This window comes from Mustela erminea, chromosome 1, assembly GCF_009829155.1.
Source record: "Mustela erminea isolate mMusErm1 chromosome 1, mMusErm1.Pri, whole genome shotgun sequence".
NCBI classification, from domain to species: Eukaryota; Metazoa; Chordata; class Mammalia; order Carnivora; family Mustelidae; genus Mustela; species Mustela erminea.
In genome coordinates, this window is record NC_045614.1 from 90,564,492 (window position 1) to 90,852,849 (window position 288,358).

Genomic DNA, 288,358 nt, shown 5'->3' on the forward strand with positions numbered 1-288,358 from the left:
TCTGGAAAACAGCATGGAGGTTCCTCAAAATGTTGAAAATAGAACTGCCCTATGACCCAGCAATTGCACTATTGGGTATTTACCCTAAGGATACAAACGTAGTGATCCAAAGGGGCACGTGCACCCGAATGTTTATAGCAGCAATGTCCACAATAGCCAAACTATGGAAAGAACCTAGATGTCCATCAACAGATGAATGGATCAAGAAGATGTGGTATATATACACAATGGAATACTATGCAACCATCAAAAGAAATGAAATCTTGCCATTTGCGACAAAATGGATGGAACTAGAGCGTATCATGCTTAGCGAAATAAGTCAAGCAGAGAAAGACAACTATCATATGATCTCCTTGATATGAGGAAGTGGTGATGCAACATGGGGGCTTAAGTGGGTAGGAGAAGAATAAATGAAACAAGATGGGATTGGGAGGGAGACAAACCATAAGTGACTTTTAATCTCACAAAACAAACTGAGGGTTGCTGGGGGGAGGGGGTTTGGGAGAAGGGGGTGGGATTATGGACATTGGGGAGGGTATGTGCTTTGGTGAGTGCTGTGAAGTGTGTAAACCTGGTGATTCACAGACCTGTACCCCTGGGGATAGAGTATTATGCCTCCATCAGAAAGGACGAATACCCAACTTTTGTAGCAACATGGACGGGACTGGAAGAGATTATGCTGAGTGAAATAAGTCAAGCAGAGAGAGTCAATTATCATATGGTTTCACTTATTTGTGGAGCATAACAAATAGCATGGAGGGCATGGGGACTTAGAGTGGAGAAGGGAGTTGGGGGAAATTGGAAGGGGAGGTGAACCATGAGAGACTATGGACTCTGAAAAACAATCTGAGGGTTTTGAAGGGACGGGGGGTGGGAGGTTGGGGTACCAGGTGGTGGGTATTATAGAGGGCACGGATTGCATGGAGCACGGGGTGTGGTGCAAAAATAATGAATACTGTTATGCTGGAAATGGAAATAAAAAAAAAAAAAAAAAAAAAGAGAAAGGAAAGGAGACTGTCATGTCCCTATTTTGGGGAAGGTCAAAGAATGGTAAGAGCTTGACTTACTGCATTAATAACTTCAGATTATGCGGATACATATAACACAGCAGAACAATGTAGAGAGAGTGGAAAGCAGAGGGCTTAGCCCAGTGTGCTCTTGGAAAAGGTAGAATTTTTAAAAATGTAGCAGAGACAACTGTTACTAGTTCATTTCACAGAAAACAGTTCAAACCTTCCATAAACATTATCCCTTTATTCCTTGAAACTTTTCTTTGAGGTAGAGATTTGGGCCAGGCTACCGCTGAAAAGCACAACCAGGAATGGTGCGGCCAACATAGCTCTTGAGAGATGGAAGAATTATGGAACTGAACTCCTTGTTTTCATAGCTATGCCAGGTCTTGTTGAACAGAGAACAACCACTCTTCATGATCAGTTTCATCATTTTAGGGTTCTAATGTGTCCATATCCATGGATATAAAAAATTAGAAAGTTAATTCTTTTAAGCAGCTAATATACAATCATGACTCAAACTTCAATGTAGTCTTATGCAATTTCACTCAAATATCAGTTAAGTCACACAAACTCAAAATTCTTTAAATTCTTATCTTCCAAATGTTTCTTAATTATTTAATCCTAACGTGCATTTACAATGAATTGTAATTGCTATTACCTCTGTCCTTGAAGGAAAACATTAGGAGAATGGGTTGTTTTTAAGCTAAATGTGTCTCCACTTGAGGAGGGTCGGGAAGGAGCTTTTCCACCCAAAAGTGACGTTTCTGCTTCTTTTATTTCCATTGCCCTTTTGTATAGTTCAGCAGCTTTTTCAAAATCCCCTTCTTCATAGCTTTGAGAGAAAAAAATAATTAAAATGAGAATATACCCTCTTAAATGGGAATGACCTTATAGGGGGGCGCCTAAGTGGCTCCGTGGGTTAAAGCCTCTGCCTCCGGCTCAGGTCATGATCTCAGGGTCCTGGGATTGAGTCCCACATCGGGCTCTCTGCTCAGCGGGGAGCCTGCTTCCCACCCCCGCCTGTCTCTGCCTACTTGTGATCTCTGTCTGTCAAATTAAAAAAAAAAAAAAAAAAAAAACCTTATAGGATACAGAATAACAAGTTGTGGATAATTCCCCATTTTCTCCTATTTCCAGTGTGTGTATTCACTCAGGCAGACCTGTAAAACAGAATTCCCAGACTCTTCTCTCTGAACTGCTAACATGTATCTTAGTGCCTCATACATATACCACTAAGAACATGTTGTAATGGATGCAATGGATTGCTAATGGGAAGTCTCTGCATCCGGATATGCACAAACACAGACAAAGCAAAATCAATATGCACTTTTTTTAGAGAGAGAGAAAAGTGTGTACATGGGGTGTGTACATGGGGTAGGAGCAGAGGGGAAGAGAGAGAATCTTGAGCAGGCTCCAGGCCCAGTGTGGAGCCCAGTACAGGGTTTGACCAGGGCGCAGTCTCACAGCCCTGAGATCATGACCTGAGCCAAAACCAAGAATCAGATGCATAACTACTGAGCTACCTAAGCACCCCCAAGTCAACATTCACTTAATGGTAAATTAATTTTTGAGGACAGTACATTGCCCATATTACCCCCAGAACCAGTTAGCTGCAAATGTAAATCATCTTTCACTATTTACATGATACATTCTTCTACAGAACAGATTATGCAACATTGATTTCACTTCCGGATACCACTTTAGTATCTTGAAGTAAGTCAACACAAAACAACCCCTTCCCCTCTTCCAAGAAAAAACAATTAGCATTAAATATTGTGTTCTGTGATAAGTCAAATTAAAGCTGTTCTAAAATGGGGTTTGGCTGTTATTAGGAAGCTGAAAAAATTCTTACCTAAGCACGGCTAAATTTTTTAATGTTTCTCCAACTCGAGGATGCATCCGACCCAGGCTGTCTTCATAAATCTTTAATGCTCTTTCATATAATGGCAAGGCTTCCATGTGTTTTTTCTTATTAAAAAAAGCAGTAATATTCACTTGAACACACTGAGCTGCTGAAATTACTATTAACATTCTTAGACTAAGCTGATCTACTGGGGTAAGTCCCTTTAAAAAGTTAATATCCTCCTACAGATAAAAAATTTATTACTGATCATCATGGTAGAAGCATATAATAGAAAGTCAGAAACCTAAGTTTTAGACCCAGCTTGGTGACTACTGACCTGAATCCAATAATATAAGCAAAAACCTGTTTCCTTATTGCTCAGTGGGTATATGTGCTTTTCACCTATCATGGGCAAATGCCACAGCTTAAAGATAGTATTAGACATAGAGAGGTACGAGTCTCCAGGATTAAAATTGAAACTTATGCAATGAACTAAATAAAAAATACTCAGTTGGTGTTTTACACTAACCATCTTACAAATCTATCTTCAATAATTTCTCAAATAGGAAAGGAAGCATTAGTAATCTTAAATTTTCTTCAGTTACTTTTACTGTGCCACATCTATTTCATGTTTATATTTCATACCTTAAAATCATTCATAAAGAGTTATTAATATGTGGGAACTTACCATTTGGCTATAGAGAACAGCTAAGTTCACCAGGGCAGTAGCTACACTGGGGTGCTTTGGGCCAAAGGATTTCTGCCGAATTTCAACAGCCAGCTCATACAAAGGTACAGCTTTGTCAAGTTTCCCCTAAAAAACAAAAGTGAAATCTAACAAAAATATTAAAATAATAAATACTATCTGATCAAATCTTTTCCCATAAATAAAATTTTCTATTAGTAATTTTGAGGAAAAAATTTCAGAAATAATCTTCTCACACTTTAATGGTTCAGTTTATAGATAACTGAAATCTAATGGGATATGTATAAAGCTACATTGAATGTAAAAATACTTTCTTTGATAATTCAGAAAGCCCTTTCATAAAGCTTGCCCAGTATCACTCAGTTCCCAGTGAAGTAAAAATATGCCAGTAGAATGTTTGCTACTGTATATAATTTAGATACCACATCAAAAATAAAATCTCATTTCCCACCAAATCCCTTCAAGATTCTTTAATTTTTTAAAAAGATTTTATTTATTAGAGAGAGAGATGCTGAATCAACTGAGCCACCACGGTCGTCCTCTAATTATTTCTTTTTCACTTGAAAGTTGGGCAAAAGGATGCCTGGGTGGCTCAGTTGGCTGCCTTTGGCTCAGGTCACAATCCCAGGGTTCTGGGATCAAGTCCTGCATTGGGAGGTCCTTGCTCAGCAGGGAGCTGCTTCTCTCTCTCCCTCTGCCTGCCACTCTGCCTGCTTGCTCTCTCTCTGACGAATAAATAAATAAATAAATAAAAATCTTAAAAAAAAAAATTGGGCAGAAATAGCAACAATGCATTGTTCTTACTAAAGCATTAACTTCAGGGCCAGGTTGACCAGCAAGGGTCTCACAAAGTCTAAAGATATTTTAGTCTATGTAGCTCTCTAACTGCATTAAATGAAATGAAATCAGACTTCGCTGGCATTTTTTTTTTTTTTTTTAAGAACAGCTACAAAAATTCCAAAAATCACTTAAGCTAGAACCCTAGGGAAAAGAATGGTTACATTTCATTATAGGGAAAGAAAAGAAACCATGAAATTTATTTATTTTTAAAGATTTTATTTATTTGACAGAGATCTCAAGTAGACAGAGAGGCAGGCAGAGAGAGGAGGAAGCAGGCTCCCTACAGAGGAGAGAGCCCAATGCCGGTCTCAATTCCAGGACCCTGGGATCATGACCTGAGCCGAAGGCAGAGATTTTAACCCACTGAGCCACCCAAGTGCCCTGAAACTGTGAAATTTAAATGCTCATTTATTCACCTACAGAGATTCCTCCTTCACCTTTGACAGCTAGGTGATTTGCTGTGTTTATGGCTGCTTAACTCATAAAACTTAATAGTGGTTGAATTTTAGAACTTCTGAAATAATAAGTTCCAATTAGAATGTTGATGAATGCATTTGTATTTGGAATATATTTTAATAAAATTACACCAGTACCTTATTTAAGTCTGATATAATTTTTTTTAATGTTCTACTCAGCTATTTGTTAAAAAATTTAATCATCATGATTGAGAAGTTCATAAAAAATAATCTGTCCATCAGAAGACAAATTTTTTTGTGTGTGTGAATTTTTAAAAAAAATTTTTATTTATTTATTTGACAGAGACACAGCAAGAGAGGGAATACAAGCAGTAAAGGGAAAGGGAGAAGCAGGTTTCCCACCATAAAGGGAGCCCGATGAGGGGCTTGATCCCAGGACCCTGGGATCATGACCTGAGCTGAAGGCAGACACTTAACTGACTGAGCCACCCACACACCCCAAGACAAATTATTTTGCTGACAGTAATTATGACTTAAAATACATGTAAGCATGCCACAGATTACTTACCATTTTCTTATACAAGATTGCAAGATGCTTCACTGTGTAGGCCAAAGAAGGGTGATCAGGAGCTAGTGCTCGTCTCCGAATGTCTAAAGCTCTTTCATAAAGTTCTTCTGCTTTATCATACTGTTTCTTTTCATTGCATAGAGCTGCCAGATTATTTAAAGACTGGGCACAGTCAGGGTGATCTGGTCCTAGGACTCGCTCTCTCATTTCTAAGGACCGCTTCAGAAACTGGTCAGCAGTTCTATGAACAAAACCCCAAAATGGTTTAAATAATTTATTCTCTAAAGACTCCTTGGCCCTAGTTAGGTAGAGAACTGAAGCATTTTTATTCTTTTTTTTTTTTTTAATTTTTATTTTATTTTATTTTTAAAGATTTTATTTATTTATTTGACAGAGAGAAATCACAAGTAGATGGAGAGGCAGGCAGAGAGAGAGAGAGAGGGAAGCAGGCTCCCTGCTGAGCAGAGAGCCCGATGTGGGACTCGATCCCAGGACCCTGAGATCATGGCCTGGGCTGAAGGCAGCGGCTTAACCCACTGAGCCACCCAGGCACCCCAGCATTTTTATTCTTAAATCCAAGACAGTTGATATGAGGGATTTGGCTCAAAGTCCTTTCTCTCCCTCTTTCCTAGTCCATATCCCTCCCTGCTCTTTTCCAAAAAATAAAAATGATAGTGTGAGGGCCTAAAGTAGCTAGATGATTGCCTCAGTTCTCCACTTCGACTTTTCCTAAAAGACAAACCCATATTTTCCAAAACAAACTTTTGATACCTTTAAATAAAATAAAAAGACCTAATTCAAAAGATTTTGGTATTCATTGTTTTCCCCTTTGAAGTAGCTAATATATAAATTTTTTAAAATTTCTTTTCAGCATAACAGTATTCATTATTTTTGCACCACACCCAGTGCTCCATGCAATACGTGCCCTCCCCAATACCCACCACCTGGTTCCCCGAATCTCCCACCCCCCGCACCCACCGCTCCTTCAAAACCCTCAGGTTGTTTTTAATTGAAGTATCCCTTCCGAAGCCAGATAAGTATTTGTTACGTTTTTCTGACATCCAGAGTATCAAATGTGTTAGTTTTCTGAAATCCAAAGAAGCCCAAAACCACTTTTTTAGAGTATAAATATTAACATCTTTTATAATAAATATAAATATTAACAAATATTAACATCTTATAAGTCCAAATGAACTGAAGACCCAAACTAGCAGCCATCTACATTCTATCCTTTATTCTCCCTTGGTGCCAAGTTTTTTCTGTGAATTCTCATCTATGCAAAACACTTTTTGTAATCATATAAAACATACTAGGGATGCTACAGAATAACTTTTTTAGCTAATAAAAGAAACAATGTGACAAGAAACCATGAAAAAATGCCATGGCCTTTGTTAAGCGTAGCTGTATGTTCAACTCACCACACGTGAAATCTGGCATGGTTTCTGTCAATTTTTTCTAGCTTGACTTGATAGAAATGGAAAGTAGCTTTCCACGTGAGAGACACAATGGACACTTATTTTTATTATTAGCACCATGGTACTCACTCCAGGTTATTCTGAAGGTAGTAGAGAACGCCCAGCTCATTGAGGGTCCGAGCATTGTCAGGTGTGTCCTTTCCTAACGTGAGCTCTTCTAACTGCAGGGCTCGTCTACGTAAAAGGGCAAATCCATACTGAAGCAAACACAAATGGAGAATAGGTACCAAGTTAAGGGCAGTCTTTGATTCTGAAACACTACACTGGAGCTCTATGAAATCCTTTCTCCTTTTGCTCCCTTTAAAGTAGGTAACAATTAGTTTAAGTATCACACTGAATTAATCCAGTGGATATTGCAAGTGCATATACTTCCACCTGACATCACATTCTAAAATTCAGTAAAACCTGTTTTGAGAAAGTGATGATAAGCTATTTTAGCAAAGTGAACTGAGTCCCAAGGGCTTTGAAAAGATCAGGACACAGAATTAACCTGCAGATATTTACCAATCCCATGGCTTTAAGTGTTTAACTTAAAAAAATCAGGTACTTAAAACTGCACCCAGCACTTGAAAAATAGTAGACAAATAAATCATAGAGATCAAACGCACAGTATAGTGAATGTAGACAATACTGTATTACAATCATCAAACTTGCTAAAAGATTAGATCTTAACTATTCCCACCACAAAAAAGAAAGAATTATGTGATGTGACAGAGGTGCTGTCACTACGATGGCCATTATATTACAATATAGAATGTATCAAATTAGCATGCTATACATCTTAAATTTATACAACGTTGTGTGTCAGATATTATTCAATTTAAAAAACGTACATAGCATTTGAAATTAAAACAGGCTATATTTAGATTTTATCAGCAGCTTGGAAAAATGAAAACAATTTTATGTGTGTGTGCTCAAAGGTAAGAATTTCCTTGCATTTGAGTCTAACATATTAAAATTTTTAATTTGCCTTTCCTTTACAGATTGAAGCAGCTTTTAAGTTCATCTTCCAAAGTCTAACCTTCAAATGAACCTTATAGTCCCACTTTAAAAAAAGCAAAAAAAAAAAAAAAATTTCCCATGTTTACTGAGATATAATTGCCATAAAACATTGTGTAAGTTTAAGGTGTACAACATAATGATTTCACATATGTATATACTGCAAAATAACCATAGTATATTGTTTTATATACTTTTTAAAAGTCTGCAAAGTTGTATTTCTCAGTAACACTAATACTTAAACATGTATTATATATATATGACAATGTTAGTATTTTTATAGAAATCACTTTAATATCTCAAGTTCTTAAACATGTGAGGTATACACAGCTATATTATGATACTCAGAGATGCTCTTTTCCTCTAGTTTAAAACCACAACACAAAAGAAATCTCTCATTACCAGGTTGCCTTTTCTCCTTGTAGCCTTCTGACGAATTTTAAAGGATTTTTTCCTAAAATGTTCAGCTTGTTCATATCTTAAAAAAATAACAATAAAGTCAAACAAAAGAAACATGTCCAAAGTATCATATTTCAGTGAGATGAAAGCACCGTAAAGCTCTTTTGGGCCCTTAAATGTAGCATAATTTCTAAAAATGATAGTCACATGTAATTAAAAATCTTTAACAAAAACGCTCATAAAACAAAATCTAACAAAACATCTAATCCTCCAAGTAGCTGACATTTAACAGATTTTTAACTGATTTAACTCATTCTGAATCTCTAAAGGATATCCTAACTAAACAAAAATCTAAACTTTTAGTTTACTCCAACACCTTCTTCTGTACATGCTAATTTCTGGTGAAATATAAATGAGAAATTCACACAAAATTTGTGTGAAACAATACCTCTAGAAATTAAAAGAAAAAAATCCAATCTGTATCATTAACGATACATGATTTCTGATAGAGGAAAAGATGCATTCAGTGCGTGTCTAATAGATTTTTTTATTACACCAGGGATTGGCAAACTTTTTCTGGAATGGGCTACATAGTAAATATTTTATGCTTTGTGAGCCACATGGTCTCTACCTCAACTATGGAACACTGTTGCATCACGGAAGGAACCACAGATAATATGTACATGAAAAAATGTGACTATGTTCCAATACAACCTTATTTACAAAACAAGGGGCCTAGTGGACTTGGCCTATGGGCAATGGTTTGCAGCCCTCTATTAGCAGTGCACTTAATATTACAAAGCTAGTTAGTGAAGGAGCCCAACTTCAAACCCGACTATATGACTCCAAAGTCCATGTTCTATCATCCATTCATCTTCAAATGGAGATGAATCTTGTAGTTCTAATTTTCTGTTTACTCCACAAAGACCCGCCACCAAGAATAATCTTTGAACACGGTAGATTCAAAAGATATCGGATAAAAAATTGCACAGCCACAAAACAAAGCTTACCCCATAAGGACATTAAGAACTGTGACACCCCACCATAAAACCAGAGTATTACTGATCTAAGTCTTACTTATTTTGTTTCTGGTACAAAGTTGCCAGTGCCTCAAGTTCACGAGCAATATGGGGATGTTCCACACCATAAGCATTTTCGGAGATTTCTAAGGCCTGTTTATACAGCTGTTCCGCATTGCCAAACTTCTTCCACTGCACGTACACACTTGCTAGTTGGTGGAGGGACTGAGCTACTCTTGGGTGATCTGGATCTAAAGCTGTTTCTCGAATTTCTAGAGACCTCTGCAAAGGCACCACAGCCTATGGGGGAAAGAAAAGGTTAAAGGCCAGTACTAGTAAGTGAGATGCTATAGGATCTGCAGTCGCGTTAGCACAACAAATGAAGGCGACACTAACTCCTAGCAAGGAGAGAAAAGCCAACCAGGAAAAACCTACCCCTGCCTCCGACTCCCTGCTGGAGTTACCTGACTGAGGAGGCCTAGATCCTTGAGAAATCGCCCCAGGGTTTCATAAAGGTCAGCCAAGCAAATCATGTTCTCCTCGCCTTCGCAGCTTTTCTCATACTGCTTCAATGAATCAAAGTATTCCGCTGCCATTGCGCTTTTGTCTTTGCCAACAAACTGCCAGTAACTCAGCAACTCCGCAAAATGTCCTCTGTTTCAACCAAAAAATGTAATTTAATGAAAAACAAGCTTTAAAACCCACTACTGAATGAAAATGCCAGAATTCACGTTGGGCTGCTGATTCTTCATTAGCAGGCAGGTACAGCATAGAGGGAGATAAGACTGTACTCTGACTCTGTGTACATCCTCTGTGTCCATCCCTTCCTAGCTGCGGGGTGCTGAGCAGGTGGTGTGACCTCTTACACCTCATCATCCTTATCTGCAGAAGTGGGGGTCACCAACCCGATCTGCCTCAGGTGCTACTATAAGCAGATGACAGCAGATAGCAAGTACTCCATAATGCTGGCTGCTGTCACTACTCTTACTAAAAACATCCCATTCTGAGTGGGAGACCTCACACTGCCTTCTTTCCCAATTAGCTAAATGCTACAGCTGAATCTAATTCCATCTGTCCTTCCTGGCCCACTTAGATGTCCCTCTTTGCCAGCTGCTTTCTGCTCTAAATCTCATTTTTATTATAGCATTATGGGGGTGGTTTGGTAATTTATTTATTTTATGAGACATAATTGACATCCAAATTTATTAGCTTCAGGTGTACAACTCATGATTTGATATTTGTATATACAGTAGTCTGCCTTTGCCCCGGCTTCCCTTTCTCCAGTTTCAGTTAGTGGCCATCAACCACGGTCTGGGAGCAGATGCTCCTCCTTTGACGTAAGGTCAGAAGATCAATAGGAGCCCGTGGCTCCAGCACAATGCTTACTCCATTCACCTCACTTCATCTCATCACTGGGGCATTTATCATCTCACATCACCACGAGAAGAAGGATCAGTCCAGTAAGATATTTTGAGAGACAGACCACATTCATATAACCTTTATTATAGTATATTGTTACAATTATTCTATCTCATTATTAGTTATTGCTGTTAATGTCTTATTATGCCCAATTCACAAATTAAACTTTATCACAGGTACGTATGTACAGGGAAAGACAATATATATAGGGCTCAGTATTATCTGTGGTTTCAGACACCCACTGAGGGTCTTGGAAAGTATCCCTCCATGGGAAGGGGAAACTACTGTATGGCAAAATGATCACCAGAGTAAGTCTAATTAATGTCTGTCCCTGTACATAATTGTAATCCCTGTTAAAGGATTTTTTTTTCTTGTGATGAGAACTTTTAAGACCTACCTTCTTAGCAGCTTTAAGATATGCAATACAGAATTATCAACTGTAGTCTCCATGCTGTACACCACATCCCCAAGACTTATTTATGACTGGAAGTTGTTACCTTTCTATTCCTTTTACCCACTTTGCCCACTCTGACAATTACTAATCTCTTCTCTGCACCAAGGGCATGTTGACTTTTGTTTTTGTTTTTTAGATTCCAGGTATAAGTGAGATCATATAGTATTTGTCTTTCTCTAGCTTATTTCACTTAGCGTAATGTCCTAAGGATCCATCCATGTTATTGCAAATGCCAAGATTTTGTACTTTTTATGGCTGAATAATATTCCATTGTTTGTATGTAATGTGCACATTTATACACACACACACGCACATCTTCTTTATCAATTCATCTATCAAGGGACACTTAGGTTGTTTCCTATTTTGACTATTGTAAATAATGCTATAATGAACATGGGGGTGCATATATCTTCTCAAATTATTGTATTTGTTTTCTTGAGATAAACAGCAAGAAGTGAAATTGCTGGGTCATATTGCAGTTCTAGTTTAAATTTTTTAAGGAACCTCATACTGTTTTCCACAGTCACTGTCCCAAATTACATTCCTACCAATAGTACATGATCCCTTTTCTCTACATCCTTGCCAGCATTTGTTATCTCTTGTTTTCTTGGTGATAGTAATTCCAACAGGTGTGTGATGATATCTCATTTTAATTTTTAATTTGTATTTCCCTGATGACTAGTGATGTTGAACATCTTTTCATGTATCTGTTGGCCATCTGAATGTCTTTTTAGAAAAATATTCAGATCCTCTGCCCATTTTTTTTTTTTAAAGATTTTATTTATTTATTTGACAGAGAGAGATCACAAGTAGGCAGAGAGGCAGGCAGAGAGAGAGGAGGAAGCAGGCTCCCTGCTGAGCAGAGAGCCCGATGCGGGACTCGATCCCAGGACCCTGAGATCATGACCTGAGCCGAAGGCAGCGGCTTAACCCACTGAGCCACCCAGGCGCCCCCCTCTGCCCATTTTTAAATCAGATTCTTGTTATTGATTTGTAGTTCTTTATATATTTTAGATGTTAACCCCTTTGCAGATATACGATTTGCAAATATTTTCTCTCATTCAGTCGGCTACCTTTCCATTTTGTTTATGGTTTCCTTTGCTGTGCAGAAGCTTTCTTAGTTTGATGTGATTCCACTTGTTTATTTTGCTTTTGTTGCCTTTGCTTTTTGTATCAGATACAAGAAATCATCAGCAAGACTGATGTCAAGCAGTTTACTGCCTATGTTTTCTGGGAGTTCTATGGCTTCAGGTCTTATATTAAAGCTAAATTTAAAATGCCATTTTTCTTTGTTATACCAAATAACCACTTAACTCTGTTTATTTTTTTTGCAGAAGGTGTTCTACAAATAAGTTTCTTACCTTTTATAAAGATTTTGAGACACAAAGAGATTGAGAAGGCAATCATGCAACTTCTGTTTACTTCCCTGCTGCTGAAAAAGCCAAGGGAGCTCATCTGCACTTCTCCAAGTCACTCGGTCCTGACTGTCAGAATGGACAGGACAACACTCAGTAATACCTGCCAACAAGGAAATTACCTCCAAAGTCTTCAGACAAATGTTGAAGGGAGAAAAATGTGTTTGGCATCTATCTCCAACTCTTTAAATATAATCAATACTGAGAAAATTAGGTCAAAATCAGAAACTCTAAGAAATAATCTAAGAAAATAAATACAGTGATATCAGGACCACTCATCAAATTCTCAAGGTGTTTTCCTAAATTTGAGCTTTTGAAAAAAAAATCAACGCAAATATATAAACACGGTATACAGACACACACATATTTTTGAACGATTAAACTGGAATAAATAATAAAATGATCTTATATTGATTTCATGTAAGTTTAAATCTTTAGCATGATATTAAAAGACTTACATAATAATCTCTTGTTCTTTTGACATTAACAGGGAAGATGAATAAATCTTTTCTATAATAATTAAATTTTTATACATTAAGTTATAAGCAAAGGAAGAGAGAAGTAAAGACAGGGGTAAAACATGTTGCAGAAGAATAATATGGACATTCATAATACCTTAGCTGCATGGTGAAATAGTTGATTAGCTTTTGTCTACATGAAGAAACAATGGCTGGATCATCCATGTATTCCAGTCTTACTGTTTCCCAAGCCTGGGAAGAAAAAGAAAAAATATTGCAGTTTATTTTCTGTAAGTCCCCATATATCTAACAATTAATTTATAAACAAGAATTTGTAATTTAATTTTACAGATGTATAATAGAGATGGCAAAAGACTTTTAAAATTCAGGATATGTTTATGTGATAAACTGATAAAGAATAAAAATCTCCTGGAAGCACTTAAAACACAATTTAATTTAAACTTCTAGTTACTGCAGTAAAAATTATCAGAAATGTAGACTGAAAAAGTACTGGAAAGACTATATTTAAGCAATACACAATAGAGAAAGACAAGCCTGTGAAATTACAAACATAGTACACCTGCAAATATAACGCAGCATACTCCCATGAAAGACTTCATTCACATTTGTATACATATAAGTCAACCACGGCATTGCAGATGGATAAGAATTATACCATTTGATAGTATTTACTACTATATACTAGACGTCATGCCTAGGACCTTACTAGGATCAAGAATCTGTCGATTCACTTCACAACCTCTGTAGTAGGCTAGAAAAATCTGCCCAAGGCTTACAGAATTTACCCAAGGTTACAGAGCTGTTAGCTGTGAAGAGCCAAATTGTGAACTAAGGCATGCTCACTTGATGAGCCCAAGCTCTTAAAACATAAATAATGACACCAGCAATCAATAATACATACAATTGAAAAAAATATTTTTTCCTCTTTCAGAAAGAAACTGCTTTTTAAAGAATTTTAAGTCCCTCTTTATCCCCAGTTTCAGTTTCTGCAGCCTTAGCTGCCCATGGGCAACTGGGATTTGAAGGGAGATGATCCTCCTTTGATATTATAGTCAGAAGGTCCATATGATGTAATGCTAGATCACAGTGCCCACATCATTCGCCTCACTTCACCTCATCAGGTAGGCATTTTACCGGTAATCTCACATCATTACAAGAAGGGTGAGTACACTATAATAAGATATTTTGAGAGAGACCACATTCACATAACTTGGGAGTACAGTATATTGTTACAACTGTTCTGTTTTATTATTATGTTTGTTAATCTCTTACTACCCCTAAATTGAAAATTTAACTTTATCATGAGTATGTACTTAAAGAAAAAACATAGTGTATATGGGGCCTGGTACTATCCCGGTTTCAGGCATTAACTGGGGGTCTCAGAAGGTGTCTGCTGGGGATAAGAGGGCACTGCTATAATAGTCATTTCATAAAGGTACTTCATAAAAATGTTAGCCCAATTTTACATTTAATCTAAAATCACTGCAAAAAATTTGGTAATGCCAAATTTCAGATTTCAATTTTGTCTTATAGTTGAAACATTTAAAATAGCATGATGTATGATGGCTTTTCAAAATTTTTTTACTTTTTAATTTAAATTCAACTAATTAATATATAATGTATTATTAGCTTCAGAGGTAGAGGTCAGTGATTCTTCAGTCTTTTTTTTTTAATGTTATATTAGCCACCACACAGGACATCATTAGTTTTTTATGTAGTTTTCCATGATTCATTGTTTGCATATAACACCCAGCGCTCCATGCAACACATGCCCTCCTTAATACCCATCACCGGGCTAACCACCCCCTGCCCCAGCAAAACCTTCAGCTTGTTTCCCGAAGTCCATAGTCTCTCAAGGCTTGTCTCCTCCTCCAAATTTCTCCACTTCATTTTTCCCTCCCTTCTCCTAATGTCCTCCATGCTATTCCTTATGTTCTACAAATAAGTGAAACCATATGATAACTGACTTTGCTTATTTCACTTAGCATAATCTCCTCCAGTTCTATCCATGTTGATGCAAATGTTGGGTATTCATCCTTTCTTGGCTGAGTAATATTTCATTGTATATATAAACCACGTCTTCTTTATCCATTTGTCTGTTGAAGGGCATCTCGGCTCCTTCCACAGTCTGGCAATTATGCACATTGCTGCTATGAACATTGGGGTGCATGTGGCCCTTCTTTTCACTACATCTATATTTTGGGGGTAAATACCCAGTAGTGCAATTGCTGGGTCATATGGTAGCTCTATTTTTAACTTATTCTGGAACCCCTACACTGTTTTCCAAGGTGGCCATACCAACTTGCATTCCCACCAACAGTGTAGGAAGGTTCCCCTTTCTCCATAACCTCTCTAACATTTATTGTTTCTTGCCTTGTCAATTTTTGCCACTATAATTGGGGTAAGGTGGTATCTTAATGTGGTTTTGATTTGGATTTCCCTGATTGTTAATAATGATGAACATTTTTTCATGTGTCTGTTAGCCATTTTATATCTTCTTTGGAGAAGTGTCTGTTCATGTATTCTGTTTCAGTCTTGGTAGTTTGTAGGTTTCTAAGAAGGCATCCATTTCTTCCAGGTTGCTTAATTTACTGGCATATAGCTGTTGATAATTATTTCTGATGATTGTTTCTATTTCCTTGGTGTTAGTCAACATCTCTCCCTTTTCATTCATAATTTTATTAATTTGGGTCCTTCTCTTCTCTTTTGGGTAAGTCTGGCCAGTGGTTTATTGATCTTATTAATTCTTTCCAAGAACCAACTTCATTGATTTGCTCTACTGTATTTCTGGTTTCTAATTCATTGATCTCTACCCTAATTTTAATTACTTCTCTTCTCATGCGTGGCTAAGGCTTTATTTTTGTTCTTTCTCTTTTCTCCAGTTCTTTAAGGTATCAACTAAATTTGTGTATTTGGGATTTTTCTTTTTTCTTTTCTTTCTTTCTTTTTTTTTTTTTTTTGAGTGAGGCTTGGATGGCTATGTATTTCCCCCTTACAACTGTCTTTGCAGTATTCCATATGTTTTGCACTGACATGTTTTCGTTCTCAACGGTTTCCAAAAATTGTAGAAGTTCTTTTTTGATTTCCTGATGACCCAAACATTCTTAAGCAGATGGTCTTTAGCTTCCAAGTGTTTGAATTTCTTCCAATTTTTTTCTTGTGACTAAGCTCCAGTTTCAAAGCATTATGGTCTGAGAATATGCAGGGAATAATCTCAATCTTTTGGTATCAGTTGAGACCTGATTTGTGACCCAGTCTGTGGTCTATTCTGTAGAGTTTTATGTGCATTCAAGATGAATGAGTATTCTGCTATTTTAGGGTGGAATGTTCTGTATATATCTAAGAGGTCCAGTTGGTCCTGTGTATCATTCAAAGCTCTCATATCTTTGTTGATTTTCTGCTTAGATGATCTGTATATTGCTGAGAGTGGAGTTTTGAGGTCTCCTACTATATTATTATCAATATGTCTCTTTATTTTGGTTAACAGCTAGCTTATGTAGTTGGCTATTCCCCTGCTGGGGGTATAGATGTTCCCCAATTTTAGATCTTCTTGTTGGATAGACCCTTTAAGAGTGATATAGCGTCCTTCTGTATCTCTAACTACAGTTTCTAGCTTAAAATTTAATTTGTCTGATATGAGAATTGCTACCCCAGCTTTCTCTTGAGGTCCACTGGCATGAAAAATGGTTCTCCATTGCTTCACTTTCAGTTTGGAAGTATCTTTAGGTGCAAAGAGTCTCTTGTAGACAGCATATGGATGGGTCATGTCTTTTTATCCAATCTGCAACCCTGCACTGTTTCATGGGAACATTTAGGTAATACACTTTGAGAGTGATTATTGAAAGATAATATTTTATTGTCATCATGTTGCCTGTGAAGTCCTTGTTTCTATAGATCATCTCTGTAAATTTCTGTTCTGTCACTCTTGGGGTCTTTCTCCTTTTATAGGACTCCTTTAATATTTCTTTCAGGGCCAGCTGGGTGGTCACATATTCTTTCAGTTTGTACCGGTCTTGGAAGCTCCTTGTCTCTCCAGCCATTCTGAATGACAGCGTGTCTGGATAAAGTATCCTTGGCAGCATATTCCTCTCACTCAGTACCCTGAACATGTCTTGCCAACCCTTTCTTGCTTACCAGGTCTCTCTAGACAGGTCTGACATTCTTCTGATGTTCCTCCCTTTGTATCTAAGAAATTGCTTCCCCCTCACTGCTTTCAAGATTATTTCCTTGGATCTAAGATTTGTAAATTGTACTATTATATGTTGTGGCATTGATCTGTTCTCATTGATCTTGGGAGGGGCCCTCTCTGCCCCTTAGACACGAATGCTTCTTTCCTTCCCCAGATTAGGGAAGTTCTCAGCTACAATTTGCTGAAATAGATCTTCTAGACCTCTCTCTCTTTTCACCCATTCAGAGATCCCAATAATTCTGATATGGAATCTTTCATTGAGCCACTATTCTCTCTCAGTTCAATACCCTGGTTTTATTTTATTTATTTATTTATTTATTTGACAAACAGAGATCACAAGTAGGCAGAGAAGCAGGCAGAGAGGGAGAGAGGAGGAAGCAGGCTCCCTGCTGAGCAAAGAGTCTGATGCAGGGCTCAATCCCAGGACCCTGGGATCATGACCTAAGCCGAAGGCAGAGGTTTTAACCCATTGAGCCACTCAGGCGCCCCTCGATACCCTGGTTTTAATTTGTTTTTCCCATGCCACCTCAGTTACCTTCTTTTCTATCATCTTATCCTCTGGCTCACTAATTTGTTCTTCTGTTTCATTTACCCTGGCAGAGTATCCAGTTTAGAGTACATTTCATTCATGGCATTTCTAAATTTTACCTGATTAGATATAATTTCTGCCCTTACAGATTATATATTGTCATTAATATTTTTCTCAAGCCTAGATATCACCTAGATAATTGTTACTCTGAAGTCAATTTCTGACATCTTGGTTATATCCATATGCATTAGTTCTGTGGCAGAGGCCTCAATCTCTGAATCTTTCCTGTGTTGGGGGTTCCTCCTCTTAGTCATTTTGTTGAGGGGTGGTTAGGGGAATGTACAGAGTCCAAATTATTGACCACAACCCAAGCAAGATGTACCTGTTTTACAGGGACCTTAAAGTTGTCCCCTCTTGTTCTTCTAGTCTGTCTTTTGGGGAGGGCCCTGCTGCGCTGTTACTCAGGCAACCCTATTTGGACAGAGTTGCCTTGCCCCCTGTGGGGGAGTGATAGGCTCAGTGAAAACCCGTTTTGGGGGGCTTTTGCTCTGTAGTGGCTTTCCGCATCTCTTCCAAGAGTCAGAGAAGAAGGGTCCATATCTCTCTGTCTCGGAACAGAGAGATCACAGAGAGATCACAGTCTGCTCTCCACTGAGCTCTCCAGGCCACACTGTCTCCCTCTCGGTCTGTGCTGCTAAATACCACAGCGTCCTGGGTTGTGTGCCCCACAGCAGCACTCCCAGCCCTCGCTCCCAGGGCCAGGCACATCTCTGTTCTTTGTGCTTCTAAAACCATAAGCCACCCCCATTTGCAAGTACGCCCCAGTAGCTTCAGATTTTAGTCTGGGGGGCTGCCCTAAAGTCCTTTCCCTGACACTACCAGTTTGGGAGTCTGAGCTCAGTCCCCAGTGTGGGAAGCTTTTGTGCTCTGGCACAAGTTCCCGGAGGCTCCCTCTCCTTCATCTTTCAATATCGCCCACAGAATCATGGCTCCCCACTTCATACCTCAAGACCAACTGCCAGAGATATTCTGTTTGTAGAGACCCAGATATATCTTCTTACATCTCAGGCTGATTTCATGGGTGTTCAGAACGGTCTGAGAGATATCTAGCTCAATTCAGGGAACCAGCTGAAATAGGATCCCCTACTCCTCCACCACCTTTTTTCTTGATTCTTCAGTCTTATATAATAATGAGGGCTCAATACATCATGTGCCCTCCTTAATGTCCATCACCCACTTACCCCATCCCCCCATCCTCTCCCCTCCAGCAAACCTGTTTGTTTCCTACGATTAAGATCTCTTGGGACGCCTGGGTGGCTCAGTTGGTTAAGCAGCTGCCTTCGGCTCGGGTCGTGATCCCAGCGTCCTGGGATCGAGTCCCACGTCGGGCTCCTTGCTCTGCAGGGAGCCTGCTTCTCCCTCTGCCTCTGCCTTCCACTCTGTCTGCCTGTGCTTGCTCTCACTCTCTCTCTCTCTCTCTGACAAATAAATAAATAAAAAAATCTTTAAAAAAAAAAAAAAAAGATCTCTTATGGTTTGTCTACATCTCTGATATTGTCTTGTTGTATTTTTCCTCTCTTCTCCACTGATCCTCTGCTTTGTTTCTTAAATTCCACATATGAGTGATATTATGCAGTAACTGTCTTTCTCTGATCGATTTACTTCACTCAGCATAATATCCTCTGGTTCCATCCACGTCATTGCAAATGGCAACATTTTATCTTTTTGATGGCTGAACAGTTTTCCATCACACACACACACACACACACACACACACACACACACACACACAAACACTCCACATCTTCTTTATCCATTTATCTGTCAATGGACACCTGGACTCTTTTCGGAGTTGGGCTATTGTGGACATTACTGCTGTAAACATTTGGGTGCACGTGCCCCTTCGGATCACTACATTTCTATCTTTGAGGTAAATACCTAATAGTGCAATTTCTGGGTCATAGAGTAGCTCTGTTTTCAACTTTTTGAGGAAAATCCATACTGTTTTCCAGAGTGGCTGCACCTGCTCACATTCCCACCAACAGTGTAAGAGGGTTCCCCTTTCTCGGCATCCTTGCCAACATCGGTCATTCCTTGATTTCTTAATTTTAGCCATTCTGACTGGTGTGAGGTGGTATCTCAATGTGTGGTTTTTTGTTTGTTTGTTTGTTTTAGATTTTATTCATTTATTTGTCACAGAGAGCGCACAAGCAGAGGGAGTGGGAGGCAGAGGGATAAACAGGTTCCCCAATAAGAAAGGAGCCCGATATGGGACTTGAAGTGCAGGACCCTGGGATCATGACTGGAGCCGAAGGTAGACACTTAACCCACTGAGTCACCCAGTCACCCAAAACCACCCATGTGCTTTTGATTTGTATTTCCCTGATACTGAGTGATGTGGAGCATTTTTTCATGTGTCTGTTGGCAATTTGTATGTCTTCTTTGCAGTCAATGCTCTACCCTTGAGCTATACCCCCATGTATGTCTTCTTTGGAGAAAAGTCTGTTTATATTTTCTGTCCATTTCTTGACAGGATTATTTGTTCTTTGGGTGTTAAGTTTGGTAAATTCTTTACAGACTTTGGATACAAATTATTTATTTGATAAGACATTTGCAAATAACTTCTTCCATTTTGTCAGTCATATTTCAGTTTTGTCAACTGTTTCCTTTGCTGTGAAAAGCTTTTTAACATCATGAAGTCCAACAGTTCATTTTTACTTTTGTTTTTCTTGCCTTTTAGAGATATCTCTAAAAAGAAATTGCTTTGGCTGAGGTCACAGAGATTGCAGCCTATATTCTCTTACATTAAGGTCTTTCATCCATTCTGAGTCTATTTTTGTGTATGGTGTAAGAAAATGGTCCAGTTTCATTCTTCTGCATGTGGATGTCCAATTTTCCAACACCATCTGTTGAAGAGACTGTCTTTTCCATTGGATATTCTTTCCCGCTTTGTCAAAAGATTAGTTGACCACAGAGTGAGGGTCCACTTCTGGGGTCTCTATTCTGTTCCATTGATATGTGTCTGTTTTTGTTCCAGAAGCATACCATCGTCCCGATTACATCTTTGTAATAGAGCTTCAAGTCTAGGATCGTGATGTCACTAGCTTTAGTTCTCTTTTTTAAATTTCTCTGGCTGTTCAGGGTCTTTTCAGATTCCATACAAATTTTAGAATTATTTGTTCCATGAAAAAAGTGGATGGTATTTTGATAGGGATTGCAATGAATGGGTAGATTGCTTTGGGTAGCATAGACATTTTCACAATTTTTGTTCTCCAATCCATGAGGAAAGAATGTTTTCCCATTCCTTTGTGTCATCCTCAATTTCTTTCATGAGTGTTCTATAGTTTCTAGAGTACAGATCCTTTACCTCTTTGATTAGATTTATTCCAATGTATCTTATGGTTTTGGGTGTAATTGTACATGGGACTGACTCCTTAATTTCTTTTTTTCTGTCTCATTGTTATTGTATAGAAATGCAACTGATTTCTGTGCATTAATTTTATATCCTGCCACTTTGCTGAATTCCTGTATGAGTTCTAGCCATTTGGGGTGGAGTCTTTTGGTTTTTCCACATATTTCAGCATATCTTGTCATTTGTGAAGACTGAGAGTTTGACTACTTCTCTGCTGATTCAGATGCCTTTTATTTCTTTTTGTTGTCTAATTGCTGAGGCTAGGACTTCTAGTAGTATGTTGAACAGCAGTGGTAATAGTGGACATCTCTTTCATGTTCCTGACCTTAGGGGAAAAGCTCAGTTTTTCCCCCACTGAGAATGAGTTTTGCTGTGGCCTTTTCCTACATGGCTTTTATGATCTTGAGGTATCTTCCCTCCACCACTACACTGTGAAATGTTTTAATCAAGAAAGGATGGTGTACTTTGTCAAATGCTTTTTCTGCATCTATTGAGAGGAGCATATGTTTCTTATCCTTTATTAATGTAGTGTGTCATGCTGATTGATTTACAGATATCGAACCACCCTTGTGGCCCCAGACTAAATCCCACTTGGTGATGGTGAATAATCCTTTTAATGTACTGTTGGATCCTATTGGCTAGTATCTTGGTGAGAATTTTGGCATCCATATTCCTCAGGGATAGTGGTCTGTAATTCACCTTTTGGTGGGGTCTTTGTCTCGTTTTGAGATCAAGGTAATGATGGCCTCATAAAGAGAGTTTGGAAGTTTTTCTTCCATTTCGATTTTTTGAAACGTCTTCAGAAGAACAGGTATTCTCTAAATGTTTGGTAGAATTCCCCTGGGAAGCTGTCTGGTCCTGGACTCTTGTCTGTTGTGAGATTTTTGATTACTGCTTCTATTTCCTTACTGGTTATGAGTCTGTTCAGGTTTTCTATTTCTTCCTGTTTTAGTTTTAGTAGTGTATAAGTTTCCAGAAATGCATCCATTACTTCCAGATTTTCTAATTTTTTTTAAAAAAATATTTTCTTTATTTATTGAGAGGGAGAGAATGAGTGGTAGGGAGAGACAGAGGGAGAAAGAGGGAGAAGCAGACTCCCCACTGAGCAGGGAGCCTGATGTGGGACTCGATCCCAGGACCCAGAGATCATGACCTATTTTTATTGATTTGAGGTGTTGACCTATTTTTACTGATTTGAGGGGAGTTTTCTGTGCCTCCTGGATTTGAATGCATGCTTCCTTCCCCAGACTACGGAAGCTGTCCACTATAATTTGCTTCAATATACCTTCTGCCCCACTCTTTCCTCTTCTGAGATCCCAATTATTTTAATATTGTTTAACTTTATGGTATGACTAATCTCTTGAATTTCTCCCCTTGTGGTCCAGTAGTTGTTTATCCATCATTTTGTCTTCTATATCACTAATTCTCTCTTCTGCCACATTTATTAAAGCTTCCATTTTATATTGCATCTCATTAATAGCCTTTTTAATTTCAATTTGATTATAATCTAGTTCTTTTATTTCTCTAGAAATGGATTCTCTAGTGTCTTCTATGTTTTTTCAAGCCTAGCTAGCTATCTTTATAATCATTATTCTGAATTCTAGTTCTGACATCTTACTTATATCCATACTGATTAGGTTCCTGGCAGTTAGTACAGCCTCTTGTTCTCTTTTTTGAGGTATGAGTTTTTCCATCTTGTCATTCTTACAGAAAGTGATTGCTTTTCTATTTGTAGACTTGCAGCTATTCTTTTCTTTGCTCTCCAGTTGAGTTCCTAGGTGTTTAGAATGATTTGATAGCTATCTAGCTGAGTTCCTGGGACCAGACAAAACTAAGATCTCCTACTCCTCTGCCATCCTGGACTATGTCCCGGTATGTTGACATTTAAAAGTAAAAAACCTAATTAAAAAAACCACTTACCTGTAGATGTTGAAACTTGAGCAAGCCACAACCATAAGTCAATAAGCACATTTTGTGTAAACTGTGAATAAGGGAGGTCAAGACAGCCCAGGAAAGCTCAGGGTAGAGTTCCATCAGTTCTGATTCACTCACACCATTGTGACTAACATTTATGAGGCAGAGAATCTAGGTAAAGAAATGAATTAAGAATGATCATAAGCCACCTCTATAAGTAAGAAAAAGCCATTAAAATTTCCATAACTCTTTTAAGGTTATTAACTTCTTATTCAAACTTATTCAAATGATTTAATAAAGCAAGAAACATATTTTTTAGAATAAAACACACTTTCCAAAAGACAATAAGCAGAAATAAGATAGTGTATACATCAAATCTAGCATGTGAAAGACAACACATAGAAAAAAGTTTGATGAAAATTAAAACCTCTGTGGGCACCTGGTGACTCAGTTAAGTATCTACCTTCAGCTCAGGTCACGATGGGGCCCTGGGTCAGGCTCCCTGCTCAGTGGGGAATCTGCCTCTCCCTGGGGAGTCTGCCTCTCCCTCTGCCCTCTGTCCCTCCCTTTCTCTTTGCTTGTGCTCTCTCTCAAACAAACAAATAAAATCTTTTTAAAAAAGAAAAAAAAATTGGAACCTCAGGAAATAGATTAAAACTAATGACAAAGTTCCAATTTGGGGAAGATGGTAGAAGAAAATGGTTCTTCTACTATAAATGCCTGTTAACATAAGACAACATATAACAAAATACCTTTAAAAGCACAAGTAAGCCTGCAAAAGGGAAAGGGAAATCCCCCAGGTGCCAAAAATGAACAGGAAAGCAAACATCGGAGGGCTAAGTGCTGGAGCTACTGTCCCTGGGGGAAGTGAGGGTACCGGCTAGGCAGCAATCTCAGTAATTTAAGGGCTTGGGTTTTCACACCCACAGTGGGGATGGAAGGTATGCCCTTAAACCTGGTAAGGTGAGTAGCTGGAACTAGAAAGCTTGCTAACACCAGAAATAAGCAACGAATAAGCAACGAATAAGCAAAACTGGAACAGAAGAGGTCAGAAAACAAACTCATGTTAATTTGTTGAGTGTGATATCCAAATCAGCAGAAATGATGTGCTATTTAGTAAAATGAAATTAGCTGGCCATATGATAAAAGATTAAAAAGCAAATTCCTTCTTCACATAATAAACAAAAATAAGTTCTTAAGGACTCACACAGGAAGAACGAAAGTGTAAAACATTTTAAAGGGAAAAATACATATGCGAGCATTTTTGTGATAACAAAATATTTTTGGATAATAGAAGATTTTTAAAATAAGATACAACAGGCAAAAACCATGAAAGAAACTATTGATAAATCTGACTTCAACAAAATAAAACTCTGTATAATGAATGATACTAAAAAGTTAAGTCAATAAACAAACTGGAAAAAGATAATTATCTGCAAACTCTGTAACAGAATTTGTATTCAGTATGCACAATGTCGAAGAGCTCCTAGAGATCAATAAGAAAGACAACTCAATTAAAACTCATGTAAGAAAACCTGAATCAGCAATTCACATAAGAGGAAACAAGACTAGCCAATACACATGAACAGATGAAAAATTTCAATGGTAATCAGGAAAATGCAAATTTCTTGAGCTATCACTTCTGGCTATAGGTACACTATGGCAGCCAGCCTTCATGTATATGCTTGAAATATACTTAAGCAAAGATTTAAAAATAATTACTATTTTCTTCAATTCACACATAAATGCAAACTTTTATGAGGTTTTTTTTTTTTTTAAGATTTTATTTATTCATTTGACAGAGATCACAAGTAGGCAGAGAGGCAGGCAGAGAGAGAGAGAGGGAAGCTGGCTCCCTGCCGAGCAGAGAGCCCGATGCGGGACTCGATCCCAGGACCCTGAGATCATGGCCTGGGCTGAAGGCAGAGGCTCAACCCACTGAGCCAACCAGGCGCCCCCAAACTTTTATGAGTTTTATAAGTTTATTATCCTTTACCTGTTTCATTAGTTCTTTATCCATATCATTTGCCATGGACTCCTGGATAGATCGCAGAGCAAGTCTATATAATGAAACAGTATCTTGACACTGGAAACACTGATGAAGGATTTTATCTAAATTGCCTGCTCTTCCAGCACTGTTGGAATTGAGAATAGATTTAATTTCTTACAGACAGCCAACATCTGTGAAAAATTTGGGGTAGATAAAAACAATGTGGTCTCTATTTTTTATACTTCAAATGAAAACAGAAATTCAATAAAACATGATATAGGAATATGACACTTGTATGGGGCTGCTTGAGTCATCAGTTTTATTTTAGTATACTAGTTAGCTCAATTCAGTGAACACATGATGGGAACCTACTATGTGTCAAGCAATTACTGCACATTATAGAACACAGAAATGAGTAAGTCATGGTTCTAATCATCTAGAAACATGCTACCTACATACAGGAAGCAGGAAAATAATTATAAATGTTATTAGTTAACCATGCAAGTTAAATTTATTTCGAGTCAGGATTTAGGAGCCATCAAGCTAAAGACAATCAGTAAAAAGGGTAGTTTGTTTTAAAATATTACACATTATTCACTAATAGCTTCTTTTTTAAATATGAAGATACATAGAGAAGAAAAAATAAGTAAAAGGTCTATAGGCCCTGTCTATAGGCCTAATAAAATTTCTAAGGGCCTAATATATATAGGAAGCCATTTCAGATTTCTTTCTAAATCGGCATTACTGTACATCAATTTTATTTAAACCAAAAGTCTCATTTATGGCCCAGCAGGCACATTGTACATCTGCCTTGTAAATGAGCAGCCTAAAGGAAAACCATCTGTCTGTAAGATATGGACCAATGGTTCTACCGTCTGCATTTTTTAATGTTAAAAAACATGATTTATCATCTTTCAAGCTTTTACAAGACATAAAAAAGGTATATAACCCATAAGAACTGTCCATTCTCCAGAGCACTTTCTTCCCCATGAAGATTGTGTTTCCCAGGCAGCTGTCCTAACTTGGGCTTGAATAAAACTCTCTTTCTTACTTTTACAGGCTCTGAAAGTTTGTTCATTTTGTGTCAACACTCTTAAAATAGCTAAATTCAATAAATATTATGGAATGTGTGGAAAGGGACTCCTGCTCTTGGAGTGGACTCAGGCCAGCTTCTGATGTTCACAGAGGCCAGATGCACTGGAGACAGTGGAAGAAGATTGTGAGAATATCACAGGCAAGTAAAAATTGTAGAAGATGTTTTCATTTCAAATCTAGTTCTTAAGATGAGAATGTGGAATTAAGAGCCAAGAGTATGAGATTCACGGTCTAGAATAGGAGTCGGGAGTACAATTACTGTCCATTGCAATGATACCAAAACCATATTCATCTTTTTTGGTCTCTGGTTGTGAAGAGACAAAGTAAGGTGAGGTATTGAAGAAGAAACATAGTTACACTTTGTAAGGCTTATCTAAAGGCAAATGACTAAAGGGTATTTAGGACAGAAAAACCTAAGATGAAAGATTTATCAGGATATAAGAATAGAGACAATGAAAAATTCCTATATACCTACCTACTAATAATATTCAAGGTCACCCCAAAACAGCATGTGTTTGCCTCAGTTGTCCCTCACTTTCTCAAAGCTAGGGGGCTCAAGCAGGTGACAAGGAGCACCCATGGGCCCCATGGAGGGCAAAGATGGCCTTCACTGGCAACCCCCAACAGGGAAACAGTGTGATGCAAATGAGACAACTATATCCAATATGTCCTTGTAATGCATGGGCTATCACCTATCTGCAGTCATGAGTCCCATTCTCCCAGATGTTAGTATCACTGTTAGAACCCACAGAATCTGATGTGAGTGGCTCAGAGAGACTGCCGCAATGATTGCTCTCAGTTTCACAAGGTGAGGAAGCAGTCTGCAGCAAACACAAAACATGCAGATCATGTAAAATCGCCACCACTTACCATGAGATCATTTTGCCGAAAATGGTGACATAAAGGGCATTGCAGGTCGTAGCAGAACGACAGTGTCGTTCTAACTTCTTCTCCTGCATCAGTTTACCAGAACACAAAACAAACACAAAAACACAAAACCACCCTGAAATGAAATTGACTTTACTATAGAGTCTTCAACAAATATCCCTGGCAGAAATGACACGGTTCCTGCCACCTGAATAGTGACATCACTGCCACGCAGTGGTGAACCGCAGATGTTTTGCTTTTAAATATTCCTGCTTAATATAATATAATAAAGTAAAACTTAAGCCCCAAATGTTTTTTGTTGCTTTTTCTACATTTGTTAGTAGTTTAAGAGCCCATGTATTTAACAATCAGGAAACTTCAATTTCCCTTAAGACAACAGAGAGTTCCTATATTGAATTTTAAGTCTCATATAAGGTGTTTTATAGGAAAGCTGATAGTAAAAGAGCAACAAATTAAAAATACTTACCTGCTCTTTATTCAATTTAATGTCCACAGAGTGGCATTCTGCAATTATAAGAGATTTTGCATCTTTTGGATTTAAAGGATCAAGATGAAGTGTAGGCCATAACCTTTTATTCAAAGAAAAGAAAATGAAATTCTCTTCTAAGAAGACAATAAAGGCTGTAATCCACGCAAACACAAGTCAAAATCCACTACAAGAGTTAATTTTTTACATTGCTTTTATAAAGTAAACAAAACTAATCTCTGTTAATCTTACTAGGTAAAGTTATTTAATTCTTTTTAACATGTATATCATTACTTTTAGGAATCAATCCCAACAAAGACTTTTAAATAGCATAGGCAGTAAAGGTGGTAGAAGTAAAGTGGTAAAACACTTCCAGTTCCATGTTCCATACTAATAATAAAACTAAACATATTAGTACCTATGAAGAATAGTACAAGGTAGTGTTTGCCCACAAATTACTTGTAATCCAATTGGAATGTAATCACCCTGTAACATCCATTCTCAACAGGGTATTGAAAATTGTTTCAGGGTGGGGAAATGAATATTACTCTTTTTATTATAAAGTGCAAATATACACACATATCTGTTTATATACATAAATTGATATATAGCATATGGATGGTATTAAAATTTCTTGGGGTGAGGGAGGTGATTAGGAAGAAAATGTCTAAAAAGGCTCCTAAGGGGAACAAAAATAGGTTAAGAAACACTGCCCTACAGAATTCAACCACTGTCTTCCTTTTTTGAGGACTGCCAAAGTAAGCACATGTTTGAGGTTAACAGGTGTCTAGTCTCATAGCCCAGTCCTCTCCCTATTCTTCTCATCTGTAAATGTCATTGCCTGCTAGCCATCACTAGCCGGAGGTACAACCGGCAACTCAGGCTAACCATGTCCAAAACAAAACTTACACCCTTTCCTCCACAAACCTGCCCATCCTCTGTGTTCCCTATTTCAGTTCATGGAACCATAATTCACTTAATTTCGCAAGCCAGAAACTTGGGGGCCATCTAGCCCACCCCACCTTGACATCCCAGCTCTAACCTCCCACCAAAGCCTATAGAGTATATCTTTCTCCTGAATTTATCCAATTCTCCCCACCTTCCTCCCTGCCACTTACATGAAAAGCATGAAAACACAAACACACATGCAAAAACCTTTTCTGATTTGTACTTAACACATTCCATGTAATGTGAAAGAACTGGAGTGAGCATCGTACCTCCAGGCTGGAGGGCATGTTTCTACATTCACAGAAACAATTACTCTTACATTCACTGGCAGTGGATCGATCAGCCATTTCATGTGTTTTTCAACTTGCTTAAAAATATAAAAACAAAATTCATTCTATTAATTCAAAATATTTCAAAATAATCTGGTAATAGCTCCTCAAGTAAAATGAAATTGTCATTAAGTTTCCCATTATTATTAAGGATATACTCTTGTTTTGGGATGATAAATTTAATCTCAGGATATTAAAAGAACAAGTGGCAAAATACTATTATAGCTGATAGGAATTCTGGACACTTAAGGAAATGTGAAGGCCCTAGAAATAAGTCAAAATTAACATTTTTTGCTAATTGGTTCATTCAATTGGTCTTTCCCAATAAGATACTAGTGTGTATTCGCATACAGTACATTTTTTATGCACGTCCTTCCTCCCTAGAAACTGAACAGATATACTAGAAATAACACCAACATTTTCTTCTCATAAACATATTTAAATGCCTGCTATAGCCATTACTGATAATTTTGTTTCTTTCTGAGAGTACCAGTAGGTTACAAAGTGAAAACAGTACCTGAACTTGATCTATGGAATCAATAATGATGATGATGCTGCCTTGATGACGGGCAGAGAGTTTTTCCAGCCAGCGTGGAAATTCTTCCAGAAGCTTGGCTGGATCCAGTGTTAGAGCAGATACCGACCAAGAGTGTTGCATCAACTGTAAGAATTCAAGCAGTTACACTTCATCACAGCTGGTGGGAAACATTTTTATCCTGACTTTTTAAACCCAAATTGAGTGATCAAGAGGAACCAACTGCATCAAGTATTTTTAACCTTATACAAATCTAAAACAAATGGGTAATGTTGAAAATTGAAAATTATTGGGTACTCAGCCCTAACAGCTTCTGATTTGAAATAAAAATTCTGATAGTCCCAAAACATGGCATTTTATACCTTTAGAGTTAGTCGTTTAATAATCAAGGAGGACTCAGAGCTGGTTGACATGGGCCTTCCCACAAAATGAGAAAGAATTAGCGTGTTAGGGGAATTCTTCTGTTGTAACTGAATCCTGAAAGAAAAAGACCTTTTAGAATAGTGATGAAACTCACTTATTATCAACAAAAAAAGAATTCACAATGCAATTAAACATTAAGTGCTACCCAACTGTCAGCAATCACATGGTCAATCACTTCTGAATAAACATGGGACATTCCATTTTCAGTCCACTTTTAGATCCTTTTAAAATAAGCATTTAAAAATTAAAGAATCATTTTAATTACAAGTTGATATTAACTAATGGAAACCAATATAATATACATTTGAGGTTAATGTATTAGTGAAATGAGCATTACCCTTTAATAAGCAGAGGAAAAAAGAAACTTCTTTGCTAAGTACAAAAATATTATTTTCCAACAAACTAATATTTTCCACTAAATAAAAGAGTAGTAAAAAGGAAGAAACACATGCTAACTCTTCAATGTAAATCATAATTATGAAAGAAAATATTCTTACGAATTGTTTTTAAATAATAGAAATAAAAATGAAAGTAAAAAAGAGTTTATCGGCTTCTATAAACCTTAGTCCCCAATCTGAGGAACCACTCTGCATTCACAATACAGGTCATCCTTTATTTTGATGTTCTTTACGACTTATCTCACTCTAAACAGTCTGTCTTTGCCTTCTTTCAAATATTTAAAATCTCAATGAAACTTTGAAGATGAAGCCGGTAATTGAAAACACAGGTACATCCCCTGTATATCTAGTTCACCTAATTCCATTCCACAAGGACCACTCCCCTACATAGCACGGCTTAGCTCTAACCTTTGTAATTAGTATACACAATCACAAATGGCCCTATTTTCTATTCCTTTCTCATCCTGTATCCTAATATTCAAATTGTATATAGCTCAGGGCATGACTCTATTATTTTATATCTTTATTGCTTTCTCAATGTTTAGTACAGGCCGTGCAGGAAGGCAGACAGGCAATAACATATTTTGTCGAATATGGTCAATGAGTCAAATGATGACAACTTAATTGCACTGTGTCATACCACTTTGATAAGAGAAGGGACTTTCCGGAACCTGGTCCTCCAGATACAAGAAGGGGTGGAATTGGTGCTGGTGCCGCCACTAGATCGTTAAGGCGCTGGTAATACTAGAAAGAAAAATGAATTTTTAAAATTCATTTAATTAAATAAATTAAATTGTGAGGAAGCACACGCCTCGAAGAATTCTAGAGTCAATTTCTGACTACCCTCTGAAAGCATTAGCGAAAAGCTGTATGAGAAAATGAAATCTACTTTTAGTCAACAGCCTCCTCATGATTGCTTTTTTTTTAATGGCTGGTTAAATGTGCCCAAAGTGGTAAACTAAGAGTGAGCCCCAATTTCTTCTACATATAGCCCTGCTGTAAATTAATGATTGAGAGACAACACTTGAGATCCCCCTTGGGTTTTACAACATTCGGATTTTGTAGAATGCTACAGGGAGGCCACTGTATTCCCCTGCATCCCCTAAACCACAGAAAGTACAGTAGAAGGCTTTGAGGGTGCCGGCAGGCAGCCTCATTCTCCTGGGCAGAAGAGTACTTGTCCTGGACACCACCTCACTTTCCAGGGATTTCTGAGAATCAGTCCAAACAAGAACCGGTTTTGTCTGGGCGCTTTATCTCAACCTGAGGTCTCTGCCTCAACCTGAGGCAGAGAATCAGCTTAGGACCGGCTCCCTGAGAGCTTTCTGAAATTGAGTTCTCAGGCTTTCCCCAGACATTAAGAAACTGGCTTAGAGATGAAAAGAACACACTCAGGAAAGCAAAATACCTCAGTACTTATTAGGGAGTTGGCAAAGTTATCTTGGGGCTTGAGATGTTCATTAAGTATGCCAGGGGTCTAAATGACAGCTAATAAGGAATTTAAAGAACTTGTAATAAGTACTTTGTGCCTAGCGTTAGGGTAGCAGAAATTTCCAATAGCTACAATAAATAATTATTTGGTATAGTTTTTCAATTAAATTTTCTGTTTGCCAATATATACATAGAATATATTCCTCAGGAACTCAAATTATTCTGATAGCAATGGTGTTTCTCAGAAAGCAAAGGACTTTATGGATTTAGGAATTTATAAATTCATGGTCCCACATAAAGCCCATTTATAGACCCAAGGTTCCTGAGTTAAGACCATTTGCCACAGAAGAAAGACATAGGATTAAGAGTCAGAAGACCTAGGTTTAAATCCCAGATCTGTAATCTACTCCATGTGTGCTTTTAGGTTCTTTATTTATGAAACAATGATAACAATGCCTCTCTTACAAAATAGAAACAATTTACATTTATCATGTGCTGGGTGCTGTGCTAAGGGGTTGATGTGTTTTATTTGCTTTAGTTCTCCCAACAACCCTGCCAGGTGGGTAAAGTAGTCAATCTCATTTTATAGACAAGGAAGTCAAAGTTCAGAGCTAAGTAATGGTCAAAATCCAGAGTTAGCAAATGGTAGAACCAGGATATAAACAGAGACAACCTAAATTATAAAATTTCCATGAAATTACTGTTACTGACAGCTATGATAATCTTCTTTAAAACACTTGTTGTTGGAGCACCTGGATGGCTCAGTCAGTTAAGCATCTGCCTTTGGCTTAGGTTATAATCTTGGGGTCCTGGGATCAAGCCCCGCATTGGGCTCCCGGCTCCCTGCTCTGTGGGGAGTCTGCTTCTTCCTTTCCCTCCACCTCTGCCCCCCCATTCATGTTGCTCACTCTCTCTCAAAATAAACAAACAAAATCTTAAAAAATAAAAAAAAATTTGTTCTTAATTTTTAAATATTAATCATTCTTTGAACTTTGACACAGATTCTTTGTGCACTTTAAATTCTGTTAATTTGTTTAGATATTTAAGGATGCTGATGAACTGATCAGCCTATTGCATTAATTACTGTGGTATTTTCTGAATGTTTGACATTTTGAGTCCTCCAAGCTCTGGAAGAATAGATAGTCTCATGATTTTTATCAAATTTCTTAGTTACCCTAATGTTGGTTTGGTGAACTGCAGGTGATAGAGAACATGTGGTTAATATATCCTAATCTTAACTACAAATGTTTGATGTTCAAAAATGTAATTGAATCTCACTTATCTTTCATATGATACAAAGTTAAGCACATGTCTCAACATGAATAATCACACCATGAGGACAAACACTAATACACTTATTAACCTTGACTATGTTTAGGTAAAACCATAATCACAAAACAGCCTTAAGTGGCGACTGACGTTTGTCGGAACGATAACTCCAAATGCTTACTTTCTCGAATCCCAGCTCATGGGCTGAATTTGTAGCCTGTTGGAAAGTTTCCAATTGCTCTTGTTCATCATGTATGTCCCACAGAACATCACCAAAATCATCTTCTTCTGGAACAGAATCTTCACTGCCCAAATCCTTAGTCTCCGGGTCTGTGTTCTCAAAGCCCAGGATGTCCTGAACACCAAGAGCAAGCACACAACAATGAATAAAGAGTGGAAACACCTCGTAGCAGTGTGAGCACACAGGCCTCAGGTGGGTTTCACCTATGCTGGAGGGCAAGTCCAAACCGATGACCTTTGTATGGGACCTACATGAATGATTTTATTTATTAATTTTTTATTATTAACAGTTAGCCAACATATAGTACATCATTAGTTGGCACGTGCTGTGATGAACACAGGGTGTTATACGTAACTAATGAATTGTTGAACATAACACCAAGAATACATTTATTTATTTATTTATTTATTTATTTATTTATTTTAAGATTTAATTTATTCATTTGACACAGAGAGATCACAAGTAGGCAGAGAGGCAGGCAGAGAGAGAGGAGGAAGCAGGCTCCCCGCGGAGCAGAGAACCCGATGCGGGACTCGATCCCAGGACCCTGAGATCATGACCCGAGCCGAAGGCAGCGGCTTAACCCACTGAGCCACCCAGGCGCCCTCAAGAATACATTTAAAACTATAAAAAACACCAGTTTAGAAATAAGTATTAAAATGACAAACACGAAAAAACCCCCAAACTCTTAATAAAAAACTTTCATTAAAAATAGAGGTTCATGGGGCGCCTCGGTGGCTCAATGGGGTAAAGCCTCTACCTTCAGCTCTGGTCATGATCTCAGGATCATGGGATGGAGCCCCGCATTGGGCTCTCTGCTCCGTGGGGAGCCTGGTTCCCCCTCTCTCTCTGCCTGCCTCTCTGCCTACTTGTAATCTCTCTCTGTGTCAAATAAATAAATAAAATCTTAAAAACAAAACAAAACAAAACAGAGGTGCGATTAGGGCACCTGGCTGGCTTAGTCAGTAGAGTATGTGACTCTTGATCTTGGCATCCTAGGTTCAAGCCTTATGCTGGGCATAGGGCTTACATTAAAACAAACAAACAAAAACAACTGTAAGATAAAAACAGAGGGGCATTTGACTCTTGGGGATCTGTTTTCTGAAAAATGTTACACAATGTATTTGCTTATATCTGGTTGGAGAATAATTTTAAAGACTGTGCTAATACCTAAGAAATATGCTGCATTATATTTTTATAAGATTTTAATTACTAAGATGGAGTTTCTTGATATAAAATATTTGTGTCATGATATCTAGTCTTTATATCACTGAAAATACATTGTTCTTCAAGCAGTAAAGACAGCAAATATGTCCACTCTCACTTGCTACCATTTATTCTGCTCAATTAATTCTATTTACTAGTATCCTAAAATTCACAACTTATTTAGAAGATCAAAACTCATATCAATTTTTATATTAAAAATTGAATTTTATATTAAAAATTAAAAAACACTATACAAAATGTGTTGCCCAGAAGTCATATCATTATGTTTTGGGGCTCATTCTTTTTCTCTGATAACAAATCTCATACTTGTAATACACCTTAATTAGAAAAAGCAATCTAATCCCTAACTCAAGTAGAATCCCTGGCACCCTGGAGGATGGGTCAGCAGGCGCAGGCAACGGCAGGCTAACTGTGGTACCTCTTGCCACTGTGCCCATTTTACTTTTAAGGTAGGGGCGGGTTCTTTTTCTTATCATTATTAGAATTTGATAGTATATAATTTAAAATGATTTTTTACATTAAGCACAAGTATAACATTAAGTAGAATATATAACTCACATAAATTTACAAGATAATACATGAGATGTTGTAGAAACTTGCAGCTTGAGATACTGTCTATGACCTATAACCTCTGACCCATTGAGGTATGCTTTCACCCTCTCTATTATAAGAATGGTGTAGTAGATAAATTTGAAAAGGATTTTTTTTTTTTTTTTTGAGAGAGACTGTGCATGTGAAAAGGGCTGGGTGGGGTGTGGGTTGGGGAGGAGGGGCAGAGGGAGAGGGAGAGAGAGAATCTTAAGCAGGCTCCACGCCCAGCAGAGCCCTACGTGGGGCTCAGTCTCATGACCCTGAGATCATGACCTGAGCTGAAATGGATGCTCAACCAACTAAGACACCCAGACACCCCTGAAAAGGTATTTTTGTTTTTTTATAAAGATTTCATTTATTTATTTGACAGAGAGAGAGTGAGAGAGAACAAGCAGAGGGAACAACAGAAGGAGAGGGAGAAGCAGACAATCCACTGAGCAGGGAGCCCAAAATGGATCCCAGGACCCTGGGATCATGACCTGAACCAAAGGCAGATGCTCAACTACTGAGCCACCCAGGCGCCCCAGGGATTTTTCTACTTTACAAAAATTCAAGGTGCATAGAAAACCTGAGGAAACTCTATTAATAAGATAAACATTTTCCCTCAAATACTTACACCTTTTATCTAGCACTTTTGTAATCTATTTTACATTTAACCTGGTGGTGAGGCATCAAATAGCTTTGTGAGATATATGACAGATAAAGAGATATGGTACTACTAATACTACTAATATCACAGGATAGACAACCACCAGAAACAATGGCACTCTCTCCCCGAGTATTGTTTTAAAAAAAACTAGGAAGTTGTTTTTACTGGAACACCCAACTTGATGGATAAGAGTTTTAGAATTCTTTTTTTTAAGTCGGTTCTATGCCCAACATGGGGCTTGAACTCACGACCAAGATTGAGGATTTCGTGCTCTACCGACTGAGCCAGCCAGGCGCCCCCTTAGAGTATATCAGATGAAATCTTATAAAGAATGTATATTTACCTGCTTAATAATCTTTTCCACATAAATATAAGTTTTATATACTCCTTCTGTAGCATCTCCAGAGTGATCAATGATCTGGAAAAAGAAAGAAGTTTGACAAAAACATGAAGAAAACAATAGTAACAGGAGGGGGTAAATACTTCTACAGAATTTATGTATCAGGGATTATTCTAAGTGCTTTACACTATTGGCTCATCTGTCCTCACAACAAGCCTATGAGGGAGACACTATTATTATTATTATTATTATTATCCATTTCACAGAGAAGGAAACAGAAGCACGTTATGTAACTTGTTTGAGGTATCAGGAGGGATTTATCATGAACAATGAGAACAATGTCACAATAAAACAAAAAGTATACTTTTTTCTTATGGTATCCAAATTGTCTTATGTACTTCCATGCCACTCAATATATATAATCTTCAAAATACATCAAAATCAATTTTTATGAAAGGCTATAATTCTACAAAACAAAAGAGCAAAATGGTACTTGGTTACATAAAACAGTAATCTTCTGGGGCTCCTGGGTGGCTCAGTGTGTTGGGCCTCTGCTTTCGGCTTGGGTCATGATCTCGGTGTCCTGGGATCAAGCCCTGCATCAGGCTCTCTGCTCTGCAGGGAGCCTGCTTCCCCCTCCCCGTCTGCCTGCTTGTGATCTCTCCCTCTCTCTCTTGTCAAATACATTAAAAAAAAAAAAAAGTCTTTAAAAAGAAAAAAACCAGTAATCTACGTTTGCTGAAAGAAGAATGTCCTACGTGTAGAGAACATGTACATTGCTAGTAAGTGATTAGTATTTGATAGAGTAAGGCAATGGTTTTATGAAGCACATCAAGTGAACCAGAATAAGTTCATCCTGCATTTACATTTGTAATCATGATAGATCTTATTTTACTCGTATTTCTATAAAATAAATTCATCCTTCTAGTGTTTTAATTTTTAAAAGACATTTATAAATAGAATAAAGATCAGAAAAGAGAATCAGTTTCTTTCCTCTTGGGGTCTATGGACTAGGCTCATACTAAAACAATTAAAGCAAAGAATTGATGGTTCTGGAGATTATAAAAAGGGTATACTTTTTTGTGTTAGGTTTTTTAAAGTTATACTGGTCTTAAACTTTTCAATACTAAATGATGTATTAAAAATGTTTGTATTCATATCTGATCTTATTTCTTAAATGAGCACAGAGAAATAAAAACAATGTCAAAATCTGAGTTATTTTCAACTGTATTTTTTTTTTAAGATTTTATTTTTAAGTAGTCTCTTCACCCAACATGGGGCTTGAACTCACAATCCTGAGATCAAGAGTTGCATGCTCTTCTGACTGAGCCAGCCAGGTGCTTCTCAACTGTATTCTTAACATTAACAGTAAGCATTTTCAAGTAATCTCAGTGTGCAGTAAGGCAAAGACTACAACTCTGTTCTAAAAATTATGCTACCATGCATCAAGGAATGATCCAATCTCTCACATTCATCATTACAGTTTTGTTTTTCCCCATGCTCTTAGCAAAGGTTACTATAAAAAGGTTCTTCCTTACATTGATCCTTGGTCAACAGTAGACAGAAGAACTCCATACTTAGGGAAGAAAAGGAACAGAAAAAAATCTGATTTGTCCACTCACATCATATCCTTTGTAGCTGTGTATTATTATTCCTCTCTTTTTCTCACAGTCCGCAACTAAGTCTATTGGCTCTGCTGTCAAAATTTATCCAGATTTCCTGTTTTTCACCACTTCCTCTACCACCACCCTGACCTAAGCCACCAGCATCTCCTACCTCCTACCTCCTACCTCCCTCCAAACCAATCAATTCTCAACACAGCAGCATAAGAACTCCTTGTCAGCCCCTGGGGCTAATAATACATTATATGTTAATTTAAAAAAAAAAGAACTCCTTCTCAGAATGGCATTTCTTCTGTTGCTGCTTAACATTTTCCAATGACTCAAGTTAAAAAAAAAAAACTCCAAGTAAAAAAACCATCTCACTCCAAGTAAAAAAACCAAGTAAAAAAACCCATCTCATTCCAAAAAAAACAAAACAAAACAAAACCAAAAAACAACCAAAAAAAAAACCAAAAAAAACCCCACCAAGATTTCTAAAATGGTCTCCAGGGTTCTTTACCCTTGGCTCCCAGTTAACTATCCTATTTATCTCCCCTCACTCACTCCTACCTCATGGCCTTTATTCTAATACTTCCCTTAGCCAATCAAGTTCTTAAAAAAAATAACCTTAGGAATTTTACCTTGGCTTTGTTGGTCTTGTTCAGGCTAGAAACTTGATCAATCAATTGCTGGACGGAGTCGGAACTGACTTTCCCATCCTCCAAGCGATGATAAATTAATCGTGGTTTGCCTTCAGGGTTTTTCAGAAAAGCTTCTTCACAGTCTTCCAGTAAAAGGCTAGATCGGAAATCAGTATTTCTTGTGCTACACTGCACTAGGGCAGCAAACTGTCAGTCAACCTAAGTGTCAATAATGGGACTTTACAGGGATAACAAGGGGCCAGAAGCAGTCCAGGGACTGAACAAGAGCAGCTTTCCAAAAGTGAATGTCTCATAGCTCTGTTCCAGCTTAGTCACAAAAATATGATGTGTTTATTACTACATAGTGAGAATGGGTACAATAAGTTCTGCATTAAATCGAGTTTTAAAGCATACAGAACTTTAAGTTTTTATATCTAGCAACAAGAAGAAAACTCTCAAAAATATTGTAAACATGGCTCAAAGTAATGGACCAGACATATGAGACTATGATTAAATGGAAACCTAATTCCACTTACAAATATATAATTTCTAAATTAAGATACAAATATTGTGAACCCCAATGCTTCAAGATTTTTCTCTTCTCTAGTCCTTTAGCCTTTCTCATCCAATAAATGACTTAAATGACCTGAATCTTTTTTTTTTTTTACGATTTTATTTATTTATTTGACAGATAGAGATCACAAGTAGGCAGAGAGGCAGGCAGAGAGAGAGGGGAGGAAGCAGGCTCCCTGCAGAGCAGAGAGCCCGATGTGGGGCTCGATCCCAGGACCCTGAGATCATGGCCTGAGCTGAAGGCAGAGGCTTTAACCCACTGAGCCACTAAGGCGCCCCAGACCTGAATCTTTATACTCAAGATACAGTATGAGAAAGATCCAGAAGCAGATGGGGGAGGTCAGATGGCTAGTAAAAATCTTAACTGAGGTACAAGGTTAAAAAAAATTCTAACTTTTGGGGCACCAGGGTGGTTCAGTTGGTGAAGTCTCTGCCTTCGGCTCAGATCATGACCCTAGGATCAAGTCCCACGTTGGGTTCCTAGCTCTGTGGGGAGTCTGCTTCTCCCTCTCCCTCTGTCTCTCCCTCCTGCTTGTGGTCTCTCTCTCTTTGTCTCAAGTAAATAAAAAATCTTAAAAAAAATTTCTAACTTTGCTACAGGCCACCATAACAACAGTTTTCAGCATAATTTAAATTCTGGAATAATCTTGGAAGAATCTGCCAGTGTTTTCTACACTGCAAGGAAAATTGCAACCAATTCCTCTAAAAGGCATTAAATGATGTCTGTCTAGATACACAAATTGGTGTGTGTATGCAGAGGAGAGCTATGACATGATTCAGAATTTACATAATATATTAAAATACAGACCCAATACAAAACAGCATAATATTCTATTATATAACTCTGTGCCAATCCAATCAATCCAAGCCACAGATTTTTTTCCCTTGTTACAATTCATTCTGACCATGCTCTATATAATTTTTGTATTTTAACAGTTCTTTTGTTATTGCTTTGGGAGAGAAGTTTGTGGCCATATGAATACCAAAGAATGGGCATCTGTTTGGGCACAAGTTCCTATTTTAAAATGACTCCCTACAGAATTGACTTGTGGAGCTCAGATGAAATCTGAGATTATGTGGAATTTGGTTCAAAGTCTTTGGTGGGAGAGAAGTAGATAGGACTACTGTGTACTGCTCAGGGGACATGTTCCTAGATTCATCTTTTGAGAAGAACAGGGAAATCATCCTGAGAGATGAAGGAACAACCTGAGAGAAATAAAAGCTCTAGCAGCCTCTGTTTATGGTGTGAAGCCCACCATTACTGCCATGCTTCTTGACAGCCAGTTAATAAACGTTATGGAAACAAAATAATCAGCAAATGGGATAAGAAAAATTAAAGCAAAATAAAGGCAAAGTAGAGGTGAAGAAATAGTTAAAATTTTAGAAATTAATTTTTTTAAAAAATTTATTTATTTATTGGAGAGAGAGAGACAGAGAGAGCAGGTACAGAGGGAGAGGGAGAGTCTTAAGGAGATTCCATTCTAAGCATGGAGCCCTGCACGGGGCTGGATCCCAGGACCTTGAGATCATGACCTGAGCCAAAACCAAGAGTCAGACCTTTAACTGTGTCACCCAGGCAACCCGAGAAATTAAAATTCTTACTCTTTAAGAAGAGTAAAGTTTTAAAAATATAAAATAAATATAATTTTAGGTGAAGAAGACAAATTGAAATCTGCCCAGTAAAGTAATTAAATATGAAAGAAATGGCAGATAAAAGATTAAGAGGAATTTAAGATGAGGAAAATAAATGTTAAAAGTTTAAAAATAATGTACAATATTTTATTAACTAAATATGGATAAAAGATAAAAAACAAGACGGTTTTAAGGATTAAAGAATTAATGAGGAAAACAACAAATGACATCTATTACCACCTGAGATAAAACACTACCCAGACATTAAATAAAACAGAATATCTCCTTGATAAATATAAAAGAAAAAAGAAGAAAAGAAAAGAGGTAAGGGAGGAAAAGAACTCCAACTAAAGGCAACCAAGTGGAAAAAATCCTAAACTTGGTTTTGGGTTAAGGTTCATTGACCAGGTGGTTCCCTGGCCCCCAGGTAGTCTCAAGGATTGATGATGGATTACACTGCAGGGTCTCTGGTAAAGCCTAGGGCTCCACGTACTTCTGTACACAGGCGAGGTCAGAGCTGGTCCTCAATAAAGACAAAAATGCCTTGGAAGGGTTAAAGCCAATCAGACAGTAAATGAAGAAAGAAAACTTAACCTCTTATTAAATGTATTTTGTCTTCTATCTATGTATCTAGTTGGTTAAAAAAAAAACTTTATTTGCAGACTAGACTCAGTGGCATAATTATATCCACATTATAAGAAAATTGCTCACTTTACTGGAATTACCAGTAAGCTCCTCAGAGAATTAAAAATTTGGATTTAACATTTTTACAAGTGTTCAAGTAGCTCTCAATTTGTATTTGAAGAAAGCAAATAATGAAGGTGAATGCTGATTATTGAAAACAGGAGTTGCCAACTTGTTCTGTTATGGCCAGAGAACATATAGGCTTTGTGGGCCACACACAGTCTCTGTTGTAACTACAGTATTTAATTCTATTGTCGTGGTATGAAAGCAGCTGTAGAAATACATAAATAAATGAATATAGCTATAGTCTAATAAAATTTTATTTATAAAAGCAGATTCTGACTGGATTTGGCCTGAGGGCCATAGTTTGTTATCCTTGATTAAAATGATCTTTACTTTAATAATGTTAACTTTAGGGATGCCTGGGTGGCTCAGTTGGTTAAGCAGCTGCCTTCGGCTCAGGTCATGATCCCGGTGTCCTGGGATCGAGTCCCACATCGGGCTCCTTGCTCCGCGGGGAGCCTGCTTCTCCCTCTGACTCTGCCTGCCACTCTCTCTGCCTGTGCTTGCGCACTCTCTCTCTCTCTGACAAATAAATAAAATCTTTAAAAAAAAAATAATGTTAACTTTATGACCTATTAAATAACTCAAACAGTGTAAAAATTTTAATTCTTTAAGTATGAAAACTCAAAAAGTTTACTGAATTTTGTGGATGTTTTTGATTAAAAGAATGCAATTATGACTTCTCTTTGAAGTTCATTTCGTAATCTCAATTCTATTTATAACTCTCCTAATAAGTGGCAATTTTCAGCTTACCTTGGTAAAGTTAAATGAATAAATAAAATAACTAATGAACTCTTCTCAATTTCCCATTTTCTTACAGCATGGTATTGATTTTCAATATCTATTGGAAAATATATAGCATGGAAAAAATATCCCATTGTCTCACACATTCTTTTAAGTTTAGGTGAATAGTCCTAAAAAGAAATTAAAACAAAACAAAAGAAATGAAAACATAATAAAAGGCCAGCTTATTTAACTAAAGGTCAAGTCGGCTTCATACTACTTAAGAAAGCATGTTTTAGAATAGCTTATGTTGTGTATTTTTTAATTTAAAATTAAAAAAAATATAATCATATTTTACGAAAATCTTTAAGGGAAAGGCAAGGTTCCTTTAAAACAAAAATAAGAGCATAGTAACTTGGCTGTTTTCTAGTTCAGAAAATGATTTATTTCATAATAAAACCTAAACCAGTGAAGAAAAGTATTGGGCTATTTTCCTTTGGTATTTATTATTATAATAAATGATTTCTGCTTTATTGTTACAAAGAGTATCCATGAATCTACATAGTAAACTGCCAACCATGATATATTAGATCATTAAAGCATAAATGAAAACTATTTGGTCTATAACAAATTAGCTTACTAAGTAATGATGACTTATTATTATGCAAAGTATGAGGAATTCCCTTACCATCAGTTTGCAGTTTGGTAATAACCGGTATTCAGTTAGTGAGTAGAAACTTTGGTTTTCAAAATATTTTATCTTTTTACCAAAACTGAATAATATCAAAAAGGAGCACTAAATGAGTTCCTTACTCAATACTCTGGTGAATGTTAATATAGCAGGTATCGCATGTGACATGCATATGTATTTCAAATGCAGTTAGAACGGTAGTTGGCAAACTTTTTCTGTAGAAGGCAAATATTCTTACAATTTAGTAACAGTTGAACAACTTGGATGTTTTCGCAGAGGTCTCTGCTGCAATTTATTCTGCCCTTGTAGTGTGAAGCAGCCATAGACAGTATGTAAATGATAAGCCTACTTGTATTCTAATAAAACTTTATTTACAGACACAAAAATTTGAATTTAATACAATTTTCACACGTCATAAACATTCTTCTTTGGATTTTTTCCCAACCACTTGAAAAGGTAAAAAGCAATTTTAGCTCTGGGTCATGCAAAAATCAGCTGCAGGCCAGGCCTGGCCCACAGGCTGTTGTATGCCAACGTCTGCCTCAGGTTAACTCCAATGGCTGCTTTGAAAAATTAAAAACCATGATAAGGATTAAATTTTGCTATAACCTGAAACAGATTCAATCCTAGAGCTGGCAGATATTAACTAAAGCAGGCACTATCAACATGTGTCTTAAACACTGTGAAGAACAAGTAATAAAGCATTCAAAAGCATAGCATTCGAAGGACTTAATTTGAATACACTGGTAACACTGAGCAAGATTTTCTCTAAAGAAAAGCTCTAAGTTACTCCGGTTCTTTAAGACATATCATCTGGTAGGTAGTAAACTACGTGGTTTAGATGTAATAGTATCATAAATAGGACACAATACTGACTTATATTTTAAATCAGTGAACTCAGAATTTATAAACATCCTCACCTTAAGGAAAAGGTCCATTTCAGGCTGGGTTTCATCTGTATAAATGAGGTAACATCTGACAGCGTTACTCCAGAGAGAGTGTGAAAACAAGGGAGTAACTTGTAATAAACTAGCTACAGCAACATCCCAGTCATCTGAAAATAAAATTAATCTTAAGTTCATGAAAAAAAAAATTACTAGAAAAACATTTGACAAGATGATTTTTTTTTTTTTAAACTCTGAAAAAACACAACAGACAAGGTAGAATGGAATCTGATCTCACTCATGAATACTGACAGTTTCTGGAATGACATATTAGAAGGCAAACAGTTCTCTAACCTCAAATTCTATCCTTGGGAATAAAGCAATGAATGTTGCCAGTGGTCCCTCCTGGGGTACCACTGGTTCCAGTCAGATAACAGGAACCTATGTTACATGAGCTGTTCAATGAGTTTGCAACTTTGGGAGAGCCTACATTCCCAGGCTGGCCTGTAGTTTTACCTACTTATTATTCTTGAGATATATAAAGTCAAAAAGAAACTTTAAGAACGGCATAAAATGTAATGCTATTTAGTGAGAAAGAACATTTTAAGACATACCTGGCTAATTCAAAAGGCATAATTAAAAATTATTTTCATGTCGTTAACAGACAATTTTGTAGTTTTAAGAAAAAAGAGTGGAGCTACTTATAACACACAGATCTGCACTGGTATTGAAATTCTGAATAGACCTTACTACTGTTTTGGACACCAAATTACATAAAAATAATAAAAATATTCCTTTGACTAAGGATACTACAATGCATAACTGAGGTTTTATATTCCATTCTGCAACCTTCTCCCACCTTTAACAGCATCAAAGACATGGAGGAAAAGACCAAAAACTACTGCTTTTCAGTTAATCTACATTAGATTCTCACAGATCAACTGCAACACCTGGAATTCAGACCAGAAGCTAAGTTTCTGGAACATGGTGGGCCAGTCTGGCTGTGGAGCACCATGTGATCCTGATGGGAATCATATAAGTTAATCAGCCCTGGTCAGTGACAACACCAGTACATGCTGGTTTGGCAGTGGAAGACACCCAGAATAAAAATCTGCCCTGCTGATGGGTCTTTCTGCCAGCACACACAAGATTATAGGACCTGAACAGTCACTACCATGGTAATTGGCAAATGGCATGTGTTACCTCTGTTGACATTTGCAAAGGGTCCCTCCACATCTATGGAACTATGGGCAAACTCAGGGCCCCTGAAGGACTGCTGAAGCTGGATCATACTCCCTATGGAAGGTTCACTTCCCAAGGCTCCTCCAGTCCAGTATTCACACTGGGTTCCAGCAGCTATAAATCCAAGAGATTTCATTGTGTGAAAAGCAAATTACTGAATGTTCAAAAAGTTATCACACATACTAAACAGGATTTCTAATTAAAAAAAAATTCTATAATATTATAAATACAACAAATATTCAATCTTTAATAATTTTGAAAGTACTCTGTCACCAACTTCTCGCAAGTTCTAAGGTACTGGGTAACATAATTCTGGTTAGCATCTCCAAGTCAAAGAGAGGATTAAAAAGAGAAAGAGGAAATGAATAAAGAATATAATAATCATAATAATCAAAGTAATTGTAACAACAGAGTCAGTTAAAAATGTCCCTATACAAAAATTTTAAACAACATTTCTAACATTATGGTTTAGGTGTCAGTATAAAATTGGAAGGAGAGAATTTCAAAGGAAGACCAGTTCTCGCACACCTGTAATTAAGATTAGTAATTCATTAGGATGTAGGCTAAGGATGTAAAAAGTACATCTTCCTTAACCTCCGAGAGTAACAAAATTAATGTATTAATCAATAGGTACTTTTGAACATCTTGATTTTTTAAAAAAAGGTTTATTATTTATTTATTTGAGTGCGAGAGAGAGAGAGAGAGAGAGAGAGAGAGAGAAGCAGACTCCCTGCTGAGCACGGAGCCCTACATGGCGCTTGATCCCAGGACCCTGAGATAATGACCTGAGCTGAAATCAAGTCAGATGCTTAACAGACTGAGACACCCAGGAGCTCTTTGATTTTTTTTTCTTTTAAATAAATTACATTTGACAGAATATCTACATGGCATTCTTGACTAAATATGAGTTATACTAGTAATGAGCTCAATATTTGGCAAAAATAAGATTATTATTTGCAGGTCTCTGAATGTGAAATGAGTGATGGATATTCCCTTAAGCATTCTTTCGTCAGGTTTAAATCAAAATATGAAGAAAGACCTAGGAGGAAGTATTAATTTGTTCTTATTAACTTGCCAAGTCAATTACAATATAATAGTTTTGAAACACTGTACATTTTAACATATGTCAGCCCTGAAATAACCATTACTAATGGTTAATGTGGGGGCAGAACGGCATCGTCAAAGCCAGTAAGAATCACTTCATTTTTTTTCCCCTTAAAAGTTAGTAATAAAAGTGCTTGGATGCTGGTCAGATCCCAGTGGCTCTAAAATGCATATTAAGAGGCAATTATCAGTTGCCATATTTTAGTCCAAAATCAGTTTATAAGATAAAATGCATGGGGCGCCTGGGTGGCTCAGTCTGTTAAGCACTGGACTCCTGATTTTGGCTTAGATCATCACCTTAGGGTCATGAGATGGAGCCTTGAGTTGGGCTCCCTGCTGAGCATGGTGCTTGCTTAAGATTCTCTCTCTCTCATCTACACATAACTCCCCTTCTCCCCCCCAAGCCCACTCACATGTCTCTCAAAAATAAATAAATAAAATAAAACGCAGTTTCCCATAAATGAGAGAGCAACTGCATTTTTCCATTGCATTTATAATAGAAATTTTTTCATTTTTTCAATATCAATCACAGTTTATTATTATTTTCTTGGAACATGGTAGACCCTTTCGTTTCAGGACTCCAGGCTTTTCTTTATTTCTAGAAAAAACATATTTTACATGTTTAATTATAAAATAAAAACTTTTTGAGTCGCTTACAAAACTACCAGAAGCCACTCAGTGGAATATCATGCAGATATTCTAGTGGATGGTTGCAAAGAATATATCAATATGTGGAAAAACAAGGTGACAGAGATGATGAACTGTTCTCTAATACCCATCCTTCCCTTCTTCTTTTAGTAGCAGAATTTTAAACTTTAGGTGGATACATCATTCTCCTACTAATGTTTACACTTTCCAATCTTCCTACTTGTCGTTGGCCAATGGGGTTTGGGGATTAATCTGTATACCTTTCGTATTGTGCTTTCAGGGAGAAGAACGAATTCCCTTCCCTCTTCCCTTAGCTAAAATGTAGATGTCGTGGTGAGACCTGGAGGAGCTGTCTTGCACCAGAAAGAGAAAAGCTATGGGGTGAGTTTGGCAGAGTAGCAAGAAAGAAGGAAACCTAGCACCCTAACAATGTCATGGACTTTAGGGAAAATTACTGTTACAACAGCTGAGAAAGAGTTAGTGCAACTCTATTTGTAAGAGCAACCAGTTTAACTTATAAAAAGATTCAGAGTTGGCTGTATGATATCATTATACCTGAAGGCTCAAAATATTATACAATGAAGTAAATATACCAGTAACATCTGTACAGTTGTCATCTGAATCAGATTCTCCAGGATCAAATACTTGGATCCCCTGAGCCTGGAGCCTCTGAAGTTTGCTTTCCAACTCTCGCTTAGCTCTCAGTAAGTCCTGAATTTCATTTTCCTTGGTCTCCCTAAAAATCTTTAAAAGACAAAGATCAATTTTGAAACCTTTTCCATCATCAAAAGGTGTCATCAACTTAACAGAAAAGTGTTTCACTCATAAAACCAATATTCATGTGATCCTGATCTTTTTTGTAACTGGAACCCACTGGAATTTGGGCAGGAGTCCTCTCTGTGGTGTGGGGCTCTCCTGTGCACTGCTAATATTTAGCAAATTTGTCCCCTTCCCACTAGATGCCAGTAATGCCTTCCCATACAAAATACCTCCAACTATTTCCAAATGCCTTTCCCCCCATATGGAAATACTTTCCTTTTCCCCCAAAATTCCATTTGTAATGCTCATTTCTTTTTTTACTTTTTCTTGAAGTGATCTCAAGTTTACCAGGTCCACTCAAAAATGCTCTACTCTGGTTCTTAGAATCTTCAGGATGCCTACATCATTCACTTGTATTTACTTACACAGCATCATATAAACTTTTAAAATGTGCTGTTTTTATTCTATGTCACTTTGGGGGTAAAAATGTAAGGACTTTACCTTGAATTGCCTTTTCACTTTGTCTCTGTCATGTTCAAATGTCGCTGCCCTCTCCATCGCTTGGTATTTTGCTTCTAAAGCACTTTCCTTTTCCCGAAGTATTTTTTGGTAAGTTTTTTGAAGGGCCTGAAATAATTGACCTTGTTACTTCTAACAAAAACAGTATTCCTCCCAAATTTCACATTATCCTACCTTCATACTATATACATACCAGAACTTTAACAATCTAATTACTATTTTACATTATCAAGAACTACATATTGCCATTTTATTCAAACATGGAATAAAAAAATGCAAATATACTTGAACTGTAGTAAATAATGATATTTCAACAATGAACTTTTAATGGAAATCAGTACTTTTTCTTTGAAATACTGTGCCAAATTCTTAATCTTCCTATGCCTCAGTTTTCTGATCTGTAACAGAACAAAAAGTATAATTTACAGGGCTTAACTTGAAGGATGATTAATTCTGCATGACCATGCAGTCCTTGGCTCCATGCCTTTTTCATTTTGCTATCCCCAGAGACCTGTTGGTACCAGATAAATTGAAGGCCTCCGTTAAATGACCAAATGGGTTAAATACATTCAGAAGAGTTTTTTAAATGTCTAGTATGTGAGAAAAGAATCAAAAGGGCTACATAAAAAAAGGGGTAAGTTAGTTAAGAAATCAATTTAGGCCCCAAGAGAGTATGTCCCCTTAAATTAAAATGCAATGAGGTTTTCACTTAACTTTCAAAACTACTACATAAGGCAACAGGCGGAACCCGATATTGTGACATTTTTCAGCCCTTAACTGCTCTCAGCCCTGGTTGATTCAGCCTTCTTTTCTATCCCCATAAAGTGCAGTGACTGCTGGATAATGGCTTGGGTGCATGAAATCAGGTACCTGAAATGCAAAAGGTCCATTTTACACATGCAAATGCATCAAGACTGACCAGTAAGAAAACTGGTTAAGACAAAAGGTAGACTACTGATAAGTTCTTCCCAGATAACAGTGCTAATAATACAACAGCTAGTGGGGAAGGGGGTGACTAGAATGCCCAGTCTAGAAGGAAGAAGGCTCTTCCTATCAGAAAAATCAGTCTGAGATATTTATTCATTTCCTACTGTGATGAGCCCAGGAACACCTGGAGTGTCTCTTCCACAGTTTAAAAAAACAAAACAGTAAAATCACAACCCTTGGAGAGGCCCAAAACTGATGGCACAAAGTCTTACAAGTCATAGAAAAGCAATCTTTTGCTTTATATACTATTTTGATGAGTCAAAATACATCTACTACAGGGAGCCCACGCAATACTTGTTTTTTGAGTAAATTAATCAAATGGATTAAGGGAATTTGATTTCGGCTAGGGAATGTTTTCAACCACAGCTTGTTAAAATGGTGAAAATCAGGCTTCCATAAAAATTCACTTCAAGACCATTAAAACTCAAAAGCTTCACGCAAAGAAACTGAGAGGTCTGTAAAATTTAAGAGGGGGGAGGGCGCGGGAAGTGGAGTTAAAAACTCCTAGGGAGGGACGCCTGAGTGGCTCAGTTGGTTGGACAACTGCCTTCAGCTCAGGTCATGATCCCGGAGTCCCGGGATCGAGTCCCGCATCAGGCTCCCAGCTCCACGGGGAGTCTGCTTCTCCCTCTGACCTTCTCCTCGCTCAAGCTCTCTCTCACTGTCTTTCTCTCAAATAAATAAATAAAATATTTAAAACAAAACAAAACAACTCCTAGGGAAAGTCGACATATGTCACCACAGTCTTTGTGCGTCCGTGTGCTCTGGGTTGACCTACTTCCCTGGAGTCCCCTGCAGATTGGCATGTGCTACTTCAGGGCACTTTCAGGCCAATTGCTTCAAGGTGTGTGAATGAATCAACCAGAAATAGAAGAGAGGCGGGGTTAGTCAAGGAATCAGTTTAGACACCAAGAGTATGTCCCCTCAAATTAAAGTGCAGAGCGGTTTCTATTCAACTTTCCAAAACTACTTGGTTTGGAGAGGGGACAGGATGGACGAAGGACTGAGTCAGGCGTCCAGAGTCCAGCCCGGCAGTGCGCGGGTGTGCGCTGGCCTTTCCGACTCTCAGCTTCTCCACGTCTCGGCTGCCCCAGCCGCACACCCAGGCCCGGCGTTACCTGCAGCTCGGCCCGCAGCCGCTTGTTCTCCGTGTCCAGCTTGGCCTCGCGGCGGCCCATGGACAACAACTCTTGATTCTTGCTGACCCGGAAGATCTCGTATTCCTTCTTCAGCCGCTCGTACTCAGCCGCTGCGTATTCCAGCTCCGGCACCGACGAGCCGGTAGACTTAAAGCTAGCCCCCAGCAGCCCGCCGCCACCCGCCCCGCGGGGCAGGGACCCGGGCCCTCCCCCCGCCGCCGCCGCTGCAGCGCCACGGCGGAACGAGCTGCGCAGCAGGCGGGCCTTGGGCTTCACCTCCACCGGAATCTCGCAGGCCTCGCCGCCGCCCGCCCCGTAAGTGTCCTCGATCACCTCCCCGCCCGCGGGGCTCACGAGCGACGAGGCGGTCCCCATTACGCCGGTGACCGCCACTTCTAGCCAGCGGGGTACCGGGAGGGGGCGGACCGCTACAAATGAGACGGGGCGGGGCAGCAAGAAGGGGCGGAGCGTGGTGGGCGGGCGGGGCGAGCGGGATGATTTGAAGCTGCAGGACCGGGCAGGGCGGTACGCCGGGCGGGGCGGCAGGAAGGGGCGGGACAGAGCGCAAGGTGGGCGGGGTTGGATGGATGGGGCGGGGCAGCAAGACGGGGAGGGACAGAATACAAGGTAGGCGGGGCGGGACAGAGCGCGAGGAAGGCGGGGTGTGGTCCCACAGTACCACAGCGTGGTACTGTGGGACCAATATTACGCCGTGGGGGGGCGGAGCGCAAGGTGGGCGGGGCGAGCGGCAAGAGACGCAGAGCTCAGGGTGGGAGGGGCGGGATGGACCCGGCGAGGTGGGGCCGAGCGAGCAAGAGGCGGTCGCGTGTGTGGGGCGGCTGCTCTACGTTCTGGGGAAGGGGCCACCGTGCGCGCGGATTTTCTCAGCCGGTTCTATCCAGCCAGAGGCCCCCTCACGGGCACGTTCTTCGCAGTGAGCGCCGGCCTGGGTCCCGGCTTGCTCCACCTTGGCGTTTTTTATGTCTGTCCTGCTGCTACCCCTGACCCACAGCTCTTTTCCGAGGGCAGTTGAGAAAGCTGAGAAACACATAGAGCGCTTGGTGTGTGCCTCCCGCTAGGTGTCTCCCAGTTTGCAAGTAGTTGGAATGACCATTAAGACCTAATACCAGATAAGAAAAAGCTTTTAGACTCTACAGCCTGAGACCACCAGGGACACTCTTTAGACAAGGTGAGGTTTTTTGACTTTTTGTGACAGTGGACTCCGGAGGCCACACATCAGGGGAACTGTGGGACATCTCACCAAATAAAGGGAAAGAGTATTACAGTTATTTGGGGTAAGGATGGGCTTTAGGTGATATGAAAACATTTAAAAGATGGGGAAACTGTTTTAGACTTTAAAGTCAGAAGAGTAGCATTGACATCTTCTCTTACCATTCATTTCCTACCATTCATTTCCTACCTATCATCTTGTGTTCTTGGGCCTGCAACCGGCTAATTTGGGCTACCAGGCTCTCCAGGTTTGGAGGCCTGGGAGAGGGGACCGGAAGGGCTTTATTTGATTGACACTCCTGTGAGCTGGGTGTTGGTGCTCTTTGGACTTGGTAAACTGCTATAGTTGGCCTTTTTTTCTCCCCAGAGGTACTTTTCTAAGTTCTCCAAAGACCCTTCTTCCTCTCATAATTGAAGACCCTTGATCTTCATTTCCCTTGACCCAGGCTGGTGCGGCTCTATTCAAGCTGTTGATCCTTCCCGCCTCAGGGGTAAGGAATCCAGTGATACATTAACCATTCTCTCTGCTCATGTGTGTTCAGGTTCAAGAAAATCCACTAGCTCACTTGCCCATGAGACCTACATCTGATCCACAGTTATTACAGTTCAGGTTCCCTGGGAAGATGGAGATGGAGATAACCATGCAAGATGTTTATTAGGGAGTGCCCTTGGGATCAACACCTGTGGGAAAGAAAAGAAGCACGTTTGTATAGCAGCAGAAGTTGAGCTTTGCTGCAGTCTCAGTGGAGGCCTCAGTCAATCTTCAGGAGTTTTGAAGCTGGGATGATGCTGCAGAGTTGTCCTAAATTGGGGTGTAGGGCTGGGGCTTTTTACCCTCATTCCAGCAAGTCATCAGCTAGCTCTCTTCAGCCAAAGCAGTCCCCATGGAGGCTTGACAGTTGAGGGCTGTTTGCTGACATCACTTCCAGTGGCTGGAGGGACAAATCTTTCAGTCATCACAACATCTAACAGTCTTTGCTTTGAAGAACTCTGGGAATGCAGGCCAATCTCCATCATCCTTTCTCTTACCCTTTAGATTTTCGTCAAGAGGGAATCAGACATCAAGCCCTTACATTCTTCAAACTCCAGGAGACATAGATTAAGTCTTCAGGTTGTCTCCTGAGATTAAGGAAAACATTCCCACCGTCACAGTATCTCAGGAACTCTCTCTCTTTTAAAGTCCCTTCTGGGGGCACCTGGGTGGCTCAGTCAGTTAAGTGCCCAACTCTTGATTTTTGCTCAGGTCATGATTTCAGGGTCCTGAGATGGAGCCCCTGGTCACGTTTCTCACTTAGGGGGGGTCTGCTTATTTCCCTCTCTCTCTGCCCCTCCCCTGCGCACTTGCACACAGGTATACTCTCTCTAAAAATATATAAATCTTTAAAAAAAATAAAACCTCCCGATTTCTTCCAATTCTTGTACCCTCAATGTGGATCAGTGCTTTAAGGATTATCCACCAGGCTTCTGACCACCTCCTTTGCAAAATTCTCCATTTTAATCTTTTTTTTTTAAGATTCTATTTATTTATTTGACAGAGAGAGAGAGAGAGAGAGAGAGCGCACACAAATAGGAGGAGTATCAGGAAGAGGAAGAGGGAGAAGCAGGCTCCCTGCAGAATAGGGGAAGTCTGATATGGGACTGGATCCCAGGAACCCAGGGTCATGACCTGAGCTGAAGGTAGTCGCTTAACCAACTGAGCGACTCAGGCACCCTGCATCTTAATCTTACACCTCCTTTAGAATGTGTCTCAGCTAAAGACTTCCGTTATTATGCTTGCATAATAAAATAAAAAGCCATCACCCATTCCCTCTAAACCAGTAACGAAGTAAACTTCCCACACTTTGTGGAGTAAATTCAGATACTGCAACCTGGTACTGAGGGCCCCAAAGCAATGAGTCTCTCTTTTCCCCACTTCTCATCTACTCAGACATCCCTCTACTCATGTTACTCCATTCTAGTCAAGCTGTTTTTCTCCTCATTCCAATATAGTTTCTATTTCCTTTCAGTACTGCCTGTCAACCCACATCTCTTTCAACATCTACCTTTTTTATCTAAGAAATTTTCCCTGGATAATTAGACCTGTTGCGTTTATCACATCAGTAGTTTCAATTCAATAATCCTTGCTTCCTATTTGCAAAATACTGTACTTAACTGTTTTCCTGATCTTGTCCTCCATTATTGTTCTATCAATCCTGTTTTTTGGTAGTTTTTGTTATTGTTATTATGCTACTTGTTGCTTAGACTCATCCCAGCTACTCTTATTGAACTCCTGCTGAAAATATGTTTCAAAAAACGAATGACTGATGACCCAAAGAGATACTAAATACAGCCCAGTTCTCAAGAAGCATGTGAATTGTCACCGCCTTCTGTAATAACCGTTATTTTTTTAAAAAAGATTTTTTATTTATTTGTCAGAGAGAGAGAGAGGGATAGAGTGTGTGAGCACACTGCACGTAGAGGGAGAAGCAGGTTCCCTGCTAAGTAAGGAGCCCAATGCATGATGTGATCCCAGGACCCTGGGATCATGACCTGAGCTGAAGGCAGATGCTAACCTGACTGAGCCCCTTAGTAAACTTTAACTAGTTGTTTCAGTTGCCCCAAAACACAAATCCAGGTTTGCTGAGATCGTGGAGGGTTTTCCCTACATAGTGATTACTAACTGCCTTTCCATCAGGAACACTATGTGTAAGTTCACCTTGCATACTAACCTTGAATAACTGTTGGTTCATGGTTAAGTGACCCAACTGGGTGAGCCCAGAGGTGATCCAATCTAGAGTGCTGGCAGTTACTCAGGATAATGGTGTGGTTGGTTTTCAACGTATTTCCTAATCCTAAACATCACAGAATTTAGTCTAATGTTTAGTCTAATTTCCAACCTAATAATTTGTTTCCCTTCTTTATGCTGAATTTAATGCACCTACCACAAGCTGCATTTTGAAAGGATAGCTTTGAATACAGAAGTATGGTGAGGAATAAAGTCTCTGGCAGATAGGTTGTGGCTAATTAAGAATGGCTACAATTTTTTTTTAACACTACTTTAAATGAAAGGTGAAATTTATGACGAGGATGGGATATACAATTTGTGGGATCTAGTGTAAAATGAAAATGTAGTGTACTTTATTTTTTTGTTGTTTTTGTTGTTGATCCCAATACTTGGGATCGTGACTTGAGCCACAGGCAGAGGCTTTAACCCCCTGATCCACCCAGACACCTCTGTAGTGCACTTTATTAAAAAATGATAGAGAATTTCAAGATGGCAACAAAATTAAACAAAGTCTGGGGTCCTTTTGTGTTGAGCCCTTGCGGTTCTTCAAGTGTCGCACATCCATGACTAGAGCCTGTTTATGACTCCTCCCCTTGAATCTGGTTGGGCTCAGTGACTGCTTTAACCAGTAGACTATGGCAGAAATGACACCGTGTCGGGTTCTGAGCCCAGGACTTGAGAGAATGGCAGTTTCCTCTTCCTGTGTCTTGGAACACTCTCTCTTGGATCCTTGAGTTGCTGTATAAGGAGACCTACCTCACCTAACTTACCTGAGATTACCAGACTGGAGAGGTTATGTGTGGACATTCTAGGCAACAGTCCCAGTAGGACTCAGCCTTCCAGCCAGGGCACGTGAAGTGAAGCCATCTTGGTTGTACTCTCCATACTAGAGAGTGACTCCGGTTAGTGACAGGGAGAGCAGGTGAATTATTCCAATGATCTCTACTCAAATTCCTGATCCACAAAATCATGAGATATAATAAAGTTGTTAGTTTAAGCCACTGAATTTGGGAGTAATTTCTTACACTTGGAAGAAGAGAAAAATGTCCCCACATTTGGCTATTAAAGTAGTTCTTGAAATTAATGCCGCCTTTAAAAAATGTGATTTGTAGGGGTGCCTGGGTGGCTCAGTGGGTTAAAGCCTCTGCCTTCAGCTCGGGTCATGATCCCAGGGTCCTGGGATAGAGCCCCACATCTGGCTCCCTGCTCAGCGGGGAGGCTGCTTCCCCACCTCTCTCTCTGCCTGCCTCTCTGCCTACTTGTGATCTCTGTCTGTCAAATAAATAAATAAAATCTTTTAAAAAATGTGATTTGTAGAATAAATAGCATTTTTGGCAGTTGGTGTATACTTGGTTCTTAGACTATGAATCTCAGAATGACTTGAAACACTTGTTAAAAACTAAGATCCACTGAATTTTAATTTCAGACTAGAGCTTGCAAGTTTGCATGTTTCATTAGCTCCCAGGTGACACTTATATACGTAATGATCTTAGAACCAGTGAAACTGCATAAAAATTGTGGCTGGGGATGATCTGATTCCTTGCTACTGAACGTGTGTTGTATGGGCAGCAACATCGGCATCACCTTAAAGCTTGGCAGGAGTCAGATTCTCAGGTGCTATCACAGATGGACTGAGTCACAATGCTCAGATTAAGAAGACTCCCCAGGAAGGGTGCCTGGGTGGCTCAGCCGGTTAAGCATCTGTCTTCAGGTTGGGTCAATGTGGCTCCTTGCTTAGCAGGGAGACTGCTTCTCCCTCTCCTTCTGCCTGCTTCTCCCCCTACTTGTGTTCTCTCTTACTCTCAAATAAATAAATAAATAAATAAAATTAAATAAAAAAAAATTCCCCGTGTGGTTTGAATATACCTTAAAATGTGAGAAACACTGCTATAGAATAATGATCCTTAACCTTGGTTACACATTACAATCACTTGGAGAACTTAAAAAAAGAAAAAAATACTGCTGCCTGGGCCTCTCCCTAGAACAATTAGATCAAAATCTCCAGGGGTGGGGATCTGGCCATCATTATTTTTTAAAAGCTCCTCAGAGGATTTTAATCAGTAGTCAAGGGGGAAAACTAGTGGTTTCATCCTCTGCTGTCTCATTATTGCCTACATGTGTGCAGTCACCCTTGGTAACCATCTTGGCATATGTTTGCATACATCTAGATTCCTATCAAAGCTTTCTTTCCTTTCATCCCAGTTCATCATAGTGAGTGCGCATGTGATTTTGAACGTATTGATAGTATTGTGCTTCACTTTTAGAGGTAGACGTGGCTTCATAAATGGCTAATATGTCCCTCCCACAAAAACAATTTGAAATGCTATGTGGAGTAATAACGTTTGGAGAGAAAGCAACTTTACAGAAGGAAGGGATTCTAATTCTCATTAAAACTGCCAACCTTCTCGCAGGCCATTTAGCCTTCTGGTTCCTGAAGTCCCTTGCTGTACAGATGACTCTGATTTCAGGAATTAATTAACAATGGGGAACATCTAATCTGATTAAGCATCTGTGATTTAACATTTCTGCCATTAGGGGGCAGTATAATGCAGGAAAAATTAATTTGGTTGGTCATTTGTATATATAAAAAAGTCTTCTTTCTCATATGAAAATAAAATTTTTAAAGAATTCAGTCCAGGTGTTGTTGTTCTCAGCAGTGATCATCTACATTGCCTTACTTATTTCCTGTTACAAGTAATAACATCACTCTGGAAATTAGTCCTGAAACAAAACAAGAGCAGAGGTTGGCAAAGTTTTTCTGTAAAGGACCAGACACTAAAGAGTTGACTCTTTATGGGCCATTCGATCCCTGTCTTAATTATTCAACTCTGCCATTATAGCTCAAGAACAGCCATACACAGACATAAATGAATGGGCATGCCTGCATTCCAATTAAACTTGATTTACAAAAACAGATGGCAGGGCAGGTTTGGCTTGAGGGCTGTAGTTTGCTGACCTCTGAATTAGAGGGGTAATTTTCAAACCTGGATCATTTACAGAAGTATCTGGGGAGCTTGTTAAAAAATGTAGAGTCCTGAACCCTACCTCAAATCTACCAAATCAAATGATCTGTGGATGAGGCCCAGGCATCTCATTTTTTTAAGTGCGTACATGACTCTGAAGCAAATACTAATCTAGTAACCATTATGCCAAAATAAAGTTAACTGCCTTTTTTTTTTTAAGGAATTTTAAGTTCCTCCATGGCATTTTATAAAATTTTCAATATCTGAAAAACTACCTGTGTTGTAAAAGATATAAAGGTAGAGTTTTGGCTTAGATTATCCTGTCCTTAGATGTGCTTACAATCAAAGCACATCAGTGAAGTTCTCATTTCTACATAAATGTTTGTATTAAACCACTGGTTTGGTGGTGGTTTTGTACCAAAGCACATTTTAGCCCATCCTGATTGATAGAGGGGCATACTGAATTAGGTCGAACAGGGAAGACGGGAGATTGAAGAAAATGGAAAAAGGAGAAAGAAGAGTTTAGAGAGGTGGTGGAATGTTGTGCAGTATCTCCCCCAAATGTCTCAAATCTTTAAGAAATTTACAACTTCACAAAAAGTTTGCTGTGATTGAATATTTGATTTTTTTTTTTTTTTTAGGAATTGGTGGAGGGAGGAGTTTAAAGCCTGGATGAGTACAAAGGTGAAACAAGAAACGAGCACAGATGCTCTGGGCAGGGACGTTGGGTAAGAATATTTTAAATACAAAGTGTCCATTCTTCATGATGTATGTTCTCTGAAGATAGAGTAGCCCTGGCCTTCTTACCTTGAACTAAATAACTACATAGATATATAGAAAGACTTGCTTTAAAAAGAGTTGTAATGGGTTTTCTTAAGAATATGATCACAAATGTCATAAGTGATAACCACGTACTAGAAGATCCTAAAGAAGACTACACGTTTTAGATATTTATTTAACAAGTGAAGTGGTTCTATTTTTCTGGAGCAGCTTTGGGGGTACAGGAAGCCAACTATTTTTTGCTTGCTGGAAAATGTCCCTTTGTTTCTGAAGTTCAGGGTTGTTCTTCCCTCTCCCCTTCCATCTTCAAATTCAGCTCTGAAGGTGAGTATAACCTTAATTTTTTTTTTTTATGGAAATACCCATTTTGAATCTGACAGCCTGTGTCCACTTCAGGCTGTCATTAGTGACTATCACTTTTTAGCCACGCTCACGACCCACATGCCAGGAAGCAGGCAAGGAGCAAGATTTAATCAGCCCCCATGAAGGAGAAATGCAGTCTTTACTGTACAAATTTGAAAAGAACATACCTTTTCTGACGTAAGTGAGACATTGAGAAAAGTCAGCTGAGATTTAGAGTTGTAAGAAAAAAACTTAATTTCTTCACAAGTTATTATGGATAAAAATGGTAAGTTTTAACTTTCAGAGTTTAAAATATAGGAGAGTTTATCTTTTAGATAAGATTTATTCATGATTATAAAATTTTACTAACTCTTAATAATACTAATGGGAGTTTTTATATTTGAGTTATATCCTCAATCTGTAAGTGAGTTGAGTTCCAGTGATTAATCTAATAATCTGATATTTAGTATTTCAAGCATATTTTCTCAAGAAACAATGTTAGACAAGGTGGTTATTGTTTCAGCTCAGCACACAGAATATTATTATGCTAAATGCAGAATAAATATAATTCAGGTGTCATTGTAACATGTATCCTATGGAATCATGCTTTCAGCATTTAAGTCAGATTATCTAGGACACATTCATCCTTGGGTTGTGAAATCTTAGATATCAGTCCTGCTCATATTTGTGACCTGTTAGATGCAATGAAGAAGATATCTACAGAAGGAAATAATAATAGAGTAGAAATACATGAAATAGAGATTGGAAAAACAGTAGAAAATATCAACAAAGATGAATGGTTGGTTTTTGAAAAGATAAACAGCATTGATAAACTTTTCATTAGACTAAGAGAAAAGGAGACTCAAAGAAAACAGAGAAGAAGCTCCTTGATGTTGGTCTTGGGCAATGATTTTTTTGGATATGATGCCAAAATCATAAGCAAGAATGCAAAAATAAACAAGTGGGATTACATCAAATCAAAAAACTTCTATACGGTGGTGCCTGGGTGACTCAGTCAGTTGAGCAACTGACTGTTGGTTTCAGTTCAGGTCATGATCTCAGGGTCATGACATTGAGCCCAGGCTCCATGTTCAGTGAGGAGACTGCTTAAGATTCTCCTTCTCCCTCTCCCTTTCCCTCTGTCCCTTCCCCTGCTTGTACTTGTTCTCTCTCAAATAAATAAATAAATAAATAAATAAATAACTCTTTTTTTTTTTTTTAAAGAAGCTTCAGTACAGCAAAAACAAAACAACCCTCCCCCCAAAAAAAGCAGCTCAACAAAATGAAAAGCCAACCTAAGGAATGAGAGAAAATATTTACAAACCTTATAACTGATAAGGGGTTAGTATCTAAAATATATAAGGAACTAAAATATAAAAATATACAAAATATTTATAACTTATATGACTCAATATCAAAACCATCAAATTTTAAAATGGGCAAAAGACCTGAACAGATGATTTTCCAAAGAAGTCATACAGTTGGTCAGCAGGTACATGAAAGGTGTTCAATACCACTAATCATAGAGAAATGCCAATCAAAACCACAATGAGATATCACCTCCCTCTTGTTTGGCTGTTCTCAAAAAGGCAAGAGGTACTAGGTATTGGCAAAGGTATGGAGAAAAGGGAACTCATTTGCCCCACTGTTGGTGTCATTATGGAAACCATATGGAGTTTCCTCAAAAAATTAATAGAACTACCAGCAATCCAACTTCTGGGTATATATCTGAATGAAATGGAATCTCAAAGAGAGAATCCTCACCTTGTGTTCATCACGACCTTACTCATAATAGCCACCATATGGAAATAACCTAAATGGATGAATACTGATGGATGAAAGAATAAAGAAACTGTGGTACACATACACAGTGGAATAGTATTCAGCCTTAAAGAAGGAAGTGCTGCCACAGATGAACTCTGAGGGCATTAAACTAAGGGTAAGAATCCAGACACAGAAAGACAAATATTGTATGATCTCACTTATATGTGGAATCTAAAAGAGTTGAATTCATTAGAGGCAGAAAGTAAAATGGTGGTTACCAGGGGTGGGGAGGTAAAGGAAATGGGTTGGTCAAAGGATATAAACTTTGCATTATAAGGTAAATAAGTTCTGGGGACTTAATATACAACATGGTGACTATGGTTAAGAATATTGTATACTTGAAATTTGCTAAGAGAGTAGATTTAAATGTTCTTACCATACACACAAAAATGGTAACTATATAAGGTGTTGGGTGTGTTAACTAACTTTATTGTGGTAGTTGTGTCACGCTATATATGTATATCAAATCAATACATTGTATATATTAAACTTACACAATGTTATTTTTCAGTTACATCTCAGTAAAGCTGGAAGAAACCCAAGATTCTGCTATATACTCATCCAAATAGCTAAAATAAAAAGAAAAAAAGGGCAATTCTAAGTGTCACAAGGACAAAAATTTGGAGTAACTGCAACTCTCCTCCAGTGTCTGGGGGAGTATAAATTGACACAAACCCTTTGAAAAATTGTTGGCCAGTATCTCTTAAAGCTGCATATCCTGCCTATCCTAGTTGTAGGCATAATCCTTACGGAAAAGCACCAAAAGAATGTGCAGAGTAATGTTAGTCCCTGCCCAGGAAGGTAAAGAGTAGTATTACTCATAACTACGCAAGTTCCCATCAATAGTAAAATAGAGGACTATATGGTGGTATATGGTCACAATAATAAAATGCATAAATTATGTCAATAAGAAGTAACACAGTTACATTTCACAGATGTTTGACAAAAGACACAGACACAATAAAGTTCATGTTTCATGATGTCATTAATAGTATATTCCAAAGCAGGCAAATGTAATGTATGATGGTCAAGGTCATAGAAATAATTTCCTTTGGCAATAGGGAGAAGGTCTGGGGGCTTCTAGGGTGCTTCTCCCTTTGATCTCTTCTGTAATCTGGAAGGTAGTAACATGAGTTGTTCACTTTATAAAAACTAGCTGAGATTTACACTTATGATTTGTGCACTTTTCTACATGTCTGCTAAATTTTGATAAAGAAAAATCTCTCTTAGATAAATGAGGACACCTATAGCCACAGGTCAAAGTGGGCACATTCCATTGGTCTGACACAGAGGCTTCAGCAGGGAGGGGATCTGGAAGAAGGGAGACGGAATAAGTTGTTATATAGTTTCCATTGTTTAGATTCTAGCAAGATCTTGTGCAAATTATTTGACTTTTTGCACTTTAGTTTTCTCATTTGAAAATGAAGACAATAGTGAGTCACTTCAAAGCAGCTTTAGACAGCCAAATGAGTAGTCTAACCTGTTAAAATTCATTTTATCTTGTTCCTCAGGGATTCAGAAACACACTACCTAATTGAGCTTAAATCTCTAAGTAACTTAGTAGGGTGACTCTAAAGAAAATTTGACAAGCCTGACAGATATATTTCATTCTCTGAAGGCTATTTGGACTGACAGACCAAGACTTAGTCTTCCTATGACAAAGAAAACACTGGCATATCTGCATCCTTAAGCACACATCACCACTATCCTAAAATCAGTGTCTCTTGACTGCTTTTGTGGCTGTTTCATGTTGAGAGTGATATTTGAAAGATACGATTTTATTGTCATCATGATGCCTGTGATGTCTTTGTTTCTATAGATTGTCTCTGTAAATTTCTGTTCTATAGCACTCTTGGGGTCTTTCTCCTTTTATAGAAACCTCCCTTAATATTTCTTGTAGGGCCAGCTTAGTGGTCACATGTTCTTTCAATTTCTGCCAGGCTTGGAAGCTCTTTATCTCTCCATCCTTTCTGAATGACAGTCTTGCCAGATAAAGTATTGCTGGCTGCATGTTCCTCTCATTTAGTACCCTGAATATATCTTACCAGCCCTTTCTGGCTTGTCAGGTCTCTGTGAGCAGGTCTGACGTTATTCTGATGTTCCTCCCTCTGTACCTAAGGAATCTCTTCCCCCTAACTGCCCTTAAGATGGTTTCTGTGGTTCCAAGATTTGTGAATTTTACTATTACATGCCAGGGCATTGATATATTCTCTTTGATTTTGGGAGGGGTCCTTTTTGTCTCTAGGACAAGAATGCTTGTTTCCTTCCCCAGATTAGGGAGGTTCTCAGCTACAATTTGCTCAAATATATCTTCTAGTCCTCTCTCTCTCTCTTTTTACCCACTCAGGGATCCTAGTGATTCTGACACTGGAATGTTTCATGGCATCGTTTATTTCTCTAATTCTGTTTTCATGGATTTTAAGGTGTTTGTTCCAGGCCTCCTCCTGTTCCTTCCTTTCTATCAGTGTATCTTCTAGATCACTAATTCATTCTTCTGCCTCCTTTACCCTAGCTGTTAGAGTATCTAACTTAGATTGGATCTCAGTTATAGCAGTTTTAAGTTTAGCCTGATTAGCTCTCATTTCTGCCCTTTAAGGTCAGAAAGTAGGTCTGCAAGAGAGGCCATTGTCTCTGGTTCTTTCCTTTGTTTGGAGTTCCTCCTCCTAGCATTCTGTTGATGGGTGGTTGAGGGAACGAACAGAGTTGAAAATAAATCAACCACAATCCTTGCAAGGTGCACTGTGGGAAAGTTTGAAGTGATTGGAAGCCACTGCCAAGAAAAACTCAGCCAAAATGAAATCCAAGAATGTGATTTATAAAGTTAAAAAGAAATAAAATAAAAAATAAAAAAGGGAAAAGAGGGGGTGGCGAGGTAAGGGGGGGCTTTAATCTCTTAATGTGGGTGAGGTAGGGTTTTCAGTTCTCTCTTTTTTAAAAAGATTTTATTTGACACAGAGAGAGATCACAAGTAGGCAGAGAGGCAGGCAGAGAGAGAGAGGGGGAAGCAGGCTCCCTGCTGAGCAGATAGCCCCATGCAGGGCTCAATCCCAGGACTCTGGGATCATGACCTGAGCTGAAGGCAGAGGCTTTAACCCACTGAGCCATTTTGTTCTCCTTGTTAGAGAACACTACTTCCCAGAGTTATAGAGAAAGTAAAACTGGTGTGTGTGTGTATGTGTGTGTATAACTGAATACGAAAAGAAGGACTACATTGAAGCTTATATATGTATCTATATCTGTATATATATAAAAGAAAAAGAAAAAAGTGTATGTATGAAACACTAGAATTTAAAAAGTTACTATGGAATATGTTGTATTAAACATCTTGTTGAAATGCTAAGTGAGTACAAAGAAAAAAGAACAAAGAAGAAACATGAACAAGAATAGAAAAAGTTGTGTCTAAGAAATACACAGGTCGTGAGGCAACACAAGGAATTCAGTATACTCTTTTCCCCTGGTGCTGGGGTTTTACAGTTTTGTGGGGACCTTCAGGTTGTCATCCTCTTGTTCTTCCAGCTTGTCTCTTGGGGGAGAGGCCTGCCATACTGTTTTTCAGTCAGTCCTACTTGGGCAATGTTGCCCTTCTCTGTGTCAAGGGGATGGGCTCCATGGAAACTGGTTTTGGGGCTTTTGTTCTCTGGTAGTTTTTTGTGCCTTTTCGAAGCATCAGGGCAAAGGAAAAAGTCTGCACCCAGACCTCTGCCCCAGAGGAGAGAGCCACAGTCTGCTTCTCTCAGAACCCTCCAGAACGGTCTCCCTCTGTGAACACCACAGCTTCCCACAGGCAGTGCACACCCCTAGTAATCCCAGGCCCCCACTTGTCCCTGCCCCCCTGTGGTACGGAAACCATGAGTGATCCCATTCTGGGTGTGTATGGACAGTGGTGACAATGGCTGTAGCAGCGGCCAGACCCCCAAGTGTACAGGCACAGGTCTGCACAAGTGACCACCCTGGTCCCTGCATTTGTCCCTAAGCTCTCAGATTCTGTTGGAGTGCTGTTATCAGGTGCTTCCGGTCCCCCCACCTCCAACCCTCTCTAAGCTATCGCTGGTCTCCAGGCATGGGACGCTTTTGCCCTGGGGTATTATTTTACTTTCTAGTGTGTAGCTTCTGGTGGCCTGCTCCTCTTTTGGTTTATCCTGGGATATCTGTCTATGCAACCACAACCCCCTCCTTTGTAACTCTGGACTAAAGATCTGCCCCCATAGAGATCCAAACATATAATCTTACATGTCAGGCTGATTTCGTGGGTGTTCAGACTGGCTTGGTAGATATCCTGCTAAATTCAGGGGACTGGTTGAAATGGAGTCTCCCACTCTTCTGCCATCTTACCCCTCCTCCTGTCAGACTTCTTTTGAGCAGCACCTGAGTTGTCTTCCATACGACAGTTTTTCAGATGACAACAGATTCACAAATCAAATTGAACCAAACCAAACAAAAAGCCACACACACAAAAAAATTACCCCGCAAATGGAGGAAATGGTTATTTTTCATGGTGCAGGAAAGAGAACCATTTTAGTCTGAACAAATCATTACTTGGCAGCACAAAACTACAGGGTATAGCAAATAGGGAATAGTTTGCCTAATCACTTTTTATTACATAATTAATGTTTTCTCCATTCCTGTATTATGCAGGGGGTCTTCCCCAAACTGTGTCTTTGGCTTTTCTCCCAGTTTGTTTGGGTTTTGAGTAGCCCCAACTTCAGCCACAAGGTTAGTGGCAGTCTGTGTACAAGTGACATTTAAATCTACCCTCCTACCCTTGAACTTCTCCTTTTTGTCCATTTTTGCGTTGTGTTTTGTCAAGTGTACTTCCACTGGATGCTCATTTGCAATTCAAATTATATCTGGGGAAAGCTCATCTTTTAATCTTTTCCATAGAAGGATAAGCCACAGTCTTTTTTCTCATACTACTTAATCTTCAAATCAGGCAATTAAGTAACATTCATGACCTACCAATAGGGTCTCTCCACCTTCACAAAGCCAGTTATGCAAATTTACATGATTCTGTCACTAGGAGGTTTCCAGAGATTCAGGTTCACTGCCCTTGCCTTGCCCTATGCCTCCTACAGGTTAATTTTGATCCTTGGTGATTATCCATAATTTCCCTTTAGAGTAGTTTAAAAATACCACCTAAAAAGAAACTTCAGATTCACTTAAAATCCACTCCTGTCTTTCTCCAGTATATACTATTTGTTACTTGGGATTATTAACTTTCTCACTAGAGGATTTTAGATTTTTATGTCATCTTTTTCATCTTTGTGGTTTTAGAACCGCAATAATATTGCCAAGAATAATGGAGCTATATTTCCACCATAGCACACTCTCCAGCATTGGTCCTTTCCAGTTAATCCCTGAAGCTTTCTAAAATTTTGGCATAATAGAAGGAATAAAAAGCAGTGAGCTATACCAGTCTTTGAATCCCAGGTTTGCCATTTTCTAGCAGTGTGACTTTTGATAAGTTACTTTACCTCTCTGAACCTTTTTTCTGTTAGTCTTTTCTGTTAGTTTCTTTCTTTCTTTCTTTCTTTTTTCCTTAATAGTAAAATGCAGTAGCCTCATAGACTGCCTTTTTTTTTTTTTCAATATACCATATCCTGGTGATTTTAGTGTGTGTGTGTGTGTGTGTGTGTATGCCTATTTATTTATTTATTTTTCAATATTAGTCTTTTTTTTAAATTATATTTTATTTTTTCAGTGTTCCAAGATTCATTGTTTGTGCACCACACCCAGTGTTCCACGCAATACGTGCCCTCCTTAATACCCACCACAGGCTCTCCTGTCCCCAACCTTAAATTTGGGGGAGTACCTGAGGCTCATTTGTTAAGTGTCTGCTTTTGGCTCAGGTCATGATCCCCAGGGTCCTGGGATCCAGCCCTGCATCAGGTTCCTGCTTGGCAGGAAGCCTTCTTCTCCCTTTCCCGCTCCCCTTGCTTGTGTTCCCTCTCTCACTGTCTCTCTCTCTGTCAAATAAATAAATAAAATCTTAAAAAAAATTAAATTTGATTTCAGTGGTGACTGAGCTTTATTTAGCATGATCCCTTCCCATTCACTTTTCTCTCCCTTCCCCTCTGATCCTCTGTGCTCTTTCTTATGTTCCACAAATAAGTGAAATCATATAATTGTCTTTCTCCGCTTGACTTAGCATAATCCCCTCCAGTTCCATCTATGTCACTGTAAATGGTAGGTATTCATCTTTTCTGATGACTGAGTAATATTTCATTGTATATATGAACCACATCTTCTTTATCCATTCATCTGTTGAAGGACATCCCATCTCCTTCCACAGTTTTGCTAATGTGAACATTGCTGCTATAAACATTGGGGTGCATGTGGCCCTTCTTTTCATGACATCTGTATCTTTGGGGTAAATACCTAATAGTGTAATTGCTGGGTTGTAGGATAGCTCTATTTTTAACTTCTTGAGGAAACTCCATACTGTTTTCCAGAGTAGCTATCCTACCTTGCATTCCCACCAACAGTGTAAGAGGGTTTCCTTTCTCCACATCTTCACCAACTTTTGTTGTTTCCTATTTTGTTAATTTTGGCCACTCTAACTGGTGTAAGGTGGTATCTTCTTGTGGTTTTGATTTGTATTTTCCTGATGGCAAGTGATGTGAGGCATTTTTCCATGTGTCTGTTAGCCATTTGTATGTCTTCTTTGGAGAAGTGTCTGTTCATGCCTTCTGCCCATTTCTTGACTGGATTTTTTGGTTTTGGGGTGTTAAGGTTGATAAGTTCTTTATACATCTTGGATAACAGCCCTTTATCCATTATTTCATTTGCAAATATCTTCTCCCATTCCATGGGTTGCCTTTTAGTTTTACTGACAGTTTTCTTGCCATGCAGAAGATTTTATCTTGATGAAGTCCCAATAGTTCATTTTTGCTTTTGTTTCTCTTGCCTTTAGAGACATGTCTTGCAAGAAGTTGCTGTGGCTGAGGTTGAAAAGGTTACTACCTATGTTCTCTTCTAGGATTTTGATGGATTCCTGTCTCACATTGAGGTCTTTCATCCATTTTTAGTTTATCTTTGTGTATGATGTTAGAAAATGGTCCAGTTTCATTCTTCTGCATGTAGCTGCCCAGTTTTCCCAGCACCATTTGTTGAAGAGACTGTCTTTTTTCTACTGTATATTCTTTCCTTCTTTGGCAAAGGTTAGTTGATGATAGAGTGGAGGTTCCATTTCTGGGCTCTCTATTCTGTTTCATTGATCTACAGGTCTGTTTTTGCACTGGTATTATGCTGTCTTGGTGATCATAGCTTTGTAATATAGCTTGGAATCAAGCAACATGATGCCCCCCAGGTTTGTTTTTCTTTTTCAACATTTCCTTGGTGATTTGGGACTTTTCTGGTTCCATACACATTTTAGGATTTTTTGTTCTCAGCTCTGTGAAAAATGTCGATGGTATTTTGATAGGGATTGCATTGAATGGTAGATTGTTCTGGTTCTTTATTCTAGAAACTACATAACACATATGAAAGAAATTGAGAAAGACACAAAGAGATGGGAAAAATTCAATGCTCATGGATTGGAAGAATAAACATTGTTAAAATGTCAATGTAATAGGTTTTTAAAAAAAATTCTATGCTAAGTAGTTAGTATGTTTTCTTAAAACAGATGGTGGCCCTTCATCAAGAAATTTCGATTATCTTGAAATCTTTTTCATGTTATAATAATACCAATATTTTCTTTTCTTTTTTTTTTAACTTACATTTTATTTTAAATAACTGTATTCATGTAATACAAGGAACGTACAATTTGAGAGTTCTACTGACATGTGTTTACTGCTCCACTCTCTCTGAAATTATTTTTTTTGTGAGATTTTCATTCTTTGGTTGGTGGAAAGATTTAAACATTATTTGTTTACACAGGCAAAAATCATAGACCCTCATTTTAAGATTTCTTGGGGGTGTTTATGAAGAATTTCTTGAGTTGTCTCCCTATTTAGATTGGTGTCCTGTTGGTATTGTGTGGAGAAATATTAGGGAGATCAGCATCTTACAAAAATGACAAATTTTCTGATATTCCCCCCATCTCAAAGTATTCTCTTTGTGCATGTAGACAGTGGTTTATTATGAAAGGATATAATCCAGATGAAAGAGATGCATAAGGCAAGGTATGTGGGAAGCGATGTAGAGTTTCCATGCCTTTGCCAGGCATGCCACTCTCCCCAAATCGCCACATGTTCACCAACCCTGAAACTCCCAATTATCTTGAAATTTTATATGTGGAACATCTGTGATGTCAATTACTTCTACTCATCTTTCTCTGTGTGTGTGTGTGTGTGTGTGTGTGTGTGTGTGTGTGTATGTGTACCTACAAACACATGATTCTCTTTAAAAGATTTTGTTATAAAGTAATATATTCATGTGAGGTAATCTCTGAGCTACTTTGGGAGATGCAGTTACTAAGAGTACAAAAATTCTTAATTCTAGTATGGTTTCACAGAATATTGCTGTGGTAAAGTTTCAGAGGACAAAACCACATCTATCAAATCCTATTTTCTTGGATTATGAACAAACATTCTTTGAGTAAATTAGATCCTTCTTCAATAAAATTTCAGGTTTCCCATCATCTAAAAAGTGATTTTTGCCATTCTTCCCTCTGCATTAAATTATGCTGAATACTTCAGCCTCTTAGAGTAAATTGGCTTCCCCAGAACTACCTGTGTTTTTGAAATTACTTTTCTTTCTGTAGAAGTAATTTCTATACATTATTGAACTCTATCAAAAAGTTTCTATCCTGGGTAATTTTTCTTTATCCTGGGTAACTTCATAGATTTAAATATAATAGTTTCACAAGCTGTATATAAATTGACAGTTTTTTTGGTAAGTACTCATGAGTTAGTTAAAAAATATTTTTCCTCTTTGTTTTTTTTTTAATCAAAATAAACTGAAGACCTATATCTAGCAGATGCTGCAGTTCTACTTCTATTTAAAAGGGAAAATATGTACCTACCTTACCTTCATTTAGATCAGTCAAGTATTTTAAACTTGTTCCATCTTTACGTATGAACTTGTTAAGTGTACATTTATATATTAATCTTTTAGTGGTTCTCTCTAAACATTTCAACACATACGCTTGGTTTATTAGAGTTTATCATAAATTAGGACTTTTAACACTTCTCAGATAATGAAAGTATTTAAAAACTTGAACTTCATTTATTCCCCTTTGACTTTTATGTTTTTGTTATGCATTTTATCTTTATATATATTTAAAATCCTATGACAATTTTTTTATATAGTGGATATTCATTCATATTTATGCCACTTTTACCTTTTCTTTTGCAATTACTACATTCTCTGCTTCCCTCTGGGGTCATTTTTATTCACTTGAAAAACTCGCTTTTGTATTTTCTTTTAGGGAAAGTCTGCTGATGACAATTTTTCTCCATTTTTATTTTTCTTAAAACACCTTTATTTCATTTTCTTTTTCAAAGGATATGTTTATTGAGTTTATATTTTATACAGTTTATTGAGTATATTATATTTATAGAAAGTATTGTAGGCTGGCAGCTTCTTCTTTCAGCATCTTAAAATGTGTTATTCCATTGATTTCTACTTTCATTGTGTATGTTTGATAGTCAACTATAAGCCTCATTGCTGAGCCCTTAAAGATAATGTCCATCCTGTGTCTGCCCCATCTGGCTGATTTTTGATTTTCTCTTTATTTTTCATTTTCAGCAGTTTGGCTCTCATTTTTTAAAAAAGATTTATTTATCTATTTGAAAAAGGGAGAGAGAGCAAGCATGAGCAGGAGGGGCAGAAAAAGAGGGAGAGAGAATCTTAAACCTGATACAGGAATTGATCTCACCACTGTGTTATCACAACCTGAACCAAAACTAAGAGCCAGATGTTTAACTGACTGAGCCACCCAGATGCCCCTGGTTATGACTTTTTGTTGTTGTTGTTGCATACTGTTGGGATTTTAGAGTTTCTTCAGCCTAAATCTTGATATTGATCATCTTTATAAATTCTCAACCAATCATTCTTTGATTCAAATATTGTTTAAAAAACAAAACCAAACCAAAAAACCCACAATTTTTTTTAAACCAGATCTCTCTCTCTTGTTATTCTGACTCTTTGATTAAATCTATATTTGATGGGGCGCCTGGGTGGCTCAGTTGGTTGAGTGACTGCCTTCGGCTCAGGTCATGATCCCGGACTTCTGGGATCGAGTCCCCCATCAGGCTCCCAGCTCCTTGGGGAGTCTGCGTCTCCCTTTGACCTTCTGCTCTCTCATGCTCTCTCTCACTCATTCTCTCGCAAATAAATAAATAAAATCTTTTTTTTTAAAAAAGTATATTTAACTTTTGACCTTATCTGATAAGCTTCTTATCTGTTTTCTGCAGTTTCCATTTTTTTAAGGTTTTATTTATTTGACAGATAGAGATCACAAGTAGGCAGAGAGGCAGGCAGAGAGAGGAGAAAGCAGGCTCCCTGCTGAGTAGAGAGCCTGAATGTGGGACTTGATCCCAGGACCCTGGGATCATGACCTGAGCCAAAGGCAGAGGCTTTAACCCACTGAGCCACCCAGGCGCCCTTGCAGTTTCTGTTTTTTAAATTCTCCCTGTGCTTCAGTCTGGATATTTTATACTGAACTAATCTCTTTCACTAATCTTCACATATACTGAATTTAATCTGCCTTTAGAATCATGGTTAATTTTCATAATTATTCATTTATTTATTTGTGCTTATTTATGCTAGAATTTTAATTCCTTCAAGTAGAGTCCAATCCTTTCATAAAAGTCCCCATATTGTCATCTATTTTCTTGAACATATTAGTTTCCTAGAATACTCACTGGACCAAATGACTTTAGTGGAAAATAAGTCTGCTGAAAGATGGCTGCTGCCCTGGCCTATTGAATCTCATTTCTACAAGTGGGAACACTAAACACAAGATATAAAGGTTAGAAGTAATGAGAATTATATATAGCAAAAGAAAGGATGACCTGTATTTATAACATAAAATGGTTATAGAATTTAAATGCTGAATAACACTTTAGTGATAATGTCAGCTAAACCCACCACAGTGCCTGATGTCTTACACCTAGTGAATGCTCAGGATGAATGCTCAGGAAGTCTATATAATGAATGCATACTCTAGATGAGTAAATCAAGCCTGGATGACCTGCCCAAGAAACATTCTGAAAGCAAACCCAAAATGGAGCTCAGTTCAGGAGATTGTCACAGAATTGTCATCTCTATAAAGATCTTCCATTGACACATGTCATTTTCCTTCATTTATTAGTTTTTTTTAAAAAAGATTTTATTTATTTATTTGACAGACAGAGATCACAAGTAGGCAGAGAGGCAGGCAGAGAGAGAGAGGAGGAAGCAGGCTCCCTGCTGAGCAGAGAGCTCGATGTGGGGCTCGATCCCAGGACCCTGAGATCATGACCTGAGCCAAAGGCCCACTGAGCCCCCCAGGTGCGCCTAATAGAATTTTTTATTATAAAAATTTAAAACATATACAAAGTAAAGAGAATGATTTACATATGCAGGGTAATGAAGCCCATGAACCTATCACCAAAGTTCAAAATTGTTCAACATTCTAATTATTATTTTTCTGTAATTGTTGTTTTATTGATTCCTTTACCCACTCACCAACCCTCAGTTTATAATTTTTTTAACAAAATTTTTGAGGGAGAATTTACAAACATTGAAAAGAGAAATCTATCTATTAGTACAATATTGGCAAGTAGATCTACTCATGGAACTGCACTATTATGGAGTGAATTGTGTCTCCTTAAAATTCAGTTTGAAGCCCTAACCCCCAATGTAATTGTTTTTGGAGATAGGGCCTCTAAAGAGATAATAAAGATTAAGTGAGATCATCAAGCTGGGATGTTGATCTGGTGGGACAGGTGTCCTTATAATAAGCAGAAGAGACACCAGACATCGATCTCTGCACACAGAAAGGAAGGGTCATGTGAACACATAGCCAGATGGTGGCCTCCTACAGGGCAGGAGAAGAGGCCTTAGAATGAAACCAAACTGGTCAGCACTTTGATCTTGGAATTCCAGTCCTCAGTTTACATACCCTGGTGATTAATGATGTAGAACTTTTTTTTTTATGTGCTCATTGGCCATTTGCATATTTTCCTTTGTGAAATATCTGCTGTGTGTTTGCCTATTTTAAATCATTTACTATTATTATTATATTCATTGTATGTTCCAAATAAAAATTCTTTTTTTTTAAATTTAAAGATTTTATTTATTTATTTGAAAAAAAGTGAAAGAGATCACAGAGGGAGAGGGAGAACCAGATTCTCCACTGAAAGGAGAGCCCAGGTGGGACTTGATCCCAGGACTCTGGGATTATGACCTGAGCCAAAGGCAGTCCTTAACCGAATGAGCCCCCCAGGTGCCCCTCCAAATTTAAGCTCTTTATCAACCATATGACTTGTAGATATTTTCTATAAGTCTGTGGCTTTTTCTTAATTCTGTCTTTTGATGAGCACAAGTTTTAAATTTTGACAAAGTCTAATTTATCAAAATTTACTGCTATGGTTATCACTTTTTGCATTCTGCCTAAGAAATCTTTGTCTACTCTCAGGTTATGAAAATATTCTCCTATGTTTCTTTGAAAGGCTTATGGTTTTATTTGTATGTTGTAGTCTGTGATTTGTCTTAAATATTAACAAGCTTGAGGTCACATTGTGACCCTTTCAACTTGCCCCCACAGTATTTCATCAGTCTTTTCATATGTCACTGAAAATACCTCATGAATTCTATTAGGGGCCATATAAATTTCTCTACTGTGGGTATGCCATAATTTATTTAATAATTTATTTATTTATTTATTCATGATTTATTTTTGGACCATTAAGTTGTTTTCTCTCTTTTTTCTGTTATAAATACTATTTGTAATGAAATGGGCTTTTTTTTTTTTTTTGGCGTAAATGTGCATTTTGGGTAATCTTTTCTTGGATGCTTCCTAGAAGGGGAATTACTGGGCCCTAGAGGATGGAACATCTTTAAGACCCTTAATACACGTTATATTCCCAAATTGCCTTCCAGGAAGGAATGTGACGACTTAGATCCCCTCCAGCAGCATATGAGAATAGGTACCTCACCATATCCTCTGATTGAGTATTAGCCCTCTGTAAATCTTTTCCTTTGACATATTAAGAACAGTAGTTCTTGCAGTGTCAATTTGTATTTCTTTCATTATTAGTGAGTTAGAACTTTAAAAAAAATTTTAAATTTTAATTCCAGTATAGTTAACCTGGTGTTAGTTTCACTATACAATATAGTGATTCTTCCAATTCTATACATTACTTAGTGCTCATTGTGTTAAGTGTGCTCTTTAAATGAGTTTGGACTTTTAAAATAGAATTTTTAAGCTTGCTTTCCTTATTTTTGAATAGCCAATTCATATTCTATGCTCACTTACTCATGACTTATTTGTAGAGCTCCTACCTTTATTTCCTATTGGTTTGTTTCAGAAATGTATGTATTAAAGATATTAGTCTCATTTTATTTTATTGTATGCTTATACAATTGTTAGTGTTTGCTTGTGATTTTTGCTTATGATTTTTGATTTTGTTAGTGATTGTAGCCAAAATTTTTGTCAGTACTATAAAGATATTTGGGAATATACCAATTAAAAAATTTTAGAGCCAGAGGAAAGTAGTAGAGCCAGTAGTGGTGAGTAAAGCATGATGGCTTTCACTGGGAAGGCAGAGTAAGGACTTTTGTATTTGACATGTCCAGAGATTACTCTGTATTCATGAGCAGGTCCCATGGTTATCCTCTGTTTGTTTCCCCATGTATAAAATACAACTAACACTATATACCTACAGCTTAATACTAAAAGTTTATGTGAGTTCTGGATGATAGTATAGGATAATTAAATACAAAGTATTATGCCTATAAGCTATTTTAGCTTACATAGTGTGTGCTGACCCATTTTTCTTTCTTTTCGTATATTTGTAAGAGATAAAAATGTCATACAAATGCATGTATCATTTCACTTTTATGACAAAAGTAAATTTATTATATTTAAGATAAACAGTTCCCTAAAAGGAAAGATGTGTTAGTGAAAGCAGATTCAATTGCCATTGTGTGTAGTACCTTAGGAAAATTGAGGAAGAAAGAAAAGTCTTAATAATTAAGAGGGTGATTTCTAAAGAGACGCTTTGCGTCAAACACAGTTCTGCTTTCTAAAATCTTACCATGAGCAGCTACTCCCCTTTGTAGGTAATACCAGAAATCACTAATATTTATTATGGACTCAAACCATCTTATGTATATCCAATTGCCTCCTTTAGATTATAAAATCATAGTCTCATGGAGTTGTAGACCTCGAAGATTGGAAGACTATCTTGTCTAGTTTTATTGTTGTGAGAACTGAGGCCCAAGGAGTTTTAGTATTTTTCTCAAGAACTAGTATTTCCTAAAAATTAATGCCAGAGCCCAGAAGACACCTAAAATCTTTTGCTTCTACTGTGAAGTTTTCTTATAGCTTTATGCTGAGTAAAGGAAGTTAGTAAGTAAAATTTAAAAAGCAATGCTACCTCGTTTAAAAAAAAAATACCTCAAAATTTGTACTTTTTAGGCTAAGATCCATTTGTCTAAGAGCCACTTTCTTGTTCTAAAGCAAGGACTTTATTATGTTCTAATATAATAGGATAGAAACTACCAAACCCTAGCAAGTGGAAAATTGTGTGTTTAAAAAGGGATGCAGAGGGGTTCCTCATTCGTTCAGTTGGTAAGAGCATGCAGCTCTTAATCTTTGGGGTCACAAGTTCAAGTCCCACATTGGGTGTAGAGCCAACTTAAAAAAAAAAAGAGATGCAAATTATGACTTTCAGAGAGTTTGCCATTTTCTTATAGAATGGATTCTGCTTTACAAGGCTTTCTCCCAGATGTCAGAAAGCAACATTTTTGGAAGTATTTTCCATTTGCTACTTAAGAAAAATGTATACATCTGAAAACTTCTTTTTAAATTTACTTTAGAGGAAAAAAATATCTGCTGCAAGACTCTTCTGCTTATTTGTGAAAAATGAATCGTCATTTCATTTTAGAATGAGGTAAACAAAGCCATAATAAAGCCTTGCTCAGAACTGTCAGAGAGGCATACAGCTTTTAAATCAGAAGGAAAGCTCAATGCTTTTTTATGGCAAACTAAGTAGTTGAAATGATGAATTAAAAAAATAAACATTCTAGTGTTACAGTGATAAACATGCTATCTAGACTCTTGTTAACTACTGCAGAGCGTGACGAATGGAACTGGTCCACTGACCTTTGTAGAATGAAACCCTTTCTGTAGGCTTTGTGGAAAGCCTGTTATTATCTAGATTTATTTTAAGTTAGATGGACTGTTGTTTGGACAAAATGTAGTTCTAGTAGCTATCTAAAAAATGGACCCAACTAGATGCTATTAATTTAGTCACTTCCCCTTGCAAACATATTTCATGTGCACATGAGTGTCTATGTAGAGATACTGGAAGATAAGCAAGTCTGAAGCTTTGGGGGAATCTTTCTGAAAATTAATCAGGAAGTAAGATATTGAATACAGGATTTTTAAAGTTAGTCAATATATTTAACTCAGTGAGCCAGCTTAGCAGAGTTGCCCATTTTTTCCTGTCATACTCTTCTACAGAACATTAAAGTATTCTAATTAGATTCTCCCGGAATAAACTACAGTACCAATACTGGCAGTTACTTTCCCCGGTTTATTGAATTAAGTGTCTATTGTTTGTGTTTTGAAAACTTGGACTAGTGACTATGCAGCTGATATAAATGAATTGGTGCAGGCTTTTTCACTGTGAGTCCACTTCAGAGGTGAATAAGCTTGGCTCTGGAGGGAGAGGGTTGAGCTTCTTAGCAGGCTGCAAGGGCTCATGGCAGAGTGCTGGTTGTCTAGAATTCTTTTTCTGGTGCCAGATCCCTAGATATACCTTTCTGCTCTAATACTAAGAAAGAATTCATCTGTAGAAGCACTGGGCAAAGGTAAAGCTTGGTGCTTTCATTGTGTCACATTTTTCTTAATGAAAATGGAAATAGAGATGTTATTAAATAACTGCATTGACCAAACAGTTATTTTCTGGGGATTTAACTCAGCAGGGAATCTATTATAGTTTCCCCTTCCTAGGTCAAAAGAAATATTCCAACAGTGCTTAGGAGATTTTGAAGTACACTCCACAACTCCCAAAAGAGAATTATAAAATCATAAATAGGATCACTTAACTAATGTTTAGAGTGAAGAAATGCAGATCCTATTCTAACAAGCTTTGATATTAACTTGACATGTGTCTCACTCAGGTCAGAATTATTTTTTGGCAATATGCTTTGTGACGCTTAAAGAAAAGATTGATGACTGTGTCAGGAGCAGCATCAAAGGGTCCTGCTGGCATAGAGCAGCAGAGTGAAATGAGGACACATATATTCTACAGGGAGAAAGATGGTCCATGACAAATATTAAAATAATGTGACCACTACATGGTAACTACTTTGCAATTTTTGCCCCTGAATGGAGCTTCTTGTTAAGCAAGAAAAGACAAAATATCCAAATGTGAGACTGTTTAAGAATTTAAATAAAAGTCCAGAAAGAAATAGAAAGACAAGCAAGATGACAATGGTCATTCAGAGGCGTGACTGTCACCTAATTTCCTGATGATTATGTTATTTTATTATTGATTATATTATTGGTCTTTTAAAAAAAATCCTTTCAGCCACTTTATGTCTTTTGTTCAGAGACTTAAGTCCATTTACATTTAAAATAATTATTAGAGGTATTAAGATGGCAGAGGAGTAGGGGGATCCTAAGTTTGTCCTTCGAATACAACTAGGTAGTTATCAAATCATTTTGAACACCTGAGAAATCAATTGGGTTCTGAGAAAACAAATACTATAAGTCTACAAGTAGAAAAGTGACCATCTTTTGGAAAGTAAGAGGTGCAGAGACTCAGATCTGGTGTGATATAGCTGTGGATATGGTGGCAGGGAAGGAGTCTGCTAATGAGGGTTCTGCAAAGGATTACAAGCAGTGGAGCACAAAATCAGAACTTCTGGAAGTCTGTTACACTAGGATCATGCCTGGCTGAAAGGTGCTCCGGTGGCAAAATGGGGCAGAATCCCAAGTGTGACACTGTGATCTGAGGATCCCCTGGATTGCAAGAAGAACTGATGACACCTAAGTGCAGCCCTGTTCCCAGGCATAGGAATGTGGAAGCTGGCTGAGAACACTGAGTCTAGGTGCTGACTTTCTGCTGTGTTGCAATAAACTCTGAACTGCTGTATGGTCCTGTGACCACTTTCCTGGTATGGGTTGGCAAAAGGGAGAGGAGTCTGATGGAAACTGGGAGACAAGAATGATTTATTGCTCTTCTTTGAGGACTCACTGAAGAGTGGAGGGCACGGATTTTCAGCAGTGGCGCTAGAGAGTTGGGGCTCTGCCATATTCATCTCACCCATTAGTGCTGAAAGCCTTCAGGGAGCAAAACAGCTCCACCTAGTGGAGTCTGGTGCTGCTTACATCAAATCCTGTGCGGTGCTGTGGAGGTGCCTTTCCACTAGGGCAAGTCCTCCTGAGAATAAGCACAACAGACCCCTTCCCCAGAGGACTAGCACAAGCAACTCACTGGCACCAATTACTGATACAGAGGGCTGCAAAGCTTCAGCTCTGGGGGAAAATAGTATCCTTTGTACTTCTAGTCTTTGTTTTTAAATTATTATTTCAGTTATTTTCTTACTTTTTCAATTCTTTTTCTCTTTTTAATTGTAATTTTATATATCCTATATATATGTTTCCTTTCATTGTATTATATATATAATATATATTTATATATAATATATATATTTCATATATATGTATATGAAATACAATGAAAGAGAACATCTTTCTTTCTTTCTTTCTTTCTTTTTTCTTTCTTATTTTGGGATCTAGATTCTTTTAACAAACACACCAGCACACATCCAGGATCTAATTTGTTTTGTATTGTTTTTATTGTTGTTTTTGTTTTTTCTTTTTCTTTCTTTTCTTTTCTGGAAAAAATGACAAGAAGGAGAAATTCACCCCATAAGAAAGAACAGGAGGTAATACTCAGAGACAAGAATTTAATTTAGATAGAAATAAGATGTCTGAACTAGAATTAAAACATTGCTTATAAGGATATTATCTGGGCTTGGAAAAAGCAAAGAATACACTAGAGAATCCCTTACTGTGGAGATAAAAGAACTAAAATCTAGTCAGGCTGAAATTAAAATTGCTTTAACCAAATTGCAGTCTCAAGAGGAGGCCATAAAAGGGAGGATGAATGAATCAGAAGAATGAATCAAGATGTAGAAGGTAAAATTAGGAAAAAGGAAGCTGAAAAGAAGAGGGAAAGAAAACTATTAGATCATGAAGGTAGATTTAGGGAACTCAGCAGTTCCATAAAGAAAAGTAATATCCATATTATAGGGATCCCAGAAGAAGAAGAGCAAGGAAGAAAGGAGCAGAAGGTAAATTTGAACAAATTATAGCTGAGAACTTCTCTAATCTGGGGAAAGAAACAGAAATTCAAGTCTAGGAGGCACAGAGAACTTTCCACAAAATCAACAAAAAATAGGTCAACACCATGACATATTATAGTGAAACTTGCAAATCACAAAGATAAAGAGAAAATTCTGAAAGCAGCTGGGGAGAAGAACTCCTTAACCTATAAGGATAGACACAAGGCTGACAGCAGACATGTCCAGAGACCTGGCAGGCCAGAAAGGACTGGCATGATATATTCAATGTGCTAAATGAGAAAAATATACAGCCAAGAATACTTTCCAGCAAGGCTGTCATTCAGAATGGAAGGAGACAAAAAGAGCTTCCAGGACAAACAGAAATCAAAAGAATTTGTGACCACTAAACTAGCCCTGCAAGAAATATTAAAGGGGACCCTTTGGGTGGAAAGAGAGACCAAAAGTAACAAAGAGTAGAAAGGAACAGAAATAGTTTACAAGAACAGTGACGTTACAGGTAATACAGACACAAAATTCATATCTGTCAATAGTTGCCCTGAATATAAATGGGCCAAATGCCCCAGTCAAAAGACACAAAGTATCAGATTGGATAAAAAAGCAATATAATTCATGTGCTGTCTGCAAGAAACTCATTTTAGACCGAAAGTCACCTCCAGATTAAATGGTGGACACCATTTATCATGCTAATGGACATCAAAAGAAAGCTGGAGTAACCATCTTTATATCAGACAAACTAGATTGTAAACCGAAAACTGTAATAAGAGATGAAAAAGGACAGTATATCATAATAAAGGGATCTATTCAACAAGAAGACAATTGTAAATACTTATGCCCCTAACTTGGGAGCACCCAAACATATAAATCAATTAGTAACAAACTTAAATAGGGGACTTTAACACTTCACTCATTGCAATGGACAGATCATCTAAGCAGAGGATCAACAAGGAAATAGGGGCTTTGAATAACACATTGGACCAGGTGGACTTCAACAGATATATTTAGAGCATTTCATCCTAAAGCAACAGCATAAACATTCTTCTTGAGTACACATAGAACATTCTCTATAATAGATCACATACTTGGTTACAAATCAGGTCTCAACTGGTACCAAAAGACTGAGATTATATCATGCATATTTTCAGGTCACAATGCTTTAAAACTTGAACTTAGTCACAAGAGAAAATTTGGAAGGAAAACAAATACATGGAGGTTAAAAATCATCTTACTAAAGAAGGAATGGGTCAACCAGAAAATTAAAGAAGAATTAAAAAAAATACAAGCAAATGAAAATGAACAACCATTCAAAATCTCTAGGATGCAGCAAAAGTGGTCCTAAGAGGGAAATATATAGCAATACAGGCCCTCCTAAAGAAGCTAGAAAAATCTCAAATACACAACCTAACCTTATACCTAAAAAAGCTGCAAATAGAATAGCAAATAAAGCCTAGATTTAGCAGGAAAAGAAAAAATAATAAATATTAGAGCAGAAACCAATGGTATAGAAATAGAAAAAAAAAAAAAAGAACAGATCAATGAAACTAGGAGCTTGTTGTTTGAAAGAATTAACAAGTTTGATAAACCCCTAGCCAGACTTACCAAAAAGAAAATAGAAAGGACTGAAATAAATAAAATCATGAAAGAAGAGAGATCACTATCAACACTGAAGAAATACAAATAATTATATGAGAATATTATGAGTAATTATAAGCCAACTGTAAAGTTTTTCCGGTGAGATAAACACAACACCAGGCAAAGTGGGTGCAAGGCAAGATTTATTAAAAACACTCTCCGGCAAAGTTTCAAGGCTCAGGAGAAGGGGAGCCAGGAAAGTTGCGCCAGGAGGAGGTGGGCACCCTTGCGCGAGGTTCCATGACTCTGGAAAGCAGAGTGGCGGAAGTCGTGCCCAAGGCAGGGAGAAGGGGGCTTTTAAGGGGCTTCGAGGGAGTTCAGGGGTCTTTTGGCAAGTTTCCCTTTTTTGGATATTTCGCCTGCTCGTCAGGGTCTCATTGGTCCACGGGAGCCCGGGGTGGGAAGGTCTCAGATTCCCGCTTGTCAGGGTCCCATTGGTGCATGGGAGCCTGGGTCGAGAGGGTTTTCAGATTCCTGCTTGGGTCTTTGTTCTCCTGTCCGAGCTCAGGTTTTGTGGCGGGGACTTTCGCCATCTTAAGTAGCCCTTTCTTTCTGCCAGCCCAACACCAACAAATTAAGCAACCAGGAAAAAATGGATTCTTTCCTAGAAACATATAAACTACCAAAACTAAAACAGGAAGAAATAGAAAGCCTGAAGAGATGCATAACCAGGAAGGAAATTGAAATAATCAGAAATATCCTAACAAATAAGAGTCTAGGACCAAATGTCTTCCTGGGGAAATTAATACCTATTCTTCTGAAACTGTTCCAAAAAATAGAAATGGAAGGAAAACTTCCAAACTCATTCTTTGAGGCCAGCATTACCTTGATCCCAAAACCAGCCAAAGGCACCAATAAAAAGGAGACTTAGAAACCAATATCTCTGATGAACATGGATGCAAAAATTCTCAACAAGATACTAGTTAATCAGATCCAACAGTACATTAAAAGTAGTATTCACCACAACCAAGGGGGATTTATTCCTGGGCTGCAGGCCTGGTTCAACATCAACAAATCAATGAATGTGACACACACACATTAATAAAGGATAAGATCATATGATTGATCTCAATAGATGCAGAAAAAGCATTTGACAAAAATTAATGCCTTTCTTGATAAAAACCCTCCACAACATAGAGATAGAAGGAACATACTTCAATATCATAAAGACCATATATGAAAGACCCACTGCTGATATCCTCAGTGGGGAAAAAAAACTGAGAGCTTTCCCCTTAAGGTGAGGAATACCACAGGGATGTCCACTCTCATCACTGTTGTTTAGTGTAGTACTAGAAGTCCTAGATTTAGCAATCAGACAAAAAAAAAAGAAAGAAAGAAATGAAAGGCATTCAAATCAGCAAAGAAGAAGTCAAACGCTCACTCTTTGCAGACAACATGATACTCTGTAGAAAACCTGAAAGAATCCATCAAAAAATTGCCAGAGTTGATACAGGAATTCAGCAAAGTCACAGGATATAAAAGCAATAGACAGAAGTCTGTTGCATTTCTATACACTAACAGTGAAACAGCAGAAAGGGAAATCAAGAAATTGATCCTGTTTACAGTTAGCACCAAATGGCACCAAAAATCACAAGGTGCCTGGAAATAAACCTAGTGAAGAGGTAAAAGATCTGTACTCTGAAAACTATGGACTACCTATGAAAGAAATTGAGGAGGACACAAAGAAATGGAAAAACTTTCCATGCCCATGGACTGGGAGAACAAATTTATTAAAATGTCTATGCTACCCAAAGCAATCTACACATTCAGTGCAATCCCTATCAAAATACCACCAGCATTTTTCACAGAGCTAGAACAAACAATTCTAAAATTTGTATGGAACTGGAAAAGACCTCAAGTAGCCAAAGGAATGTTGAAAAAGAAAACCAAAGCTGGAGGCATCACAATTATGGACTTCAAACTATATTACAATGCTGTAATCATCCAAATCATTATGCCATTGTCACAAAAACAGACATATAGATCAATGGAACAGAATAGAGAACCCGGAAATGGACCCTCAACTGTATGATCAACTAATCTACAGCAAGCAGGAAAGAATAGCCAATGGGGAAAAAAAAAAAAAAAAGACTCTTCAACAATTGGTGTTGGGAAAACTGGACAGCCACATGCAGAAGAATGAACTGGACCACTTTCTTACACCATACACAAAAATAAATTAAAAAATGGTTGAAAGACCTAAATGTGAGACAGGAATTCATCAAAGTCCTAGAGGAGAACATAGGCAGCAACCTTTGGGATAAAAACCTAGTAGTGCAATTGCTGGGCCATAGGGTAATTCTATTTTTAACCTTTTGAGAAACCTTCATACTGTTTCCCAGAGTGGCTACACCAGTTTGCTTTCCCACCAACAGTGTAAGAGGGTTCTCCATTCTCAACCTCACCCATATCTGTTGTTTATTGACTTGTTAATTTTAGCCATTCTGACTGGTATGAAGTGGAATCTCATTGTGGATTTGATTTGTATTTCTCAGATACTGAGTGATGGTGAGCATTTTTTCAGGTTATCCCAAAGATATGAAATAGTGATCCAAAGGGACACCTGCACCCTTATGTTCATAGTAGCAATGTCCACAATAGCCAAAATATGGAACAAGCTCAGATGTCCATCAATAGATGAATAGATACGGGAAATGTGGTATATATGCACAATAGATTACTCAGCCATCAAAAAGAATGAAATCTTGCCATTTGCAATGACATAGATGGAGCGGGTGTGAGGATGGGTTAATTGGGTGATCGGCACTTGAAGGAATGAGCACTGGGTGTTATATGCAACTGATAAATCACTAAATTCTACCCCTGAAACTAGTAGTACACTATATGTTAGCTAAGTTAAATTTAAATAAAAATAAATAAATGAAATAATTATTGGTAGGTATGTGCTTACTTTCATTTTGTTAGTTATTTTCTGGCTATTCGTGTATTTTCTCTCTGTTCCTTTCTTATTTTCTTACCCTTTTCTTTTATAGTTTGATGACTTTCTTTAGTGATGTGCTTTTATGCCTTTCTCTTTAGGTTTTGTATATTTACCATAGGTGTTTGCTTTGTGGTTACTGAGTGGCTTACCTATAGCAACTTATTTAGACAGTCTGTCTTTGGTTGATAACGATTTGTTTGATTCCTTCTAAAACTCAACATTTCTACTTCTCCCAATGTTTTCTGTTTTTGATGTCACATTTTAGGTATTTTTATCTTGTGTATCCCTTAAATAATCATAGTTATAGTTAACTATAGTTTACATAGTTTACTACTTTTGTCTTTTAACCTTCCTACTAGCTTTATAAGTGACCTGAGACCTCCGAGTCTCAGGAAAGGTTTAGAGTCAGCCCATAGATGTGTGTTTAATTAGAAGCTACCCCTCATACTGCAGCTATGATGAGCTACTTGGCTTCTTCCATGGAAAAATTGAGCTTCTGAGTTGTCTCTTGCTGTGCCCTGGGATGGTAACTGTTACAAGTTCCTTCCTCATTGGTTATAGTACTGTGGGACCCATGAGTATAATCTCTGTGGGGCCCAGAAATGCAAGCCCTCTGGCCTCCAGAACCAGACAATCAAGGGATGTCCCCTGAGTGGCAGCTGCAAAAACTGGGTCACCAGATATAAAAAACAGGGACCCAGTTTTGTATATAATCTCCCTTCTGGGAGATACTGGCACTTTGGAATATGGCAGAAAGAGTACAAATATGGCACCTGCCTAAAAAAAGTGGGGGAAAGGAAAAGAAAAAAATTGGATAAAATAAAAAGAAAGAAAAAGGGAAAGAAAAAGAAAAGAATATGATGCCGCTTGGCTTTAACAAGGCAGAAGAAGAGCATGCAGACCCACCAGAGGGAGCATAAAAATGGAAAGCGGAAAAAAAGATGATGTCTGTCAACTTTAGCAAGGCAGAGGGCAGGCAGCAAGATAGTCTGCATGTGGACCCTGTAAGAGACATTCCTCAGTTCATCACAGTCCTGTGCGTCTCAAGGAACCAAAGCCCTATTGGTCTTCCAAGTCAGATGTTTGGAGGTTCATCTTTCAGGTGCCAGTATTAAAAGTTGGGGTGCCCTATGTGAGGTACAAACCCTTCATTCCTCAGGTTTTGAGTTCCCTTTGGGTTGTGGGTGGCCACACCAGAGGTAGGGTTTATGGCGAGATTGTGTCTCAACTTCTACCTGTTTTAATGTGGTTTTCATCTCATTCACCCATGTGAAGGGGTTGTTCACCAGTTTTTAGAGGTTTTTTTGGAGGAAATTTTTCTGTATATAGCTGTAGATTTGGTGTGTCAATAGGAAGAGGTGCGTTCAAGATCTTGGTCTATCAACAACTTGAACCAGAGCCTTGATAATTGTTTTTAAGAAAATATTTTTCCATTGTCCTAGGTTTCACAATTTCTCTACACATCTCAAATATGACCTGATATTAAAATTACACATACGTTATAGGTAAAACAAATTCTTTATTTTATCAACAAGACTTAAATATGTTGGCTTGACAGTGCCCAAAGCCTTATTTCTTGATGGAATTATAACCAAGGACCTCATCCTGCTACAGTCAAATCTTCACTCACCAAGGAGTTTTGGGCTAGGGGAGCAATTTGTAACAAAATATGCTTAGTTTTAGAATTATTCTTGATCACACATAAAGGAGACCAGAAGCAGGAAGATGTATGCTCAGATGGTCTCTGGTTCTTTTTCGCTTCCATTTATGTGTCATTCATTCATTTGATCTACAGTAATGCTTTACCTCTTTGCTATTTCCTGGGAGCTCAAGATGCAGTGTTATGAAAAAACCAGTCCCTTACCTTGTACTCTGGAAATTTAGAGCCTAGGGAGAATACTAGTAGTAATAAAACAAATTGTGTGAGCCAATGTAAAATTGTAGGTGTGGAAAGTTACATGAGAAGGATTCCTAGTAAACAAGAACCCAGTCAAGGAGCCTTAACCTGGCCAGGGAAGTCAGGAAAGCTTTCCGGGAAGAAGCCATTTGAGCTAAAGTCTGAAAGAATGAGATGGAATTCCAAGATGAAAAGACCCTTTGGTAAAATGGATTTGAAAGAAGAAAGCAATGGCCAGATTGCTGGAAAAGTGGGCAGGAGCCAGAGCATTCTGGGCTTTTTAGACTGCATTAAAGGGTGTCCTGGGGTGCCGGGGTGGTTCAGTTCGTTAAGCATCTGACTTCAGCTCACATCATGATCTTAGGATCTTAAGTCCCTCGTTGGGCTTCCCACTCAGCAGAGAGTCTGCTTGTCCTGCCTCCCCTCCTGCTCCTTCCCTTGCTTGAGGGCTCTCTCTCTCAAATAAATAAATAAAATCTTAAAAAAAAAAAGTGTCTCTCTTTATCTCCAAAGCAGTGAGAAGCTTTTAAAGGGTTTTTACTAGGGTGCATGGGTGGCTTAGTTGGTTAAGCTACAGCCTTTGGCTCAGGTCATGATCCGGGAGTCCCAATATTGAGTCCCACATAGGGCTTTTTGCTCAGCAGGAAATCTGCTTCTCTCTCTGACCCTCACCTTTCTTGTGCTCTCTCTCTCACTTACTTTCTCTCTCTCTCTCTCAAAAAAAAAAAAAAAAAATAAAGGGTTCTGACTAGTGGTATGACATATCAGATTTGCATTTTGAAAAGATGCCCATTCTGTAGGACGCCTGGGTGGCTCAATGGGTTAAAGCCTCTGCCTTCGGCTCAGGTCATGATCCCGGGTTCTTGGGATTGAGCCCCGCATCGGGCTCTCTGCTCAGCGGGGAGCCTGCTTCCTCCTCTCTCTCTGCCTGCCTCTCTGCCTACTTGTGATCTCTCTCTCTCTGTGTCAAATAAATAAATAAAATATTTTTTAAAAAGTTTAAAAAAATTAAAAGAAAAAAAAGAAAAGATGCCCATTCTGGCTACAGGTAGAGAATGGATTATAGGGGACAGACATGGTTCAGGGGATAGTCTTTAGGAGGCTACTTCTAAATCCACGCAAAAAATGAGAGTGGCTTGAACTACATCATAAAGAATATGGAGAGAAATGGCCAGGTTTAAGAGGACTTGGATGTGGAGGGTGGGGGTAAGAGAGGCCTGGCTTTCTGAGCTAGGAGTCTGTAGGGATGGGTATGCTATTTAATGAATTAGGGAGGGAAATGATCATGAGGTTTTGTGTATGATGAGTTTGAAGTTTATTTGAGGGTGCTGGAAGGAGATCTCAAGTAAGCTTTTGGTGTTAGTATCTATCCAAGGCTTCCCCAATGGGGCTACCACAGTGTCTGGCCTCTTGGGGGCACATTTTAACTCCCCTAATAAACTTTAGTAGGAACCTGCCTTGAATTTAGACCCTGGCATTGCATTCTCTGGCACTGGCCTCTTTGAAGTTGCACCGGCCCCTGTGAGTCCTGTAGCAACAGGCCTTACCCCTCCCCCCCACACAGAATGGCCTTGTGCCTCAGCCCAGTAGTGTAGTAGTATCTCTTTCCTCTGCTTGAGCTACCGGTGGAGGTGACTCACCTGTGGTCCATTTCTTTCCATTCTGTCCAGCCTAGCCTGTATGAACTATATTCACCAGCAGGCTGTTAGGTCTGATTCTATTTATCTATTCACCTTTGGGTGGGAACCTGTTTGAGGGGACTTTAGTGATGACCCCTATTCCAAGGGACCTTTCAGTTACTGGTTGCCTCTTAGCTGCCTCCAGCACAGACTTCTTGTCTCATTCTGTTTTAGCTGGAGCAACTTACTACCTCAGGTAAATTTCCGGTTTCTTGTCAGAAATTTCTGTACTTCTCAGCTTATGGATAGAACTAAGAATACTGATAAGTCTTAAGCTTGCTTACATCCACAAGTTCTGTTTGACAACTTGGCCCCCAATAACTACTTCAGAATGACTGTCTAGAATCTGGTCACTTCAATTTTATTTTATTTTTAAAAAGATTTTATTTATTTATTTGACAGAGAGAGAGAGGTCACAAGTAGGCAGAGGCAGGCAGAGAGAGAGAGTGGGAAGCAGGTTCCCTGCTGAACAGAGAGCCTGATGTGGGCCTCAATCCCAGGACCCTGGGATTATGACCTGAGCTGAAAGCAGAGGCTTAACCCACTGAGCCACCCAGGTGCCCCGGTCACTTCAATTTTAGAACAGAAAAATACTTGACAAATATAATAATAATTACAGATCATCCTTTTGCAAAAAAGCAGGATCATCTTCAGTGTATAAATGTCTATTTTTAATGATTGATTGATATATTGATTCATTTATTTGACAAAGATTTCCTGGGCCTGTTCTTAGGATTTGAATTAGGCAGAAGAATTCCTTGTACATCTTTCATTTATGAATTGACCGAAGAAATCTTTGTTTTCCAATTAACACAGGGAAAATAAATGGTTCAGATGTTCCTGGCAGCAGTAGAGTTAATTAATTTTGACCCAATTTTTCAAAAACTTAATTCTAAAAAAAAAAAAAAAGCACAAAACCGCAAACCCAACACTTACTCGCTTGCTAGAAGCACTTGACAGATTTATTTCTCAGCATCCCACTCCTGGTCATTAAAAATGCTGACTAAAATGTTTAAAAAACTGTAAGCTTCATTCACAATTCTGTGTGAATCTACCTTGTCATAAGATTTTATTTTTATCTACCTTAAGTTTAGGCTGCAGAGATAAGTTGGCTTACTGTGTTAACTTTTAATTATCATAGATATAAGTTTCCTTGACATATAATTTATCCGTATTTTATCTCAAATATACATACAATAAAAAATGAGATACTTCTCAAAGGTTTCCAACTATCACTCTGTGAATTATATAAGAAATGAAGAGCATTGTTTTCTTTTTGCTGTATGAGGAAACTGAGTCCTATAACAATGGAATAACAACTAAAAGTCATCCAGTGTTTGTGGTTGCAGAAACTAATACATTCTCTGGTAGGAAATAAAATGGCTCAAATGGTTACAGCTACCTCCACTCATCTCCATGATTTCTTCCATGATGATTCATTCCATAATACTTTTTCCTCATTTTGAGTTCTCTTAACATACTAAAAATCATTACATATTTTTATCATGTATAATTTTTATCATTTTTATATGTATTCTATACTACATACTAAAAATCATTACATATTTTTATCATGTATAATTTTTATCATTTTTATATGTATTCTATACTACATACTAAAAATCATTACATATTTTATAATTACATGTAATTATTATAATTATTTCATATTATTTATTTTTATTCAAATTTTGTTTATAATTATTTAAAATTGCTTTTCATCTATGTGTGGTTTTGATATATTGTGGCTGCTAGAGAACAAAGACCACACTTTTATTTATTTTTTAAATCTCCTTTGTGTATAGGGTACAGAGATTATTGTATAATCAGGGGTCAGGGGATTTTTGTTGATTTTCTATCCAGTTCTGTGTTTTCCATATTGTATTGTTTTTTTTTAAGATTTTTTATTTTATTTTATTTGTTTATTTGACAGAGAGAGAGAGAGATCACAAGTAGGCAGAGCAGCAGGCAGAGAGAGAGGGGAAAGCTCAGCTCCCTGCTGAGCAGAGAGCCCGATGCAGGGCTTGATCCCAGTACCCTGAGATGATGACCTGAGCTGAAGGCAGAGGCTTAACCCACTGAGCCGCCCAGGCGCCCCAACATATTGTATTGTTTTGACTGAAAAGTTTCTGAAGTTTCTGAAAAAACTCTGCTGATTGTTGGTCAGTGAAGTAACCCAGACCAAAGCGGTTTCCTTCTTGGGTCTTATATCCTGCCCTATCCAGGGGCAGATACTGTGAAGAGAAGAAAACAGTTTTAGTCTGAGCACTTGAAAATTTACCATGTAAAGGTTTTGCCAATGTGTGAGAAGTTAATGCTGGTCTTTTTTTTTTTTCTTTCATTTTTTTTATTGTGTTATGTTAGTTACCATAAAATACATCATTAGTTTTGGAGGCAGTGTTCCAAGATTCATTGTTTATGTACAACACCCAGTGCTCCATGCAGTACATGCCCTCCTTAATACCCACGACCAGGGGGTCTTCTGACTTCAAATCCCGCACTTTATCTACCTCTTTATTTACTCCTTAGAAAGCACAGACTGGGCATTTTGGATACTGGGTCAAATTTCCTCCAGGTATGGGAATGTGTACAGAGACATTTCCTAATATTTCCTAAACATTTCCTAATGCGGGAAGCAAATATTTCTCACCCAACTAATAATATGCTTTCATGTTAATCCATAAACTTACAAAGACAACTGAATGTTGAGAAAATCCAATAATATATCTAAGAAAAAAGAATCCAAAACCTTGACTTAATTCTTGCCAGTGTGGGAATGTTCTATTTTTGTTTCTGCACATAAGTATTTCAGTTTATGTTCCAGTTTATGGGCAGTCAGTTGTTGAAATATTAGTCCCAAGTCAAGGTCAAACACCTCATACAAAGAATGGAATTTCTCTAAGGTACAGTATTCCTGTGAAGTTGAAGTACACTTCTCATAAGCAGAACTCATTGATCTGATCCTATCATGCTCACGAAACTTGGGCTCCTGTTGAAGTGATCCACTTCTTTACACATTGCCTCATTTGGTCCTCATAATAGCTCTTATTAGTTGGGTAGAAGAGTTGTGATGATTATTAACATGCACATTTGAAACCAGGGATCTCAAAGCCATGGTCAAACAAGTTATTGTCCAAGGCACAAGCTGCTATGTAGTGGTGGGGAGACGCATTTAATTAAGTACTTATCATGTATTGGAATGACCAACAGACATTAAATTTTTAAATTTGATTATGTGATATGGAGTAAATAGGTAGGTCAAGAACATGAGTTCTAGGTTCAAATCCTAGTTTTATCACTTACTAATTCTATGATATTAGGCAAATATAACCTTTCTCAGTATCAAAATCTTAGAAGTAGAGAAAACACTATCTTCTGTTTCCTAAAAAATTAAATGAGTTAAGGGATCTAGAGCTCTTAGCATTATTATCTGGCACATATGAAGAATTCAATAAATATAACTCTTAGTATTAATCCAGTTAAACCTTACACACACACACACATGCACACACACATGCACACACACACACACACTACCAACAACTCTATGAATGGAACACATTTTACATATTCTTTATTTATAATCACTCTTTGGATGATCTCATCCAGTTTTATGGCTCTGAAAATTATTAATTCATTGATGACTTCCAAATGTGTCTTTCCAATCTGTACCTCTTTCCTGAATTTGTATATCCAACTACCAACTTGAGATATCTTGGATGTCTAATAGCATCTAAAATGTAATATACCTCAAAGTGAGCTCATCCATATCTCTTGCAATTTTCCCCATCACGGTAAGGGTTCTTCACCAGTTCTTCACCAGTTCTTCACCAGTTGCTCAGGCAACAAATCCTGGTGTCCTTCTTCACTTCTTCTTATATTTCTTAATTATTTCTGATACTGCACATTGGGTCCAGAAGTAAATTATATTGCTTCTACCTTCAAAATATGCCCAGAATCCTATTGTTTTCCATTGCTCCCTGCTTAGCACTACATAACATGTTATACATTATACAATTTCATCTTGTTTATTGTCTGTTTCCCCTGTTAGAAGGAAAGCTTCATGAGGGCAAATTTTTTTTTTTCATTTTATATATAAATTCTCTGTGGTTAAGACAGTCCCTGGCCTATATACTCAGTAAATAATCTGATGAATGAATGAAGGAATAAGTGATTGAATACTTATTTAATAGATGAAGAAACTGAGTTTCAAAGAAGCTTATTAACTTTCTGAGAACAGGAGTGGGCACCAAGGTTCATGTGGCTCTAAAGCCCACATTTATAAATACTAGACATTTTGTCAGGGTTTATTTCTGGATATTGGTCATAACCTAGATGTGTCTGTATGCACATGTTGTAGTGATGTCTTAGTATGTCTTTGGGAATTAAAAATCCCTAATAGCAAAATCATCCAGTTTTTTTTTTTTTTCTATTCTTTTTTTTTTTAATTTAATTTTTTTTTTATTTCCAGCATAACAGTATTCATTATTTTTGCACCACACCCCGTGCTCCATGCAATCCGTGCCCTCTATAATACCCACCACCTGGTACCCCAACCTCCCACCCCCGTCCCTTTAAAATGCTTTTCAAAGGTAAGTGCTTCCTGGCCTGAGCACAGAGAGGGAAGGTAGGCTTGGGAAGACTGGAGGAGGGACTTTTGATCTGCCCACTTGCCTGCTTCCTTCCTGGCTAGAGTCCTCAGATTCCTGAAAGCACATCTTGCTCAGGCTGGGGAGGCATCCCTTGTCTTCCTCACCGTCTTTCTCTTTTCCTGTTCCTTTCCATTGTACCTTTTCACTCGTCCCCATCTTCCTTCACACCTTTCCTTCTCTCTTGAGCTCCTTCTCTATCCTCTTGCCCCAGACTGCTCTCCTTGCTCCTTGTTTTGTGAGACTCTCCCTCCCTACTCTCCCATGTATGAATGTCAGTGCCATCTTGTAGGGCATAGGATCTAAAATTCATCATACACTATGTGAACCTTGGCCCTCGAACCCCTAAAGTTTCACATAGGCAAATTATCTTACATGAAAGTTAAATGATCTTGGAATAGGCAAAGATTTTGTAAAGAGGATATGAATAGCAGTTATCATAAAAGCTAAGGTTGATAAATTAGTCTTCATTAAAATAAGAAATTCTAGTCATCAAAAACACTGAAAAGTGAAAATTCAAGTCACAGGCTAGGAGAAGATATTTCAAAGGATTTATATGTAGCACATGTAAAAAATGCCTACAAATCAATAATAGAAAGCCAATGTCATTAAAAATGGAAACAAAGCTTGAACAGACTTTTTGCCAGAGTATATTCAAATGATCACTAAGTGTATGGAAAGTTCTCAACATAATTTTACAGCAGGGAAATATAAATTAAAACTGAAATGTGATCACACATCTCCCCAAATGACTAAATTAAAAAGACCGTCAATACCAAGGACTAATGAGGATATGAAGTAATTGGAATTGTCATACGTTGGTGGTAGATATGCAAATAGATACAACCAGCTTGAAAAGTGAAACATAAGGCTACCCTGTGACCCAACAGTCCCATTAGTGAGTCAAGAAAAATGAGATTATATGTTCGCCAAAGTCATGTACAAAAATGTCCACAGTAGCTATAAGGGAAGAAACCTGGGAATAGCTCCTATACCCATCAACAAGGGAATGGATAAGTAAACGTGATATATTTATACAGTACAGCATGGCACTGCAATAAAATGAGTGGACTCCAACCCTGACCAATAGCATGAATGAATCTCATAGACAGTTGTTGAGAAAGAGAAGCCAGACACAAAAGGATGCATACATACTTTATAATTCCCTATGTTATATGATATTCCCAAACAAGCAAAACTAACCAATAGAGACAGAAGTCAGAATAGTAATTATCTCTGCAGGACTCTGCTGACTGGGAAGGGGCACCTTCTGTGTATTGAAAATGTTCTTTTTTTAAAAAAATTTTTTATTTTTTATAAACATGTATTTTTATCCCCAGGGGTACAGGTTTGTGAATCAGCACTCACCAAAGCACATACCCTCCCCAATGTCCATTCTCAGTTTTAATCTGGATGGTGTTATACAGGTCCACCTAAGTAAAAGAAATTGTCAATCTATACATTTGAGAAGTGCGCACTTTATGTATGTTACACCTAAATTTAAAAATAACATCTTCCCTTCTAGATATTTACTACACAAAGACTTATACATAAATATTCATAGTGACCTTAGTCATAATAACTCCAAACTAGAAATTAATCAAATGTGAATCAACATTTGAATGGATGAACAAACTGTGGTACATCTATACAATGGACTTTACTTAGCAACAAAAAGAATGGAATAATTGAGAAATGCTACAACGTGGATGAATCTCAAAATCATTACATTGAGTGAAAGAAGTTAGATGCAAAGGACTATATACCATATAATTCCATTGATATAAACTCCTAGAAAATGCAGACTAATTTATAGCAACAGAAGTAAATTGACTGATTGGTTGTCTGAGTAGAGGGAGGGATGAAGTAAAAAAGGTCTCAATGGTTTCCAGGTGCATACATTCCCAGAATGCATCAGATTGTACCTTTTGAAGGGATGCAGTTCATTTTCCATAAATTATACTTCAATGAAGATGATAAAAATAATATATATCAAATTAAGAATACTCAGTGGCTTAGGCTTGACCAGAAATGTATAGAGGGTACTAGTTACATAAACTTCAGTTTCCTTCCTAAAACCCCTACATCCCCCAAGAATTAAAGCTAACATAAGCAGGATGTTTGTAAGAGGAAGGGACATTCTCACCCATTTTGTCATATGGAGACAAATGGAGGACATGAGTGAGGAGTGGAGAGCAAAAATGGATGGTAGAAGACAGACATCATACCACTTATTTGAATTGAGGGAATTTAATTTAAAGAATTTTTCACTACAGGGTTGCCTGGGTGGCTTAGTTGGTTAAGCCTCTGCTTTTGGCTCAGGTTGTGATCTCAGGGTCCTAGGATCAAGCCCTGTGATGGGCTCCCTGCGCAGCAGGGAGTCTGCTTCTCCTCCTGTCTCTGCCCCTTCCCCTGCCCCTTCCCCGCTCTCTCTCAAATAAATAAATAAAATCTTAAAGAAGAGAATTGTTAACTACATAATTGATAAAGTAAAAAGAAACATGGAGGTATCAGGCAGCAATTGTAGGATGTAGCTACCAACCCTAGGTTTGGGGGACAGATGGACGAGGTTAGAATTATTAAAACTTGGAAACGCAGAAGATGGTTTTGGGGTCTGGAGCCCACAACTTTGAGGGGGAGGCCCGGGCCGGTTGGTGCAAGTGTTTCTGAGGCTAGTTTTATATCAGAGAAACTGAAAACTGGCTTCAGCTGCTCCTATAGAAAGATGCTGCTAATGATGAGGTAAAGAGGCTTTTCTGAGGTGTCACTTAGAGGAACAAAAAGCAGGTAGGAAAGAGCATATCCTTTCTCCCTCCATCAGCCTTGCAGTCTTCCTCTAACACCCCTACTGGCAGAATCTAGTAGTGAGCAGCTGGAAAAACCAAGATGTGGTCTGCAGATTATAAGCTCCAGCATCATAAACACGGTAAGGAAGGGGGTGAGGAGCAGTTTGAGGTTGAAATTGGGTCTCCAGCTATTTTGTGTTTAAATCTTGATTTTGTCCCCTATTTGTTTTGCAACCTTGGGCTAGTTACTTAACCTCTCTGAGCCTCAGCTCTACATCAGTAAAAGCAAGGTAATACTCCCTTCTAAGTTTGTAGTATGTAGTAAGTAAATGGATGCTAATATTTAATTTCTTTGTTTAGGTGGCACTTGTTCTTCCCTCACACTATCTCCTAAATCACTCCCAGCATCATGACCCAATTACCTGGTCCTTGGGGTGGCTCTACTCAGAGATGCCTCACTAGCTCCATGCCCTCCAGTCCCCTCATGAAAAGCCTCTTAGTAGTTAGAGATGCAGAGAACTATGGTGTATAAGGGTTGGACGATGGTCCATGGGGTAGCACTTAGACTTCAGTCCTGGGCAGGGGAAGGGAGGGAGAAGAAATTAAGCACCTGGCCTGTCATTCATTTTTCTCCTGTTAGGAGGAGGACACTCCTGGGAGATAAAGAAAGCAAGTGATCTACTGTAATTTCCTTATAAACATGCTGATAATTGACTTCCTAGTAAATAAACTAATGAGAATGACTAGGAAGAGAGTAATCATGTATGGAGTGGTTTTATCAGGAATGACTCTGGATTAGGATTGTTTATGGAAAACTAATTTAGAGTTTATAGATTGGCATGGCTACCTGGTGGATTTCATGTGAGTTACATAATGATCTGGGTATAAAATGGAGATGATTCATAATGAAAAGTCTCCTTGCTGTGTGAGGTAACCCACAAATCTCTCTGGAGACCCTATCATTGCTTTGGGCCAGAGAGTACGTGTCTGGTGCAGGACAAAAGGATCTGGGGAACCACTCTACATGTCCTGGACCTCTCCTGGCTTTGCCTCTGCTCTTAATTACGTGTATCCTTAAAATTATTAGTGAAGCTTGGTGCTGAGTAACAGAGAAACTCAAACTAACTCAGAGTGTTGTTGGTGTGATTCAGCCATGCTTTTTCAGTGAACAAAGTGTTATTGAGACCTAAATACAGGAGGGCTTCAGAGCCTCTTAAGGATATTTATCAAACACTTTGGATTTTTAATTCACTAAATAGTATTCAAGTTCTGGAATCTAACCTTATGTTTCTCTAGCTATTGTTAACTTTCCTTTTTCTAAAGGAATAGAGGTAAAATGAGTGCTAAACTTCCTTTGGAAAATAAAGGTTCTGGTCCTACCTCTGTCACAGATGGGCTGTGTGGCTTTGGGTGGAACCCTCAACCTTTCTGCACCTCAATTTCCTCATCTGCACAAGGGGGAGGGTGGCATTCATGCTACCTTCCTCACAGAGTTGCCACAGAGATGTAGGAAAATGGTAAGTAAGCCAAATAAAAGTACAAAGTCCTATTTCTTCTAGAACTGTCATTCTTTCAGTGTTGCTACAACTTCATATTCAAATATAAGTTCTCTACAATTTAAAGAAGAAACTTCATCTCTTCCAGTGCTCATACTAACACTTGTTTAAATGTGTAGTTAAAGATCTGAATTCCCTAACTTGTACTGATATTAACAGATCCCCAGTTTATTTCAGTTTTCTACAGAATATTTTATTGAGGTATATTTATATAAAGCAAAAGACACAAATCTTAAGTATACAGTTCAACCAATTTTGACAAATGTATACACCTGTGTAATCCATACTTAAATCAAGATGTAGAACATTTCCAGCATGCCCAAAAGATCCCATGTGACCCTTTCTAGAAGATCACACTCTTCAGAAACAGTCATTGTTCTGATTTGTACTGAAGTATGTTTGTTTTGCCTGTAATGGAATTTGATTCTTTCTTTCTTTCTTGGTCAGCATTAACCATTTTATTTTATTTATTGTTATTTATTTATTTATTTATTTATTTATGTAACATAAAAAGTATTATTTGCTTCAGGGGTAGAGGTCTGTGAATCTTCACTCTTACACAATTCACAGCACTCACCATAGCACATACTCTCCTGAATGTCCATAACCCAGCCACCCAACCCTCCCCCCTGATCCCCTAGCAACCCTCAGTTTGTTTCCTGAGATTAGGAGTCTCTTATGGTTTGTCTCCCTCCCTGGTCCCATCCTGTTTCATTTTTTTCCCTCCCTACACACCATGACCCCCCGCCCTGCCTCTCAAATTCCTCATATCAGAGAGATCATATGACAGTTTTTTATCTGATTGACTTATTTCACGTACATAATACCCACTAGTTCCATCCACGTCATTGCAAATGGCAAGATTTTGGTTTTTTGGTGGCTGCATAATATTCCATTGTGTGTGTGTGTGTGTGTGTGTGTGTGTGTGTGTGTGTGTATCTCCCAAATCTTCCTTTATCCATTCATCTGTTGAAGGACATCGAGACTCTTTCCATAGTTTGGTTATTGTGGACATTGCTGCTATAAATATTTGGGTGCACGTGCCCCTTCAGATCTACATTTGTATCTTTAGGGTAAATATTCAGTAGTGCAATTGCTGGGTCATAGGGTAGCTCTATTTTCAACTTTTTGAGGAACCTCTGTTTTCCATACTGTTTTCCAGAGTGGCAGGCCAGCTTGCATTCCCACCAAAAGTGTAGGAGGGTTCCCCTTTCTCTGCATCCTCGCCATAATCTCTTGTTTCCTGAGTGGTTAATTTTAGTCATTCTGACTGGTGTGAGGTGGTATCTCACTGTGGTTTTGATTAGTATTTCCCTGGTGCTGAGTGACGTTGAGCACTTTTTCCATGTGTGTGTTGTCCATTTGTATGACTTCTTTGAAGAAATGTCTGTTCATGTCTTCTACCCATTTTTTGACTGGATTATTTGTCCCTTGGGTGTTGAGTTTGATAAATTCTTTTAAATTTTGGGTAGGAGCCCTCTATCTGATATGTCATTTACAAATATCTTCTCCCATTCTGTTCCTCATCTTTTGGTTTTGTTGACTGTTTCCTTTGCTGTGCAAAAGCTTTTTATCTCGATGAAGTCCCAATAGTTCACTTTTGCCCTTGCTTCCCTTGTCTTTGGCGATGTTTCTAGGAGGAAGTTGCTGCAGCTGAGGTTGAGGAGGTTGCTGCCTGTGTTCTACACAAGGATTTTGATTGGATTCCTCTCTCACTTTGAGGTCTTTCATCCATTTTGAGTCTATTTTTCTGTGTGATGTAAGGAAATGGTCCAGTTTCATCCTTTTGCATGTGGCTGTCCAATTTTCCCAACACCATTTGTTGAAGAGGCTGTCTTTTTTCCATTGGACATTCTTTCCTGCTTTGTTGAAGATTAGTTGACCATAGAGTTGAGGGTCCATTTCTGGGCTCTCTCTTCTGTCCATTGATCTATGTGTCTATTTTTGTGCCAGTAGCATACTATCTTGATGAGTACAGCTTTGTAATAGGGCTTGAAGTTTAAAATTGTGATGCTGCCAGTTTTGGTTTTCTTTTTCAACATTCCTCTGGCTATTTGGGGTCTTTTCTGGTTCCATATAAATTTTAGGATTATTTGTTCCACTTCTTTGAAAAAAGTTGATGGTATTTTGATAGGGAATGCCTTAAATTTGTAGATTGCTTTAGATAGCATAAACATTTTCACAATATTTGTTTTTCCAATCCATGAGCATGGAACGTTTTTCCTTTTCTTTGTGTCTTTTCAATTTCTTTGATGAGTACTTTATAGTTTTCTGAATATAGATTCTTTGCCTCTTTTTTAGGTTTATTCCTAGGTATCTTATGGTTTTGAGTGCAATTGTAAATGGGATCAATTCCTTATTTCTCTTTCTCCTGCTTTGCTGTTGGTGTATAGAAATGCAACTGGTTTCTGTACAGTAATTTTATATCCAGACACTTTACTGAATTCCTGTATGAGTTCTATAAGTATTGGAGTGGAGTCTTTTGGGTTTTCCACATATATCATCTGCAAGTAGTGAGAGTTTGACTTCTTTGCCAATTAGGATGTCTTTTATTTCTTTTTGTTGTCTGATTGCTGAAGCTAGGACTTCTAGTATTATGTTGAATAGCAGTGGTGATAGTGGACAGCCCTGCCATGTTCCTTACCTTAGGGGAAAAGCTCTCAGGTTTTCTCCATTGAGAATGACATTTGCTGTGTGTTTGTCATAGATGGCTATTATGATATTTAGGTATGTATTGTCTGTCCCTACACTGCGAAGAGTTTTGATCAAGAAAGGATGCTATACTGGGGTGTCTGGGTGGCTCAGTGGGTTAAAGCCTCTGCCTTCAGCTCAGGTCATGATCCCAGGGTCCTGGGATTGAGCTCCGCGTCAAGCTCTCTGCTTATCAGGGAGCCTGCTTCCTCCTCTCTCTCTGCCTGCCTCTCTGCCTACTTGTGATCTCTGTCTGTCAAATAAATAAAAAAAAACTAAAAAAAAAAGAAAGGATGCTGTACTTTGTCAAATGCTTTTTCAACATCTATTGGGAGTATCAGATGGTTCTTCTTTCTTTTATTAATGTATTGTATCACATTGGTTGATTTGCAGATGTTGAACCAACCTTGCAGCCCAGGAATAAATCCCACTTGGTTGTGGTGAATAATCCTTTTAATGTACTGTTGGATCCTATTGACTAGTATTTTGGTGAGAATTTTTATATCCATGTTCATCAGGGATATTGGTCTGCAATTCTCTTTTTTTGATGGGGTCTTTTTCTGGCTTTGGGATCAAGGTAATGTTGACTTCATAAAATGAGTTTGGAAGTTTTCCTCCATTTCAGTTTTTTGGAACACTTTCATGAGAATAGGTATTAATTCTTCTTTAAATGTTTGGTAGAATTCCCCTGGGAAGCCATCTGGCCCTGGGAGATGGGCTTGTTTGTTGGGAGATTTTTAATGACTGCTTCACTCTTGTTACTGGTTATGGGTCTGTTCGGGTTTTCTATTTCTTTCTGGTTCAGTTTTGGTAGTTTATATATCTCTAGGAATGCATCCATTTCTTCTGATTGTCAAATTTGCTGGTGTATAGTTGCTCATAATATGTTCTTATAATTGTTTGTATTTCTTTGGTTTTGGTTGTGATCTCTCCTCTTTCATTCATGATTTTATTAATTTGAGTCCTTTCTCTTTTTTGATATGTCTGGCCAGGGGTTTATCAATCTTATTAAATCTTTCAGAGAACCAGCTCCTACTTTTGTTGATCTGTTCTATGGTTCTTTTGGTTTCTGTTTCATTGATCTCTTCTCTGATTTTTATTATTTCTCTTCCCCTGCTGAGTTTAGGCTTTTTTTGCTGTTCTTTCTCCAGTTCCTTTTGGTGTAGGGTTAGGCTGTGTACTTGAGAATTTTCTTGTTTCATGAGAAAGGCTTGTATCACTACATACTTTCCTCTCAGGGCCGCCTTTGCTGAATCCCAAAGATTTTGAACAGTTGTTTTTTCATTTTCATTTGTTTCCATGAATTTTTTCAATTCTTCTTTAATTTTCTGGTTGACCCATTCATTCTTTAGTAGGATGCTCTTTAGCCTCCATGTATTTGAGTTTTTTCCAACTTTTGTCTTGTGGTTGAGTTCTAGTTTCAAAGCACCATGGTCTGAAAATATGCAGGGAATGATCCTAATCTTTTGGTACCAGTGACCTGGTTTGTGACCCAAGATGTGATCTTTTCTGGAGAATGTTCCATGTGCACTAGAGAAGGATGTGTATTCTGTTGTTTTGGGATGGAATGTTCTGAATTTATCTGTGATGTCCATCTCGTCCAGTATGTCATTTAAAACCTTTATTTCCATCTTGATCTTAGATAATCTGTCCATTTCAGGGAGGGGAGTGATAAAGTCCCCTACTATTGTTGTATTATTGTTGATGTGCTTCTTTGGTTTTGTTATTAATTGGTTTTTATAACTGGCTGCTCCCCTGTTAGGGGCATAGATACTTAAAATTGGACAGATCCTTTAAATATGATGTAGTGTCCTTCCTCATCTCTTATTGTAGTCTTTGGTTTAAAATCTAATTTATCTGATATAAGGTTATCACCCCCGCTTTCTTTTGATGTCCATTAGCATGATAAATTGTTTTCCAGCCCCTCACTTCCAATCTGGAGTTGTCTTTGATGTAAAGTGAGTGTCTTGCAGTCAGCATATCAATGGTTTTTTTTTTTAATCCATTCTGATACCCTGTGTCTTTTGATAGGGGCATTTAGCCCATTTACATTCAGGGTAACTATTAAAGGATATGAATTTAGTGCCATTGTATTGCCTGTAAGGTGACTGTTACTGTATATTGTCTCTTTTCCTTTCTGGTCTGTTCCTTTTAGGCTCTCTCTTTGCTTAGAGGACTGTTTTTAATATTTCCTATAGGGCTGGTTTGGTGTTCACAAATTCTTTTAGTTTTTGTTTGCCCTGGAAGCTTTTTTTCTCTCCTTCTATTTTCAATGACAGCCTAACTAGATATAGTATTCTTGGCTGTAAATTTTTCTCATGTAGTGCTCTGAATATATCATGCCAGTCCTTTTTGGTCTGCCAGATCTCTGTGGATAGGTTTGCTGCCAATCTAATATTTCTACCATTGTATGTTACAGACCTCTTGTCTGAGCTGCATTCCGGATTTTCTCTTTGTCACTGAGACTTGTAAGTTTTACTATTAGATGATGAGATGTTGACCCATTTTTATTGATTTTGAGGAGGGTTCTCTGCGCCTCCTGGATTTTGATGCTTTTTCCCTTTGCCAAGTTAGGAAAATTCTTTGCTACAATATGCTGTAATATACCTTCTGCCCCCCCCTTCTTCTTCTGGGATCCCAATTATTCTAATACTCTTTCATCTTATGATATCATTTATCTCTCAAATTCTCCCCTCATGGTCCAGTAGTTGTTTATCTCTTTTTTCAGCTTCCTTATTCTCCATCATTTGGTCTTCTATATCACTGGTTCTCTCTTCTGTCCCATTTATCCTAGCAGTAAGAGCCTCCATTTTTTATTGCACCTCATTAAAACCTTTATTTGATTTGATATCACTTACCTCTCAAATTCTCCCCTCATGGTCCAGTAGTTGTTTATCTCTTTTTTCAGCTTCTTTATTCTACATCATTTGGTCTTCTATATCACTAAGTCTTTCTTCTGTCCCATTTATCCTAGCAGTAAGAACCTCCATTTTTTATTGCACCTCATTAAAACCTTTATTTGATTTCAACTTGGTTAGATTTTAGTTCTTTATTTCTCCAGAAAGGGATTCTCTAGTATCATCAATGCTTTTTTTTGAGCCCAGCTAGCACTTTTATAATCGTCATTCTGAACTCTAGTTTTTTTTTTTTAATTTTTTATTTTTTATAAACATATATTTTTATCCCCAGGGGTACAGGTCTGTGAATCACCAGGTTTACACACTTCACAGCACTCACCAAAGCACATACCCTCCCCAATGTCCATAATCCCACCCCCTTCTCCCAAACCCCCTCCCCCCAGCAACCCTCAGTTTGTTTTGTGAGATTAAGAGTCACTTATGGTTTGTCTCCCTCCCAATCCCATCTTGTTTCATTGATTCTTCTCCTACCCACTTAAGCCCCCATGTTGCATCACCACTTCCTCATATCAGGGAGATCATATGATAGTTGTCTTTCTCTGCTTGACTTATTTCACTAAGCATGAACTCTAGTTTTGACATCTCACTAATGTCCTTACTGGTTAGGTCCCTAGCCGTCTGTTGTTCTTCTTCTTCTTTTTTTTTTTTTTTTTTTTTGAGGTGAGTTTTTCCTCCTTGTCATTTTATCCAGATAAGAATAGATGAATGAGAGAACAAAATACTAAAAGGGTAGCAACGACCTCGGAAATACACACTAACCAAATCGGAAGAGACCTAAAACTGGGGGGAGAAGAAAGGAGAAAAAAAATTTATATCTCTATCTATAGCTATATCTGTATTGATCTATATCGATATCGATATTGATATAGATATATATTAGACTGGTGCTTAATTTTGGGTATGTTTTGGCATATTAGAAGGAACTGCCTTCCAAAATTTTAAAGAAAGAAAAACTTCTATATATACAAAACTAAGGGTAAACATGATAGAGGGATGGAATATGACTGTAAAGATGAAAATTTAAAAAGATTCTAAAGAAGGAATTGATAAGATAAGAAGTTGATTGAAAAAAGAATTTTTAAAAAATGGGGAAAGAATGCGATCAGGCTGGAGACTAGATCAAAGCCATGCACTAGATTTAGAGTATATATATATATATTTTTTAAAGACTTTATTAATTTTTTTGACAGACAGAGATCACAAGTAAGCAGAGAGGCAGGCAGAGAGAGAGGAGGAAGCAGGCTCCTGGCTGAGCAGAGAGCCCGATGCGGGGCTCGATCCCAGGACCCTGAGATCATAACCTGAGCCGAAAGCAGAGGCTTTAACCCACTGAGCCACCCAGGTGCCCCTAGAGTATATTTTGATCTGTTAGAAGAAACTCTATCCTAAAATTTTAAAGAAAGAAAAATCTATATGTATACAAAAAATAATGTTAAATACAATGAAGGGATAGTAACTATAACAATGAAAATTTAAAAATATGTTTTAAAAGGTATTGATAAGATAAAATTGTTAAAAATGTTAAAATAAGAAAGAGGAAAAATTTAAAAAATAGAATAATAAATAAAATTTTAAAAGTTTAACTTTGAAAGACTAGATGTCATGGGAACAAAGCCATGAATTCTATGTGCTGTGTTCCCGTAGGTCTGAAGTTTTGCAGTTCTCATTGATCTGTACACTTGGCCTTGGCTGGATATTCTTGTTAATTTTCTAGGGGAGGGGTCTGTTGCAGTGATTCTCAAATGTCTTCACCCAAGGTGGAATTGCCCTGCCCTTGCCAGAAGCCAGGCTAAGTAATCTGCTCGGGTTCACTCTCAGTAGCTTTTGTTCCCTGAACACTTTCTGTCCAACTTTGGAGGATGGGAATGAAAGTGGTGGCCTCCCAATCTCTCACACTGTAGTTGCTGAAAGCTCAGAACCCCACTCCTCAGTGTGCTGTCAGAGAAAAGCAGTCAATCACTCCCATCTCCCTGGTCTCCGGTCATGCTCTGTGCTCACCCAGCCTGTGACCAAGCATTTCTGTCTCTGGTGCATGGCCATTTGGAGTCTCCAAATTCAGCAGATTCCTGCAGCACATTCCTGCACCACTCCTCCTGGAGGAGAACGGAGGGATCTCCCCAGATCTGCCACCTGTGGGATCCCTGCTTGAAGGGCAGTGGCCTGACTCTGCCTTGGATCATGGTTTAAGGTAAGCCTGAGCTGAGAGTCCACTCCTCAGCTCGGTCTCTGCAGCTGGCTTCCCCAGCTCTGCCACACTCAGACATCCCCAGTCTTTTTTTGTGACCCTGTGTGGGTCCTGAGACCGCCCTGTCCCAGCAAGTGTCTCCCCTGTGCTTAGCCTCTGGAGCAACATCTCTCTCAGTGGAGCAGACTTCTAAAAGTTCCAATTTTGTGATTTGCTGCTCTGCCACTTGCCAGGAGCTGGCCCCTTCCCCTGCAGTGTATCTTCTTGTATATCGCCTCAGATTCACTTCTCCGAATGTCCTACCTTCCAGAAAGTGGTCAGCTTTTCTGTTCCTAGAACTGCTGCTCTACTTCTCTTCTATCTTCTATTGAGTTTGTAGGTGTTCAGAATGGTTTGATAACTAGCTGAACTCCTGGGACCCAGTGATATTTAGGTCTCCTATTCTTCCTCCATTTTATTTCACCCCTAGAACTTGATACTTTCTTGGGTTTGGTTTCTTTCATTCAGCATGTTTTTGAAATTTAGCTATATATTATTTTGGATATAAGTAGCACATTACTTTGTTATTCTCTGTATAGGCTTCCATTGTATTAATATGCCGTAATTTATTTATGTTCTTGTTGGTGGCCATTCGAGTTGTTTCTAGTTTTTAACCTGTTAAGAATAAAGCTAAGGATGATCTTATATAAGACTTTGTATAGACACATGTTTTTATTTCTTTGGGACAAATACCTCAGAGTAGAATCGCTGGGTCATAGTACAGATGCCTCTTTGACTTTTTCAGAAACTGCTAGTTTATCAAAATAATGAGAAATACATTTTTTCCATAACCTTGTTGCCACTTGGTGTTGTTATACTTTTTTCAGTATAGTCATAGGTGTATTTTGGTATCTTTAGATTTTTTCCCTAGCTTTGTTGGATTCTTAAATTGGTATCTATAGAACTGCCTTGGGATATGCTCATGAAGCTATATGCAAAAATTTATGCCCACTTACATTTTCATGAGAATAGAACCTATACATTTCAGCTTCTTAAAGCAGTCCCTCATTCCCTCAAATGCTAGCAATTATATAAAGAGCAGTTTTTAAAGATGTGATTTTCTTGATCCGTCTGGTAGCCTAAGCCATAATTAACTAGTGACAATCAACTATTTATATTCTTAAATCTTAAAGGTTTTATTTTACTGTAGCATGCAGTTAAACATAACACAATTTCTTACTAGCTCCTAATGTCTTAAAATACCATTTGGCCCAGATTTCTAAAATGTCCTTTTGTACACAGTCCTCTCTATAATGAAAATCGTGTTCTCTAGCCCTATGCTATTAGGAAAAGAAATTTGCATTCCTGATTTGATTAAGGAAAAGTTAGTTATGGAGACTTATACAGGAATGTCTTTTGGTCTACCTTGAACTTGAGGAAATAGAACAGGTAAGAAATAATTGCTTATTCAGCATGCTCTGTAAGACTCAATTTATGATTGTAACTAACCTCATCATTGCAGGTTTTTAGGAATTTTCTTCCTCAATTGTTGTTTGTTTTCATGTGCATAATGTAGCAAAAGTTTTCAAAGGACCATTTGTATATGTCTGTGATTTAAAACCCAGTGAGCTTCGGAAGAGATAAAGTTTCCTTTTTATAAATTTCTCACATTAACTTTTAGAATTCCCACTGAATGAATTCAAGGATTAAAGACAGAATTGAGAAAGGTTTGCTCATTTTCTAGATGTCCTGTTTATGCCCAATTCAAAGCATGTCATTAATATGCTGTGGTCCTTTCCGATATAATTTTTAAAAAAGGCAGCTTCTAGCATTTATCTTGGTAAATGCCTTTGTTAGGCATTTGGGTTTGAATAAAAGTAACAGGATTGTGTGTTGGTTGATCTACACTGCATCCAAATTGCTTGGATATTAAGATAATGAATGAGGATACAAGAGGATGGCACTTCATTCCAGACTACCATAGTCATAAAGGCATTGGTTTAATCTCCCTGATGGCCATTTGATACATGACTGGGGGAGAAATGGAGCAGGGGAGAAGCTTCTGATATGTTTTTATTTTTCTGTAACAGATTTATTGAGAGATAATTCACATACCATCCACCCATTTAAAGTACAAAATTCAGTGGTTTTCAGTTTATTCATGGAACTGTGCAAACCTCACCACAATCAATTTCAGAACATTTCTGTCATCCCCAAAGAAACCCTTTACCCTTTAACAGTCCCACATCCTCCTACCTGCCCCCATTTCCCTTCAACCTTTCTTGCTCCAGGTAGCCATCAATCTGTTTTCTCTATCCATTCATTTTAAAAAAAATATTTAATTTATTTATTTGTGAGAGAGAGCAAGTGAGTACAAGTGGGGGGAAGGGCAGAGGGCAGGGAGAAGCAGACTCTCCACTAAGCATGGAGCCCCACTAGGGGCTCAATCCCAGGACCTTGTGACCATGACCTGAGCCAATGTCCTATGCTTAACCTACTGAGCCACCTTTATCTATTGATTTTTATGGATATGCCTATTCTAAACATTTCAAATGAATATAATATGTAGTCTTTTGTGACTCTTTTCTTTTAGTTAGCTTAATATTTTTGAGGTTCATCCATATTATAACATGCATTCACACATCATTCCTTTTTATTGCTGAAAAATATTCTTTTGTATGGATATACCACATTTTATTCATCCATTCATCATTGATAAATGTTTGGGTTGTTTCTACTTTTTTTGCTATTATGCATAATGTTATGACTATCTGTGAATATTTGTGTGTAACCTCTTTTGCACATACATTTTCTTTCTTTTTTTTTTTTTAAGATTTTATTTATTTATTTGACAGAGAGAGATCACAAGTAGGCAGAGAGGCAGGCAGAGAGAGAGAGAGGAGGAAGCAGGCTCCCTGCTGAGCAGAGAGCCCGATGTGGGACTCGATCCCAGGACCCTGAGATCATGACCTGAGCCGAAGGCAGCGGCTTAACCCACTGAGCCACCCAGGTGCCCCTGCACATACATTTTCAATTCTTTTGGTATATATCTAGGAGTGGAATTGCTGGATCATACAGGAACTCTATGTTTAAACTTTTGAGGAACCACCAAACTATTTTCTAAAGCAGCCACACCATTTTATCCCACCAGCAGTGTATCAGGGTTCTGACTTCTCTACATCTTCACCAACACTTGTTATTATCAGTCATTTTTATTATAGCCATTCTAATGGCGTGAAGTAGTACCATTATGGTTTTGAGTTGCATTTCACTGATGGCCAATGATGTTGAGTGTTTTTTGGCTATTTATATATGTTCTTTGGAGGAATATCTATTCAGATCCTTTGCTTACTTTTTAGCTGGGTTATAGTCTCATTATTGAGCTGTGATATGGCCTTGATGTGCTTTTGAGTAATAGAATGAAATGGAAAAATATGGTAAATGGGGTGTCTCCACAATGGTAACAATATATATATCAGTTGAGATGCCTTGAATCACAGAGCTTAAAGAGGTAGAAGTCACTGTAAAGATCCCCAAGGCAAGGCCCTTCTTTTATAGATAAGAAAACAAATAATTGTGAAAATTAAATGATTTCCCAAGAAGCTACAATCAAGAGGTCAAAGAATGGAAACTCAAACCCAAGTGCTTTTATGCAGAATTTGCTATTCTAGCTGATGCATTGCACTGCTTAGAAATGCAAAAAGATGCTCTGTGCTGCCAAGAATTCTTAGATCTTTGTCTCTTGTTCTTTAAAGACAATTGCAACATTTATATTTATTGGTAATGGATCATACAAGGTTTCTGTTTTGGACAGGACTAATGGATAATGAGTTAGAGCGGTGGTCTCAAATTTGAGCATGCATTAGAATCTCCTAGGGAGCTTGTGAGACACAATTGTATCCAGCATACATAATATATAATATTATGTAAATGTATATTTTAAATTAATTATACATGATGCACAAGTGCCATTAACAAAGGCTGAATAATGTCTAGCACTTATTATATGACCCCAAATAAGCATTTATTGAGTGTATATTAAAAACACAGTTTAATGTATAATTTTACAACCATGGCTCTGAAGCAAGCATGTATCAGAATCACCTGGAAGGTTTATTAATACATATATTGTTGGACCCCTTCCAAAGTTCCTGCTTTAATAAATCTGAGAAGGGTTCCAATAATTTGCATTTCTAAAAAGCTTCCAGGTGAAGCTGATGTCTGCTGGTCCTGGAAACATAATGTGAGAACCACTGCACTAGAGGAAAGTGAACATTTCAGTGCCTGGATAAGGGGTAATACGATGGAGGGAAGGCCTGAATTGCAATGTAGTTCTATATGTAAGTGAAAATTTTTTTCTGATATCCTTAATCTTAATCATTTTTAGTGTACAATTTGGAATACATAATTTGCTCTTTCTCTTGTGGCTTCAAAGGGAGAAAATCAAAAAAATGCCTGTCTTTTTAATTCACTTGAACATACATCGCAGAACTTCATACCATCCAAGTATTCTGTGTGTGTGTGTGTGTGTGTGTGTGTGAAAGAGAGAGAGAGAGAGAGAGAGAATAACTATGTATATAGATATTGTTGTAGTAAACTTTTCAGGTTAAAAAAGTTAAAGAATATTGCTGCATATTAGGTTTATATATGTGCTTATATGTAAGTACACATAAATATAAAGAAAATATTTGTTAAGGAATTTGGTTTCAGTTGTTACGTAAAGTGGTTGTTTATTCTAAAACATGGTAGCAAGAAGATATCACTCTGATGTAGCTGGAAAGCCGATCAGATATCTCCAGAAAAGCTAAGTCACAGCCAGCATGCTTTGAGTGCATAATGCTGATCCTTGCATACCATAGGTCCTCTGTGAGTGTTTGTATTTGGAAAAAAATTAAATTAAATAATAAAAAAGGAATACCACACATCTGACACAAATCATGCTACTCAATTATTCCTGAATTCTCAAAGAATTTTATGATGAAGCATTTGGAAGTTACCTAATGAATTCACTGAGATAGAATATGTTTTAAGTTTTTACCATACTTAGTGTTTTGGTTTAATCTACTTAATAAGGGAATTTTTGTGGACAATCTTAGAAGAGGTGTTAATCATAAAAGAATAACAGAGGCAAGGTTGAATTATTTACATGAAATTTGGAAAATTTCATGATATCAAGACACCAAGGCCATATTCCAGAACTAGCTTATAAATTATATTCCTTTATACCATTTTGTAAGATGGTAAAACATGTAGGTACCCAATCAGCTGACTGCCTTTTGGGGTAAGTACAGTGGAAGAGTACATGGGCTTTGGTTTTGGAGCTGTGTTCACATTCTGGCTTTCTTAATTCTGGGCTGGTTGACTATAGCAGATACTGTGATGTGTTGCTCAGATCTCTATTAGGGACTGAAGAATTTATTTCCCTCAGTGGTTGCTAGTGCCATGGAATATGTCTAACTGGTTTTCATGGGAGTGTAAAATCCTGGCCCGCTCATCCCAGCTTGGGACAACTCTTACAGGGCTACTCTAGCTCTAGAACTCCCCATAGGATTAGCTCGCTCTCTCTCTCTCTCACACACACACACACACAGAATACTTGGATGGTATGAAGTTCTGCAATGTATGTTCAAGGGAATTAAAAAGACAGGCATTTTTGTGATTTTCTCCCTTTGAAGCCACAAGAGAAAGAGCAAATTATGTATTCCAAATTGTACACTAAATAATGATTAATGACTGAGACTGGATTGATCCCCAACTCCTTCTTCTGCCCAATGCTGCTTTCTTCCCTTCTCCTCCAGGTATTGATCCTGAGAATACTCTTTTCAAATTCTCTGAACACAAATCTCAATCTCAGAGTCTGCTTTCTGGGAACAAATGTGCAACAGTGATCTTTTATGTTATTCAATTTCTTTGAATCTAAAAGAAGTTTCCTATAACAATGCCTATGTCATTTAAGGTTGTTATCAGAACTAAATTAGATAATGACCTTAGTGCAATGTCTGACACAGATTAGATGCTCAGTCTTTTAAATTCTTTCTATTCTCCAGCTAGTTTTCTTTCCTGTTGGTGGTTGTCATTTTTTCCCAGAGTACTCACCTTGTGCAATCATAGATAAGTTGGAGAATCTGAGATACGAAAGAGTGTGAAAACTTTCATTTGGTTTGCCAAACCTCAGGTAAAACAGTCTCAATCTAGGACTACTTATAAAGAAAAATGGTTTACAAATTATTACCACATTCCTGAGTAGGCCAAGCTATGGTTCCCAACAGCTACTTCTGTACTGTTTTTCTCTGACTGCCAAGAAAATGGATGATAAACATTTTTTAAGTTAATGGCTTCATGATTGATTGATATATCACATTTAAAAAGTTTTATTTTTTTTTTATTTTTTTTTTAAAGATTTTTTATTTATTCATTTGACACAGAGAGATCACAAGTAGGCAGAGAGGCAGGCAGAGAGAGAGAGGAGGAAGCAGGCTTATCCACGGAGCAGAGAGCCCGATGCGGGACTTGATCCCAGGACCCTGAGATCATGACCTGAGCCGAAGGCAGCGGCTTAACCCACTGAGCCACCCAGGCGCCCCTAAAAAGTTTTATTTTAATTCTATTATAGTTAGTATATAGTATAATATGAGTTTTAGGTATACAATATAGTGATTCAACAATTCCTTATATCACCCAGTGCTAATCGTAACAGATGCACTCCTTTTTGTTTGTTTTTAACTGTTTCATTTATTCAGGTACTCTCCTGTTGAGTGCATATATATTTATAATTGTTATACCTTTTTATTAGGTTGACCCTTTATTATTTTGTAGTGTCCTTTGTCTTTTTTTAAAGACTTTGTTTTAAAGTCTATTTTGTCCAATGGAAGTGTTGCTACTCTGGCTGGCTGGCTTCCTTTCTTTCAAAGATTTCTTTATTTACTTTAGAGAAGGAGTGTGCACACTCATGTAAAAGAGTGTGGGTAGGAGGGGGAAGAGGGTGAGAATCCCAAGCAGACTCTCCACTGAGCATGGAGAGCACTAGGGGCTTGATCTCATGACCCATGAGATTATGACCTGAGCTAAAAACCAAGATTTTGAAGAGTAACTGAGTAACTGACCTAGCCACCCAGGCACCCCCTCTGGCTTTCTTTTGATATCTATTTGCATGACAAATGTTTTCCCATCCCCTCACTTTTAATCTGCAGATATCTTTAGGTCTGAAATGAATCTGTTATAGGCAGCATAGAGATGGATCTTGTTTTTTATCCTTTCCGATACCATTTGTCTTTTGATTAGAACATTTAGTCCATTGACTCTCAAGGTAATTATTGATATATTTGTATTTATTGCTATTTTGTTATTTGTTTTGTGGTTGTTTTTATAGTTTTTCTCTGATCCTTTCTACTCTTTTCATGGTTTGCTGGTTTTCTTTAGTGATATACTTGGATTTCTTACTCTTCATTTTTTGCATATCTATTACTGTTTTTTGATTTGTGTTATCATTAGGTTTGTAAATAACATCTTTTGCTTATAACAGTCTATATTAAGGTGATGGTTGCTTAATTGTGAACTCATTCTTTACTCCTCTCCCTTCCACCAGTCAGATATTAACATCCTTTTATTTTGTGCTTCTCTTGACTGATTTTTACAGATATACTATTTTTTTTTCCTTTTTTTTGCTTTTGTGATTCTTGTTTTTTTTTTATTTTATTTTTGTTTTTGGTTTTTTTGTTTGTTTGTTTTTACTCTTACTTATGGTTTTTGTTTTCCATTCACAGAGTCCCCCTTAACACTTCTTATAGAGGTGGTTTAGTGGTCATAAACTCTTTTATCTTCTGTTTGTCTGGGAAATTCTTTATCTCCCCTTCTATTCTGAATGATAACCTTGCTGGATAGAATATTTTTGGCTGCAGATTTTTGCCTTTTAGCACTTCGAATACATCATGCCCCTCCATTCTGGACTGGAAAGTTTCTGCTGAAAAATGAGCTGATAGACTTATAGGGTTTCCTTTGTATTTAATGGTCTCTATTCTCTTGCAACCTTTAACATTCTTTCTTTATCACTATTTATTTACCATTTTAATTACTGTGTGTCTTAGTGTGAACCTCCTTGGGTTGAATTTGTTGGGGAAAACTCTGTGTCTCCTGAACCTGGATCTATGTTTCTCTTTCCAGATTTAGGAAGTTTTCAGCTCTTATTTCTTCAAATACATTTTATGCTTCCCTTTCTCTCTCTTCTGGGATTTCATATAATGTAAATATTATTATGCTTGATGAAATCACTGAGTTCTCTAAGTGTATTCTCATTATGCAATATTTGTTTGTCTTTCACCTTCTTAGCTTGATTTTCTAAAGTCCAATGAGTATCTTTATGATCATTTTCTTAAAATCTCTATCAGGCCCTTACTTATTTCTGTTTCACTTAGATCTCCTGCTATGATTTTGTCCTGTTCTTTCATTTGATACATATTTCTCTATCTCCTCATTTTGTCTACCTCTCTGTATCTGTTTCTTTGTGTTAGGAAATTCAGCTACATCATCTGCTCTTGAAAGTAGTGGCTTTATGAAGAAGAGGTCCTGTAATGCCTTGCAGTGCAGTGTCTGATGTTTATCAGAATGTGGCACTTCAGGGGAGTCTCCTATGTGTGTTGTTTGCATCCTGCTATTGTGTCTGAGTCTGTTTTTCTTCCAGTCTAGATGCCTGCCCTGACTATCTGCCTGTTCAGGCTCTGCTTGCTCTCTGTGGTGTTGAGATCCCTGCAGGCCAGCTCTGAAAGGGCATGACACAGGAGAGGTCAGAGGTGGGGAAATGGTGTTAGCAAAATTTGTGCTAAGCCACTAGTCCTAGACTGGGTCTCCACCCCCCAAAGTGTGGTGGCCCCTGGAGGCAAGGCACACATTAGCTGTGGGGCGTGGTGTCTGTGTCTGTGAGGGCTGGGCAGTGCCAAACACTGAGTTAAGAAAATTTGTTCTGTGTCCAGAGCCGAGGCCAGCAGGCTTGGAGTGGGTGAGTCCTCAAGAGAACTCCTGGGTGGGGTATTGTGCAAGCAAGGTTAGGTGGCAAGTGTCAGTGCAGTGCCACCTCTCACAGGTGAATCTGTGTTTATGCTGGGGGACAAGGAGGGAAATGGTACTTGCCGCTTCTTTGTTCCCAGAGAAGTCCCCCAACATGCTCAGAAATCCATGTAAACAGATCTCCCTCCCATTTGCCTCAGGCATCATGCAAACCATCACTTCTATGTTGCCTCTCCTGGGCAGTTGTCACTTTAAGGGCAGGGATGCAGTATTCCTCATCCTCTAGCTTGCCCGAGCTAAGTCAGCTCCATACTCCAAGTCCTGTTGCTTGTATGAACTCACAGAATTCAGTCCCTCTGGTTTTCAAGACCAGATATTTTGGGGACTCCTCTTCCCAGTGCAGACTCCCTGGTGTTTTCCCCTCTCTGTGCCCACAGCTCCCTCTCTCCTTCAGGGAGCTCCCAATCACTTTTTCAGCCCTTCCTAAGCTCTCAGATGTGGCGTCTCTCCATTTAGTTGTGGTGTTTGTTCTGCCAGTCTTTGGATCCCTCTCCAGTTTATTTACATGGATGTGAGTGATATCTAGTTGTGAATTGGGGATGGGGGAAGCTTAGGATCCTCCTACTCTGCCATTTTCCCAGACTCCTCTCATGTTTGATTTAAATAGTCAGCTTGAGAGAACATGATCATGCTTTGAGAGTTAGTTGGTTTTTTTTTTAAAGATTTTTACTCATTTCTCCTCAAAAATATCAAACATCAAGAGCATACTAAAGTGCTTCACCATGTAACCAATTAGATCATACCGTATGTAAAGCCAACAGTGTCATGTATATGATATAGTACTATTCATTAAAAACGGCAAGTCTGCATTCTACATATTACTGAAGGGGTTTAACTGAGATAAGGGCCATAGGAGTGTTTGATTATTCACTTTGATAAACATTTATTAAGAATATTTCTGTGTTAGTCTTGGGAGATGGGGAGGTGAATAAGACATAATCATCTGCCTTAAAAACAAAACAAAACAAACAAAACAAAACAAAAAACTTCATCCTTCAGTCCTTGGAGGTGTTGTCTTTATAGGATTCTTTATTAATGAGGGTGGGGGTCAGAAATGAAGTGTCAGGTGATTTTTTTTTCCATAATAGAAATTTATGTAATGGTGAGAGTGTAGCTAATATTTTTATAAAAGATTTTATTTATTTATTTGTCAGAGAGATAGAGTAAGGCAGGCAGAGTGGCAGGTAGAGGCAGAGGGAGAAGCAGGCTCCCTGCAGAGCAAGGAGCTCGATGTGAGACTCAATCTCAGGACCCTGAGATCATGACCTGAGCTGAAGGCAGCCGCTTAACTGACTGAGCCACCCAGGAATCCAAAGAGAGTATAGCTAATATAAATTGTTCATTGTCCCGCCGTATTCATTCTATCCTTCTTCCTTTTAATAATAAACAAGTTCCTCCACAATTTTAACTGAGTATATCTCCATCTAGATAGGAATACATTTCCCAGCCTCCTCTGCTGTTAGCTGTGGCCGTAGGACTGCATTCTGGCTGATGTATATAAACAATAGTGCTGTGTGTGGTTTTTGGGTCACAGATTAAATGGAAGCTTCCTTAAAAGAAAGCTCTTTGCCACCACTATTTTCCTCTACACAGCTGGCTGGGAGATGAACCATCCAAAAATGGAATCTATACTTTGAGAATGTATGGGTACCTCTGAGCCACTACTTCTCGAATATTACATAAGAGTTTTTTTTTTTCTTAAATCTTATTTGAGTCCCTGTATTTTAAGTTCTTTTTGTTATAGAAACTTAGTCTATACGCTGGCTAATATATGTATTATCTCATTTAATCCTTATAATTATTATATGAGGTATTTATTAGTATTCTCGTTTATAGATGAAGAAACTGAGGACTGAAGCAAGTGGCAAAACTAGCGTTTATGTCTAGATAATCTGTATTCAAGTCTAGTTCTTTTCTCCAAATGAATTTGGTTATAGGAGAAACCCAAAACATTTTTAGTAGAGAAAATGAAAGGCCATGGAGGCATTGTCCTAAAGTTCATAAAATCAAGTAAAAATAGTCTGAACTGGTGTGCTTATCAAACCTTGCCATTAAGAACTGGGGGCTTCTTTGAAGAATGAAACCAGAATTAAATTTGATAATTTAATTTGAGAATTAAATTTTACAAAGAAATTCAACTAAGGTTGACTACCACAAGAAGTAGTAAAACTGAAAATATAAATTAGCTGGAGGTGGTTTAGGTTGTTCATTCATGATATACTCTGATTGGGGAAGTTTTGTGTGTGTTTGAGTACATCCTTAACTTGTGATTTTTAAGTTTTAAAGAAGAACTCCGCCTTCCTACAAAGTTCTCCTTAGGGCCTCTCTCTGCCAGAAATCTCAGATGGACTGGCTGGCACCGCATGCCGTTCCTTAAATTCTCGTGCTGGTGCGAGCCCAGCACACCAAGCTATGAGTGGCTTTGCTGCCAACAACTTCAACAAGGAAGAAACAGACCATATGCTAAAATGTGACCTCAGTAAATGTCCTTAAACTCACAGTGATGAACAAGCAGGTGCTTAATAACCATGTTTTAAAAATTATGTCACAGTTTTGGATTTGGAAGAGCATCAACCCATTCTGTATTCACAACCAGAAGACTGTAGATTGTCTTTGCTCTTCGAAGTTTCCTTTTGTGAGGACCCTCAGCCTGAAGGAATGACATAAGTTAGTTTTTTGTTTTTGAAAGGGGCCATCTTCCCTTATGTGTGGCCTCAAGTGATCTGTCTCTTTCCTTTTCTTCCAACAAGTGTGTTTTGGTGCTAGTGTGAGAAACAGTGGTTGACTCCTTGTAAACTGGGCCCTTTTCCCTCTTCTGCATCTTCTACACTCCGCTTGAAACTGCTTTCTTGAATGGCATTAGTGGCTTTCTTGTGTGTCTAATCCAAAGGCCTATTTTCTGGCTTTAGTGCACAGGAGCAATTGATATTACTGAAAGCCTTTCCCTTCTATTCTTTATTTGCTTGTAGTTGTATGTACTGATGGCTCTCCACTAAGACTTCCTGGCCTGTTCCAGTTCTAGGCACCTACAACTCTAACCTAATTCTCCTCCTTACTCCCACTCTTTTTTCCCCCCTTAGTTAGCACTTCCCAATGTCATGCAATATCTCAATTCAACTGGGGAATGTATTGAACAATTACTCTATGCCCTGTTCTGTGATCGCTATGAGAATATAGACCTAAGTAAAACTCAGTCTTTATACTTAAGGAGCTCATGGTCTAGTGGTCTGGGAGAGTACAGATAATCAATTGTAATTCAGGATAATAAGTGCTTCCAGGGGTGCACAGTGGATGGTAAGACAGAAGGAAGAGGCCTAGAGGAAGACTTAAAGAGTCATCACTCTAGATAGGTATAGAATCGAATAAGGATGTTCTAGCAAAGAGAAGAGCCTGGTTAAAGGTAAGAGTTGTGAGGGATCAGGGTGCCCTCTGGGATCTATAAATAATTTGCTTTATCATTTGAGGTAATGGTAAACATGAGGCTGAACAGGTAATGTAAGGGTGCATCAGAAAGAGCCTTACATGCCTTGGTAAGGAGTTGGTCTTTATTCTAAAATGGCATTAGGGAGTTATAAACAGAGGAAAATGAGTGACAGATTTGTGTTTTGAAAATACTTATCACGGTAGTGGTGATAAAGGTGGTGATCCTAATGCTAGGGAACCAATTAAGAGGCCCTTACAAAATCTAGGTGAGGAATGGTGAGCTCCTGAACCAAGCCCAGTGAGAGCTTTTGAAAAGGCTAATTAGATGTGGGTGGTGGGGAGGTTGGGGCACTCCTAGGATATTATGTAGATTTCTGGATTGAGAGAATATGTTATGTGCATTTATCTGAGATAGGGACTTAAGGAGGAAAACCAAGTTGGGGTAGGGTGGGGACAGGAATGAAGAATTCAGTTCTGGGCCTGCTCAAGTGGAGATGCCCTGTCGACAGATGGACATAGGGATAAACAGACTTGCCAGCCTCACTGAGACTCTTCTTTTGGGACACCCTAAGCCATGGATACTTGATTGGGCTTTTACATGGAGCAATGACTGTGGAACAAATTAAAATAACACCTGGACACATTTATAAATCTTATTCTCCTAAAAACTCAGTCATTTAACATCTCTTTCCTCACAGTCTGCCCCCCTCAAAGATGTCCATGTCCTAACCCCAGAAACCTATGAATATACTACCTTACTTGGCAAAAGGGAATTTGCTGATGTGATTAAATTAAAGATTTTGAGATGGGGAGATTATCCTGCATTACCTGAGTGGCGTAATGTAATCACAAGGGTCCTTAAAAGAAGAAGGTGGGAGGACAGAGTCAGAGGAGGTAAGATGAAGGCAGCAGTGGTCAAGATGATGCAGGGCCATATGCTAAGGAATTCAAGTGGTGTCTTAAAGCTAGAAAAGGGAAGGGAATGGATTCTCCAGTAGAGCCTCCAGAAGGAACCAGACCTCCCTATACCTTGACTTCAGGCCTCACTGAATTTGGTCTTTGGACCTCTAGAACAGGAAAATAATAAATGTGTGTTGTTTAAGCCATCAAATTTGTGGCTATCTGTTATGGCAGCAATAAGAAACTAACACAGAAGTAGAGCAAGACTTGAAGCTGGAGGGCACCACGATGGCTGTAGACGCTGGCACAACTGAAACCTCAAACCTGCCTCAGCCTGAAAGGCCTCAGAACCCAAGCTTATTATTTCTTGGTTGGATACCAGTAACCAGTGCAACACTTCCCCAAAGCAATCATATTTATTGTCATTTCTTTGGCTAAACCAGTGGTTTCCAGACAGGGTGTGCCAGGAGGTGATTGATGGGCCCCACCCTTAAAGTTTGAGATTCAGTAGGTCTCAGGTAGGACCTTTCTGATAAATTCTCAGATGATGCTGTTGGTCTGGGGACCACAACTTTGAGAACTACTATAACGTGTATGTGTATGTGTGTGTGTGTGTATAAACCTCCTTTATACTCATTATAAGAGTTGTTGTATGAGTCTTCTCTCTTCTTTATTGGATTGTCAATTCTCTTAGATCTCATTCTTCTTTATATCCTCAGAGTTTAGCAATGTGCCTGACCAAGTAGACATTTCATGAATGCTTATTGATTTCCTGTGTAGTCCTGTCCCATTTCTGTTCCCTAATAGTTAAGGACCCATCTCCTTTCAGCAAAAGATTATATTGCACAAAGCATTCATTGAGATGCAGAATTTTTTTTTTTTTACAACCCCAGCAAATTTCATTGAGATATAAGCAATGGAACACTATTCCCAATGAATTGTGCATGGTCCACTCTGTGTGTATGTGTGGCTTTTTTTTTCATATATGCCTGGAAGACTAAGTTAATTATCCTTTGGTTGTTGGCAACTTCTCAATAAGAGAGTTGTCAGATGCAATACTATCACAAGGCATTTGGTGACATAAAGAAAAGCAAAATTATGTAAGATGAATAAACATTTTTTCCCCACTGGGGGCAAGAAAGGGGTGAGAAGAAAATCACATTAGTAGTTGAAAATGTTCTTTTTCATGAGAGCTTTCAGGAAAAATGGTGTTGCTTTATAGCAGTTAGCACTGGGTTCCCAGATGTGATGCAGTTTTATTTCAACTCAGCCTTTCCCTGAGATTTCAAAGCTTGACTCTGCCCCAGAACCATTTCCTAGCCTGATGTGACTCCCCAGTTGAGTTCTGAAGAGAGGAGGCTCTCAAGGCAGGTTCTTAAATCTTTCATAATGTGCTTAGAATTCTCATGTTAAGCTGTCTAGAGACCCTCATGTACCAGATTCTTCAAATATTCTTTCTAGTCGGTTGTCTTGAAATCTGTAATTGGCCATTAGAGTATGAACAGGATGTCCTATAATGTCATAAAATATAGTGACAGTTTTCTTTTGTTATGCAATCCACGGTGATTTATTCTTTAAGATAAAGCTGCATGGTTATAAGGCACATGTTTACATATGACTGACCAAATTGTGCCCATCTGACTTTGCCCCCATTGAACCCAAATGCATCTTCAGTATCTTTCTCAACACATTACATTATATGGCTGGTAGTGTGGATTCTGGAGTTAGAGCTGGATTTGAATATGCACTACTCTAGTTACTAGAGATCAGGCCTTGGACAAGCTACCAATCTCTAAGCCTTAGTGTTAGTAAATAGGAGAAGTAACAGTACCATCTCACAGAGCCCTAATGAGCTTAATGAGAATATGCACACACATTCCTTAGCACAGGGCATAGCACAAAGAGCTCCATAATGTTACTTATTCTTCTCATTATTATTGATAGCTATTAAGAATGGGCAAAGGATGGAATCATCCTCCCCCACTGTGCTTAGATCATATCTGGGCAGAGTCTTTATCTGTAGGTTTGAGTTACTTAACTAACCAGGCTCTATCTCTTTTGGCATGATAACACAATTGAGTGAGCACCCAGTCATGCACCCAACGTTGACTCGAAGCCTACTTTTTCCTGCAACCTCTTATCTCCTCCAAACCATCCTGCTCAAATGGTCATTTAGACATTGAAGAAGCTGCTGTTACTTTTATCACATTCTCTTAACTCTTAGAGGACCTAGGTTAGAACCGAGGCTCCTATAACTTACCACCTGATCCTGTCTCTCACTGGAGTTTAAAGTTGTTGAATGCAGTAATTCCTATTTCATTCAACTACCCAAGCATATCTTAAACCTATCCATTTCTTTCCATCTGCATTCTGCTACTCTTTTACTTCAACACACCATTATTTCTTGCCTGAATTTCTGAAATGGCCTCCTACATGGGCTTTCTCCCTCCACTTTTGCCTGCCTGCCAACCAGTCTCCATTTGGCCAGTTTGATATTTTAAAAATGCAATCCTGACCATGATCCCTGATTATGGGATCATATATTTTGTAATAAAATATAAATATATGGGATCATATATTTTGTAATAAAATATAAAAGCAAGAACCCAGTCTATATGGCCCTTTTTAAATTTGTCTCTGCTTATTTCTCTATTCCTATCTCATACCATTCTCCACCTCCCTCTCTTCATCACCGCTAAACTGACATCTTTCAGATCCTCAATAAGCCAGCCTCTTTCCTTTCTCAGGCTTTTTGCGCATTCTATTCCTTTTGCCTAAACGCTATTCCCCCAAACTCTTAATCTGCATGATTCTGGTTTTCCTGATAGGCTTCCAGTCAGCTGTTCTTTCCTCAGTCTTTATTCATTCCCACTCCTTAATATGAGTTCTATCACCACCCGTTATTTTTGCCAGACTATTTGTATTTTTTCTTCACAATGCTTAGCACAGTTAGTAATTCTACACATCAATCTATACTGGCTAGTTCAGTATTTCTCTCTCCTTCTATCCAGTGTGATGCTTGTGTGTTTAATCAGTCTCTTAGCCCAGGAAAAATCTTAAACAGGTTCTGGTTATCTTCACAAATGCAAGAGTAATACCTTTCCCTCCCTTAACATCATACTGACATGACAGACTATAAGAGCTTCACCCTCCTTTTGGGGGGGGGGTACTTACTGTGTCCTGGTATTTTGCAATGGAGTGCTTGTCCTCATGGGGTAAACTTCCTGAACCAGGTCCAGGAAGAGGAGTGTTGCTTGAGCTGGGGAGTTGATCGAAATATTGTCAGAGTTGGCAAAAATTTCTTTAACAAACTGCAATATTTTTGTGGCTTAATACAATAAAAATTAACTTTTTCTCATATAAGAACCCAGTGCAGATGTTTCTGGTCAGAGTGACCACCTTAGGTGGCTGTTTTCCAGGTAGGGATCTAGAGATCCAGGCTCCTTCCATCTTTTGGCTCAGTCATGCCCTAGGGCCTTGGAGCCCATCATTTATATCTGACAAAATAGGAAAGAGGGAGCATGGAGGATGCATTGGATGTATTCATGAATAGGATAGGAAGTGGTCTAAATTACTTCCTCCCACATGCCATTGGCCAGAACTCCATGGTTTGTGATACAATTTCATCTAACTGCAAAGGAGGCTTGGAAATAGAACCTAACTTTATCCCCAGGAAGGAAAGGCAAGCATGGAGCCTAGATGACTGGGAAAGGATGGCTGATATGGACCCTGGTATGAGTGACAGGTGATGTTGGCAAATGCACCCTTGGCTACCATCTGGTTCCTGTGTGTCCACAAATTCTCTTCACTATGGCCCATGGTTGACACAGCTTGTTTTCACTGATGGCCTCTTCAGGTCTGATTGTCCCTGCTATCCCCACTGGCCTCTATGGCAATTCCCTTGCCTTCCAGTTTTCTTCCCCTTTCTGCTCAGGGGAATCTTCTGTTGCTAATTGGGGTATCTAGGGTGAAGCTCATGATAACATTTGCTCTAGTGTCACTTTTATTCCTATAAATATAGGAAGTGTCTCCTTTTTTCCTCTGTCTACTGCTTATAAACTCTCTATCCTAAGGCAATGAACATAGCCTAGCTACACGAGTGGGAACAGGGAAAGAAAAAAGTAATTATTGGGAGAAAATAACATTGGTTAGTATTTCAAAAACATTATCCTACAACAATACAAGCTCAATGAGGGTAGAGACTGTGTCTGCATGTATACCATAGTATCTCTATAATCTCATAAAGGAATAAGAGCATGAATGTTGTAAGAAGCAGCATTACTCACAGATAACCTCTTGCATCCTGATTCTTCCACACCTTCCCAAGCTTCTGAAAGGCACATGAGTTGTGCTTTTGTGGCCTCCACAGGGAGACCAGAGAGAGCTATAGTGATGGCGCTCTGGACTCTGCAAGTTTGACCTTGTTTTACACTTTTATACACATATTCCCATATACACTTAGAGTAAAAAATAATCCAAGAAAAGAGTACAGAGAACAATAATAGAGGGAAGAGGAATAAAAACACCCAGTGCCTGGCACATAGGAACCCTATAAAGGTTACTAAAGAAAGGAAGAAATGCCCAGTTTCCCCTATTCAGAGACTGAAATAGGCAATTCATGAACATGCATTGAATTCCAACATTTTTCCCTTAAAAGTTTACTAAAGAGAGCTATGCTGTAGACTGGTCATAATGTAACTCTTATCCCTTAGCAACAGACTAGGTTTGTTTTTCTAGCTGATGTGACTTAAGGATTGTGTGAATGCTGTTGAATGCTAGGAGAGAGCTAATTCTGATGGCAGGGAGAGGCAGGACCAGGAGGCTTTGAGGGTCTCATCCAACACTAAGGAAAGTGATGTAGCTTGAGATAGATTCTTTTTTAAAAAATTTTTTATTTTAGAAAGAGAGAGAGCATGAGCGGGGGCGGGGGGCAAAGGGAGGGAGAGAATCCCAAGCAGACTCTGTGCTTGGCACAGAGTCTGATGCAGGGCTCCATCCTAGGACCCTGAGATTATGACCTGAGCTAAAATCAGAGTTGGATACCAAAACAATTGAGCTAACCAGGCATCCTGTGGGATGGATTCTTTATCATTATTTCTTCTAATGGTATTTTTGAAGAGGGAAGAATTCAATGAAAACTTTTTTCCTTTTTTTTTTTTTTGAAACCTCTCATCAACATTTGTGGCAAACACTAGAAGTTGGCACTGCCAACTCTCATATCAACCCCCTTCTTTCTGGCCTATGTCTATTATATGGTCTGAATAAAATATGCCATTCCAAAGCTCCCTTGCAGCCAAAGAGGCCATCTGACACAATTTTGGCTCTGGGGACATAAGTTACCCCTTACTTTCTTTTCTTTTCTACCCTGAATGGATAAGATTGCAGCAGCTGTAGGTAGCATTTGTTACCCTGAGGAAGAGGTCAAGAGACCCACAGAGATGCTGGCCCTGATATTGTTGAGCCACTGAACCAATGCAAGGAGACACCTGTCTTTAGAATTTCTTTTAGGTGGGGAAAAATGAACTCTTCTTTGTCTACAATACTGAAATGAAGGATTGTGTCACTTGCAGCCTAAAATATCCCTTGTTGACAGCTCTTCTTTCTTTTCTTTTGTTTTTATCCAGATGAAAGTAAATAAACCAGCTATATTTAGTAAATATAATAAAAAATAATATAATATACTTATATAGTATATATAATATATAATACATTATATATTATGTATTAATGTGTAATATAATATAGTAAAAATATAATAAAAATTCCACAAAATATTAAAATAAGATTTTAAAACATGGAATTGTAGAGTGGGCAAAACAATTTGGAAAAGAACAAAGTTGGAGGGCTCTCACTGCCTGATATTAAGACTTATTCCAAAGGTGAAGAATTTGTAAAGTCTTTACAAAACAAGATAATATGTTATTGGCATAAGGACAAACATGTAAATCAATGGAACACAATATAGCATCCAGAAAAGATGGAATTGCAAAATATTCATCATTGCAGAGCATTTCCCAACAGAAGAAATATTCAACAATTCCAGTTACCTCTTCTGTTTACAGTTTCAAGTTAGCTCAATTCCCAATGACTTAGCCTAAGATAAATTGTAATAATAATGAATATGTTTAAAACTAAATTATTTCCTTGCCTAGGCTACACTTTCCTGATTTCAGGTCTTCCTATCCTCCCTGGTCCCCCTGAAGTTTTAGGAAAACTCATTTGCCCTTCCAGTAAGCCAGTCCAGGCATTATCCCTTTCATTCTCAAAAGTGTGCCTGGTGGATGGTGAGAATACCTTTCTCTGGGTTTCTTGTGTTTGGAGCTAAGCACTAAGAATTATAACTTTATGTGATTAGTGCTCTTTATATTCATATCTTGGATACAGTGAATCCCTCAGCCTCATTATAGATCTGATTTAAAGCAGGGAATGGAGGTGTGGTAAACAAACAAATAACTATAAATGACAGCCATGTCAGTTAATATAAAATTATTTCTCTGCTATAAGGATGTATTTCAAAATCAATGCCATGATGAGACACCAGCTCACACCTGTCAGAATGGCTCAAATTAGCAACACAAGAAACAACAGGTGTTGGCAAGGATGTGGAGAAGGGGAATCCTCTCACACTACTGGTGGAAATGCAAACTGGTGCAACCACTCTGGATAGCAATATGAAGTTTCCTCAAAAAATTAAAAATACAGCTCCCCTATGATCTAGCAATTGCCCTATGGGTATTTACCCAAAGGATACAAAAATACAGTTTTGATGGGGTACGATGTTAATAGCATTATCAACAATAGCCAAACTATGGAGTGAGCCCAAATGTCCGTTGACTGCTAATGGATAAAGAATATGTCACACACAAACACACACACACACACACACACACACACACACACACACACACACACAGAGGAATATTACTCAGCCACCAAAAAGAATGAAATCTTGCCATTTCCAATGAAATGGATGGAGCTAGAGTGTATTTTGCTAAGTGAAATAAGTCAGAGAAAAACAAATACCATATGATTTCACTTGTATGTGAAATTTAAGACAGAAAACAGATGAACAAATGGGAAGGGAGAAAAGAAAAAAAAATGAGAGGGAAACAAGCCACAAAAGACTCTTAATGATAGAGAACATACTGAGGGTTGATGGAGTGAGGTGGGTGGGGGATAGGTTAGATGGGTGATGGGTATTAAAGAGGGCACTTGTTGTGATGAGCACTAGGTGTTGTATGTAAGTGAGGAATCACTGAATTCTATTCCAGAAACCAATATTGTACTGGATGTTGACTAAGTAAAATTTAAGTTAGAAAAAGATGTATTTCACTAGTTCTAGTAAATTCAGAATTTGGTTTTGCATATGGAAGGGTGATAATTTAGTTAAATAATCCCTTACGAGTGAGCATTTCAATTTTTCCAGGTTTTTTTTTTTTAGATTTATTTATTTATTTGAGAGAGAGAGAGACCATAAGTGGGGGGAAGGGCAGAGGGCGAGAATCTCAAGCAATCTTCCTGCTGAGGGCAGAACACGATTTGGGGCTCCATCTCAAAACCCATGAGACTCTTGGTTAACTACACTTAACTGTAGAGTCTTACACTTAACTGACTGAGCCACCCAGGTGCCCCTCCAATTTTTTCTTTATCAACAGTGTTGTGACAGTGAACTTTCTTACATATTTAGTTTTGTATTTGTGTGTAAAATTTCATCAGCATAAATTTCTATATGTAAAATTGCTGGTTCAAATAGCATGCACATTTACAATGCTGGTGGATATTTTCTAGGCGATTTTAAACTGGAAATCAATATAACAATCACATTTCATTAAAGCAAGCTTGTATCTCAGTTATAATTTTAGAATAACACCCTTATTTTACACATACATACAAATCTGCTCTCTCTAAGGAAAAATTTTTAGGTATCCAAACTATATAATTATTTTTGCATTCCCAGCCTTCATTTTAATGATCTCTGATGAATGCATATGGAGTGAATTTATAGATCGTTAGCAGTGATAGGACTTTTTTGTTAATTTTAGGCGATTTAATGGTCACAGATGGATCCCTCATTTACACATTTCTCCTTTTTGTAGACAAGAGCCCCAGTATCTACAAACTTAAGGATATAGTTAGTTGTACACTAAACTCTGAATTGAATCATTCTTTGGGTTTTGTTTTGAATCACACACTAAAGTCACAACACTTTGGAGCCATGAGGGATCTTATAGATCTGTAACTGGTACGGCCCAATTTATAGATTGGGATGCAGATAAGGCAGCACTCAGGTGGATTCCCACAGTTGAACATGTGAGCTCTCACAGGCCCAATGAACAGGAAATGCCATATGCTTCCCTGGAAGACCCTTCCTAGGATATGCCTGGGCCATCATGGTCACTTCCATTTCTGCTTCTGGAGTCTCAGTAGAGATGTCACCTCAAGGCCAGGGGACTCTGCTACCCCACAGGAGACTGGTGGCTCCCAAGGAACTGCTAGTAGAGTTTTGCTTGGGCCACTGCTCCTCTTTCAGGGGCCAGAGAGAAGATCCCCAGCCCTCAGGAGTAAGTTCCACCAGGAGGAGGCTCCTGGCAAACCTGGTCTGGATGCCCATTCTTGTCACTCCTCATCCTCCCCAACACAGCCACTTCTCCAGGACTCCAGGACTGTCTGCTACCTGATTCTTGGGCTGGGGTCGGTCCTCTTATGCACTTATTCACAACCTCCTTTTGAATTCCTAAGTCTATGCAGAGGCTAGGCTGGTGGTTCTATATTTTCTCCTTGGTGCTGAGTTTATCTGAGGGGCCTAGTGGTCATTCCCTGACTCTGAGCCTTGCTCAGGGCAACCCCCTAGTCCACTCCAGCTAGTTTTAATTTCTGAGACAAGGTTTTGGGGTCTTGATGTCTTCTCACTTTCATCCTCTATGAGTGTCTTGGGCTCCAAATGCAAATTTGGCTACTTGCTACCAGCAATCTTCAGGCTTAAGATCTCAATATTCTGTCTCCCTTACACACAGATACTAAATTCCATTTTATCCATCCATCCTACTTGAGATCATTTAAATCTGGTCCCCTTATTTTAAAAATGAGGAAACTGAGGTACAGAGATGTTACTTACCCAGGGTCACACACCTGGTCATGATAGACCAGAGACAAGAGTTCTTGTCTTCTAGATCATAATTCAGGGCTCTGTTCTTTCTTTTATTTTTAAAAAATATTTTATTTGAGAGAGAGATCGTAAGAGAAAGAGAGCACGAGTTGGGGGGGCAGTTGGGGAGAGGGAGAATCCCCAAGCAGACTCCCCACTGAGCAGAGAGCCCGATGTGGGCCTTGATCCCAGGACCCTGAGATCATGACCTGAGCCAAAGGCAGATGCTCAACCCACTGAGCTACCCAGGTGTCCCCAGGCTCTGTTATTTCTAATAAGATGTTTCTATTTTGTGGGGTTTCTCTGGTAAGTTTTGGAATTCTAAGCCACTGACCTTTTGGCATTCTTGGCCACAGTCCATGCCGTCCAGCTGAAATATGCTCAGACATGCTGCATACCTTTTTATTTACCTAGTGGTGATTTCCAGAGTCAAAACCATACTGCTCATTAAAATCAGCTGCTCTCTCAGAAAACCCACATCATCATTTCCCTCCATTAGGACTGAATAATCAAGGGCTAGTGCTGAGAACACTCATTGCCCCAGAATGTACTTAGCTGCTTCGCTGTGACCCAGTAACTCTAGAAAATACTTATGCTCCAGCCCAACCTTTGGCACATGTTTCCTCAGCCCCCCTGGACTTTCCATTGGGTCAAACCTTTTTGAGGTGTTTTCGATTCTGTCTCATTCAAACATTTGTCACTCGAAGGACAGCTTAGGGAAGTAACTAGAAAGCAATTAGAGAGGGCGCCTGGGTGGCTCAGTGGGTTAAGCCGCTGCCTTCGGCTCAGGTTATGATCTCAGGGTCCTGGGATGAAGGCCCGCATCGGGCTCTCTGCTCAGCAGGGAGCCTGCTTCCCTCTCTGTCTCTCTCCTTGCCTCTCCATCTACTTGTTATTTCTCTCTGTCAAATAAATAAATAAATCTTTAAAAAAAAAAAAAAAAAAAGCAATTAGAGAGGTCAGAAATCATTCTGAAAAGCAATCTCAATCCACCAAGTCATGGTTCTTATCTTTTTGGGGCTGGAATCCTCATCTGTGGCCTGGAATTCTGGGTATAGACCCATTCTTCAGGCTGATGGCTAGCTTTGTGTGAATGTGTAGATTGAGAGTGGACAGGTCATGGTGGGGGGAAGGGAAGGGTAGTAGGAGTTTTCACATTTAGAAGTTATTTTCTGAGCAATCTTATTTAAAAAAGGCAAGAGCTGGGGCACCTAGGTGGCTCAGTTTGTTAATTGTCTGCCCTCAGCTCACCCTGGGATCAAGCTCCACATTGGGCTCTCTGCTCAGCAGGGAGCCTGCTTCTCCCATCCCCTCTGCCACACCCCTGTTTGTGCTCTCTCTCTCTCTCTCTGCCAAATAAATAATAAAATCTTTAAAAAGAATAAAGCCCAGAGTTTTGCTCTGTATTATCAGAATGTACTTAGTTGACTTACCTAACCTTGGGTCAGACTGCCAGCCAACATTTTGTCAGAATGCCATTCTATAAAGACAGCTTCCAGAACTCTCTGAAAAGTACCTTTCAAGAAATCAAGTTTCCATCTTGATTTATCTTTATTAGTTGACATGCAGAGAAAACTTGTTTCTCTAGGTTTGCAACCTTCATTTTACTTAAGTGTAGAAATCCCACTCTCTGTTTTCCATATTAGCTTCTCTCTAAGAGAGAAGTTCTCAGCCCTGGCAGCACATTGAATCAGTTGGGGAGCTTTTAGATATTGCCATGCCCTGGCCACACCTCAGAGCAATGAAATCATCCCCACTGGGGATGGGGCCTAGGCATTGGTACTTTTTAAAATTCTCAGATGATTCTGTTGTGGAGTTTAGGTTGAGAACCAATGCCTAAAAATTACTACGCACAGGCAACAATTTGCCCAAAAGCTGGACTCTAACCTCTGTGAGGATAGAAACCGGTTTGCATACTCTTGCTCGTCTCTGACACCTACAGTACTCCTGGCCCATGGGTAACACGTATTGACTGATGGGATGGATTCATGCTTATTTTCAACTTCATAAAGTTGAAGGTAAGAAATGGTCTCCCTTTGGCCAAGGGACAATGTTGCACATCCACAGTCATGAGCTAGATCAGTATTGGAAGCTTCTTTTTACACTGAGTCTTAAATTACAGGATCATGAAGGGTGGATGGTCCTGGAGGTGGCCTGGCTTGCCAGAGCTATGGAGACACTCAGGGGGATCAGTACTGTGTTATTTACCAACTGGAATGAAACATATTTTAATATTTTTTATACAGGTTCTCTTGTATAAACAGGCCACAGTGGTTTAAGTTTCAGTCCCTCTGTTGTCAGGGATTTCCTAGTCTCAAAAGCTGCATGTGACCTGGTGCTGTTTTCCATCACTGTCCACTTCCTTCTCCTAGCGCTCCAGCCACACTGGCATCCTCTGTGTTTCTGAACCCTATCAGATGGCTTCTTGCCTAAGGGTCTTCGCACTTGCTGTTCAGTCTGCTGGAACATTCACCCAATGGGAGGAGCTGCCAAGTCACGTTGCTAAGGGCATAGAAATAAAAATGGGAATGACAGCAGCCAGTTTGGTGAACAATCTACTATGTGGCCTCTTTAGGGAGATCTTTAGTCTGTTTGATAAAATGCTCAACCCCTCACATTTCTCTTCTTTCTCTCTGTGAGTGCTCAAAAACATTCTATTTTAACTGCCAGAATCCAAATATTAACTGTTTTTCTTTATGTTTCTAAAATAAATCTAATTGTCTTTCCTTTCTTTTCTACTCCATACTCCCTGTCCACCTCCTTCCCCCGATAAATGCTGTATACGAGCTCAGGAGGTGCTTCCTATGAAAATACAATGAAGAAAGACACATTTATATGGCATAAGATATTATTCTCTTTATGGTAGTTACTCACAGAGGGTCAGACAATGGGCTGAGTACTTCCTACACAATGTTCCATTTAATCTTCACGAACATTCATCTTAGGCCTAAGAAATCTGAGACCTTGAGTGGTCTTCATTTACCAAGGTAAATGGTAGAGCAGGATTTGACCTCAGTGCTGCCTGGCTCTATAGCCCATGCTCTTCATCTTTACGCTCTCTGTGAGATCCCTGTGAGTCTCCCTTTATAAAGCTCCAAAATTCCTATTTGTTTGAAGCTTGTTTACTGCTCTAAGAAGCTCTAACGGCATACGGCTCGGCTAAAATTTAAAAGAAGAGAGCAAAAAGAAGCATGACACAGGAAGTGATTGTAATGGCAAACAAATCACAGAAGAATAATAGGAGAAAGCCTCCATACAAAAGGCTTTTATTAATCCAGGGAAGTGGCAGTGATATTTCATCATGAAGCACGATCTAGCAAGAATGGGCCACCAGGCTGAATTATATTGGAATATCTTATCTTCATGTTGGGCACATAAGCAAGGGTGCATATTATATGCCTGGTTATTTTTCTTTGGGTTGAGTCATGTTTATGCAGTAAATTTCTCTTGGGGTACAATATCCCGTTTAGGCTTTTCACAAAACCATGGTTTCCTAGTCTTACATTCGACATGGTTGAAAAAGATATTTCTTCACGGCTTCTATCATGTCTACTTAATCCTAAATTATTAATAGTTTCAATTTCAATATTCCCAAGAAGTTACTATTTTCTCTCTAATTATTCAAGGGGAAGATTTGAGTGGAAAAAAAATGTTAGCATTTGTGTTTTTTTCCCTTCATAACATGCTGTTAAAAAATAATGAGAAAATGTGGTGCCTGGATCAGCAACATACAACTCACCTGGGAAACTTGTTTGAAACACAAATTCTTGGGACTCACTCCAGACCATATGTGGTCTGCTTAAAGCTTTATAGTTTCAACTTTTTGCACGTAGGCTTATAATTCTTTGCATATTATATTTTTCCATATGTTATCTGGTTGTACCAGCATCATTTATTAAAAAGACTTTTGTGCAAAATCAATTGACTATAAATGTGTGATCTACTTCTGGTCCCTCTAATCTATTCCATTTATCTATTTATCCTTCACCAGTACCACACTGTCTTGATTACTATACCTCTATTTTTTAAAAAAGATTTTATTTATTTATTTGATAGAGAGAGAGAGCACAAGCAGGGGGAGCAGCAGAGGCAGAGGGAGAAAGAGGCTCCCCACTGAGCAGGGAGCCCGATGCGGGGCTTGATCCCAGGACCCTGGGATTGTAACATGAGCCAAAGGCACTTGCTTCACCGAGTCACCCAGGTACCCGGTTACTATACCTTTATAATATGTCTTGAAATCAGGTGGAGTAAGTCTCCAACATAGTTTTGTTTTTTTTTTCTCTTTAAGTCATATGCATTTTCTCTCAGTAATGCTTTGTGAGTTTTTGGTGCAAGGATTTGCATATCTTTTGTTAAATTTATTCCTAAGTATTTTATGTACATGTATAAACAATCATTTCCATCCATCTCCAAAACTCTTTTCATTTTCCCAAACTGAGATTCTATATCCATTAAACACTGAGTCCCCTCTTCTTCTCTTCCTTTAGCCCCCAGCAATCACTATTCTACTTTCTGTCTCTATGAATGTGACTGCTCCAGGTGCCCCTTGTAAGTGGAATCATACAGTCTTTGTCCCTCTGTGACTGGCTTATTTCACTTTGCAAAATGTTTCCAGGGTTTATCCATGTTGCAGCATGTGTCAGAATTTCTTTCCTTTTTAAAGGCTGAAAGATACTCTTTTATATGTATATGCTATACTTTGTTTATTCATCCATTTATGGATTCTTGGGTTGATTCTACTTTTTGGTTATTGTGAATAATATTGTTATGAACACAAGTGTACAAACAGCTGTTTGAATCTCTCTCTCAATGCTTTTTAGTACATACCTAAAGTAGTAGTTTTAAGACTGTTTTCCAAATGTTTATTGACAAAATAGAGAAATACATGAATATAAGTGTGTGTTGACAATATTAGAATTAAAATTAAAAATAAAATAAATTAAAAATAAAAATATAGAAAGGCAATTGACTTTTGTATTATTTATCTTATATCCTGTGATTTTGCTACAATTATTAGTTTAATAGTCGATAGCTCCTTTACATTTTATGTATATAACCTTGTTGACTGAAAATAAAGATAATTTTACTTCTTCCTTCCAAACTTTATGCCTTTACCTATCTTTTCTTACTTTAATGCCTGGTTAGGACTTTATGGACAATGTTTAGGAAAGGTAGTGAGAGAGGATATCCTCGCCTTGCTCCCAGTCTTACAGTGAAATTGTTCAGTGTTTCATCAGTAGGGAAAACAGTAGCTTTGTGGTATTTTTTAGCACCTTTTTATCAGGTGGAGGGAACTCCTTTCTATTCCTGCATTGACGGGAGTTTTTAAAAAACAGCTTTATAGAGGTATAGTTGATATACAAAAAACTGCATATTTTAATATACCGGTAGACCTTGTGTCATTGAACTTTGCTTCATTTTGCTTCACAGTCATTGCATTTTTTTTTTTTTTTTTACAAATTGAAAGTTTGTTGTAACTGTGTATCAAGCAAGTCTATTGGTGCCATTTTTCCAGCAGCATTTGCTCATTTTGTGTTTCTGTGCCCCATTTTGGGAATTCTTATAATATATCAAACTTTTCCCTTATTATTACATTTGTCTGGTGATCTGTGATCAGTAGTTACAACTCACTGAAAGCTCAGACGATGGTTAACATTTTTTTTAACAGTAAGTATCCTTTAATTAAGGTGTGTACATGGTTTTTTAGAAATAATGTTCTTGCACACTTAATAGACTACAGTATAGTGTAAACATAACTTTTATATACACTGGGAAACCAAAAAATCCATTTGACTCCCCTTACTGTGATATTTGCTTTATTGCAGTGGTTTGAAACTCAGCCTAAAATACCTCCAAGGTAGACCCATACACAATTTGATGAGTCTGAATGTATGCATACACATGTGAAACTATAGTCAAGGTAATAAACATATCCATCATCTCCAAAAATTATCATACATTTATATTGAATTTCACCAAATGCTTTGTCTTTGTCTATTGAAAAAATCACCAGCAAAGGGCAGCGAATGTTATGATTCAACTCCTGAAGTTTGGTGAAAGTCCCCACTGCTTTGTCCATTCGGCTGCCTGAGCAAAAGTAAGATGTTATAAACTAACAAAGACGAGAAAATGGTGGTTGTGATGGCAGCCAACAACAGTGATCATAATACACCCTTTGACTCAATTTTGGAATTTGTAAAGCTTATAATGCAACCGAATTAATAACTTGCTACATTTGACATCTTGTGTCACCTCTCCCTCCTGCTCATGCAGTCAAACTTGTCTTTCTAAAATATAGATCTGACCATTTTACAACTTTGCTCAAAAACCTTGCTACACTACAGAATGAATTCCATAGCATGGCATTCAGTGCCTTTCCGGATTCGGCTCCATGTCGTCTTTTTAGTAGTATCTTTCAGTGCACCTCTGTCTGCCTCATCACCCAGCATTTGCCCTTCGTCGGATGTGCCATGCATTCCTCTGTGTATCATTGCTGGTAATGCTTTACCCTCCTTACGTACTCCCACAATCCACTCCTCTTTCAAGACTTACCTCAAATATTGCCTCTTCCATGGTGCCATCACAGTATTTCCATTGATCTCTATTATGTCTGTGCTCTTACTGTACCTGTAATGCTCTCATGTAGGATATTTGTGGAAAATGTGTTTGGATTATGTTTTCCTCAGCTATGTAGCCCCACATTGCCTCATATAGGGATGGCAGATATTATAGAAGCCACAAGTCCCCATTTGTGAGCCCATGGAAGATATGACTAAATGATTACAGCATGATTTTCCACCAAGCAAAAATTCACTGCAAGGCACTGAGAACATTGTTAATTTAGTAATTTATAACTGCTCTAGGCAGTTATTACCAGTTGATTAAATGAAATCTGCATTCTATCTCTAGCTAAATTTATGACCTTGTTCCTAAAAAAAGCTTAGTGCTTTGGTTAGTTGAATTTCACTGCATAGACTCCAGGGGTGGTTTCCACTGAGGACTAAATTTATCTGGGCAAGGTAGAAAGCTCGAGGATTATAGCAGATTAGAGTGCTATAGCATTATTGCACGTGGAGGAGCTGACCACATGGAATAAATCTGTTAGTAAGAGTGACAAGCTCCTGCTGAAGAGAGGCCAGGCTGTCAGACTGATTTTCTTTTCTTTTCAAGAAACTCACCAGGAGACCTTGTTATTTTCCTGGTTCAGAATCCAAGAATCTGATAAAAGGTCTGCATCAGCTGTGTGTAAGGCCATGCCCAGGGAACCTCATGGGTCAAGGGGAGGAGTGCCACAATCCATTTCATTATTGTGGGGCAAACTTTCATCAGACATAGTCATAAGGTTCCCCCTGGGAATGGCAGGTGTCTGCAACAAATAAAATTCTTTAAACCACACAGACATCAGTCTGGCTAATGTTCAAAAGTTAGTTTGTGAAATGACAAACTCCTGAGTCTTGAAGAGAAGGTCAGTTTTGACTGTTTGTCAAGTCTTGGAAATCATTCAGAGGCTATACTGACCAATACAATGGCCATTAGCCACATATGTATTTAAGTTAATTAAATTTAAATAAAATTAAAACTTTAGTTCCTCAGTCACACTAGCCACAGTTGAAGTGTTCAACTAGCCACATGTGGCTAGGGGCTACTGCATCAGACATAAGAACATTTTCATCATTGCAGAAAGTTCTAGGGGATGGAACTAGTCTAGGCCTCCTGTAAAAAACCTGAACTCCTTTCCACTGAAACTTAGAGTTTCTGCAGAATTTTCAGCTTACGTGGACCAATTATATTCTTTGGCATTTCTATCATATATATCATTTAACTATTTTATTTGTGTTTATTCACCTAAGTAAGTGGTTTTTTTTTTTTCTTTTCCAAGGCCTTTCTGTTTAATGTTCCATTTGAGAAAAATATCAAGGAGGTATTTATTCCCTCCAGTTAAAGGCCTGTGTGGTAAGCAAGATTCTATTATTTATTTTCTGTTGTTTTTTTATGGTGGTTAATATCTTCCCTGATCCCTATGAGTTCCTTTTTGTAACCCTCTGCCTGCTAAGCTGGCTATGTCTTGCATGGTTGTTTGAATTTAAATTACCTGCCATTTTGCCTTACTAAGGGAAAGGTAGTGAATTCGGCCATTAAAGGAAGGGACTATTGGGAAATAATGTGCCATAAGTCTCCCATCTATTCTGATATTTTTATTCTTGCCTCCTCTCCCACATTAAATAAAGCTATTGTATATAGGGAGATGCATTAAAAATAGGCCACACAATACATTGTGGGTAAAGCTTTCACATTGGTTTTAAATGGGGTTCATTTGAAATGACTTTAATCTTGGTTATGGAGGTTACTTGGTACAGCGTTCATTCTTTGTTACAATTCAAAGCTATATGTCTACTTCATTTATTCCTATGAAGATAAGACTAAATGTTTTTAAAATTTTTAAGTAACATGAAATATAAACAAACAGAAATAAAATGCACTATGGCATAGGAGAAAAATCTAATCTTTATTTCTACTTCTATGGTTCCACAGATTTTCATCTTTCCTTGTAATTTCCTACTGGGTCACCTCTTTGCATAAGGTCTGGATTGGTTACTTAGTATTCATATCTTCTCTTTATCCTCATGATGCTGAGGCTAAAAACTTGGTATATATTTGGAGAAAGTGAACCAAAACTTTCCCTTTCTGGTTCCATTGTTGTCTCCACTGCTCATCTTCAGAGATCCCTGTAGAGGCATGGTTAATCACATGACTGGGTTTGAATCCCAGCTCCAGCCCTCCTGGCTTTGTGAACCACAAAAGTTACTTAGTATTAGTTACTTCATCTTCTTCACCCTGAAGATGAGTTTTATTTCCAAATATATGTCATTGGAATTTCCTGAGATTTAATAAAAGCCCTTAAAACAGTACCATTATTTTTCACTTGGGCTTCAAGTCTAAAGATCATTTTTCTGTGACTTTAAACTTTTATTTTTTTTTTAAAGATTTTTTTTTTTTATTTGACACACGGAGAGAGGAAATACAAGCAGGGAGAGTAGGAGAGGGAGAGGCAGCCTTCCCATTGAGCAGGGAGTCCCCGATGTGGGGCTCCATCACATGATCCTGGAATCATGACCCGAGCCGAAGGCAAAAGCTTAATGACTGTGCCACCCAGGTGCCCCCATGACTTTAAACTTTTAAAATTGAATTGTAATTACTATAGTCTGAATGATTGTGTCCCCCCAAAATCCATATGTTGAAATCCTAGTACCCAGTATAGTGGTGTTAGGAGGTGAGGCTTTGGGAGATGATTAGATCATGAAGGATTTGCTCTCATGAATGACATTAAAGTCCTTTTATTTATTTATTTATTTATTTATTTATTTATTTATTTATTTTCAGCATAACAGTATCATTATTTTTTCACCACACCCAGTGCTCCATGCAATCCGTGCCCTCTATAATACCCACCACCTGGTACCCCGACCTCCCACCCCCCCGCCACTTCAAACCCCTCAGATTGTTTTTCAGAGTCCATAGTCTCTCATGAGTCACCTCCCCTTCCAATTTACCCCAACACCCTTCTCTCTAACTCCCCATGTCCTCCATGCTTTTTGTTATGCTCCACAAATAAGTGAAACCATATGATAATTGACTCTTTCTGCTTGACTTATTTCACTCAGCATAATCTCTTCCAGTCCCGTCCATGTTGCTACAAAAGTTGGGTATTTGTCCTTTCTGATGGAAGCAACGGATGAATGGATAAGGAAGATGTGGTCCATTAATGTCCTTTTAAAAGAGACCCCAAAGAGAGCTCCCTTGTGCCTTCCACTATATGAGGACATAGGGAGAAGTCAGTGGCCTGCAACCCACAGAAACCCTACCATGCTGGCACCGGGATTGCAAACTTCTAGACTCCAGAACTGTAAGAAATAAATTTCTGTTGCTAATAAGGTACCCAATTTGTGGTGTTTTGCATCTGACTAAGATAATAATTTATACAGTGAAATGCACAGATCTTAAGTACACAGTTTGATGAGTTCTGATAAAGGCATACACCTTATAACCTACTATCAAGACATGAGAGATTTCTATCTTCTTATTAAGTTCCCTTAGTGCTTTCCCAATCAATCCCTGCTCCCCACAACACACACACACACAGCAATTACTATTTTGATTTTATTCTCAGAGCTTATTTTCGTCTATTCTAGAATTTCATTTGAATGGAATCAAAGAGTATGTATTCTTCTGTATCAGGTTTTTCTTATTTTCCATGTAATAAATTATATATGTGATATTTACCTCCAATAGTTTATTAGCATTGTATTTTTATAATATAAATACATAAGGTAATGGATTACGTTGGGAAAAATTGGAATTTCTTTAAAACTGAAACAAAAAGAAAATGACCTAAAATATAGCTTGTTACTCTGTTTTTTCTTCTGTAATATTTCTTTTTTTTTCTGTAATATTTCTTGATATGCTGTTGTGTTTGTGTCTTTATGATAATGTCTTTAGTTTACCTTAATTTATTTGTCATGCATTTTTTCTTAATATTTAATTCACATAAAATATGTTTATCAAGCTTTGCAAACCTCACCATTATGTAATTCCAAAATATATTCATCACTTTGAATAGAAATTCCAGGGCGCCTGGGCGGCTTAGTTGATAAGGGTCTGATTCTTGATTTCAGCCTAGGTTATGATCTCAGGGTTGTGAGATGGAGTCCCACATTGGGTTCGATGCTCAGCAGGGAGTCTGCTTAAGATTCTTTCTCTAAAAATATATTCTATGTTTATAAAAAAAATTAAAAAATTAAAAAAAAGATTTTCTTTCTCCCTCTCCCTCCCCTCAGCAACCCTCCCCTCCTGGGAATTCTCTCTGTAAAATAAATAAATCTTTAAAAAAATATTTTCCTGCTCTAGTGGAACATTCTAAATAGAGAAGATGAGCAATAAGTGAATGAACAAACATATTTGTTTACTTATTTAATGTTGGGATAGTAAGTTCTTTAAAGAAAAAGAGAAGAGCTAAGAGGAACCTGGAGTGCTGGGACAGGGGATTTGTTGTTCTAAACAGAGTGGAGAGGGAAGGCCTTGCTGGTAGGTGAAGGAGGTGGGGAATGGGCCACACAGATATGTCATGGGGGTATTCATGGCAAAGGGAAGAGCAAGTCCACAAGCTCTAAGGTAGGAGGTGCTTGGCATTTCCTAGAAACAGCCAGAAGCCAGTGGATCTGGAGCAGAGTGAGCCAGCAGGGAGGAGGGCAGGAGGGATAATGTAGCCAACCAATCATGACAGGACTTATTTGCCAATTAAAAAAATTTTGGCTTTTACTGTGAACAAGATGCACGACCATTGGAGGATTCTGGATAGAGGAAGCACGTGATTTGTCTTATATTCCTAAGGAATATTGGTTTGCAAACCCCTCAGGAGCTTCCTGGATATAATTAGAACCTTCCCTCCTACCACACACACAGAGGGCAGGGAGAGACCCAAGAAATAGGCAGGTCACTCTAGATTACCAGGCTTAATAGGCAAGGTGACTTACACAAGGTGGCTTCAAGATGTCAGTGGATCTCTAGATCTTTGTACCCACCTGCCACATCTTAAAAATTCATATAAAGGCTTTAACTGGATTCAATCACATATACCATCCAGATGGTCTAAACATCACTATCTCAAGGCTCTGTCCTTGGGACAGCTTCTGGCAGCAAAGAAGTTGAGGAGAATGCACACTCCAAGGACAGGGGAGAGGGCAAGGAGCCTCCAAATGCCAAGGTCCAACTCCTGGGTTAACTGGGGGTCACATCCTCTCCATGACCTCTTCCAACAAAGATCATTCTGGCTTCTGGCATGAGAAGATCCGTAAGAAGACCGTATGAAGACAAGGACAAGAGCAGGGATACCAGTTAGGAGGCTGTTACAACAATCCAGATAAGAGATGATGTGGTGGTAGAGATTATAAGTGGTTAGATTCTGGATATCCTTTGAAGTTGAGCCAATAGAATTTATTGATGGATGGGCTATGGTTTGTAACAGCAAAGTCAAATGATGTCATGGTTTTTGTTCTTAGCCAGTGGAAGAGGGAATTTCTATCACCTAAGATGGAGAAGGCAAGAAGGGGAATAGATTTGGGAAGGAACATCAGGAATCTGTTTTTTGGAGAACTTGAGTTTGAAATTCCTGTTAGCCATTAATTAGACTTGGTGAGTAGCAGATCTAGACCCAGATATGAGTTTAGATTTTAGGGACAAGGCCTGGGATGGTCATACAAATTCAGACATCATCAGAAAAGAGAAATTAAAAGCTAGACAAGTACACTGAAGATGTGGGAGTGTAGACAGAAAAGAGAGGTTCAGTAGGAGTCTCTGAAACTCATGAAAATGTGAGTTAAAATAAAAACTCTCTTAATTATAGAAAGGTTATTGGAGCAGTTTTTGTCCTTTATTACTGTTTAATATTTCCATGATACTTCTTGTTTATTACTTACCCATTCCTTTCCTTGATACAGAGATTCTTACTAAGTTTATCTTTAAGATGAAAACTAGCCCTGTAGGCCACTTATTCTGGATCCTCTCAGATTCATGGACGCTGAAGTTGCTATTGCTTTTTTATTTTTTGAGGCTGCTCTCCACTCTTTTTAACTATTTAGAAATTAAAAGGATTAACTTATGAATGGGCATCATGCCATGTAAACAGATGTGGAAAGTGTAAACAGAATATATCTGTCAATATAGCCATGTGCTGGTATAATCTACGATTCCATTCTAAGTAACCATATTACTAAACAAATTAAACTGCATATACCTATTACATAAGCTCTTTAATGGTGAACAGGGACTTCTGGAAGCTGCCACAACTTTTTCAGGCCAGTAGGATAATATTTTTTTTTTTTTTAAATTTTTTTTTTTATTTCCAGCATAACAGTATTCATTATTTTTGCACCACACCCCGTGCTCCATGCAATCCGTGCCCTCTATAATACCCACCACCTGGTACCCCAACCTCTCACCCACCGTCCCTTCAAAACCCTCAGATTGTTTTTCAGAGTCCATAGTCTCTCATGGTTCACCTCCCCTTCCAATTTCCCCCAACTCCCTTCTCCACTCTAAGTCCCCATGTCCTCCATGCTATTTGTTATGCTCCACAAATAAGTGAAACCATATGATAATTGACTCTCTCTGCTTGACTTATTTCACTCAGCATAATCTCTTCCAGTCCCGTCCATGTTGCTACAAAAGTTGGGTATTCATCCTTTCTGATGGAGGCATAATACTCTATCCCCAGGGGTACAGGTCTGTGAATCACCAGGTTTACACACTTCACAGCACTCACCAAAGCACATACCCTCCCCAATGTCCATAATCCCACCCCCTTCTCCCAAACCCCCTCCCCCCAGCAACCCTCAGTTTGTTTTGTGAGATTAAAAGTCACTTATGGTTTGTCTCCCTCCCAATTCCATCTTGTTTCATTTATTCTTCTCCTACCCACTTAAGCCCCCATGTTGCATCACCACTTCCTCCTATCAAGGAGATCATATGATAGTTGTCTTTCTCTGCTTGACTTATTTCGCTAAGCATGATACGCTCTAGTTCCATCCATTTTGTCGCAAATGGCAAGATTTCATTTCTTTTGATGGCTGCATAGTATTCCATTGTGTATATATACCACATCTTCTTGATCCATTCATCTGTTGATGGACATCTAGGTTCTTTCCATAGTTTGGCTATTGTGGACATTGCTGCTATAAACATTCGGGTGCATGTGCCCCTTTGGATCACTACGTTTGTATCCTTAGGGTAAATACCCAATAGTGCAATTGCTGGGTCATAGGGCAGTTCTATTTTCAACATTTTGAGGAACCTCCATGCTGTTTTCCAGAGTGGCTGCACCAGCTTGCATTCCCACCAACAGTGTAGGAGGGTTCCCCTTTCTCCGCATCCTCGCCAGCATCTGTCATTTCCTGACTTGTTGATTTTAGCCATAAGTTAATCAAACCTTTTCTGAGAGGAGCTGCTGCCAAAAAGACATTGCTTTGGAAGGGCAACTGGAAATTTTGGAAAAGCAAAGACAATATAAGGAAACCAGTTTAAATTAATATGTTGAAAATTACAAAAATCTTGAACATTATATGATTTCTGAAGAAAAGGGAGGTTTGGGGACCAAAAAGCTTACATAGATTGCATAGCTTTTTAAGAATACTCATTTAAAAATTGAGAAAATTACTATGATATGATTAGAAATCTTAGAATCTTGTACCAAGTAGATAATTCTAGATAAAAATGTCATTGAGGGGCGCCTGGGTGGCTCAGTGGGTTAAGCCGCTGCCTTTGGCTCAGGTCATGATCTCAGGGTCCTGGGATCGAGTCCACATCGGGCTCTCTGCTCAGCGTGGAGCCTGCTTCCTCCTTTCTCTCTCTGCCTGCCTCTCTGCCTACTTGTGATCTCCGTCTCTCTCTCTGTTCAATAAATAAATAAAATATTTTTAAAAATGTCATTGAAATGAAAAAAAAAAAAAAAGAAATTAAAAGGAAACTAAGTAGGCACGAAAACAAATATATTGTCTGTGAGCTCGAGGTCCTTAATGTGAGGAGCAGAGTTTTAGTTCAAAAAGTCTTCCTTTTGACTTTTAGAGGAAAAGAACTTCCTTTTCCTCTAAGAAGCAAGGATAAGAAATGTTCCAACTGTTTTGTTTTAATCTATGACCTTGAGAACTTCCTTCATCTTACAGACAGAAAAACAAAATCCCATTTTGTTGAAATGTGGATAGGCAGAAATAATCCTTCCTCTACTTTAGATATTGCTATATAGTCTTTAGGTTGTTTGAAAAAGACACTCTGAAAGTGACCTAAAGGTGAAATGAGGGATAAAATACCTGGAGAGATTTTTGTCCCAGTTACTATGGCTGCATAGTAAATTACCCTAAAATTTAGTGGAATAAAACAAATTTATACTTTCGAGTCCTGTGGGTAATGAATTTGGATAGAGTACAGCAGGGATTGCCTCTTCTCTTCCATGATGGCTGGGGCATCAAATGGAATATGAGAAGATGGGAATAGGGATCATTTGAAGGCTTATGGAAGCACCTAGCAGTTGCTAGGTGATTTGGGGGTCACAGTTCCTTTTCACATGGGCTTCTCCATGTAGTCTCTCCATATGGGCTAGTTTGAGATTATTTGTAACATGGTGGCTGAGTTTCCTGGGTGAGTATCATGAGAGAGAGACCGGTGGACACTGTCCCCTTTATCTGACTTAACCTCAGAAGTCGCACAGCATCACTTCTGCCACATTCTCTTGGTAGGGGTAGTCTCAAGCTCATCCAGGTTCAGCAGAAGGGGTATAGGTCCTGCCTCTCGGTGGGGGAGTGTCAATCACTTTGAAAGAGTAGGACACGGGATGAAATATAAATTGGTGCTCCCATTTTTGGGAAAATACAATCTACCAAAGATTTAGTGACTGTTAGGAATGTAAGCTATTAGATTCAAAGAGTGTTTGCCTTGAGAAGTAGAGAAGAGATAAATACCTCTGAGATAGGAGATTATGGAAGAACTTTCATTGCTAATTTTAGAAATGTTCTCTCTCTTTTTTTTTTCTTCCTTCCTTAAGTGGGCCATGAAACTGTTGCTTTGGGAAAAGGTCTGCCTGTGTCTGTATCTCGGATTCACAGTCTCATTAGGACAGTATTTGTGCAGTTTGCTGAATGACAAGCTTCCCAGAAGGACACAGGGAAGTGACCTATGGTAGAGCTGTAAGCAATTACTGAAGGCCGTTGGGAGTTGACAGGCATCACCCATAGGAGATTAGTGAGAAGCATTCCCCTCCCTGCAAGAGATCAGTGAATTTCATAACACCCTGTACTTAACTTCCACCAACTTCTCTCCAGACATGTATAGAGAGAATCAGGATAATTCATACCCTTTACCTCTGTATAGATCTAGGAGGGAAAGCTTTTCTCTCCCCATATACAAAGTCAGCACCATGGACTCATTTTTATTTTATTTTATTTATCTTTTCAGTGTTCCAAGATTCATTGTTTATGCACCACACCCAGTGCTCCATATAATATGTGCCCTCCTTAATACCCACCACCAGGCTTACCCATTCTTCCACCTCCTTCCCTCCAAAACCCTCAGTTTGTTTCTCAGAGTCCACAGTCTCATGGACTCATTTTTAGAAGACATTGGTGGCTAGGTCCCAGATTAGAGAATAGACTAAAAAGATTCACAACTTTTAGATAAAGACTGAGAGGGAAAAGACTGAAATCCTTCGTGTTTATGAAAGCTTATGCAAATATGTGGACCAAATTTGGGGAGTTATTTAGGATAATTCCAAATTCCCACACAGTGGGAATTTGCTCTAGGTGAAAATGCTCTAGGTGCATATGCTCTAGGTGAAAACATCAGGGCAATATTTTCTGGTTTTGCCCATATACAGTCCAGTCAGAGGAAGTTCTAAGCTTCCTATCAGCTCTCCTGAGCAAGGTGACACAAAACAGAAAGATAGCTTTTTAAAAATACGAAAACACTTCAGTCACAAAATTTAAAATTGATCTCAAATCTTAGTGCAATTTAAATGGACCAGGTTTTTGCAATTTTCACTGTATCTACAGCCAAGGTTGAACTTTATCAATTGGTTCTATTTTAACTGGCCTTCAACTTTTGGAATATTAGAAAGTTGGACCATCAAGTTCCTACAAATATTATTTGGTTGCCTGGCTTATGCAGAAACATAGGTATCCAAGGGAATGGTGGGTGCTGTGAGAGAAGAGGGGGGTCCAGGTTGGGTTGGTAAAAGCTGAGAAGTGTTTGTCAATCAAAAGAAAGTGAGGGAACCAATAATAGAGAAGGTAGTTCCCCTAGAAATGGGTAATTTCATGGAAGCATCATGGAAAGGATTTTGAAGAAAGGTAGAAGTGGAAGGTTGAGTTAGGGATAAAGAAGCCCAGACCAGTTCTGAGATAAATATGGGAAAAGAAAAGAATGACCTGGGTGGATAAGGAACTTATATTTTGTATTGTGGAAGATAGTACAAAATCTGGGTAATTCAAATTTTCAAGAAGAAGAGTAATACTTTATGTAGTAGAGTAAATCTCTGCTATATGTGGTACATACTTTTAATGCTCTACCCTCTTGTCTTACCTTCCTGGTCCATGGGAGGCTACTCTGTCTACCCATCTTCTGTTTGGATAGGACCATGTCCTGTCTGTTTGGATAGGACCACAGCCCAGGCTGTGTACAAAAGTGACATGTGAACCAAAATATTTACTTGCTACTGTAAAACTCTCCATTCTCTCTTTCCTCTGCCTTCAGTACCTGAAATGTTCCTGATAATAAGGCCTCCATTAATCTGGGTCCTGGAGTGAGGGCAACATGGACTAGAGACTAATAGCCACCCATCACCCCACTGATGCAAAATGGGTCATGAGATCAAGCCCTGCATGGGGCTCCATACTGGGTGTGGTGCCTGCTTGGGATTCTCTCTCTCCCTCTTCCTCTCACCCGAGGCTCACATTCTCTCTTCTAAAAAAAAAAAAAAAAAGAAAAAAAAGAAAAAAGAAAAAGGAAAGGAAGGAAAATCATAAGGAAGAAAAAAAATACATTTACAGCATTATCCTCTGTTTATTGAAAAAAACCTACATATAAGTGCAGTTAAAATCCTTGTTGTTATGGGGCGCCTGGGTGGCTCAGTGGGTTAGGCCTCTGCCTTGGCTCAGGTCATGGTCTTGGGGTCCTGGGATCGAGCCCCGCATCAGGCTCTCTGCTCAGTGGGGGGCCGGCTTTCTTCCCCCCCGCCGCCTACCTCTCTGCCTACTTGTGAACTTTCTTTCTGTCAAAAAACAAAAACAAAAACAAAACATAAACAAACCCTTGTTGTTACACACACACACACACACACACACACACATATTTTCCTTCTCACAAGCTCTAGCTCTCAGGACATATTTCAGCCAACATGGTATCTAGATACAGAGGGCAGCTCATATATCCTTCTGGCAGAAGGGAAGGAGAGGGGTTTATATTCTTCTTGGTCCCTGAAAACTCTGCTGACTTTGACTGAAGAAGTTTATGGCTAAGACTACTGCTGAACAAAGTCTACCGAGGTTTTCTAGGTCCATTCTTGGATCTCAGGTCTTAGCTAAGACCCATCCGTGGGTCTTAGCTATGTGTAGGATGTCTGCCCCCTGGCCCAGCCTCTACCATATAGTTAAATTTCCATGGTAGCACCGTGCAGAATTGATACTCTTTATCCTCGGCTACTTTTTTCTTGTCTCCTTAGTTGGTTTATAGACATGTATGAATCATTTTCTTCTTGCCTCCTCTCTGTCTTAGATTTCTGTCCTTTCACTCTCCACTCCCACTGCCTGCACTAAGCATCAGAGAGATAGGAGGGCTGGACCCCTATGGAATCCAAAAAACTCTTCCTCCTACATTCCCCCCTGCTCCCTAGTTTTTCTTTCCCTGTCACATAGGGTATGACCTACCCTTTCTGTTTGGTGGGAACTTCCTCTAAGTCACTTTCTCTCTTGATCATCTGTAGACATCTTGTTCTAAGTGGCTGTGCCTCCTTCCCCAAGGCATTAAGCTTAGCCTTAATGGTGAACATGATTTATGGTAGAATAAAACAGAGACTCAGGTTCACATTTTCAAGATAATTACATTAGTGTTTATAAGATACCTTTTCTTTGGAAATTCTGCCTACTTGCCTGATATTATGGACATTTGTTAACTTATTTGGTGGCAAGTCTAGCAGCCTCCAGTGTGAGCATCCCTCAGCACTTTGAGGGATGTGGATGGCCCTGGTGTCAACCCTGTGGTTCAGATTGATGGACTGACCCAGGAAGCCTCCTTCCACTCTGTGGAACAGTGTATATAAAATATTTGCCTACAACAAAATAAACTCAGCTTTAACATCCAATTCCCATGGAAAACCAATGGGAAATATAATTCTTTCTTTTAGGTCTGCCAGCTGCCTTATTATCCTAAACCCCATAGCCTAATTTCCTTCAGGCTCTTATTCAGAGTATGGCTTATTTCAAGACTGTCAGGGATCAAATGAATAAATGCAAAGGATTTAATTTTCTTTTAACTTTTTTTTTGGTCACATAGTTTGTCTTAAGGCCTTGGGTGAATTTTGCCTGAAGAGAAATTCTCATTTTTATACAGATTATCTGGTTTGATTTTGTACTTCTCTTATGGGATGGCCACATAAATATGATGTCCATGGATCATTTTAAGCTGAACTCCAGGGAGGCTTGATGCTTTTAAGCTTTGAGAATTGTTTGACCTGGAGACTCTTAGTTGTTCCTTATGAAAAATAATGATTACTCAAGAGCTTTTAATTCTTTTTTTAGTTTGCTGCTGAATATTTTTAGCCATGCATGATCTTATATTTGTTGAGCTCATGATACTCTTTCTTCTCTCCACCAGTCAGATCATACTTCAGGGATATGCCGTGTATCTTTCCTACTCTTAGCTTCTGAGAGTCTGTGCTATATAGAGCTGCTATATTTCTCTATGGTGGTAGAGATATTACAGAGAACCCTCTTCTCTCTAGTTAACACAGTGATGATGGGAGCTTGTTCATAAGCAGATGTGTGGCATTTTTGGCAAAAGATACATTCCTGAAAACTGCCTTGAAAGCAGATTTCTTTATTTCAAATCCTATGACCTTATGTATATGATTGGATAGCTTTTGTGTGTTACTTAAAAAAATTGTCATATCTACCTCTTAACTTGAGTTACTTCTATGGCAATGAGTTTCTGCAGACTTTATCTAGTTAATGCAAAGACAGTTAGAATGAGACTTCCTATGGGCTCATGCCATGACCTCGTATCTTTAGTTTCCTGCCATGTTGCTTCTCTGATACCACATCATGGGATCCTGCTCTGTACTTACAGATATGCAACTCAGAAATTCAGGGGGAATAAACTCTCATTTGAATCACCCTTGACCAATGGGAGAGAGGAATAGATGGATAAATGCTTCCTCCTTTGTTCCCAGGGTAAACTCTTCTGAGATACAATTCATAAGGCTCCTTGGAAGGTCCTGGTAGATCAAGTACTGGCTGCTCATAGGAATGGCCAACTCAATAACACATCCTTGTGTTGGCTTTGCCTTCTTCCTCTTTTGCTTTTTCTGTCCTGTAGTCTTGCTCCCTATAAATCATATTCCAAAAAAACCTACCTGCAAGGAAATTTTTGCCTTAGGTTTTGCTTTGGAAACGAAGGCTAAGTTAGTATTCTTAATAAAGTAGAGGTTTCTCTTGTTTCTTATCTTTTCTCATTAAAGCCTACCAATAGAGAGTTGAAGTTTCAAGTTTGTGCGTTTGGTAAATGTATGAATGTGCATATGTATATATTGGAGTGTCTAACTATATTCCATAATCATCTTTAGTAATTATTTGGTTATCCACATTATCAGATTATTAAAATATCATATTTGATACTAAGATACATCCATTCCCCCATTTAATGATCGTCAAAACTCACCTTTCCTTTTCAATTCCTGGCTCCAAGTTCCTTCCTACCTGAACTTCATAACCTAGGACACTATATATAATAGTGGGGAAGAGATCTTGGAGAATCTATAAAACAGATAAACTGCCTTAACTGTAAAACTTAAACTGGGATTATCTGCTGTCTTGGATAATTCACATTTTATTCCCATTTATTAATATGAATAATTAAGGATTGCTCGAACTGTAATGATGATATAATATGATTTCCTTTTGCTTGGGACTGGAAACCTGTCCAGTTAGTGGTTCTTGCAGGATATATTGTCAAATGGCTATGAGGACAGTGGTTCATATAATTTAGAGTGTTAAAAGGGAAAGGGATTAGAAGAACACCTTCTTAGGTGAAGCTGGGTTCCCTCCAAATTCTAGGGCTTCATGGTAATGGCCATTTCCATAATCAGTGTCTTGAGAAGGAATCTGTTCCCCCGCTATGCTATTGTGATTTATAATAAATATATATTTGACCTTTATTCCTGGCACAGAGCTCCTAAAACCGTTGGAGTTTCCTAAGAGAAAGTTGTCTTATGTTATGTTAATGACATGACTTTTGGAAAGTCTCTAGGTGACCTAAGGATGGGGGCTGGTTGCTGGGGAACCAACCTTGTGATCAGAAAATTTGAACTTTCTGTCCCACTAACCTCCCATCCCCAACCCTACCTCCAAGAAGGGGCAAGGAACTGGGGATTGAGTTCAGTCACCAATAGCCAATGATTTAACCAATCATGCCTATGTAATGAAGCCTCCAAAAACCCAAAAGGACGGAGTTTGGAGAGCTTCCAAGCTGGTGAATACATGGAGGTGTTGTGTGAGAGGTATATTTCAAAGAGCATGAGCCTGGAGGCACTGTGCCCCTTCCCGTGTATCTTGCCCTATACATTCATCATCTGGCTGTTCATCTGTATCCTTTATAATATCCTTTATAATGAACTGGTAAACATAAGTAAATGTTTCTCTAACTTGAGAGCTGATCTGTCAAATTACTTGAACCTGAGCAGGGTGTGGTAGATCAGAAGAACAGGTGAAAACCTGGACTTGCAATTGGTGTCTGAAGTTAGGGGAGGGGATGAAGTCTTGTGGGAGTAAGCCCTTGACCTGTGGGATATGATACCATCTATCTGGAATTAAACTGATTTAACTAAATTTTGTTGCTTTAACTAAACTGAGCTGAACGGTAGGGCACCCAGTCAATGTCTACTGAGAATTGGAGAATTGTTTGGTGGTGTTGGAGGAAAAAACATATATTGGACCTGCCTAGAAAGAGGATCCCATCAAAATCTCAAGGAAATTGGCATACTATAAGAGGGCTTTAGAGGAGATTCCTAAAATTTTGTCATCTTTCAGAAATACTAAAATTAGGGTTTTAGTTACTTGTTTAGTTAGCATGTTCCAAATAATTTTTATCTTATTATTGCTCCTTTCTGAGTAACAGAAAATAATAGGTAGTTTCTTTATCCTTTTACGAGGACAGGCAAAAATTAGAGAAAATCTGAAATCACCTCTTTTCTTGAGGTCGTTTTATGTGGGTAATTAGTCATCATGGAATCTCTTCAATCTTCTGTTCAATTTTGATCATTTTGTTTCTTTTGGTGAATCACAAGCAACCATGATTGCACACATGTTCTTTTTGAGATCTTTCAATAATATATCAGTTGAATAAAGAATTTTAAAAGTTGATTGTATTCATTAGGGCTATTTTGGTAGCAAATTACAGAAAGTCAAGTAACAGTGGTTGAAGCAATGATACTGTTGTGTCCACAGATGTCAAGGGTAGAAATGGGGCTGGGATGCCAGTTTTAGGCAGGCCCCTCTCTTCACTTTTAGCCTGTTTGTGTCTTTATTTTTGTCCTTCATTTTTCTCTCTTTTATTTTTTCAACTGTTTTGCTCTGCTTTGGATGAGAAGAAAATATGGCTGTTGACAGGTCCTCCTTGAGTTTCCACTTATAGTTTCAGTCATCTGAAAAGAGATGGACTTCCCTCATTTTCATTTACCAAATCCTTGCCAAAAACTCTAAATGTCTCAGCTTGGATTAATGCTAAGTCTGGAACCAATCTGTTGGCCAGGATGGATTCTGGGAGGTGATTGGCCCAGATATGTTCCCCTGGACCAACTAACTGTGGCCAGGGCACATTTTGTACAAAATGATTGGTCCAGAGGTTACCACATTGATAGAATGGAAAAAGAGAAGAAAGAGACTATTTCCAGAAGAAGGTAAAAGAAGGGTAGAGGTGGTTTTATGTAATTAGAGCAGTAATTGTTCATTACACTGACCTGAAGGAATTTGACCCCATGTGGTCCATATGGTAAATTTAACATAAAGTATCATATATGTTTTGGTGTTGGGAACATTAGGAGATTCCTTTAGAAAAGTAAGGGTGTTTTAAAAATATATAATTCCCAATTACAAGATGGGTAAAGACAATGTAACAATTCAGTATAAATATCTAGTATTATAAAAACATGTAAATACTAGAATGTTGATGGAATATTGGAATGCAATGAAAATGAAATATCAAATCATTATAATTTCACTTAATTTTCCCAGTACTGAAATACTATTTCAATTAAGTGTGTATTTAGTTTTATTTGTTGTTATTAATTGTGGAAATAAGAAGTGATTAAGCAGTCTAGCTCTGGAGATATTTTGCTTGGTTCAGTTTTTTGGGTTTTTTCTTATTTGTTTGTTTGTTTTTGTTGTTGTTTTTCCACTTAACTAGCTCTATGGCCTTGCAAAATTTACTTCATCTCCCTCCACCTGATTATTTATCTGTAAAGTAGGAATATTAACTGTGGCCTTTTCATTGGTCACTACGAGTATAAGATTAGTTAATACATGCAAAGTCCTTAGAACAATGCCTGGCATGTTGTCAGCATTCAAGAAATGTTGGCCATTATTATTAGAATAATCTTTGAGTATTGTATTTTCTTCAAGATTATAAATGAATTATACAACTGGACTTTCTTGCATACCTTTTTGATTTTCATTGAAATGATCACTTAAAATGGGCTTCTTGCAAAAAGTCAATGAGCTCCGTCTCAAAGGAAAATACAAAGAAGAGGTTACTGGTCATGTTTCAAAGACCTAAGACATATTCTGTCCTAAGTATTTATTAAGACTTTTGTGAAAATGTTCCATTTTGTTGGTGTTCCACCACTCTTTCCTTCCAGGCACTTGGCAGAATTTTATTTTTCACCTATGGGAAGTGAAATGTGGCCATGTGATTTGCTTTGGCGATGATTTGTAATCTTTCAGGGTAGAAACTTTAAGAATTAGGGTATGTTTGCTGCATTGTTTTCCTTTTGTGATGACAGATGACAGCTGGCAACTTCTGAGATGAGGACCTCTCCACTAGCCTGAATCCCTGATTGACAACTCAGAATGGATAGATGATATGAGCAACAAAGTGATTTTTGTTGTTTTAAACAACTGCAATTTCTCTATTTTTGGATTCCAGTGGAACTGAAGTCCTATAAATAAGACCTCTGAAAAGGAGGTTATCTTAATGCATCAGGTCTGGCTGGGCTGGTTCTTCTTTGGCTATATTTCATTCAGGAATGAACATCTGCATAATTAGGGTATCAATATTTTAAAAATCACATTACTAAGAGCAAGCATTTTAATGCAGGATAAAGCCCCATATTTTGTGCAATGATGCTATGATTTTTTTTAAACCCTGGCATCAATTGAAAATTTATATTAAATTAATAAATTTCTAGCCCAGCCTCACAAAAGCAGAGCTCATTTTTAAGGCTGCCATTCTGCTTGCCTGGGAAAGCCCATACACCCATCATTCCAACACTTCTAAATACCAGTATTGATAAAATATCTTTCATTGTTCTGTCAGTTTTAACAATCCATTTACTCTCTCTTTCTTTTTCTGATCTAATTTATGACACCTGATTTTCTCTGCTCAGAAATTCTTTGAAATTAAGTCAAATTATACTTTTTATTTTTAATCCATCTTGAAATGTAAGCACAGTTCATTGAGCCCTTTAAAAAATGTTTCCTGCTGTTCCTGGACTAGGAATGTGTATATTTTGTGTATAGTTGGCTTAAGGACCAGTTTTAAACTTGGGGGGGGGTATAGTTTTACTAAGGCCAGAGTTTTACTATATCATTTATTCCATACCCAACTAGCTAATAAAATTTTCTTAGTATTTTTCCTCAGAAATGTCTCTTAAATGCACTCACCCTTTGCACTTGATGAGTAGTATCACAAGTTCAGGTTTCCTTTTCTCGCTCAGAATTTCAAGCTTCCCAGCTGGCTTTCCTGATAATGATCTCCCATCTACCATCAAAATTATCATTTTTAATTAATTAATTAATTAATTAATATATTTCTGAGAGGGAGAGAGAGGTGGGGAGGGGCAGAGGAGAAGGAGAGAGAATCTCAGGCACTGTGCGCTGAGTCTCACGACCCCGAGATCACCACCTGAGCTGAAATCAAGAGTCAGATACTTAATCAACTGCACCACCCAGGGGCCCCCAGAATTATCATTTTAGAAACCAAATTCTAGAAGCTCTTTATCTGCCCAGGGGATAAAGTGAGTGCTTTAGCATTTCTCTATCATTGTGTTGCCTCTCCCACCTCTAGTACCCACAGTTCTCCAAAGACACATTTTCATCATTCACTGACAATGTCACAGCTTTTCATGCCCTGGGGCTCTGCCCAGATCTCAGTCCATGGGGACATCAGAAGTCCTCTGTATGGTAATTTTTCTTTCAGTTTTACTCTGAGTTTAAGGATGGTGAATTGTAAAAAAAAATATGTTTTTTTGATGTGTATTCACGTATTTCTCATAATAATTTAGTGCAGCTTATAGAACAGTTAGCACAAATACCTTTAACCCCTCAGTGCCATTTGGCCTCTTATGCCATGTGTGGGCAACAGGGTTTTAGTGCTGACCCCACTAGCTGCAGGATCTAGAGCAGGGCACTTAATTTCCTGGTAAGCAACTTCCTAATTTTTAAAATAAATTGTTGGACAGAAAGATTTTCAGTGGAGGAAGAACTGGTCCTGAGGCAGGATAATTCTTCCATGTATGAGACTGTCCTGCACATCGCAGAACACTTGAAACCTCTGGCCTCTGACTAGTAGCAACTCCTAGTCTTTCTTACAATCCAAAATATCTCCAAACAATCTCACTTTAATTTTTGTTTTTAAGATTTTATTTATTTATTTATTTATTTATTTATTTGGCATAGAGAGAGGGAGAGAGAGAGAGAGGGTGCCCAAGCAGGGGGAGCAGGCTCCCCACTGAGCAGGGTCCCTGATGCGGGCTTGATTCCAGGATACCAAGATTATGACCTGAGCCAAAGGTAGACACTTAACTGATTGAGCCACCCAGGTGCCCCAACAATCTGACTTTTGAACACTGTGCTTTCAGTTATAGAATTCTATGACTGTTGTAAATTTTTTTGACAGTTAAATATATGGCAAGTGCCTCTTTATCTGAAATGCAAGCTAATCAGAAAGCTCAGATAACCAGTTTTTGTTTTATGTGTTGCGGGAGTAGATACTGTATATTTTGACTGTATTTTTGTGTTTTTAGAAGACAAATGATAAGTAAGTAACTTGTGTCAGTTCTGAAATGTCACCTGTAAAGCACATCCATGTGTTAGCTTAGATTTAACCCTATCTCTGATCTTTCTGCAACTTCAAAAATGATAGCCATTAGCCACATGTGGCTAGTTAAATTTAAATTCAGATTAAGTAAAATTTACAATTTGGTATCTCCGTCATAGTAATCACATTTTGCTACACATGTGGCTAGTGGCTATCTATCATATTGTATAGTGCTACTCTTTTCAAGGGTAGCAGAGACTTAGGAAAGGGGACAATCATGCTAAAACTCCTTCAACACAGAGTTCTGACAGAAAAGTTCTAACTGTCCTAGTGTAAGTAGTTACAGCTACTCAATCTATGTCATCAACATTTTGTCTTATTCACTTCATTTTTATTACTGAGAATGTCATTGTATGCTAATTATTTAGCAATCCAGACATGCGAATTTTCCTCCACCCATTCAGGAAGGCTGAAAGTTCATTGTAATCAGTAAAATATGCATTCAGGAATTAAGGTATTTAAAAAATTTATGTATTTATTTATTTGAGAGAGAGAGAAAGCATGAGCAGGGGAAAGGTAGAGGGAGAAGCACCCTACGAATTAAGATATTTTAAATTTTACATGGAGGATCAGAATCTGGAAGAGTTGACCGTCTAGATTTTTTTTTTTTTCATTTTCAATTTTTTTTGCTTTTATTTAAATTCCAGTTAACAGGGGCTCCTGGGTGGCTCAGTGGGTTAAGCCTCTGCCTTCGGCTCAGGTCATGATCCCAGGGTCCTGGGATCAAGTCCTGCATCGGGCTCTCTGCTCATCGGGGAGTCTGCTTCTCCCTCTCTCTCTGCCCGCCTCTCTGCCTACTTGTGATCTGTCTGTTGAAAAAATAAATAAAATCTTTTAATAAATAAATAAATAAATAGATTCCAGTTAACATAGTGTAATATTAGTTTCAGACGTATAATTTAGAGATTCAACACTTCCATATGACACCTAGTGTTCATCACAAGTGCCCTCCTTAATCCCTTCACCTATTTTACCCATCCCCCCACCCCTCTCCCCTTTGGTAACTATCAGTTTATTCTCTATAGTCAAGAGTCTGTTTCTTGTTTTGCCTCTCTCTCTCTCTTTTTCCCTGTGCTCATTTGTTTTTTTCTTAAATTCCACATATACAGAGGCCTAGTAAGACCTACTTCTCTGTTTCCAAGAACCTGGCAAAGATAGGCATTTCCACAGGCACCTCTTCCTCCTTATATATGTTTGGAGTCATTAAGGACAAGAAACATCACTTGGATTTCATACAAGTCTTTTGATTGTGTGAGACTTAAGCAAGTAAGAAGACTTGCTTACTGCCTAATGTCAGATTAAAGAGTTTATGTCTGAAGGGGCCTCTCTTTCTTGTTTTTCCCTTGTGGAACCTCACATGCCTGCATCCTGTCCCAGAAGGCAGGACTAGGGCTTAAAATTGCAAAGTGGATGAGGCAAGTGTAAGATCACAGGTAGGTTGAGGTGTCCCTCATGACCACACATGCTATGTTTTAATTAGTGGAGCTTTTCTTATCTCCATGATTGTATTTCAGTTACCCATGGGAGAACCTTGCTTCTTAGATGGAAGGCTCAGAGAGTCCCTTGGAGGCCAAGAAAGATTTATGGCTGCTTATCCAAAGGTTCCAGATGGTTTTCTATTACCACAACTTTAACTTAACTCACTGTTATAGGTAAGAGACCTGCAGCGGGAGGTCAATCCAACTGTCAGGCCCTTTTACCAACCTTTAAATGTGGGAATCCATTCCTTTTCAGAAAACCCTTTAAATGGCTATATAATCTCTTGTATTGTGCAGTAATTGTAGCTGACTCTGGTGGAATGCTTACTTGATACAGGCAGTGGGCTGAGATAGATATAGATACAGATACATACATACATATATATATATATTTTTTTTCACTTACTCCTGCCAACTGGATGAGGAGTGTTTTATTATTAGCTCCAGTCCTAGAGATGTTGAGTAACCTACTAAAGGTCACACAGCTAGGAAGATGGAGGGCTGAGATTTGAACCTAGACAGTCTGACACTATAGTATGTGTGCATTCACACACACACACACACACACACACACACACACACACACACACACAATTTCTATTAAATACTTGACATGCTTTTACTCCATTTTCTTCACAATCCTATGAGGTATAGAACAGCCCAAAATAAAGGGGGAAAAAATAAACAAGGACTCCAGTGCCAGAGAAGTTAAATTTCAGAGCTCCTAAACAAACTGACCTTGCCCTCCGACAAGACCATGCCTGTAACATGCCCTGACACGTCTGCACAGGGAATGAGCACATATGGGAGGAGAAGACAGATCTGGAGGGTAAGCAGAATCTCCAGTTAAACTACTCTTCATCAAGAGTGGCAAAGACTCGGGTAACCTCAGAAAGGGGGCAGTTATTCTAAAGCTACATTTGGGGCAGTTGTGGGTGAAGGAGCTCATGGAAATCCACCTCATGGGTTTGGTCTTATGGAGTCAGGAGGTGGAGAGGGACTGGGATTTGAGGCTGTTTCAGGTGGTTCAGGACCCACCTTTGGACTCCTCCACCATCAGGATCAGCTTCTCTAGTGCATCTTCCACTCTCTGGGCTGCCCACATCTTCTGGGCACCACCACCCGCCTTATTCTTCCTCTATTTCCAGTTCCAATAATGAGAGAGGAAATCTGACTGGCTCAGCAAATACTCATCACATCTGTTTGTGCAGAACCCCCAGCCCCTAAAAGGACATGTAATTTGGTGTCTTTGTGTCAGCTGCCTACCTAGGCCCAGTCAGCTGGGCTCGATGGGTAGGGCAGGGTAGGGATGGCTGGTGCAACAAAAATGGAGAATCTTGGTCATTCATACCAGACCTTCTGCAGAAGCTGCTTTTCTCAGAAGCAGCTGGGGGTTCGGAAGGTTAATAGCATTAATGTATCTTTTACAGTGATAAAATACTGCACTTTTGCACAACTCAATTAAAATTCACTCCTATCTAGTGGGTGTTTACAATTTTTTTTTTCTACCTGAAAACTTCTAAGACTCTAAGTCACCCCAAAACATGGCCCGTTTCTGAAGGTCCCATGTGGGATTTTGGTTCTGGCTTTCAGGCCTTAAACTATTATTCTTTATTATCTTCTCTGCCACGTAATCTTTCTCACATAAATTCTGGAAGTTACTAGTGTTTTCTGCTTGCACATATATTACCTAGTGGTTCTCAACTAGTGGACTCACTCAGGGAATTTTTAAAAAAATACTGCAGCCTGGAGCTCCTGGGTGGCTCAGTCAGTTAAGCCTCTGCCTTCGGCTCAGGTCATGATCTCAGGGCCTGGGATTGGGCCTTAAATCAGGCTCCCTGCTCAGCAGAGAGCCTGGTTCTCCCTCTCCCTCTGCTGTTCCCTGTTCTTTCTCTCCCTCTCTCTGTCAAATAAATAAATAGAATCTTTTTTAAAAAAATACTGCAACCTGTGGCATATCTTTAGAAATTAGAATTTGTTTTGTGAAGGCCTGGGAATTTTTGAAAAACTCCCCAGGTATTGTTAATGTAGAGCTGGGACCCATAACCATAGTTGTATGGTCCCTGACCAGCCTGTTAACAGCATCTGGAAACTTATCAGAAATTCAAACTTTGGGGCTTCATCCCAGATCTGCTGTTTTAGAAACTATGGTGGTAGGGCTTAGCAGTCCATTTTATCAAACCCTTCAGGTGATTCTGATGCAAACTCAAGTTTTGGAACCGCTGGTCTACTTGGAGCTGTTTAATTTATTTGACCTCTTCATAGACCATTATCTCAAGTCTTTGAACTAAGCCTTTTGGAGGTGGCCTCTAGAATTACATTTGTCATAGAGCTTAACTGACTTCCTAAGAGTGGTGTTGGGCTGACTTATGGCTTGGCAGAAGGTTGTTTTGATTTTTTTGGTAATTCTCATCTCATTTGTCTATGATTATTAGTTACGAAAATAAGATAGCTAAGTCTAGTCTTCTCAGTGGCCTCCCTTTATTAGTTTTTTTTTTTTTTTTTAAATTTTTTTTTTTTTAATTTTTATTTATTTGTTTGACAGACAGATTACAAGTAGGCAGAGAGGCAGGCAGATAGAGAGAGAGGAGGAAGCAGGCTCCCCGCCGAGCAGGAAGCCCGATGCGGGGCTCGATCCCAGGACCCTGGGACCATGACCTGAGCCGAAGGCAGCGGCTTTAACCCACTGAGCCACCCAGGTGCCCCCCTTTATTAGTTTTTAATGTCATTGTTTTCTTAATTGTTCCAGACAATCGTTTTTCTCCCCATGTCTGTTTCATGATATGATAAATGGGTTAGATACTAAGTGGCTGCTTACTCCACCTTTAGCTGCATTATGTGATTTTTCCATTTTTTTTTCTTTTTGAGAGACCCAACAATTGTTTACCAAGAATTTTGATGTTAAACATTTTTATAAACACATGGAATATAACATACTTGCCATGAAAGCGAACACATATTGTATAGGATATCACATAGGATCTAAAATTCAGTGTGCAATACCATGTTATTGTATCATAACAGTTTCTTTATATGCCCCCCACTAACAGCTGAGCTGCTGGGGGCGGGTGCATATCTTATTCTTAACTGTCTGGCAGAGTAACTGAAGTATAATGAACAGTGAGCATATGTTTGGTGAATGAATAAAAGAATAAATGAATGATGGCACTATCCAACACTAGTTGGTCATATCCAGGCATCATGTTTATTTTGTCTGGAAGCCACACTATAGAAGACTCATTGCTGTCATAATGCAAAGAAGAAAGTCAGACTAGGAACATGAAAATTATTTGGATTATGTAAGGTTGTCTAGGAGAGGAAAGAGGAATACTGCATGGGTTTGGAGTCACTCCCTTGTGGGAATGGAGCAGATTTTCCCCTCCCCTATGAAGCTGGGGAGGCTCGATGTTGTCCTGTCAGCAAATGGGGTGGGAAGCATAGCTTGGTGTGAGACAGTACAATTATAACAATAAATGAGAAGGAATCAAAATATATTAGTGAGAAGGCCCTTCTACTCTCCAGGGGATGAGATGTCTAGGGTGGGTAAGGTTGAGGAGAGCTGTGGGAGTGGTCACCCATTAGGAGCATATTTCCCCAAAGAGACATCTTGACAACCAGTTCTTTAAACTTCAGCATTTAAGACTATGATGAAAAGGTGTGGAGCAAGTGAATCATAAAGAAAGTCTAAAAAAGTGGCACCATGGCAGCTCCCCAGGTCAGACTGTGGCTTCACTCATGGAAAGAGAAAGGGTGGCTATGGAGCTGGGAAGCTGTCTGAAAAGAGAAGGTCACCTCTTGAGGCAGGCCATTTTCCCCATCAAGTTAAACCAGTCTGACCTTATACTAGAGGAGGGGAATTGGAGCACTTGATTCTGGAATGAATAGGATGGTCCTTCTGGAAACTCTCGATCCTTGCAGAAGATAGGAGAGTCCCCAAAGTAGTGCCAATTAATAAGGAACATTAAAGATATGAAGTTCTTAGAATAGAACAGAGCTCACTTTCTCTGTGATGCATGACTGGGCTCATTTGGCAGGGTGGTCTAGTGAAGGGCGAAGGACCTTAGTTAAGCTGAGAGAAACACAAAAAGAACCATTTCTGCTCATATTTAGCTTGGGAACATAGTGACCTTTTTCTTTGGTGAAGGAGTTGCATTTGGGGTCTCCTGATCACTCCTGTTCATTTTCCACCACTTTCTTCCTCCTTTGTATTTCCTCTACTGAACCCTAAACCATTTACTTCTGTTCCATGTCCCTCACCATCCAAGTTCAGTCCTCTCCAATGCAATGGCTGCTTTCCATTCCTGGTTCACACGCACTGGGATGCAGCAGGTAGCAACACTCTATCATGATGTGAAAATATAGTTTTATTCTTCACCCATGCTAGAGCTCCCAGCACACACATATATTTTCTTAATAGCCAAAAATGAAGACTTTCTGCTTATTATGAACATATGCGGGACAACTAGCCTTTAGAAGCCTCCTTTCAGTTCTCTCTCTGGGTGTGGTAGCTCCTGCCTCAGGGATCTTTCTATTCCCTTATGTGGAATATTCTTATTTCCCTTTTCACCAAGCTAATGCCCACTTATCCTTAAGATTTCAGTTCAAACGTAGTAACTATAATATCAGAGAAAATGACAATGCTGATATTTCAGTATTTGTTTCAAGTTTCAACACCATTATTGTTATTGTTGTTATTATTATCATTTTCCAAAAAGAGTCAACATAGTATAGCTGTTAAGACCAGGGACTCTGGAAGTAGATGGCCTAGCTTTGAATCAGCTCTTCCATTTGCTACTGTGTGACCTTGGGAAACATTTTTACCCTCTCTGAACTTCAGCCTTCCTATCTGTAAGTGGGTATAATACTACCCACCTCATAGTGTTGCTATAAATATTAAATGAGTAATACTTAAGAAAAATTGATTAACTGAAACAGAAAATTCATATTTAATGCATTTAAAATATAAACATATTTAAGTCTATTATAAAATAAGGAAATGAAAATATTACCTTATAAAAAATACTAGATATAAAATTCCATTATAAAAATATAATTATATTTATATAAATAAAAATTATGTTTATAAAAATATAATTAGAAATTAAATACTATAAAAATAAACTGATACTACATAAGAAGGACTAAAACTTGAATAGTAAGGAAAGATTTATTATGAAATAATTTTTGATCTTTAAGAAAAAAACCTATAGTCTTAAAAAATTAAAATTGATGATCATGTCATTATTGAAACTCCAGAGCATTGTTTTTCAGAATTGTCCTGCTGTTGGAAGCTCTGGTTCATGAATGCCAAGAGGAGATTTTAAACTGGAACTTTCTCAGTGGTGCCTGGGTGGCTCAGTGGGTTAAGGCCTCTGCCTTGGGTTCTGATTATGATCCCAGGGTCCTGGGATCAAGCCTCACATCGGCCTCTCTGCTCAGCAGGGGGCCTATTCCCCCCCCCCACCTGCCTCTCTGCCTACTTGTGATTTCTCTCTCTCTGTGAAATAAATAAATAAAATCTTAAAAAAAAAACTGGAACTTTCTCTTTTCTTACTCCTCTATCTTCAGATAATACCATCTCTCTCCCTCTCTCTCTCTCTCTCTCTCTCTTTTTAAAGATTTATTTATTTATTTGGGAGGGAGGTGGAAGAAGGGCAGAGGGTAAGGGAGAATCTCAAGCAGACTTTGGATTTAGCGCAGAGCCCAAATTGGGACTCAATCCCATGACCATGAGAACATGACCTGAGCTGAAACCAATGTCGTATGCTTAAACAACTGCACCACCCAGGTGCCCCCATAAAATACCATCTCTTAATTGATAACATGAAGAAGTTATTTTTAAACATTTCCCCCAATAGGAATTACAGAGTTCCACAGAATCTTTTTTTTTTTTTCCCTTTGAGTGATACTGAGCTAGAGTTTTTGTTTCAAAGAAATCATTTCTGGTTTATTTTTGTCATCCTTAGATTCCTTATGTGTAGGTGAAAGTTCTAACACAGTGTTATCTGTAAATGTGGAAACTGTTACTTTCTATTCTGCTTTTTCCATTGTTATTTTCCTTTTTTTCCATTGTTATTTTCCATTGTTATTTTCCTTTTTTTTCTTGAGTATCTTGGAGAAATAAAAGAACACCTTCCAAATGATTGCAACTTTTATTCAAAATTTTAAATTTTATTATTTTTTGATTCAAAATTTTAATGCAGAATGCAACTCTGGGTATTTCTCAAGACATATGATTCTGGCTTCAGTTTTTTTCAAGATGCCAGCTTAACTTTATACCAACAAAATATGAGTATCTTTTACTTAAAGATTTTAAGATATGTAGGATGCCAGAATACCAAAAACAGATTTCACAATCAATATTCAAATGTCATGTACTTAAAAATCCCCCTTTCCTTACTCCTCTGACTGGATTAAAGCTCTGTGTTATAACCAGAGGTCTGTAAACTAGGACTGGGGCCGGGGCTGGGTTTGCTAAATTCAGCCAGCCTTCCATTTTGTAAATAAAGTTTTATTGAGCACAGCTATACCTATTCATTACATACTATAGCAGCTTTTGCAATACAATGGCAGGGTTGTAGTTGCAACAGATACAGTACAACCCACAAGTCTAAAATATTTACTTTTTGATCATTTACAGAAAAAGCTTGCGAATTATTAGCTCCCTATATCTGTCCTTCAAGACCTGAGTACAATTTGAAATGATGTATCTAGTGACTACTTTACTAATGTTAATCTCTCACTATTCTTTAAGCTCCATGAGGGCAAGAACCATGTTCCTTATCCTCACTATTACATTCCCAGAATGTGGGCTTCTGTTGGCACATAGTAGTTGCTCAGTACATGCTTGTTAATTAAATAGATTATATAAGGTGACACTTTGGGAACAAATACTGTCTCTGGGGTAAACCTACATTTCTACTGAAACTTGTGAAATATAATGGTGAAGAGTTAATGTGGTAATACACAAAGTATGCAGTGTAATGTCTAAAATATAGAATGTGCTGAATAAATGACAGCCCTTATTAGGTAAAATCCTCCAAATTGCCTTTTTAAAAATCCTATAGAGACTTTGTCATGAAAATGCTCAAAATATTACGAGGTGCCTTCGTTCCAGAGTACATGTTTCTTATGAAGTTAGTCCATGCCTGGTGAAGCCACTTTCCTAACTTCATGGCTTCTGAGTTTTACCAACCAGCCATTTTTTTTTTTTAAAAATAGGTGCTTCCTAATGATATGTGTTCTAGAAAAAAAGATCGGGTAAAATCAGCAGCCTTATCAAAGAACATGTCAGTTCTTCATCTGTTTTCTTGTTAACCAGGGCTATATATTGCAATCACTTGAGGAACTGTTAAAAATAATGATGTCTGGGCTCTGTCCCCAGAGGTTCTGGTTTCATTGGTCGAGGGTAGTGCTTTTAAAGATTCCAGGTGGCTCTAATATGCAGCCAGGGGTGAGAATGTCATTTTTATCAGTTAAGAGGTATTCGGTGAATGTTTGTTCAGAGAGACTGAATATACAAATAGATAATGGCCAGACCATTTATGACAAAAGAATTCTAGATCAAAAACTTATGATGTGCTTATTATATGTTGGCTAACTGAACATTAAAAAAAAAAAAAAAGGAATTCTGACCCACAACTTCTGCCATAACTGACCAAAAGGATCAGGACTTAGTAACTACAAGCTTCCCCACTTTTATTCCTCTTCCACCTTCCAACTCAAGACCAACAAGAGAAAATCAAACGTGTTTCCCAAACATCAGATAGGATGCACGGCTTCTAGTTAGTTTGCCTCTAACATTCCCATACTAAAAAAGTCTCCAATCAGAGCATACCTGAAGGCTTCCTTTTTTTTTTTTTTCCTCTCACTCTAAAGCTTCCCTATTGCCCTGCTTGTGTTTGAGAATCTGCCAAATCCAGGTGATGGTGGCTGGCTCCCTTGCTATACCAGACTCTGAATAAGTAGCCTCTATTCTCATTTGGGTGGTTTTCATTAATCTCCACAGTGCTATTATTCTTGCTACTGTAAGACGTGTTGCACAGATAAATAACATACCTTGACTTCTCTTACAACCAGGAAAATCATAAAACAGAATCCCGCTGGGATTAGGTTAAAAACTGGAAGGAATATGAGGATTCAAAAGGGTGTCTCAGACAACTGAAAGGCAGGGTCTAGTTAGATCTCAGGAACCCAGGAAGGGAAGGCTATTGGGAACAAGAAATTTTCCCATTCTGTCTCTCATCCCCATTTTTTTCTATGCATCTGCTTAATTCTTTCTTCTTGGTTTAGACCACTTGTCCCTATTCTCCAGCCCACATGGCAGAATAACCACTACCAGCAACTCTTAGGATTTTATCTCCTCAATTAGAGACAGAAGAGGGAGACCAACTTTATGTCCTTGGATCTTTTTGCCCAGCAGATCTAGGGTTGGGACAGCACCCCCCAACTTCCCAGAGCATCTGTCTCCACTCATCCAAAGAGAATCTATTCTCCCTCAGTTGCCCCACACTCTTCCAACCAACAGGGATACAGAATCAGCAGTCAGGTACTAGAGATTGAGTAAGAGAATTTCTGGAGTGGAATGAGCTCAGAGTCATCCACTGCTCATCAACTCAGGCACTAAAAAAATTCTGGGCAACACAAGGAGGCAATTAAACCTAAGTGTATGCCATTTGCTTTGTGGGTGAATATAAATTGCAGGGACTAGAGTTTTGAGACACTGTGCTCAAGCCAAAACTAGGGCACACTGTACTTCTTCCATCAAATCATGCACCATAAGTATAGAGGAACCCATAGGATTAAGCCCAGAATTGATACGTTCAAAGGAAGCTTGGAGGAAAGTGCTGCTTCAGACATTCTTGCCACTATAACCATGGAGCTCTGCACTGAGTCTTGATACCAAGGATTTGCTGAAGACCTGACACATTTACCATTATGCAAATAACATATTCTTACTTTTCCCCACTGTGAAGTTCAATTAATGTTTTATGTGAAGTCAAATAGGCTGCTGTTCCTTGAAGTTCTAGTTTTAAACAAGCAGCAGTATTGTCAGTCTGCTTTGATGTCTGCTTATCTCTGAGCAAGGAGAGCAAGGAACAAAGATAACTGGGTGTTTTACATTGGTTATATAATTGCAGAGTTCATAGTCTCTTTGCCCTTTTCAAGGTCTTGGGGACTATCTGATCTGACATTTCCCAAACCAGACAGCTGAGAACAGAGGACAACCTCTGAAAGATCATCTCTCTCTTTCATTTCCCCCTCTCCTAGAATATTTTACAGGAGTTTTCAGTGTATCTGATCCTCACTGGAAAGGATTTATTAGGCCCTTAGGGCTGGCTGAAGGACACTGTAACCTAGATGAAAGGGACTGAGTTTTCATTCCTCTGCTTATTCATAGAGGTTGTAGAAAGACACACAGGTGTCTTTGAGCCTTGATGTTTTTCACCAGTCAAATGGGAACAATGTGGAAAGCAATGTATTATCAACAGATGATTCAAAAGAGATCCTGATGTGGAAGGCAAAAAATCATTTATCGAGCACTTACTGTATGCCATGTAATCTACCAGGCTTGGGGATGCAGTGATGGAGCAAAGATACATAGTCACTTTTCATATGGGTTTACTTGAGTGTATTTGGAAAGTTAGATATTTAGTTTTTAACACACACACACAAATGTAAACTTTAAGTGACAAATGCCCCAAGGTGGAGGTATTTGTTGTTGTGAGAGGCTGTATTAGGTGCATCTGTTCTGGACTGAAGGTCAGAAAATCCTTCCACAGTAGTGGCAATTGAGCTACAGTCTGAAGAGAAAATAAGAAGTTATTAGGGGAAGAGCTAGAGACAGGGGAACAGCAGGTATAAAGAAGAGACCTAGAATGTATACAGGGGACTGAAAGATCATGCAGAAGGACCACTGGCACCTTGCCTGCCACTAGTTTTTCATTATTATTATTAACGTATAATGTATTATTTGCCCCAGGGGTACAGATGTGTGAATCGTCAGGCTTACACATTTCACAGCACTCACCACAGCAAAGACCCTCCCCAGTGTCCATCACCCAGTCACCCCATCCCTCCTGCACCCCTCCCTTCCAGCAACCCTCAGTTTGTTTCCTGAGATTAACAGTCTCTTATGGTTTGTCTCCCTCTCTGGTTTTACTTGTCTTCCTCTCTGGTCTCATTTTTTCCTCTCTTCCCTTTTGATCCCCAGCTTTGTTTCTCAAATTCTGCGTATAAGTGAGATCATGTGGTGGTAATTGTCTTTCTCTGATTGACTTATTTCACTTAGCATAATACCCTCTAGTTCTATCCATGTTACTGCAAATGGCAAGATTTTGTGGGGTTTTTTGATGGCTGCATAATATTCCTCTGTGTGTGTGTGTGTGTGTGTGTGTGTGTGTGTGTGTGTGTGTGTATCACATTTTCTTGATCCATTCATCTGTTGATGGACATCTGGACTCTTTCCATAGTTTTTGCCCTGCCACTATTAAGGCTACACATTGCATACAGTCAGAGGGGAAATTAAAAACAACTTTGCATCCTTAGATAGCTATGAAAAAAATCAGAAAAATCATGTCTAATCCTACTTTTCAAAAATGAATCAATCTCTGAGCCGTGCCTTGAAAGTAAAAAACAACCTCATATCTGACTTTTATGACCTTGATGACTTCAGATTTATATCTCAAGGTATGAAAATCAAGCAAGGAACTTCTGGTTTTTGAGTGATGAAAATAATAATCAGACTGATTGTAATTTTAAGTATCCACATTTTCCCTTATTCAGGGTGTGTCATTCTTCTGAAAGTTGGACTCTTGCAAACAGTGAAAGGCTCATTTCTTAGGGTTTGAATGGGCTCTCTCTTGATGGTGCTAGTGTGGCTGCCATGGCTCTAGTTAAGTCTTGAGGGATTTAGCTGGGGCCAACTCACAGGGTCCTGCAGGTTACTTCAGAAGTCTTGTCTTTACCTTGAGATCAAGAAGGAAGCCACTGAGGGTCAAAGGGACATGATCTCTCTTTTTTTTCCCCTAATTTTTTATTTAAATTCAAGTTAGTCAACATATAATGTAGTATTAATTTCAGGAGTAGAATTTAGTGACTCATCACTTACATATAAACCCCAGCGCTCATCCCAACAAGTGCACTCCTTAATGCCCATCATCCATTTAGCCCATTCCCCCCTACCTCCCCTCCAGCAACCCTCAGTTTGTTTTCTATAGTTAAGAGTCCCTTTTGGTTTGCCTTTTTCTCTGTTTTTATCTTATTTTATTTTTTCTTCCCTTCCCCTATGTTCATCTGTTTTGTTTCTTAAATTCTTTATATGAATGAAATCATGTGTTGCTTGTCTTAGTCTCTGACTTATTTTGCTTAGCATAATACCCTCTAGTTCCATCCATGTGGATGTGAATGGCAAGATTTCATTCTTTTTGGTGGCTTAGTACTATTCCACACCACATCTTTTTTTATACATTCATCAGTCAGGGGACATTTGGGCTCTTTCCATAATTTAGCTATTGTTGATAATGCTGCTATAAACACTGGGGTGCATGTGCCCCTTCGAATCTGTATTTTTGTATCCTTTGGATAAATACCTGGTAGTGCAATTGCTGGGTCATAGGGTGGCTCTATTTTTAACCTTTTGAGGAACCTCCATACTGTTTTCCAGAGTGGCTGCACCAGTTTGGATTCCCAGCAACACTGTAAGAGTGGTCCCCTTTCTCCACATCCTCACCAACATCTGTCATCTCCTGACTTGTTAATTTGAGCCATTTCATTGTGAATTTGATTTGTATTTCCCTGATGATGAGTGATGTTGAGCATTTTTTCACGTGAGGGACACAATTCTTACACTTCAAGCATAAGTGCTTACAGAATGAAGACTGCATTGGAGACATAGGAGTGGCATAGTGGCATAGGAGGCCACTGTGGTAACCAAGTTGAAAGAAGATAGAGGTTTGCTCTGGGATGGGGATAGTGGTTGTGGAACAGAGAGGAAAATGGAATTGAAGGATATTTAGGTGGTGAAATGAATAAGACTTGATTTTGGCCTGAGAATCAGTTGGATAGTGAAGCCATACCATGAACGTGGAAGTACTGAAAGAGCGGCTGGCCTACATGCAGGGAAAGTCTGATTCTGTTTTCCAGCAATTGAAGAATTCCTCAGGTGATGGTACAGTTATACGGGCTATTCCAAATTACATGGTGGCTTAAAGCCAGCATTCCCAAATCTCATCGTGTAATCCTTTAAACCCTCTGGTAAAATACACAGGATTGATTCCTTTGTGAAAGCCACTATTGCGCCTCCTTGGAGAACTCATTTAAATGCATATATCCTCAGGGGCCAGGGCAGAGGAAGCAGTAAGCCAGAATTTCCCTCTCTTAATAACCTCTTATGTTTATTTGGTATTTTAAAATTCACAAGATACTTTATCACAGCGCTACTCAAAGCATGGTCTCCAGAAGGCAGCATCAGCATCACTTGGGAGATGTTAGAAATGCAGATACTCAGACCTTCTGAATCAGAAACTTGGATGTTAGAAGTAGGGAGGTCTGCAGTCTGTGTTTTGGCAAGTTCTTCAGGTAATTATGCTGTATGCTCAAGTTTGAGAAGCCCTGCTTATCAGATAATATTTCTTCCATGCTTAACAATATTTGTAGAAGGTGGACATTATTATCATTCTTATTTCCCTGAAGAAGAACTGAGGCTCTGACAGGTTAAATGACTTGCTTAAACATATAGTTGGTGGTGACAAAGGTTGAAATCCAGTCGTTCGTTCTTCTAAATCTACATTCATAGCCTTCTTACTTGAAATGAGTGCAAGTACCTTGAGGGAAAAGATGTGTAAGTTTTGATGGGGACAGAAGGTGAAAAGGTGGGTTTGGAAAAATGGAAGAATATCTTACCTTACACCAAATAATAAACCACCAGATTCTATTCATCTGCCTGCGGGGAGCCTCATATGTGGGAGCAGGGGCGTGCTGGAGTTTGCTGAGATCATCTAGTGAGAGGAAATAATGCACATCTCTTCCAAATTCTGCATTCAGTAGTGACATCCTGGTAGGTTAAAATAAACTAGGATGGGAGTATTTACACCACAGAAAATGGCAAAGGCTGCAAATCAGGGGTCTTCATTCCCACTCCCAGGGACGGATGATTAAGTATTTACCACCACACCCTTGGAGGAGAGTCCAGAAGATCTCAGAGACAGTGTATCATAAAACAGGGAAGGAGTCACTAGAGAAATGGGGCAGGGTCACTGTGATCAAGATAAAGTCTTGCCAATTATAACCATGAGCCAGAAGTTTCTCCTATGGATTAAAATTACTGGGAACAAATAAATGTATCTTAAATCTTAAGCTTTCAGCTGAGCTAACCTAGTCAAGATGGGAAAAAATTACTAAGTACACTTGTTTTTGAGACAAAATAACAAACATTTTAAAACTGTGGTCTCTATTTTTCTTTTTAAATATGAAAAGCAACATGGACAGGATTTTCATAATAAATAAAACCTGTTCAACCTTTTTCCCAGCATGGGCTTGAAGTCACTTGTGAGAACTATTGAACAAAGTTATAATAGAAGTCATCAATAATACCTACAGAATATGGAAAGAAATAAGTTTTTTCCAAGATCAGGTTTATGTTATATTTCAATTTGGATATGTTCACTTCTGCTCTGACTCTTGGAAGAGATGTGGAAAGCCACCAAGGAAAGTCACCAGAAAGCCCATCTGTGTCCCCCACCACCAACACAGGGGACAGGGCAACTCTGCCCAAACAGGGTTGACTGAGTAACACCTGGCAGGCCCCTTCTCCAGAGGACAGGCTGGAAAACAAGAGGTGACAGTCCTAAGGTCCCTATAAAACAGGTGCATCTTGCTGGGGTTTTGGTCAATAATTTGGGCTCTGTACATTCCCTCAATCACCCCTCAACAGAATGACTAAGTGGAGGAACCCCCAACACAGGAATGATTCAGAGACTGTGACCTCTGCCATAGAACTAATGGATATAGATATAACCAAGATATCAGAAATTGACTTCAAAGTAACAATTTTCTGGGTGATATCTAGGCTTGAAAAAAATATTAATGACAATAGGTAATCTCTAAGGGCAGAAATGAGATCTAATCAAGCCAAACTTAAAAATGCTATGGGGTGCCTGGGTGGCTCAGATAGTTAAGTGCCTGCCTTCCACTCAAGTCATGATCCTGGGGTCCTGGTATCAAGTCCACATTGTCTGCTTGGGGGGAGCCTCCTTCTCCCTCTGGGCTCTTTCTCTCATGAATGAATAAATATATATTTTTTAACATACTATGAATGAAATGCAGCCTAATCTGGAAACTCTGACTGCCAAGGCAGAAGAATGAATTAGTGAGATAGAGGATAAGATGATAGAAAAGAAGGAAATCAATGTGGCATGGAAAATAAAATTAAAACCCAAGGAATCAAGCTGAGAGAGATTAGTGACTCAATGAAATGCTTCAATATCAGAATTATTGGGATCCTTGAACCAGTGGAGAGAGTGAGAGGTCTAGAAGATATATTTGAGCAAATCATAGCTGAGAACTTCCCTAATCTGGGGAGGGGAAACAAGAATTCATGTACAAGAGGCAGAGAAGACCCCTCCCAAGAGCAATGAGAACAGACCAACACCATGACATATAATAGTACAATTTGCAAATCTTAGCTCCAAGGGAATAATCTTGAAAGCAACAGGGGGAAGAGATTTCTTACATGCAGGGGGAGAAACACTGGAATAACCTCAGACCTGTCCACAGAGACCTGGCAAGCCAGAAAGAGCTGGCAAGACATATTGAGGGTACTAAATGAGAGGAACATGTAGCCAAGGATACTTTATCCAGCCAGGCTGTCATTCAGAATGGATGGAGAGACAAGGAGCTTTCAATACTGACAGAAACTGAAAGAATATGTGACCACCAAGCTGGCCCTGAGGACAATTAAGGGGGGGTTCTATAAGAGGATAAGGACCCCAAGAGAGAGACAGAATAGAAATTTACAGAGCAATCTATGGAAACAAGGACTTCACAGGCAACATGAGGCAATAAAATCATTTCTTTCCGTAATCACTCTTAATGTGAATGACTTCAATGCTCCCATGAAATGGCACAGGGTTGTAGATTGGCTAAAAAGACAGACCCATCCATATGCTGTCTACAAGAGACTCATTTTGAACCTAACAATACATCCTACTGACAGTGAAGGGATGGAGAAACATTTTTCATGCCAATGGACCTCAAAAGGAAGCTGGGGTAGCAATTTTCATATCAGACAAATTAGATTGTAAGCCAAAGACTGTAGTTAAAGATACAGAAGGACACTATATCAATCTTAAAAAGTCTATTCAACAAGAGGTTCTAACAATTATAAACATCTAGGAGCAGCCACCTACATAAGCTAACTGTTAACCAAAATAAAGAGACATATTGATAATAATATGTTAATAGCAGGAGACTTCAACATTCCTTTCTCAGCAATAGACAGATTATCTAAGCAGAAAATTAGCAAAGAAATAAGAGCTTTGAATGACACACTGGACCATATGGACCTCATAGATATATACAGAACATTCCTCCCTAAAACAGCAGAATACCATTCTTCTTGAATGCACATGTAACTTTCTCCAGAATAGACCACATAATGGGCCACAAATCAGGACTCAACCTATACCACAAGATTGAGATCATTCCCTGCAGATTCTCAGAACACATGTTTTGAAAGTGCAACTAATCACAAGTAATGATTTGAAAGAAATTCAAACACTTGGAAACTAAAGACCATTCTTTTTTATCCATTCTTCCGTTGAAGGGCATCTTGGTTCTTTCCACAGTTTGGTGACCGTGGCCATTGCTGCTATAAACATTGGGGTACAGATGGCCCTTCTTTTCACTATATCTGTATCTTTGGGGTAAATACCCAGGAGTGCAATGGCAGGGTCATAGGGAAGTTCTATTTTTAATTTCTTGAGGAATCTCCACACTGTTCTCCAAAGAGGCTGCACCAACTTGCATTCCCACCAACAGTGTAAGAGGGTTCCCCTTTCTCCACATCCTCTCCAACACATGTTGTTTCCTGTCTTGCTAATTTTGGCCATTCTAACTGGCGTAAGGTGATATCTCAATGTAGTTTTAATTTGAATCTCCCTGATGGCTAGAATGTTTGGGTCAACCAGGATATCAAAGAAGAACTTAAACAATCCATGGAAACCAATGAGAATGAAGACACATTGGTCCAAAACCTATGGGATAGGGCCAAGAGGGTTCTAAAGGGGAAATACATAGCCATCCAAGCCTCATTCAAAAAAAAAAAATAGAAAAATCCTGAATACACAAACTCTCTTTACACCTTAAAGAACTGGAGAATCAACAACAAATTAAGCCTACCCCATGCTCAAGAAGGGACATAATTAAGATTAGAGCAGAGATCAATTAATTAGAAACCAGAGATACAGTAGAACACATCAGTGAAACTAGAAGCTGGTTCTTTGAAAGAATTAAGATAAATAAACCACTGGCCAAACTAATCCAAATGAAAAGAGAAAGGACCCAAATTAATAAAATTATGAATGAAAGGGGAGAGATGTTGACTAACACCAAGGAAATAGAAATTATTATTAACAGCTATATGCCGATAGTTAAGCAACCTAGAAGAAATGAATGAATTCCTGGAAGCCTATAAACTTCCAAGACTAAAACAGGAAGAAATTGACAACCTGAATAGACCAGTAACCAGTAACAAGATTGAAGCAGTGATCAAAACCTCCCAAAAAATAAGAGTCCAGGACCTAATGGATTCCTTGGGGAATTCTACCAAACATTCAAAGAAGAAATAATACCTAACAACATGTGTTGGAGAGGTTGTGGTGAAAGGGGAACCCTCTTACACTGTTGGGGGGAATGCAAGTTGGTACAGCCACTTTGGAAAACAGTGTGGAGATTACTTAGGAAATTAAAAATAGAGCTTCCCTATGACCCTGCCATTGCACTACTGGGTATTTACCCCAAAGATACAGATGTAGTGAAAAGAAGAGCTACACGCACCTCAATGTTTATAGCAGCAGTGTCCACAATAGCCAAACTGTGGAAGGAGCCCAGATGCCCTTCAACAGATGAATGGGTAAAGAAGATGTGTCCATATATACAATGGAAGATTATTCAGCCACCAGAAAGGATGAATACCCAACATTTGCATCAACATGAATGAAACTGGCAGAGATTACATTAAGTGAAATAGGTCAAGCAGAGAAAGACAATTATGGTTTCACCTATTTGTGGAGCATAAGGAATAGCATGGAGGACATTAGGAGAAGGAAGGGAAACGTGAAGAGGGGGAAAGCAGAGGGGGAGATGAACCATGAAAGACTCCGGGAATCAAACTGAAGATTTTAGAGGCGAGGAGGGATGAGTGAGTCTGGTGATGGGTATTAAGGAGGGAGGGCATGTATTGCATGGAACACTGGAACATGGAACATGGAACATTCCATAAACAATGAATAAAGAAACACTACCTTAAAACTAATGATGTACTGTATGGTGACTAACATAACATAATAAAAAAAATTACTTAAAAAAAAAAAAATCACTTCGGAAGCTTACAAAATTGTTGATTCCCAGGCTGCACCCAAGACTAATTAAATTAGAGTCTGAAAGTGAGACCCAGGCCTTATTTTTCAAGCACCTCAGATGGTTCTAATGTACACCTACGGGCAGGATCCCCAGTCCTGGAACAATGACAGAAACTACCCCCTTATTCTGCAGAGGAGAAGCCTACAACCCAAATTGTTTCACTGTCCCTGAGCCACTCAGCTAGCTGCTCCCTGGTTTATTACCAACTGGGTAACAACTGTGGAAACTTAGTGTTTGCTCAGTCCTGGGAGGGATGCCATGGAATTTGGGAAGGCCAGTGCAGTAGAATGGGGAGCTTTGTGCTCATAACTCCCATTGGAATTTTCATCCTGGTGAAATCATTTTAAAATCAGTAGTGCCTTCAGGTCTTCATTTCATCACACAATCCTTTCCCACCGCTGGGTTTTTCCAGTCCTCTACTTAACATTACGTAATAGCACTCAGAATTTGTTTTCCTATTGTACACCACAGTTTATAGTCATGTATTTACTTATGAGATTATTATGTGAATGTAGACTCCCCTACCAGTCTGTAAGCTCTTTGAGGGCAGAGATTGTGTCTGGGTTTTGTTCACTATTTATTCATTTATTTAGTCAACCAGTATTTTCTGAGTGCCTACTCTGGACTGGGCTCTGTTTCAAGAACTAGAATGTTGCTTTGTTCCAAGAACTAGATGTTTCTGTCAGTTACAAAAAGGCCAAGAGGAGCAACATGGAAGCCTAAAGAACCCTTTGCCTTGACGTGTGGTTCTCAGAGTGGTTTCCCAGACAAGCAATTTTCAGCATCACCTGGGAACTTTTTAGAGATGAAAATTCTTGGGCCCCACTCCAGACCTATAGAATCAGAAACTTTGGGGTGTGCCCAGCAGCCTGGTTTAACAAGTACCCCAAGTGATTCTGAGGAATGCAAAGGTTTGAGATCCTCCTCACTAAAGAAGCTGGAGGAATGGGGAGCTGATGATATGCTCCAGGTTGTGTTTTGGTGTCAGTTTACAAATGCCGCCTTTGACCCTCCACTGGCTGCCTCTTTGCCAATCCCTCTTTAAGACACTCCACCTGCCCCAGAAAATCTAAAAGCTCAACTTGACCATCAGATTTTGATCCCCAGGGGAAGCTCTTCCATCAGAGTGAGAGAATACACAGCAGGCACAGCTGAAAGAGATGGTTTTGTGAGGCACTCTTAACAAAACTTTGAGAATATCCTGTTTAAATGAGTTGGCTGTGTTAGGGATCAGAGATGCAACTGTCAGGTGGTTATAAAGTTCGATGCTACCCTGTTCTGTGGTACCTGTTGCCAATTCTAGTTGTTAACAACTCCCATTTGCTTTTGTGTCTCCCTAGCTGGGATGGCCAAGATCGTCTGAAGATCACAAGGCCTCGCTACTCAGTCCACTCTCAAGTCTCACTTTCCGGCTTTAACAAGGCTCCCCAGCACTGCTGCTCAACCTCTTTTCCTTTCATCCTCGCTTCTGACTGCCCTCTTCCCACTTCCCCCCACCAGCTGCTCCCTGACCTCTTTCACTCTCAGCTCTGACCCTGCCACTCCCCTTGGGAAGTGAAGAAATGCAGTATGCTCCCTCTCAGCTTCCTTCTCTTGTCCTCATCTTTCTGCATCTTCACATTTTCCTTCTTTCCTCACTTTCCATCTCATAGACAAAGGATTTACTGAGAATCTTTTATGTGCCAGGCACAGTGCAGCCTATAATCCTGCTCTCAGCATGTATCCCGGGAAAGCAGACTTTAAAAAATATGCAAGCAAACAAATATATACAGTGTATGAATGTATGGGACAGGATCATTATAAATGGTGACAGGAGCCACAAGGAAATTAATCAGGTCCAAAGAGAGGGGGGAAGAGGTGATTTGTTTCTTTCCAGGGCTCTTCTCCCTCTGCACATTGTGATTTCAGCCCAGTTTGCTTCTGTGACTTAATTACTATCATTTCTCTCTCTTACTCCCAATCCTTTCCTTCTGCCTACAAATGGAATCGACCCACTGCCACTGTAAAACATATCTTCATGATTCTAAGATGGGTTTACAGCTAGTGTTTGTTTCCACCTCTCTACTAAAACTGGACCTTCAATTAAGCTGGTCATTAGAGTCTAAATCTAGTGTCCATTGCATAGTATTCATCATTCTTGACATGCTATGAGATGATCCATGTGTCTTTTGATTTAAACACTTTCCTTCCCAGGGTGCCTGGTTGGCTGAGTTGGATAAGTGTCCAACTCTTGGTTTTGGCTCAGGTTGTGATCTCAGGGTTGTGAGATGGAGCCCTGCGTCAGGCTCGGCACTCATCACAAAGTCTGCTTGAGATTTTCTCTCTCCCCCTGCCCCTCTCCCAGCTTGTGTGCTCAACCTCTCAAATAAATGAATAAATCTTTAAAAAAATAATAAACTCATTCCTTCCCTAACTTCCATGAATTGGAGCCAACCTTATTCTCAAACCTTTCCACATGTGCATCTGTTCTTGTCTTTCTTTCTTTCTTTCTTTTTTGTTTTTTAAGATTTTATTTATTTATTTATTTGACAGAGATCACAAGCAGGCAGAGAGTGAGAGAGAGGGAAGCAGGCTCCCCACTGAGCAGAGAGCGGGGCTCAATCCCAGGATCCTGAGACCATGACCTGAGCCGAAGGCAGAGACTTTAACCCACTGAGCCACCCAGGCGCCCCTCTTCTTGTCTTTCTTTGGCATCTTCATACCCATCTCCTTTGTGACATCATTTCTTATGTTACCAGGCAGAAGTGACCAGGCCCTCCTCTACTATCTCATAGCTCTGTCCCTAATGAGTAGCAACACTCACCACCCTGCTCTAGCTCTCTCAGTCTCCTTTCTGGGTCTGTAGGTTGCCCAAGGGCAAAAAATGTAAATCAAACCTTCTGATCCCACCACAAGGCTTTGCCATGGAGGCATTCAATAAATACTTGGAATGGATTGCTATTAGCAGTGGTATTTGGTAGACATTAAGAAATATCTTTAAATATGACTTAATTAACTTTATGTATCTGTGCATTTCATGGATTATAAGGCCTGGAAGCTGGGAATTGGATATTTCAACTGGGGAAGAACTGGGTTCTTACTCTCATACTAAAAGCCAGGGCTATCTGTAGCCCTGGTGCCCATGAACAGGACCTTAGTAAAGGCTGCCATAGCAACACACAGATTGCTTTGTTTTAGTCAGCATAAATTAACCTTTTAAAACATATGATTGGGAAGGGTTATGTTGTTTTTGTTAAGTATACAATCACATTGTGCTGTGAAATACCACCCCCCCCAACATTCCCAACCATTATGACTCTGGAACACATCCCCATGACCTTCTTATACTTTCTCCTCCCAATGAGCAGAAGTACCTTGTTGAATCACATCTGGTGTGCGAATAGATGTATCTTTACACAGTAAAATGCTAAATGATGTGCTGTGGATGCAAGGGTGCTGTCAGGGTTTGCAGAAGGAGAGAACTTGTTCAGAAAGTGCTTGTGGCACTGAGACTAATGAGCAGCCTTTTAGAGCATGTTTGATTCAGCCAGACTGAGAGTGAGATGAGAGGGCCAAGGGACACAGAGTATGTATGGATCAGGGAAGTCAGCAGGAATGTTCATCTTAAGGATAGATGAACCAAATTGCCAGCCCCAGATTTGCTGGTAATCTCTGAACTCTACAGAGTTTTACTTGAGTATATGAAGACCCAGCCACAAATCAGTAAGAATTAGACAGAAAAAGCATTTCTACTGATTTAAAAAACAAACAACAAACAAACCAGAACAAGTTCCAAAATTCTGATTTTTTTTGAGTCCTATTCATAAATACTCTTCTTCTTCTTCTTCTTCCTCCTCCTCCTCCTCTTCTTCTTCTTCTTCTCTCTCTCTCTCTTTTTTAAAGATTTTTTTCATTATTTGAAAGAGAGAGCACAAGTGGCAGGGGCAGGGAGGGGAGAGGAAGAAGCAGACTCCCTGCTGAGCACAGAGCCCGATATGGGGCTCAATCCCAGGACCCTGGGATCAGGACTTGGGCTGAGGCAGATGCTTAACCGACTGAGCCACCCAGGAACCCCCACTGATCCTCTTTCTAATCAACATGGTAACACAGTGGGTAGAACAATGGAGCATAAATGAATAACACCTTATGGGTAAAACTAACCTTCAAACATTGTCCAAGATTGGTTCTTTTCTTAAATCATATTCTTTAATATTTTATTTTATTATTTTTTTTAAGATTTTATTTATTTATTTGACAGAGAGAGATCACAAGTAGGCAGAGAGGCAGGCAGAGAGAGAGAGAGAGAGGAGGAAGCAGGCTCCCTGCTGAGCAGAGAGCCTGATGCGGGACTCAATCCCAGGACCCTGAGATCATGACCTGAGCCGAAGGCAGTGGCTTAACCCACTGAGCCACCCAGGCACCCTTCTTTAATATTTTAAAATATGCCATGATTAGCCCTCAACAATCCCAAACTCCACGTTTATGTACCAGATGTAGGAAAAAAAATATTCATCACTTTTTCCATGATTATCCATGTGTAGAAGGGTCTGTTATTTAAAGCCCTAATTGTTTAACAGAGTCATCCAAACTCAGTGAACTGAGAGGGACAGGTTTCCAGGGAAAGCCTTCAAATATTTGGTTATGCATGATCATTCTCCATGGGAGCAAGTGGTCAAAGTGTGGCACATTTGAATATTTCTGAGGTCATTTCTAATTCTATGCTAATATTAGATGCCAGTGTGATTAATAATATAACTCATCAGTTGTAGCCACTTCATAATTATTCTCATTAAGCTCATATATAACACCATCTTTCCCCATGAGAAGACAAAATTATTTTATAAAATTTCACTTGCCAAATAAACAATTCTCATACTCCAAAAGTAAGACAAGTGCAAATTGCATTTTGATGAGTCTAGAAAAAGGAGTGATATTTTATTTAATATTTTTAGTTTCACCTGTTCTTCTCAGATATATTTTTACATTATTCTTTGATAGTTTCCCTTGCTGAGTGTCCTTTCCCACCCAATTCTTTCAATTTTCTGACTGAAAGTGGTTTCTGTAGCTCTCCAAGAAAGTTTAAACTGAAGACTCTTGTGTTTTACAATCCAAAGCTGTAGCATCTTTACTACTTACCATCCAAAGCAGTAGCACCACGTCCTACCTCCACCACAAATCTCATGTTTTCAGCAATTAGGCTGAACACCTCAAGTGCAGGGTTTGCGGCTGATCCACATTTTATCCCTGGGGTTGAGCAATTGGAGATACTCAGTAAGTGCTGTTTGAAAGAAAGAAGAAATGCATGGGTGACTGTTCTATTCTAGTCCACCTCTTTAGACATTTATGAGGTCCATAGAGGAGATGTAGGAATGTGAAGTTATTTCAAGCAACTCTTCACTTGCTTCTCTTCTGGTAACCATCAATTTATTCTCTATAATTAAGAGTCTGTTTATTGATTTGTTTCTCTCTCTTTTTCCTTTGCTCATTGTTTTATTTCTTAAATTCCACAAGTGAGTGAAATCGTATGGTATTTGTAGCTCTCTGACTTATTTCACTTAGCATTATACTCTAGATCCATCCATGCCATTGCAAATGGCAAAATTTCATTCTTTTTTATGGCTGAATAATATTTATCCATCCATCCATTCACTTGGGCTGCTTCCACATCGTGGCTATTAAAAATAATGCTGCTATAAGTGTGAGGGTGAATTAGTGTTGGGGCGCCTGGGTGGCTCAGTGGGTTAAGCCTCTGCCTTCGGCACAGGCCATGATCGCAGGGTCCTGGGATCAAACCCCACATCGGGCTCTCTGCTCAGTAGGGAGTCTGCTTCCCCCCGCCCCCACCGCCGTCTGCCTCTCTGCCTACTTGTGATCTCTGTCTGTCAAATAAATAAATAAAATCTTAAAAAAAAAAAAAAGAAAAAGAAAAGAGTGAATTAGTGTTCTTGTATTCTTTGGGTAAATACCCAGTAGTGCAATTGTTAGATCACAATGTAGTTCTATTTTTAACCATTTGAGGAACGTTTATACTGTTTTCCACAGTGACTGCACCAGTTTGCATTCCCACCAACAGTGCATGAGGGTTCCTTTTTCTCCACATCCTTGCCAACCCTGTTGTTTCTTGTGTTGTTGGTTTTAGCTGTTCTGACAGGTGTGAGGTGACATCTCATTATAATGTTTTGGTTTGCATTTCCCTGATGATAAGTGATGATGAACATCTTTTCATATATCTGTTAGCCAGGTTGTTCTAAATTCTGAAAGTTCTCAGTCATTGGGAGAAAGAATAGAGCTCAGATATACCACCAGGTTGGCAAAACAAAGCAGTTAACAAAATTGAGAATCCTTGTCTGTGTCAGGATATTTATATTCTCATTTTCATTTAACCTTCCTAATGACCCAATAAGGTTAATATCATCCATATTTTGAGATGAGAAAATAGAAGCTCAAGTGTATTAAATGTTCAGGGAAGCTTTGATGAGAACTACAGAAACTCTTCTAAACTCACCACCAGAGCACAAGAGTCTGTATAACATCTTTGGTCAGTTTTCCTTTCCCTTAGTGCCATTAAGTACTCTAGTGAGCCTCTGTGTGTGTCAGAGTATGTATATGCATGTGAATATGCTAAGTGTGAAATTGTTTTTTTTTTTTTTAAGACTTATCTATTTAAGAGAGACTGTGAGAGGGAGAGGGAGAGAGAGAGGGAGAGAGAATCCCCAAGCAGACTCCCTGCTGATCATGGAGCCTGAGGACTCTGGTCTTCATCCCAGAACCTTGGGATCATGACCTGAGCCAAAATCTGGAGTCAGCTGTTTAATCAACTGAGCCACCCATGTGCCCTGAGGTTGTATGATTTTTAAACTTTTTATTTTAAAGGCTGTCTTTTTTTTTTTCTTTTGGTGTACAGTTCTTTGACTTGTATATGTATATTTTAACATAATTACTCTCCTTATCAACATACTTTTCTACCTACTCTACTTCCTTTGCCTTTCCATATAAAATTTAAAACCTGTTGATATATATCAACAAAAAATATAGCAGCAATGGCCACGGTCGCCAAGCTGTGGAAAGAACCAAGATGCCCTTCAACGGATGAATGGATAAGGAAGATGTGGTTCATAGACACTATGGAGTATTATGCCTCCATCAGAAAGGATGAATACCCAACTTTTGTAGCAACATGGATGGGACTGGAAGAGATTATGCTGAGTGAAATAAGTCAAGCAGAGAGAGTCAATTATCATATGGTTTCACTTATTTGTGGAGCATAACAAATAGCATGGAGGACAAGGGGAGTTAGAGAGGAGAAGGGAGTTGGGGGAAATTGGAAGGGGAGGTGAACCATGAGAGACTATGGACTCTGAAAAATAATCTGAGGGTTTTGAAGGGGCGGGGGGTGGGAGGTTTGGGGGAACCAGGTAGTGGGTATTAGAGAGGGCATGGATTGCATGGAGCACTGAGTGTGGTGCAACAACAATGAATACTGTTATGCTGAAAATAAAAAAAAAATCCTCTTGGATTTTGATTGGTATCGGTTAAGTCTACAGATCATTTTGGGGAAATTGATATCTGCTATCTCTCTCCATTTATTGAGAGCTTCTTTAATTTTTTTAAATCAGCATTTGTTTAGTCTTTTATTTTTATAATTACCACTAGCTAACATATAGTTCTATATTGGTTTCAGGAGAATTCAGTAATTCATCACTTACATATAACACCAAGTGTATCAGCAGTTTTTTTAGTTTTCAGTATACAGACCCTGTACATGTCTTGTTATATTTCTGTTTCTTGAGTTATTGTAAATGATATTGTTTTTTAAAATTTCGGTTTCTAATTATATCTTGTTAGTGTGTAGAAATGCACCCAGGGCTTCTCACAACACATGCCTTCCTTAATACCCTTCATGTGTGTTATACACAACTAATGAATCATTGAACACTACATCAAACACTAATGATGTACTGTATGGTGGCTAACCTAACATAATAAAAAAAAAAAGAAAAGAAAAAAATGCAATTGATTTTTTGCATGTGTTGACTTTGTATACTGCAACTTGTTAAATCTACCCATTAGCTTTTAAGTCTTTTTATGGATTTCTTAAGATTTTCTATATAGACAGTCATACCTGAAAATAGGGAGAGTTTTACTCCTTCCCTTCTAATTTTTGTGCTTTTTATTTCTTAAAATTTTCCCCCTTATTACACTTGCAAGAATTTCCTACACAACATTGAATAAAAGTGTTAAGAGTGAATATCCTTGCCCTGATTTAAGGATTTAACACAGATTAAACATTCTGTGTTCCACCATTAAGTATAATGTTAGCTGTAGGGTTTGTAGATGCCCTTTAACAGGTTCAGGTAGCAGCCTTCTATTCCTAGTTTGTGGCATTTTTTTACATGAATGTATATTTCATCAAATGTTTTTCTGCATCTATTTGAAATAATCATGTAGTTTAAAAAATATTCTTTTTTTTAAAATTTTTTATTTTTTATAAACATATGTTTTTATCCCCAGGGGTACAGGTCTGTGAATCACCAGGTTTACACACTTCACAGCACTCACCAAAGCACATACCCTCCCCAATGTCCATAATCCCACCCCCTTCTCCCAAACCCCCTCCCCCCAGCAACCCTCAGTTTGTTTTGTGAGATTAAGAGTCACTTATGGTTTGTCTTACTGTGGTAGATTACATCAACTGATTGATTTTCAAATTTTTTTCCTGAAGATCATTTTTTATTTTATTTTTTCCTTTTTTAAAATTATCTTCAGTTAACCAATATATAATAATAATACATCATTACTTTTTGATGTAGCATTCAATGATTCATTAGTTCCATGTAACATCTGGTGCTCATCAAAATATGTGCCCTCCTTAATACTCATTACCCGGCTACCCCATTCCCCCACACCCTGTCCCCTGAATGATTTTCAAATATTGAATCAGCCTTGCATTTTTCAAAATAAATTGTTTTTGATCTTGGTGCAGTTTTCTTTTTATATATTACTTGGGTTTTATTTACTAATATGTTATTGAGGATTTTTGTGTCTGTTTTCATTGGGGATATTGGTTTGCAGTTGTCTGTCTGTCTCTCTCATTTTTCCTCTCATAGTGTCTGTCTGGTTTTGATATTAGAGTAATACAGGCCTCATGAAATGAGCTAGGAAATATTACCTCTCTTCTATTTTCTAGATGAGATTATATCAAATTTCTATTATGCTTTCATAAGATGTTTGATAGAATTTCCCATTGAAACCATCTAGGCCTACAGATTTCTTTTTCTAAAGGCTTAAAATGTTTTTTTCCCTTAATTTATCATATAGTAAAATTGACTTATTATCTTTTGATATACAGTTCTGTGACTTTTTAAAAAAAATCTATGGATTTGTTCTTTTTCAGAATTTTTAAAATACAATTTGATTTATGTGTTTAGCAGTTAATTAGTAGTTATAGGGCTCTTCTGTCTATTTATTTAATCTTGGGTTAGTTTTGGAAGTTTGTGGGCTTTGAGGAATTAGTCCATGTCATTTGTAGTTGTTGAATTTTTCTTAATATTCCCTTATGGTCCTTTTTAATGCCTACGTGGTCTATAATGATATTCCTTCTTTCATTCTGGAATTCTTTTAGTTTCCTTCATCCAAGAATATCTCCGTTTTACCTTTATTTCTGGTGGGTATTTTCCCTGGATATGGACTGCTGTGTTGACATGTCTTGACAGCTATTGTGCTTCTTTCTCCCAAATTCCAAGACTTCTGCTGAAAAGTCTGCAGTCCTTTGAATCACTCTTCCCCTAAAGGTAATGTGTCATTGCATTCAGTATTTCCTTTGTATTTAGTTTTTAACATTCTGATTTTTATGTTTCTAAGGCATGGGTTTCTTTTTTTTTTTTCTTATTTGGGATTTTTTTCACTCCTTGAAAGTTTTTATGACTTTTGAGAAACTCGGGAACTATTCAACCATCATTTCTTTAAATATTTTTTCAGTACCCTACTCTTTATTCTTCTTGTGGGACTCCAATGACTAAAGGTTTTGGATTTATTTCCTCACTGTTGTTCAGATGGAATTATTCTTACTCATCTGTCTTCAAGATCACTGACTCTTTCCTTTGTCACTCCTTTCTGGTATTGGGTCTATCCCATAAGGTTTTATTTTGTTACTATATTTTTTGGCTCTATAATTCCCACTTGTAGTTCTATTTCAGTTTTGTTATTGTTGATACTTTCTATTTTGTTTCGAGAGTGTTCACAATTTCTTGTTCAAACTTTTAAATAATATCTTATTTAAGGACTATCTAATAATTCCAAAATTCTGTGTCATCTTGTCATTGATGTCTGATGATAACCTTTCACCATGTATGTTGAGGTTCTTGAGGTGCTTTGCATGCTAAGTAATTTTGAATTATATTCTAGGCCCCTTCAAAATGATAAAACTCTGGTCTTGTTTAAATCCTGTGGACCATATTGAGATTTTTGTCTTAGCAGACACCTGCCCTCTTTAGGTTCAGGCTACAAGTTCCAATCAACTTTCTGTGGGCTGTGCTTGCAACGTCACCATGGTTTTCAAAGCATTTATAGTGTCATTAGGGTCTATCTTATGTGGGTAGGTTGCTCAGTGGTCAGTTTGAAATCTATGTGAAAATCTCTCTATTAACTCAGTTCTCAAAATTTTTGATATGTCAGTAAGGACCAGATCCAGAATACACAGGTCAGGGTGAGCTCAGGAGTTCATACACAGATGTATGGGGTTGCTTCCTGAAGTCCTTATTCTCCACTATCTCCCAGATATTTCCTGGTTGTATAGGAATCCCCTCTTCAGTCCTCTGTCCAGAAACTGCTATTTCTCTCATTATGCTGTTATGTTGGAAGGATGGGGGAAAGGAGAAGTGGAAATCATTGGAATTTACCCTGCCCTCTTGGAACTGTAGTTCCACTGGATTGAAAAGAAGGTTCCTCTCCCATAGAATGTTATCTTCCATGGTTTTTCTTTATTGTCATGCACCTGGCACTGGATTGCCTGAGAACTGGAGTAGTAGAGAATAAAAGGAGAAAAAAATAGCTGAGCAATTTACCCTACTACCTCCTAGCTTTAGAGAATCTCTTCTCTGCTCTTTGCTCTCAGATTAGAGGGATTCTCATGGATCTCTCTCTCTCTCTCTCTCTCTCTCTCTCTCTCTCTCTCTCTGTTTGCATTATAGTATTCACTCTGTGTTTCAGGCAGCATTGAGTTCAGGACAGGGTACCTGATTGGGAAAATGATAAGAACACCATAATTTGGTATTATTTTGATTCTGGTATTCTTTCTCGGTCTGCCTACTATATTTACTTTCCAGAGACTTTTAATACCTATACCATGCAATCTAAGTTTCATCACTGCGTTCCATGGGAAAGAAAGATTGACATGTGTGTACTCCCATCTTACCTGGAATCAGAACTCAGACCAAGTGTTTTTTGTCACGCAGGATATTTTCTACCCTGGTAACAACCCCTGATTTTTTTTTAGGCAACAGTCTCCTTCCCACTTTCAGCCAGATGTTTCCACAGGAGTTGGTCTCATTTATGACTCAGGGTATAGCAAGTGATTTAGGCCTAAAACAATTCATTCAACATTCAACATTATCCTGGTCAAATTGATTGATTTAGCATTGGACATAAGACTCACTCAGAGCCAGGCTTTCTGCTGGAATTTAGAGAAACAGCACCAGTTCTTCCCCTCTAGATTTAAATCTGAAGATCTTTAGTCCCAGGAGCCATTGGTAGCTATATTGGGACCATAGGGAAAAGGTTCCCAGAAGTGTCACCAACACCAAGAGTGCCGAGCAGAAGACAGGAGAGAGAAAAACATACCTTGGCATCATTATTTGATCTTTGGGTCAAATGTTATCTGAAACCAGTTAGATGTCTCCCTGAACCATCCAGTAATTGCAGCCAATATAATCCCTCCTGTTGCTTGCCGCAAAATGAACTGAATTTTCTGACATTTGCTGTAGAAATATTTCTCATTTTATCAATACTATCATTTTGCATTCCCTCACATATTAAAAAAACACTGATTAGTTATAACTTATATTTCTTTTTAAATATTTACCTTACCTAAATGTGAGATAGGAATCCATCAAAATCCTAAAGGAGACTGGGGCACCTGGGTGGCTCAGTGGGTTAAAGCCTCCGCCTTCGGCTCAGGTCATGATCTCAGGGTCCTGGGATCGAGCCTTGCATCGGGCTCTCTGCTCATCGGGGAGCCTGCTTCCCTTTCTCTCTGCCTGCCTCTCTGTCTACTTGTGATCTCTGTCTGTCAAATAAATAAATAAAATATTAAAAAAAAATCAAATAACTGGAAAGCAGTTCTCAATAAATCTAAAGTTAGATAATAAACTCATCAAAATTATTATACTTATATGTCTACATCATAGTTAAAAAATGTAATAGACTTTCAAAATAAAACAAAAAGAAAAAAGAAAAGGACAGAAATGAGAAGGGAAGATAAAGAAAATAGGTTCCAGGAAATTAAATAAATATCCACCAATGCAGAAACACACAGTCACAGGAATGAGAATTTGGTCACATTTAACCATTACCAATCACCTAGAGGAAAGTTTTCTGTGGATCTAGGGTTTCTGAGCAACTAAAAGGAACTCCTATTTTTGAGGTCACTTCCTGGCAGTAGAGGATTAGGGAGAGTGAAAATGGAAAATTCGGCCCCTGGCATTCCCTGTATTCTAGTAGCAAAGCAAGAGTATATTCCTTGTTGGTTCCTAACCAAGAAATGGGCCCATTTTTTTTTTTCTCTTTTGAAAAACACAAAGGGAAAAAAGGGAAGACAGAGGTGAGGATAATTCACTACTAAAATAAGAAAGACTATAGAATCTATAGAGGAGTACAGGCAGCAACCTCTTTGACTCTGGCCACAGCAACCTCTTTGACTCTGGCCACAGCAACTTCTTGCTAAACATATCTCCAAAGGCAAGGGAAACAAAAGCAAAAAATGAATTATTGGGATTTAATCAAGATATAAAGCTTATGCACAGCAAAGGAAACAGTCAACAAAACTAAAAGGCAACCTAAGGAATAAAAGAAGATATTTGCTAATGACCTATCAGATAAAGGGCTAGTATCCAAGATCTATGAAGAACTTATCAAACTCAACACACAAAACCACATAATCCAGTCAGGAAATGGCAAAAGACATGAACAGATATTTCTCCAAAGAATACATACATATGGCCAACAGACATGAAAAAAATGCTTCACATCACTTGCCATCAGGAAAATACAAATCAAAACCACAATGAGATACAACAACACACCAGTAAGAATGGCTAAAATTTAATAAGACAGGAAACAACAAATGTTGGCAATGATGCAGAGCAAGGGGAACCCTCTTACACTTTTGGTGGGAATGCAAGCTAGTATAGCCACTCTGGAAACATTATGAAGGTTCCTCAAGAAATTGAAAATGACCCAGCAATTGAACTACTAATTTTTACCCCAAAGATACAAGTGTAATGATCTGAAGGGGCATATGCACCCTAATGTTCATAGCAGAAATGTCCACAATAGCCAAACTGTGGAAGGAGCCCAGATGCTCTTCAACAGATGAATGGATAAAGAAGATGTGATATATATACACAATGGAATATTACTTAGCCATCAGAAAGGATGAATACTTACCACCATTTACATTGATGTGGATGGTACTAGAGAGTATTATGCTAAACATAACCAGTCAATCAGAGAAAGACAATTATATGGTTTCACTCATATGTGGAATATAAGAAACAGCACAGAGGTTCATAAGGGAAGGGAGGGAAAATGGAATGGGAAATCATTAGAGAGGGAGACAAACCCTGAGAGACACTTAACTCTAGGAAACAAACTGAGGGTTGCTGGAGGGGAGGTAGGGGAGTGTAACTGGGTGATGGGCATTAAGGAAGGCATGTGATGTGGTGAGCACTGGGTGTTATAATCAACTGATAAACTTTGGACACTATATCTGTAACTAATGATGTACTATATGTTGGATAATTGAGTTTAAATTTTAAAAAATGAAAAAGAAATGAAGTATTTGCCTTTCCCTTTCCCTTATGGACCTAGGCAATCCTGTTATTCATACGTCCATTTAATGTGATGAGATGTTAATAAACCCAGATTCCTCTGGGAAGCTGTGAGTATGAACAGGTGTTAGTTATTGTCAAATGTCAAGAGCTCACAAAAAGACATTTCATCTGATGGTTTCTCCACTATTCCTGATGCAATTTGTGTTATGAGATGGAAGGTGGGGACAGGTTGAAAGATGAGAGAGAGAAGTGTATAAAGTTGTAGTAATATACTATAAGCTTTGGTTATATTGCATCCATTTGAGGTGGACCTTGGAACTTTGTAACTTTTCTCTCATAAATAGGTAAGCCTTCATGGTATCAGTAAAATCTCTCAAGCTGCTGCAAAACCTGACTGAGATATCTCATCTCTGTGCTGGAGTTCAAAGGATATTAGACCCTCTTGAGGAGGGGGTGACCTGGTGATGAAGTGCTTAAGATGACTCAACCAATCACTTAAAAAACTGGCATTTGAATCCAGATCTGCCTGATTCCAAAGCACTTTATTTATCTGTGAGGCTACATGATCATCTAAAACATCTTCACCACTTGGAAGCACACATCTGAGCAAAACTTCCTGCTTACCAAGTGGAAAACAACCTTTTGTCAGTGTTCAACTTCTTCTATGCTATTATTACATTCACATCATGGAGACCATAATCTCTTCCATAGTGGCCATAGAGACCATAGTAGATTAAATATGCTGGATACTCTGCTGTCCCTTCCATTAAAAGGTGAGTTCTAATTCTCACCTCCTGTTAATATTGGCTGACCTTGGTGACTTGCTTGACTAATAGAATGCAGAAATAATATTTTGGGACTCTATGAACTAGGTCCTGTCTGAGTCATGAAACACTCTCTCAGAGCCCTAAGCAGCCATGTAAGAAGCCCAACCACACTGAGACTGTCATGCTGAAGAGACCAGTATATATGATCTTGTTGATAATCCCCATCAGACTCAGCCAACAAGGCACCAGAAGTATGAATGAAGCCATCTTGGCTGCTTCTTTGTTATTCTGTGAGATTTCATAGACAGGAATTTTCTCACATACTTAAGGATCTGTCATGTCTGAGTGCCCTGGATGCAAGGATATACCTTGGCCATCCTCTATCCAGGACATTGGGTTAATTTGCCATTTGCAGAAATCTCCTAAGCTGCCTGTTTCTACTCTCAGGGAAGCTCCTTCTAGTGACTGTGTCACCTTTCCTCCCATTTCACCTAGTTCGCAGTACCAGCTTCCACCTATTACCCTCTGGGATAGCCTAGCTTCATTCTCTTCAGAACCATTTGTTTCCCATCAGTGCTGGGATACAGTGGTGGTCCTGTGGTAAGAAAACTTTGGACTTCTTGGAAGTACAGTGGTTTGGTGGAGTGGGGGCAGGGAAAAGGTTTACTTTGTTCTCCCCTAATGAGTCCAAAGAAGGAGGCAAAACAAAACCAAATAAACACAAACCATCAGTTAGATTTTTCTCTAGATTCTAACTAATTCTTAGGATAAATGACTCATCAAGGTCTCCAGGTTCCGGCCATGTCCAAATGTCCAATGTCCAATATCCAAAATTGAATGATACACCAAAGAAAATGCCACAGAAGCTCTCAGAAAACTGCCAGTCTTATTGGAGAAATAGGCCGCATATACAAAGCAGCATCTTTTACCCTGTAAGTCTTTCTTCTAGGTGAAAACACAGTTAGGAATGAATAAGACACAGTCTCAATTCTCAAAGAACTGGCGATTTTGTTGGGGCAATAATACATGCACCCAAGGGGTGCCTGGGTGGCTCAGTGGGTTAAGCCTCTGCCTTCGGCTCAGGTCATGATCTCAGGGTCCTGGGATCGAGCCCCGCATTGGACTCTCTGCTCAGCAAGGAGCCTGCTTCCTCCTCTCTCTCTGCCTACTTGTGATCTCTGTCAAATAAATAAATAAATCTTAAAAAAAAAAAAAAGCCATGTACCCAAGACAATCGAAAGGCAGTACACTTCAATGGATGTATGACTAAATGATAAAAAGGTGTGGGAGAGACAGGTGTGTCTTCCCTGTACTTAGGAAAGATGTTTGAAAACCACCTCAGAAAAGGATGCAGTTTCTCCAGCTTTTCTCAAATTGCCACTTTGCCTAGATGACCTCTTTATGATCTGGAGAAAATCTGCCTCTGAGAATTTGAATTGTATGCTTTTCACTGAGTAATGGGATGGGCACTTCCTCATTCTGAGAAGCTAGACCAACAACCGACAAAGTGGAAAGGATCTATGCATGATTCTTGGCTTGGCTTGGTTTCATCTATTAAATATGTGATTTTCTTTCATCTGAACAAGTCCTCCAAAATGCCTACAAGCCATTGGGTGAAAAAATGTCAGGAGCCCTGCGAGGAAGAGAATATCTTTTCCCTTTTGAGAGGTGGTATTATGAGTGTTTACATATGTGAGCTCTGGATTCAGATACCTTGAGCCTGAGTCTTTGTTCCTCCACTCATTAGCTGTGTGATCTTGGGCAAGATAAAAAATATCCTTTTACTTCCAAAGAATATCCAACTTCCAATTAATATCCCTTTACTTCCAAAAAAAAAGTACATAAAAATTCTTCCCTTACAGGGTTTCTTGAGGATTAAATTTAGTTAATACATATAAATACATTTAGGATGGTGGCTAGCACACAGTAGTTGCTCAATAAATGCCAGCTATTGTATTCTGGCCATTTCTTCCAGGATATCTCTAAAGAACAAGCAATCTGTGATCGGTTTGCAGGGTAGGCTCTAATAAACAAAACAAGAATGAATAGATGTGGTAACCTTTGGAAGCTTAAAGGAGGCGGTGTTAGGTCATATTGAAAATAATATTGCCTTACTTGGCAAGTGTGAAGCATATGGAACTCACTATCCCAGGAGGTTATATAAGCCAAAAATGTAAATAGAATCAAGAAAAGGTGAAATAAAACTCTTGAGTGGTAGGACATAAAATAGGACATGCTGAACTTCTGAGGTACAGAAAGCACCTGCCATTTTCATGGCACTCACCTTGATGCCCCTATTACAGAGAGCCAGCTGGATTAAAGAAAGGCCTGGCCTCACAGGAAATCTGTTTAGGTAGAACTTGAAGAGGTTAATGCTTTGGCAGCTGAAGCTTTCCAAAGGTCACACCTGGAAGCCTCACACCTGTCTTCCCAGAGAGGGTACTCACAAAGATTTTGCTAAGTAAAAGAGCTCTCCAAACTCTGGGACCCATCCTGGCCTCAGGACAATGAAAGGAGCCTTGATTTAGGAGTGTAGGTCATGGTGGCACTATTTTTGATTGTCTACCCTGCACCTATCCCCTCTTTTTTTCTTGCTGGCATGACATTGGGTGTGTTAAGGTATCAGGGCACCCTGTATCAAGTTCCAGGGCTTACATCATGACTGGTCTAGACAGTTGTGGTCATCCCACTCCCCCTTACTTGTGGTCCCATGATCTGGTTCTGGCTGAGGTGACATCAGAGGGATTCAGCTGAAAAACTTTAGGTAAAGATTTTTCTCTCAGATTTAAAAAAAAAAAAAAGACCTTCAACTTTTTTTTAAAATTTTTTATAAACATATAATATATTTTTATCCCCAGGAGTACAGGTCTGTGAATCGCCAGGTTTACACACTTCACAGCACTCACCATAGCACATACCCTCCCCAATGTCCAGATTGTGAAAGGATGGCTTGCTTTCATATCTTCTGTTGCTGCATTCCTACTGGAGAGGATCTGTGTGTTACCTTCTGCTTACCTTTCCAGCCATAGACCACCTGCCTAGATTTCTAAATTTTGTCTGTTTGGGGGAGATCAATTCCCACATCTTGGAGACTCTTTTACCTGCCTTCCTGAAGCACAGCCCTACCTCTTCGCCACCCCAGCTATCACCACCATCTCTTGTATCTTGTCCAGAACTGGCAGTTTTGACCCATTTTCATCGCCCAGTTCCCAGTCCCACCCCCTCATCTGATATGGCCTCTTCTTTCACAGACTTCCCAAGCCCTGGGGTATGTTCCTCTTGATATACTCAGAAGTCACTTCTGTCCTCACCAGACAGAGTTTGATCAGATGCTTTTGAACAATGACAATAATTGCTTCTTCTTCAGGCTAGGAAGCTTCACCTGTGATTGTGTAATGTCAAGTAGAAGCTGAGCTAGAAGAATAAAAAAATTACCCTCTGCTCATTGTTCACTTCTAGGATTAAAGAGAAAGTCCCAGGTTTTTGGAAATCCCTATACAAGGACACTTCAGCCTCACTCTTTATAAAATCAAAGAAAGTAAGCTTATTTTCAATCTTACTAAAGTTCATGAGAATTAGGAGTGATGGAAATGTTTTAAATTATAAACTTACATGAGCTGCCAAATATGAAACCTACACAAGCCCATCCCCAATAGAAGTGTTGTTCTCCTGTGGTATATGTACAGAATACTTGTTCAGTGAGAACGAATGATCTACAGCCATGTGGAAGAATTTCAAAATGTAATATTGAGTTAAAGAGGTCAGACACAAACATATTATATTTGCTTAAAGTCCGAAAAGAGGTCAACCAAATATATGTTATTAAAAGTCAGGACAACAGTTACCCTTGTGAGACTGAAATGTTGTGACCAGAAGGGAGCATAAGGAGGGCATTCAAATTCTGGTCCTGTTTTACTTTTTGTTCTGGGAGCTGGCTACATGGATGTGTTTAGTTTGCAAAAATTCAACAACCTATATACTTAAGATATGAGCACTTTTCTACATATGTTATAATTCATTGAAAAGTTCAAAAATAGTTATATGGCATGGAAACAAAGCCTAGATCAGAAAGCAAGCAAAGATTCACAGAATCCTAGTGGCAAAAATAAAGCCCCTCATTTTATTTTATTTATTTTTTAAATTAATTTATTCATTTTCAGCATAACAGTATTCATTATTTTTTCACCACACCCAGTGCTCCATGCAATCTGTGCCCTCTATAATACCCACCACCTGGTAGCCCAACCTCCCATCCTCACGCCACTTCAAACCCCTCAGATTGTTTTTTCAGAGTCCATAGTCTCTCATGATTCACCTCCCCTTCCAATTTCCCTCAACTCCCTTCTCCTCTCTAACTCCCCTTGTCTTCCATGCTATCTGTTATGCTCCACAAATAAGTGAAACCATATGATAATTGACTCTGCTTGACTTATTTCACTCAGCATAATCTCTTCCAGTCCCATCCATGTTGCTACAAAAGTTGGGTATTCGTCCTTTCTGATGGAGGCATAATACTCCATAGTGTATATGGACCACATCTTCCTTATCCATTCATCCGTTGAAGGGCATCTGGGTTCTTTCCACAGCTTGGCGACCATGGCCATTGCTGCTATAAACATTGGGGTACAGATGGCCCTTCTTTTCACGACATCTGTATCTTTGGGGTAAATACCCAGGAGTGCAATTGCAGGGTCATAGAGAAGTTCTGTTTTTAATTTCTTGAGGAATCTCCACACTGTTCTCCAAAGAGGCTACAACAACTTGCATTCCCACCAACAGTGTAAGAGGGTACCCATTTCTCCACATCCTCTCCAACACATTTTGTTTCCTGTCTTGTTAATTTTGGCCCCTCAGAATAACGTCAGACCTGTCCACAGAGACCTGGAAAGCCAGAAAAGGCTGGCAAGATATATTCAGAGCACTAAATGAGAAGAACATGCAGCCAAGAATACTTTATCCAGCAAGACTGACATTCAAAATGGATGGAGAGATAAAGAGTTTCCAAGACCGGCAAGGCTTAGAAAAGCCCCTCATTTTAAAGAGGGGAAGGCTGAATGCTCTGGAAATCCAATGAATCTTTGAAGATCATATCAACGGGTCAGTGGTCATGTGAGACATTGGACCCACATCTGATTCAGCCCAGGGGTCTTTCATTGAGTGGGCGTAAAGGAACTTAGATTATGACCAGAAATCTAGTGATATTTCCTTCTGTGCATCTTTATTTCTTTTTGTGGGATCTGCATGTGAATCACAGTTGGGGGACTTGTTTAGGAATATTTATTACTAACAGACATCTTTGCTGCTTAGCTGAGGTATATAGAGAACAGCACAGATAAGTAGGATTGGCAGTCACACAGGACCCCAAGCTCAGAAGAACTCCAACCTTGGTTTAATGCTCTGTTGTTTCCATCTTGAAATGGAAACAAATCTTGAAATGTTGTTTCCATCCTTACTGATTTTTAAACAAAGCACCTAGCATTTTCCTGTTGGATTGGTTACAACAAATTTTGTAGCTAGTCCTGCAGATAAATGTTGCTTTGTGTAATACAGGTGCTATAGAAGTCAAGTATTTGTAATCAATACTTATTTTTAAGTGACTGAGGGAAATTTGTTATTTAAAGGTAAATCCTATTCAACAACGAATCAGTTTTATACAAAGAATAATACCCTAATATATGTAATTTTTCACTGAATTTCTATGCAACCGGTTAACTTAAAATGAAAGATCACAAGTGAAATAATAAATAAGAATCTTGGAATTGTCTAATTTAAGAGATGGAAAGAGATCTTTAAAATAACCCATCCCTCTTATTTAGCAGATGGAGAAAATGAAGTTTAAAGAAGGGAGTAATTTGCAAAGGAATTGAGTCAACTATGTAGGTGGAAGTCAATCAAAATTGATCTGCATAGTGTAATATTTGAAGACTCAGTGATATTTGGAAATTTCTGGCAAAGTTTCTGGAGCACTTCTTTTCCCATCCCAGAAAAAGCATCTTAGCCAGGCCAAAACATTAAACTTTTCTTTATGCAGAATCATTTGCTGGAGAGAAGACATACAGGGAAATTGATTACATTTTGTATAAAATAATTACCTTAATGTAGCATCTGCCATATACAATGTTCACTTGGAAACAGAAATTGGCTGTCAGAATGGCTCTGCCGCAAACAGCTTATTAGTATCAACTTGACCCGACTCAGAGTCTGCCACATGCAGATACCAATATCCAACAAAGACCCTGGCACGTGTCTGAGATACTGGGCTTGCATCTCAGCCCACCTTTGTTTGGCTTCTCTGAAAAGATTTAGGTGGATGGATCACGGCTTTGTTCTGCTTTAGGTCAATGACAATTCTGAATCTAGAAGAAACATGGTTGAATTAAAGCTTTTAAGTAGCTGGTATGGGCCAGAAGTTCTGCTAGGTGACAGGATAGTACACACCTCTGTTCTCAGGAAGTCCACAACCTGGTTAGGGAAGCAAGCACAGTTATAACTCAAGACAGTGAGGGAGACAGTACAGATACACGGAGTTACTGGGATAGCAGGGCTACTTAGTGGAGCCTGCAGCAAAGTGGGAAGCAAAGAAGTGCTTCCTGAATCTTAAAGGATAAATAGAAGTTAGCCTGATGAGGGCCCAGGATGGGTGTGACATGGCACAGGGGGCAAAGAACTCCAGGAAAGAGTGGGAATAGAGCCAGTGAGTGGTTTTGTATCAGAAGTAATTGATGCTTGAGAGAGATTCCTGTGGCAACAGCAGGGACAATGGATAGTGGGTGGTGAAGGGCAAGAAGGCAGGTAGTGGTCCAGGTAGGCAAAGATATGAGGGCCCCTCACTCCATCTTAGAGGTGTATGAAAACGGTGGGCAGAGAAGTTATCAGGATCTGGTCATCTATGAGGGTAGAGGTTAGGGGAAAAGATAAAAAGGCTCTCTTTTATAGCCAACATGGTGTGGGCATAGTGGTGTTGTCACCTCTCATAGGCCTTCAAAGGAGGAATTAAAGGGTAAGATGGTCCATTCTTGGAAATCTGAGTTTGGGGAAGCTATGGAGCATTTAGATTGCTAACTTTCACCATTGCTAGTACAAACATTCTTAAAATTGTCTAAATATGTGTTTGTCATCACTGGGTAAATGAGCTCAAGGCTCATGTGTGCATATAATATGCAATATCATGCATCTTCAGTTCAAGTGAATGTATCATTAGTCATTCATTTTTAAATTAGGTCTGCAGAGAAGAGAGTAGGGAAGCTAGAATACTGCAATTTTATTGCTAAAAGGAGTCACAGTAATCACATTCCACATGAAGCAATTGGAGCTCAGTGAGACTAAGTGGCTCTCCAGAGGTCTTCTAGCTACGTGCCCGAGTTGGGACTACAGCCTGGTGCTCTATTCCCAGCCCCATGCAGTTCACCTATCTAAAGTTTGCTACTTGTGTATTTACCACACCAACCTCCCATTCTAAAGGAGAGCTTTGACAAACTTTCTTCTTGCCTCTACATCTGCCTGCCACCTAATAATTGTTCTATTTATTCCCTTCAGCACAGGTCCCAACTCTATCCCTGGCTTCTCTCCCCTGCTTGCTTTAATTTTTCTTTGAGGAGTGCCTCAGAGAAAGTCCTCATGACCTGGTAGTTGATTACTTGGTTTCCAGTGAAGTTGGAAGCCGGCTGAATATTGTCAGTCATGGTGGTCTTGTTGCCTTCATTTGTTCCAAGAGCAACCAATATCTTGAAAAGTTAGAGGCCCAGGAGAAGGCAAAGCAGGAATTTTTGAATCAGCTTTTCCTTCCAAAAGTTGTTTTCAGTGAGAGAAGTGGTAGTATCAGAATTCAGGTCAAGTAGAAATTAGCATCCACTAGGAGGACTTTTGAAGTAATACTCGGGAATTGTTTTTGAATAATTCTGCCTAGGCCTTTCAAATCATACTCCATCCTAAATTCTAAGAAGGCAGACTTCTAGGTGTCACTGTCAAGGCTTCATTTTATGTAATACTTATGATTATTGGGATCCCTTTATACTATTAATGTGTACAGCAGGGTTGTGTCCAAATTATAGAAATCAGCATGGAATGTTCCTTTCCAAAATGATTGTAGACTTATGGTAAAATATTTGCATGGTGGGACAAGTTTCTCTATCCCTAGACCTTTGAATTTTTTAAAAAAGATTTTATTTATTTATTTATTTGACAGACAGAGATCATAGGTAGGCAGAGAGGCAGGCAGAAAGTGAGAGGAGGAAACAGGCTCCCCATGGAGCAGAGAGCCCAATGTGGGGCTTGATCCCAGGACCCCAGGATCATGACCCGAGCCAAAGGCAGAGGCTTTAATCTACTGAGCCACCCAGGCGTCCCTGGACCTTTGATGTTTTGCTCAATCCTTTCTTCTGGTGGAAAGGGGAACTTTAAGCATAAAGTAATATCAAAGTTAGGCTGTGAGAAGTCATCAATATTAGGAAGAGGGAGCCAGTATTGTCTTATTGTCACTCTACTCTGAAGAATTCAAAGCTGTGGTAAAGAAGATTTGTCAGTATGGCAACCATGGAGACCAAAGTAGGTACCCTGGCCAAGAGCAGTGGAAAAAGAAGACAGGAGGGAAGGCAAAGCTTCATGTGAGCAGACCTCAGTACAAAACAGGGACTATAAAAGCATTTTGACATCCTCTATGCTCTGAGATTCACCTTGAATAAGACTGGGTTTGTTTTGGTGAAGGACTATGTCTATACACCTCATTCTGCAATGCAACAGGGTTCTAGTTACTTTTGTGACACTCTGGTAAGGGTCATGATATGATATATGGAAATGTTGAGCCCTTGATCAGGAATGCATGATAACAGTGAAAATTATACACTGCCATTCGTTTTCCATCTACTATGTGCTGAAAACCATCCTTAATGTGTAGCCTGACCAAAATCTCATAGTCAGGGCAGTGGTGTCCAGACCAGAACCCAGGTCACATGGCTGCCATGTCAGAGCTCTTTCTATTGTACTAGATTGTCTAGTGTTTGTAATCTAGTATGGAGGTATGTATGTATATGGAAATGGAAAAGCTGCCAAGACTCCAAAGAATGACTCTTAGGTGGTAGAATTTTATGCATGTGAGAAGACTGGGACTTTATCCAACATTCTGAAGAATAGTGTCAGCTAGGAAAACTGCTCTGCTCAGGTTAAGGATATGCTGTGGAATGTGGTTGTTGGGAAGACTCAGGATGACAAATGGTAAAGAGCCTGGCACACAGTGTGATTCATAAATGAACCAATATATAATCAATTAATAAAATATGAGCTCTAGAAGGCCTTCTCACTCGTTGAAATCCTCCTTTTCTACTGCCCCACCCCATGAATGCCACTAAACACAGTACTTATTGCCATCTGATAGACTATGGAGAGCATGGTCATCTTCCTTGAGAATTCTGGGGGTGCCCTGGGTTTGGAAACCCAGAGGGCAGGCTTGTGACTGTTTCTGCCAGGCTCAAGGCCTTCATCACGCAGGTGCAGGACTACCTTGCTCAGTCCTAAATTTCTATTTTTACTGATATTCTCACCCAGGGCTGGGGCAGGAAGCTTTCTTCACAGTCTAACTTTCCAATCCCAGACCACAGAGTGGGTAGAGACCTCTTCTGGGTGCCTGCCTCTGCCTCTGCCTCTGCCTCTTCCCAAGCATTAAAAACCTCTTCACTTCAGGTGTTTCTAAGACTCACCTCCTGAGGGCTTCATAGTTTCAACTCCCACCTATTGCACTATTTAAAGTCTTCTTTGCTTTGGGTTCTGGGAATTCCCCTTTCTTATTTGCATGCATATTAAAGTGAGATCTTGTTAAGATGCTCAGTTCAGGCCCCTCACTGAATGGCCCCAGTGCCACTGGAAGATTAGGCAGCCAATCCTGGACTTGTTTGAATCCAGACTTCCCTAAATCAGAGACAGGAAAAGAAAGAATTTACACTCTGCCCCATGGGCCAAGTTCTTTCTATTTCTGATAGAGAGACCTGATGAACCCACACCTGAATGAGGCAACAGACTCTCCCAGGTAAACAATAAGTACAGCTTTGTTTCAGATCACATTTGGTCATCTTTGTTTCTTACTGTTGTCTATCACATATGCTTTCTGTATATTTGGGGCAGAATTTGGGGTAGGGTTTGCTAACATCTGCTTAGACTGCCACCTTATCTAAACGTCTGGGTAATACTACAGCATTTACAATGTTGGCACACACTGTAATACTCCACAAAGACCCTGAAGGTCAGGGGAATACAGCCACAAGTAATTGAACACAGGCTGTCAGCTGCCCTAGCCACGGGCATGGTTTGCTCTTCAAGCCAAAGTCACAAAGGCAGAAGGGCCACTTTCTGTGTAGTCAGGAATCTGGGTTCTCCCATCAGCAATTATATGCATTTGGGAACATTCATCAGCTAAAGAACTCGCTGAGCTGGAAAAAGAGACTTTCACAGGACAGCTCAAAATATTTTTTAAACTTACAGAAAACTGGTAGTGACTTTTTTAATGTGCCAACTGCTGACAAGCATTTTTGTTTAAAGATATACCAGGTGGAAAAATAAAATGTTTCAAGGAACATTTCAGTGGATAAAAGTTGGCATTTCAGGTGTCACTTGAAATAAAAGTCAGTCTCAGTAAAAGGGGGGGCACCAACAGTGACTACTCCAAAATTCATTCCCAAGCCTATTCCATGTAGGCTTTTCTTTTCAGGAAATTCATCAGTCCCCCTAAAATGGTGTGTAGCTGATATCTATATTAGTTCCTTAGTCTTGAAAGATGCTCCGTGTATGAAATATGCATTGAGACAGAGCAAGGTCCTCTACCCAGTTTGTACTGCTAACTTGGGCCTGATAGCACCCTTCTGTCTGGAATTGTGTTTTCATTACAATAATAATAATGCAACGTACCACACACATATATTTGCTCCTCCTCAGAGTAAAAACTAGAATGTTGTATATTGCTAACATTTGTGGGATCCAATGCAAGAGCACCACTGGAGGCTTACATATCATATATCAAAGTATTTAAAAGGTACAAATCATGCTAACAAACTGTTATATTAGTTGTATCTCTCTACATTTACATATATGCATTCATAACATACTGGAAGGCCAAATTTGAGTTTATAATTTTCAGATCTCTTGAAGTTCCATGCTGGAATGAGGTGGCCAGTGGGGAGTGGACCCTCCCTCTCAACCTATGGCCCACTTCCCCACCTCTTCCCATGCCCAGTCTAATTTGTTCTGTGAAGGACCTTGTCCACTAGTGTATTAGTCTTCTTGGGTTGCCATAACAAAATACCGCAGACTGGGGAATTAAATAACAGAATTTTATTTTCTATATTATAGTTATGGAGGTTGGAGATCCAAGATCTAGGTGCCAGCTAATTTGGTTCATGCCTTGCAGATGGCTGTCTTCTTGCTGCATACACACATGGCCTTTCCTCTGTGGCACATGGAGATTGAGAACTCTATTGTCTCTTCTTCTACTTCGAAGAACACCACTCCTATTGGATTAAGGCCCTACCCTTCTGACCTCACTTAATCATTTTTTTAAAAGATTTTATTTTATTTATTTGACAGAGGGAGGGATAGAGAGAAAGCAAGCACAAACAGGGGGAGTGGCAGGCAGAGGGAGTAGGAGAAGCAGGCTCCACATGGAGCAGGGAGCCTGTTGTGGGACTCAATCCCAGGACTCTGGGATCATGACCTGAGCTGAAGGCAGGTGCTTGATCACTTGAGCCACGCAGACACCTGACCTCACTTAATCTTAACTACCTCTGAAGGACCCTGTCTTCAAATACAATCACATTGGAGGTTAGGGCTTCAACATATGAATTTGAGGGAGATACAACTCAGTTCATAACAGCAAGCTAGCAGACATTCCAGCCTGGACATCCAAGCTCTATCTACATAGATTGTCAGCAGTCATTTTTTGGTCTCCCATTAGGCCTTGAGGTGACCATATTAGCAACATGGTCTACTTTTAGAAAGATTAACCCTGGGGCGCTTGGGTGGTTCAGTCGGTTGAGCCTCTAGCTTCGGCTCAGGTCATGATCCCAGGGTCCTGGGATTGAGCTCCACATCGGGCTCCCTGTCATCGGGAAGCCTGCTTCTCCCTCTCCCACAGCTTGTGTTCCCTCTCTCGCTGTGTCTCTCTCTGTCAAATAAATAAAACGTTTAAAAAAATAAAGAAAAAGAAAGAAAGGAAGGAAGGAAGATTAACCGTGAGTAAAAAGCTGTAGCCTGGAAAATGGACTAGGGAATTTTTGGACATGGACTTTATAGGTCCCAGAACTTGAGCTGGATCAGTCCTACGCAGTGATGGAAACATTCTATATTTGGGCTATCTAGTATGGTAGTCATTGGCCACTTGGGGCTACCAAGTACTCAAAATGGGGTTACTATGACTGAGGAGCTGAACTTTAAATGTTATTTAACCTTAATTTAAATTTAAATTGCCATATTTGACTAGTGACTACCACACTGTTCAGTGCAGATCTAGAAGTTGAGGAGCAGGCTCTGTGCAATCATTTCGTTTGGCCCCACAGACTTCTTATCCTGTGGGTATGTAGCAGACTGTATTTCCATATATGGCCAAATCTACATATTTATCTCATCCCACATGCTTTTCTTACAATATGAATGACATACGTTTTTACCAAGAGGTGGGGTCTCTCTTCCCCCACCTCTAGACTGCCTAGACCCAGGAAGTATGGTATAAATGATAATATGTGACTTCTAAAGTTAAGTCATAAAAAAGACACAGATTTTGGTTCATTCTCATTTGTGCTCGCTCTCTCTCTCTCTCTCTCTCTCTCTCGCACACACACGCACACACACACACACACACACACACACACTTTCAGAACTTTTTCTTTTAAAAGTATGGAAGTAAATGGCAACAACATGGGGGCTTAAGTGGATAGGAGAAGAATCAATGAAACAAGATGGGATTGGGAGGGAGACAAGCCATAAGTGACTCTTAATCTCACAATACAAACTGAGGGTTGCTGGGGGGAGGGGGGTTGGGAGAAGGGGGGTGGGGTTATGGACATTGGGGAGGGTATGTGCTTTGGTGAGTGCTGTGAAGTGTGTAAACCTGGCGATTCACAGACCTGTACCCCTGGGGATAAAAATATATGTTTATAAAAAATAAAAAATTAAAAAAAAAAAGTATGGAAGTAAGTAAAGACCACCCAAATGAGAACAAGCAAAGGCAATTTAATTCAGAACTTATGTAGTAAGGGAGTCAGCCACTATCTCTGTTTTGCAGAGATTTGAAGGCAGGTAGAGGAGTGGAAAGGTATAAAATGGAAAAAAGGGAGATTTCAGGTGTGCCCTGATTAGAGTTTATTGCCATGGGGAAGCTGTTGGGCTAACTAGTAGGGCATGCTATGTGACTGGTTTTCTCTGTTGGTCCTAAATTGGAAATGGAGGCAAAGATTAAGGAAGCTATCAGTTATCCGTCAAGAGCAGGCCATTTTGGGCTAATTGCTACAGAGGTTGTGGTTGACTTCCTGGGCTGGTTGCTGCAAGTTGTGGGTCATAGTTCTATTTTCATATATGGCCTAGCCATTGTCCATTTGTATATTCAGTCTCTCAGAACCCAGCCACTGTCTTGTGAGGGAGCTTCCCATGTGGAGAGGACCTAAAATCTTACAGCAGCCAAAACCAATTTGCCAACTCTGAGTGAACCACCTTGGAAGTATATCCTCTGGTCCAAGCCAAGCCTTCAGATGACTACAGTCCCAGCAGACATCTGACAACAATCTCATGAGAGACCTTGAGTCAGAAACACCCTGGTAAGCTACTCCCATACTCAAAACACACAAAACCCATGAAAGATGAAAATGATTGTCTTGTTAACCCATTGGGTTTTCCAGTGATTTTCTATGCAGCATTAGATAACTCATGAACAAGAAAAGTGCAGCAGAAAAGGGGCCATCCCAGTATCCTCTTTGAGGGTGGGGTCCATGATGGGGGGCTTCTGTTGCCTGGATCTAAGGGCAGTACTGATGAAAGGATTTTGTTTTGGTATCTACGTATTTCCTAGGGAAGGATGGGCTCATCTATTCAAAAGAGGAACTTGGAGGACATACTAGGGAGTTTGAGATCAGGAAATTGTCTTACAAATGCTATAACAAAAGAGCCTTTTGTCTGGAATGCACAAGCAAACTAAAATGTAATGACACCATTTATGTGCTTGATTGTGTAAACATACAAAAATGTACATATTTTGGAGTAATCACAGTGGAAGGAACTCTGCTTAAGCCAATGATGCTGTCTATCACTTTCCAAAACTGCCCATGAAACTTTTCTTTTGGAATTGTCCACAAAGCTGGATTATGAGCTTCCTGTGAAACCAGACTCATCGCTCAAATTGAGACTTGGTTTGTGACCCCAGACAGCATTTCCCAGCTTGATCGCCCAACCTACTCCATACTTTGCTCTGAATGGCTTAGAATTGTTTCCAAAACTCACATTCCCCCTCTGAGGATATATGTCAGTGTTATCTTTCTAAAACACACCATGGATCATGTGCTTCAGTGGCTCTTGGATGCATAGAGAATTAAGCCCCAGTTTCTCAGCCAGATTTGCAAAACTTTCCATAATCTGTAACCCCCACCTCACTTTCCAAGTCTATCTTCCCAGAACACATGATGCGCTTGCCACTTAAAGATGGCAGGTGCATTTACTGTCCCTTATTATGTCCCACACTGTGCTAGGAGATTTATATTACCTCTAACTTTCTCTTTTTATGATTTTGTAAGGCAAATGCTATTTCTATAGTACAGATAATAAAACAGTTATCACTAACACTTTGTACAGTGCCTACAATGTGCTAAGCCACTGTATAATAGAAATATAATGTGATCTACCTATGTAATTTAAAATTTTCTGATTATACATTAAAAAGTAAAAAGAAAAAAGTAAAATTTAATTCAATAAAATGTTTTATCAATGGGCTTCTAATCAATAAAGACTTATTAATGATTTTTTTCTTCTTCTTGGGAAGATATTCTTTCAAATCCACTGTATATTTTACACCTACAGCATGTCTCAATTTGGACACTAAATTTTCATTGAAAGTAATTGAACTGTATTTAGATTTCATAAAAAGAACAGTGGAAAAATTAGTTTCACATCCCCAAGTTGTTCCAAACTTACTTAAAAGATCTCTAGTACCTGAATCAAGTACCAAAAATAATTTCCTTTTCTACTCTCATCCATATTATAAAATTGCTTCAATTGAAAAATTTTAATTTTAATTTCAATCAATTAAAATAAAATAAAATAAAATAAAATAAATTTGTTTTCCAGTGCACTAACCACATACCAAGCACTCAATGGCCATATGTGGTAAAGGATTGCTATGTTGGGAAGTACAACTCTTTTGTGCTGTCAGCACAAAAGTATGTAGTAGATGCTATTATTATCTTCACTTTAAAGGTAAGGAAACAGAGGCACAGAGGGATAATAACTTGGACTAGTGAACACAACTAATAAGCTGAAGCTGAGAATGGTTGATCTGCCAAATACAACTTAGCTAATAAAGACTGGAATCAAGATTTGAACTCAGGGTTGTTTAATACTCACATCAGTGTAGTTAACCCAGGTAACATCCGAAGACTGGCAGATAAACTCTACCACTAGAGGTAGAGAGGAGGCCTCATCAAAGAAAGTAGAAAGGTAAAGATGATCTGGGAGCAAAACAGACTGTGGCTGTCTATGGTGGAGAAGGGTAGAAAACAGACTTTCACACTGAGGAGCCCACAAGTGGGGAGGATGAATCCCCACAACATTTATCTTTAAAGCAAGAGGGGCCAAATTTTATGAGTTCTTACAATTAGTGGGACTTAAAGCCTAGAATTTTAAAAATCACTGGGCTCCACTCTGGGAGAGCTTGGAGGGCATTAAGAAGCAGAGTCCCTACCATTAAAGAAGCAAAAGAACAAACAGCCTGTGCATTTACAGCCTAGAACTAGCAGTTTGAGAAATGTGGGAGTAGGGGGTTACAGATGGGAGGGAGGGTGATTTGTTCATCTCAGAGCATGCCCAGAGAGACTGGAATCATGGGGACTCCAGGAACAAAGGAGCTTGCAGGGGCCATTTGCCTCTCATGCCCCCAGCATAAACAATGGTCACCTGCAGCAACCAGAATGGCGTGCCTTACCTAACTTGTTTATACCATGTGCTGCTCCCCCCAACACCCTACCCAACACCTTACTCCAGCACTGTGAGTCTCTCCTCCAAGAATAACAGTGCAAACTCTACTAACACCACATTTCTTGACCCATGTGTTTTGCAGAACCTCAGTTCTGGCAGCATGTCTCTTTGCAACTAGGCCACTGAACACTTTATTAAAACATGCCCCACCCCGCTGGGGACCAAACACTACCCACAATAGGCAAAGAGCATCTCTGCAGACATCTGGACTGAAGGATTGGCCAAGACTCAACAGCAGAGCATATGCAGCTCACATAGGAGACATTCCCTGAAGTACCAGATCCTGAGGAACTGGGGACACTGCACTGCAGGGTACTGCAGGACCTCTTCTTCATAAGGCTATTTATTGTTAAGAGTGAGAGAAGTAGCTGACTTTGAAAACACACAGAAACAGACACAGGAAGTCAGACAAAATGAGGAGACAGAGAAATATCTCCCAAATAAAAGAACAGGACCAAACTATAACAAGAGACCAAAGCCAAATGGAAATAAGTAATATGCCTGATAGAGAATTTAAATTAATGATCATAAAGATATTCACTAGAACTGAGAAAAGAGTAGAGGACATCAGAGATTTAAAAAAAATTGGAGATCAAGAATATAATAAATATCAGGAGGGAATGTGATGTGATAAGCACTGGGTGTTATACACAACTGATGAATTACTAAACTCTACATAAACTAATGATGTACTATATGTTGGCTAATTGAATTTAAACAAAAAAGAATACAATAAATGAGATTAAAAAATTATACTTGTTGGAATAAATGGCAGGTTAGATGAAGCAGATGAATGAATTAATGACCCGGAAGGCAGGGTAACAGAAAATAACCAAGCTGAGTAAAGGAGATGGAAGAAAATTACACAAATTGAGAATAGTCTTGGGAATTCAGTGACTCCATCAAGCATAACATATGCATTATGGAGACCCTAGAAGAAGAAGAGAGAGAAAAGGTGGTAGAAAATTTATTTGAAGAAAAATAGTTGAAAGTTTCCCTAATGTGCGGAGGGAAACAGATATCCAGATTCAGGAGGCCCCACAAATTCAACTCAAGGAGATCCACACCAAGAAACATAGTAATTAAAATGGCAAAATGTAACCATAAAGAAAAAAAAATTAAAAGCAGCAAGAGAAAAGACAGTTACATACAAGGGAAACCCCATAAAGCTATCAATAAATTTGCAGCAGAAACTTTGCAGGCCAGAAGAAAGTGACATGATCTATTTCAAAGTAATGAAAGGGACAAATTGGCAGCCAAGAATACTCTAACCAGCAAGGTTATCATTCAGAATAGAAGGAAAGATAAAGAGTTTCTCAGACAAACAAAAACTAAAGGAGTTTGTGGCCATTAATTAGCCCTATAAGAAATATTAAAGGGAACTCTTTGAGTGGAAATGTAAGACCATAAGTGGAAGTATAAAAAGTAAAAAAACACAAAAGCAGTAAAATGCAGAGTAAACAGAAAGGCATCCAAATATATCATTAATGAAACCCAACAAACCATGAAAGAGAGCAAGAGAAGAAAGGATCAGAGAGAATCTACAGAAATAACACAAAATAAGTAATAAAATGAAACTAAATACATACCTATCAATAATTGCTCTGAATGTAAATGGACTAAATGCTCTAATCAAAAGACATAGGGTGAAGGAGTGGACTCATCTATATGCTGCCTATAAGAGACTTATTTTAGACTGAAAGATACATGCATATTGAAAGTGAGGAGATGGAGAAAATTTATCATGCAAATGGATATCAAAAGAAAACTAGGGTAGCAATACATATATTGGACAAAATGGACTTTTAAAACAAAGACTATAACAAGAGACAAGTGGGCACCTGGGTGGCTCAGTCCATTAAGCACTGACTCTTGATTTCAGCTCAGGTCATGATCTCAGGGTCCTGAGACTGAGCCCCACTTTAGGCTCCATGCTCAGTGGGGAGTCGGCTTGGGGATTCTCCCTCTCCCTTAGCCCCTCTTGCCACTCACATTCTCTATCTCTCAAGTAAATAAATAAACCTTAAAAAAAAAAGAAGAGACAAAGAAGAGCATTATATAATAATAAAAACAGGACAATGCAACATGATATAATAATTGTAAATATTTTTGCACCCAACATGGGAACACACAAATACATAAAACAGTTAATAACAAATATAATGGAAATAACTCATAGTAGTACAATAATACTAGGGGACTTTAACACCCAACTTACATCAATGGACAGATCATCCAAACAGAAAATTAACAAGGAAACAGTGTTTTTAATAACACAGTGGACTGGATGGATTTAACAGACATATTAGAACATTCTATCCTAAAACAGCAGAATACACATTCTTCTCAAATGCACACAGAACATTCTCCAGAACAGATCACATATTAGGCCACAAAACAAGTCTCCACAAATTCAAAAAAATCAATGTCATACCATGCATCTTTTCTTTTTCTTTTTTTCCAAGTTTTTATTTCAATTCCAGTTAGTTAACACATATTATAATATTAGTTTCAGGTGTACAATTTAGTGATTCACTATTTATGTACAACACCTAGGGATCATCATAACAAGTGCATTCCTTAATCCCCATCCCCTATTTAACCCATCCTCTCCCACCACCCCCGTAACCATCAATTTGTTCTCTATAGTTAAGAGTCTGTGTTATGGTTTGCTTCTCTTTTTCCTCTATGATCATTTGTTTTGTTTCTTAAATTCTTCATATGAGTGAAATTGTATGATATTTGTCTTTCTCTAACTTTGTTTAGCATAATACCCTCTAGCTCCACCAACATCATTGCAAATGGCAAGATTTCATTCTTTTTTTTATGACTGAGCAATATTCATATATATATGAATATTGATATAACCTGTAAACTACTATATATCATATGAATATGATATATATGAATATTATATATATGAATATTATATATATATATATATATATATATATATATATATAAAACATCTTCTTTATCCATTCATCAGTCAGTGGACATTTGGGCTTTTTCCATAATTTGGCTTTTGTTGATAATGCGACTATAAATATCAGGGTGCATATATTCCTTTGAATTAGCATTTTTGTAGTCTTTGATAGATGAAAAAAAAAAAGACAACCTTGTAATGCAATTGCTGGATTAAAGGGTGGTTCTATTTTTAACTTTCTGAGGACCCTCCATACTGCTTTCCACAATGGCTACACCAGTATGCATTCCAACCAACAATGTAAGAGAATTCCCCTTTCTCCACATCCTCACCAACACCTGTTGTTTCTTGTGTTATTAATTTTGATCATTCTGACAGGTGTGAGGTGATATCATTCTAATTTTGATTTGCATTTCCTTGATGTGAGAAATACTGAGCATCTTTTCATGTTTCTGTTAGCCATCTGTATATCTTCTTTGGAAAAATGTTTATTCATGTCTTCCCCACCCCCACCCCCCGCCTTTTTTGAGATAGAGAGTTGGGCGGAAGCAGAAGGAGAGGGAGAGAGAGAATCCAAATAGGCTCCAGGTTCAACATGGAGCCCGATGCAGGACTCAGTCTCAGGACCTGAGATCATGACCTGAGGTGAAATCAAGAGTCAGATGCTTAACTGACTGAGCCACCCAGGCATCCCATCTTCTGCCTATTTTTAATTGGATTATTTGTTTCTGGGGTGCTGAGTTTTATAAGTTCTTTATTTATTTTGAATACTGACCCTTTATCAGATATGTCATTTGCAAATATCTTCTCCCATTCTGTAGATTGCCTTTTAGTTTTGCTGTTGTCTTCTACACTGTGCAGAAGCTTTTTATTTTGATGAAGTCCTAATAGTTTATTTTTGCCTTTGTTTCCCTTGCCTCAGGAAACATATCTAGAAAGAATTTGCTATGGCTGATGTCAAAGAGGTTATTCTCTGTGTTTTCCTCTAGGATTTTGATGGTTTCCTGTCTCACATTTAGTTCTTTCATCCATTTTGAATTTTGTGTGTGTGTATAATGTAAGAAAGTGGTCCAATTTCATTCTTTTGCCTGTAGCTGTCCTGTTATCCCCAACACTATTTGTTGAAGAGACTTTTTTCCTTTGGATATTCTTTCCTACCTTGCTAGAGATTAATTGACCATATAGTTGAGGGCTCATTTCCGGGTTTTCTATTCTGTTCCATTGATATGTGTCTGTTCTTTTGCCAGTACTATACTGTCTTAATCATTATAGCTTTGTAATATACCTTGAAATCTGGAATTGTGATGCCTCCAGCTTTACTTTTCTTTCTTAAGAGTGTTTTTGGCTATTTGGGGTCTTTCATGGTTCCAAATAAATTTTAGGATTGTTTGTTTTGGCTCTCTGAAGAAAGCTGTTTTATGAGGATTGCATTAAATGTGTAACTTGCTTTGGGTAGTACAGATATTTTAATAATATTTTTCTTCCAATCCGTGAGCATGGGATGTTTTCTCGTTTCTTTGTGTCCTCTTTAATTTCTTTCATAGGTAATCTATAATTTTCAGAGTACAGATCTTTTATCTCTTTAGTTAGGTTTATTCCTAGTTATCTTATAGTTTTGGTACAATTCTAAATAGGATTGATACCTTGATTTCTCTTTCTGCTGCTTTATTATTGCTGTATAGAAATTCAACAGATTTCTATACATCAGTTTTGTATCTGGTGACTTTACTGAATTCATGTATCGGTTCTGGCAATTTTTTTGGTGGAGTCTTTTGGATATTTTACATAGATTATCACGTGGTCTACAAATAGTGAAAGTTTGACTTCTTCCTTGCTGATTAAAATGCCTTGTATTTTTCTTCATTGTCTGATTGCTGTGGCTAGAACTTCTAATATTATGTTAAATAACATGGTTAGAGTGGACGTCCATGTCTTTTCTTGACCATAGAGGAAAAGCTCTCAGTTTTTCCTCATTTTGGGTGATATTTTCTATGGGCCTTTCATATTTGACCTTTGTGATGTTGAGGTAATTTTCTTCTAACCCTACTTCCTTGAGTGTTTGTTTGTTTGTTTGTTTGTTTTTTAATCATGAATGGATGTTTTACTTTGTCAAATGCTGTTTCTGCATTGACTGAGAGGATCATATGGTTCTTATTCCTTCTTTTATTAAGGTGGTATATCATGTTGATTGATTTGTGAATACTGAACCACTCTTGCAGCCCAGGAATAAATCTACTTGATTGTGGTGAATTATTCTTTTAATATATCACTGGATTCATTTTGCTAGTGTCTTACTGAGAATTTTTACATCCATATTCATCAGGGATATTGGCCTGTGGTTTTCTTTCTTAGTGGAGCCAAGTCTTTATCTGGTACTGGTATCAGGATAATGCTGGCCTCATAGAATGAATTTGGAAGTTTTCCTTCATTTTCTGCTTTTTGGAATAGTTTGAGAATAAGTATTAACTCTTCTTTAAATGTTTGGTAAAATTTGCCTGTGAAGACATCTAGCCCTGGACTTCATTTGTCAGGGCATTTTAGATTACTGATTGAACTTCTTTGCTGGTTATCAGTCTATTCACATTTTCTATTTCTTCCTGTTTCAGTTTTGGTAGTTTATAGGTTATCCAATTTGTTGGCATATAGTTTTTCATAATATTCTCTTATAATTGTTGGTATTTCTGTGGTGTTGGTTGTTATTTCTTTTCACTCATTTGTGATATTATTTTTTTTAATTTATTTTTTATTTTCAGCACAATAGTATTCATTATTTTTGCACCACACCCAGTGCTCCATGCAATCCGTGCCCTCTATAATACCCACCACCTGGTACCCCAACCTCCCACTCCCCGCCCCTTCAAAACCCTCAGATTATTTTTCAGAGTCCATAGTCTCTCATGGTTCACCTCCCCTTCCAATTTCCCCCAACTCCCTTCTCCTCTCTAACTCCCCATGTCCTCCATGCTATTTGTTATGCTCCACAAATAAGTGAAACCATATGATAATTGACTCTCTCTGCTTGACTTATTTCACTCAGCATAATCTCTTCCAGTCCTGTCCATGTTGCTACAAAAGTTGGGTATTCGTCCTTTCTGATGGAGGCATTTTGTTTATTTGATCCCTTTCTCCTTTTGATAAGTCTGGCCAGGGGGTTATCAATTTTATTAATTTTTTCAAAGAACCAGCTCTTGTTTTCATTGATTGATTCTATTGGTTTCCTTAGTTCTGTATCATTTATTTCTGCTCTAATCTTTATTTCCTTTCTTCTTCTGTTCTTAGGCTTCATTTGTTGTTCTTTTTTGCTAGCTCCTTTAGGTGTAAAGTTAGGTTGTTTGAGATTTTTCCTGCTACTCATGGTAGGCCTGTATTGCTATATACTTCCCTCTTATTTCCACTTTTACTATATCCCAAAGGTTTTGGGCTGTCATGTTTTCATTTTCATTTTTTCAAAGTGTTTTTAAAATTTATTCTCCAATTTTCTGTTTGACCCATTCATCCTTTAGTAGGATGTTCTTTAACCTACATGTATTTGTGGCCTTTCCAAATTTTTTCTTGTGATTGACTTCAAGTTTCATAGCATTGTGTTCTGAAAATATGCATGCATGGTATGGTCTCAGTGTTTTTGTACTTGTTGTACTGATTTGTGACCTCATATGTGATCTATTCTGGAGAAAAACACATGTGCATTTGAAAAGAACATGTGTTCTGCTGCTTTAGGATGAAATGTTCTGAATATATCTGTTGAGGTTGTCTGGTCCAGTGTGTAATTTAAAGTCAATGTTTCCTTGTTGATTTTCTATTTAGATTATCTGTCCACTGATGTAGTGGGGTATTAAAATCCCCTACTATTATTGTATTATTAGCAATGAGTTCCATTATGTAGTTTTATATATCTGGGTGCTCCCATGTTTAGTACATAAATATTTACAACTGTTAGATCATCATTTTGGATTGTCCCCTTTACTAGGATATAGTGCCGTCTTTATCTTCTGTCTTTGGTTTAAAGTCTAGTTTGACTTATGGAAACATTGCTACTCTGGCTTTCTTTTGACATTCATTCGCATGATAAATGTTTCTCCATCCCTTCACTTTAAGTTTGCAGGTGTCTTTAGGTCTGAAATGAGTCTCTTGTATGCAGTATATAGATTGATCTCATTTTTTTCATCCATTCTGATGCTCTGTGTCTTTTGATTGGAACATTTAGTCCATTTACATTCAGAGTAATTATTATATATATGTATTTAGTGCCATTCTATTACTTGTTTTGTTGTCATTTCTGGAAAATTTCTCTGGTCCTTTCTTATCTTTGTCACTTTTGGTCTTTCTTTTCCACTCAAAGAGTCCACTTTAATATTTCTTTTAGAGCTGGATTAGTGGTCCCTAACTCCTTTAGTTTTTATTTGTCTGGGAAACTCTATATCTCTCCTATTCTGAATGATAGCCTAGCTGGATATTCTTGGATGCAAATTTGTCCCTTTCAGCACTTTGAATATATCATGCCATGCTCTTCTTTCTTGCCAAGTTTCTGCTGAGAAATGTGCAGCTAGCCTTAGGGGTCTTCCCTTGTAATTTAAGGACTTCTTTTATCTTGCCACTTTTAAGATTTTTTTCTTTAGCAGTATCTTTTACAAATTAAATACAATATGTGTTGGTGTTGGCCTGCTCTTTTTGATTTTGATGGGAATTCTCTGTGCTTCCTGGATCTGGATGTCTTTTTCCTTCCCCAATTTAGAGAAGTTTTCAGCTGTTATTTCCTTGAATAAATTTTCTGCCCTCTTTTTGCTCTCTTCTTCTTTTGGGACTCCTATACTACAAATGTTATTATGTTTGATGAAGTCACTGAATTCCCTAAGTCTTTTCTCATGTTCCATCATACTTCTTTATTTCTTTGGTTCAGCTTTATTATTTTATCTTATAGGTCACAAATTCATTCCTCTGCTTCTTCTAGCCTTGTATTCATTGCATCAAGCCTGTTTCCAATTTCAGTTATTACATTTTTCATTTCTGACTGACTCTTTTTTAAGTTTAATCTCCAAGTAAGTGTATCCCTGAAGTCTTCCATTCTTTCCTCAAGTCTAGTGAGTATCTTTTTGCTTGTTGCTTTAAATTCTCCAGCAATCCTGTTATTTATATCTCTTTTGCTTGTATCTCTGGCCATGATCTTATCTTCTTTCATTTGGAATGAATTCCTCCATCTTGGCATTTTGTCTAGGTTTCTATCTTCTCTGTGTTAGAAAAGACTGTTATGTTTCCTGCTCCTGAGAATAACGGCTTTATGAATAAGAGGTAATGAAGTGTCCATGACCTGGTTCTTCAGGGAGTGTCTCTGGTGTGCTGCTGCAGGTGCTCGGCTGTTGTGTTTTGCTGGCTCTATCTTTCAGGCTAGTTGTCTGCAGAGGTTCTCCTTGCCTGCAGTGGGGAGTGTTTGGCCTTTGGCCAGAATGTGGTAAATTTTAACTAGGTGTGTTCTGGTGTGCTTGTTAAATGAGGCCTGATACTACTTCCATTACTACCTCCACTAAAACTGAATCCTTGCAGAAGTCTCTGGTTGGGAGACATGATATGGGCAGGGGTTTCTGCTGGTCTTCTGGGGGAAGGAGCCTATTATGCTGGGACGGAGGCAAGCTTGACTAAGAGGGGAAGTTCCAGCAGAGCACAGGTGTGGGTCTTGGTTGAAGCAGGATAAGAAGTCATTGTTGAGGCTGATACCTTTCCACAAGTGACTCTGTGGTTATGATGATGGCCAGGGGAGGGAAATGGTGCCAGCCAGCTCCTTTGTCCCTGGAGAGACCTCTCCCTGAATGTGGCCTCCCAGGGACTGGCTCTAAGACGAGTGAATAATCTCCCTGCTGTGTGCCCCTGGCATTTTTCAAATCACTGATTACGCACCCTCTGCCCCCCTCCTCTGCTTTTTTCCCTGCCTCTCTCTATGAGTAGGATGGTACTCTCAGAACTCTATTCCAGCCAAACCTGTTCACCTTTAAAACTCCAGTCTTTAAGCCTTGCTGGTTGCAAGAACTCATAAAAATCAGTGTCTCTTATTTTCCCAGCCAGTGGCTTTGGGGAAATGTTTTACTTGTGTGTTCTCTGTGTGCTCCTCTCTCTCTCTCTCTCTCTCTCTCTCTCTCTCACCTTTCTCTGTGACCATAGCTCCCTCCCCTTCATAGCACCTATGATCCAGTTTCTCCTCCGAACCACATCTCCATACTTCCTATCTTCTTTGATGTGACTTCTTCTCTTCCTTTAATTGTGGAGTTTGTTTTCTCAGTCTTCAGGTTGATTTCTAGAGTATTTAGAATGATTTGATAGTTAGCTAGTTGTGTTCAAGGAAAGAGACTAGCCTAAGGTCCTCCTACTCTTCTCCATCTTAACTTCCCCATGCATCTTTTCTGACCACAATGCTATAAAACAAAAAATCAACCACAAGAAAAAAATCTGGAAAGAGCACAAACACATGGAGGTTAAATAACATGTTAGACTGTGCAATGAATGGGTCAACCAAGAAATCAAAGAAGAAATTTTAAAAAAAAACATAGAAACAAATGAAAATGAAAACACAATCACTGAGATGCAACAAAAGTGATTCTAAGAGGGACATATATGACAATAGAAGCCTACCTTAGAAAGCAAGAAAAACCTCAGATAAAGAACTTAACCTTACACCTAAAGGAGCTAGAAAAAAGAACAAATAAAATCCAAACCCAACAAAAGGAAGGGCATAATGAAGATTAGAGCAGAAATAAATACTAAAGAAAACTAAAACACAATAGAACAAATCAATAAAACCAGAAGCTTGTTCTTTGAAAAGATCAACAAAATTACTAAATCTCTAGCAAGACTAATCAAGAGAGAGAGGGAGGGTATGTGCTTTGGTGAGTGCTGTGAAGTGTGTAAACCTGGTGATTCACAGACCTGTACCCCTGGGGATAAAAATATATGTTTATAAAAAATAAAAAATAAAAATAAAATAAAAAATTAAAAAAAAAAAGAAATACAAACAATTGTGACAGAATATTATGAAAACCTACTTGCCAACATTCTATGAGGAAAGTATCACCCTGACACCAAAACCAGATAAAGACACCACAAAAGGGGTGCTTGGGTGGCTCAGTTGGTTGATCATCTGACTCTTGGTTTTGGCTCAATCATGATCTCAGTTTTGTGGGAACGAGCCCCATGTCAGGCACTCCACTTAGCAGGGAGACTGCTCCTCTCCCTCTCCTTCTTACCCCTCCCTCTCTCAAGTGCTCATTCCCTCTCTCATATAAATCAGTAAATCTTTAAAAAAAGGTGGGGGAGGGGCACCTGGGTGGCTCAGTCATTTAAGTGGCCAACTCTTGGTTTCAACTCAGGTCATGATCTCAGGGTCATGAGATTGAGCCCTGCATTGGGCTCCACACGGAGCATGGAGTCTAATTGCCCTTCTCCCTCCCCTTCTCCCCCTCTCTCCACTCTCTGTCTCTCTAAAATAAATAAATAAAATATTTTTTAAAAAGAGAAAAAAGAGAACTACAGGTCAATATCTCTCATGAATATAGATGCAAAAATCCTCAACAAAATATTAGCAAACCAAATGCAACAATACATAAAAGAAATCATATACTGTAATCAAGTGGGATTTATTCCAGGGCTGCAAGCGTGGTTCAGTATTCACAAAACAATGTGATACTTCATATCAATAAGAGAAAGGAAAAAACCATATGATCATTTCAATAGATGCAGAAAAAGCATTTGTCAAAGCACAATATTCATTCATGATAAAAGCTGTCTGCAAGGGCGCCTGGGTGGCTCAGTGGTTTAAGTGGCTCAGGTCATGATCTCAGGGTCCTGGGATCGAGGCCCGTATCGGGCTCTCTGCTCAGTAAGAGTTTGCTTCCCCCTCTCTCTCTATCTGCCTCTCTGTCTACTTGTGATTTCTGTCTGTCAAATAAATAAATAAAATCTTTAAAAAAAAAAAAAAGCTGTCTGCAAAGTAGGTTTACCTACCTGACCCATGTCAGGCACTCCACTTAACAGCAAAACTGCTTCTCTCCCTCTCCTTCTTATGAAGGAACATATCTCAACATAATAAAGGCCTTCTATGAAAAACCCACAGCCAATATCATATTCAATGGTGAAAAACTGGGAGCTTTTCTCTTAAGGTCAGGACTAAGACAAGGATGCCCACTCTCACCACTTTTATTCAACATAGTCCTGGAAGACCTAGTTACAGCAGTTAAATAACACAAAGAAATAAAATGCATCCAATCACTAAGGATGAAGTAAAACTCTATTTGCAAACGTGATACTGTATATGGAAAACCCAAGGACTCCACCAAAAAAATCTCTAGAACCAATAAATGAATTCAGTATAGTTGCAGCATCAAAACTGATGCACAGAAATATGTTGTATTCCTATGTACTAATAATGAAGGAGCAGAAAGTGAAATTAAGAGAATAATCCTAGGAGTGCCTGGGTAGTTCAGTCAGTTAAGCAACTGACTCTTGATTTTGGCTCAGGTCAGATCTCAAGGTAATGAGATCGAGCCCGCCATTGGGCTCTGCACTGGATGGGGAGTCTGAGATTCTTTCCCTCTGCCCCTCCCCCCGCTCATGTGTGCTGTCTCAAAAAACTGCAAAAAAAGAAAAAAGAATCCCATTTATAATTGCATGAAAAACAATAAAATATCTAGAAATAAACATAACTAAAGAGATGAGAGAACCTGTACTCTGAAAACCATGTAACACTGATGAAAGAAATTCAAGCTTATACAAATTTGGAAAGACGTTCCCTGTTCATGGGCTGGAAGAACATATATGTTAAAATGTCTATACTATCCAAAGTATTTGGGGTTCCTGGGCGGCTCAGTTGTTAAGCATATGCCTTTGGCCTGGGTCATGATCCCAGGGTCCTGGGATGGAGTCCCGTGTCAGGCTCCCTGCTCTGTGGGAGACTGCGTCTCCGTCTCCTACTCCCCCTGCTTGTGTTCCTTCTCTGGCTGTCTCTTTCTGTGTCAAATAAATAAAATCTTAAAAAAATTGCACATTTAATACAATCTCTATCAAAATACCAACAGTATTTTTCACTGAACTAGACCAAACCAGCCCAAAATTTGTATGGAACCACAAAAGACCTCAAATAGCCAAAGCAATCTTGAAACAGAAAAACAAAAGTAGAGGTATCACAATTCCAGTCTTCAAGTTATAATACAAAGCAGTAGTAATTAAAACAGTTTGGTACTGGTATAAAAATAGACACATGGATCAGGGGAACAGAATAGAAAATCCAGAAATAAACCCACAAGTATACGGTCAATTAATCTTTGATGAAGGAAGACTAAATATACAATGGAAAAAAGACAGTCACATCAATGAATGATGTTGGGAAAACTGGACAGCTACATGCAAAAGAATGTAACTGGACCACTTTCTTACAACATACATAAAAATAAATAGAAAATGGATTAAAGACCTTGATGTGAGACCTGAAACCATAAAAATCCTTGAAGAGAGCACAGGCAGTAATTTCTTTGACATCAGCTGTAGCAACTTTTTTCTAGATATGTCTCCTGAGACAAAGGAAATAAAAGCAAAAATAAACTATTAGGACTACATCAAAATAAAAACTTCTGCACAGTGAAGGAAACAATCAGCAAAAGTAAAAGGCAACCTATAGGCTGGGAGAAGGTATTTACAAATGAAATATCTGATAAAGGGTTAGTATCCAAAATAAATAAAGAATCTACACAACTCAACACCAAAAAAAAAAAAAACCCCAAATAATCCAATTAAAGCACAAGCAGAAGACATAAACAGACATTTCTCCAAAGAAAACATACAGACAGCCCTCAGATACATGAAAAGATCCTCAACATCATTAACCATCAGGGAACTGGAAATCAAAACCAGAATGAAATATCACCTTATATCTGTCAGAATGGCTAAAATAAAAAATGCAAGAAACAGTAAGTGTTGGTGAGGATGTGGAGAAAAAGGAACCCTCATGTTGGTGGGAATGCAAACTGGTGCAGTTGCTGTGGAAAACAGTATGGAATTTCCTTAAAAAAATTAAAAATAGAGCTACCCACGATCCAGTAATCATACTACTAGGTTTTTGCCCAAAATATACAAGAACAGTAATTCAAAAGGATGCATACACCCTTATATGTATGGTGGCATCATTTACAATAGCCAAACTATGGAAACAGCCCAAGTGTCCATTGATAGATGAATAGATAAAGAAGATGCAGTATATACATATAATGGAATATTATTCAGACATAAAAAGGATGAAATCTTGCCATTTGCAACAACATGAATAGAGCTAGAGCGTATAATGCTAAGCAAAATCAGAGAAAGACAAATGCCATATGATCTCACTCATATGTGGAAATTAAGAAACAAAACAAATGAGCAAGAGATAAAAAAAAAAAAGAGAGAGAGAGAGAGAGAGACATACAAAAAACAGACCCTTAACTATAGAGAACAAACTGATGGTTGTCAGAGAGGAGATATGTAGGGAAATGGGTGAAATAGGTGATGGGGATTAATGAGTGTACTTATCATGATGAAGAAAAAATAAAATAAAAATAATGTAATGAACCTGTCACCTGTGAACATAAATAATGTTATTACTATAAAAAGACAACCTTCTTTTCTGAAAAATATTAATGAATGTCATTGTTTTGTAATTTTTCTACTGTTGTCTTTAATGTCTTTATAAAAGTCAGCTGGACTCTCATTTCTGCTTCTGTCTTTAGTCTGTTGCAATATGTTGTTTTGGTTGAAGTATATATGGAAAATCTGGTCTCACCCAAATATGCAATTGGAAAAGAGAGAAGTATCTTAGAAATCTTTTCAGATAATTGTGAAAAATCTTCTTTGCTACTATACCAAAAATCAACAAGTGGTAATTTCTTGAAGGCTAGCTACAATGTGGAATCTTAAATCATATCACTGGTAAATATATGAAATAAATGCTTCATATACTAAAATTAATTAGTCTATCTTGCACTTTCAGCAAATCTACCATACCTAATAATATGCATTGTTCATTTGGAAAGCATTGATTCACTGAGTTATACCAGTCTTTCAAATGTTGACACATTTCACCATATAATCTAAAAAAATCACATTCATTAATATCAGCGCTGATCACTTCAGAAAAGTCTAAGCACTGGGAGGCAGTCAAACTTAAACTTAGTAAAAAATACAATTTTTCCAGAATTCTGATTTTTATCTGAGTGTTCAAATTTTACCATTGACAGCACATATTGTGAGTTGTTTTTCCTGAAGTGGCAGTTTCACTTTGCCCATTTATTGAGAAAATGCCTATCAAATGCTCAGGTCTCAGTAACCATAGTTTAGCTGTTTGTTCTTTCAAGTAAAAATGGTGCTCCATGAAAACAGTGTGAAGCTCAGCTCACAATCCTGTTCCAGAAATGCTTTTCCTTGAGATGCTCATTGTACTTCATTGTGCAGCAGAAATGCTTTATGCATACTTCCCATTTTGTCATGCAGAATATTAAATAGACATGCTCAAGGGTAACGATTTAGTAAAGTTAATCATTTTAACTGCTGAATCAAGGACATTCTCAAGTAAAACTCCCTTTTTTTCTGTGAGTAGGTGGTAAAGAATACAGTGACCAATGCTACAGTTTGCACAAGCAGCTTCTTACCACAGCTTTTGTAACATCAGTACAAACGTCAGTACAGTGAAAAAGGTAAATAACATATTAAATATTATCATGAGAATAGCTTTGACCTTGTAAACCCCATAAAATGGTCCCAAGATCCTGGGGGTCTGAGGACCACACTTTGAAAACCAATGGTCTAGAAGGAAAGATAATTACACAAGTACATGGGTGAGCTGGCCCATTCCAAGGGGCTAAGGAAAGGTCATGGCTATTTAAGTTTAGATGAGAAATGTATATTCCAATAATCCAGGTGAATGAAGAAAACTACAAGAGGTTTCTTGGCTGGAACTTGAAAGATCATAGGGGGAGCAGCAAGTTATGAGGCCAGAGAGATGGGCAGGGCCAGCCTGTGAACAGCCTTGCAAATGCATTGAGGGCATCACATTACCTCTAATTACCCCTGAAAACGTTTAACCTGAGTCTAATCACAAGGATACAACCAGAAAAACATAATTTAAGATACATTCTGCCAAATGACCTGCCTGGACTCTGAGAAAAGGTCAAGCTATTGAAAGACAGAAAAATGCTAGGGAACTGTTATGAATTAAAGAGAGTGAAGAGACATGGCAGTTAAAAGCATTACGTAATCCTTGACTGGATTCTGAATCAAAAAGAAATAAATAACCTAACAACAACCATAAAGGACATTACTGTGACAATTAAAGAGATCTGAATATAGACTGAATATTAGGTAATAATATTGTATCAAGTTAAATTTTCTGAATGTGAACACCATATTGTGATTATATAGGAGAATGTCTTTGTTCTTAGGGTATTTATGGATGAAATGTTATGATGTCTGTGATTAATTCAATTCTCAAATGACTCATCAAAAACTTTGTATATATATACAGAAAGAAAGAGAAAGAGATAAGACCAATGTAGTACAATGTTAATAATTGATGAATTTAGGTGCAGGGTAAATGAGCATTCATTTTACTATTCTTGCAAGTTTTCAGTAGATTTGGAAATTTTGCAACATATTAGAATATAAGGAGTTTGGGCTTTGTCCTGGAATCAGTGGAATCCGTGGAAAGTTTTTTTCTTCCAAGTTTTAATTTAAATTCTGGTTAGTTAGCATATTAGTTTCAGGTTTAGGATTTAGTGATTCCTCACTTACAAGCAATATGAAGTGCTCATTCCAAGTGTCCTCTTTAATACCAATAGCCACTTATTTCATCCCTTGGGCCCACCTCCCCTCCAGCAGCCCTTGGTGTGTTCTCTAAAGAGTCTGTTTTATGGTTTGCCCATTGTTTTTTCCACCTAAGTCCATTTCTTACGTTTCTTAAATTCCATGTATGAATGAAATCATATAGTATTTGTCTTTCTCTGACTTATTTCCCTTAATATAATGCACTCTAGGTCTATGTGTGTCTTTGCAAATACTGAGATTTCATTCCTTTTTATGGCTGAGTAATATCCCATTTTACACACACACACACACACACACTCACACACACACACACACCCCCCAAGGGACTAATATAATTAGGATTCTTAGGTTACAAGGGATCAAAAGCCAGTTTGAACAGGAAACTTATTGACTTATGTGATCATATAGGAGGGATGATACTCATCTCCAGATTTCAGAATCTGGTCTCTTCAGACCCTACTATCCACATGAACCTTTCTCTCTAACACTGGACTGATTCTTTGCAATTGCAGGCGGGATTTCTCTGCCAAGAAACATGGCCTCAGATATGTGAGAGTTTATTTCCTTACTGTCTCAGAATCCCCTGCTCCCACCTGTTTGAGGTTGACTAATCCCAAGGGAAACACTCTTTTTCTTTTTTTTTTTTTTTTTTTTTAAGATTTTGTTTATTTATTTCACAGAGAACACAAGAAGGCAGAGAGGCAGGCAGGAAGAGAGGGGGAGAAGCAGGCTCCCCACTGAGCAGGGAGCCCGATGCAGGGCTTGATCCCAGGACCCTGAGATCATGACCTGAGCCAAAAGCAGAGGCTTAACCCACTGAGCACCTAGGCGCTCCCCCCAGGGAAACATTCTTATTGGTCTGATGGGCACCATAGGTTTACCTCTTTGATCAATCACTGAGGCCATTGATAAGAACATGATAATTGATCCCCCCACCCTGTCCTGCAGTTGCCCTTGTGCATCAGTTCCTCCTCTTAGAAGCAGACAGCCAAGATAGGATGAGATTTCCAAGAGATTATTTTAAGGAAATGTTAGTAAAGGATAAACCAAAGGGACATAGGAGTAGGTTGGGAGAACCTTTAGACCGTGATACAAACCTGATGCCCATGAAAGAAAAGAGGGAAGGAAAGGCTAAGTAATAGGAAGAGTATTAGGTCACAACACCCTTTGAAGGAAGTCCTCACCAAGCTAATAGACAGTTCTAAGAAAAGATTGCCCATTGGAAAAGCACTACATCAGGCAAAAATGTCCAAGCTCTAGATGCCTATCACATTCAGTAAGGGCTGGGAGCAGTCTGGGGGAAGTGGATTCTGGTTATGAACACCACAATGGATCTCAACCTGCAGAACCTGGAGACTATCAGTCACGTAGGCTCTGCCTCGCCAGCAGGTTCTTCAGAAGAAGGTCTGCACTGTACACCTCAAGGTTACCACACCCTGTTGGTCAGAAAGGGAATGGGGGCAATGGTGGGAGAGGTGCAGGGCAGAAATAAGATTAGAGCAGTAGCTGTTACACTATTGTTCTCTTCAAGGAAAACAATGCTGCCTTTTCTTTGACTTTCAGTCCCCAATTCTTTGCATCTCTATGAAGGACATAGTACTGTGTGTAAGGACACAGTATTGTGTAATAATTAAATTTAGATTCTGGTGATTATTACAAAAGAAAAGATGTAAAATAGATTTTATGCAATAACAGTGTGATCTGACTTGGTCTCACTGAAGTGAAGGTAAAAACATGCATGTGATGTGTAAAGTCTAGTGTGTTAAAATTTATTTTTGCCTATCTTATCACTCTAACTTAATGTGCTTTCTACTTAAACTTCAGGATGCCTGTGAGGGTCCTTGTTTCTTATCTAATAGGTGTGTGAGTTAGTGGCAGAACTAGAAATAGAAACTAGATTTCCTCTATGTTCAACTCTGGTTCCTTGCCTCAGTCACATTACAGAGGCAACCAGGCGGGAACAAAGTCTGGATTGTCACCAAAAGATGGATGGGATATTGAGATGGGAGAGACCTGAGCTTGCTTTGGGATAAAACTGTGAAAATTAAATGGGGTTGTACAGCTGCAGTGGAAAAGAATATGGTGGTTCCACAGAAAATTAAACACAGAGTTACTCTATGAGCCAGCAGTTCCACTTCTAGACCCATACCTGAAAAAATTGAAAGCAGCTGCTCAAACGAATATCTGTACACCTATGTTAAGATTATTACTTATAATAGCCAAAAGGTGGGAGTAGTTTAAGTGTCCATTGATTGATGAATGGATAAAGAAAATGTGGTATATCCATGCAACAGAATATTATTCAGCCTTAAAGGAAGAACATTTTGCCATGTACTACCATATACATGAATCTTGAGGACATTCTACTAAGTGAAATAAGCCAGTCGCAAAAGGACAAATACTATTTATGATTACATTTATAGGAGATACCTATATTCATAGAGACAAAAAATAGAATGCTAGTTACCACAGACCAGGGGGAGGGAGAATTTCTTAAAAATGAAATGAGAACCACCTTGGAAAGCTATCTGACAGGATCAACTAAAGATGAATGTAAGTATATTCTAGAATGCAGCAATGTCACCCATTTGTATATGCCCAGATAACGGAGTGCATTTGTCCATCAAAAGTCAGGTCTAAGAATACAGCAGCACTCTGCATGTGGTCAGAAACATTCACCTGTCCACCATAGGAGGATGGGTAAATAAACTGTAGCATATCCATGTGGTAGAATATTACAGCACTGGGCATGAACAAACTACTGCTACACACAACATGAATGAATCTCATAAACATGAGGCTGAGCGAAAGTGATTCTATTATAAAAAGAAGAAACTAATCTCTGGTGTTAAAAGTTAGAATAGTGGTTGCTTTTGGGAAGGCGGGGGAGGAATGGTGGAGGAAGCATGATGTTGGCCCCTGGGGTGCTGATAGTGATCTATTTTTTGATCTGCATGGTGGTGGCATCCACGTGCTCAACTTGTGGAATCTCATTCAATGTTCCATGTATCATTTAAGCACTTTTCTGCATATGTACCTTAATTTCTAAAGGTTTATTAAACTAATGGATCAGGGATAATTAGGATTTTAAAGTCACCATAGAGTTTGAAATTAGTCTTTACATAACTGATACTCAGAATTGATACGGTAGGTAGTTTGGGGCCCAAATGTGGGAAAATAGAGACCTTTCTGCATAAAGCAGGTGTCAGTTGTGTGACTATGCCAGAGTTAATAGAAGACCATTACATTTTTTAAAATGTGCTTTAGGTTAGAAACCTTTCCAAGTACATTCACTAACAGTTTCCACCATATGCAGTTCTAGGTGAAAAAACCAGCACTCAGAAAGTCTAGTGATTTACTAAGGTGTCTCAGCTACCAAGCAATGGATTCACAACTAAAGCCCAGGTAGGCTGGCCCCAAAGCTTGTGTGGGCTCATCTTCCCCACTCTGCTTCCAAGTATCTTTTAGTATCTGCCAACTTCTCACTCAACAGGATTTTGTGCCTGGGTTGTGTGGTTCTGGTTATATTATCTATACATTTCTATAATAGAGAAAGAATTCTATAATTTTTCTTGGAGCTTGCTCTGTTTGCCAATTAGATTTAACTTTTTATTTTAATTTTTAATTCAGTGCTTTGTTAGAATGCTAATACATTAACAGTTATTTTATTTAGTCCTTTATATCATAAAAGAAGGGTAGTGACATTAAAGGAAGCTGAGAAATGACAAAGTCATCCATAATCTCTCATTCTTAATCCAATTACTATTTATTTTTTTAATTTATTTTTTATTTTCAGCATAGCAGTATTCATTATTTTTGCACCACACCCAGTGCTCCATGCAATCTGTGCCCTCTATAATACCCACCACCTGGTACCCCGACCTCCCACCCCCCGCCCCTTCAAAACCCTCAGATTGTTTTTCAGAGTCCATAATCTCTCATGGTTCACCTCCCCTTCCGATTACTATTTAAATTATAGTATACCTGTTTATATATCTGCTCTTGTGTGTGCATTTTCCCCACTTTTCCTGCTTAATATATATCTTAGAGTCTTTAAGGCTGCATTTTTAGAATAACATTTTTTGTGTGTTGGGAGTAAAACATTATTGTTAAAAAATTTCAATTGAAAAAATATAAAGAAAAAAAATTATCTTAACTGTACACTGAGCAAGTACCAGTACTAACAATGGATTGTGTTTCTTCCTAGAGCTTTTTTTTCCCTGTAATACATAATACTCACTTGGAAATTAGAATCACACTATACATACAAAATTTTATCTGCTTTTTTTCTCACTTACATTCTTTGAAACCATAATTTTAATGGTCACATCGCAGCAACTGGATTAAAAGTATCAAAAATTTCTGTATGTAACTTTTTTATTCTTAAGGTTCCATTCTAGTCTATGTCAATATGTAAATATAATTTTTGACATAATTTCAAGATTGAAAGCTTCTTAAGGGCAGGAAGCTCTTGGAATAAGTACAGAATCTAATTGTGAATCAAAATGATGTTTCACCAAAGGTGTTACCCAGTGTAGAGGATAGCCCAGTGAAAAGTTTGGATTGTGGTACCTGTTATTTATGGATTAAAGAATCAATGTAAACTGGAATCTTAACATTTATAAAGATAAGAGAATCTTGGGGCACCTGGATGACTTAGTTAAGTGTCTGCCTTTGGCTCAGGCCATGATCCCAGGGTCCATGGATCAAACCCCACATTGGGCTCCCTGCTTAGTGGAGAGTCTGCTTCTCCCTCTCCCCACTGCTTATGCTTTCTCTGTTTCAAATAAATAAATAAAATCTTTTAAAAATAAAGATAAGAGAACCTTCATGAATCAAGGCAAATAGTCTTTGACTAATGACAGTAAGTAATCATCTATATTTGAATACATCCCAATTAACTTCCCCTTTACATATGTACCCACTGCCTTATTTGCCAGAAATTTGTTCACCACCAAGTTTTTTTGCAGCATTCCCATGGTGCCCCTTGTCTGTGCTGCATGGTATTTGTGTAGTTGCTGGGCTACCACAGAAAATAGCCGAATTCTCTAGGGCCTGGTCTCACCAGCTTCACTGTAACTGCTTTAAGATTCTTCAAGGCTCTGGGTCAAGATGAGAGAAATGAGTTCCCTCTCCTTTCCATTCCAAGGACTGTCAAATTTCCTCCCTTGAGCTTTCCTTTATTATTGGATTATTAACAGAAGAAACAACTATTCTCTTTAGAGAAAATCATTACCTCTCTTACAAGGGACAAATTTTATATTCTTGCCTTCCCCCCGAAAAGCTATAGCAAATTAGTTCCGTTTTGGCTGGACTCCCATAGTCTGATTCAATCTTTCTTATCCAGGATTTCCAGAGTGACAGATGCCCCATCAATATAAATAGGTCAACTTAACTCACCTAAAATTTAGAAACTAAAATGTTTTGGAGCAAAGAGCCACTGCTCATGCTCTAATCAGCTTCAGGCTGCTTATTTGGGAATACTGAGGAGGGAGACAGAAATTTTAAAATCAGGTTTCTGCATAGTCTCCAAATAACAACCTCCTTGCCAGTCTCCCCTCCTAAATTCACCTTAATGAGAGATGCCCTCTGACTTGAAAGCAAAGATTCAGTTAAAATAACTGGGTATACGATTGCTTTCCAAACAGGTATATTCACCAAATGACTAAGAGGATTAGTGTTTAGCTTCAAGGCTATTTATTTTAGTCCTGAATGATGCAGACATTTCTTATAAACATGAGGACCCTGGTGGGGTGTATGTGTTGTGCATTCAATTATATATTTAGCAAATTATGGGTATTCTATATGTTGTAAGTATAGCAGTCAGATATGTCCCAATCTAAAACTACATCTTGTTGATGGCACCAGTGGAATAAATAAATACATGTTGACTTCATTAAACTTAAATATTATTTATGACATTGTAAGTATAAATCAGGTTGTTGTTAGAATTGTGTATCCAAAAGAGGCTGCACCAACTTGCAGCCTCTTTGGAGAACAGTGTGGAGATTCCTCAAGAAATTAAAAATAGAGCTTCCCTATGACCCTGCAATTGCACTCCTGGGTATTTACCCCAAAGATACAGATGTCGTGAAAAGAAGGGCCATCTGTACCCCAATGTTTATAGCAGCAATGGCCACGGTCGCCAAACTGTGGAAAGAACCCAGATGCCCTTCAACGGACGAATGGATAAGGAAGATGTGGTCCATATACACTATGGAGTATTATGCTTCCATCAGAAAGGATGAATACCCAACTTTTGTATCAACATGGACGGGACTGGAAGAGATTATGCTGAGTGAAATAAGTCAAGCAGAGAGAGTCAATTATCATCATATGGTTTCACTTATTTGTGGAGCATAACAAATAGCATGGAGGACATGGGGAGTTAGAGAGGAGAAGGGAGTTGGGGGAAATTGGAAGGCGGGGGTGAACCATGAGAGACTATGGACTTTGAAAAACAATCTGAGGGTTTTGAAGGGGTGGGGGGTGGAAGGTTGGGGTACCAGGTGGTGGGTATTATAGAGGGCACGGATTGCATGGAACACTGGTTGTGGTGCAAAAATAATGAATACTGTTATGTTGAAAATAAATAAAAAATAAATAATATAAAAAAAAAAGAATTGTGTATCCCTGTGGTTGTATCTTTCTGTAAAAGTCACCCTGCATCTCATACCTTCTAAGATTATCCTGCACGTACTATGTTTGCCTGAGAATAAAGAAACTACAATTACTTGAATGAACTCTGTTGGGAATGGAGGGAACTCTGTGCTTGCCTTCAACTACCCATGGTATTCTTTATTATTTCCTCCAGTTCACCCCTCTTCTAGGGACTTTCTCCACTCTCAGTATCTCTGAGACCTTGGGATCCATTATTTCCTTGGTGCAGACTAGAATTAAGTGCTCTGTGAATATCTGTGCAGCAGGGGAGGAGGGAGAACTGGAGGAAAACATGAGAAATGTTAATAAACAGTCTAATGGAGGTAAAACAAAAGTGTTTCACAGAAATTAACATAGTAATACAATGAAGAAGCCTGTTCAATAGTGTTTAAAAGTCATAGAGCCTAATTTAATTTAAAAGAGATTAGGAACATTGCCAAATGGCCACATGTTTGTAATATATATATATCCTCAAATGAAAAAGAATAAATGGTTTAGTTTTTTCTGGGTCAAATACAGTTTCTGACTAGACTCCTGCTGAGCTCTCCAACAAGTTATGATCAGAAAAGAAGCCCACTAAATTTGGAGTTTGGTTGAGTTTAAAAATCTGAATTTAAGATTAACTTACACTTAAAGATGTTGTGTTGCTATTTCTCTTTTCTGATATTTAAATAGAGCAGCAACTGTGGACCAAAGCTAATGGTATAAGTAACAATGAGGTTATAACAATGAAGTTTCCCTGTTAAGGAACAAGGAGAACCCATATTTTAAGGAAAATTTCACATTCATGGGTCTCTCCTAACATTCTCAAGTAGACATGGCTGTTCTTTACTTGTCAAGCGAAGTATATTACTATGACTTTGTTATAAAATATGAGGTTGAAGAAGGTACACACCCAGTCATCAAGGGAAGACAAAGATAACAACACGTCAGATGGGACTGTCACTATTGCCTTAATATTATGCATATATTCTGGAGAGGGCATGGGACATCTCCACAGGAATTGCTAAGAGATAGCAAAGTCAATCCTGTGACTGACTCCTAGTCCTTCATTTAAATTCAACCTGTGAAAGAGAGCCCTAGATAATTTTCTTAAAGAATTTATTTTGAAAGTAATTTATAGCAGCTGAGAACTTTCAGGTAATTCCCCTCCATCCATTTCCCATTAGGGAGGAAAGGGAGATACCTACTTCCTCTCTTTAAGACAAGTTGGAGCTGTGGGGCACCAGAAGTACAAAACTATGTCCCTTGGACTTCAATAGGCATAGAGACTGGTCTACATCTTACTTGGAGGCTGGTGGAGGAAATAGCAATGACATTGAAAAGAGAAATGGTTGTAATAGGAATGGCCCATACTTCCAGAATTTGTTGGGACAAGGGTTCAGAAGTTTATTGGTGGGCCATGCAGACTTTGCAGAAAGGCTGCCAAGCTGGAGTCAAATAAAATGTAAGAGAGGGATCCTGTAAGAGAGGGATCACTCTCAGGTTTCCCTCACCATGAGGGATTCTACTGGAGAGTAGAATCTGAGGAGTGAAGTCATTTATAAACCAGTGAATATCTAGTTAGTGAGGCCATATCCATGAAAATAGCTCAAGAATCTACCAATATGTGTTGTGAAAGAGTCATGTTTGGGGAGAGAACATTTAACAGCCAAATGAGAGCTACAAACAGCATCAGTTAAATAAATAGATTTTGTTCTTTTTCTTCTTGTCCAGCGCTCTGACCCTATTCTTGGAGGCACCATAGTAGAATCAGAGAACAGGGTGAAAGATGTTGAATTGGACTGCATTTCTTAACATCTGAAAACAGGACTGTTCTTTAACACCTGAAGATATTGGAAGTGATGGGATATACCTTAGATGTTACCAGGAAAAATGATGAGGAGATCTGCCAGTGTTTGAAAACCTTAGTGGGAGAAAACAAAACCAAAATTCAACTCATTGAATAGAATAGTCAAAGAAATAAACAGATAATTATAAAGAAACTGCATAACCGTTTTTATACAGATGCATACGGCCTGTCATGGGGAAAACATGGGGGCACCAGGTTGAGTCTCAGGGGAGCAGTGAATGATTCCTAGAATCAGTGAGTTCACATAGCAAGTAGGAGTTTGCTGGATAAAAAGAGTGAAAGATTGGAGGGGAAGTGCAGCTGGGCAAAAGGAGGGACAGGTGCAAGTTTCTAGGGGCGAGAGAAACAATGACCTGTTTTAGAAATTACAATTCAGTATGTTTTGAGTTTAGATTCTGATCAGAGAGCAGTGCAAAGTCATGAAATATATACCATAATAAGGAGGTCGAATGGAATCCTGGGGACTTTGGGAATCCATGAAGTAGCACTTTAGCAGGGAAGTAGTATTGTGAAAGGCTACTCTAGCTGCTGTGTTCTGAGACACCTGGAATTGGGGCAGACCTGTGAAGGAGTTGTAACAGTAATCAAGGTGAGGGGTCCAGGTAGTTCAAACTAAAACTAAAGTAATAGCAGTGAGAGTGGAGAGAAGATGACAGATACTAGTACTCTTCAGGAAGTATCATATGGCTTGGTGACCAACTGAATGACAGGGTAAGTAGAAGGAATATGTTTCCATGTTTCCAGCTTGGGCAGCCAGATTCATTCAGTCATTCAGTAATTTTTTTCAGCTCTTCCAAAAGGCCAAGCCTGATAGGAATGTTAGGATACAGATTTTGTAGTAATGGGCAGAGTAATTAGATTACAAAGGAAATGGAAAGAATGAGCGTAGATAGCTCTTTTTTAATAGTTTGATGGTTGTGGAGGGGAGGAGTGGGAGGGTAGTAGGTAGAGAGAAATGAAAAGTTGGGAACGGGTATTCTTTTTTTTAAGGATGATGATGACTGTGCATGTTGAAATGCTGCTGGAAAGAGACTGGGAACAAAGTTGGGGAGTGACATCCTGGGGGAGGTGGGATGAGATGGAAGAAACACTGGTGAAGAACTGATCTTCAGAAGAACCATTCCATTGAGACCAGATTCGAGAAGAGAAGATGGGACAGATGTAGGCCAGTTTGTAAGAAGAAACCTAGCAGATGGAAGGAATTTCCTTTCTGCTGAAAGTGAGGGCAGGGAAGAGTGAAGCAATATGGGGACTCATGAAATAACCCATGAACAAAACCTATCCTTTTGTGAAAACTACACTAATTGAGTCTGAATAAATAAATACCATGATAAACTAAATAAGGAAGAAAAAAAAAAAAAAAACCCTAGTAAGAATCATACAGATATTCAATAAATTATCAAGTATTCCATGTGCTGGTTATGAAATAAATATTAGTAGAAATGGATACAACCAGGAGATACAATTTCCCTTTATCAAACTGATAAAGGTTTAAAAGGTGGTAATGCTCAGTGTTCATGGAGATTTGGGGGAATCTTACTGGTAGGACTATAAAGGGCACTACCATTTGGAGAGCAATTTGGAAAAATTTGTCAGAATTAAAATATGTTTGCTTTGACCTTAGGATACTAATTCTAAAAATTTATTCTAAGGAATTAATTAAATAGGAGCATATAGACATATGTGCAGAAATGTTCACTGAAGCATTGTTTTTGTTAGTAAAAATAGAAAGCAAATGAAATGTCTACCAATATAGATAATGATACTGTATTTACCATAGCACATAATGATACAATGGAATGTTATGCATTACTAAAAATAATGTTAGTGATCTAAAGCTATTGACATGAAAATAACCACAGTATATTAAGTGGAAAACTGGTTAAAATTTAATAGTTTATTTTCCCAGAGTTGTAAAAATATATATGCATAGAAAAACACTGACAATAATTATGTCTTGGAGGAAATGTTTCCAATGGTTTAATTTTCTTCTACAAATCGTTTGATATTGACTAATTTTTTTTACAGTTTACATATTTTTTGTCACTTCTCCCCCCATAGTTTATATATATTATTTTTTGAAACAATAAAGTTAATGCCATTTTTGTTCTACAAATAATAAAGAGAAAGAGAAAGTGCCAATTAGAGAAATTTTTTAGTACTACCATTGCCTTAGGGTGAATCACAAAATGACAGCTTAATACACATCTTTCAGTTCTCTCCTACCTGTTATGTGCTATAAAATGTGTATCCTAATCTATTGACTTAATAAGTTGGGGATCTGGCCTAGTGAATTATGCAGATTTTCATCATTGTGGTCTCTGGCTAGGTCTGTTTCTAGGAAGGCAATGTCAAACAAAATCAGAAATCATCAAGTCCAACTAAAACCCCATTTAAAACTGCCTGGTGGTATAGGGAAAGGTCCATCATGGTTGACCTGCTGATGATGTGGCTCATCTTCCCACCAAAGGTAGAAGAACTAGTTATTGTTATAAGATGTACTTTCATCAGCCATGCAAGGGGCTTCATTTGGAGTTGGGAATGTGTCACTGGTTGTACATAGATAATGACTCCTGCCTTCTCATTTTATAAACCCAGTTTGCTGCTGACAAAGCCTGCACCAGTAGAGTCACAGGTACATTTATAGGCTTTGCTTTCTTCTGGATATGTGAGGTGGAACACCAACATGATCAATGAAGACCACTGCATACTTGAGATGGGAAGTAGTTCTTCTCATGAGTCTCTTTCCAAATAGTTTAGTCCTACGTGGTCCATGTGTCAGAATAAACAGTCAAATCATTAGATGCAATTTGTGTGAACCCAGAATTGACAAGTATACATAATAGGCTCAGATTTACAGAAAGAGACACCACTTGAGGATTCTGGTTTTGGGTTGAGTGCTGATGGCCATTTATTGATGGGTGAATGATGTAATCTAAGAGCTAAAGGGATCTTAGAAATTCTCTAAATCTTCATTTTATCATTAAGGAAGATGGGCATTATGACTTACAAATATAATAGGAATAATAACGATATACCAGTAACAAATTTCAAAAACATGCTTTTGATGTAATTTTATATAACAAATAATTAAAATACTGTTTTATTAATGTGGTATCTTGGTTGGGCGTACTATTTTTCTGGCTCAATTTTCTGCAAATTCATTTGTTAGGTCATCAAAATTTATGCTTTTAGCAACTTAATTTGTGATCAACATAATTCAAAATGACATCAGTAGATCTTGGCAAATACAAAATTGCAAATAATTTTGATAATTTTTCATTTTGAGGAAGATCTTTTTGTTGATGAGAAATTTTTGTGGGACAGTTTTTCTAAAAAGGTTTAACTCTATACAAATCAACTTGATGTAAGTCTGAATTTAATTTCAAATATACATTTATACAACAGCATTTTGATGTTTCCTTTGACATCTTCTGTAACTTGCAGAAGCTGAAAATGGCTTCATGATTTGTATATGATTCAAAATACTTGTTTATACATACTATTGCTTTATATTCATTTATAAAGAAAAAATAATTTGAAGTGTTTCCTCATTGACAATTAGATCACTTGAAGCTTTGTGTAAAAACAGTTTTCCTGGGGCACCTGGGAGGCTCAGTGGGTTAAGCCTCTGCCTTAGGCTCGTGTCATGATCTCAGGGTCCTGGGATCAAGCCCCACAATTGGGCTCTTTGCTCAGCAGGGGGCCTGCTCCCCCCACCCCCTGCCTGCCTCTCTGCCTACCTGTGATCTCTGTCTGTCAAATAAATGAGTAATATCTTTAAAAACAACAACAACAGTTTTCCTGCTGCTTAGATAGCTCAGTTGGCTAAGCATCCGATTCTTGATTTCAGCTCGAGTCTTGATCTTGGGTTCCTAGGATTGAGACCCATATTGGGTTCCTCATTCAGCAGGGAGTCTGCTTGAGGATTCCACTCCCTCTCTCTCTGCCCCCTTCCTGCTCACGCTTGCATACTTGGTCTCCATAAAAATAAATAAATCTTAACAGCAACAAAAAAGTTCTTTTCCATTGAATGCAACAATGTTTAAATTTAATTTCTATCTCTAAGCTTATGAATATTTGTTCCTAATACTGCAGCAGTTTTCAAAACCAGAGAATCTAAATTCTTTGAAGCCAAACAACTCCCTGATACGCCATATTGAGATGCCCATTATATGTGGTTTTATTTTGTAATGATTTACTGACAAATTTTACTGCCTTCATGCTTCTGTTCCTGTCCCATTGTGTAAGCTGGAGAACTCACAAGTGTGCAGATGTTGTATGAATGGGCTTTGGAGATGGACAGGCAAGATGATCTCTCATTGCAGTCCTGGTGCTACTCTATGTAAAACCCCTCCTCTCTCCTGCAGTCACCTAATGCTACTGCTTCTGCTATTTTTGCCATTATTGCTAACATTTTGGGCTTGCCCAAGTCTCTTTGTCCTGGCCTCCTCCGTGGAGTTCCACAACAGCCAAGACTACTGTGCATGCGTGCAGGTGCCAGGCAGCCAGGCCAACTGGTCCATGCTGTCATTGCTTATTGCTTGCTATGTCTTTGGACCTGAATTCATGCCTACACACCAAGATACCTGATATATCTCATTTACCCATGCACACATTCTATTGTCCCATCAGATTTCACCTGTAAAACACAAGTTCAGAAATCAAATGGCAACAGCAGAGCATTAAACCAAGCATGGGGCCTTTTCAGAGAGCTGCACCCTCTGCAACTGTATGGACTGAATGCCCATGAAGTTGGCCCTGTCCACAACAAAGAATGATCCAATTCAAAATGTCAGTGGGACCACGGTTGAGAATCTTGCTATATATCAGTTTTTTCTAGTTTAGATTTCATGTAAATAGAATCAAACTGTACTTTCAGAGTCATTCCTTTTCTTTAGGTTACATTTCTTGATGTGTAATTTAATATATAAATAAAGTCCATCCATTTGAATGCACAGATCTATGAGTTTTGACAAATGCATAGAATTGGGCAACCAACACCACCACAGTCAAGATATGGAACAATTTCCTCATCCCACCCCAAGTTTCTCTCATGTGAGATTAGAGTTGATAGGATAGAAATCTACCGTTTGAGAAAGATGAGTTCAGATTAATGCAAGAATCCTCAGCATGGTATGGAAAGGACTTGATTTGGGACCTTAAGGATGACCAAACTGGTGAACTCTGGCCTGCAGAAATGGGTTCATTAATGGTAAGAGAAAATTGGTGAGGACTTAATCAAGCAAATTTTTAGAATTTAGGGCCAGGATGCCTGGGTGGCTCAGTTGGTTAAGTGCCTGACTCTTGATATTGGCTCAGGTCATGATTTTAGGATTATGAGATTGAGCCCTGTATTGGGCTCCATGCTGGGTGTGGAACATGCTTAAGATTCTCTCTCTCCCTCTGCCCCTCCCACTACCCCTGCCCCCGCTCATGCTCATGTTAATATAAACAAACAAACAAACAAACAAATAAATAAAACTTAGGGTCATTGTGTATTTCTCATATTCTGGCTATCTAGAGGTCTAGAGGTCTGATCTCTTTAATTCAGATCAAAATTGGGACTGCTGAATATGCTTCTGATTATTACATCTGAAATTGCTTCCTTCTGTCTAACTAGTACAAAGTAGCATAAGGAGACAGCTATATAGACAGAAAACACACACACACACACACACACACACACACACACACACACACACACACAGTGTGCCATAGCCTGAGGCAGGTAGGGATACCTTATCACAGAGGTGGTTCGTCACAGGTGACTTGTTTTCTTCATGCTGGGGTAATTTCTCAGGGTGTTACAGATTTGTTTTCTTGATTAGTTGAAATCCTCACAAATGCAGATATTGGGTGTTTGAAAAGAAGATATCACAGCTGAAAAAAAAAGAAGAAATGAAAGAAAGATCATAACTCTACAATAGAAGAAAAATAAATCAATTTAGGAAATGCATTTGGGGCAGCAGCTTCAACACTTGATTATATGAAATGTCAGATGGCAAAAGTCAGCCACAAATGCCCAGACCAATTTTTTTTTCTATTATTCTACTGTGGAGGCCAACTGAATGGGCTCCGAATTTTACATAACTGAACCTGAGAGTTCTGGCTTCTCAAGCAGCATAATCAGAGTGGGTCAACACATTTTACCTTGGTTCTCTTCAAATTCCCAGAATTGAATATACCTAAGAAAATATAAACTTGGTGTCTATATATACACACAAATCCACACTCCTACTCTATTATTCAAATAGGCATCCTATAGACGTTTATGGAGTTTTTTTAACGAGGTGTTTGTGAACAAAAAATAAACATGCATGTGTTTTTTCTTATATGGGCCTTAAACTTGATTAAATAATCAAGGTTTTGCTTATTGAGACATGATGTTGTCTTTCTGCTTTTCTGCTCTATATGCTTAGATTTTGGCTTGCCAACTGGTGGGAGGCATTTTCAATCTAGAGAATGTTTTCTTCTAAATATGGAGAGCTTATCATGAGAGATATAATTGTAAAAAGCAAGGAGACAATGGGACTTGGAGCTTAGGAAGGCAGAAAAAGAATGCATCTAGAAGCAGAGTGAATGGTGGATAAATGTATGTAGGTGATGGCAGGCATAGGCAAATAATAACATCAGAAATATTTCTTGGACATGACCTTGTAAAGGAATGAATTGAGACAATATGTATTAATTTGATATTCAACTTCAAGTGGTCTATATTTTTCTTCTAGGGCATATATATATGTATGTACTATAGCTTGTAATTTGATTTTTGAAAGTTATTGAGATGCAATCTCCCAATCCCCCCCTTTTCCTTTGTAATCCATGAATAACATGAGCTGTGAATCATGCCTGGGGGCTCTTAGAATAACTTCACAAAGTAATGACATGTCAACTTTAACTTGAGTTTTTATGGCAGATTTTATGGAGAAGGAAAAAATAACTGTATTTATTAAACTGACAGTAACTAGAATTATCATTGTCTGTGTTTCTTGAAATGCAAACACTGCCACCACCTTAACACATGTGCATTTTGTTTATGATTCTTTTGTCTTGATATTATATTATAAAGATTGTTCATCTTTATCACTTTTTTTAATAAAGATTGTTCAGTTTTATCACTTTTTCTGGTTTAGGTAAGCCCAGAGGGTGTGATGTGGCATCAGCTTAAATATGATCTCAGTCTAGGGTCACTGGACACCAGGCCAAAGTAGGATTTATCACAGGGTCCAGTTCATTCTTGAATGTTTTGTTAAGCGCACATGTGCACATGCACACACACACACACACAAAGAGTGGGAAGAAAATAGAAAAAGAGAAGAGGAAGAAACTGATTTTTAAATACCTATTATGTTGGTCAACACAACAAAAGCTCTCAGAGTCAATGTAGTGATGTTCACCTATACTGGATGGATTGCCATGAAAGAGAGAAAAACAAGAGGTTGTCCCTGAGTGTCTAGAAGATCAGGAAATACCCAAAATATCAATCATAGCTATCTAGCAGTCATTGCAAAATGACAAAAATACAAAGAGACTGGATATTTTGGAGCATAAATTACTTCTACCATATGCTATCTTTTAGAGGGAGATGGGGTAAACGGAAAGCGTTTTAAAAAGGAGAGTAAGAGGAAAACATCAGAGCCCATGAAAACACCATCCAAGAAGTAGAGTCGGGCAGATAACAAAGGCTTTGTTCAAAAGAGGAGAGGAGTTCTCTAACCTGCTCTGAGTTGTGCTACTTCCAGAACAAGATTATGCCTTCAGAGTGTTTGGTAAACATAAAGATATGCCACGCAGCTCCTTCAGGGTCTGCCTCTACTACAGAGAGCTACCAGCCCAAGGTTTTGACACTCATGGGGCAGATAGCTACTCACTTTTATGCTGCGGGGGGGGGGGGGGCAAGGGAGATGGTGATATTATCAGACCCCAATAGCCTAGGCTTACTTGAAGAAGCTGGAACCACAGTAGACCTGTCTAACATGAACTAAAGCAATGAAGGAGATGCAGGTGTAGTAGGAGAAACTGATGGAGACAGAAAGGAGGGGACGAAATACTCTGACTTCTTCCTTACTACTACACCACCAGCACCTCATTAACCAAGGCCAGCTGACTGGGAGCCTGGGGAATGAAGCCCATCAAGTCAGCCTGAGTGCCACACAAATCCCAGGGCCATCATGGTCAGGATACATTTCAGGCTACTCATGCGAAAAACCTCAAACTTATACAGATGGTTCTTTTTTTTTTTTTTTTTTTTTGAATATTACACTTTTTTGCTAATTCTTTTTTTTTAATTAATTTTTTATTTTTTATAAACATATATACAGATGGTTCTTAACTGAACGTGGTTTGACTTACGATTTTATCTTCTCTCACAATGCTGGACAGTGGCAGTGAGCCACAGCTCCCAGGCAGCCACCACATGATCACAATGGTGAACAACAGATACACTTACAACCATCATGTTTTCAGCCTTCAGAACAGTGTTCAATAAATTGTATATGATATTCAGCACTTTATTATAAAATAAGTATTGTGTTAGTTGATTTTGCTCAACTGTAGGCTAGTGCAGGGACATTTAAGGTAGTCTAGACCAAGCTAAGATATGCGGTAGTTTAGGTATTTTAAGTGTGTTTTCCATCTATGACAGTCTCAGCTTACCATTATCAGGGTGTAACCCCATTTTAAATTCAGGAAGGTCTATATACCCATTTGGGGGACCTGTAGGAGCAGGCAACCTAGATTCCTTAGATTCCTTAGATCTACCATATATTGTACACCTTGTTGGAATGATAATTACATGAACCAAACACTGTGCCAGGCACTTGTTTACTCTATGATAAAGCAGGTCTAAATATCCCATATAAACTCACTTAGTTCCAGGGAACTGGCATTAATAGGAACTAATTTGAAATCACATCCATTCAAGACTTCTCATAAACCACCCAATGAAAGGTGAATTTAACCCTATTCTCTTAATAATTACAAACTGAACATATATGTGCCATGTGAATAAGGTAGAAAACCTGGTTACTTGAGTTCTAAGGAATGGAGAATGAAGAACCAATTGTCAAAACCCCAAGGAGTGATTTTGTTTACTGTTTTTTTAATAGGGAAAGAACAATTAAATCTGGAAAGTTACTGAATAAACATTCAGTTTACTAGTAATATGTTTTAAAAAATGTCAATTACTCTATATAAATCCCCCCAGAAAATGAAATGAGTTGGGTTCCTCTTCTCATTGTTTTGTCACCTCTAACTCATGTTTCCTTTGTATTTTCATGGAAAAGATCTGTCTCACTGTAGGGTATGTGTGTACTTATTTTTATAAATATCCAGCAGAAAAAGCATAGCTTTAAAGGGAAAAATATTTTTAGCGGGTGTTCCAAAGCAAGTTGCTTATGATGTTGTTTTTCTAGTATGTCAGTATAATAACTACATAATTTTAAAAATTGTTAAATCTATATATTTTCAATTTCATTCTTGCTTATGGAAAACTACAAAGGAAAACAGATACTTTTAAAAGAAAAATAATGTTTGATTTGTGGAGAAAACAATTGGAATAAATAATTTAACAATATAGGGTTTTAAAATGTGTCCTAAGGGAAACTGGGTTCAAATAAGCTTTCTTTGATTCAAAGATGTCTTAGGAATGCCTGGGTGACTCAGTTGGTTAAACGGCTGCCTTCAGCTCAGGTCATGATCCCAGCGTCCTGGGATTGAGTCCTACTTCAGGCTCCTTGCTCAGCAGGGAGCCTGCTTCTCCCTCTGCCTCTGCCTGCCACTCTGCCTGTGCTTGCTCTCTCTCTCTCCCTCTCTCTCTCTCTCTGACAAATAAATAAATAAAATCTTAAAAAAAAATGTCTTAAAGTGTAAGTAATTTAAGGGTACTATGGCACAGCACCCTTATACCACTGAGAACTAGATAAACTTGATTTGTTCCTGGTAATTTATGAGAAGTGATAAGATTTAGCTTAAACACAATAATAAAATAATAAAAATAAAATAATAAATAATAAAAATCATGACCAATGACCAACCCAACCAAAATGTTGGCAATTTAGTTTAGTGCACCTGAAACATTCCAATAGTTGGTGACCTCCACACACACATTTCCAGTTTTGCCAGAAGAAAGCCAAAGAATCTACAGATTTATACTCCTTCTGGTCTCAAAGATTTATACTCCTTTTGGTTTCCAGCCATTGGATTATAAAAAAGGGAGCAAATAAAGGCTTACTTTAAAATGTTTAGGATTAGGGCCTTCCTTATAGGTTGTAGAGATAACTTGTACTGCAAATAAAAGTTAGAAAAGATTGCGTGTCTGAAAAACCTTAGACTAAATTCAGACTCCGAAATGAAAATATTCCAGTAGTTTACTGGTCAGTCACAACAGTCCATTTTCCAAAGTAATGCACTGCAAGAGATGAGTTTTGAGATAGTAAAGATGCTGAGACATGGATTCTTCTCTGCTTTCTCTAACATTGTTGTCATTCATTTCACTTATCTGTACATTATAATCACTCAATACATTGTTGTTATTATTATTTCAAACACTTATCTATTAGATCAATTAAGGAAAAAAAAAAAAACCAACCACGCTATTTCACCTTCATTTATTCCTTCTCTGGTGTTTTACCTTGCATTATGCAGATCCAAATTCCTGTCGATTTTCTTTTTTCCAAAGACATTTTAACATTTTTTTGCAGTGCAGGCGATCTGACAACGAATTTCCTCAATTTTTGTTTGACTAAGAGAGCCTTTATTTCTCCTTTGTTTTTGAATGATAATATCATAGAATTCTGGAAGGGTAATTTTTTTCTTTCATCACTTTATTCTTTTCTACTCTTTTCCTGCTTGCGTGGTTTCCGACAAAAAGTCCACTATAATTCTTATCCTTGTTCTTCTACAGGTAAGGTGTTTTCCCTCACTTTGGCTTCTTTAAAGATTCCTGGTTTCCAGCAGTTTGAATATGATATGCATAGTAGGAGGGGTTTTATTTTTTTGTTTTTATTCTGCATGATATTCTCTGAGCTTTCTGGATTTGAGGTTTGGTGTCTGTCATTAATTTTGGAAAATTCCCAGCCATTTATCACTTTAAATATTTATTCTTCATTTTCTTTTTCTTTATATACCAATTAAAGGCATGTTTCATCTTAAAATTGTTCTGTAGTTTTTGGATGTGATGTTCGAATTTTTTCATAATTTTTTCTCTTGAATTTCAGTCTGGAAAGTTTTCTCTTGCCATATCTTCACTTTTAATGATTCTTGGCTGTATCCAGTCTGCTTATGAAACTATGGAAGGCATTCCTCATTTCTGTTACAGTATTTCTTATTTCTAGCAGATCCTTCTGATTCTTAGAGTTTTCATCTCTCTGCTTACATTATCCATCTGTTCTTGCATGTTTTCTCTTTTTCCACTAGAGCCCTTAACATCTTAACATATTACTTGTTTCACTTCATTTTATTTTATTTTATTTTGTTTTATTTTATTTATTTTATCTTATGTAAATCCCCTGCTTTTTTAAAATTTTAATTCCACTATAGTTAACATAGAGTATTATATTAGCTATATTACTTTAAGGTGTAAATATAGTGATTCAGTAATTCTATTCAATACTCAGAACTCATTGTGATAAATGAACTCTTAATCTCCTTCACTTATTTCACCCTGACCCACCTCCCCTCTGGTAACCATCAGTTTGTTCTCTATAGTTATGGTTTTTCTCTTTTTTCCTTTGTCTATGTGTTTTGTTTCTTTCTTAAATTTTTAGTCAGTTAACATACAGTGATTGGTTTCTGGAGTAGAATTCAGTGATTCATTACTTACATGCAATACCCAGTGCTCATCATAACCAGTGCCCTTGTAAATATTCATCACCTACTAGCCCATTCCTACCACCTCCCTCCAACAACCCTCAGTTTGTTCCCTACCATTAAGAGTCTCTTATGGCTTGTTTTCCTCTCTCCTCTTCCCCTCCCACTTCTGATATGTTCATCTGTTTTGTTTCTTAAATTCCACATATGGGTGAGATCATATGGTATTTGTGTTTCTCTTACTGACTTATTTCACTTAGCATAATACACTCTAGCTTCATCCATGTCATTGCAAATGGCGAGATTTCATTCTTTTGATGGCTGAGTGATATTCCATTGTGATTGTATGCATGTATGCATTGTGTATGTATGCATGTATGCATGTATGCATGTATGCATACATACACATACATATCTATGCATACACACACGCATGTACACACACATAACATCTTCCATATTCATTCATCAGTTGATGAACATTTGGGCTCTCTTCAGAGTTTGGCTATTTTTGAAGGCGCTGCTATAAATATCAGGTGCATGTACCCCTTCAAATCTGTATTTTTGTATCCTTTGGATAAATATCTAGTAGTGAAATTGCTGGATCATAGAGTTCTATTTTAACTTTTTGAGGAACCTCCATACTGTTCCCCAGAATGGCTGCACCAGTTTACATTCCCACCAACAGTACAAGAGTGTTCCCCTTTCTCTGCATTCTCACCAAAACCTATTGTTTCTTATGTTAATTTTTGCCATTCTGACAGGTACGAGGTGGTGTCTCATTGTGGCTTTGATTTGTAGTTCCCTGATGATGAGTGATACTGAGCATCTAACTTTTCATGTGTCTGTTGGCCATCTGGATGTCTTCTTTGGAAAAATGTCTGTTTATGTCTTCTGCCCATTTTATAACTGAATTATTTATGTTTGGGTTGTTGAATCTGATAAATTCTTTATATATTTTGAATACTAACCATTTATCAGATACGTTATTTGTAAATATCTTCTCTCATTCCATAAGCCATCTTCTAGTTTCATTGATTGTTTCCTTCACTGTGCAGACTTTTATTTTTATAAAGTCCCAATAGGTTTTGGTTTTTTTTTTTTGCCTTTGTTTCCCTTGTTTCAGGAAACATACCTAATAAGAAGTTGCTCCAGCTGAGGTCAAAGAAGTTCCTGCCTCTAGGATTTTGATTGTTTCCTGTCTTACATTTAGGTCTTTAATCCATTTTGAATTTGTTTTTGTGTATGGTGTAAGAAAGTGGCCAATTTCATTCTTCTGTGTGTGGCTGTCCTATTTTCCCAACACCATTTGTTGAAGAGACTGTCTTTTTCTATTAAATATTCTTTCCTATTTATCAAGGTTTAGTTGACCATAGAGTGGAGGGTCCATTTCTGGATTCTCTATTCTGTTACATTGATCTATATGTCTGTTTTTATGCCAGGACCATATCGTTTTGATGACTACAACTTTGTAATACAACTTGAAGTCTGGAATCATGATGCCTCTAGTTTTGTTTTTCTTTTTCAGGATTGCTTTGGCTATTTGGGGTCTTTTTGGGGTCATTTCAGGATTATTCATTCTATCTCTGTGAAAAATGCTAGTGGTGATTTGATAGTGATTGCTTTAAATGTGTAGGTTTATTTGGGAAGTACAGACATTTTAACAATGTTTGTTCTTCCAATCTGTGAGCATGGAATGCTATCCCATTTCTTTGTGTCCTCCTCAATTTATTTAAAAAATGTCCTATAGTTTTCAGAGTACAGATCTTTTGTCTTTTTTGGTTAGGTTTATTTCTAGGGGTCTTATTGTTTTGGGTGCAGTTGCAAATGGGGTTGATTCCTTGACTTCTTTTTCTGCTTCTTCATTATTGGTGTATAGGCATGTAACAGTTTTCTGCATATTGATTTTATATCCTGCAACTTTGCTGAATGTATTAGTTCTAGCAATTTTTTAGTGGAATCTTTTGGATTTTCTACATAGAGTATCATGTGGTCTGCAAATAGTGAAAACTTGACTTTTTCCTTGCTGATTTGGATGCCTTTTACTTCTTTCTGTTGTCTGATTCCCAAGGCCAAGACTTCTAGTACGATCTTAAATAGTAATGGTGAGAATGGACATCCTTGTCTTGTTCCTGACCATAGGGGAGAGCTCTCAGTTTTTCCCCCACTGAGGATGTTATTAGCTGGTGTCTTTCATATATGGCCTTTGTGATGTTGAAGTATGTTCCATCTATCCATACTTTGTTGAGGGTTTTTATCAAGAATGGATGCTGAATTTGTCAAAAGCTTTTTCTGCATCTATGGAGAGGTCATGTGGCGCTTATCCTTTCTCATTAATGTGGTGTATTGTCGGGGTCCCGCCCCTAAGATGGCGCCGGTCGTGCCCCTAAGATGGTGCCGGCTACATAGCCCCAGCAGCACGGACAGCCTGAAAAACATCCGCCCTGGCCACACGCGACCTCGTGCTCGTCACATGAACACCACATGCCACCACTGCCTATGAGCCCCAGATACCTCCTGTTCACGTGAACACCTCTGTGATTGGCTGTATACTCCCTGTTCACGTGAACACCCCTGTGATTGGCTGTTATGCCCTATATAAGGCAAGGGAACTTCCCTGCAAGGGGAGGAAAAAAGATCGACCAGGGAATAAACAAGAGCTTGTGCATCGACCTGTGTGTGTGTGTTGGTGTTGTGTCATCTCTGCAGGCAGGGAGAGTGCGACAGTGTATCATGTTGATTGCTTTTTGAATATTGAACCAACCCTGCAGCCCAGAAACAAATCCCACTTAATCATGGTGAATAATTCCTTTTATGTACTGTTGAATTCAATTTGCTAGTATTTCATTGAGAGTTTTTGCATCCATGTTCATCAGGGGTATTGGCCATAATTCTCCTTTTTACTTGGGTCTTTGGTTTTGGAATCAAGATTATGCTGGCTATGTAGAATGAGTTTGGAAGTTTTCCTTCCACTTCTACTTTTTCGGAAGAGTTTAAGAAGAATAAGTGTTAACTTTTTTTTTTTTTAATGTCTGGTAGAATTCCTCTGAGACATGATTTAGCCCAGGACTTTTATTTATTGAGAGATTTTTTAATTATTGATTCAATTACTTTGCTGGTTATGGGTCTGTTCAAATTTTCTACTTCTTCCTGTTTCAGTTTTTGTAATTTGTAAGTTTCTAGGAGTTTGTCCATTTCTCCCATATTGCCCAATTTGTTGGCATATGATTTTCATAGTATTCTCATAATTGTATTTCTGGGGGCACCTGGGTGACTTAGTTGGTTGAGCATCTGCCTTTGGCTCAGGTCATGATTTAGGATTGAGCCCTGCATCAGGCTCTCTGCTCCACAGTCTGCTTCTCTCTCTCACTCTCCCTCTCTGCTGTCTCTCAAATAAATAAATAAAATCTTTTAAAAATTGAATGTTTGTGGTGTTGGTAATGATCTTGCATCTTTCATTCATGATTTTATCTATCTGGGTCCTTTCTCTTCTCTTTTTGATAAGTCTGGCTAGGGATTTATCAATTTTATTAATTCTTTAGAAGAACAAGGTTTTAGTTTCATTAATTTGTTCTGCTGGGGTGTTTGTTTGTTTGTTTCTACACCATTTATTTCTTCTCCAGTCTTTATTATTTCCCTTCTTCTGCTGCCAAAATAAAGCTCTTTAGGCTTTATTTGCTGTTCTTTTCCTAGCTCCTTTAGATGTAAAGTTAGGTTGTGTATTTGAGAATTTTCTTGTTTCTTGAGGTAGGCCTGTATTGCAATATACTTCCTTCTCAGGACTGCCTTTGTTACATCCCCCAAATTTTGGACTGTCATATTTTCATTTTCATTTCCTTCTACATACTTTTTATTTTCTTCTTTAATTTCCTGGTTAACCCTTTCATTGTTTAGTAGGATGTTCTTTAATCTCCATGTATTTGTGGTCTTTGCAAATTATTTCTTGTGGTTGACTTCAAGTTTCATAGTATTGTGGACTGAAAATATGCATGGTATGATCTCAGTGTTTTTGTTCTTGTTGAGGGCTGATTTGTGACCTAGATATGATCTATTCCAGAGAATTTTCTGTGTGTGCTCAAAAAGAATGTATTCTGCTGTGTTAGGGTGAAATGTTCTGAATATATCTGTTGAGACCATCTGGTCCAATGTGTCATTCAAAGCCAATTGTGTCCTTATTGGTTTTTTTGCTTAGAGGATCTGCCCACTGAGGTAAGTGGGGTATTGAAATCCCCTATCATTAGTGTATTATTCTCAGTGAGTTTCATTATATTTATTATTAACTGATTTATGTATTTCAGTGCTCCCAAGTTGGGAGCATAAATATTTATAGTTATTAGATCTTCTTGGTGGGTAGACCCCTTAATTATGATATAATGCTCTCCTTCATCTCCTTATTTCTTTTAAAGTCTAGTTTGTCTGATATAAATATGGCTACTACTTCTTTTGATGTTTTGTTTCTTAAATTCCATAAATGAGTGAAACTATATGGTATTTGTCTTTATCTGAATGACTTATTTTGCTTACCATTATACTCTCTAGTTCAATTCTTATTGTTACAAATGATAGGATTTCACACTTTTTATGGCTGAATAATATTCCTGTGTGTGTGTGTGTGTGTGTGTGTGTGTATCTCACATCTTTTTTATCCATTCATCTATTGATGGATATTTTGATTGCTTCCACAATTTGGCTATTGTAAATAATGTTGCCAAAACCCAGGTGTGCATATATCTTACTGAACTAATGTTTTCATATTATTGGGCAAATACCCAATAGTGGAATTACTAGATCATAGGGTAGTTCTATTTTTCATTTTTGAGGTAACACCATACTGTTTACACAGTGTTTGCAGCAGTTTTCATACCCACCAAGAGTTCATGATTGTTCCTTTTTCTCCACATTCTTGCACAAGAATGTGGATTTTTTCTTATATTTTTGATTTTAGCCATTCTGACCAGCGTAAGGTGATGTCTCATTGTAGTTTTGATTTGCATTTCCCTGATGATGAATGCTGTTGAACATCTTCTCATGTGTCTGCTCGCTATATGTATGTCTTCTTCTTCTTCTTTTTTTTTTTTTAAATTTTCAGTAGACCCATGCCCAGTGTAGAGTTCAGTGCAGGGCTTGAAATCACAACCTTGAGATAAAGACCTGATCTGAGATTAAGAGTTGGATGCTTAACAGGATGAGCCACCCAGGTGCTCTGGCTACCTGTATATGTATGTCTTCTTTGGAGAAATATCTGTTCGTGTCTTCTGCCCATTTTTAATTGGATTATTTGGTTTTGGGGTGTTGAGTTTTATAAATTCTTTATAGGTTTTGGATACTAACCCTTTATTGGTTATGTCATTTGCAAATATCTTCTCTCATACAGCAGGTTGCCTTTTAGTTTTGTTGATTGTTTCCTTTGCTGTGCAGAAGGTTTTTATTTCTATGTAGTCCCAAAAGTTTATTTTTTGCTTTTGTTTCCCTTACCTCAGGAGACATATCTAAAATAATGTTGCTATAGCCAACGTCAAAGAAACTACTGCCTGTGCTTTTTTCTCAAGATTTTTGTGGTTTGAGGTCTCACATTTAGATCTTTATTCCATTTTGAGTTTATTTTTGTGTTGGTGTCAAAAAGTGATCAGTCCCATTCTTTTGCATGTAGGTGTCCAGTTTTGCCACAATCATTTATTGAAGAGACTCTCTTTACCCCATCATTTAATCTGTCTCCTTTGTTAAAGATTAATTGACCATATAATCACATGTTTATTTTTTGGGCTCTCTATTCTGTTCATTTGATCTACATGTCTCTTTTTTTTTGTGCCAGTACCATACTATTTTGATTACTACAGCTTTGTAGTATAATTGTGATGCCTCCATCTTTTTCTTTCTCAAGATTTCTTTGGCTATTGGGATCTTTGTGGTTCCATACAAATTTTCATATTATTTGTTCTAGTTCTGTGAAAAATGCTGTTGGTGTTTTGATAGGGATTGCATTAGATCTGTAGATTGCTTTGGATGGTATGGACATTTTAACAATATTTGTGCTTTCAATACATGAGCATTATTTCTATTTATTTGTATCATCTTCAATATTCATTATTATTTTATAAGTGATTTTATTTTTTATTTATTTGACAGACAGAGTTCACAAGTAGGCAGAGAGGCAGGCAGAGAGAGAGGAGGAAGCAGGCTCCCCGCTGAGCAGAGAGCCGGATGTGGGGCTCGATCCCAGAACGTTGGGATCATGACCTGAGCCAAAGGCAGAGGCTTTAACCCACTGAGCCACCCAGGCGTCCCATGATTTTATTTTTTATTTCTAGAAATTCTGTTTTATTCACATTCAAATTGACCTCTTATTTTTATGTCTTGTTTTTATTTGTCTTGCTATTTAAAATTTTATCTCATTTAAGAGATAATGATCTGCCATGATCTCTGTCATAGTAGATCACCATAGATTTATCATAGTAGAAGCTACAAACAGAATTAGCAACCCAAGCACTCAAACAATAGAATCTAAAAGAGACTGTGGAAAAAACTGTGCTCGAAATAATTGAGAGAATTCTCATTTCAAGAATATTTTTCTACCGTTCCCACTGTTCACTATTTCAAGCATAGTTATTTCATAGTCTTTTTTAGGTCTATTGTTTGAATGCTTGGGTTGCTAATTTTGTTTGTGGCTTCAACTATGATAGAGATAAGGTGGCTCTATTATAATAAAGATCATGGCAGATCATTACTTCTTATAATTAGCAATCATTAATTGGCATCCACTTTATGATCCCATCCTCTTTGGAATTCCCTAATATCCTAGACACTTTAAGTGTCAAAAAATGGTTTTGCATTTATTTCTGTTGAAGAAAAACAAATGCTTCTCTCATCCTGGAAGATACTTTATGTTAATTTATCCATTTGGGATTCTTAAACTCCATGATCAGTATACATTTAGGTTTCCTAGCCATTATTTAGCACAGACTTGTGGTTTTGACTGCTCAAGCAAAGCATTAATTTTACCAAGAAATTCAGGCAGACAGCAAGTTTTCCTGGGTTCAGGAGGAGAGTGTTTATAGATCTCCTTGGATGGAGATCTATATGCAGTCGTATATCTCTACCTCATCTATGCCCCTGTCACATCTGTAACAGTTGGGTGCTAAAATCCAGCTTTTGGACACTGGGACCTACATTTAGGTCTCATACCCCTATGTTTCTAGAGATTGTGGGACTAACTTTATTTTGAGCATTGCTTTGTATTAAAAATTATTTTGTATAATTCCAGCTCTGTTAAGCCTCAGCTAACAGCACATGATGCAAAAGGATCCACCAATAAGTCATGGTGTTTTTTTTTTTTAAACTTCTGTTGTTATATAGCAATAGATAATCAAATTACCTCTGTTATCTCCAAGCTTTTTGTAAGGTTTAGTTAAAGGTTACCATGAAGATGCTATTATCACTGGCAAGAACTGAGAGACTGGTATTGCCTCCCTCACTCTATTTGCAGGTAGGTAGAGGGGAGAGCAGCTGGAGGGACAGCACCAACAGCAGCAATGTGACCCATAAAGGAATGTACAGAGAGAGGTATGTATAAAGAGCTTATAACAGCATCCCACATCCAGATGATGATCAGTGTAAATCCCTGAAGATTCCCAAAATTACCTGTGGAGGGGAATCTGGCAAAGATTAGATTATACCATAACATGAGTTAGGGACTTCAATAATAGTAAATTGTACTTAAAAATATGGCCTCACAATATGTTGGCTAATTGAACATAATTTAAAAAAATATGACCTCACAGCCCAGCAGAGACTCAGGAAAAGGAGTACCATCTGTAAGGTAGTGCTGACTCAAAATGAGACATAAGTGGGGCCAGAATCTGGAGAAAAACACCAGAGCCAAGGGCATTAATTCCAAGAACATGTGTGTATGTGTTTATGTATGTATATGCATGCATGTGTGTATCTGTATACACAGATGTATGTGTATATGTGTTTGGTTTCTAGAAAGGTCAACACCCATTCCCAAAACTGCAGACAAAAGAAACAAGATAAGGTTTACACATATCTATTACATTTGACAATGAGATTTATCTACTCCTGTAAGAATAGTTGGACTAGATAGGTAAGATCCCTTTCTCCCCTGAAATTATTTGATTCTAATGCTTCCATGTATCACTGTCTTTTTGATTCATGTCATTGAGCTCTTCTCCATTTTATACTATTCTCCCTAAGGGGAAATAGCATTTGACTGTCTATATTTTGAATATGGTGTAACCCACTTGCTCTTACTTGACCCTAATCAGATAATATGTTAGTACATGTGTTTCTACACTTCCTTCCCATCAGCCCTTGTAAAATGACTAATAAATAAATAAACAAATAATTCTCCAATAGAACTTAATTTTAGCATATTAGTGGTAGTGGGTTTTTTGAACAAGAAATCTGAACATGACAGATACTAACTCTTTATTCATAGACCCACTCTATGTTGACTAACACTTATCTAACATTGCAAAAGCCAGTCACTGCTATAAGTACTTTACAAATATTAGGCAATTTAATCCTAGAAAACCATGAGAAAGATATTGTTATTATCCCCATTTTACAAGTTAGAAAACTGAAGATCCAGAAATTAATTTATTTGCATGGCCAAATTTCAAGCATTTCAAATGTCAATGTTATTATAGGCTGGGTTCTTCAGAAAGCAGATCCAGAGTGGATTTTGGCTTCTAAAAAGTTTGTAAGTACTCTCAGAACAAAAAACCTGTAGAAGAAAAGAGAAGAAAGTAGCATTGAGCAGAAAGAGAACTTGGAAAAATGCAGTCTTAGCAATAGCCTTTGTCAAGGCCATGGGGAACTCTGAAGCAGAGGTGGTCCTTCATAGTGATTTCAAGTAGGGTAAGGGGACCATGACTTCCAGAATGACCAATCATTGAAAGCTGCTCTTGGAAAAGGGGGCATGGCCATGGTGAAGCAGCTTTCTCCAGTCAAGGACATTTTCCAGAGAAGGGCAGCATCCGTAGCCACTAGGAAAATAAATTTTCAGCCCTAAAGGGGGAACAGGGAAACATATCAGCAACTACCACATATGTACTTAGGAATCATTCAAGGTTCTTAAGATGCATCTTCTGATTCAGTGGGTCTGGGCTTGGGCTGAGAGTCTGCATTTCTAACAAGCTCCCAGGTGATGCCAGTGCTGCTGGTTTGTGATAGCAGGATCCTGGTCATGCAGTACCAATGCTGGAAAGTTACAAATAGAACCTAAGCTGTCTGGTTATGAGACTGTGGTCTTACAACTCTGCTGCACTACTGCTTAAAGAAATTTTCTACTAAATTCTAATTCTCAAGAACTTGACATACCAAGCCAGACTCTCTAGCTTTAAAAAATTTTCAGATCTCCTGGCCTATTTCTTTAATGGACATGCTGTCCCAAGCATTTGTTTATTGCTACAGTCTATCATTGCTGGCTTTCTTAGTGGTGTTTCCATCCAGAATGTTCTTTTTTTTTTGCTAGCTTGACAGGTTTTTTCCCTCCAACCTTGAAGCAAATGTATCAAACATGAGAATGAACCTGGCTGCTTGGTATTCATAATTTGTGGCATATGCTGGTTATTATTATTTTTATCAGAAAATTACCATTTTTCTATCTAGAGTTTATTATATTCTTAGGTATGATTTTATTATGTATTAAAGCCATTTTTCCTCTCAAAGGAGTCTATCTTTAATTTCATAATGAGAACCAGTAAGAGCACTGGATTTGACATCCAAGTTCATTTATACTCATTTTTATAGAAAAATCTCTATTCTATAAAGTCAAACCTATACTAAGAATTTTCCAGGTCATAATATCTTGCTAATTACATGATGATACTCTTCTCACTATGTACTCCCTATAAGCACAAAGGGAAGATAAAGTGTCATGCAATTTTATAATATCTACAAAAAAGGATAAATGGGAGAATCAGTAATGTGTGTTAGCCTTTACCTTATTTGAAATTCTTACAGAAAACAGTGATCTAATTATTTTACTTTTCATCATTTTAAAAGAAGTATGCCATTGTGTGTGTGTGTGTGTGTGTGTGTGTGTGTGTGTATAAGATCCTATATTGAGATTGAGTAGGAGTGAAATGGAAAAGAGAAGTGATCTTGAGGATATTTATTGAATTGTGAGATTTAAAGTCTTGAACTGGGCAACACTCTAGTTAAGAAATTTCTTCTAGTTCAGTCTGTTCCCTAGGCAACAAAAGTCTGTGTTTAAAAAGGAAAAAAAAAAAAGATAGCACTTAGAGTAGTTAAAATTTCAGAGTTATTCTTCATTCAGGAGATTCACAATGAAACATCATTTAATTAAATATTATAGTTAATAACAGTTACTTTAAGAATTTGGATCAGCATATGGAGTAGTTGTGTCGCTGTAATGATGGGTCTCCAAGTGTGGTCGCTGGACCAGCAACATCAGCATCACCAGGGAACTTGTTAGAAATGCGAACCCTCTGTCCCCATCCTAGATCTGCTGAATCAGAAACTGAGGCTGGGATGGGGCTGGGGGCCCAGGAAGGACAGCAGTCTGTTTCACAAGCCCTCCAAGCAGCTCAGAGGCCCACACAAATTTGAGAACCATTGTGGTTAGGAAACACTTTAAGTCTGTTTAGAACTGAACTGCTTCTGTTCCAGAATGCTTTTCTGCACATCTCTATGGACGTGTATAGACACAAAATCTTTAAAACATTAGTTTGAAGGAATTCTTACTAAAATAGTTGTATCAGAAACAAATTTCTTTCTCAAGAGGATTGGATTACAATTGTCTCTAAAGTTCCCCTTAATGCATTTTTCTATGCCTAAACTGTAGAAGTTGCAAGTTGCATGGGCAGCTTCAGCAGTAAAAATGCCACCATTGAATTTAATTTCAAGCAATATCTGGAAGAGCAGTCAGCAGCAGGAGACATCTTTCAGAAGGAAAGGATGTCTTTTTTCTTTAAATTGAGTGGAAAATGACTCCCATCGGATTGTTGAAAGCAGCCTTCCTATTGTGGTGGAGTGGTAGTTTGTGAGGCTCTCTCCTCTCTTTCTGCTGCTTGGAGAGAAGGTCAGGGAAGATAAGAGCTGTGAACAGGAGGGGAGATACTGTATTTTGTTCCTGGCTTTTCTTCCTTTCACTAGTTGATACTGGCGAGATAGCTGTAAGATCAGTAACCACTGGTTGAGAAGAAAAGACTAGACCCTTGTTTTCAAAACCATAGAAGAGATAACCTATGGTATTCAAAGCCACTAAGAGAGAAGTTGGAAAGTCCCAAGAGCATACTTATCTAAAATCTTGCAGCCCTAGAAATAACTGAGTATAAGCTAGTCAGTTAAAAAAAGAAGTAAAAATTGAACAACATCCAGAGACAAGAGCAAAGCTGGATTTAGCTTTAATTTAAATATTAAGACTTAATGTAGCAAGAGTTATATGGAGGTTTTAAAACTTGTTTTTACAACCAACAATTATTGAGTGTCCATTAAACCAGGTGCTGTATTAAGCACTGAAATGCAAAATCTATATTTAAATATCTTATTTAAGTATAGTGTTTTTCAAGCAGTGTTCTTTATTTGTTCTAACGTGTTTTCAAAACTACACCAAACAGGGAAATTACTGCTCTACCACTCAGTAATGGCTTATAGCTATCATTTATATGTTTCCAAAATAAGATCTCATTTAATTCTGACAATTCTCTGAGGTTTGCACCATTTAATCTTCATTTATTTCATATGTGGGAAAAAGAAAACTGTTGTCTAGACATTTAGCCTTAATCAATCAAGTAACTTATGGAGGCAAAATTTCACCCCTGGTCTGACAACAAAACCCGGCTCTTAATTTCTGTACTCATTGTCCTCAATCAATTCCTTATCACCATGTGGGACTGATGGTTGACCATGCAACCAGCATATACACTATCCCCTTGTAGTCTTGTTTTCTAATTGCAAGTTCTTCAGTGGGGTAAATGTGTCTTTTAAAAGTTAACTGTGTGTGTTTCATATATTCAGAAATCAAGTTCAGTTAGGAGTGAAATTTTAAATTGAGGCTAATTATACACCCGCTGTAAGTGTACATTTCAATATTTTAAAAATAAATTTGCCAATTGTGCAACCATAACTATAAATTGGTTTTAAAACATCTCTACTATCCTAATAAGATCACTCATGCCTCTTTACTTTTTTAAATTAACATATAATGTATTATTTGTTTCAGGGGTACAGGTCTGTGAATTGTCAGTCTTACACAATTCACAGCACTCACCAAAGCATAGACCCTCCCCCCTGCCCGTAACCCAGCCACCCCATCCCACCCAGCAACCCTGTTTGTTTCTGGAGATTAAGAGTCTCTTATGGATTGTCTCCCTTCCCATCCCATCTTGTTTCATTGTTCCCTCCCTTCACCCCATGAACTCCTGCCCTGCCTCTCAAATTCCTCATATCAGTGAGATCATATGATAACTGTCTTTCTGATTGACTTATTTCACATAGCATAATACCCTCTAGTTCCATCCACATTGTTGCAAATGGCAAGATTTCATTTCTCTTTACTTTTAATTCTCCTAACTACCATTCCACCCGGGCAACCAATCATCTGCTTTCCATCTTTGTAAATTTTCCTTTTCTGAAAATTTCACCTAAGTGGAACCATAAACACGTCGTCTTTTATAGCTGGTGTCTTCCACTTAACAATGTCTATTTTTTTTCCACTTAACAATATTTTTGAGTTTGCTTATGGCAGAGCATGAATCAATAGTCCATTCCTTTTAATTGTTCAATAATATTCCATTATGTGAATATACCACATTTTACTTATTTATTCATTCACTGATGTACCAGATTTAAGTTGTTTACAGTATTTTGCTATTATTATTAATTTTGTGGTGCACCTGGGTGGCTCAGTCAGTTAAGCATCCAATTCTTGATTTTGGCTCAGGTCATGATCTAAGTGTGAAGCCTGTTTGGGTTTCTCTCTCTCCTTCTCTCTTTGCCCCTCTCCACTCATGCTCTCGTTCTCTCCCTCTCTGAAATCATCATCATCATCATCATCATCATCATCATTTTGCTAAGAACATTAGTAGCTAAGAGAACCATAACTCTTTGTGTAGACCTATGTTTTTATTTCTCTTGGAAAGATGCTAATGAGTGGAATTCCTGGGACATATGATAAGCTTATAGTTAATTTTTAAGAAACTCCCAAACCGGTTTTTAAAGTGACTGCACCATTTTATAATTCCACCAGCAATATATGAAGGTTCAGTTTCCCCACAACTTCACCAAAATTTGATATTGTATTTTTTTTTAAATTATAGCCATTCTAGAGGGTATGAAGTGATATGTGGTTAAAATTTAAATTTGCATTTTCTTAATGACTTATGATGCTGAGCATCTTTTCATGTATTTAACTGCCATTAATATAGCTTGTTTGGTAAAATATCTGCTCAAATCATTTACTATTTTTATTAGGTTGTCTTCTTATTATTGAGGTATAGGAATTCTTTGTATATTCTAAGCCAATATGAATTATGTAGTCCTAAATTTCTCAATGTATTTTAGAAAGACAATGTACAGTAGTACTTCAATATCTATACATCTCAAAAACATTGAATCCACATCATATAATTTCTATGTTGATGAGCAGATTCAATAAAATTGAAATTTAGGATATCTGCAAACACCCTATTTTTTCTGTGAGGTCTTATTCTTCACAGATGGAATTAGGAAACACAACCTGCTTTTTAAAGACTTATTTATTTATTTATTTGACAGACAGAGGTCACAAGTAGGCAGAGAGGCAGGCAGAGAGAGAGGGGGAAGCAGGCTCCCTGCTGAGCAGAGAGTCCAATGTGGGGCTCAATCCCAGGACCCTGGGATCATGACCTGAGCTGAAGGCAGAGGCTTTAACCCACTGAGCCAGCCAGGTGCCCCCAGCACAACCTGCTTTTTTAAAAGAAGCCTCTTGTAATCACAATATGGTGTTTTTAAAACATGTCAACAAATTATTTGACATTCTTCCCATAAAGAGATTAATTTTTTCTCTTCTACCCTAGATTCTGTGCTGGCTTGTAAGTGCTTCAATGAACAGAGTTTGGTGGAAGTAATGCTATGTGACTTCCAAGCTTAGGTTGTAAAAGGGCAGGCATATTCAGCCTTGTTTGTTGAATACTTGCTCTTGAAGCCCTGAGCTCCCATTTAAAATATCCATCTATTCTGAGGCTGCTGCTATACTGTGAGGAAACCCAAGCCATAGGCAGAGGTGGTGTGTAAACATTCCATTGGCAGTCCCAACCAAGGCCCCATTTTTGCATGTAAAGAGGCTACCAGATGATTCCACTCTCCAGTCATTCAAATATTCCCACCTGAGGCCCAAGACTTCATGGAGCATGGAAAAGGGATAAGTCATTCCCACTGAAGCCAATCTGAGTTCCTCACCCACAGAATCTATGAATATAACAGCATGATTGGTGTTTCATGCCGCTATATAAAAGCATATTGTTCACTCAGCGTTCTTTTAACTATAAGGGACAGAAGCCCCCCAGGATTACTCAGATAACATGAAGTGTATGAGGAGGATCTTCTCATGAACTTAGAGGACAGTAGAAAACCATTAGAAGCTGAAGTTTCACTTACCATCTCTCAGGGACATCTGTTCTCATTTGCGTGCCTGCTCCATCTTGCTCACATGGCAGACAGAATTCTTTAGGGTGCTTATCAATCTGTATATGACCTCACAGCTTCCCTGCCTTGGCCCCTACGTACATTATCACTTCTCAGCTTTATGTACCTGTGCCAACCGATAGTCTTTTAGCTCAAATTCTCAAATGGTATAACTAATTAGTTCAGCTTATTTATTTGAACTAAGCCATTCAAGCTATAGATGAGCCAGTATTGACTATGTTGGGATAAAAGTATGCACTCCTAGTGACAAGACATGGGTCTAAGACATACAGTGTAGAGACGTGCTCTTTTAGGAACTGGGGGCAAGGAAGGAACCATGAAACTTATGTATTTCGCTAATAATAACTACATATGATGAAGACTATGAGGGAAATGTACACAACACACTACAAAGTGGCAAAAGGAGAGTGATTAATTCTGCTGGAAGTCAGCAAGCCATCATGGAATTGGTGGCATTTGAACTTTGTCTTAAAGGATAAGTAGGACTTATGAAATTTCAGGCCAAGACAATGACTCAGAGCAAAGAAACACCTGAGATAATGAGGAAATGGTGAGTACTTTCATGGGATTATGTTGTCAAAGAGCTTGGAAACCTAAGGCCAGGACACTGGGATGACATACCTGGAATGTCCCTTTTCATTGTAATCCTGTCAGAGAAGGAGTAAACTTTGAGTCAATCAATGTGATAGTCATACAAGATTTAGATGTATTCTCTAAGTTTGTAATTCTGAAATCTAAGTGTGCATCATCATTGTGTGGAGACTTTTCTTTCTTGAATTAAGTAGGCTCCACAGCCAATGTGGAGCCCAACTCATGACCCAAACTCATAGCTCAAGAGTTGAATGCTCTACTGACTGAGCCAGCCAGGTGCCCCAATCTGGAACCTTTTTTAAGACAACAGATTGCCAGACCCCATCTGAGTTTCTGATTTAATAGGTCTAAGGCAGCCCTTGACAACTAGCATTTCTCTTTCCCAGGTGATGCTGCTGCTGCTCCAAGGATGACACTCTAAGAACCAATGCTCACTGCAGATGTCCTTTAGAGCTCATGCTAATCTGGAACCAGGATTTAGAACTCACAAATTGCTGTCTGATTCTGCTGTAGACTCACATTTCCAAAAGGACTGAATTTTCCTTCTACTTTTATATCAGCAGTTTGCCTGATCTAGGGTGATGAATGGGCAAGCTGTATGAATGTTTCACAACTGCAAGTAAATGGTTGCCATAGTGATTCTGTCTTATTTTAGGGATATATTTGTACAGGGCTTGGAATTAGAGTTGAAAATGGAGTCCATCACTTGATAATCAAAATGAGTAATTGCAATGGTCTCTTCTGATCTGACTGCATTGGTGAGGGCTTATGAGCCAGATATGATGATCAGCACAGAGAATAGAGAAATGTCACTGTCTGTTTTTGTTTATTACAGGAGCATGCTTGTTTCTTCTTGGTACTCACCGTATTTTGTAATTATTTAATTTTTTTGTTTGCTTATTGATTTCCTGGCTCTATTACTTGATTATAAGTGCCACAAAGATTAGGATCAAGTGTGCCTTGTTTATAATTTTGTTCCCAGCCCTACTATGATTGAATAAATGAATGAATAAGAAAGAGCTAATAGTCTAGTTAATGTATAATCACATTACAACATAATAAGTGGTTTAACAACTGAATATTGAGAAAGCTATAGAATATAGAAGATGGAGAAAGTAATTCTGCCCCAGGGGAGTCAGAGAAGGTATTACTGATAAGAAGGTCTTTTAGATGAAGGTTTGTAAGATAAGTAGGAGTTTATAACATAGGGGTGTTGTGGGCTGACATTGAAGACAAAAAAAAAATCATATGTGAAAGAACGGCTATGTGATAGAACATAGCACGTGGGAATAGATGATATGATGAGGGCAAAAGGGGTGATAGAAGGAAATAAGATAAGAGATGGAAAAAGCATACTGGGACTGGAGTGTAAAAGGTTTGGGATACCATGCCATGGGCTTGAACCTCACATCACATTAGAGGTATGAGAGTGACTTGATTAGATTGTAAGATATCCCTGATAGTCAGTAGGAGGGAGGAAGGGTCTCCAGTAGGTCTAAAGGACCAGTTAGAAGAGGGTTGCCGTCATTCAGGCAAGAAATGATGATGTCCTGGACCAAACCATAACCTTGGGAGTCAGAAGAGTAGGAGATATTTGGGTGGTATTTAGAAAGCAAAATCAATTAATAAGTCTTGGTATCTGATAGACTATGATAGATTTGTGTGAGAGCAGAGTGAGGATTTATTTTATGTAACGCTTATTGTGTGCCACATAAGTTATTTGTTAAATACTGTTCTAAGTATTTTACAGGCATTAATTTACTTAATGTTAGCAGATGTGTGAAGTAGATACTATTATTAACCCAATTTTACAGATGGGAAAATCTAGGTACAAAGATATTAAGTAACTTGCTCAACATCTCACAGTTATTAAGTGGTAGGAGCCAGGATTTGAACCCAAAAAGTCTGGTTTAAGTTCCATGTTACTCAACAGTAAAGGAGTTATCTCATAATTGCCTTGGCTCCAAGGACAAGAAATCTGGGAGCAATTACAAAGTGCATAAAAGGAGTAAATTCAGCTTCTGGAAACTGAACTATTTTGTTCTTCCTTTGTCTTTCAAATGCTAACAAAATATTCTCCCATTTCCAAAATTAATGATTTCAATGACTTTCTGAATGGGATCGAATGGGACAGAAAAGAGAGACCATTGGTTCTGAATGGATGCCAAAGTGCAGAGTTAGAGCCTGATTTAGAGAGCTCCCTAATGAATTGTGGTAGGTGGGTTTTGAAGAAAGGACTCTATCTGAGGAAAGTCCCAGTGTTCATGATGGATAGAGGTTCTTATAATAACTATATCCTGTAAGACCATCTTCTTTGCTTGTTAGAAATCCACTGAGCAGATATAGTGGGTTGCTGTTTTCCTATAATTCTTAGGAAAAGCTTCTTACATAAAATGCAATATATCTTATATACTTTGACATTTCTAGAAGTTAAACCAGATGGACATGGAGCTTTCAAATCTACATACTATTGGATGGTAAAAGACAACTTCCTAGGGAATAACCTAAAAATGACTTTTCCTGTCTCTCTTCCACATATTCCCCTTAAAATCTGGCCTAATTTCTCTAAGCTAGGAGCAGAGGATGTGGCCCTGGCTCAGTAAAGCCACCAGGAAATATAATAGTTAGGGGAAATGGTTCTAAGACTCATTTGGGTGGTGGCAAGCAAGTAATCAGAGAAATGTTTGTGTCCTTATTGTGTGCCTTTAGTATACTGTCCCACTGATAGAATTTGAACCTTCATGCATTCTCTGTTCTGTTGTGTTGGCAGAAATTTAAAATTACTCTATGAGTAGAAATTATGTTCTAGCACTTCCAAGAACTACTAATAGGATCACTGCTTGTGTTGGTGATTTAAAATGGAAATCTCTAATTATCTTATATAAATATAAATGCATCCATTCAAAATTATAGTTTGTTAATAAGTAAATTGAAAGTTGGCAAAGTATGGTTTGGTATGCAATGTTCTCTCTATAGCTTTGAGTTATGTTAGCTTTGATTATGTTGGAGAAGACTAACTTGACTTTGTAAAGCCCAAATTGCAATGTAATGTTCTCTCTGTAATGTTCTCTCTATAGCTTTGAGTCATGTTAGCTTTGATTATGTTAAAGAAGACTAACTTGTCTTTATAAAGCCCAAATTTACTGATATCATTAACATGGGATGGAAAAAGTGTTTTATTAATATTTTTTCAATGTCTATTATTTTAAATTCTCACTGTAATTGAGAAATGACCACATTTAAAATTTGTTTTGTATTGTTGCGATAGAGGGCTATTGCTTTGGTATTAATTTTTTCCACGTGGATGTCAAGGGCAATACATGAAGTTAAAAACGGAAAAACGAGCGTTCATTTTTTTTTATTTTTTTTTAAAGATTTTATTTATTTATTTGACAGAGAGAAATTACAAGTACACTGAGAGGCAGGCAGAGAGAGAGAGAGAAGGAAGCAGGCTCCCTGCTGAGCAGAGAGAGAGCCCAATGCGGAACTCGATCCCAGGACCCTGAGATCATGACCTGAGCCGAAGGCAGCGGCTTAACCCACTGAGCCACCCAGGCGCCCCACGAGCGTTTATTTTTAAAGTTGTGATAAAAACATAGTATAAAATTTGCCATCTTAACCATTTTTAAGTGTACAGTTCAAGAATATTAAGTACATTTGCACTATTGTGCAACAATCGCTACCATCCACCTCCAGAACTTTAACTTTCCAATATATAAACAATAACCATGTCATATATATTATTACCTATCCATTTATATTAAAAGGGGCCTCGGGGGAGAATGTAAGTCACCAGCCTTCCTATATTAGAAGATGTGACCTTTCCTGTTCTGGCATTCTGGCACAGAGGAGGCATATTTTAAATTTGAATGAATATAGAAATTCTCAACATCTCCACCACTTCTCTACTGGGAAAGAGTGGATGATGCCTATAGTTCAATTCTATTTGGTCCTAATGAAGTGCTCCTTAGTGTTTAGAACTCATAGTGCTCTGGTATAACCATCAGTTGCAAATGGCAGAGTTTGTAGGACATAATTACCTATACATGACATTCATCTTTGGGTCTCATATGTTAACAGTGCTCTTGGGCGTTTGTTTACATACTTCCTATGGTTGGTGGCCCACAGAAATAGAAATATGAGAAATATGAAGACATTGTATCTCCTCTCTGTCTGGCTGGGGGTTTTTGGTGTTTTTAGCCAGATCTAGATTAGCTTTATTTGTCTGTAACTCTGGGTTTTAAAATTGGCCATTTGTATTCCCTTGGGCTCAGCCTACCCACTTCCAGATGAGTGAAGACATAAGAGCTCAGTGAGAATAATAACCATTATACCATAGTTTGAGTACTCACTCTGTGCCAGGCTTCATGATGTGTCTTACATATGTTATTTCAAATAATCCCCCCATTCACTCTCCAAGATAAGGGTGAGGTTTCCATTTACAGCTGATGTAAATGTGGTGTCTGTCTGTGTTATATATGCCATTTCACTTAATCCTTAAAGCCCCTTTGTTATATGCTTCATTTCACTAATGAAGAGACTGAGGTTCAAAGGGCTTAGAAATTCTTGATGGTTACTTAACTGTAAGTAACAAAGCTGGGATTCAAGTTCAGGCCTGTATGATTTCAAAGTCTATGTTATTTCTCTCCATCCCCTTTAGATTTCCCCTTTGAGTCATCTGAATTCGAATCCTACTTAGACTACTGATCTTCCACAGGCTGGTTTTTGTTTTGTTTTGTTTTGTTTTTATGTTTTTATCTAGCTTGACTATTTCTTGCCATCCGTTATTCATGAAGATAATGAATCAGCTATTCAGAGTTCTGGGTCTTTGGGGGAGGCATTAGATAGATAATTTGCTCCTGGGAGAAATAATCTTGTCAAGGCTTATGGCTGTTTTAAAAAACTGTAAGTGTAAAAGGCTTAACGTCAAGACCAGGTACTGGCTGAATGCACTTAAACATATAAATTGACCTTCATTAACACCATTTGAGAAGAGATGGGAGGGCTAACAGTAAGGAAGACTAATACCTCAAACTCTCTCTGAAGTATTTTTTCATCTTAAATGAACAAAAGGAGAGCAGACATGATATAGCTGTGGTTGTTTTATCATATTAAAAAATCAATATTAATTTTTAGTAACTGGCTTTTGCAAGTCTTTGTATTTGAGGTTTTAATAGACTAGCAAAATAATTCCATAGTCCTGTCCTTTTCTTGCTTTTCCCCCACACCACAAAGGTAGTGCATTTTTATTGTAGAAAAATTGTAAAACATAGAAGAGTGAAGGAAGAAAATGAAATATGCCCCTTTGTTGATCTCCTTTCTTGATGTCAGGAGAAAGGACCTCTTGACTCACCATTCTATTACAGAGCATACTACATATAAGCGTTCTCTCTTTGGTTTGAGTGTAACAAATAGATTTCCAAATATTCAAGTTAAGAATGAACTCATGTTATATAAAAGACTGAATACTTGTTAATATACTTGTCTTAAGAAAACTAAGACCTCCTGATAGTTTACAACCAGTTTCTAGTTTGTGATTTTTTTCTCTATACCTTTTCTTTTTTTTTTTTTTTCAGAGAGAGGAGGGAGGAGAGAGAGGCAGAGGGACAGGGAGAGAGAATCTTAAGCAGGTTCCGCACCCAGTGCAGAGCCCAGCATGGGCTTGATCTTACAACACGGAGATCATGACCTGAGCCAAAAATCAAGAATCAGATGCTTAACTGACTGAGGCACCCAGGTGTCCTTATTTCTCTATATCTTAAGGATAACTGATCATAGAAAAAAAATTAGTAAACCTCTTGTTGAAATGTATCTCTATTCACTTTAAAAAGTTGATTTTGAAACTACATTGAACTTCCTAGACTGAAATGTGTCTGTTACAGGTTTATTTGCAAAAAACTCATTTTTATCCCTGACAGAACAGAGCTACCTGATGGCATATTTTCAGTTATTTACAGGGTTGAAAATGCTCTATTTTGGGGAGGATGAGATGGCCTATATGAAAGCATTAGGCACAGTCTTGCACCGAGTAGGTGTTTGGTGCAAATTGAGTGCCGATAATATTCACAGAGCATTCCAGTGCAGCTTAGGCAGCTAGGAAGTTTTCTCTTGTGCTGCTGTGGCTGTAAAGACTTAAGTAGAGCTCAGAATTTATCCCTCCCTCTGTCCAGTGCATGTTCTTTAATTTGTGCTACTTTGTAGGGCTCCTCGGGGCAAAGAACACACGTCTTTTTAACAGTAGATTAAGGGGGGAGTGCTTTAATAAGGACAGACTATTATGCTGTAAGGATTGTTCAAAAAGTAAATTCTTAAGAATAATTTTCAGTGTATTTGCTCATGTGCACCTCTGTGTGCCTGAAGGACATTTACGAATTTTCAGATGGCTCCAACCGGATATTCCATAGCACTGTAGTCCCATCAGGTGAAAATAAACAAATAAAAATTATCTCTGTTCACTGTTGTATCCGCAAAGCTTCAAACAGTGCCTGACATAATGGCCAACCATGATTTATCCTATCCCTCTTTCCATTTTCTTTCTTTCTTAATGGACTTACCACCAGAGTCACCTTTGACTTCATCTTTTCCTTCACACCTGTCCTAATCTGTCTGAGCTGCTATAACAAAATACCATAGGTTCAGAAGTAACAGAAATTTATTTTTCACAGTTCTGGAGGCTGAGAAGTTCAAGATTAAGGTACTGGCAGATGCAGTATCTAGTGAGAGCCTGCTTCCTGGTTTGATAGACAATCATCTTTTGGTTGATGGTGGAAAGGGCAAGGCAACTTTTTGGGGTCTCGTATAAAAGCACTAATCCCATTGATGAGTGTGTCATCTTCATGACCTAATCACTGCCCAAAGGCCCCACTCCCAATACCATCACATTGAGGATTGGGTTTCAATGTATGAATTTAGTGAGGACATAAACTATTCAGTTTACAGCAACCCTCATATCCCATTTGACACTGTATCTACCAGTCTTGCCTGCAATATGTCTGGAGAATCACTCCTTCATCTCTGTTCTCATTGCCTGAGAATAAATATGTTCACCTGGTTGACATAATGCGGAATTTCTTCTCAGAATTAGGAATGTGGGGATGTCCAAGAAAAAATGGATGGGGTAAATGATAGGGAGTCCTAAGAGCCAGGGCCCTTTTACACTGGTGTCTCCCACATATTGGAATAGAGACCATGGCTGCCAGAGATTTCATGAAACCATTAAGGATACACTATCTTGATCACATCTCCTCATAGTAAATACCATGGACTCTAGTTATGTGGGGGTGGAGTAGGTCACTTTTAAAAAAAGCCATGTAGTAGAAGTAAATTTGTAAAACTTGTGGGTCAGATAATATTAAGCCAGGGATTTCTTATAGTTTTTAATTTTTTTGCATTCGATTGTGAAATTGTAAGGGGCAGTAATGCTACACAAACTTAATATGGAAATACAGTCCTCTTTCCCCAGACTCAGCTGGAATCTGTGGAAAGAGGCCCAGAATGGGAGAGCATGGCGTAGGAGCATTATGTGAGAACGTAGGTTATACAGATCAGCCTCAATGCAAAAGGGAACTGAATTGGAGGCCAGGTCAGATCATGAGAGGTTTCATTGATTATATCAAATTTTCTCTAAATCAGTTCTGTTATATCATAAATAATATTTTATGCTATATATTAGGGTTCTCTAGAGAAACAGAACCAAATAGGATACATCTATGTATCTATACCTACCTATACAGAAATAAAGATTTATCATGAGAAATTGACTCATGTGATTGTGGAGGCTGAGATCTTCTATGATCCGTTGTCTGCATGCTGGAGACCCAGGGGAGCTGGTGCTATTCTGAGTCTAGAAGCCTGAGAATCAGGGAAGACAATGATGTATATATCCCAGTGCAGGGCCAGGAGATGAGATATTCAAGATTTATCAATGGAAGGAAACGGGGGCAAATTCTTCCTTCTTCTTACTTTCGTTCTATTCAGGTCCCCAATGGATGGGATACTACCCAACCACATTGTGAAGGGCAGTCTGCTTTACTGAATCTGTCAATTCAAGTGCTAATCTCATCCTAAAACACCCTGATGGATACACCAGAAACAATGTCTAATGTGGGCACCTGTGGCCCACTCAAGTTGACATGTAAAATTAACCATCATACTTTACAAAGAATTTATGTAGAAATGTGACAAGAAGGTACTGGTCATATTCTTGTAATAATTATTTTGCATTGTCAAAACATACCTCAGAAGTCCTGTAAAATCACTTTATGAGCAACCTTTGTGGAGTATAAATATTTATATTTAGAGTTTATATTATTACCCAATAGTATTCCACTTATAGGTTTTTATTTTTTTATAATTTTTCATTTTTTATAAACATATAATATATTTTTATCCCCTGGGGTACAGGTATGTGAATCACCAGGTTTACACACTTCACAGCACTCACCATAGCACATACCCTCCCCAATGTCCATAACCCCACCCCCCTTCTCCCAACCCCCCTCCCCCCAGCAACCCTCAGTTTGTTTTGTGAGATTAAGAGTCACTTATAGTTTGTCTCCCTCCCAATCCCATCTTGTTTCATTTATTCTTAGTAACCACTTATAGGTTTTTAAATGTGAGATTTGATGTTTTACATTAAAGAATATAACTTAAAAGACTTAAAAAATATATATGTATATGTGTAAAATATATGTTTACATATGTACATAAATATTGAAAATATATGTAAATAATTTAAATAAATTAAGAAACTTTAAAACTACTTCTCAACTTAGAGAAAATGATTCCTTCAATTGAAAAATCCCTCATGCTTTCAGGATTGATTAATTTTGGAGAGGAGGGTAGCAGAGAAATGTTAGGGATCAACAGAAGATGAGTGAGAAATTAAGATAAAATATTGCTAAGTTATGACAATGAGAGGAAATGGATTTTATTATTTATTTTTTACTATGAACAACTTCTCAGGGAAAATATCCATTCTATAAAAAGGAATACATGCAGAACACCTGGATGGCTCAGTTGATTAAGCATCTGCCTTTGGCTAAGGTCATGGGCCCAGCATCCTGGGATGGAGCCCAGAAGAGGGCCTGCTCAGCAAGGGGCCTGCTTATCCTTATCCTCCCTGCTCATGCTCTCTTGCTATCTCTGTCTCTCTTTCAAATAAATAAATTAAAAAAAAATCTTTTTTAAAAATTAAAAATAATGAAAAGGAATACATGTGTTTCCTAGGTGTTCAACAACAACAGCTATAAGTACACAGTCCCTTCAAGACTTCTTTGTGGTGGTTTGGTACTGTGTCAGCTAAGCTAGAGTTTATTTTCCCAAATTCTCTATTCTACATGGCTTTGGGTTAAGGTTGGCCATAGAGGAATATCTTAAGATTTGGAAGATGGAAACGAAGCAGTAAGGTCAGTTTAGGTCACCATGTGCCCCTGCAGCCTGCACACACCCTCACACCCTGCTGCCTTGCCTCAGCTTGGGGACAAAGCCAGCTCTCCTCCTTGGCTTCCTCCCAGCTCGGAGTCAGGTGTATGGGCAGTAATGTAGCAAAGGACAACAGCATTTTCTGCAGATCCCTTTGTCATCAGAGTTGGAGGCAGTAAGAGATGTGGATTTCAGTGTGTCCTTCTCTTCTGCTTCCCCGACATTTTTTTCTCCTATGATTAGTGGTGCTGATCTGCAGGTACTTTAGGTCCACCATCAGATGCAGAGGCCTTTCACAAACTTCTTACTAGACTCTGACTCTCTTACTCTGCATCATGAATGGTGGAGCTGCTTCTCTGATGGACCCTGACTGATGCATTTCTGTGTAACATTGTACCTAGAACATTTCCATACAATTCACTTTATTAGATGATCTTACTTCGAGGCAAATTACCAGTTTATTGCCCTCATAGAGGGTCAGTTCCAGAGATGAGGTCATATTTAAAACAGTATTGAACAGCTGTAACTAAGAGTACTCTCTGAAATATCAGGGGGTCCAGGTTTAAACCCAAGATTGGCTACTTCCTGGCCATACGTGGGCCTCTCCTTAACCTTCCCAAGACTTCGTTCTCTCATTTGTAAAATAGACACAATAATACCTATCTCGCACCGGTGTTGTAAGATGTGAAGGAACCCAAGTTACACTAAGCACTTAGCCTTGTAAGGGGCGCAAAGTAAAGAGATAAAGTCCAACTATTAAAATAAAAACACATCGATGTAATCATTTTTCCAGGTAGGATTAGAGAGAGATCTTTTGTTGGGTAATGAATTAGAAACATTAGCCAAATCATCCACTAATATGTACTTTAAAGAAATCCTTATATCCCTCAAATAACATCGGGTCAGATAACTTTACCTCAACCTTTATTATCATTTAAGAAGAAGCTTTGTGGATAGAGGGGAGGGGAGCGTGCTCGGAGCAGAGGAGGTAAAGAGATGAAATGGAACCCAAACCGATAGGGATATGCAGTTGCTATCACCCACACAATTGCTTCTGCTGTCACATGACAAATGAGGCTGAGAACCATGCTTCATGAAAGATAAATGCCTCTGAGCTATTTGATTTGCTATGCTCAACAGAGAAAAATTTCCACATGCTTGCATGGTTGTTTTTTTCTTTTCTTTTTTTTTTCCTTCTTTCCTTCTTTCCATCCTTCTTTCCTTCCTTTCTTCTTTTGGAGTGCTGTCTGCCCTTACCCAAGCTGCTGTTTACTTATTAAAGACATAAAAAAGAGCAGATCTTTCCAAGTGGGATACACCAATCTAACTTTCAGAGGGCTCTCATCCGTGCTGGAAGAAAGATGGTCCACCATGATGCCTTGCCCTGGCATGTGGCTGAAGGACATTTGTGGTTTTGTAGAACACCTTAAGAGTACTATTGTGTCATAGAGAGATGAAACTGAATAGGTTTTTTATTTTATTTTGTTTTGTTTTTGGTTTTTTTTTTTCCAGACAAATGAAGAGGAGGGAATTTTAGGCCAAGTTTAGGCTTGGGTACAAACCAATTAAAAAGGAGAGGAGAGATGATGGAATCTTAATCAATGTAACTATAAGGGATTCATCGTTTTTAATTGTGCCCCAATGTGGCTGGTTCTCTAGAAGAAAATTATATTTCATAGTTTAAATATCATGAAATTTTATCAAATGCTCATGTAAATTTTTATGGATGAGGAAAGTCATTTTTAATAGTATATTTTAATGATGGAATTAAATAATGGCTTTGACTCCAAAATTCAATAGCCTTAGGTTATCATAAGAAAGACGATAAAATATTCATTTCTTTGTAATTAGTCTGAGTTAGAGGTAAAATGAGAAAAAAAGCCTGTAGCTTCCAAGTGCTGGCTTGAGAAGGATGCTTTCTACAAAAGTGGAAGAATCAGTGGCACTGTGCTTAGTTAAGATTACAAGGTCATGAAACATGGCTACTTCACTAATCTCCTGTCCAAGTTTTAATTTGTCTGCAAGAAGATAACACCAATTAGTGCCCACACTGTTTGTTCCCATGCTTTATTACTATGCCATGTTTATTTTAGTTTTCACAGTCTTCAGTTCAAAGGCAGAAATATTTTTTTATCTTCCCACTTCCTGTAATAATTATGGGAAATGTGACATTAGGGCTCAGTTGTTTATATCCACTTTATATCCATAAAGTTATTTGTGTTTTCTGAGTCACAAATCCCTTTGAGAATTTAATAAAAGTTCTCTAGGTAAAAACCTCCACACATTTGCAGACTCACACTAAATTTGCATATAATACCCAGGGGTTCATGGACTCCTCAGAGCACATTTTTGGACTCCAACTTGAGAACAACTGATTGAGAAAGAGGATGATTATTTCTACCTTGGAGTAGATATAGGGAGTTGGGTTGAGATTCAAGATGAGGAAGAAATCAAATGACTTCTTGTTTTTCCTAGATTTGAATATTCACAGTTTGGTTTAAAAATGATTTTCCAGAACACTAAACATACCCGCATCTAAATATAATTTTAAATGGATCACTTCTTGGTACCATATCTCTGGAGAGCAAATTGGTGATATATATCAATTGCCTTAACAATGTTCATAAATTCTGACATAGTCATTCCGGCTCCATAAATCTATCCTGAGGAAATATTCAGATATGTGGACAATGATCTACGTCCAAGACAGTTTATCACAGTATTATTTATGATAATAAGAATTTGAAAACAGGTTAGATGTTTAGGGGGGAAAAGGTGTTGGGTAATTAAATCAATCACATCCATGTAATAAATTATTTGCAGCTAGCAAAAATTATTTTTTCATTCCAATTTAATTCCAATTTAATGGCATGGGAACTGCTTGAAATCTAATGTCTAGTTAAAATAAATAGAAAGTATTTCTATTATCTAAATTATAGAATTAAAAATTGATAGGAATGTGTTTTAAAAGACACATATAAATGATGGATTGTAGATTATTTCAAATTTTTCTTCTCTATAATCTTTATTTTCCAAGTTATTTTTTAAATGAATTGGTTTATTAATTGCATAAACCAATATGCCTATCATATGCTAGATTCTATGCTGTGTGTACACTAAATAATATTTATCATTAGAAAAATAAAGGAAGCCCACATTTTATCTATAACCATTTATAATCAGACACCTGAAATTTCTCTCACACTGATTCCTGTGTTTGTTTTCTTTTCCCCTTGTGACGTAATCTCTGTAGGGTAGAGGGTTCCATCTAGCCCACAATTATTGAGTATTTCTTTGTATTGAGGACTGTTCTAGGCTTTGATCTTATCTAGCACTTTTTAAAGTCCTCAGCATTATTCAGAATCCTGTAGAGTATTTTATAAATTTCTGTTGAATTAAATTCTAATGCCAAAGAGAAATATATTTGAGGTTTGTTATCAACTGAATGAAATGAATCTTGTAATAATTTTAAGACAACAATATCTTACCTCTATAAGAGTGTTTCTTCCTTTTTTAAGATAGAGCTAATATTATCTGCCTCAAAGTGCTAATGAGGAAATTAAAGGAAATGTTGCACATAAATGTCTGCAAGTAGTTTACCTTAGTGGTTTTTTTCCCATTCCTTGTCTATATATTGAACTTAGTTATATTCAACAATTTTTAATCTATAAAATGGCAGTGTCTTATGGTTCAATCTCATAATTAGTGATAACTATAATAAATAGTGGCACCCTTAATGAATTATATAGGGAGTGTGTAAATCTAGATTAAAACAGAAGGGGAGGGCTGGGTATAATTATGACAAAATAATTCAGTGAAATTCTGTAAACTAAAAATATTGCCTAATTTTAATGTAAGGATAGGATTTATGTTTTAAAAACAAAAATAAGGGCTCTTGGGTGGTCATTAAGTCATTAAGTGTCTGCCTTCAGATAGGGTCATGATCCCAGGGTCCTGGGATCAAGCCCCGCATCGGGCCCCCTGCTCGGCCGGAAGCCTACTTCTCCCTCTCCTACTCCCCCTGCTTGTGTTCCTTCTCTCGCTGTATCTCTATCTGTCAAATAAATAAATAAAAATCTTTAAATTAAAAAAAAGGAAAAATAAAAACAAAAACAGTCATGTTTTTAAAAAAAGGTAATAACATCTGGGAGACCACATGTACAAAGGGCTGAGGGAAGCCTTCCTAACTAAGACTAGAAACCCAGAAGTGCTATGAGAAAAATCAGACCTACTTGATTACATATAACTTATAAAAAAATCATATTAAAATACTATGAATAATATTGACTGATTTCTTATATTTATCTCTGTAATATGACGTCTAGAGGAAAGAGATTTTTGTCTTTTTTGTTCACTGTTGAATCTAGGGAATATATACAAAATAATGTCTGGCACATAGTAGGTATTGCAAAAATACTACTAAAAGTCATCCAACCAATAAGAGATGCAAAAAAATATTTGCAATAAGGGAACATACAAAGGGTTAATATTTCTAATGTAGAATATTTCCAAAAAAGTAACAAGAAGGGGACATGAAATCATAGAAAAATAAGAAGGTCCAATAACCAAGGAATATATTAAAATATTGTCAAACTAACCCATAGTGTTACCACTTCAGACTGGCAGAAGTTGAAAAGATTGACAACCTCCATTGCTGACAGAAATGTGGGGCAAGGGTATTACTATACATGGCTGGTAAGACGGTGAATTGCTTAGCTACTCTTGAAATGCAACCCAGTGTGCTGTTAAAATTTAAAATGCATGTACACTTTGACCCACAAATACTTCTTTTGGGCATCTGTTCCATAGAAGGGAAAACACAGTATATAGCATATATGCAAGAATGTTTATTGCAGCAGTATTTTAGAGGCACAACAGAGAAAAAAGGTAGAAACAAATGACTGCCCATCAATAGGGGAATGGTTGAATAAATCATGACATGTTGCAGTATGAAATGTTATGTAGCCATTACAGAGAGTTATTGTTGAGAAAAAGCAAGGTCCAAAAATATGTGTATGTTCCAATTTTTGCACAATAGTGACAAAACCTCTTTGTGTATATATACATTATGAATATGTATGTACATTATGTGTGGTCATTTATTTATGAACTCATAAGCACAAAGAGAACATGAAAGCATATGCAGCAGGTTGTTAAATGGATGACTTTGTGTCTACGAGGACATAGTGCAGGTTGGGAGAGGAGTATATGGGAAAAGAAAAACTAAACCCAAACAAAAACTGCATTAAAAAAAACAGAGGTATTATATGACCACACATATTGAATTTATGTAAAATTATGTGTAACTCTTTATATGTATAAATATTTAAAAAGAAAAAATAACAAGCAGAATAAGGGAAGTGAGATTTACTGAGCTCTTGGCCATTTCAGTGCAGTCTACGTGTCTTGGTACGTCCATAAAGAAGACAGTAATATGACATTAGAAATGGAATATAATATAAGGCAGGACCACCAAACCCATTATGAGGGGGCGTGAAGAGGGATGCACTTCCACCACCAGATAAATCAAAATGAGTTAAGTAAGCCCAAAGAAACAGCTCCTGCAGACCATAAAAAATAATAAAGAAATGGGGAATTACTTGTAGGAAAATATGAAAATAGAAAATAGTAAAAAACACCACTGTGAAGCACATTTGTTCGAGGCCTAATTCAAGACTCTAGTTAAACTCCATGGCAGAGAGAAGCCCTGAAGAGAAGCAGGAGACTTGAACTATATCTTACATTGGCTGATTTCTAAGGTACATTCATGCTCTAAAAACCATGACTGTAAAATGCAATGGGGATGGGCTAACATATAGGATTGATACAATCATGGGATTTTGGAGCTGGGTGGGCATTGGAGGATTGTCTAGTAGTGGGTCCAAAGGTTGTTTTTTTGTTATTGTTGTTGTTGTTTTAAGATGTTATTTTTAAGTAATCTGTATGCCCAGCATAGGGCTCAAACTCACAATCCTGAGATCAAGAGTCACATGCTCTACCAACTGAGCCAGTCAGGTGCCCGCAAAGACTTTTTAAATTTACATTTCTTTATTGCAGTAAAATGTGTATAATGTAAAATTTGCCATTCAAACCATTTTTAAGTGTACACTTCAGTGACATTAAATATATATTTTATTTTTTTAATGGGCCCACTGGGAGAAAGTAGGTGGAGGTATCCAGTACCTCTCCGTATTATCTTTGCCGCTTCCTGTAAATTTATAATTATTTCAAAACTTAAGGGTTTTTTTTTTCTATTCAGTACCCCATTTTTTTTTCTATTCAGTACCCCTTCCTTCTAGCTCCTGGTAACCACCATTCTATTTTTTCTCTCTCCGAGTTTCACTACTGTAGGAATCTCATATAAGTAGAATCATACTACTATTTGTCCTTTTGTATGAGGCTTATTTCATAGGTACTCTCTGTCACAATACCAACTATTACAGTACCATTGGCTCTATTCCCTATGTCTTTTGCTATTGTTGTTTGTTTTTGTTTTAGTGGCATACCTGTGTGAGCTTCAGGAGTTTCCTTGCAATACTGGAGAGACAGTAGAAGCAAAATTCCAAATATAGACTCTACCACCTTTACTCAGAGCAGTGCCATTTCATTTCTTTCAGTGTTGTGCTTCTATATGAAATTTCTGAACTTTCATATTAAAAAATAGTCCCAGTATAAAAAAATAGTTTTGAAAACTACTGACTCTACTTTTTAATTTTACTGATATAAGAGATGAATTTAGTTTTTCAAGGTTTCTACACTAGTAAGTGGCAGGGCTAGGACTCCGGGTCTAGTCCTCCATACACTACACCATATTTCCTCTATTCAAATACAAAGATTTTTGTTTCTCTTCCTGGCTCTCCCAGCATTTATTATAACCTCAAATGAACATCTTCATATAAAAATGCAGATAATGTGTTGTAGGTATGGAAGAGCATGGTTGAGAGCAAATCTAGACACTCGTAAGCCTAGGATTTCAAATTCCAATGTATTCTAAGTTTGTAAACGTGATCTGATAGGTAAGTATGCATATGCCTTAGGCTTTGGAAAGGTAACAAATCCGACCTGAGTCTCAGAGAAATTTAAGAGAAAAATAAATGCCTCCTTTTCAATTCATTTGGAAAATGTTTAATGAGTGTCTACTAAGTGTTAGGAAGTATGAAAGACACTGGGGTTGCCATGGTGAGCCAAACAGAACATGCCTTTGCTCTCATGAACTCACTGGATGGAAGGTTGGAACACATAGCTATCGATCCAATGATTAAACTAATGAATAGAAATTTCAACTGAGTCAGAAGAGAGGGCAGGATGAAAGCTAGTAAAATGAGCATGTATAATAGAAAATGACCTAAAAATAGTAAGAACAAAGTTCCCTGAAGAAGTCATGTTTGAACTGAATCCACAGGAGAAGTAAGAGTTTGTGGAAACCAGATGAGTTTGTGGAAAGCTATTTGTAAATAATAGTATAGTTTACTTATTCTTTAGGGATGGTTTATTGAAAAGATAACTTTCGTAGAGGAGTGTTGTTTAGGTTCAGCAAATATGCCCCCTTCCTAGTGCCATGTCTCTAACACTCAACTGTAGCAGACATCACCAATCAATCACAGTACCCTCTTCTGGTAAATCCCCATTCACCTTCTTTTTTTTTTTTTCTTTTTTTCTTTTTTTTTTTAATTTTTTATTTTTTATAAACATATATTTTTATCCCCAGGGGTACAGGTCTGTGAATCACCAGGTTTACACACTTCACAGCACTCACCAAAGCACATACCCTCCCCAATGTCCATAATCCCACCCCCTTCTCCCAAACCCCCTCCCCCCAGCAACCCTCAGTTTGTTTTGTGAGATTAAGAGTCACTTATGGTTTGCAGCCATCAAAAGAAATGAAATCTTGCCATTTGCGACAACATGGATGGAACTAGAGCGTATCATGCTTAGCGAAATAAGTCAAGCAGAGAAAGACAACTATCATATGATCTCCCTGAATAAATGAAACAAGATGGGATTGGGAGGGAGACCCATTCACCTTCTTAACAGGAGTCCAGGCAGTCCTTGCCAATCAATCAATCAATCACATTTGGCACTTGATATGAAATGTATTTGCCATCTTGGGTATTGCAGAAAATGATCTTTGGACTCAAATGTAGAAATTCTGAGTTGTAACTACATGAGTTTAATGATATAAGTGGACAGGTCACCATTTGGGTATTTTACCTCAGTTCCTTTAAAGATTAACATTTTGTGTCAACTTAATTGGGATACCCAGATAACTAGTAAAATATTATTTCTGGGTGTGTCTGTGAGGGTATTAGTATTTGAGTCTATAGACTGAATAAAGAGACTAACCTTCATTAATGTAGATGGACATCATCCAATCCACCTAAAGCCTGAATAGAACAAAAAGGCAGAGAAAAGGTGAATTTTCTCTCTCTGCTTGAGCTGAGGCATTCGTCTTCTTCTGACCTTGAACATCAGTGCTCCTGGTTCTCAGAGTCAGATTGAGACTTAACACCATTAGTCCCTCAATTCTCAGGGGTTTGGACTCAAATTGAATTACATCGCTAGCTTTCCTGGGTCTCCAGCTGTGGAGATCCGACTGGGATTTCTAAGCTTCTATAACCCCATGAACATATCTTATAGATTAGATGTATAGACATAGATCTTACTAGTTCTGTTTCTTTGGAGAACCCTAATACAGTCCCCAAAGAAGACAACAGATAATGCTGCCCCATCCTATAAACTACACGAGACAGTCTATAAAGTGAGGTCTCTTTGAGTTCCAGTGGTCAATTTATGGATAGAAAAGTTAGTCAGAAAAATACGTCCTTGGGCAGTCCCAGAATTTGTCGCTTTGCTTGGGGATTACAAACATATTTTGCTGAGACCTGCAAAACTAAAACTAAAAAGAATGCAAGTATCAAAGGCATGAAGTTTCAAGCCAGAAGGGATAATATTAAAACTTAGCAAAGATGTTGAATGCACATAACTTTAAATCTGAGGACACTCCCTCTTCTTCAGGTCACAGAGCCATGGCAATGTTCTCTGAATAATAAAGAACTGATTTTGCTACAAACTCTGGTTGAGAAGGAACATGGCTGCTTGCTAGAACTTCTGTTTATTTTGGGCTTAAAATGCATATTAATACATTTTTATAGTTTTTCTCCTAACCCCTACTTTCTATATGTGCTTGCCAACTGAAGTTTTTCCAGTCATGATGCTCCAGAAGCTGGCAAAAGATTACTGGATTTCAGAAGTTTTTTTCTTTTTAAAAATTTTCATCTCAACACATGGTAATATCTTTAACACTGACTGTCATACTGTTGAAAAAGATGTTTTGCATATCCTATGCTCTGTTTAGAGCCTCTCTGGTACCCCATCATCTTAATACCTTTATGACCATCGGCATAGTCCTGGTGAGATGGACCATGGGCTCTAGAGAGAACTGGTGCTCCCTTTGTCTAGTTGAAGAGACAGACACCTGATTCAGGATGAAATCTAAATGCTTTTCACTTATGTAACATCATGATGAATAATTGGCATAATGCTAATAATAATGATTATCTTTAGCATTTGACTGTGCGTCTTACCCAGCTACACATTCTTTGACTGAAGTCTTTCATTTCAGTGCCAAATTGTATGAGAGTTACAGAGGAGATTTCAATTTAATATATGGAAATGATGCTAATCTTACTTCCACTATGTAAGTGTGTTGGCAAAGGAACCAAAATGACACAAGTAACCCTGGATGTTGGCATAATTTGATTTACTACAAAGAAAGATGAGGGTTGTATCTTCTCTTTGACTGTTGTCATTTTCATCTTCCTCTCCTCCTTCAAGCTCTCAGTTGAGAGGTTTTTGAGGGGTGGGCAGGCAAAAGTTAGAGAGTGATGCTCATCAGTGTTTAGAATGTGAACATAATATCCCTTTAGGTGTGTGTAGCAAGATTGCCAATGCACAGGGGTAAGGCAGAACTACTCCTGTGGCCTAAACTCTTAGGGAGCGGTGTTTGCATATCTGTGTGTGTATGTGTGGGGTGGGGGGCCGTAGTTCCATGGTCTGATGGCTCCTGCTCCTTGATCTACCTGTCAGATATTTGCTACTTTCTTGTTATTCCTGTACAGTTTTCTCTTCTTTACTGTTCATTGTTATTTCCTTCTGGTGACTGCTGATCAAACCTAAGGAAAGCAAAAACATTCACTCTTAGTTGTAAAGTATTAAAATGCAAGACTATTGCCGTTGAAATCCCAGACAGCTATGCCTGTGAGGTGCAGCCCTCCAGAGTCCCCACAGACGTCTTTTTATAAACTCTCCCAATTCCCTCATATTTCAAGTTTGGAATCTATAAAGGTGCCTGGGGAAGAGCAGCCACAGCCATAGAGCCCCAGGCTCTATAGGAAGCTGTTATACACCTGTTGGGAATATATGGTATCGCCAGGAGAGTTTCTTTGGGTGGTTGGTAGGATTTGGGTATTTGAAAATCAGTGATTTTAGAAAGTATAGCTTTAACCAAGGCACAAAATGATTTTCGTTTTTGAGTAATTTAGAAAATATGCTACTATGATGATCTAACAACCCTCTTGTTTGCAGACCTATTTATAAAACCAGCTGTGTGGCTTGGGGATATATCACTTCCCTCTCTGAGCCTCAAACTCTATTATAAAATGAGAGACTTGAACCACATCAGTGGTTATCACTCAAGGGACACCTTGGGAGGTCAAAGGATAGTTATACTACTCTACTGTCCACTTGAGGACAGTTTTTATTTTTTTTATGTTTTGAGATTCCATGTAAGATTTAAATTAGGAGAAATAGAAGCAGGAGAAGGAGGAGGAGGAAGAAGAAAGAGAGAAAGCATTCTGTGGTTTAAGGTTGTTTGAGGAAACAATTCAACTACATGATTATAAATATTTTTCCAGCTCAGTTTTTGAGTCAACGAATCTAGATTCATCCATGAGATGTTGGGGACTTGCAATACTTGATTATTCAATCACAAATTCACATATTTTAGGAAACAGTTATGAAAAAAGGAAAGAATGTAACTTCTAAAGGATATCTATCTTATACTTTGTTGGAAGTTGGTAAGAGGTGTGAGCTGTGTTACCACTCAGTTAAATTAATAACCTGTCTTCTAGGGCTTTCTCTAAATCCTTTGAACTTATTGATTGCTTTCCTCTTTGTCACTTTCTTGAGCCCTTATCCCTAACCCAATATTTCAAAGGAAAAATGAAGAAGCTCCAGCCACATGAGGTCCCTTACCAGCAGGTGGAGATGCAAGGATGGAGTGGAGAATAAAACATTTCTCCATGAAAATGTTCTTCTCCAGGAGATGTGTTAGCTGAGAGTCACTTGAAAGGGTGAAATCCTCCTCAAAACTCCTTCCCCCAAGCCTCTTTTCTAAAGTCTCCTTGCTTCCTGGTATGATCCTCTGATTCCCACATCCTGCTCTGCAGTGCATGCTGAGGTGAGATACTCCTCCAGTCTACACCCTCAGTCACTGAATCATTACTGGATCCCTTACCTGACCTACACCTGACCTTTGTGCCTTGTGCCTTGTCTTCCAGCTCACTGGCCACCAACATTTCTACTTTTCTTCTCCATTACAACTTTGTCTTGCCCTAAAGTGTTATGTTTTTTTTTGTCTCTCTCCCTTCACCTCTAATCACTACTTCGCTTTTCTCTTCCCAACTTGACCTAACATTCAGGAACCTTTTGCCCATTTGCTAACCCCATAAGCTCTGTCACAGCTCACTTTACGTCAGCTTCACTAATGGGACTTGGCAAATGTCTCAATATACTCAAGCTACCAATAATTTGGGTCCAGTTTATCTCATAAACTGCATATAAATGAAAAGATCAATCTACAGGGATCCATGTCTTCAATCAGCCTTGTAAAATTTTTATTTAACTAGTCAAGTTTATGTGGTTTCTGTGGTGATCAATTCATAATGTGTACAAGTGTCAAATTGTATGTTGTCCATATGAATCTAATATAATATGGTATGGCAATTGTACTTCAATTAAAAAAAGATGGTGAAATTTAAAGTAGGGTAAAAGGTAATGATAAAATAATATTATCTACCTCAGAGGAGTTTTGTGAGGTGGAAGTGAGATAATACATAGAATATACACAGCACAGTACCTAGCACACTGCAGGTGGGCAATGTATAGTAGTAGCCATTGTCACTTACATTGTTGTTTTTGCAGGAGATGTTGGTTGCCTACTCCAAATTCATTGTTTCCTTCATTCTTACTGTCAGTTTGCCCATTTTACTTCTCTGCCTGCCCCACAATGCCAGTGATCGAATAGTTTATAAAGGGAAAGCTTTCATGATAAGGACAGATTTCTACCTTCTTGACACCCACGTCTCCTTCCTCATCTCCAGTCTCCTGAGTGCTTCATTTACAGAGCTGGGCAGGCAGGTCTGGGCCCAAGCCAGCTAGATACAGGCTGCTGCAAGCTACATAGATATAGACAGGCTATATACTTTGAGATGACACAGAAAAGGTTGTTGCTTTATAAGATTTAAGGAAGAAGCAGCCAAGTCTATAAACCAATAAGAAAAAAAATCTAACTTGTTAGTGGACTGATTTACAGGAATCTCTCCATTCTATTAATCAAAAGCGTTGTTTTTAAAACTTCATGTTACCATGCCATTAGTACTTTGTGAAATCAATAGTAAGTCCAACCAGCAATTTTACAATATGATTAAATAGAATAGAATGGAAAATATTAGGTACATTACACACACTAAGAAAAATTATTATTGCACTGTCGTGACCGGCACGACAAATCGACCAGGAACGTGAGGGTAAGAAGGTGAAGAAAAGAACTCGAGAAGCAGAGAGATGGGGGCAGGAGGAGCACTGAGGAGGATGTCCAACAGTGCTAAGTTTATTCAAAGCACTAAGGCCATATATATAGTGAAAATAGGAGAAGCAATATACCTGTGTTCCCATAATAAGTTTCACATTTAACTATAAGCAGACCTCGTGATGCGAAATGGCTGATGCCAGTACAAGTGTTCTGTATTGATACAGCAAACCTGAAAGTAATTTATGGGCTGTACTAGGGCAGCAAGGACCAGCCACGAACTTATGACCCCAACCGAATTGTTCTCATTTGTTTAGCAAGCGTGTGGGAAGTCATGTAGGTGAGCGCACAACACATAGCACAGACCCTTTCTCAGTGCTACTCAACTTTTCCAGTCCTAAACCTTTTGTTAGGTTATTTGGACTTTAAAGGAGGCACAAGTCAGGGCTGGTTTGGTCCTCGTCTCAAGCCTTATTGCAGCCTCCCACATCGCACAAAAAACTTGATTCAGTTAAATGTACACAAAGGTGTGAATATATGTACAAGGATTCAAAATTAAATGTATTTCTTACTGCAGGTAGTGAGCAAAACATTTTGAAAATTACTGATTTGTAACAATTACATCTGGAGGCCAACTTGGGATCACGTATGTGCCACTTCTTGGTCCTGGGAAGGTATCTGAAATGTCGGGGTAAGTGTCCTTTCCTTATGGAACTTACTGATACATGAGAGCCAAGGTAAGTCTTTGAGCTCCAGAGTGAAGTCCTCTATGTCCTCCAGTGAAATACTCACCTGGAACTTTGGTTACTTAAGGATTAGATAGAATCCTCTCCCTTGTGTGGGTAAACAGAGTAATTGGAGAAACAGACATCCCTCCTTTAAAGATGAATGGACCCACATGTATCATCTTTCACTTCTGTAAATGTGGCTAAGGCTGTGAGTCACTTCTCTTTGTCTCAAGAGGGTCATCTGCTCTCCATCTGTCTCTAATCTGGACTATGTTATAGTTTCAGAGAAAGATAATGACTTCAATTAATATTCTATCATATATGCTGATGGCTGGTGTGGGTAAATTTTGTGAAAAAAGCTCCCCAACATTCATATATATCTAATATATCTTCACCATGAGAAGATTTCCACTATTTTGTGGCTAGTTTGTACTTTTTCTTCCACCACCAGTCCTACACCTTTTATTTTACTCCTTTATCCTTCCTTGTCTTCATTGCCAGGCTAGACATACATACTTACTGGGAATCATAGATAAAACTTCTAACCTAGGTCCACTGATTACCCATTCTAGGTCAAATGGAGTCTACTGCCAAGTCCCTAGTATTCAATCCCTGAAGATGACTTCTGTCTGCCAATTTTAGGAAGCATAAGGGATTCTTCACTGGCTCCATAGAGTGAACATTTAGAATATTTTATATGCTATAAAATCTAACATAGGTTTCAATCTGAATATTAGACTTATCTATTTTTAGAACTTTACAGTTCAAGCTGCCCTGGTATTAAATCTTTTGGATCCAAACCATTGAATTCTGAGATATGTATTAAGAATAGATTGATGCTTGCCATAAATGAAAGCCCACTTCTAAGCCCATAGCCTTCTGCAGCTATATTAAAATGTTCCTGCCTACTTTAGATTTCATTAATGTGCCTCAATAGACGAAATGGCCAGGGCCACCTGGCTGGCTCTGTCACTGGAACATGCAACTCTTGATCTTGGGGTTGCGAGTTCGAGCCTCACATTGGGTATAGAGATTACTTTAAACAATTTTTAAATTCTTTTTTAAAAATTGAAGAAATGGCCAGTAAAATGCAAGCCTGCAAACTCAGACCAATGTCAGACAAAGTCACATAGTGATCCAGGCCACCAGAGAAAAATTCAGGAAACAACTAATGGTATGAGTATTATGGTTAATTGCTATAGGTGGTAAATCTGATTTGCAGATTTTTGCAGGCAGCACCTACATAGACTAGGATATATTTTAGTTGCTTAATAATTGAGAGTTTTTGGTATTTTTATTTCCGTTTGTTATTTTCATCACCCTTGACCAGCCATACTTCAGATATACACTTTTTGCTATGAAAGGGATATATGAACATGAATGGTTTAGTACAAAATCTCATCCATGTAAGGACTAAGTAACTTGCTCAATCTATGCTTCCTACTATGGGTCATCAATGCCATTATTTAAAAATGTGCAGTGTATATTACCTCAAGAAGAAGGAGTGGTGTTGTAGACAGAGCTCAGACATTTAAGCACTCTAGAACCACCTTTGCTCTCAAAGTCCTGAGTGAGCTGGATTTTCTGGGGAACATTCAGCAAACTTACCATGTCGGAGCACAGGGTTGTATCTCAGTGAACTGACAGAATTTCAGCAGCTTCCCCCTCATAATCTTTTCAATAAAACATTCCAGCAATGGTTTTATTTAGTTCTCTTTCCTCCTCACATACTCAGACTTCTCAAAAGAATGATTTCTACATTCACAACTTCTAGTTACTCACCTCCTGTGTTAGTTGGGGAACAGGTTAAGTAAGCCAGTAAGACAAAGAGATCCAAAAATATAGTGGCTTTTATAATTTAGGACTTCTCTCTTGTCATGTAACATTCTATAAGTAGGTAGTCAGTCTTACTGTAAAGCAAGTGTGGTCCATTCCAGAATACAGGCTCCTTTTATCCTGTGGTTCCACCATGACTTGGGGGATTATCTTCACCTGAGTGATGAGGACAGGATGATTCCAGGGATTTGACCTGAACAGCTGGAAGGATGAAGTTGCCATTAACTGAAATGGGAAGATGGCAGAAGGAGCAGGTTTAAGGGGCAGAGATGAGATCGCTGATAGTCATGTTAAGTTTGTAATCCAGGCGGAAATATAAGTACATCATTAGATAAACAGATTGGGCGTTCAGAAAGCACGTCCAGGTTATCGATATGACTGGAGCAGTCATAGACCTGGACAAAATGAACTAGAGGATGACTATGTATAAAATAAGAGAAAAGGATTAAATACCGAGCCCTGGGTCACTCAAAAATTTAGACGTTGGGAACATGAGGAACATCAGCCAGCAAATGAGAAGGGCAAAAAGTTAAGTTAGAGGAAAATCAACAGAGTATGGTGTCCTCAAAGCCAAGAGAAGAGCATGTGTCAAAGAGGAGGGGATGATCAACTTGTCAAATGCTGCTTATAAGTCAAGTCAGGTGAGGACTTAAATAGGAAGACTGGACTTAGCTTCAGATGGCAAAGCACTGTATCTGTAGAGTGGAGGTGAAACTTAGATGGACTCTTGTTTTATTGTTCCATTTGTTTTTTCATTTGTTGACTCAAGAAATACTGAATATATACAATGCATTTTACATTCACAACACATGCCTCTAGGTAGATAATCAAAACATACTTATATATTGAGCTGTGTTTCTCAGGTTCAATCCTGTAAACAATGCTATTTCTCTCCAAAGACCCCTCTGCTCTTTCCTTACAACCAATTCCCTTCATTTACTGGCCACACCACCTGCCTCAGTGACCAACCTGTGGCAAAAGCAGTCAACCAGCAAGAGGATGACCCTAAAGATAAGCTATAAGATACAACCCCAGCAGAGAAGATACAAACCAATAATGAATTCTGGCTGAGTGTTGAATAGGGAAAATACACAAAACTCTGGGCGTAACTGGGCCACAATTAACGTCCTCTCCAGTTTCAAGGATCAGAGATTGCCAAGAGTATTTCATTGCAATGAGCGTGCATGAGTATTCATTCCTGGTGATTTGCTTTGATGAAGTGGAACAATGATATAAATTAGCCAAATCAGCTTTGAAATCACTACATGTGCTTATGTTTGCTTAAATGTTTGTTGAAATGAGCTCACTTATCTGAACACATGTCAGCATAGAAGGTTGGCCTGTAGTCAGGAGGGCCCAGAGAAATGGTAGCAATGCAAGACTTTAAAAACCACCAGAGAAAATGCACAAGCAAAAGCTAAAGAAGGGGAGTTTAATCATCTAGCTGGTATTAGACAGGCTGTTCTGAAGCAAACAGGTCACTGACTCAGGGAACAGAAGCCTTGGTTCTGATAAAAGCTGTCATTATCTGTGTGACCATGGGTACCTGGGGTTTCCTTTCTGGACTTCCTACAGTTAAATGAAGGAGTTGGACACAATGACCTTTGAGATCTCTTGCACCTCTTGCATTTCAAAACTGAAGTCTCCCAAATGTGCAGAAAGATTCCCTTTGTTGATAATTAGAAAGTGCCTTTTAGTTCCACTGTTAGTGTTGACCTGGATGCATGCATTACTAAAGGTGTCAATGATTTTATCCTTGTAAGAAGCCACACCTATATACAAGCTTCACAGATGTAGAGGCCTAATAATATGGGGTTGAGGGGGAGAAGGATGGAATTTGTTGCCTCTAATCTACAAACTCAGAAGGATTTGTCCTCTATATACCTGGTCAAGACAAGACAATGGGATGGCTGTTGCTAGGAAGTGGAGCAATCTGTTACTTAGCCAAAGGGGGGGCGGGGCGGGGAGAAAAAGAAAAGAAAGAAAAGAAAACCAGAAAGAATAGAAAAAGAATGAAAGACAGCAGATGTGCAGGATCAGCTCGGTGGCACAGATCCAATAACGACGACACTCCTAATGTGTGCAAGCACACAGTGTCCTTTATCCCCTCTATGATTTGTCACATGACCTTACAAGTTGATTCTTGGTGTGCTTTGTGGGTGAATGTTGTTGGACTTCCGTGGTGGGTGCCGTGTTATGGACACGGTGAAATCATTGTTTTGTAATAAAGTTTATTAGGTGAATTCACACAAAGCCACTCCAGCACATCATTCTGTTGTGGAAACTGAGAGTCTATGGAAGATATGATCCTAAAAAATAAATTAGGAGATATATCTATAAAATAAATTAAGATATATAGAGAGCCTCCATATATATATACACACACACACACGCACACACACACACACACACACATATACAGAGGATCTCTATATATCTTAATTTATTTTATATATATTTATTATATGTATTTTATATATATATATATATATATATATATATATATGACAGTCACAGCCTCTTATTTTATCTGCTCTCCAAATGGGGATGGAGAAATGATCACAGAATGGCATGGATCTCAGGTACCCTGCAGGGAATTCCACCTACCCCCGCCCCCCACGCATTCTCAAAGACAGGGATTGACTCTCCCAAATTTACACCTTGACAAGTGGTAAAACTGGGATTTGAATCTTGACTTTTTAACTCTGTCATACATTTAAGACCACAATGATAAGACTCAATGATAATTTTAAGCAACTAGCACCCTTTGACATTATTTGAACTTTGAAAATAACCAGGCTCAAGGTGAGCTCAACCTCTGGACTCCCCAGTTAAATGAGCTCATAAGTTGTCTTCTTCACACAAGCTACTTTGGCATTGGTTTCTGTCACTTGTGAATAAATTTTCATAAAGATTTCTGGAAACATGTATGCCTATAAAGGAATGATACTTACATGTGCTGATGGCAACCTATGTGCAAAGTGCTGTGCTGAAGACTTTGCATATGTATTCCTTTACTCTCAAAACAATGAGGTAGGTGTTTTTATTGTCCCCATTTTCCAGATGAAGAGCCTGAGGGGTTAAGTATAATTTCTAGGGTCATGTATCTAGTAAGATTCAGAGCCAAGATTTGAACCCCAATAGTCAGATGCCACAGTCCCCCCTCAGTCACTTTGCCATACATACCCCTGTATGTGTGTGTATATGTGTATCTTAACTATGGTGTGAAAAAGTACGCTAATAGCGAAGAAACTGAAACTTTATTTTCTGCAGAGGAGACTCTGACCTCAGGATGCCCAGTCACAGAGCATGCTAATAACTCCTTCCAGGAAGAAGTCAGTATGTTGGGACTAAGCCACTGGACCATGAACCACAACAAGGGAGCTCAGGGGCTTTGGGAAAGTGGTGGATCATAGCATCTGCTCACTGAACAGGAAGACTGAATGAAATGAGAAAAGGATTTCTGGAAGCAAAATCTAGCCCAGGGAAGACAAAAAGTATTAGACTGACAGGAGGGTTAGTCAGACCTCTGTGCTCCCTTACCCCTACTTCCATGTGCACCTATAGCCTAAGCAGTATTTAATTTTATACTTTTTCAGTATTTATCAACCTTTTTAATCTTTGAAAATAGAGTGTATAAAAACATATTATCTGAGGGGCGCCTGGGTGGCTCAGAGGGTTAAGCCTCTGCCTTCGGCTCGGGTCATGATCTCAGGGTCCTGGGATCGAGTCCCGCATCGGGCTCTCTGCTCAGCAGGGAGCCTGCTTCCTCCTCTCTCTCTCTCTGCCTGCCTCTCTACCTGCTTGTGATCTCTGTCTGTCAAATAAATAAATAAAATCTTAAAAAAAAAAACATATTATCTGATTTTAATGTTCTGTTTTGTTTTCTCCTGAGATTGTTCCTCTATTGGCAGTTAGGTAACTGGTCATTTTAAATTTTTTTCTGCTGTAGATGTTTTAGTAACAGATATATTAGGCTCTATTCTTTCATGGTAAATGACAGAAACCCAACACACTTGTAGATTTATTGGATTTTATAACTGGGAAGCTTAGGGGATTACCTGCTCTTAAACAAGTCTAGATCTGGGCCTTAAACAAATGATCATGAAATCATTCATTCTCTGTCTCTGTTTCCCCCCTGCCATCTTACCCCCATGACCCAACTTCTTAGCCTGGCTCTCTCCCATGTAGCAGCAAAGATGGCTCCAGGCTTACATTGTCCTCAAGCTAGTGATTCCAGAAAAAGAAAATGAGGGGTTTCCTTTTATTTTACAACATATGTAACAGCTTAAAGAATCTGCAAAAGATTGACTCATTGGGAAGATGCCAACCCCTGACAAATCAGCGTGCCTGAGGGGTGATGTGGTCTGGTTGGTTTGCTACATGCTAATTCTTGGGGTAGGGAGAGTGGTGTCATACTATACATTTCCATCAAGTAGTAACCAGTATTTTCCCAAAGCAAAATTATGCACGGGAGAGGCAAAACAACAACAACAAAATGACCACTTTTAAAATGCTCCTTCCATTTAAAAATGAGGTGTTCAGCTCTTTATTGATTCAGAAGAGCTCTTTATATATTAAGAATATTAGCTTTTGATCTGCATGATACAAACCATGTATGTTTGTCAAATTTTGTCACTTGTCTTTCACTTTGTTTATGGTATATTTGTGCCTTTTACAGTAATTAAAAAAACTTTTATGTATGCCTCCATCTAGTTCGGTTCAGGCTATTTGAGGAGATCCTCACCCATGTCTACAGACCACTCTCCACCTCACCCTACACACCTAAACAGCTAAATATCCTAAAATGTTATTTCCTGCCTTTGTCAAAGAGATTTTCAGGCATCAGTACCACATAGTACCACAAGGCTATACAGTTATGTAGTAGGATGTCCTTATTTTTTGGAAATGCCTGCTGAAGTATCAGAATGTCTATGGTTTGTTTTCCAGTGGCTCATCTAAAAAAAATTAAAGAGTGAAAAAGAGGGGGTGGGGGAAATAGTATAAACAGCTAATGTTGAATAATGTTGAATCTAGGTAGTAGGCAAATGGATATTTATTATACTAATATTCTACCTTTCTTTATTTGAAAATTTTCCTAATTAAAAACTTATAAAAGAGACTGAGAAGAAAGAACACTGGAGAGTTGTGGAGAGGGTAAATTCTTTGCCATACCTGCTCTCCTCCCTATCAGCTCCACTGATGGTTTGTCCCAGTGGCCAGGTGGGGGTTTGGGTTCACCTTGGCTACCAGACTGTGTTCACCCACCACTTCCTCCAGTCTGAATCCATTATTGCCAGTGAATCCAAGGGAGCAATTTCTCCTTCCCTTCCTCTCCTTCCTCCTCTAGATTTGGCCCCCCTACCACCACCTTCACATCCTGAAAATAAAGAGGATTCATTCTAGGGAATATACAGAGCAGTCATCATCCTGCAACAGCCATTGCCACTGAAGGAGGATTTGGGGTGGGGGGTGTTATTGCCATGGAGGGGCTGTGAACCTCCAGAAAGCCTTACTTCCAGCTAATCCTTAGAAAACTGTGTGAGACGGTGGCTGTTCTACCTGATGACCTGGCCTGTACTTTGACATCTATAGCTTCTTGTGGGAGCGAGAGTCACATTTTTTACAGTCTCCTATTTCGTTCAGAATATTTAGGTCAAATAAAATCCACTTTTTATTAAAAGGGGGAAAAAAAACTTGCCCCAGAGCATGCTAACATTGATTCAGAAAAAAATGTGAACCCTTTGACAGGCTTAACTCTGTTCAAAAGGGATATGAAAAACTGGAGTCACCTTTGAAGAATTCTAGCCTAGAGAAAAAGTCATCAGAAATCCGGAGCCTGGAGGAAACTGAAAAGTTTAAGGAGAAATTAACTTCCTGAGAACAGGACTTGAATGAAGAAAGTTCTAAATGCACAGAACAAGAGAAGTTGGAGGCTGAAATTATAAGAATGATCCATTTACTAGAAGACGAATGAAAAGTGATTACATCACAAGCAGCTTTTCCAACAGAGTATGAGGCCAAGAGCCAACCCTCATGTGGCCCCTCACAACAGATGGGCCTTCATTTTGAAAACAGAGTTTTCTCTGCCCTACACTCGGGTCTCAGTGTGGCTACCAGACTGTGTTCACCCACCACTCCCTCCAGTCTGAATCCATTATTGCCAGTGAGTCCAAGGGAGCAATTTCTGCAAAGAGGACCCTTTTCTCCTTCCCTTCCTCTCCTTCCTCCTGTAGATTTGCCCCCCTACCACCACCTTCACATCCTGAAAATAAAGAGGATTCATTCTAGATTAACTCAAACTTCAAACAAACCAAATACTCCAGAACCATACAGAGAACTTCTAGAATCGTACTGAAAGCACTGGGGCCTCCTTTGGTCTCTTTTTATAGAAATAGTTTGGGAATGATTTATCTTTCATTATTGGCTTAATAAAATGCTGTTACTTATTTTTGCCCACACTGAAACTTGATGGAGCAGTTGTTCTCAATGTTTTCAAGATAATACTATATCATACCAACTTATGAGTAATATTTCCATTTCTTTTATTCTTTAATTAGCATAAGAACTGTATTTTAGTTTTTAACTACAATTACTATAATCTCAACAATAATAGGAATAATTTGTGTAGAGTTCAGATATAGGAGTTGTTTTATTTTATTATTTTTTAAAGATTTTATTTATTTATTTGAGAAAGAGAGAGAGAGTGAATGAGAGGGAGAGGGAATCTGAAGCAGACTCTGCACTGAACATAGAGAGCCTGACACAGGGCTTGATCCCAAAACCAGGAGATCATGACCTGAGCCAAAACCAAGAGTTGGATGCTTAACCGACTGAGTCACCCAGGTGCTCCTACAGGAATTGTCTGAAATGGTTTTTGTTTGCCCAGAAGTGTATTGGTTAAGTTATAAAACATATAAAAGTTGGTTTTTATCTAAATAAATAGTGATTGGTGATTTGGTCTTGAAGAGATATCTGCACTCCCATATTCATTGCAGTATTATTCACAATAGGCAAGACATGGAAATAACCTTAACATCCATCAAAGGATGAATAATTAAACAAAATGTGCCACATACATTATAATATTATTCAGCCCCAATAAAGAAGGAAGTTGTACCTTTGCAACAACCTGGATGAACCTGGAGAACACTATGCTAAGTGAAATAAGTCAGTCACAGAAGGATAAATATTACATGATTCCACTTACATAAGGTATATAAAATAGTTTAACTCATAGAAACAGAAAGTAGGAAGGTGGTTGTTAGAGAGTTGGGGGAAGAGGAAATGAGGAATTGCTGTTCAGTGGGTATACAGTTAAAATTACACATAATGAGTAAGTTCCAGAGGTCTGCTGTACAACATTGTGCCTAAAGTTAATAACACTGGACTACACACTTAAAACGTTATTAAGAGGGCAGATCTCATGGTAAGTGTGCTTGCTGCAATTAAATAGATACATAAATAAATAGTGCTTGGTTTAAAAGGATTTTATGTGAATCAAATCTATCAAACACTGATGATGTTTTGGCTTTTTTCCATACTTAGGAAATTCTTTCCTACCTCAACGTCATGAAATCTTTCTTGTAAATTGTGTTCTAGAATATTTATAATTTTATATTTTAACCCATGTTAAAGTTATTTTTGTTAGTTAAGGTAACACGAACTATGGTAACAGACAACCACCAATCTCACTGGTTCAACACATTGAGTTTATTTGTCACGGACATCATAGTCCAGTGCAGGTTGTTAGTTGGATGGCCTTCCTCATGGACCTGCAAGGACTCAGATATATTCCATCTCGAGTCTACACTCTCCTTAGGTCAACAGAGTCCTCTCTAGTGACCTAGAGGGAAGAACATGGCAGAATGTTTATGGAGAGTTTATATGGGCCAGTCCTAGAAGTAGCACATATCATTTTTTTGCTCACATTCCTCTGGTTTCCATGGACATGGTGAACTGCAAAGGAATCTGGGAATTTCTATGTGGTAGCAGGGGGGAAAGAAAGCATGCTTTGAGGAACACAGGGAAGTCTGTGACACAATTTTGTTTAAGATGAGAAATAAAGATCCTCATTACTTGAAATGTTAGGCTCATGTTGAACAAATCATTCTCCACTTCCTTCATTACCTTCATCTTCAATTTGCTGTAGCTGCTCCATTTTATCTTTCCTTCTAGGCCTTCAATTGTTTAGCATTTTTGTATTGTTTTTTTTTCTTTTTCATAGACTGGGAAGTAAGATTCCAATTTGGCTTCTCTCTAGGTGGTGAACTCAGTTTTCCCAACATCATCTATCTAAATAATATAAATAAATTATAATTCTAAAATTCCAGTTAAAAAATGAGATACCAGGGTGCCTGGGTGGCTCAGTCAGTTAAGCACCTGCCTTCATCTCAAGCCATGATCCCAGGGTCCTGGATTGAGCCCCACATCAGGCTCTCTACTCAGTGGGGAATTGCTTCTCCCTCTCCTCCCAGCTCCTGCTCTCTCTTGCTATCTCTTTCTCTATCAAATAAATACATAAAATCTTTTTTAAAATTGAGTTGCCAACACATATCATGTTCCCACATATATAAGTTCTCTCTCTTTTCTTCTAGTAGTCCATTTGCCTGGTTTTTGTTCATTACTGCACTGTTCTTGTTGCAATAACTCTTCTTACTACAGTAATACTATGTCTACCATGCCCAGGTATGGAGAAAACTGGTTGCAGCCCATGTCACTTCATCAGTGTCTTTGGTTTACTAAATCTCTACACTGTGTCTTCAGTTATCATGAAATGAATATCCAAGGAATCAGATATCCATGGAAAGGATATCATTCCATTAACAGAGGCAGCACTGGGGCAAGTGAACTCTAACCATGTGGTTTGAAGCCTATAAAGTGAATATACACCATGGGAGGTAAAAGATGATTGTCCTTGTTGAATCACAACTGTGACAGCCAGGATGAGGGTTTGCGTAAGCCACGGAAGCAAGATAACATTGCCCTTGTCACTTTACAGAATCCAGAATTCTCAGCAAAATTTCCCTCACAATCCAACTCTAGCCTGTTTTTCTAGTTTCCTTGCCAGGGAGAGCATTGTATTTGTTTTCTCTAGCATCTTATTTGACCTTTGGGAAAGCCACGCACTTAAATAATTTACCCCAGATTATTAGGAAAGGTTTAGGAAAAGCCAAGACTACAACTCAAATCTACCCTAATCTGTAAGTGTACTATGCATCAACACAGATCTTGTGGGAAGCTTGTTTCTACCTGTCTCAACTCCCTGTGAATGAACTTGAGAATTAAGGCATCTGATCATAGATATGGAGACCAGAGACTGGGGCCTATTCTTCTTCCCCTTCTTCTCTCTGAGTAATTCTGGATTCTAAGAAAGAGGTGAGTGAACACATGCAAAATTTCTTCATCCCACTTCTTTACTGGGTAGTAGAGATAAAGTCAATGGTCAACTGAATGCATAAAATATGCAAGTCTTTACACCAGAAAAAAAAAATGCAAGGAAAGTTCTCGTTATCACATTATCCCATCAGTGAATATCAGGTATTTAATCTTCTTTATCCCCCATCTTGTCACCATTCTTTTATGTATGTCTTAGGGAAGTGGGTACAGAAGTGGAGTGTATTCTGCTCAGGAATTAAATGGACAATATTCCAGTTGAGAACTTGGCATCCCCTATTGAATGGCATTTGTGCATAACCATGAACAGTCTGGATGAGTAAGACTGGGCTATTAGGTTTATGTGATATATCCACCCTCATGACTCTTAGAAATTATAGAGAGTTCCTGTCTAATCATTTGAAAAAGGACATACACATTGAGAGCTAAGAAATACACTGTCCATGTATATGTTCTCTCTCAGAGCTCAAGTAGCACTGGATAAAACTTACAACTCACCCCAGCCATTAGATAGGTAAGGACAGGAACCCAGGCAGGAGAAATGGTGGCAAAGAGGCAAGGACATGTCCAAAGACAGGTAAAAATTGAATTTCTAATTCCTTTTACACTCTGGAATTATTTTCTTTAAGACCAGAAGCTTCATGCCTTTATGTCTCCTTTTCAGAGAAGTCAAGTCTGCTTGGGGGAAATGTACTCAGGGTGAAAGTTCCCATACTGCTCCTAACTCCAGCATGTATTTCTTGTGACAGTTTTAACCTTCTTAGGTGAGAAGGGAAATGACTTGGGGTCAGGAGCCCTTGCTGACATTCAAGTGCTATTCCTTGCAGAGACTTGCATTTAGTGTCTTTCAGCCAAGAAACCTTAAAATTTCTTCCAGCCAGCAATCTGCTGGGGTGTGGCCTGTAAAAGCTTGGACCTGTGTGAGGTGGACGCAGAGGAAAAGGGACACAAAGGCCCATGTGGGTCAGCA

The 288,358-nt window shown here is 38.3% G+C and overlaps 1 protein-coding gene and 1 long non-coding RNA gene across 6 annotated transcripts; one reads left to right on the plus strand and one right to left on the minus strand.

Moving 5' to 3' along the window:
• Nucleotides 1–1,277: 1,277 nt before the first annotated feature.
• Nucleotides 1,278–50,317, minus strand: NPHP3 (nephrocystin 3). Of its 5 annotated transcripts, none has more exons than XM_032333179.1 (28): nucleotides 49,779–50,313; nucleotides 47,656–47,781; nucleotides 46,989–47,139; nucleotides 44,605–44,757; nucleotides 43,438–43,571; nucleotides 41,857–42,017; nucleotides 38,152–38,308; nucleotides 35,913–35,987; nucleotides 33,043–33,216; nucleotides 30,802–30,905; nucleotides 29,703–29,817; nucleotides 29,323–29,466; nucleotides 28,746–28,843; nucleotides 27,529–27,631; nucleotides 27,045–27,127; nucleotides 25,086–25,224; nucleotides 23,096–23,260; nucleotides 13,182–13,276; nucleotides 12,513–12,635; nucleotides 9,743–9,932; nucleotides 9,337–9,578; nucleotides 8,263–8,449; nucleotides 6,931–7,058; nucleotides 5,387–5,627; nucleotides 3,545–3,670; nucleotides 2,866–2,981; nucleotides 1,672–1,845; nucleotides 1,278–1,452 (listed from the first exon to the last, which is right to left on the minus strand). In XM_032333179.1, exons 1-28 carry the CDS (start codon nucleotides 50,172–50,174, stop codon nucleotides 1,440–1,442), a joined length of 4,113 nt encoding a protein of 1,370 aa, XP_032189070.1. In that variant the 5' UTR covers nucleotides 50,175–50,313; the 3' UTR covers nucleotides 1,278–1,439. The 5 variants fall into 5 exon arrangements, with proteins under 5 accessions (XP_032189070.1, XP_032189078.1, XP_032189089.1 ...); XM_032333187.1 differs by having other exon boundaries at nucleotides 8,263–8,338; nucleotides 49,779–50,311; XM_032333198.1 differs by having other exon boundaries at nucleotides 1,278–1,845; nucleotides 8,263–8,338; nucleotides 49,779–50,312.
• A 343-nt stretch (nucleotides 50,318–50,660) lies between these two features.
• On the plus strand, nucleotides 50,661–133,561 carry LOC116584640. The gene is made up of 4 exons (XR_004283269.1): nucleotides 50,661–50,988; nucleotides 57,398–57,484; nucleotides 131,434–131,528; nucleotides 133,488–133,561. It is a non-coding gene; the product is annotated as an uncharacterized LOC116584640 (long non-coding RNA).
• Nucleotides 133,562–288,358: the final 154,797 nt, after the last annotated feature.

Excerpts from the sequence above, each read along its gene's own strand:
- NPHP3 (XM_032333179.1), bottom strand. The coding sequence starts at position 50,174 with ATGGGGACCGCCTCGTCGCTCGTGAGCCCCGCGGGCGGGGAGGTGATC. Across the intron at positions 43,572-44,604 it reads CTTTGCAAATGTCAACAGAG|ATGACTGGGATGTTGCTGTA; the intron begins GTAACACATGCC and ends TTTTATTTTCAG. Across the intron at positions 9,933-12,512 it reads TCTCAAAATCTTTATAAAAG|AGGACATTTTGCGGAGTTGC; the intron begins GTAAGAAACTTA and ends TGGTTGAAACAG.